Consider the following 288,358-nt stretch of genomic DNA (forward strand, 5'->3'; position numbering starts at 1 on the left):
TCAGGCCTAAAAAAATATCTCCAGCAGATGAACAGGATCTGAAAGTGATGTCCTTAAGAAAGAGGAAAAAATCCAGCTGTGACCTGACAGGACCTGAGAGATGCATCTGGACCTTCAGCTGATCCATCTACTGTTGGCCCAAGCCTCATCAGAAATGGTCTCCATGGAAGGGTGGCTGTCAAGAAGCCGTTCTTAAGGAAGGGAAACAGGGAGAAAAGGCTGAGCTGTGCCAAATGACACAAGAAGTGGACTGAAAATCAGTGGCAACAGGTCTTATGGAGGGATGAATCCTCCCCAGAGCCCGGACCTCAACATTATTGAAGCAGTGTGGGATCATCTGACAGAGAACGGAACAAAAGGCAGCCCACATCCAAAGAAGAGCTTTGGGATGTCCTTCAAGAAGCCTGGAGAACTATTCCTGAAGACTCCTTAAAGAAATGACAGAAAGCTTGTCTCAGAGGGTTCAGGCTGTGTTGGAGAATAAAGGAGCTCAGACCAGAGATTCACTTTAAAGCTGCTTAGAACTGATAAAAAAAACTCTGGTTCTGTATTTACACTCATCTTTACACACATTTCAATCCATCACTGCATCTGTTTTCCTGGTAATATATAAATATATACATCTTTTACTGCCTGGAAACCTCACTTTTCCATCATCCTGCTAATATTTCTCTCCATCTTCCAGCTTTTCTTTGGTTTTACGTCACTGATAATTCAGCATGAGCAGCAGCTGGGAGAAAACAGCACCAGGAATCACCTTCTGTGCATAAAACACACCTGCAAACAAACACCCACAGAATCCCACCACAGGAAAGAATAAGTTCCCAGTGGACCGCCCAGAGTGCATCAGAGCATTTAGCCCAGCGCTCCCCAGGCAGCCCTGAGCTCTGATAGGCCCCCGGAGGTTAGGCTCAGCCAATAGCAGCAGGCCATTATCACAGATGGAGTAAAGGTGTAGAACAAAGAGTGGAGTAAACTGAGAGTGAACATCAGAGACTGTGTGCCTGCTTCTGAACGATCAGATTTCTTCAGAGGCAACAAGAGATGATAAGAAAGGGAGCTGCGGGGGGAAGCTTTGGGACGTCCACCGTGAGCTCCTGGGAGTCGGGTTTCTGCACCAGCATCTCCCAATCAAGACCGAGGAAATTGTTTCTGTCTGTGATGATTTACAAGTACAAGAACTGGGTGTTATCTGCTCTCTCCCCGCTGCTTCTATTCAAGCTCTTATGGGCACGAAGAGGGTGAAGAGCAGCAACAGAAATCAAGAAAGCAGGAAAGGGAGAGAAAAATACATGTTTGGTTGGCTTTCTTTACACCTATACCCCTCCATTAATGTTTCTCAGTGATTTTTGAGGAGCTGTCAAGGTAAAAACACACATTAATAAGCCACCATTCTCCTCCAGTGTGTCTACGATGAAAACAAAAGTCACTGAAGCTGAAAAGGATGGGCAGGACGTGTGGGAATGACTCCATTCTGATGCCAGAGAGCGTCGCTGCTGCAGGAAAAGCCAAGCAGAAACAAAGCTGCTGAGTTTGAGGCAGTGGATAATCAGGTGACCCTAACCGTGGTGGAGTTCCTCCTCCGAGGCTAAAGCCAAGGCGAATCGTTGCCAAGACGACACAAGAACTACAAATCTGACTTTCAAGACATTCAGTGGAAAGTTGGAGCACTTTGGTGGCAACTTTTTAAAAAATGAGCCAGGCTTTGGGTGACTTTCTACATGAAGAGGAAGCGGAGAACACTGGAGATTCTCAGCCGTTTGAGGCGATAAAAGCCTGTAATCATGGCTATAGACGTGATTTGTTGATATAAATTAGATTATTCATCAACTCTATTGGTGTTTACACGCATGAACCAAAGCTTTCGTGAAATATTTTAGAATATTTCCACACTTCAGCCTGACAACGGTATCCAGCAGACCCACCGTCTTGATTAGGTCTGTTTTCCACAGATACTGACACGACCCCTGCAGCGAAGAGGCCTGTTGGCATCCTCTGTCTAATGAGGTCTGATTGGGCTGAAGACTGGATGCTGTCGGCATAAATATAATGAGCTGCTACTTTTATGTTGACTGACTCAGGTTTTCGGCAGCAATGTGAAATCCAGACATCCAGTGAGGCCCGCTCTTAAAGGGGAACTCCGGTGTTTTTAAACCTTATTTCTGGCATGAAATACGTTCATCTACTCACCGAGAACAGTTTGGTGAAAGTCAGCGTCCTTCTGAAGATATTTAGATAACTGGAGATCCATATAACGGAGTGAACTGGGCTTAGAGGATGCAGCCTCTAAATAAGGCATTATCTGTCTTTATTTCACCAATACTTTAAGAAGAATGAATGAATGAACGTGTGCTATAGCTCTGTTAGCTCATAGCTGCTGTTATGTGGCTACTTGCAGCTATAGGAGAGCTAACGGAGGGATTTCTACACAGGCACTCTACTGGGACCACTTCATGCCAGAAATAAGGTCCAGGTTTAAAAAGTTTCTTGCATTTCCCATCATGCTTTGGGAGAAACTGGAACAATCAGCAGCAGGTTTCAGCGTGCAGGTGGACTCAAAGACATTTGTTCCTCTCTCACAGTTACAGAAACACACTTTCTTCAGGTGATCAGACTCTGGAGATGACCTCAGCTGTCGTTTTGAGCTTTTAGCTTCATATCATCGATCTACTGCAACAAAGTTCTTCAAAATGTGACCAACACATCGGCTGAATCAGGCTTTTTCTTCCAGTTTAGCCTTTTGGCCAAGTTCCCAGAAGTCTTGAAATAGTTTTCCACGTCTTCCTTTCCTCTCAGACAGATTATTGTGATTCCTCATGTGTGACATGGCAGGATATTTCTGCACGCTCGTCTACTGGCTGTGATGTCATCGATGCCCCCCCCCACCCTGCAGCACAGCTCATTCACTCCGGTAAGAACGTCCATCTTACTCAAAGTCCTCGTTCACGTTGTCAAAATCTGATAAATATCCTGCCATGTTTCACAAAACTATCAGCAGCAAACTCTGTGTGAAGTTAGCCGACTGTCACAGAGCACGGAGTGAATAAGCTGTGCTGCAGGGGGGCGTGTGGATGAAGTGGTCCCAGTAGAGTGCCTGGGTAGAAATCCCTCCGTTAGCTCTCCTATAGCTGCAAGTAGCCACATAACAGCAGCTATGAGCTAACAGAGCTATAGCACACGTTCATTCATTCATTCTTCTTAAAGTATTGGTGAAATAAAGACAGATAATGCCTTATTTAGAGGCTGCATCCTCTAAGCCCCGTTCACTCCGTTATATGGATCTCCAGTTATCTAAACACCTTCCAAAGGACGCCGACTTTCACCAAACTGTTCTCAGTGAGTAGATGAACGTATTTCATGCCAGAAATAAGGTTTAAAAACACCGGAGTTCCCCTTTAAGCAAGTCAAACCTGTCTGGACACATGCAAATTACGTAATTTAGAAGTAATCAGAGGTTTAGAAATACCAGAATTCCCCTTTAAAGGGGCCACACCAGCAGCCACTATGCATTTACTATAAAACACGTTCAAGTGCAGTAAAGAAATCCATCAGAAATCTGTGTGTCTGCCTCCATGTGACCTTCATCAATGCTTGTGAACACGTCTCAGAACAGTTGCTCCTCCTCTGGTCATTTGGAGCGGTGAGTTACTGTTTATGGGAAGATTTCCCAGACGAGGTAACATTTAGTTTAATCTTCATTAAGGCCCAATAAAGAAGAGCTGATCGGACAGTTTACCCTTTTACTGCTCTTTTTAAAAAGGACCCATTTACATGACAACAGCTGCATTTCTTTAAATGCATCATGGTCCAGAGACGTGAACTTTAACTGAGGGAGTAGAGTGGTATTATTTTAGCAGCCTGCAGGGTCATTGGTTCAGTGAAGAGCCTTTAAAGTCTGTAATAATGAGGCGCAATGACTCTATTAAGCCTTAATTCTGTTTTATATATGAAACACATTTTGAGAAACAAACAATAATTTCACAACAACTCAAAGACTTAATGAGGATTTTTGTTTATTCTTTATTTAAACATTGTAGGTTTCGTATTGATGACCATCTTTGGAACAAATCTGTCGTTAAATTGATAGATTTGAACGAGGTCTCAATGAGATTAGTGTCACAGCAGTTATATAAAAAAGTTCCGTAAAGACACTGAATGCAGCATTAAATCTTCACCTGCTCCACCTGTAATGGCTTCATATCGGCTTGTTCGCTCTGCTGTTTTACTGCCTCATTACACCTTAACAGCACTTGTTTAATATGAGGAAACATCAAGCTTAGTCGTTAAAACACACAAATGTATTTCATGGCAGGAAGTTTTGCCAACATTTTCCTTGTTGCCATGTCAACGGTTACATTACAGCTTGGGGGACCCCGTGAGATGAAGGATAGCATCCCATAGTAGGAGAGGTTTGAGCACAATGTCCCAGTGAGACAACACAGAGCTGACTGTGCAGCCTCAGCTGTGCCCGAAAACAGGAGCTCAGTGTTTGAGAGTCAGCAGCAGAGCTTTCCCTTCAGATCCAGCGCTCATTACAGGTTCCCCACTCAAGGTCAGATCCCACTTTTATTTTACTTTGTCAAAGTCACACAAGCACAGGGTCTCTGCAGGTTTCAACAAGTCAAATTCAAGACTTTTTAAGACCCATTTCACAACCATACTGGCAAAAAAGTACAAAAGGCACCAAGGAAACGAAAGTTGAGGATTTTTTTGTTTTTTTTTTACAGCTCTTTTACATTAGAATACAAAATGCTGAACCTAACTTAAAAAAACCAGAAGCTTCTATTGTGAACTAATGTTTGTTCCACTGTTAACTTTGGAGATTAGCCCCGCCCCCTTTAATTTTTTAATTGCAACACTTGTATGTAAACGAAGTGAGTGGAGGACATGTTCTGTACTTAACTAGTTCCTTTTTTCTTTAATTTTATTATTATTAATCATCATATGTTCCTGTTTTTGTCTCTTGTACGTTCAGTTAATCTGTAACTTTGTGTTTTGCTGCCTACTTAAAACAGTTCTCTCTTGCAAATGAGACCCTGGGTCTCAGTGAGATTTTACCTGTTTAAATAAAGGTTAATAAAAAAAAAAAGAAGAAGAAGTGGATTGTGAAGGGACATATTAAAGGAGAAGAAAATACAGTAACTACAGTAACAGGATTTTACTTTGTGTACCAACATCATCACGTCAGGGTTTCTCATCAATTTCGTGCGTGTGTCAGTGCACGTAGCGTCAGACTCGTTTCCTGAGCGGAATCCAGAGGAAAATAGACCGTTAACGGGACGTCGCTATGCAACAGCAGCTTGTTGCTATGGCAGAATATATGCGGTCAGATCTGAGTTTACGTGTGTCGTAACGGCGCACACGGACCAGAGACACGTGCCCTGGGTGTGAACACCTGCCGCCCCCGCTTCATTAAAACACCGCAACGGAGCAATAGCGGAAGCAAGATGGCGCACGCCAACACACTCACGAGTTGTGCTCGATGTGCTCGGGTTACCAGATCTGCTCGGGGCCCTGCGCCTGTGGTTTACGTTTACCCCACTATTTAAATTTTATGAATGAAGTATTTTTTAGAAACTCCAACTTTATTACAAACTACATTGCGTCCCATTTCATAAGAATCAGATGTGCTCGGGGTGAAGTCCCTTTCGAAAGATAATGCTGGATTTCTTTGTGAAAGCCATCCATGTTTTTTTTAACCTCTTCAGTAAGTTGTCCGGACCAATCACATTCCCTTACGTCATCGTGCCAACGTCCAGCCAATAGGCGCAGGGCCCCGAGCAGATCTGGCACCTACACCGGGGTGCTCAGGTACTTTAGTTCTGTTTTGTTGTCATAGCTCCTCAGAAATCTAAATTATTAAAAGCAAAACTGAAGTTTCTGCATTTGTTTTAAATAAAAGTAACGTTAATACATTTTTAAGACCTTTCAAAAATCGCATTCAAGACATTTCATGAAATTTTAAGATAATTTCGTACATTTTAAGGCCTTCAAGTCAAATTATTGGATCTTAGACATTTTAAGACTTTTTAATACAGCATTTATTTTAAATAAAAGTAACGTTAATACATTTTTAAGACCTTTCAAATATCGCATTTAAGACATTTTATGAAATTTTAAGATATTTTCGTACATTTTAAGGCCTTCAAGTCAAATTATTGGATTTTAGGCATTTTAAGACTTTTTAATACTGCATTTATTTTTAATACTGCATTTATTTTAAATAAAAGTAACGTTAATACATTTTTAAGACCTTTCAAAAATCGCATTTAAGACATTTTATGAAATTTTAAGATGATTTTAGACATTTTAAGACTTTTCAATACTTGCATTTATTTTTAATACTGCATTTATTTTAAATAAAAGTAACGTTAATACATTTTTAAGACCTTTCAAAAATCGCAATTAAGACATTTTATGAAATTTTAAGATAATTTTATACATTTTAAGGCCTTTTAAGACTTTTTAATACCCCGCAGATACCCTGCAAGCAGAAGTCTTAGTCTTAGTTCAGACAGGAAACATGAACCAAAAATGCAGATATCTGCACATCTGCAGCAGATGTGTTCATCCTCTTAATTTCCTCACTTTAACAGTCACATTGAGCTCATTTTTCTTACTCCTCTCAGAATAACAGACGGAGCAAAGATTACTTCATTATTCTCTCAGGCACAGCGAGAACAACCTGTTCCAGGAGGCAGGTCAATGTCGGACATCCTGTAGCGCTTCTGCACATGCTCAGTGGGGAATTAGCCCTCGCAGTGACATGATATGCTCTTCTTTTCCCTATCAAGGTGACTTACAGCATCTCATTTCCCTGTTGCACTGGATATCTGGTTCCTGTCATTCACATCACATTTCCTCCTGCTGTCGCTGAATTTCCTTCTCTGAATAAAATCGAGAGCATTTTCCTTCTGACACACACACCATTGCTTTATTTTCTGTTTTCTTGCTGGTTCTAGCAAGTAAAAACTGGTCTGACTCAGCAGGCCCTGCAGTGTTATCAGCCACAGCAGCAAGCTGAGTGTAACTAATTAATCTGTCCAACAGTGTTTTCTCTGATCACTGCAGAAACATTCTTACCAATCAATTTGTGCCTGTCAGTGTGCCGTATGCCTGCCACTGACTTATGGCGTAAAGTTTCTGCAGGTCGGCTGCACGGATGGTTCAGTGATGCAGAGGAGAGACTGAGGTAAATGTGCATTAAGGTGGAGCAACAGATTAAGAATCTCCCACCAGAAACTATTAGTTTAACCAACATGTTAAATAATGAGGCTCATTTTAATCATGAAAGCGGAAGAAAAAGCCTCTTTTTTCCCTTTTATTTCAGAGATTCCACAACTTTTTTTTTTAATAAGACTACAATTTCTGATTTTCTGAAAGGCCCGGTGTGTCAGTTCAAATTTTCTCTCTCAGAACTATAATCTTCTATTTATAAAACATCTTTTGTACGTATTGTTTTGATAAATTAATATTCTGTGGTTTACCTTTTCCCTTAAAGGTTTATACAGAAAACTAGTTTTTAAGTTCTTTCTTTACTCAAAGTGAAACATCAGACCAAAGACAAGTGGCTGTGTTGGTGTGTCAGTGAACGCACCACGTGCAACTGAACGCACCACGTACAGTGCAACAGTGAACGCACCACGTGCAACAGTGAACGCACCACGTGCAACAGTGAACGCACCACGTGCAACTGAATGCACCACGTGCAACTGAACGCACCACGTGCAACAGAACGCACCACGTGCAACAGTGAACGCACCACGTGGAACAGTGAACGCACCACGTGCAACTGAACGCACCACGTGCAACTGAACGCACCACGTGCAACAGTGAACGCACCACGTGCAACTGAACGCACCACGTGCAACTGAACGCACCACGTGCAACAGTGAACGTACCACGTGCAACTGAACGCACCACGTGCAACTGAACGCACCACGTGCAACTGAATGCACCACGTACAGTACAACAGTGAACGCACCACGTGCAACTGAACGCACCACGTGCAACTGAACGCACCACGTGCAACTGAACGCACCACGTACAGTGCAACAGTGAACGCACCACGTGCAACTGAACGCACCACGTGCAACTGAACGCACCACGTGCAACTGAACGCACCACGTGCAACTGAACGCACCACGTACAGTGAAACAGTGAACGCACCACGTGCAACTGAACGCACCACGTGCAACTGAACGCACCACGTACAGTGAAACAGTGAACGCACCAACTGTGAACGCACCATGTTCAACGTGGTACTTCACTGATCTGAGACCAGCAATTTAAAGGGGTTTTGTAGCCGCTCATATTTGAGCTAAATATTCAAACGCCCTTTTCCCGGTTCGGTTTGAGCTCTCGGAACAGACGGCCGGCGTTTAAACTGGGTACAGAGAAAATAACTGGGTATGTAAATCTGGAGGAGACCCGGAGAAGCTTTGGAAATAACAAAGAAAATTAAACTTTTCTTCTGCAGCTTGGTTGTTTGCATGTGAAATAGTTGGAAAAGTCCTCGTTTATCAAATCAAATGTTGATTATTTTTCTACAGGTTTTTAACACCTGTTTGTTTGACTTTAGATTGTGTTTAAATTGAAAAAAAAAAAAAGGATGTTGCACCAGGAAGAAAGATGGCTCTGAGACGTCTATCCTCAGCATCATTCTGAGACCATTCTTCATCAACAAAGCAGCATCTCTCACCAAAATGACGGGCAAAGCACTTGTGAAGGTCAGGTGTACAGCAAGCTGTCAGAGGACTGCTTATGCAGCTTGTTGCACTGCCAAGAAACAAAAGGCTCTGCAGGTCATAAAAGTGTTCTGCAGCCACCATCCCTGAGAAAACACGAAGCACATTACTGTAATAACCAGAAATTAGGCTATTATTCCAAAAGACATTAAAGGGGAGCAGTTTTTCCCACCTGCTGAGAGGCAGGGAGACACCCGGGACCGGCTCATGGTTTAGATTTGCACCGATCATGTGATCAGAATCAGCTGATTTTCAGCCTGACAGGCAGATTTTAACTGGTCTATTAGGCATTAATTGGGAAGTGAATTAGTGAGAGTAATTTCTGAGAGACGGACAAACAACCATCACAATGTTTGGGACAACATATGACACGGCACCAGCTTAAAAACCTCAAATTAAAGCTCGTCTTTCACCGATTTCAGCACTGAAAACAGGAAAATGATTAAAATGGCACGAGATGAGACACTTTAACTAAAAAAACAAAGGTTACAAAAGTGCTTTTGCCCATAATAAAGAGCGCCTTGCAGACCTGCCTCTGATCTGAACTGTGAGTTGGTGTGAATGCCCCTCGTTGAGCTTTTCCGTGACATTTTGGGATGGAAATCTGTTCTGTTTCAACCTGTGTGGAAGGCTGCAGCCACAGCAGAAGTTTATCTGACATATGATGGGATGTTTAACACGTAACAGCGGTGGTTCTTCCTCACAACAACCTGCTGCAGCCAAATGAGACAAAGTCGCAGCGGAAGCTTCTTCTCTGCCTGATAAACACTATTTCTATACGACCATCCACTTACATTTCAACACAATGCTCTTCCTTTGTCAGCTCAAACTCAAGTTTTAGGGCAAAATGACAAAAAAAGGCCACAGATTCGATAAAATGCGCCATATTCCACCTCATTTTGTGACTGTCCAATCACATGAATGGAAAATATCCTGCATCCTGCCTCTCTCATGTCTGAAAGAAGTGAGAAACAGGCAATTTTATTCTATTCCATAAGTTAAAAGGCTAAATAATAGCTCTTTCAGCTGTATTTCTACTCGTTAACCAAACAGGACAAGTTTTTATACTGTGGCAGAAATCCAGGCAGAAGCAGCGAGAGCACGCCACGCCACAGAAAAGGACCCCCCGCTGAGCCCTCCTGCAGCTGACAGTCGTGTTCAAAATGAGCAGCTCTACCTTGAAATATCACGTTATGACTCATCAGGCATAGTAAAAAAGGCATGGCAGCGTATATGTACGACTCTTCAGATGTCGGGGACAGAGATTAGGGGTCTCCCAGGAGACCGAGGCTCTGCTGGTGCCTCTTATGAGACACTTTATGTTCGTGTGCAAGAAACGAGACTCTGAATGTGTTCGGTCAAGATAAAGAAAGAAATGAGAGCTGGAGGGACTGTGGAGGAGGGCGGTTTGATGGGTGCACCGATGCTTTTATTACGACACTTCAAATGTCAAAGGATTTATTAAGATTCAAAGAGTGCAAACTCCCCCAGATTAAGGATTTGTTTCTGGATGACCCGGAGTTATTACCCTCCTGAAACGCCTGGTTTTACATTTAAAGCGTTTTCCAGTGATCACCAACCACGATTGATAGATTTAGATAAGCAAAGCGTGTCGTTCCATCATCTCAGGGATGAAGTGCAACATTAGCACGACACCCACCTCCACTGAGCCGCTACACTCAGACCTGCAGGGGCTCCTCGGGGGGGGGCATTAGCACACAAAAGCCAAGCCGAGCAGCAGTTCGGGCAGCGTTGATTGCCACAGAAATCATTTGAGCACAGATGAGGAATGGAAAAGCGCCCTGACATTTACGGCTCACATCGTTCTGCAGCAGCACAAAGTCACAGGACTGGGTGGAGATATTCAATTCAATTCAATTCAACTTTATTTATATAGCGCCAGATTACAACAATTGTCATCTCAAGGCACTTAAGTAATAAAGTCCAATTCAAGCCAATTGGAATTCAATTCATTGTAATCATAATCCAATTAATTCATATGGAGCCAATTCAAAAAATTAATATCCTAGCTAAGGAAACCAACAGATTGCACCGAAATGTGTCTTCAGTCCAATCTCCCGTCCTGAGCCTGAGGGACTGTGGAAAGGAACGACTCCCTTTAACAGGAAGAAACCTCTGGCAGAACCAGAACCAGGAAGGGTGGCCATCCGCCTCGACCAGCTGGGGTTTGAGAAGACAGAAAAGAGAAGATATACGTTCACATCACTAGTTCAGACGATTCCTGCTGAAATCCCACAGCTAACTGCTCAGAGGTTAGCCTCCAGCACACAGAATCAGAAGTAACTTCATGTTTGGTGAGCAAATTAGCTGAGGAAGGGGCTACAAATCCATTCTGGGCCAGTTGGGCAGCAGCTGATGTCTTAGTGGTGCAGATCATCTCGTCATGGGCCATAGTTTCTGTAGCAAATACACTCAGATGAGGGGGCGTGTAGCTCCCAAACACAAAACTAGAATTATCATATTAGTGCACGTGCCTGAGCTTCTTTATTTTATCAAAGGTGGAACCAAGAGGTCACATTACTCTGCTGTTGACCATAACCATGATATTAAAGGGGAACTCCGGTATTTTTAAACCTTATTTCTGGCATGAAATACGTTCATCTACTCACCGAGAACAGTTTGGTGAAAGTCGGCGTCCTTCGGAAGATATTTAGATAACTGGAGATCCATATAACGGAGTGAACGGGGCTTAGAGGATGCAGCCTCTAAATAAGGCATTATCTGTCTTTATTTCATCAATACTTTAAGAAGAATGAATGAATGAACGTGTGCTATAGCTCTGTTAGCTCATAGCTGCTGTTATGTGGCTACTTGCAGCTATAGGAGAGCTAACAGAGGGATTTCTACACAGGCACTCTACTGGGACCACTTCATCCACACGCCCCCTGCAGCACAGTTTATTCACTCCGTGCTCTGTGACAGTCGGCTAACTTCACACAGAGTTTGCTGCTGATAGTTTTGTGCAACATGGCAGGATATTTATCAGATTTTGATGACGTGAACGACGACTTTGATTAAGATGGACGTTCTTACCGGAGTGAATGAACTGTGCTGCAGGGTGGGGGGGGGCATCGATGACATCATGCCAGTAGACGAGTGTGTAGAAATATCCTGCCATGTCACACATGAGGAATCACAATAATCTGTCTGAGAGGAAAGGAAGACGTGGAAAACTATTTCAAGACATCTGGGAACTTGGCCAAAAGGCTAAACTGGAAGAAAAAGCCTGATTCACCAACTAATCCGATGTGTTGAAGAGCTTTGTTGCAGTAGATCGATGATATGAAGCTAAAAGCTCAAAACGACAGCTGAGGTCATCTCCAGAGTCTGATCACCTGAAGAAAGTGTGTTTCTGTAACTGTGAGAGAGGAACAAATGTCTTTGAGTCCACCTGCACGCTGAAACCTGCCGCTGATTGTTCCAGTTTCTCCCAAAGCATGATGGGAAATGCAAGAAACATTTTAAACCTGGACCTTATTTCTGGCATGAAGTGGTCCCAGTAGAGTGCCTGTGTAGAAATCCCTCCGTTAGCTCTCCTATAGCTGCAAGTAGCCACATAACAGCAGCTATGAGCTAACAGAGCTATGAGCTAACAGCAGCTATGAGCTAACAGAGCTATGAGCTAACAGCAGCTATGAGCTAACAGAGCTATAGCACACGTTCATTCATTCATTCTTCTTAAAGTATTGGTGAAATAAAGACAGATAATGCCTTATTTAGAGGCTGCATCCTCTAAGCCCCGTTCACTCCGTTATATGGATCTCCAGTTATCTAAATATCTTCCGAAGGACGCCGACTTTCACCAAACTGTTCTCGGTGAGCAGATGAACGTATTTCATGCCAGAAATAAGGTTTAAAAATACAGGAGTTCCCCTTTAAATGAATGACATATTGTGTCGATAATGCACAAAATATTCTGATGTGATCTCAGCTGGAAAAACGAAAACGTTACCGACAGAAAGTTAACAACAAAGAGCTGACGCCAAACTGTTTGGTTACCATGGTTACCACGGCCATGCCTCAGACGGTGGCGGTGACCTCTTCTCCTCTTAAAAAGGTCACTTTCATGCATTCATTCGAGTCCTTTTCTTATTTTTCACGCACCAAAATGATACATTTTCCTCAATCTGGCCGAGTAGCTTTTCTTGCTGAGTCATTAAAATAAATTAATAAGTTAAGTAAATACACTCAGGAACTCAAGCAGGACTTCTTGTATTCATTCTGTTTCAGCATCCATCTCTCCAGCCCAAAAAGGAAGCATTTCCCAGTTTCTTAAGTCTATACGTTTACGATTGTTGTTTCCATGACAACAAATCAACTTTCTCCCCTTTGGCCACAGAGGTTCTGGTTCAGAGCTGATGTTCGAGCTCGCTTTACTGTGGTTTAATTAGGAACCAGCAAAGAAAAAAATGCAGCTTTCAAACCCGTTTTCTTATGCATAATAATGCCATAAATGTAACGTGCACTAAAGCACATTAAATTAAAATGAGCTCAGGAAGAATTCAGCCCAATTTGATGCATTATCATCTTTATGAAGCAAGCAGAACACTTAATCTGACTGAATGGCTGGCAGACAAAGAGCCTGTCAGGGTTTATGTGTTGTTTGCCACCATTTTATTTTCTAATTGTTCATCCCTGCTCATTTGTTTCTGGTTCTCCTCCACAGCTGCTCTTTCAGGCTCCTTTTCTTTGCAGACCTCCTGTTTTTCTTTGCTGTTGATCAAGTTTCCAGCTGAGATACCTCAACACCTTTCTTTCCCTGCGTTGGTAGCTTTCCTGGTAGCTTATTCTGCTCCGGTTTGGCCTTTTCCTTGCATGCTCACATCACATCCTCTGTGTTTGGTCTGTGCTTTTAAATTAAAAGGCTTTTCTGCATTCTGCCTGTGCTTCTCATTCCATTAATTCTATTGAGAAAGTCCCAGTACATTCACAGAATGTGAGTTTAGTCTTTTTAACATGTTTAACGCTCCCTCAGAGGGTGAAGTCTGGAAACCAAGAGCTGGAATACTCCTGGAGAACCATTTTGACCACAAACTCCGACTCAGACTGCTGTCAAATATCAGCACAAACTGCCTCTGTGTTTGTTCAAGTTGATGCTCTGTTGCCAATTAAATGATAAAGCAAAGAAAAATTAATTTGGCAACAGAAGTGTTTTCTTCTATCGCTGAAACACAGACATGCAGCTATAAATCTGCCTTTGCAATTATCACCACAGCTGGCACCGATTCCCGTTCAGAAACGTCTGTCTTCGCTGAAACGTAAAGAAACTTCGAGTGGAAATAAAGGAGGCTGCCAGCGTTCTCCGTTGTGAACATTGTCACAGAAACGTCCAAACAAACACGATTAGCTTCAGCAAACTGCAGAACAACGAGGCTGGCGTGGAGCGGCAGCTAAACACAGCTCATCTGCCGTTTTTAGCAGCCTGGCAGGAAACCAGCCGCGGATAAGAAAGGAAACTAACTAATTAGAGGAGTCTGTAGCTTTATGTAGCTTTATGGGGGCTAATGGGGGCTAATGGGGCTAATGGGGGCTAATGGGGGCTAATGGGGCTAATGGGGCTAATGGGGGCTAATGGGGCAGCAGTGCATGGAACTGCCTGCATTTAAAGAGGAATCGGACAGAAGAACTGAATTTTGAGTGACCATCTCTCAGCTTAGTTTCCCATCCATCCATCCGTCCATCCATCCATCCATCCATCCGTCATCCATCCGTCCATCATCCTCCATCCATCCATCCATCCATCCATCATCCATCCATCCATCATCTTCCATCCATCCATCTTCCATCCATCCATCATCTTCCATCCATCCATCCATCCATCTTCCATCCATCCATCATCTTCCATCCATCCATCCATCCATCATCTTCCATCCATCCATCTTCCATCCATCCATCCATCCATCTTCCATCCATATCCATCCATCCATCATCCGTCCATCCATCCATCCATCATCTTCCATCCATCCATCAATCCATCCATCCATCATCTTCCATCCATCCATCCATCCATCCATCCATCATCCATCCATCCATCCATCCATCCATCATCTTCCATCCATCCATCTTCCATCCATCCATCATCTTCCATCCATCCATCATCTTCCATCCATCCATCATCCATCCATCCATCCATCCATCCATCATCTTCCATCCATCCATCTTCCATCCATCCATCCATCCATCCATCCATCATCTTCCATCCATCCATCTTCCATCCATCCATCATCTTCCATCCATCCATCTTCCATCCATCCATCATCTTCCATCCATCCATCATCTTCCATCCATCCATCCATCCATCATCTTCCATCCATCCATCATCCATCCATCATCTTCCATCCATCCATCCATCCATCATCTTCCATCCATCCATCATCCATCCATCATCTTCCATCCATCCATCTTCCATCCATCCATCTTCCATCCATCCATCATCTTCCATCCATCCATCCATCCATCCATCCATCCATCCATCATCCATCCATCCATCCATCCATCTACCCATCCATCCTTCCATCATCCATCCTTCCATCATCCATCCATCCATCCATCCATCCATCATCCATCATCTTCCATCCATCCATCAATCCATCCATCCTCTTCCATCCATCTATCTATCCATCCATCCATCCTCTTCCATCCATCCATCCATCCATCCATCATCCATCCATCTATCCATCCATATCCGTCCATCCATCCATCCATCCATCATCTTCCATCCATCCATCAATCCATCCATCCTCTTCCATCCATCCATCCATCCATCCATCATCCATCCATCTATCCATCCATCTATCTATCCATCCATCCATCCATCATCCATCCATCCATCCATCTACCCATCCATCCTTCCATCATCCATCCTTCCATCATCCATCCATCCATCCATCATCCACCCATCCATCCATCCATCCATCATCCATCCTTCCATCATCATCCATCCATCCATCCATCTACCCATCCATCCATCCATCCATCATCCATCCTTCCATCATCATCCATCCACCCATCCATCCATCATCCATCCTTCCATCATCATCCATCCATCCATCCATCTACCCATCCATCCATCCATCCATCATCCATCCTTCCATCATCCATCCATCCATCCATCATCCACCCATCCATCCATCCATCCATCATCCATCCTTCCATCATCATCCATCCATCATCCATCCATCCATCCATCTACCCATCCATCCTTCCATCATCCATCCTTCCATCATCCATCCATCCATCCATCATCCACCCATCCATCCATCCTTCCATCATCCATCCTTCCATCATCCATCCATCCATCCATCCATCCATCATCCATCCTTCCATCATCATCCATCCATCCATCCATCATCCATCCATCCATCCATCTACCCATCCATCCTTCCATCATCCATCCTTCCATCATCCATCCATCCATCCATCATCCACCCATCCATCCATCCTTCCATCATCCATCCTTCCATCATCCATCCATCCATCCATCCATCCATCATCCACCCATCCATCCATCCTTCCATCCATCCATCCATCCATCCATCATCCATCCTTCCATCATCATCCATCCATCCATCCATCATCCACCCATCCATCCATCCATCCATCCATCCATCCATCATCCACCCATCCATCCATCCTTCCATCATCCATCCTTCCATCATCCATCCATCCATCCATCATCCACCCATCCATCCATCCATCCATCCATCCATCCATCATCTTCCATCCATCCATCATCCATCAGATGTTAGATAAAAGTCCTTCTGCATAGATTTGAATAGAGATTTGCTTTCTTTGTTCTTTGTTCTTGTTTTTGTAAAGCGACGGTGGCTCCTTTGAAAGGAGTTATATAAATTAAAGTTATTATTTTCATGTGCTTCGACATTTTGACTTGCTCTTTGTTGGGCTTTTGGCTTCAAAAAGTCTAAAAATCACTGAGCAAAAGCGTCAAATCAATTCAAAGAAAACCAAAAATAATTAGAACAAACCCTAAACAACCTGCTGGTGGTTCAAAATGATGTCATGGCGTCTTTCTGTGGTGGCGTTCGAACTGAGGAAAATCAGTCCAGCTCTTAGAACCTGGAACTTCAACCCTGAACCAGAGGGAAGTGCAACAGAAGGAAATGTGAGAATAAACCAAATGAATAAAGCTGGAAAAGGTTCCAACTAAATCTCACAGTGCATGGATGAGTGAGTTGACATGGTGAGGTGGAGGTGAGGTGGAATAAATTGTTGTGCTGTCTGCTGGTTCAAAAATGTGAAATAAAAATGTTGGTTTTGGGCATCTGACACTTAAACAGTCAGCTAGAAAAAGAATAAAGAAAACAAGGGAAGAACTGCCAGCTCAGTGGCTCAGAGTCACGTAATTAAAACCATCTACGAGCAAATCTGTGGCAGTGAGCATTTCCAACAAGCTGCAGTTAAAACAGTCCATGCAACAAAGACAGATACCTTTCGCTGTCTTTGTACGTGAACAATGTGACCCAGCAGCTGGGAGAACAGATCGAATTCCTGACAATTACAAGCTGAGCAGCCATTAATCAAGAGTGGACAGACCTGATTCATCATTCCTACCAGGAAGGCAAATGTAACTAATCCCTGCAGCTGGGTTTCCAAATGAGAGCCGACGACTGTCCTCAGGGGGCGAACTGTTCAGGTGATCATCCCCTGAATTTCATCATCGTTCCATTAGACCGTCGCTTCCTTAAAGCTGACGACCTCATCAACAGTGAAAGGTCTTAAAGACCAGAAGTGTTCAGGCTGCCGTGAGCAGCAGCTGCAGAGGGAGTCTTATCGGTCAGTTAAGACCAAAACTCTCCTCCTCCTCCTCCACTGCTCTGCAAACAGGTCGTCCCCTCAGGAGGAGATAAATGATGGGGACTATTTGCAACTCCATCATGAAAACCGGACATGTGTTATTGCTGAAGAAGCACTATTATAATTGACAAACTGTGGCTTTATTACAGCACAAGTTGTGGGGAAAGTTTTCGTGCACAGCCAGCAGATATTTTACGGGAAGTGCACCGAAGCTGCTGACATTAAACAGGAACATGACGGGTTTAAAGAGAGGGGACTGGATATCATCTTATGGTAATGAACTACATTATGTTTCTTGCTTTTACAAAGATTCGGATATCTCAGATGTTTTCCTCTTTTATTTCACTGATATCTCAGATGTTTTCCTCTTTTATTTCACTGATATCTCAGATGTTTTCCTCTTTTATTTCACTGATATCTCAGATGTTTTCCTCTTTTATTTCACTGATATCTCAGATGTTTTCCTCTTTTATTTCACTGATATCTCAGATGTTTTCCTCTTTTATTTCACTGATATCTCAGACGTTTTCCTCTTTTATTTCACTGATATCTCAGATGTTTTCCTCTTTTATTTCACTGATATCTCAGATGTTTTCCACTTTTATTTCACTGATATCTCAGATGTTTTCCTCTTTTATTTCACTGATATCTCAGATGTTTTCCTCTTTTATTTCACTGATATCTCAGATGTTTTCCTCTTTTATTTCACTGATATCTCAGACGTTTTCCTCTTTTATTTCACTGATATCTCAGACGTTTTCCACTTTTATTTCACTGATATCTCAGATGTTTTCCTCTTTTATTTCACTGATATCTCAGATGTTTTCCTCTTTTATTTCACTGATATCTCAGATGTTTTCCTCTTTTATTTCACTGATATCTCAGATGTTTTCCTCTTTTATTTCACTGATATCTCAGATGTTTTCCACTTTTATTTCACTGATATCTCAGATGTTTTCCTCTTTTATTTCACTGATATCTCAGACGTTTTCCACTTTTATTTCACTGATATCTCAGACGTATTCCTCTTTTATTTCACTGATATCTCAGACGTTTTCCTCTTTTATTTCACTGATATCTCAGACGTTTTCCACTTTTATTTCACTGATATCTCAGATGTTTTCCACTTTTATTTCACTGATATCTCAGATGTTTTCCACTTTTATTTCACTGATATCTCAGATGTTTTCCTCTTTTATTTCACTGATATCTCAGATGTTTTCCACTTTTATTTCACTGATATCTCAGATGTTTTCCTCTTTTATTTCACTGATATCTCAGATGTTTTCCTCTTTTATTTCACTGATATCTCAGATGTTTTCCTCTTTTATTTCACTGATATCTCAGATGTTTTCCTCTTTTATTTCACTGATATCTCAGATGTTTTCCTCTTTTATTTCACTGATATCTCAGATGTTTTCCTCTTTTATTTCACTGATATCTCAGATGTTTTCCTCTTTTATTTCACTGATATCTCAGATGTTTTCCTCTTTTATTTCACTGATATCTCAGATGTATTCCTCTTTTATTTCACTGATATCTCAGATGTTTTCCTCTTTTATTTCACTGATATCTCAGACGTTTTCCTCTTTTATTTCACTGATATCTCAGACGTTTTCCTCTTTTATTTCACTGATATCTCAGACGTTTTCCTCTTTTATTTCACTGATATCTCAGATGTTTTCCACTTTTATTTCACTGATATCTCAGATGTTTTCCACTTTTATTTCACTGATATCTCAGATGTTTTCCTCTTTTATTTCACTGATATCTCAGATGTTTTCCTCTTTTATTTCACTGATATCTCAGATGTTTTCCACTTTTATTTCACTGATATCTCAGATGTTTTCCTCTTTTATTTCACTGATATCTCAGATGTATTCCTCTTTTATTTCACTGATATCTCAGATGTTTTCCTCTTTTATTTCACTGATATCTCAGACGTTTTCCTCTTTTATTTCACTGATATCTCAGATGTTTTCCTCTTTTATTTCACTGATATCTCAGATGTTTTCCACTTTTATTTCACTGATATCTCAGATGTTTTCCTCTTTTATTTCACTGATATCTCAGATGTTTTCCTCTTTTATTTCACTGATATCTCAGATGTTTTCCTCTTTTATTTCACTGATATCTCAGATGTTTTCCTCTTTTATTTCACTGATATCTCAGATGTTTTCCACTTTTATTTCACTAGAGGACTTCAGATGACTTGTAGGAAGCCTGGTGAGACAGTCAGTGGGGGTCTGCACATGTTCTGCACTTAACTAGTTCCTTTTTTCTTTAATTTTATTATTATTAATTATCATATGTTCCTGTTTTTGTCTCTTGTACGTTCAGTTAATCTGTAACTTTGTGTTTTGCTGCCTACTTAAAACAGTTCTCTCTTGCAAATGAGACCCTGGGTCTCAGTGAGATTTTACCTGTTTAAATAAAGGTTAATAAAATAAATGTTTTGTTACACAGAAACATCTGGGAAGTGGTCCTTTTTGGACCTCTTAATTTCTTCTATAACTTGATCCACCTTTCCAAACATCTGCCGAGCTAAAGCTAACATCTGCAGACTGTCCTGGAATTTAAAAACATTTCATAACAATTAGCCCCAGAATGTGCTCAGTCATTAGCAGATTCCTTCAAGAATAAATGAATAAATCTGAATAAAGAAATAAAACTGGGGCCAGAAGATGACGGCTCCCCTCACTCTCCTCCCTGCACCTCTGCTCCTGAATGACCATAAAAGAAACCAACAAGGTGTTCTCTAATAGGCCGGTCTGCTCGGCTGCTCGGCCCGGATCGATAAAGCTATAAAGGCCCACAGAGCGGGACGCAGTGAGGCCAGCAGCCGGACGTGTCCTCATTCCCCTGGCTCAGGCCGGCGCTCCTGTCAGGGCCGTAATACGTCTGCCGACCTTGACTTTATGCTGAAAGGAGCAGGGAGCGACTTCAGAGTGTTTTCAGTCCAACAGCAGAACAACCTTCTGATTCACAGCAACAAAGAAGGGAGGAAATGACAGCGATGCTCAGCGTTTCTCTGATCCAACAAGAGCCAAATGTTTTGCCGGAGGGGTTTGTATTCATGGCATCTGAACAGCTGAGCTGCAGGTAAATCAGACCGATAGCTTACATCTTAAATGTTCAGGCCAGAAAGTGAGGCTGAAGCAGCTGAAATGTGTGCACACCACTGCCTGGTCAGCATGTAAAAGCAGCTGTGAAAGGTTTCATTTAAACGTCCACAAATCAATACTTTAACAATCGTGACGGGCAATACAAAAGTGTCGTCTTTTAGGGTGAATTACGGAGCTTTTGATAAGAATAACGGTGACCACAATGATAACTGTCGGTTAAACAGCAGAAAAATTCAAAGTGAAATGAAGTGAAAGGGATTTTATTTGCAACATTTCAGCTTCTTCTTATACATACTCCTGTTCCTCATCTCCTCATCAGCCAATAATCTATCTTCTGTATGTTGGTGCTGATGAACATCAAGTTAAAATTCACTGGAAAGTGCCAACGTCTTGTTTAATGTCTAATTATTTGACATCTAAGCCCTATGCCCCGCCCCCAAAACTGCCTCTAAGATGTTGTTTTCATGTCAACATTCCCTCAAACACTCATCAATATTTTGCACGGCTCTCACAGTGTCGCATGATGTCGGGACGGATAAAGAAGGAAGTGAAATGGATGCTATAAAGAAATGCAAATAAGCTGCTTGGAATACGGAATAAATTAATTATGTTCCTCAGAGAAAGACTGGAAGGGATCTGCATATTTCTGCCTCTACAGAGCAGAATATCATTAAAGCATTCAGGGAACCTGGAGGAGTTTCAGTGTAAAGGACGAGGGAGCAAGCCTAAGCTGGACCCCGTGACCTCTGACCCCTCAGACGCTGCATCAAGAACCGTCCTTCATCAGCAGCTGATAGAAGCACATGGACAAGGGATTACTGTGGAAACCTTTGTCAAGCACCACAATACAGAGTTCCATTCACAAGCTTTACTGTGCAGAAAAGAAGCCTGATGTTAACCTCGTCCACTTCTCTGGGCTCGGAGGCGTCTGGGATGGACCGTCACACGGTGGAAACGTGTGCTGTGGTCAGACCCATCAGTATTCCACATCTTTGGTGGAAGAAATGGAGCAAAGAGCAAAAGCAGCATCCAGCCTGCTGTCAGCAGCCAGTCCCTGCAGCCAGGCTCTGTGATGGTATGGGGTTGGATCAGGGGGCAAAGCTCACTTCCACTTCTGTGACGGCAGCATTAATGCAGAAAAGCTCACTGAGATTTTACAGCAACATATGCTGCCTTCAAGGCCACATCTTTTCCTGGGACGTCCCAGCATTGTTCAAGCAGACCATGGAAAACCACATTCTGCCACAGTCCAAAGGCCTGGCTGAGGAAGAAGAGGTACGGGTGCTGGACTGGCTGCCTGCAGTCCTGACCTGTCCCCAGCAGAGAAACAACCACCCCCCCGCACTGCTGCACACCTTAAGACCTGTTTAAGGAAGAATGGGACAAAATAACAGCTGGAACTCTGCATCACCTGGTTTCCTCAGAGTCAGAACGGCTTTAAGTGTTGGCAGAAGGAAACAAAGACCCCAGCAGAGAAACAATTTGAACACATTTTAAAGAGCTGTGACTTGTAAATGTTTGAGGTTTAGAAAGATTCTGCAGCTCATTCCACACCTGAGCTGTTTGCATTAAGGTGGCTAACGGCTAATGATGATGACTCGTAGGGTTTTAAACCAACATCTGATCTCACAGTGACACCAAATCATTGTGCTCACATGTAAAATACATTCAAGGCCATCAGGAATCACCTCAAACAATAAGGCATCTCTGCAAATGCTGTTCCCACAAAACTACAGCTTCCAACTTTTTCTTTCCATTTCAAATAATACGAGCTGAATATTCACGAAAGCAAACAAGCAAATGTGTAAAATCTCTCTTCCTCTGTTCATTCATTAGAATGAAGACGACAGAGGCAGCAGCTGATGTCTTTTCCTCTTGTATCTCTCATTATTGGCTCGCTCATCCTGGATTTGTACTTCCTATTAATCCGCTTGTGACCATTAGACCTGCTCATTTCATTTCTATATTTCTTGGCAAAGGTGCACACCTGCCATCTCCGAGAGAACTCGGCCTCATTAAGAAACTCTCCTCTCTGCAGCCGCAGCAAATTAGTTGTGAAAGAAAAGTCTTCGGTGAAAACTACACAACCGTACATGTGGGTAAGAAAAAAAGCGTAAATCGAAGATAGAAAAGACAAATCACTGCTATAGATCTGTATGTGAGGAGTGTACTCAGCCCAGTTCAGTGTGTTATGAGGTCTGCAGTCAGCTAATGGGCGTTGGTTCAATGTTTCAGACTAATGTGGCCTTAATAGCCACATTAGTTTCAGATTTCATCTCATACGCACTAATTTGGAGCCATTTCAAATGTTTCCCTCTCTTATGAACTTTCAGTGAGGTCACTCCCGGGCCGCTGAAGCACATCACAACCTGATGTACCCGGTTAGCTGTTAGATGCATCTTTTAAATGTACATGAATGTCGAACGAGGCTCATTTCGGAGTCTTTTCAGCCATGGAAGGCATGGCTGACTGGAGCCGGGGAGGGAAGAAAGGCAGCAGGTTCCTCTGCTGTGTTGGACTGACTCACAGCTCTCCTTCAACATCTTTCAAGGGAAGAATAAACAAGAAAACTCAACCTCATGAACATAAACTGAGCTCATATCGCTGGGAGAGTTTAGGAGGATCTGACCTCCAAAGACAATTAAAGACACTTAAAGAAAATGGGAAACTCTCCTTGTTCCAATACAACGGCACAGGCTGCTCATGCATGAGGGCAGTAACGACCTGTTGACCTTTAGTGGTCGCAGGAGAACCTTTAAGGTGCGCACGGCGTGACCTAAAAGATGCAACCCTCCCAACTGTGTGGTGATTTTAGTCTTTGCCACTTTGGTGCAACCAGTTCAACAGCAGCAAGTATAAACGGCCTTAAAAGGGGCTTTTATTATGAGTCGATATGTGGTGTCGTGTCATTCCTCCCGCCTGTAGGGGGCGATAGTTCAGAGCTATGAGCTCTGTGTAAGAACAAAGGACCAATGAGGTCAGGTTCACTGGAGGACTTGGTGAAATGAATCAGGCCATTTCTTCGGTTTTATGGCTGGATTTCGTGTCTCGGCCTCACACCCATCAGCATAAATCCACCTTTTCACACGTCTCAAACTTCTAAATTACGGGATAAGAAATTCTACCCCAATCTTTTTGAGCATTTAGATGGATTCTTATATCAATTCCTTTTGGTATTTGGACCTGCACAGAATCTTCAATGTGAGAATCTCACTCCAGTGATCACTGGGTGATCCACGCCTCTGGTTCTGTGGTTCAGTTTGTTTCTGTGTGCTGTGTACTTTCTCATTTCCTGATGGTGTTGCATTAGATTGCAAGTTGCTGACGACCCTCGACTGTGATAGACATGATTTGTCACCATCTACAAACCAAGTATATTGCTTTAGAAAAGAAAAACACTGCCAGGATTGAAGAGTTCTGCTCAGAGACACCGTACCCTGGTCTCTTTCTGCCCTTGAGAAAAGGCTGACCATCTTTAATAGTCACTGTAAAATTCACTCTCTGGTTTAGATTCTCATAAAATGTATAAAACTGATAAAAATGACGGTCTGTGCACCTTTTTAATTCCTATTTTACGTGCAAGTCTGTTCATTTCATAGTTCTAACATATATTTATTGGACAGAAATTAGATAAAAGCCACTGTAGAAAACAAATGATGAAATTACTGCTGGAGCAGAAAAATCAATTAAAACGGAGCAAAAACACTGAAGTCGGCGCCGCTTCTTTCCAGATACAAATACAACGCAGTGAAGGATGCAGAAAGAACAGTAATCCATCACACCTGTTCCAGCCAAGTAGACAGAGGACATTTTAGAGCAACAATCCCACAACAGGTGAGACTTTATCAATCTCTGGGAGGTAATCTGTCCATTAAAGTGAGCTCATGTAACCCAAACAGGTCAAATTATTCTCACACCCAAGCAGAACGAGTGTTTTCCACAGCATACACAGTTTGTCTCGTCTCTCTGAACAACTTGAATGGTAGAATATTAACAGCACGCCTCAGAAAACCTTGAAAAAGCCTCATTAAGCACCATAATGGTCGTCTTTCTGCACAAGACAACAGTAGTTTATAAGTCCAGACGGTTTGTGCTTGTTTCCACTTTCTTATCACCAGTCAGAAGTCGGTGGATCACATCACATGATGACATCAATCAGATCTGATGATCAGCAACAACCTCGGCCAATCACAAGCCGGCAGCAGAATGAACATCAGCACATGATCATTGGATGGTTACCTGCCTTTTAACCAGGTCAGCGGGTCATCCTCTTCTTACAGGGTTGGTGCACAGGAACAGTGTGGGTTAGACTGTGGGAGGCTAAAAGTCCTGGAGGTCCTCCATAGGCTCAGTTAGCTGTCCATCAAAGTCTGCCTGCATGGAGACACAGAGACCAGCAGGTGTGTGGTTAGGAAAGGAAAAAGATGGCGTCGTTACACAGCTTATCGTTTCAATCGCACACAGGTGAGGCTGGTGATAAGTTGTCCAATCAGTGTCAAATTACAGCTGAATTACAGTAAGAATGTGGAGAAAGAGCAGCCGGACCTCACAGAGATAGGATTACATGTGGCAACACACTGCATCAGCATTATATACAGCAAACAGTTCCTGAAATCCAACTACGAGGGGAAAAATAGCCGTTACAGGATGCTCTTAAACAGTTTACAGGTCCTGGGACTGAGCTCTGGCCTCTTTCCAGGCACCTTATGAGAATCACATCCCTTTTTTTTACAGGTTAAAACACCAGATCGAGATTTATACATTTGTCCTCAGAGCTGGAATAAGGGCAACTAGATTTATTTAGGTTGGTTTAACACGAGCCATGGAGGGGTCAGGGGTCAGGGTGCAATCATACACCATGAGTCCATAATCAGAGGCAGGATCCCAAGACTTTGAAGGTGAAAACTTGGATAGGATTTGAGTTACAGACTCATTGTTGCTTTCGTGTCAGTCGCCATGTGGTTTGGATTCAACGCCAAAATGATTTGGGTAAGTTAGGGAGAAGTTTAAGGCTTTGTGAGTGAATTACGCAACATCTCTGATCTCTGAACCGAAACGTTAGCATCATTAGCCCTGGACCCAAAGACAACTGAGGACAAGAGAAGATTATTGCTCTCCGAGGTGCTAACACTCGGTTTTAATCTGTAATTCACCAATTCATATCACCTCTCGGGCAAATAGATTAGTTTCACATGTGAGAAAATACACTTTTCCCAATGTGTCATCAACTCCTTTATCATAGCCCGGTGCTTCGTCTTATCTAGAGAAAGACTTTATGGGGAAAATTCCTCCCAACCACAGGCTGTTCCAGAGTTCCTTAAAGTCTAAATTACCACCAGATGGCTCGGATCTTGTCCAAACTATATGAATGAAACAGATGGAGGCCAGGAAAAAAGAAAAAAACTTGTTAAAAATAGTTAGCTAGCTGTCTTATTTACCGGTTTACTTTCCTAGTTGTTTATGCAATGAGGAGCACAGAAGGAAGGCAGCTTTTACCAATCAGAGAGCTGTAATTAAAGCTTCTGTGCTGAAGGCAGGAAAGGAAGAAATGTCTGAACATCAAGTTAGATACAAGTTCACACTGATATTCACCACAATCCTATTTTCTGTCTGTCAAACTGTGTTTTCTTTGCTGTTTTTCATAGATGCAGCTAAAGAAATGGGAACAAATGATGTGTCTTTGTGACAAAGAGCCTAAAGATCCAGTTTAAAATGGCTTCTTTGCTAAGTTGTCTGTTCTGTGTCGACACAACACTGGTTCATCCCTTGAGTTAGGAGCCTTTTTTCTGCCTGAATGGGTCAAAGGTCAGAGTTCAGTGGCTGAACAAAGAAAAAACACTGAAAATGGTCAGGAACAAGGACTGAAGATGAGGGAAAAAGCAGAAAAAGTCCAAAGAAAAACCGTCAGAAAGCTGCAGAACTATAGATCAGGACACTTTAAAGATAAAACGATAGTATTGTGTGTGATGTATCTCAGTCTGGACGTTTTGGAAGATGTTCTCACTGGTCTTCAGAGGTTCGCCTCCACTCTTATTTACATCCCTCCTTTCTGTCACCTCCCCACTGGTCTTTTTCTCAGTAAGTTTCCACCTTTTTTCATCCCCCGAAAACCTCAGTCTCCCACAGAGACATGCGGGAAGTGACTTTGGCCCACTTCCTAAACTGTGTTGCCACAGTTATAAAAAGATCCATTGAGGCTGAAGTGGGGGGGAAACTAAATAGGTGACTGCAAACCCTGACTGGGTTTCTAAGCACATTTTCTGGTTGGGAACTGTCAGCACTTCTGTAAAAATAATGCTGGCAGTCCTTCTCCTGCTCCCCCTACATAGAAACCACTGCTTTATCCACGGTCCTGCTTTCCCCTCAGGTCTCTGTGGTCATTACACGGAATATTTCCACTTAAACTTGGATAAAAACAGCAATTAGTTTTGCAATTTGCATTAAAGAGACTATATATGTAGCTCTAGGTAGTTTTCTGTGCGTCTCTGCCATTAAGTCTCATCAGGAAATGTAAAATTAATGAATTAATTAAGTATTTATAGCTTTGCTTATTGGTCAGAGAAGCTCTGGTGAAGTTACTCTTACTTTGGTTTCATATTAAATTGGAATATTGGTTGTGAAACCAAACATAAAGTAAGGACTCAGCTCCAGAAACCTGTCCTACCAGCTACCATTCAACTCCATCTGCAGAATTAAATCGGGTAACTCCAGCAGTGGGAGACAGAATGCAACTGAAAGGCCATCAAACACTAACATAAAACAGAAAGTTCTGCCACAGATCGGTGCACACAGGGTGATCTGAATGCTGGCTTCATGTCGGCTGCTGGATGAGAGCAATGTTCACTTCTTTTAAGAAGGCTATGAATGATCTCCTATGTGGGCCCCCGGCCACTATGAGCCCAAATTCAACTGCTTTATATTCAAAGTATAGACAAGAAACAAAAATAAATGGACCAAACTCAGAGAATAATTCCCTAAATTCAACAATTAGCCTTCTGATGCTGGCTCAGAACCTGATGAAGAACCTCCTGATCCCTATAATCCCTATAGCCTACAGACCAGTGAGCAGCGCGGACCTACAGGTCATTGGGGTCATCAGGAGGGAACCTCCTTTCATCAGCATTACATCTGATTGGGTCCACAACTCCTCCAGGAGGCTAGAAAGTGATCACTGGGGTCCCAGAGTCACTCCCCTGATGCCAGCCATCACTGCTCCTCACACCACAACAACCATCTTTTATTCCACAACCACAAGCTGCCCCAGCCTCTCACCGACTGCACACCAGTCATAGCGGGGGGGGGGTACAGACCCTGGTTCAGGGTAATGACAGTATAGAGGTGGCCAGAGGTGGAGGCAGGACAAGACACACGAGCAGAATCAGCAGAAAAACTCACCTAAACAGTCCTACAGTCACTAAAAATGCCAGCAAAAACAGTCCAAACAGGCCAAACTCACCCAAAATGGCCGCCTGGTTCCAAAAGGCTCACATGGGCCACACCCTCCACTTAAATACAGCCTGGATGTCTGGAGTCTGGTTACCCTAAGTGGTCCCCTGCTGGGCCCCCAGCCACTATGAGCCCTAATTCAACTGCTTTATATTTAAAGTAAACACAAGAAACAAAAATAAATGGACCAAACTCAGAGAATAATTCCCTAAATTCAACAATTAGCCTTCCAATACTGGCTCAGAACCAAATGAAGACCCTCCTGATCCCTATAATCCCTACAGCCTACAGACCAGTGAGCAGCGCTGACCTACAGGTCATTGGGGTCATCAGGTGGGAACCTCCTTTCATCAGCGTTACATCTGGTTGGGTCCACAACACCTCCAGGAGGCTAGAAAGTGATCACTGGGGTCCCAGAGTCACTCCCCTGATGCCAGCCATCACTGCTCCTCACACAACAACAACCATCTTTTATTCCACAACCACAAGCTGCCCCAGCCTCTCACCGACTGCACACCAGTCATAGTGGGGTGGGGGTACAGACCCTGGGTCAGGTAGGGGTAATGACAGTATAGAGGGGGCCAGAGGTGAAGGCAGGATAAGACACACCAGCAGAATCAGCAGAAAAACACACCTCAACAGTCCGAAATCACTAAAAATGCCAGCAAAAACAGGCCAAACTCACCCAAAATGGCCGCCTGGTACCAAAAGGCTCACATGGGCCACACCCTCCACTTAAATACAGCCTGGATTTCTGGAGTCTGGTTACCCTAAGTGCTCCCCCTGCTGGGCCCCCAGCTACTATTGCTTCTTCTAATCCAAATCCACTGGACTTTACTGCCTCATCTGACACTTTCTTCATTATTTCCTCACACTTAGTCCACTTATACCCAACTCCCTCAACAGACTCATCCTGCTTCCACTGGACAGATCCTAACTTTGCATCCTCGCTGCTCTGCTTCTGCCCCCAACTGCACATACTTAAGCTAAGGTAATTATTCATATAAGGCAGATATATATATAAGGTAATTACGCCTGTGAGCGATCGTCTTACTTTAGCAGCAGTTGTTCTGCAACAGGGGGGTGAGGGCCCAACTGAGGCATTACTCAGCTCAACTTTAATTATATAACGTTTTCAAGCATTTTAAGCACAACCTGAAGTGCTTTACAACACAAAAGACATCATTTTGAAGGAAAAAAGTGGAGTGAAAGATGAAAAAACTCCAGTAACATGTAAACAGCAACAAGAGCAAACATCTGAATACAAACTTTAGAACAAAATCGATCAACAATTTGAGCAAAAGCTGCGTCAAAGAGGTATTGTTTAGTCTGAAAAGCAGAAAGAAAGTTTAAATACTATTCAAACTGGGACAGGAGCTTGAAACTAAAGACTCAAACCGGTCTTAGACATTCTGTGAATAACAGCTATGAGGGGGAAGGTCTCTTGTGGGTTTTTAACAGAACAATGAGGTCTTTAAGGTTGTAACTTTGTACTTGAATCTTAAATTCTACTCTAAATTTAACAGGAGGCCAATGTGGAGATGTTAAGATGGACGAAACGTGTTTTCTCTTGCTCAGAAATCATGGGGCATCACACTTATGAGATTATGACACCTACATGATGCAGAAATATGTTCACTTTATTGTAATATTTCATGTAACAGAAAAACTCTGGATGTCTCATAAGGTAGAAAACAACACCAACTACACTATTAAGGCTGGTACAGAAGCAAAAGCATTGGACTATTAGACTTTAAATCTGTAATTTTGTCACTGAATGTTAATCTGTGAATGTCTGAGATTAGCTACGAGTGCAGGAAGTAGTGATGGGACGAACGACACTGGTGCGTCAGCTCTGTGTCGAGAGCCCAAGAGTGAAACCCCGTATTGGTGCGTGTATCACTTTAAGAAAAAATCACGTGACCGATACAGGAACGGTGTCGCTTAAATGTGACGGCGCCAAATTGTGTTTATAAGGAAGCAAACTGTGTCAACATGTTGTGGGTTTGTTGGATGGAGTTTTGTTGTTATCCAAACCTTCATCAACTTGCACTGAAAATGTTGTGTTCTCCCTCTTCATCTGTACCCTGTGAAAGAGTTTTTTCCAAGGCAGGGGAACTGGTGTAAGAGGAGAAATCGCCTTGGAGCAAACACCCTACAAAAACGGTTGTTCCTCAATAAAAATGCATAAATGAATCTATATGTAATTTGTTTTATTTTGTATGCTTTAACACTTACGTTAACAAACTTCCACACATAAGATAAAAAGTTGAACTCTGAATTTTAATACAAATTCGCTATATTTTACAAACCAACTCAGTTTAGCATTTACATCAACAAGGTTTGAAGCCTATTTTGAACTCTTCTCATGGACAACTTGACTCACAAATTGAGCGAATGAAGTTCTACAATAATGAGATTATATCTTAAATAAAGGACTGGTGATTAAATGTTTCGCAGGCTCATGTTGGATTTGCCGCATTTTACCTGGTCCATCTTCTTATTTCATTTACCTGCAATGATTTCAGAACACCTGAAGGGGGCACTATTGAGTGACCAACACAGTTTGTGTAGTGTGTCAATACACTCCTTGAGGTAGCATCATCCCATCACTACTCATAAGGTAGAAAACAACACCAACTACACTATTAAGGCTGGTACAGAAGAAAAAGCATTGGACTATTAGACTTTAAATCTGTAACTTTGTCACTGAATGTTAATCTGTGAATGTCTGAGATTAGCTACAAGTGCAGGAAGTATCAAAGTGTGCTTCATTCACCTTTCTTCTCTTGTTATCTCCAGGGTGTTTCAGGCAAAAGCGTCCCCCAGGGGCCCGAACAGCATTTAAAGGTTCCGGGAGAAACCATCCGCTGAAAAAGGCGGGGTTGAAGTATTCGTACTTTTATAGGTTTTGCAGTTGGGTTAAATTTTAGCTCATATTGTAAATATAATTCTTGGTATTTTGAGGGGTTTATTCATATATGTGCAGATGATAAACAAAGGATAAAGATAATTGCTGGTTTTAAAGATGTTGGGAAAAGGGAACATCCCTCAGGGGGAAAATGGGTTGAACCTGTTAAGTGTAGATGATATAAAGGCAGGGGGCATGGTGCAGGTATCTTGCTGTTTGGTGCCTGTGGTAATAGTTGTATGGAAATAAAAGACCAAACTCTGCAGAAGTTACTCCTGCCCATCTCATCTTTACTGTGGCTGTCCTGTGAAAGTATCTATTGGCAATCCAGGTTTAATTTCCCCCAAATTGTGCCTTTCTTCAGGGGGTTATAATGTGAATGTGAATAGTTATGGTGTAATATACTGTAACTGTGGGCAAATTTAAGAGGCTGACAAGCCCATTATGATAAATCATCATCATAAAAGTCTCATCCTGCTGCTGATCTTTGAGATTTGCTCATAAATTTGAGAGAAACTTTGTTAATGCGCTGACAAAATGAGTCGACCTGGAGTCCAACACACCCTTTCCATCCTGTTCGATGTCACTGATCTCAGCTTCTTTTCACAAAACATGCCATTTCAACTTTCTTTTAGTGACTTTGAAACACCTGAATCACTTCACACTCCTGCTTGTCAGATCTACTCTGAGCTTCAACACTTTTTATTGCATCAGTAAAACCTCCATCTCATGTTTTGGGGCTGTTTTTTTCTTCTTCTTCAAGCAGAAAAGCTCTTGGACCTCACTCAGAAATTTGGATCTGGGTTCCAGTTTTTTGTCAAAACATCCAAGTATCTCCAGCAGCTGAAAGAAATAAAAAAAAACCTATAAAACTTGAATTTAAAATGATCCAACATTGTCTCCAAGAGATAAAAACATGTTTCAGCCTCCAGAGTCAGTTTCTATGACTGCACCGTCCGATGAAGATAAGATAAAATGAAGATAAAATGAAAATTGGAGGCCAAAGAAGAAGGAAAAAAACTGATTTGTGCCTTTTTCGGCCAACATTTGACTCATTTTCACTCAACCATCTCTGATTTCAGCTGTCTACACTAACCATAAAGCTAAACTTACAACACTTTCTATGGACTTTTAGGCTAAACTGACCCCTCAACCCTTCGCTAACCCTGTATCTTCATCATTCTTCTGTATCTTTTTTTAACCTCGGTAAAGGAAATCATCCATTAAATCACAGAAACTAGTCGCAGGTGCCCCAGTTTTTCTCTGGTGTGAGCTAACGAGGGATGGGATGTGAATTTATGCTTCAAAATGCACCGTCGGCATGTCTGTACTTGCATATAGTTCTACAAGACAACCGAGTGGAGTTCATACTGAATCCCTGGAGGTTAAGCATCATCATGTCACCTGGACTGAAAGATACACTGTGCATGTTTCCCTTTGAGCTGGAAAACTATGTTACATAAGATTTAATCAGACCAGCAAATCTGGCAACTTGGCTTAAAACCTGCTGACATTTCAGCCATCACTGACAAAGAGAGTCTACCTGGCAACCCACCGACCTGACAGTCTCTTCAGTTTTATAATAAGTTTAACGCCCTAACGCCATAATTTTCTGGAGACATTATGGACAGAAACTCAAAGCTAAACGTGTGATTTAACATGTCCACACGTGGAAATTATAGCCGTGTCACAGTTGTGACATGCAGTGTATTAGCAGGCTGTTTTCTAAAGGTCAGCATCACATGAAGGGAACTGTGACCCACAAGCGTTGAAGCGTAAAAATGCTCTTACCAAGTACTTTCAACTCCTAAAAATAAGCATTTGTGGTTCAAAAAGATATTGATTATGAGTGAGAGGGAGGTAGGAAAGTGAAAGGAATGTGGAAATCATTCTTTAACCTGAGAAATCACCAGTTTAAGACTCAAAGGAGAGTTTAAAACATTGTATTTCTTCCTCCTTATGTGTTTCTGTGTCAGCTGTTGTGGTAAAAGTCATCATCACAAGTCCACCAGTGATCAGTAACGAGGTGAAAGCAGCACCACAGCCTTTATTTTCAAACTGCAATGTTTGGCAGTCTGCACCAGATGTGGTGTGCAACATTTTGCTGTTAGATTGTCCAGGATTACGCCATCTGTTGAAAAAAAGCAGGGAAATCCCTTCTCCTTTACTTCTGCTGCTCTGTCTGCAGTCTCTGTCTGAAAGACATTTCGAAAGCTTTAGAATATGTCCGTGCATCTCTTCTGGATTAGAGCTTTCACTCTGGGTATCAGTTGTAAACTAACCTCATCTTTAACTAAGATAACTACATTTTTACCTACATCTTCTACTAGAAAACCAGCAAACACCAAATCTTCTATGACTCAAAGCAAATGATGAAAGCTATTAGAAGCAAAAGTTCCTTGTCAGACAAAGCAAACGTCTCATTTACACAGCTCCATCTGTTAAGGGAGCCGTCAGTTTCCTTTGTTAAGAGGGAGATTGCTGTGAATGAGGTATGGTCCTGTGCATATGGAAGCAGTTTGTCAGGTACTGTCAGTGGTTCAGGCACGAAGCGCTCCTCGTATCGATCCTAAAGGACAGACAAGTCCCTCACAAAGGAGCTATGAGCAGAACGCTGAAGCACTCGTGATGGAAAACAAACGCCTTGGCATAGATGTCCCATTCTGAAAGGAATAAATGAAGCTTATTTAACGATGTTAATGAGGTTTTCTCATTTTCTTAAATTCTTGTTGCAACATGCAGAGGAAAGGAAAAGAAAAGGAAGATCTACAAGATGTTAAAAAGGTATATGTAGCCGGTTAGCTTCTAGCATTGTCAGGATCCTTTTATTCTGACGAAAGGTGTAAAAAACAACAAAATCCTCCAGTCAATCGTGATCAAATACAAATTAAATGACACAGACATATGTTAAAGTACGCCTTGACATAGATGTCCCATTCTGAAAGGAATAAATGAAGCTGTGCAACATCTTATTTAACAATGTTGGTGTGAAATGAGGGCTTCAGAGTGAGGTTTTCTCATTTTCTTAAATTCTTGTTGTAACATGCAGAGGAAAGGAAAAGAAAAGAAAAGAAAGAGAGGATCTACAAGATGTTAAAAAGGTATATGTAGCCGGTTAGCTTCTAGCGTTGTGTTTTTATGAACATGAACAGGCCCAGACCAGGATCCTTTTATTCTGACGAAAGGTGTAAAAAACAACTAAATCCTCCAGTCAATCGTGATCAAATACAAATTAAATGACACAGACATATGTTAGCAACACTAGCAAGTTAACAGAGGCTAAAACTCTGAAATTTCTGTGACCACAGTGTCGCTTTCCTCTCCCAAGGAGTTCAACAGCAAAAAGGGGAGAGACACATATAAAGGAGGGACCCTTGAAAGTGAACGTTGAGGAACAAAAACTGAGTCTCCAACGTTCCACATATTGACTCAGGAGGTCAGACATGTCAGGTAATGTTTCTGTTTCTGTATTTATCAGACGCTTATATCCAAAGCGACTTACAAATGAAGATATAACAGCTTTATAAAAAGCTAACAATAAGCTCCATAGAAGGAACCCAGGAGTCCGACTCTGTCAGAGGGGACAGAGTAGAGATAGGGTGCAGGCATAGAAGGAAGAGCAGAAAGATAAAGTGCAGAGATAGAGGGGGGAGGGAAGTACAAGGTAAGTGCTGGGATAGGAGATGCTCTCTGAAGAGCTGGGTTTTCAGGAGCTTCTTGAAGATAGACAGGGACGCCCCTGTTCTGGTAGCGCTCGGTAGGTCATTCCACCATCGTGGGACGACACATGAACAGAGTTTGGATTGTCTTAGGCGTGGTGTAGGAGCTGCTAGACGACAATCCTGGGACCAACGGAGGGACCCAGTTGGGACAGAAGCCTTTGGAAGAGCATTCAAGTAGATGGAGCCGTTCCATTAAGCTCTTTGTAGCTAACATCAGGGACTTATGACAGGTTTGTCCAGCAGATGAGGTAATGATTATTAAAGATAAAAAAAAAACCCACTCAAGATAACAAGTGTCCGTCCGTTAAGACCAAAGCATGATAAAAACCATCGTGCCATTATGATAAATTCAGCCACATGGTTTCAGCAGGAGCTCTGAACCATTTTCACTGAACATCTCAGCAAAGATACTCCTGGTTTACTGAGTTCTGGACGTGTTTTTAGCTGCAACTTTTTTAAAAAAAATGTGTGGGCTGCATCTAATATCAGCACCCAGGTATGAAAATGGTAAAAAGCACTCAAACACTCAAGCCTACAAGTTACAAACCCCCTTCACACTCATTTATACAGTGTTAGAGGTCATTCCACCATCGTGGGACGACACATGAACAGAGTTTGGATTGTCTTAGGCGTGGTGTAGGAGCTGCTAGACGACAATCCTGGGACCAACGGAGGGACCCAGTTGGGACAGAAGCCTTTGCAAGAGCCTTCAAGTAGATGGATCCGTTCCATTAAGCTCTTTGTAGCTAACATCAGGGACTTGAACCTGATGCGGGCGGCTAAGGGCTAAGGGTAATAACTATTTACACAGATTTTGTGTAATTATGAATCTACATATTGCTGCTTTATAATTGACTCTGTTACATATACAACAGACAAGCAGATAATTAACTTGTAATTTAGGGGAGAATTGGAGACTTTTTAGTGCAGACAAAACAAAGCAGGAGAAAATTGTGCACAACAACAATCTGATGAGTGGAAACAGGTGAGTCAGGTGATCGGTGGAGGAAATGGGGCCGGGAGGAAGGAGTAGCTGGGCCTGTAATGACCGTACAGGATGTTTTACAGTCACCAGATGACTCTACTCTGCTTTTTTCTGCTGTGAAACCTTCTGACCTCACCCTCAGATTATCAGATTATCATCTCTCCAAACAAGCCACACAGAAACTCCTCCCCAGTCATTAACCTTTTTACCTGTTAAACATCTCCACAGCATCTGGCTTAAAACGCCCTCCAACATGGCAACTTCTGCCCTGCATCCCCTTGAAGCACTTCACCTCTGAAGAGCCTCGCATGGCAACGAGACTCCCTCCAAATCCACTCACCTCCACTGCTTAAAAATCACTCCAGCATGGCAGCTCACACTGCTTGTAAACCTCCTTGCATCCTGGCAACCGCAGCAGGTGCAGTGCTCTGTAGTGAGATAAGCCGAGTGGGACAAACCTCCCTCATCCTCACCACACTCCCTTCTCCTCCTCCACTCTCTTCTCTGCATCACAGCAGCTTTGTGTCAGTCTCTTTAGCTTCCTACGAGTAATCCATCTGATGTATGTATGTAAGCACCCTCAGACATGAGCACAATGAGTAGAAATTGTCTCTTACAGACTGTGTGTGTGCGGCTGAAGGTGAAAACCACCGACATCGGCTTTAAAAGGTTTTAAAACACGTGTTTTCATCACTTCTGTGGATACTGTAAGGGTTAAATGGGCGTTAAATGCTTGTGTTTCTGTTGAAAACGCATTATAATGGAGCATCATCACGCAGAAAATCCCCAGAGGGCGGAGGTGGTGATGGGATGTGACAACAAATATCACACTTAGGAGACGGAGGTCCTGTCTATTCCCTGCAGACAGTTAGAATTGGTTTCATTCTACCATGACAATGAAGTGAATCTAATCAAACATCATCCCCAGCAGTGTTAGCTCGACTGGGCAGCTTTGGGAGCTGCACACACAAAATCCCTGATTAACTTGAGCTGCCAATATGTACCACTAAGTTGAGTAACTAACTTATAAAACTCAATAATGTGTATTGTTCTGCTTGTCTGGAAGTATTGGAAGTGTTTGGGATCAGACTAAAGACTGGAAATGAACACAGCATGCAGATACAGAATGAATGTGGCAATGCTCCACAGGCTCACCCAAAACACATATGATGGATTTGTTAAAGGGGAACTCCGGTATTTTTAAACCTTATTTCTGGCATGAAATACGTTCATCTGCTCACTGAGAACAGTTTGGTGAAAGTCGGCGTCCTTCGGAAGATATTTAGATAACTGGAGATCCATATAACGGAGTGAACGGGGCTTAGAGGATGCAGCCTCTAAATAAGGCATTATCTGTCTTTATTTCACCAATACTTTAAGAAGAATGAATGAATGAACGTGTGCTATAGCTCTGTTAGCTCATAGCTGCTGTTATGTGGCTACTTGCAGCTATAGGAGAGCTAACGGAGGGATTTCTACACAGGCACTCTACTGGGCCCACTTCATCCACACGCCCCCCTGCAGCACAGTTTATTCACTCCGTGCTCTGTGACAGTCGGCTAACTTCACACAGAGTTTGCTGCTGACAGTTTTGTGCAACATGGCAGGATATTTATCAGATTTAGACAACGTGAACGACGACTTTGAGTAAGATGGACGTTCTTACCGGAGTGAATGAGCTGAGCTGCAGCGGCGGGCGTCGATGACATCATCCCAGTAGACGAGTAAAGACAGATAATGCCTTATTTTGTCATGATTCTCGAACACTTTTAGTTTTGTACCTAACAGTCTATTACTTGGTTCCTTGTGTTCCAGATTCCTGACCATTGTGGTATTCAGTTTTGATGCCTTGTTTATTCGTTGAAGTCGAGCGTTTCTCCTTCAGAGTTTTTCTTTTGGTTAATGTTTGTGTAGATTCCCAGTTTAGCTTCGACTAATTTTCATCGTCGTTTTTTGGTTTCCTCCTTTTGAGAGATTTCTGTTGTAATGTTTCTTTGCTCCTCCGTTATAGGAGTGGATGCTTGATTTTTGTTCTTTGATATATTCTATAGTTCCTCCATTAGAAGGAGAGTTTTCTTTGTTTCACCTCTTGAGAGACATTAATCTTTTCATAGACCTTTCCTTTTCCTCCTAGAGTGGAGAGACTGTTTCTTTTGATTAATTTTTATACCGGCATCAACGCTTCTATAGTTATAGTGATCACAGCCTTAGTAATTTCCACAAGTGTTTATTTCTCTGTTTATTTCTTGTTAAGAAAGTTTATATAATAAACTATCTTACTTTGAAATTGATCCTGCTCCTGTTTCCTGCTGGTTTCTGACTCTCCAGTTATCTAAATATCTTCCGAAGGACGCCAACTTTCACCAAACTTTTCTCGGTGAGCAGATGAACGTATTTCATGCCAGAAATAAGGTCTAAAAATTAAATATAATTAGTCTCTAACATCCTTATTCGGCGTGCAGGTTTAAATTTATGAGAGGATTTGTTCAAAACCAAACGATGATCTTTTCCTTAACTTTGCTGCCAGTTTCTTTGCCTACTTTGAACTAAACCAAAGCAAAAATATGTTGAAGACATCTGAAGCAGATATACGCCTTTTCTGTGGGTTCTTGACAAATATTGTATGTACACAAAATGTTAAAAATGTCAATTTTCACAAGATAAAACTGTAATAAACAAGATCCTAGTTTTCCTTTTTCAGTCATTATGTCCCATCACCTCTGAACAGTTTACATAGAAGTTATTAGACATGTCAAAGCAAACATTTAACGACACAAAGAGCAGAACGCGCTGCCAGACATGGAGGAGAAGGCAGATAATTATCTGTAAATATGTGACGAGGTGCCTCAGGCCACAAAGGTTGTGTCTGTTCACATGAAAAGCCTCCAGCTGATCCAAAATGCTGCAGCCAGAGTTCTGATGAGAACTAACAGGAGAGATCATGTTTCTCCAGTTTTAGCTTCTCTTCATTGGCTCCCTGTTAGATTCAGAATAGAATTTAAGATTCTTCTTCTCACATATAAAACTCTTAATGACCGAGCTCCATCACATCTTAAAGATTTAATTGTAAGGTATTTTCCTAACAGAGCACTTCGCTCCCAAACTGCAGGTTTCCTTGTTGTTCCCAGAGTTCCTAAAAGCAGAATGGGAGGCAGAGCCTTCAGTTATCAGGCCCCTAAAAGCAGAATGGGAGGCAGAGCCTTCAGTTATCAGGCCCCTAAAAGCAGAATGGGAGGCAGAGCCTTCAGTTATCAGGCCCCTAAAAGCAGAATGGGAGGCAGAGCCTTCAGTTATCAGGCCCCTAAAAGCAGAATGGGAGGCACAGCCTTCAGTTATCAGGCCCCTAAAAGCAGAATGGGAGGCAGAGCCTTCAGTTATCAGGCCCCTAAAAGCAGAATGGGAGGCAGAGCCTTCAGTTATCAGGCCCCTAAAAGCAGAATGGGAGGCAGAGCCTTCAGTTATCAGGCCCCTAAAAGCAGAATGGGAGGCAGAGCCTTCAGTTATCAGGCCCCTAAAAGCAGAATGGGAGGCAGAGCCTTCAGTTATCAGGCCCCTAAAAGCAGAATGGGAGGCAGAGCCTTCAGTTATCAGGCCCCTAAAAGCAGAACGGGAGGCAGAGCCTTCAGTTATCAGGCCCCTAAAAGCAGAACGGGAGGCAGAGCCTTCAGTTATCAGGCCCCTAAAAGCAGAATGGGAGGCAGAGCCTTCAGTTATCAGGCCCCTAAAAGCAGAATGGGAGGCAGAGCCTTCAGTTATCAGGCCCCTAAAAGCAGAATGGGAGGCAGAGCCTTCAGTTATCAGGCCCCTAAAAGCAGAATGGGAGGCAGAGCCTTCAGTTATCAGGCCTTCTTCTCAAACCCCAGCTGGTCGAGGCGGATGGACACCCTTCCTGGTTCTGGTTCTGCCAGAGGTTTCTTCCTGGTTCTGGTTCTGCCAGAGGTTTCTTCCTGGTTCTGCCAGAGGTTTCTTCCTGGTTCTGGTTGTGCCAGAGGTTTCTTCCTGGTTCTGGTTCTGCCAGAGGTTTCTTCCTGGTTCTGGTTCTGCCAGAGGTTTCTTCCTGTTAAAGGGACTCGTTCCTTTCCACAGTCCCTCAGGCTCAGGACGGGAGATTGGACTGAAGACAAGTTTCGGTCCAATCTGTTGGTTTCCTTAGCTCGGATATTATTTTTGAATTGGCTCCATATGAATTAATTGGATTATGATTACAATGAATTGAATTCCAATTGGCTTTAATTGGACTATATTACTTAAGTGCCTTGAGATGGCAATTGTTGTAATCTGGCGCTATATAAATAAAACTGAATTGAATTGAATTGAATGTGTGGAACAGGAAGAGCTCCTCTGGTCTTCTTAGAGCTGCTCAGACATCAAGCAGCAGAGCAGATATGAAAATCCATCGACATTTAAAGGACAAAGAAAAGGCCGAATGACTGGAGACGTAATTCATTTGGTCTTTGCTTGTATAATCCGTTTATATTCCTGTATGCTTATACGCCGTTGACCTAAAGCACTCTTCACTTTGATTACAGCCCATAATAACCATTTGACCGCTCTTTGCGGTGATGGAACAACATTTCTGGCGCCTTTAATCCGTGAGGCTTTGCCGGCGCTCATCGAGATGAGACTTTGTGTGTGAGAAGAGGTTTCTGACCCCATCATCACACAACCGCACCTTCATCCTTAAGCCTTTCTGGGCTTCTCTCTCTGGTGCCAATCAATTCTCATTGCCGAGGCCACCATGGAATCCATTTAGAGTCGCTTCGTCACAAAGGCGCCGCACATGTGTGTGTGTGTGTGTGTGTGTGTGTGTGTGTGTGTGTGTTTGTATGTCCGGGCTTTAATGGTGACCTTGAAAATCTATCAGGAGGAAAAATCTGAACGTTTAGAAAAGCTGCAGCAGCTTCGAAAAGCTCAGATGAATTACTGAAAGAACAACGTTTTAAATTATATTTAAAGGGGAACTCCGGTATTTTTAAACCTCTGATGACTTCTAAATGACGTAATTTGCGTGTCCAGACAGGTTTGACTTGCTTAAAGGGGAACAAAGGGCATTTAAAAATACCGGAGTTCCACTTTAAAGTCAAGATTTTGAATTCCAAATTCACTTAAATTCAGTTTTATTTATAAAGCAACAAATGTCATCTCAGGCCACTTCAGAGATTCAGTCCAGTTCGAGCCAATTAAACTCAATTCATCATACTCCCAATTAAGCCCAGTTAAAGAAACCAGCACCCCGTCCTGAGCTGCACGAGGCGACTGTGGAGAGAAAAAACTCCCTTTTAACAGGAAGAAACCTCCATCAGAACCAGGCACTCATCCACTCCGGTTAGAACGTCCATCTTACTCAAAGTCGTCGTTCACGTTGTCAAAATCTGATAAATATCCTGCCATGTTGCACAAAACTATCAGCAGCAAACTCTGTGTGAAGTTAGCCGACTGTCACAGAGCACGGAGTGAATAAACTGTGCTGCAGGGGGGCGTGTGGATGAAGGGGTCCCAGTAGAGTGCCTGTGTAGAAATCCCTCCGTTAGCTCTCCTATAGCTGCAAGTAGCCACATAACAGCAGCTATGAGCTAACAGAGCTATAGCACACGTTCATTCATTCATTCTTCTTAAAGTATTGGTGAAATAAAGACAGATGATGCCTTATTTAGAGGCTGCATCACTCCGTTATATGGATCTCCAGTTATCTAAATATCTTCTCGGTTCTCGGTGAGTAGATAAATGTATTTCATGCCAGAAATAAGGTTTAAAAACACCGGAGTTCCCCTTTAAGCAAGTCAAACCTGTCTGGACACGCAAATTACGTAATTTAGAAGTCATCAGAGGTTTAAAAAAATACCAGAGTTCCCCTTTAAATATAATTAGTCTCTAACATCCTTATTCGTTTAACCTTATCGGTTTAAAACGTTTAGAAAAGCTGCTGCAGCGTCGAAAAGCTCAGATGAATTACTGAAAGAAAAACGATTTTACATCCTAATATTAGATATTTAATCGGAGCTTCAGAACAAAACTAAACCACACATTTAGAGAAGATGATGATGTTTGTCACATTGTTCTGCAGCCACTGCTGTCACTATTTACCTTCTGTTCCATGTCTTTTCTCGTCATTTCCTGTTTTATTTTGAAAATCACTGACCTTCTCCTCTCGTTTCAGGTATCTTGCCCTTCCTCCCATTGTCTTCCCCTGATTCCCAAAGTGTTTCCACCTGTTCCCCTTGGTTCCTCATGTGTTCAAACAGTCTGTTTCCCTTGTCTTGTGCCAGTATTTTGTCTCCTTTTGAGCTACATTACCAGCCCTTTATGGCTTCCATGTTCCACAGAAACCGAGCCTGCAGCGAGCGTTTCTCCTGCTGTCTTATTTGTAATTATCAACATTGTTTGTAGTTATTCCATAGCCATAGTTTATTTATTGTTGAAGGTAAGTTTCATAGCCTTGTGTTTTCCTCCCTTTTCAAGGAGAGATTTTTGTTCTAATCTGTTATAGTTGCCACCGTTAAAGTTAAAGTTTCATAGTGCCTCTTTTGGAAAGAGTGCGTCTTTTCTTTTACTCCGCCTCATTAGGAGAGTTTTGTTAACTATTCATAGCTTTTCTGTTTGCCTCACAGCGAGTTTTATGTTTTGTAAATTTCAAATTTCCACGATAGATACGGAGAAGAGCGCTTAGGAGTTTAAAAGCTCGTTTATTTTGCCCTGTGTGGTTATATAATAAAACCTTCTGAACCCAGAGACCCTGCATCTGTGTCCTAAGTCCCTCGACAACTGCAGTATGTGGGCAGGTGAGAGGCATTCGATTGGTTGCTGTTCCTTATTTATGTCACTAGATGTCTCAATATGAAATAGGAAGCTTCTCAAAGGTTGCACTAAACCTGACAGGCCTCTCCAGCTGAACCCTAAAGGCCACGCCACACCAAACAGAAGGCAACAGAAGGTCCATCTGCCGCGGCTCGGCTGCATCTGGGTGCTGTAAGCTCCTCACAATGCAGATGGGAGCAGTAAAGTAAATGAGGGTAGCCCCATCACGGGGGTCTGTGCGACAAAGCGGGCAGACTCAATGCATCCCGGTGTCTTAATGCTGGTTATCAACAGGGACAGTTCAATCTGGCAACACTCTAATTAACACACATGCACGTTTTGACAGTTTAATCAACCAACACAGCATTTATGAGGACAGTTTCTTCTGGTTTTCCAGCTGCTGTCGCAGCTCCCAACAACCACTGATGCTTCCAGCTGAAATTTGCTGGGTAACACAAACACACGTTGATCTATAGCATCAGAAATAAGGCGATCTGCCCATCAGAAGGGACTGATTTTACTTGCTGTTTCCACTGCTAATTTCTGTCTGCCTCTCAGTCTAATTAGTGTCACCAGTCGTTTGTTGATGCAGATTATTAAAGAGAAAATGGTTAAAAATGGCCTTTTTATTGTTTCTGTTTCTGTATTTATCAGACGCTTTTATCCAAAGCGACTTACAAATGAAGATATAACAGCTTTATAAAAAGCTAACAATAAGCTCCATAGAAGGAACCCAGGAGTCCGACTCTGTCAGAGGGGACAGAGTAGAGATAGGGTGCAGGCATAGAAGGAAGTGCAGAAAGATAAAGAGCAGAGATAGAGGGGGGAGGGAAGTACAAGGTAAGTGCTGGGATAGGAGATGCTCTCTGAAGAGCTGGGTTTTCAGGAGCTTCTTGAAGATAGACAGGGACGCCCCTGTTCTGGTAGCGCTCGGTAGGTCATTCCACCATCGTGGGACGACACATGAACAGAGTTTGGATTGTCTTAGGCGTGGTGTAGGAGCTGCTAGACGACAATCCTGGGACCAACGGAGGGACCCAGTTGGGACAGAAGCCTTTGCAAGAGCATTCAAGTAGATGGAGCCGCTCCATTAAGCTCTTTGTAGCTAACATCAGGGACTTGGATCTGATGCAGGCGGCTAAGGGCAGCCAGAGGAGCTCAATGAACAGAGGGGGGGCGTGTTCTTTTAGGCTGATCCAAGACCAGACGCACCGCCGCGTTCTGGACCATCTGCAGAGGTTTCACAGGCTGGAGACCAGTTAGGAAACCAGTTAGGAAACCAGTTAGGAGACCAGTTAGGAAACCAGTTAGGAGACCAGTTAGGAGACCAGTTAGGAAACCAGTTAGGAGACCAGTTAGGAGACCAGTTAGGAAACCAGTTAGGAGACCAGTTAGGAAACCAGTTAGGAGACCAGTTAGGAAACCAGTTAGGAAAGCAGTTAGGAAATCAGTTAGGAGACCAGTTAGGAGACCAGTTAGGAAACCAGTTAGGAGACCAGTTAGGAAACCAGTTAGGAAACCAGTTAGGAAACCAGTTAGGAAATCAGTTAGGAGACCAGTTAGGAGACCAGTTAGGAAACCAGTTAGGAGAACAGTTAGGAAAGCAGTTAGGAAATCAGTTAGGAGAGCGTTGCAGTAGTGAAGGTGGGAGATGACCATGGCCTGCAGCAGGAGCTGGGGGGCATGTTGGGTCAGGTATGGTCTGATCTTTCTGATGTTCAGTAATGCAAAGCGACGTGAACGAGTAACCGAGGTAACGTGATCTTTGAAGGTTAGTTGGTCATCAATCACGACACCCAAGTTTCTAGCAACCTTTGATGGAGCCAGAGATCCAGTTTGTTTTTATTCCTAACATGGAGCTGACAGCTTGGTGTGTCACACCTCAGGTTGTTCCTGATGGCCGGTCAGCAGGTTGGATGGACATTCCTGCAGAGATGTGGGTTAGATTTCAGAATTTGCTCAAATCAAGGAGCGCTGATATGAGAGAAAATGAAGTTCTTGTTGGAACTAATCAGCTGGACTGAAATCAACAGCCCAGACGAACTGTAAAGATGGTAAATTTATAGGATTCGTGGCAGTTTTGTGGAAGAACAGCTGAATAATCCACCTGAAGCACAGCTTCCTGATCTTTTCCGCTGATGATGACGAATGTCTCCAGATTCTCCAGATGCCGTCGACTGTTGCTGTTGGGATTTTAACTCAAGTTGATCCTTTTTCTGTCGTCAACACTTTTAATTTGCAACTGCAGCTATCATCCATGAATGCAAATGAAGCACTTGATCCCACATGCAGACTTCACACGAACCGCCGGCCCGGCCACAAAGCTGCAGCCGCCCCCTTTCTGAAGCCCAACTGGATTTAGTCACAGAGCTAAAAAGAAAAAAATCCCATTATCCAAGAGGAAATGGATAGAAAAATGAAACCAGGAGAAATAAAAATTAAATCCTTCTCCGGCTCCCTACTCTTCAACAGTTTGATGATGCAGAATCCAAACAAGGGGGCACCAGCACCTCCAGATGTTGCCACACTGTCACAGAGTCTCCATTAACCTGCTGCTCTCAAACAAATCCAGAGCAGCTGTCAGCTGAAGTCAAGGCATCGCTGTTTTCTCAGAGAGATAGTTAGTTATTTTCTGCTTGAATAACCTCAGAAAAACTGAAGTAAAACAGCATTTATCAAGATAACTGCATCTGAAGGTTTGTCCACACAGAAAGAGATGATAAACATCTATTCTATCGTTTATCTCTTCGGATATGTTTCGCTGCCAAGTAACTGGGAGAAAAAGCCATTTACCACGAGAAGGATTGTCTGTTTCAGTGAGAGCTGGATCCCATGCAAAGATGAGATTGACTCCAGTAATACCAGGATAAAACTGTGATAAAAGCTGCTAGAAAGTGACTCCCCCACGTCAGAAAGAGTGATGAACACATTACGGGGCAGCAGGTTTCCTTCCAGAACATTTGTATTTGTGCTGCAAAGTCATGCTAATCCAGGGGTCGGCTCTTTATCCAGGTGTCCAAAATTCTGTGTTCGACTGACATTAGTTTATCATAAACTAATCAAATCTGTTGTGTTTGTTTCACACAACCAGATACTGACATGCCAGTAACCATGTTGTTAATAGCTTAAAGTTAGCAGCAAAGTTAGCATAGTCCGGGATGTGAAACTGCTGCCAGGCCACTGGAGGCGATAGAAGCAGGATTATATAAATTTTCAGCCAAAAACATTTGGAAACAAATGGGATTCTTATTTGGTATCGATCTTGGGGTCTTGGGGCTTTGGCCACAAACACTTCTAAGGCAGGATGGGAAAGGCGTGACTCTGCAGACTTTCATGCAAGGCACGACGTGTTCGGGACCCTTTTACTCCACCTGGGTTGCGGTTCCCCTCGTGTAAAATGGATGCATTTAAGCGGATTTGATCCCATCTCATGGATAACAACCATGGATGATAACAACTTTATGTTCTGGACACGTGAACAAGGTTTTTTTCTGCTGAAACTAGGCTGATCCACAGCGATTCCCATCAGAACCGTCATGTTTCAACACCAAAATCTCACCGTAAAAGAACTAACTTGTCCGGATCACTTACTATTTTCTGTATAAAATTTCAAACACCACTTCAGGAACTTAGCAGGCATAACATCTTCTTCTTCTTCTTCTTTTACTGAGAGCATCCATCAGGTCACCTGCTACTCGAGCAGTCTGTAAAGTCCAATCTTTTATTTGAGCAGGTTATGGACCTTCAGAAAATCTGAGGTTCTCCATCTGCAGCTGGACCCTTTTCCACTTCACTGCAGTTAATCAGATGCAAACATTTGTTTCAGACGAGGACAGACTAATGTTGAGGGAAATGAAAGCTCAAACACTGAATTAAGAAGGAAACAAAGGTCAGCTGTAACACAAAGAGAAAGCAGTGATTGAGAGCTATACAGAGTGAGAAGCATGTGAAGGACCCTTAGTTTAAAGATAATTAATGTGAGGATGAACCGTCTGATTCAGTGAAGAAGAAGATGATGACGGATGATGATTAGGCTCCTCGAAGCCTTGGTTCCCCCACTTCTCTTTCATCAGAGGGAAGAGTCCTTTCCTTAAAATGTTTCTCTTGCTGTTCTCTCTCTGTAATAACACAGTAACAGCCTATCTGTCATTTCCCACATTGCTCATATTTAATCTCTTGATCCCATTTCAGCAGCTTTACTTTTTGTCCTCCTCTTTTTCTCAGTTGTTGGAGTTTTTCTAGTCATAAACTCCATGAGTTACTGAGTATTTTACTCCCATGTGCACAGACTCCAACACTTTTTGAATGACTGATATTTTTCTACAGTAAAACACTGTAAACACTAAAAATCTGGGTCCTTACTGAGTTACAGCTGATGTTTCAGGTTATTACTGCTGCTGTGGTCAGTCTGCATCAAACTAATCCCCAACCACAGAGAGACAGAGGTCTCAAAACTGGGTTTTAAGGAAGATTTGCTCAAGATTTGAAGGTTTGCTCACACAAACATCAGGTGTCTAATTAGCCGTCTTGATTGGTCAAGAGTCCCGAAGCTGGTCCAATAGATTTCCCACAGGAGGAAAGCCTCCAAACAGCCAATCCACACTCAAATCTGCAAAGAGGGAGGCTGCACCTCTTCATCCAAGGCCAAGGGCCGTAATGAGAAAGAAAATCATGTTTTTAACATTGTTAACGTGTCCATAAGACTCTGTATAAGCCGTGTGATGAAAACAATCAGCCATCAGTGCTGTGGCTGCTTTGGATCTGCAGAGCACCACTGAAAGCCTCAGAAAGGTGCAGTCGGACAGCTCAAGATGGGAGGAAACAATCTCTGGGTGATACGCACTTTATGTGCAGTGGGGATCTCAAGAAATGAGAATTTAGCTCCAGCAAAGTGGAGAAAACAGGAAGGATCCGCAGGCTGAGAGGGATGCCAGCTGCAGGAGAACGCAGGGCCAGGAGAGCTGGGAGGGCTACTGATCCGGAGAGCCTGAGGCCGAGCCGAGCCGAGCTCGCTGGGAGGCAGCCGCCAGCAAACTAAGCATTTTTAATACTGAAGAAAGCAGCAGAGAGTGAGTGCATTACCCTTCTAAGTCTTTCATTTACCTACGAGCTTGGATAATTAAGCTTCTTCTTCTTGAGAATCGTTCTCTGGATCAAACATTTATGGCTAAATTACCCCCCTATTAGCAGAGTAAAACAGTAACTGTAAACAGGGCTTTCACTGTCATCTGTTGGTGGGGGGGGGGGGCAGGTTTGCATAGCCATAAATCCCCCCCCCCCACTGAACAAGGAACCCAAAACCCAATTTAAGACTTTTTTCCATGCTTGAAAACGTACATTTTTGAGGGAAAAAGATTAGTTTTTTCTTGCTGAAATGCAACTTTAAGTAATAAAAAAGTGCTTTCACTGAAGTTTGAACAGAAGCGCAGGTTCTTATCAAGTCTCAGGAGCTGGAATAATAAAAAACCAAAACACTTCTGCAGGTTTACAGAGAAACTTTCTGTTGTAAATTCGGTGAACTCAGCTGAAAAAGTGCCGACTTCAAAATAAAAAAACGTGGCCGAGACGCAGAATCTGCTCTGAGCCCAGAGATGGATCCTGAAAAACAACGTAACTTATGTCTGTCTGCCTTTAAGTGACATGAGAGCCTGTAATAGCATCTAACAGAGCAACCATAAGAGGGCAGGAAGGGACGGAGAAGCTTTCTGTCACCAGACTGTCTGGCTGCTTTGGTTTGGTTTAATTCCTCAGAAGGAGCAGAAACGAAGGTGAAATCACTCCAAACACAGATTTCCTCCTCGTTTCAAACAAGATCACATGTGCTGCCGAATGCAAACCTCATCTCTATGGGTTCATACAGAGAATAAAGGGGTAAGAATATGTTTTCCATTAAGCAACAGGCATCATCCTTTGAAAGAAAATCTATTCTGCTGAGATTACGTCTGCCGTTAACTTAATGAGGACAGACATTTTCTAATTGGCAGACTGTAGATATCGAACATAACTCCAAGTTGTTTACTGTTGTCATGTCCAATTAGTTTTCCCACGGCATCACAGCGCTGCATTGATCTGATTATATGACCTGCATGCAACAGCTCGGGAACATCAGGATGCTTAGACCCAAGTAACCTCAGCTCTTCAAACTGGAAAAAAGAAGATCATTACAGTCTTCTAAAAGCTGCAGAAATGAAGCTCATTTCACACTCAGAGGTGCAAATGTTTTAGGGGAAACTTTAGTCTAAAAGGGGGTGAAGATTGGTACAAAGTGGAGTGATGTTTAACCAACTAAAAATACAAGTAAAATTGGCCAAATTGAGGCCAAAGCTTTGCTTTTAGCCCACAGAAAACCAAGCTCGGCTCTGTGAGGCTTCAGTCTGCCGTTCAGGCCGTTATCTGTCGATCAGTCTGAGTCTCAGTGAGTCTATTACACAGAAATCCACTGGTGGAGTCAGCGGTTAGGACTGTAAGACAATCATCTGCTCAGTCAGTCTAATAAGAGACCGTTAAATAGCAATAACTTGACCTGGACGGTCGTCTTTACTTCCTCAGATCACAGAGAATGTCACACATGCAAAGAAGAAACCAACAAGACAAAGACAAAAGATGACAAACGGACTAAAAACTAATAAAGAGGAGGAAAAGAGCAGGTGGGCAGAGTAATGGATGCTGTGAAGGAGGGAAGGAGGATGTTATATTCATATGAAATGGAAAATTTACCCCAGAACTCTCCTCAAATCCCCCAATAAGCTGCCTCAGTGACTTCCTGCTGAGCGCATGCTACAAAAACAGAGGATCTTCCTGCAAATGCAGCGATTTTATTCAAACTTTGCATGAAGTTGCACAGCCACCACACAGATATTTCATATAAATGCTCAAGAACACGAGTGGAGATGCTCTTTGTTGGTGGTGGAGCTCTGCAGGGACCTGTGAGCGGCAGCCGGAGACACATGAGACAGTTTGTGAACAAATGTGTGAGAAGGAAAACTGCTGGAGCTGGAGTCAAGGCTCCAGGTGGGCCAGCTCACAGGTTCCCTCCACGCAGACAGAAACCGACTTTCAAGAGCCAAACATTTAGGGAATAAACACAAACATCAAGGCAAGCCTGACTTTATCGTTTCTTTTCACTAGAAATAAACCAAATGTGACATAAAGAGTGTGAAAAAGTGCGTTTTCACACCAAAATCATCATATTTTTGCATCATATTTCATCATATGATGTAATTTGTGTCCTTTTGGTTCAGTTAGTTTGGCTAAAGTTATAAAAACTACTTTGTGAAGTCCAGGAAACGACATGTTTTGCCTTAAAATCAACTGTTTTCTCCTGCTGCTTTCATTTGAATTCAGTTTGCTGTCCTGTTTCCACTGTTTCCTCTGACCTGAGAAATGAAAACGAGGGTCAGGATTTATTCTCTCACTTGTGTTTCCATGTGTGATTACGAAGGTTAAGGGTCCCTAACGCCATCATTATCCGTTAGCCCGAGTCAACTATTACTAAAAAACCTTAAAGCGGATTCAGTTAGATGCAGCTAATCCATACTAAGCTGAGGAAACACTGATTAGCTTCAGTACTTTCACAAAGAGACCAATTTTAAAGCAGAAATACAAATAAAAACGAGCTAAATATGTTGTTTTATAATCAGAACAACCAGGAACTTATCTAATGGTGGAAGAACTGATGTTATCACGTCTTTAATTAGTCGTTTTATCATTTAAATCTTTAGCTCCAGCTTAATAAGTTTCAGAAGTTTATCTTATTAAAAGAGCAGCTTCTAACGTATTTCCTGTTAAAACAGAAGGACTCGGGGTCACTCCACCATTCTGGCGTTTGTTAAATCCTCATCAGCGTCATCCTGCAGCACAGCAACACAAAGTGGTTCCTGTTTACGGCTGAATGAGCCCAGATTTAAGACAAGAGAGCTCCACAGAGACGAGCAGTCGTTCTAATTTAGAGAGAAAATGGGGTTTTGAGGTGGAAACAAACACTAAAAAGTGTCAGCAGTTCTTCAGCTGGGAAAGTATATGCAAGAAAAAACAGAAGAACTGCAGCAAACAACTAAAAGTTTGTTCAAATGAACCTCTGATCCAGCAGCTTCAGCAGCAGAGAGTATGAAACTAATTGCAGCAGTGGTTTCTGCACAGCTCTCTTAAGGTCCCACCACAGCATTTCAGTCAGGCTGAGGTCTGGACTCTGACTGGACCATTGCAACACCTTGATTCTTTTCTTTTTCCCACATTCTGCTGTAGATCTGCTGCTGTGTTTGGGATCTTTGTCCTGTTGATGAGCCAGTTTCAGCCCAGCTTTAGCTGTGGGACAGATGGCCTCACATCTGACTCTAGAATACTTTGGTATCCAGAGGAGTTCATGGTGGACTCAATGACTGCAAGGTGCCCAGGTCCTGTGGCTGCAGAACCAGCCCAGATCATCAGCCCTCCACCACCGTGCTTGACAGCTGGTATGAGGTGTTTGTGCTGATATGCTGTGTTTGGTTTCCTCCAAACGTGCTGCTGTGCATTAGGACCAAACATCTCCACTTTGCTCTGGTCTGTCCAAAGGACATTGTTCCAGAAGTCTTGAGCTTTGTTCAGATGCAGCTTTGCAAACCTAAGCTGTGCTGCCATGTTCATTTTAGAGAGAAGAGTTAGTTTAAACCTGAAACAGATCCATATCCAGAACACTCCTGATTTTACCAGGATGAAGGAACAGTCGAGCTCAAAGTAAAACTTAAGATGAACTTCAGGTTTCCTGCAGTTTCTGTGGTATATGTGAGAAAAACAGACCATATTTAGACATTTTGGCTGCAAAATGGTGCAAAAAACATCCAATAAGGACACTGGGATGTTTGTGACTTCACTCAAAAGATCAAAACTAAAACAAAGAGCAGGTCAAGTTCCAAACATGCCGGGAACCAAAATAAACCTGAAGAGTTACCAAGCAGGATTGTAATTAAAGGGCTCCGCTGTGAAGGAGCCGCAGTGATCGATGGAGCTGCAGCCAAACAGCCTCCAACAGCAATGATATCAGACTGAAGCTTTACACTTCAAAGGTCTGCAGCTCTCTCAGGGACATGTGACTGCAGTGAGCACACGGCTCAATAACAAGACCCACAGAGCGCCTCCTCCTTTCTATTCCAAGACATCCACCTCAGTGACTTCTTATGCTTCATTGAATAATTAGATTTAACATAAAAGGGATTATGTTCAAATGAATATCAGGTGTGAGCAGCTCTATACAAGCAGGAGTTCTGTCAGTTTAACACGATGCCAAGGAGGAAAGACACCAGCAAAGATCTCAGAGAAGCAGCTGTTGCTGCCCATCAGTCTGGGAAGGGTTATAAGGCCATTTCCAGACTATCTGGAGTCCATCATTCTACAGAGAGAAAGATTATTCACAAGTGGAAAACATTCAGGACAGCTGTCAATCTTCCCAGGAGTGGACGTCCCAGCAAGTTCACCCCAAGGTGAAGAAGCCCAGAGCTACATCTCAGACTCTACAGGCCTCAGTTAGCATGTTAAAGGTTAAAGGTCAGCCCAAGGTGAAAAAGCCCAGAGCTACATCTCAGACTCTACAGGCCTCAGTTAGCATGCTAAAGGTTAAAGGTCACCCCAAGGTGAAGAAGCCCAGAGCTACATCTCAGACTCTACAGGCCTCAGTTAGCATGTTAAAGGTTAAAGGTCACCCCAAGGTGAAACAGCCCAGAGCTACATCTCAGACTCTACAGGCCTCAGTTAGCATGCTAAAGGTTAAAGGTCACCCCAAGGTGAAGAAGCCCAGAGCTACATCTCAGACTCTACAGGCCTCAGTTAGCATGTTAAAGGTTAAAGGTCACCCCAAGGTGAAGAAGCCCAGAGCTACATCTCAGACTCTACAGGCCTCAGTTAGCATGCTAAAGGTTAAAGGTCACCCCAAGGTGAAAAAGCCCAGAGCTACATCTCAGACTCTACAGGCCTCAGTTAGCATGTTAAAGGTTAAAGGTCATAACAGCACAGTTAGAAAAAGACTGAACAAGGATGGCTTGTTTGGAAGGGCTGCAGGAGAAAGCCTCTTCTCTCTAAAAAGAACATGGCAGCACAGCTTAGGTTTGCAAAGCTGCATCTGAACAAAGCTCAAGACTTCTGGAACAATGTCCTTTGGACAGACCAGAGCAAAGTGGAGATGTTTGGTCCTAATGCACAGCAGCACGTTTGGAGGAAACCAAACACAGCATATCAGCACAAACACCTCATACCAGCTGTCAAGCACGGTGGTGGAGGGCTGATGATCTGGGCTGGTTCTGCAGCCACAGGACCTGGGCACCTTGCAGGCATTGAGTCCACCATGAACTCCTCTGGATACCAAAGTATTCTAGAGTCAAATGTGAGGCCATCTGTCCCACAGCTAAAGCTGGGCTGAAACTGGCTCATCAACAGGACAAAGATCCCAAACACAGCAGCAGATCTACAGCAGAATGTGGGAAAAAGGAAAGAATCAAGGTGCTGCAATGGTCCAGTCAGAGTCCAGACCTCAGCCTGACTGAAATGCTGTGGTGGGACCTTAAGAGAGCTGTGCAGAAACCAATGCTGCAAACCTCAATGAGCTGAAGCAGCGCTGGAGAGAAGAGTTCATGTTTCAGGTTATTTATCCTGTGTTGAGTTCAAGGAACGTGTTGCAGATTATCCTAAAGACTCCTGTAAAAACTCAGACTATCCCAGAGTTAGTCAATACTCAATTTAACACGAGAATGTAAAACAAGCCGCTGTTTTCCATCCTTTGTTTGATCACTTCCTGCTGCTGTTACTTTACTTAGTTAAGCACCAATTATGAAAAAGATGGACGAGCACCTGAACTCACCGGCACTCCACATTAAAGTCTGTGGGTTAGTTTCTGTGTTTGTTTGGTGGCCAGCATTCTGAGTCCATTAAAGCTGCTTCAAACAAAGGTGACTCACTGCACTTCTCCACCGTTGCATTGATTTCCTGAGCGGCTCTGACTACCATCTGATGGTAATAATGCTCATTAACCATGACAGCTATTACTTTACCCAGCTCTGCAGATACATACCAGCGGAGGCATGGAGGCAGGTTAGTTAGGTGCAAAAACCTGAGCTATTATTTTGGAATAATATGGAGAAATTTGATTTATTATTGGACTTCTAGTGGCAAAGTTTTAGACTTAATGAAAACCCACAGCCTCGTTGGCTCTGAAGTCGAAGTTTGGTGTTAAAACATCGTGATGTTGGTGCACTCAGAGACACTTTGTGTCCATTTACTGCTGGCATGTGTTGTGTGGGCCAAAGTGGAGGTATATGAAAACATTGCAGGTTGTTTGCAGGATAACTCGAATCTTAATCCAAGATTCAAGTTATTCAGCCTTGGCAGAGGCTCAGAGGCTCGGACTGCTGCTGCAGATTAATTCACAGCATGATAATCTATTTGTGTGCAAGTTGTTGGCACCAAGCTGCCTGGGCAACCGTAATGTTCTGAGAAAGTCTTCAACCTTCTCTTATTTCTTCATATTTGGCCAGAAAACAAGGAAATAGCTGGAATGATCAACTGAAACGTGTAAATGTAAATACAGAATATAGGTTTTCAACATCTGGTCTGAGCTCCTTTATTCTCCAACACAGCCTGAACCCTCTGAGACAAGCTTTCTGTCATTTCTTTAAGGAGTCTTCAGGAATAGTTCTCCAGGCTTCTTGAAGGACATCCCAAAGCTCTTCTTTGGATGTGGGCTGCCTTTTGTTCCGTTCTCTGTCAGATGATCCCACACTGCTTCAATAATGTTGAGGTCCGGGCTCTGGGGAGGATTCATCCCTCCATAAGACCTGTAGCCACTGATTTTCAGTCCACTTCTTGTGTCATTTGGCACAGCTCAGCCTTTTCTCCCTGTTTCCCTTCCTTAAGAACGGCTTCTTGACAGCCACCCTTCCATGGAGACCATTTCTGATGAGGCTTGGGCCAACAGTAGATGGATCAGCTGAAGGTCCAGATGCATCTCTCAGGTCCTGTCAGGTCACAGCTGGATTTTTTCCTCTTTCTTAAGGACATCACTTTCAGATCCTGTTCATCTGCTGTAGATAGTTTTTTAGGCCTGACACTTCTTCTTTTGTCCTCCACTTGTCCCGTTTCCTCAAATGTTTTAAGGACCCACTGCACACCATGCTGAGATAGGCCAAGTTTTCAGCTAATAGCTCTTTGGGAATCACCTTGTTGCTGCAGAAATCCTATTTTCTGTCTGTCAAACTGTGTTTTCTTTGCTGTTTTTCATAGATGCAGCTAAAGAAATGGGAACAAATGTCTTGATTTTAGAGTTTTCTGTACCCTGTTGTGTTTCCATGCTGCTCTCGTCCCACAACTCTGTTCACCTCCATCAAAGTTTTTCTTACCATTCGGTGCTGGAATGATCTGTGAACCAAGAACACATTTCTGCAGCCTTTCTTTAATCAGGAAATGTCTGTCTGCTCTTTATCATCTCTCACCTCTCTGATCTATAGACACTTATCACAGCTGGAAGCACACTTAATGTCTCCTTTTTTAACTGAAAAACAACTAAATCAAACCACAGAGCCCAACAACAACTGGCTGAAGGGAAATTCCCAACAGAACCTGTCAAAGCTCCGAATATTTCATCCCACAGACTGAATTCTACTGATAAAACATGGAATACGGCAGCATTTGTGCTAAACTGTTCCTGATCTCAGACAGCGAGTCTGTCACTGAGCATTAAAGTCTTCACCAGATCGCATCAAGGACACAGAATCTTGCATTGATCTTTCATTGAGCAGTTTATACAACAGAGGAAGCTGTGCAGAAAAAGGCTGTCGGATCATATTTCTCCAACATCAGCATCAAAGACTCCAAGACAAACACCACAGCTGCACTATAAAGAGGAGGAGTGTCAGCATGACTGGATTTTCACAGGAAACCTGCACCTGTCACAGGTCTTTACCCCCAAAGTACTGTGGCTCCTCCTTAAAACAGGTATTTGCAGCTACTTTGCTGTGGTCGTATGGCCAAGTCTTCCATATTTAAGGCTGAGTTGCTGCACCCTATACCTGAGTTTGGGCTGATGTGAAAGCTTTTCCAGCAGAGGAGCGCTGAAGACATTTTGATGGGTGCCAAGCTGCTGCCCGTCCACACAGAGAGGCAGAGAGCTGCTAGTTGAAAGTCAAGCATTATATGATGATAATCCAGTCTGAAATATGAGAATCTGGCTTGTTCTGGTAAAATCTGCCTGATTTAGACAGGACCTGTTATCACACATAAGGCCCAGTTGATGTGTTCAGAATAATGGGAACAAGTGGAATGTGACTGCTTTGGATTTTTTTACTGTGGCTCCTCCTTAAAACAGGTATTTGCAGCTACTTTGTTGTGGTCGTCTGGCCAAGTCTTCCATATTTAAGGCTGAGTTGCTGCACCCTATACCTGAGTTTGGGCTGATGTGAAAGCTGGGACAGTCAGGAGGAAAGTTTACCACAAACGGCACCAGCAGAGGAGCATCCCAGCTGCAGGTTTGTAAGGATGTGGAGGACATTCAGCAGTTTTGCAACCACAGCTGCACCGTAAAGAGGAGGAGTGTCAGCATAACTGGATTTTTACAGGAAACCTGCACCTGTCACAGGTTTTTACCCCCAAAGTACTGCGGCTCCTCCTTAAAACAGGTATTTGCAGCTACTTTGTTGTGGTCGTCTGGCCAAGTCTTCCATATTTAAGGCTTAGTTGCTGCACCCTATACCTGAATTTGGGCTGATGTGAAAGCTTTTCCAGCAGAGGAGCGCTGAAGACATTTTGATGGGTGCCAAGCTGCTGCCCGTCCACACAGAGAGGCAGAGAGCTGCTAGTTGAAAGTCAAGCATTATATGATGATAATCCAGTCTGAAATATGAGAATCTGGCTTGTTCTGGTAAAATCTGCCTGCTTTAGACAGGACCTGTTAGACAGGAATGCGCTGCTTTGGATTTTTTTACTGTGGCTCCTCCTTAAAACAGGTATTTGCAGCTACTTTGTTGTGGTCGTCTGGCCAAGTCTTCCATATTTAAGGCTTGGTTGCTGCACCCTATACCTGAGTTTGGGCTTTGACAGTCAGGAGGAAAGTTTCTGGGGGTAGATGATGATGTTTTACCACAAACGGCACCAGCAGAGGAGCATCCCAGCTGCAGGTTTGTAAGGATGTGGAGGACATTCAGCAGTTTTGCAACCACAGCTGCACCGTAAAGAGGAGGAGTGTCAGCATAACTGGATTTTTACAGGAAACCTGCACCTGTCACAGGTTTTTACCCCCAAAGTACTGTGGCTCCTCCTTAAAACAGGTATTTGCAGCTACTTTGTTGTGGTCGTCTGGCCAAGTCTTCCATATTTAAGGCTTGGTTGCTGCACCCTATACCCGAGTTTGGGCTTTGACAGTCAGGAGGAAAGTTTCTGGGGGTAGATGATGTTTTACCATAAACGGCACCAGCAGAGGAGCATCCCAGCTGCTTTGTTCACTGCTTTCAGAGACTTTTCCATCCAATGCTGTGCTGTAAACGTTTGATAGACCTAAACAGTTGAACGCTGCTTCTCTTTCCCCTGCCTGAGTCAAACCATTTGCACATGATTGACTCTCAAAGCCTCTCCCAGTCACTTCTTTTCTCTCCTTTGCCCTTCTCAGCAGTACATTGCAGCCTTGAGTACACGTTTCTGCTCATAAATCAATTATTCTTTCTGCACTGCAGCACAAAACATAAAAATCACATTTCATTCTGGGCGAGTGTTGTGTCACACCCTCACATCCTAATTAATCGCCTCTTTTGACGCCGCGTTTGGCTCGTAAACCTCGTGCATTACACACACACACCTACTCAGAACAGATGGCGACTCGCCGGCTCAGCTCGCTCGCCATCTCTGCTTCCATTTCAAAACACAAACAGGAAAACATTCTCAGGATAATGACTCAGCCGCTGACGAGATGCCAACTCAGACGTGAAAACAAGACAGTTGTGTTGTTGCTGAAAGTCTTTGGTCATCGGCACAGCTGTTCCAGATGTGTTCTGCCACAGCAGCAACACGAACCTGTGGATGGAAGTGTCACCAGGTAGTCCAACCCAATCAGACGTCTGTTAAAAAGAGAGGAAAAAGGCACCTCCCCTGAGAACAATGAAGGCCGAGCAGCATCCGAAGGCTGAGTGCAGAGGCGTGGAACAATAACACTAAAAGCACTGTGGCAATACATTCACTTAGGGTCATTAAAAAGGACACATTTCACGGTTCATTAAAAATGATGAAAGACCATTTTGCTTGGAAATGAGTTGCATGTGTGTGTGTGAAGCCTCTGTTTGAGGTTTTAATTTGTACTTGCTGCTGCTGATACAAATTCAACATCCCCTCGCTTTTCCTTGAGCACTTTGCATCGAAGGCCCCGAAGCTTCGGCAGCAGAATATTTTCCATTTTCCTGAGAAAAATGCAGCATTTGCAGCTGATTAGGAGACTTGCAGTCTGTTTTCAGTCTTTCTGGCTGATTACATGTCTGCTCAGGCTGAAGGTGGGCTGGTAATTAGCCACGCTCACCAAATTCCCGTGTCCTCTCATTTGTAGTTCTCCTTGTAGCCTCTTTTTCTCTTCTTTTTTTAATCAAAACCAGAGTACTGTGTGTACTGTGCAGCTCTTCTTTATACTTTCTTCTAATATTTCTAACTGGTCTTGAGCAAATAGCTTTCCAGGCTTTCTGAAGATCTTTTTAGGACTTCTTTTCAGTACAGTCCTTGTACCAGAGCTCATTTTTGCATCTAAATAGGGGACTGGATAGTTTAGTGGTATAAGTGCCACCTTTCATGTGGGAGATCTGGGTTCAAATCCCCTGCAGGAGAGGTATTGTCTCCAGTAGGGGTCCTTAGGCAAGACCCCCTATCTGTAAGTTGCTTTGGATAAAAGCTAAATGCATAAACATAACATAACAAATAAAAAAACTGAGCTGCTTGTCTTCCCAGCCAAACCAACCAAACACCACAGCATCTGCATCCAAACTGAATCTCTGGCTCCATCAAAGGTTGATAGAAACTTGTGTTGTCATGATTGATGACCAACTAACCTCCAAAGATCACGTTACCTCGGTTACTCGTTCAGCCGCTTTGCATTACTAAACATCAGAAAGATCAGACCATACCTGACCCAACATGCCCCCCAGCTCCTGCTGCAGGCCATGGTCATCTCCCACCTTCACTACTGCAACGCTCTCCTAACTGGTCTCCTAACTGGTCTCCTAACTGGTCTCCTAACTGGTTTCCTAACTGGTTTCCTAACTGGTCTCCAGCCTGTGAAACCTCTGCAGATGGTCCAGAACGCGGCGGTGCGTCTGGTCTTGGATCAGCCTAAAAGAACACGCCCCCCCTCTGTTCACTGAGCTCCTCTGGCTGCCCTTAGCATCAGATCCAAGTCCCTGATGTTAGCTACAAAGAGCTTAATGGAACGGCTCCATCTACTTGAATGCTCTTGCAAAGGCTTCTGTCCCAACTGGGTCCCTCCGTTGGTCCCAGGATTGTCGTCTAGCAGCTCCTACACCACGCCTAAGACAATCCAAACTCTGTTCATGTGTCGTCCCACAATGGTGGAATGACCTACCGAGCGCTACCAGAACAGGGGCGTCCCTGTCTATCTTCAAGAAGCTCCTGAAAACCCAGCTCTTCAGAGAGCATCTCCTATCCCAGCACTTACCTTGTACTTCCCTCCCCCCTCTATCTCTGCACTTTATCTTTCTGCACTTCCTTCTATGCCTGCACCCTATCTCTACTCTGTCCCCTCTGACAGAGTCGGACTCCTGGGTTCCTTCTATGGAGCTTATTGTTAGCTTTTTATAAAGCGGTTATATCTTCATTTGTAAGTCTCTTTGGATAAAAGCGTCTGATGAATACAGAAACAGAAATATTCTGCATGTGTCAGTAAATGTGCTGCACCCATTTTCTGGGTTTCTTTCTATATCTAAGGAAGTGAAAGGCTGGCTGGAGCCTTCTGCACAGCTCTGCATATCAATTTCCAACAGCTGCATTCAATCATTCTTTAGCTGGAAAGGGCCCAGCTTACTGTTTTTCAAACAAATGATATGAAAACTCCCATCTAACGTTCCCGCTGCCACCGTATCTGGATGCAGATCGTGTTCTTTTCAGGATGTATTCGTTCTGAGGCTCATTTGTCTCGAGTGAAAACAAAGAGAGAGTCTCTCTGTTTTATCATCACACTTTTAGTTTAATTCCTCTTTTTTTGTCTTCCTTTCATGAGCCGACTGAACAACCGTTGACCAAACACAACTCTACTGAGAATCAGTGCTTTTTTGGGATGAAACCAGCTTCCTGAGCCTGAATAGGTCACTCTCAGGGTAGTTTAGCACCAAAGTGATGTTTAAAATGGTTGATAGAAACAAATTAAATCTGTCCTTGCCTGAGAAAACTGTGACTACTTTTCCTTTTGTGCTAATGAGTTTTTTTGGTTTTTTACTCAGTTAATATACAGTACAGCTCTTTTTTTATTGCTCATAATAATTTACAGCCATTCTTCCACGGTGTTCATTTCCAAACCTATTGAGGTCTGTTGCTGTTAATTGATAATTCTACAGCCAATTTGGTGCGGCTGACTTTGAAAGTTAATTTCAAAAGTCATTTCAAAGTGCTCCTTTTCGCTGTTCATCTTGGAAGCAATTTGGGGCCACTGATGGCAAAGAGGCTATTTAGTGACGCTGCTGATTAATTGAGTCGTACAGAAAAGGCAGAAGCGAGATTGTTTCAGAGATTTTTCAGCGAATAAAAGCTGAGAAACAGATTGAGGCCAAGAAAGGTGAAAACTGCCACATGCTGCACTCGGATTGTCAGCAGAAACATGCATCAGGATGCAGCTCCACTCCATTTCTTTCATCACATTTAACCACGTTTTCAGTCTCACTCGACCGCTTTTAGCAGTGAAAAGTTACCTTTGATGCAGTTTTACTTGGTGGCTAAATAGAAATAGAACTTTTTGGGCTTCAAAGAGTGATTTAAAACTCAAACATCGGCTCATTTATCTGTAATAATACAGCATACAGGCCCAGAGAACACCAAACTAGATCCTCACATAAACTTCCAAATGAAATGAATCAGAGCATCTGGAACAGGGATCTTAAACTCTGCTGTCCTGCAGGTTTTAGGCGTTTCCCTGCTCCAACACACCCGATTCAGATCGATGCCTCATTAGCAGGCTGCTGCAGAATCTTTTGAAGAGATCCATTTGATCTGAATCAGGTGTGTTGAAGCAGGGAAACGCCTAAAACCTGCAGGACGGCGGAGTTTGAGATCCCTGATCTAGAACCTTTTTTTCAACAAGTCACAAAGTGAACATATAAACACGACCGGTTAATTGCTTTGATGATTTAATGTAGGTTGAAAGAGATAAAACTGCTTAGTGAGAGGGTATTTCTCCAAAGTTTGGAACAGAAAACACTGTCTACAGATTTAATTTACATTCAAACAGTCATAAATGTTTCTGCTAAAAGGAAGCTTCCAGAACATAACTGTCAAGGCCTCAGGATGCAGGTCTTTTCACAGTCAATAATCTTTATTTAATATAAACCGCAGGATGAGGATCTCCACACAGAGCAAAAGAAAAGGCTTTGAAACTCCTGAGCACTATGGAAGAGGAGGGTGCAGCTAAACCTCTCCACTCTAGGAGGAAAACAAAAGGCTATTAAAGAGAAAGAATAAACTCTCAGGCTCTCCTGATGAGGCAGACTTCAACGAAAGAAGCTCTCTCAAAAACAGAGGCACTATGAAAAGGTTACAGATAAAAATCTCTCCAAAACAGAGGAGCAAAACCAGGCTGCGAAACTCACCTGGAGTAAAACTGAAGCTGTGGCTTAAAGAATAAATTACAACGAAAGGAGGATCGAGGATTCTGTGGCTGTGAAACTGAAGCTCATAACAGAAACTTAACACTGGCCCAAGACCAGGGAGACGCAGACTATCTGAGCACATGAGGAATAAAAAGGTGGAAACACTTCGGAAGACAAGGGCAAGGCACCTGAAACGAGAGGAAGTCGGTGCTTTCAAAATAAAAGCATGCATCCATTCTCAGAAGCATTCAGTGTATTTCAGTGGCAGTGGAAGCCTTTCATAAACCCTCCTGTTCACTTCCTTCTGCTCCTGCTGGAGAAGCTCAGTCACACCATAAAACACAGGCTTGGCCTCACCTTCAAACAGTCATTCATGATTAGAAATGGGTTCTTATGTTTATGTTTATGCCTTTAGCAGACGCTTTTATCCACAGCGACTTACAGGTAGGGTGAGGGGGTCTTGCCTAAGGACCCCTACTGGAGGTAGTGCCTTTCATGCCGGGGATTTGAACCCAGGTCTCCCACATGGAAGGTGGGATCATACCACTACACTATCCAGTTATGTGTTTGGCACATAAACAGTTCACATTCAGACCTGTGAACTGAATGAAGTGAAACATGTGCAACCCTCAGCGTATTTCTAACGTTTAACCTGGAAGCTTTGAGGGAAAAAGAAAAGATAAAACACTGCAGGATGGAACTCAGATTAAAGCCTTCGACCACCTTATAAACATGTGTTGAACGTGTCCTTCATCACGACTGATGGATCAAAACATCATCATCCTGCAGCAGCAGGAGGTAAACGGTGTCAAAATGTTGTTATCGTACATTTATGAAGCTTTTATAGTAAAACTGCAACTAATTATACATTCTGTCATGTGTTAGCGAGCTGCTCCAAAGCCACCTGAGGGATTCAGTTCACGAATTCTGGGTCGATGCAGGGATCTCCATCCAAACCGACCTTCTCCATAAACATCTGAAGGGAGACTGAGGAGGAAACATCAGAAACCCGACACCTTCACAGGCTACTCTCACTGTGAAACAGCAGCACATCGGCTCCGAGCCTCCCCTGAATCTACCTGAACTTTTACATTAGCCCAGACATCTTTGAGACAAAACTAATGTCATCTGCTTGCATTTGTAAGCTTCTTCTCTTGGTTGCTACACAAAAAACTTTGCCTCATGGCTCAGTTCCAGCTTAATTCATGTAAAAACACATTGATGTGGAGCTGATCCGCCTCTGAATAACCGAAGAGGAACAGAAGGGAGTTAATTACAGTGCAAACAGGCTCTGGTGCGCACCTTCACCTGAAGGAGCAGAGAAACATGGCCACAGATTGGCCAAATCTTATCTTAATCTCTTATTTTAGCTGCATCACACTGCTGTGAGGGCGAGGTTTGACCTCCATGCAGGATCCTAAACCTGCGACTTGAAAAAATCTCCAAGAAAATCCTGTGGCGGCAGTTCCAGAGACATATGAATATGAATATGAATATGTGTCATCTCTAATATCTGATTCAATGTTTAAATGAGAAAAGATGCGACTGAAAAGTCGATTTATAATTTATGAGATGCACTTATGTCATTATATACTGAAAGGCTTCTTAGAGAATAGAACAAAGATAAGATTTGCTTCACGTTATTTACGGATCATAAGTATCTGTGTGCAGGAGAGGGAACAGATTTCCTTTGCTTTCCCACCTGCCGTCTCTGCTTCATCCCAAACTGAGTGAATTATTCTGTCTGAAAAGTGGAAATACCGGCTTTTTTTTTTTAGAAATGGACTTTTCTGTACTTTTAAGAACGGATCCAGATAAACTGAGGACTTAAGTGTTGCCGTCATCCACATGAAATTAGTTCTGAAGCATGATTAGGAGATGATTTGGTGTACAATGAGCGTCCGTCTCATTCTGGTTCTGGTAGATCCCAGCAGGAGCTGATGTGACTGCAGACGCTGCTGAATTTCACCTTTAATTGCACATTCAGCCTCATTAATACTTTAAGGGTTATGGCTCCTGTTGCTGACTCTATATGCAGAGTCCACATCAACCTTGTGTGAATGATTAAGCAAGGCACACCATGTCAGACAGCCTCGTTAAAGCAGCTCGGTGGGTAAGATTATATCGAGCTGACTGGAGGCAAAGCAGGTGCTCGTCTCTGGACTTCTTGAGCAGAAATAAGACACGGATTTCAGATGATGAACTTGCAGTTGTGACAAAGCTTATTTTTTCTTGCAGCCATCTGTGTTAAAACGGCGACGAAGGACCCTGCAGGATGAGCTCCTTTTGTGTGAAGTTAATTTAATTTGTGTGAGGAAGACTGTGGGAGTTTTGTGAGAAATTGCAGCTTGAAGGTGAAGATTTTTACTTCTTAATATGGCTTCATAATCGCATTTTATATGCTTTTGTCAAACTGATTCTGCTAAGAATACAGAAAGGGCCGAGTTTCAGGATTTCTGCATGAAGCTTACGGCTGGTGCAGGTTTAAAATGCTCGATCCAGCCTCAGATGACATCCATTCAATCAAATCTAACGTTAAAGACATCTGCCCTCCTGCTTTGGCAACATTAGCTGCTTCAAAAGAAGCTGAAAGCAAATATGAAACTAGGGAAAGCAATCAGGACAGAGTGGGGAGGAAGTGCAGGGATTCAAAGTGCTTTACAGTCGGAGTTCAAGACTCCAACAGCGCTGAAGAAAACTGCCAAACTCACATGTGCCTCCAGTGAGGAAGAGAAGTTTGTGTTTGGCTTTCTTTGTGTTCAATCTGCAGAAGCCTCCCACACTTTGCGAAACTCTTCCAGACAGATTTATGACTTGGAGCGAGCCCCAGGCAGCTCTGCACAGACGGCTCAATCGCTTTCCAAGAAAAACAGTTATCAAAAATTTAGCTAATACATAAAATGTGAATATATTAACCAAATGGCACAAGTACAACAGACAAAAAGGTTGAAAAGGGAGGAAGAGACAATAAATGGAGTAAAAAAACATGCGAGAGCAACAAAAAAAAGTAAGAATAGAAGCAATAAACTAAGCAAAAACAGCAAAGATTCCAGATGTAGCTTCTTCACTAAATGAACTAAACATTCATCTTTAAATTCCTAAATCAAATTAATGAAACTAACTTGTCCTCTTAAGGCAGTACTTCTTATTTGGAAATACTTTTACAGGATTTGTTGTCTCCAGACTCACTCCGGCTGTTAAAGGAGCAGCAACACCATCCACATCACATCACTTTTAAGTGATCTACACTTGGTCCAGAGGTTTCTGCTCCCAGCTCAGACAAAGCAAGTCAACGATGGCACAGAGAGAGGAGAAAGGAGAGCAAAAGAAGTCGGGCTAAGGCAGGTAAGCAGATGAAGACGAGACCAGATGCAAATAGAAGAGATTCTTCTTCCAGCGGAGCCGCTATCGATTGCTTCTGTTGGCAGAGACGTCCACATTAGAGGAGAAAACTCTCCAGAATCTGACCTATTTACAGCTGCTTCAATCACAAGCCCACAGAGAAGGGCTTTTCATATATGCAGGATAATCAAGGACAACACAACTCAAATTTGTGCCGATTCTGTCAGATTACACAAACAGGCTACATGCTAATGTGGGTTTTATCAGCTGATTACGCAGAAAACAACTGATTCTGAGCGGTTTGAGCATCTTTCAGTTGATTGGTTTAGTACTTTAAAGTTCTGGTTCTGCCTCTCATCTGATTAGGGCTCCAGATACAGGCTGATATTCCTCTACACCAGGGGGGTCAAACTCAAACACACAGTGGGCCAAAATTTTAAATTGAACAAAGCCGCGGGCCGAGGTTGAACAAATTAACCTTTTAATATGGAACCCAACAAGTTTTGATTTAACAATGAATACTGAACAAGCAAGGCTTAACTTTGAAGTCCAGGGGTGCAAAATTAATAATAATAATAACAATAATAATAATAAAAACATATCAATGGCATATTAAATTAAATTTAAATAAAAATTGAATGCCTCCTTTCTGTTTGCAGCCTTCTGATTTATGTCAAAATTAGCTTCTTACACAGGCTAATAAATGTGAAAATAAAATAACATAAACCTACCATTTTTTGGTAGGTAACAGTGACAGCTGTGGTTTGAGGTCATAGTGTGGTCTGGGGGAGAGGCACGGGGCTTTCAGACGAAGGAGTGCGCAAAAAGACCGCTAGCATAGATGCTACTGACTCATAGGAGGGGCGTTTCTGCCTCTGTTCTAATTGACGCGCCAAAACAACCGCAAAGCATTATGGGATTTGTAGTATAAGCGGTGAATGCGGCGTTACAGCGCTGCCGCCGTATAATACTGGCGGGCCAGCTCTAATATTAATTTGAAATTGCCTCGCGGGCCAAATATAATTACACTGCGGGCCAAATTTGGCCCAGAGTTTGACACCTATGACTCTACACCGACATGAGGTACCATAACAGTCAGAGATGCTCCAGGACCAAGGCTCTGATGCCAGCACGGTAGCAGCTGTCATCCCTCTGAACCAGTCCACAGACTGCTGAGTTCACCTTTGATCTCGCTGAGTTGTGTCTCAGTTGGGGAAAAAGTTCTTAGTATTTAGCGTGAGTTGATGTTGTGCTCGCTGTGTAAATATTCACTGACATCTCACAGATTCGTCGTGCTTCTGCTGCACTTAACTGATGCTCAACAGGCTTCTTTGATGTTCCTTCCTTCTTATGAAATCCAAATGATTTCCAGATTTTAGATTAGTAAGAGTTGCTGCTTCCTTCTCTTTTCTGGCTAACTGCATGCTGCTTTCCACCCACTCCTCCCCAATGTGGATGCAAACATGTAATTTAGTATTAATAAGCAGGACAAGGAGCCTCTTCTGCTTTTCTCACCACGTTGAGGGCTTACAACAGAGACATTTCTTCAAAATTTAGATAATTTCAAGCACATCTCCAGCAAGTCTGGACCAAACTGTGCATTTTCTCTAGAAACTCTGGTGTTCTGACACCAAAATATCCACTTTGAGCAGGAAGTCTACTGTCAGCAAAACTCTAGCTAATCAGTGTTACATTTGATTGGATCCAGGGCTCCATGAGCCAGTTTAATTACATCTTTAATATCAAAACAATCTTTACACCCCAGGATTACTCTAAAAAACACAGTAAAGGAGTCTGCATTGCACAGGATGCACGTTAACCAGCTCGTTCTTTGACTAAGCCATGCTCTGTCTCCTCCTGTTTTCACATGTAAAAGATCCCTGATAGACAGCTAATGAGCGCACCTCAAACCCGCTGTTAAGCTAAGACGTGTTGCAGGAATTCACCATGTTTGATGGACCGTTCTGATGTCTATGGCTTTTTCAAAAAGTTACTGAGTCGGCTACGAAGAGCAGAAATCCTGTGAAGCTCACCTGGCTAGCAAACAAGCAAACATCCAACTATACAAAAGTCTCATTTTATGTCTCACTTGAAAATAGGAGATACAAATGTAGAGGTGGATGAACTGGCCAGCCCGGAGCCTACAGCATCCCACCATTAACGCACCCGTTCTCTTCACCAGCTCCATCCTGTGAAAGGCTGTGGGAGGCTGGAGCCTATCCCAGCGAAGGCAGGGTGCACCCTGGATAGAGGCCAGTCCATCACAAAGCTAACAGACACTCACAGGATGGAGCGCTAGTTAACTTAGCATGAATGTGCACGGACTGTGGGAGGAAACTGGAGCACCAGGAGAACCAGAAACGTCTGGTTTCCTCCCTTCTAAAGAAGTCTTCGTGATGATTTGAAATGACACAAAACAATAGAAACTCAAAGTGAAACAGGAACTGTGTTATTCAGCTCTAAGTTGGTCTTCTTTTGTGTTATAATTGGCTTTGATCTTAGACATTATAAATTCATATTCTGTATTTTACTAAATAATGTTCCTAGCTGGTACTTTTCCACTCTGCTCACCTTAAATGGTCCAAGACCTTAGAATGACATAAACAACTGGGTCAGACAGAACATCTGTATTGGAGCAGATAGGTCTGGTACATTAGATCCGAGCCTAAAACAGTTTCTCACATCCAAAGAACACAACAAGGACAGCGGCTGGCCTGATCAGGCCACTAAAAACTGGCCAATTATACTCTGACAAGTGTGAATACAACCTCTGTGAGATAAAGCTGAATATAAATATGAAATGTTTCCGGATATCGGGGCTCGGCCTGACGGATTTCCTGCTCTGGCACTTCGAGTCCAGCTGCAATATACTTTACTATGTGACCACTGATAAATACTTTATTTAATAAACGATTTCTCCAGCTTATTCTTGAGCTTCCAATGAAAGAATCGGGCTAACATTTGCCAGAAATAACAACACAGAGGCAGAACCTCATTCAGCTTTTTAAGAGATGATGTTTGGGAGTGGGGGGGGGGCTGGATTATGTTACAATCTGACTGCTGTGCTCTCTGTGCCGGTTTAGGAGACAGGAAGGGAGTAGCAATGGCAGCCCTTCTGTGGCTGTATCCAGTTACGTTGAGCTCTCCAGGAACTGTTCTGGTGGATTCTGTTGATCCAGCTCCTCTCCAGAATTTGCAGTTCTGTGATTTCTTCTGTGGTTCTGACTTCCATCTTGAGTTACACTTCCCAGAGTTAGTTTTTCCTTGTGTTTCCACTTCCCTCAGCTGTTAGTGGTCAACAATCTGTCCCCAGAAAGCGAATCAGCTGCATAATCCATGCAGAGATCTTGGTCTTGATCCTACATGAAGTCCAGCAAGTCTGCAGTGCATCTACAGTATGTGAGATCTACATTCTCTAAAATATGACCTCTTATTGTGAAAAACCCCCTTTAAGTGTTTGATTTGACTGCTCAGTCATCGTTTCTCTTCAGTGGTGAAAAAGATACAGACAAAAAAAGTCCTTATCTGTGTTGGCGCCCAGAAAAAGACAGAAAACACGACTTCCTGCCCCAGTGTGTGTGCACCTGCTAGTAGATGTTTGGGGTGAAAACTGATGTCACCTCTGATTACATCTCAGTTGAAAATAAAACAAAAAGCACCCACAGCATCATCTTCAGTCTTTATGCATCTCCATTTCCTCTGTGACCTCTTCTCTTTCTCTTCTCACCTCAATATTTTGGCTCCTGCTTGCCTCAAGATTCAGCAAATCCACTTTATGCTAGCATGAAGCGGGTGTGTTTACCCCTTCGTAGCGGTTTAGATGGGGTCGTGTTTACCCTTATTACACAAAGGGCCCATGTTACACACTCGTCGTGTGGTTTTCACAACCTTGAGAGTGGAAATTTTCTGAAATGAGGCAAATTTGACGGTGTGAATCTGTACAAAACGAGGCCAGGTGTTGATTTACGGGACCATGCTATCATGGAAAGGTGGAGAATGGATGATAATGTAGACAAATGAATGAGAAAAGTGAGAAGAAAAGAATAACTTAAGGGATTAAGACATGCTCTAAACTAATCACACGAGACAGAGAGCAACAACGGGATTCAGCTTCATGCTCCAGCTTTCCTCAGAGCTACAAGAACAACAAAAGATTAAATCTGACCTTTTGTGGTGCAAATGTTGAGTCATTTGCACAGCAAAGAGGAAAAGTATGAATCATCTGAAGGACGAATAGCTTTGACCTCTGAGCTTTAGACTCCTGACTCAAAGGCACAGCCTGGGACTGAAATGACTCCACAGGAAAAATGAAAGCAGCCTCTTTTTCTCACCATATCCACTTCATATACAATCTCTCCTCTAATAAACTTTCTGGTTTCCCTAATGCCTCGAAATTGAGAATCAAATGAATTCAAGTTGAAGAATTTGTGTGGATTTAAAAAACAGTGAGAACTAAATGCCTGAATCCAAATGTGGTTCATTCCTGTGAGTCCACCGCCTTTTGCTCCTCTCTCCAAACGAGAAAGCGTGGGGAATTTGGAGCTCGAGGTCCTCGCTGTTCCATTTAAAGTGTCAAAAATGATTTCACTGAAGAGCTTTACTATCGCCCTCCATTAAAGACATTAGTGGGGGGGATTTTACGGCCCAAATCAACCCACTCTATGAGGTCCGAGCACAGATGCCAACAAATACAAAAAATAAGCTGCAAGTGCAAAATGTAACTTGTCTTTATGGGTTCTTGAGTCCAAAAGAGAAACCAGAGGCCGACCCACTCCTCTTCCACAGAACTTCACCATTTATTCTACCAATCATATGTTCCGTCAGCCAGATCTGAAATTAAGTTAGACGTTAGAGAGACCTTCAGTTTTACTAGTGTTAACAAATCATTTAACCGGAACAGGTGCGCTGCGGCGCTGTAATAAAGGGCTCCGGCTGACTTTTCCGTTGAAAATTGTATTTGAGCTCGAGCAGAAGTGAACCTGCAAGTACAGTTTTGATTAAACTGCTCTGACCTGCAGTCAGAAAGCTGCAATGCAAAGAATAATTTACACTCTGAGGTTATTCAGCTGTACATGAATAAATGGGATGTGCTGTTTGCTTCATATTCCAGTGACTGCAGGTGGGATCAGTCCTCAGAGAGCTGCAGTGCAGCCCATCAGCTGCAAACACAGCGCTGCTTCCCAGATTAGTTTTGTGCAACATGGCAGGATATTTATCTATAAAACAGCGTCTTCGTGCTGATATTTGCTGCAGATCTGGGTGCCGAAGCTGCATCTATGATGCTGTAAAAGGGGAAAAAGTGGTTTTACAGGTGTAGCAGCTGGTTTTTGTTTCTATTTTTGTTCTGTTTTCTCTTCCTCTTTCCTTGTCCCCCGGTCCGGTTCGGCTCTATTACAGAATTCAAGTTGTAATACAAGTTAAGAATTGAACATATGACCCCACAAAACAACTGTAAACATCTTCTTTCGTGCAGACATGCACATCAGGCTCAGAATCTGCATCGTAATTCATCCAAAGTGCAGTAAAGTGAAGGGAAGACGGGTCTCCGATCAATGATGAGACAAACAAGGGCTGAAAGAGGTGTGTGTGCACACACACGTGCACGAGAATCTGAGGGTGGAGATTAGAAAAGAGAACATCAGGAGTCGTGTGTGTGTGTTTCAGAGATGTTTCTATAAAAAAGGCTGAGATGCAAATCAATAAAGAAGGAAGGAGAAGACCACTAAGAACCCCACTTAAGCACGAAAACACAGAATATAATCTACCCACCAAGTAAATCTATTCACTGGAATTTAAATTCCTTTGAATGTTGACTATTAGGACATTTTTCATTATTTCAACCACAGATTATTATTCAAACTAACCCCAAAAACAACTAACTCTGACATCTGGCTTTGGAGTAGAATGGGAAAAGTGTTCAATTTGCATTCAGTGCTGCATCAAATGAGTTTGCAGAAGTCGTGAATGTTCATCAGGAAGCACATACTGAACCAGGTCCGTGTTTTTCATCCATCCAACACATTAACACACAGACTTTTCAGAACAGGTTTCAGTTTCTGAGACGTTTGACCGCTCAGAGCAACACGCAGTTATCCAAAATGGCGTCTGACAGACTAATTCACTCCCTTCCCCAGCACAACATGTAAAGAATACAGAAGCTAAAGACTGGATGACAAAGGTTGGCGTGACTCTCTGAAGCCATATTGCAATTTTATGTTATAGCAGAGTATTTGTACCCGAAACTCATCCGTTTCTCCAACATTGTTTATAGTTTTAGGGACTAAAGCCATAAAGTCAGTGTTCAATTTAACTGTTTGGCTAGAAAAACTAAATCCATATTTTCCTATCATTAGTACAAGTTAGGGTTAATAATAATAATAATTATAAGGAATTTCTGGACACCAAAACCATCCTTACTCCAGGGATTTGGAGTGATGGGCAGTAAATGGTGTACCTAACAGGGTATTAATGGATACTGAAGATACTGAGAGCAAAGTCAGTCTTTTTACTATAGTTTCTGTATCACTGCATGCGTAGTTTGTGTGTTTGGTTGTGTGTGTGTGTGTGTGTGTGTTGTACAGCTCTCATATCTCTGAGCTGTAATTATATCATAATTATTATTCATCATAGGCTCTTTGATCATGGAACTTTCCAATGATATTAACATTATCATCTACTGGGCAGATAGATGAGAGCGAGAAGAAGAAGGAGTGAGGAAATCAAAGAATAACATAAAAGACACACGGGCAGTGTGAAAAACATTCAGAAACTTGGGCTTTTAGGGGAGGAAAAACAGGAAGAAGATAAAGTAAAGAAAGCGTAAACCTTAATGAGAGAGAGCGAGTAGTGAAGACAAAGTGGGAAAGAAATGATCAACAAGAACGGAAAAATGAGAAGAACGTGAGGCAATTATAAAGCTGAGGAGTCTGCAGAACATTTTAAAAAGCTCACTGCAATTCATAAAAACATCTGCAACAAATACAAACATCTCAAACAGGAAATGATGCCCAAAACCATCCACAGAGAACGCCTTCTTCCTGTTTGTCCTTAAGTTTCTGAATGTTTTCACACTGTCTGTCTGCACTGTATCAAAGGCAAACAGAGCTGATAGAATCCTAATTTATTTACATATTGTTCCAATCCATTGTGTTAACACAGCCTTCAGCCACATGTGCAGGTGGGACCAACTGAAACAAGGCAATAAAGCTAATGCGCCACCCAAATCGTTTCTATACAACAAGTCCCTGCTGTTAGCTACAAAGAGCTTAATGGAGCGGCTCCATCTCCTTGAATGCTCTTGCAAAGGCTTCTGTCCCAACTGGGTCCCTCCGTTGGTCCCAGGATTGTCGTCTAGCAGCTCCTACACCACGCCTAAGACAATCCAAACTCTGTTCATGTGTCGTCCCACGATGGTGGAATGACCTACCGAGCGCTACCAGAACAGGGGCGTCCCTGTCTATCTTCAAGAAGCTCCTGAAAACCCAGCTCTTCAGAGAGCATCTCCTATCCCAGCACTTACCTTGTACTTCCCTACCCCCTCTATCTCTGCACTTTATCTTTCTGCTCTTCCTTCTATGCCTGCACCCTATCTCTACTCTGTCCCCTCTGACAGAGTCGGACTCCTGGGTTCCTTCTATGTAGCTTATTGTTAGCTTTTTATAAAGCTGTTATATCTTCATTTGTAAGCCACTTTGGATAGAAGCGTCTGATAAATACAGAAACAGAAACAGAAACAATTAGAACTAAATGCTTTCACCAAATAAGTGGATTAGACCAAAAATGAGCTTTGTTGATACAGAACAGTGACACAAAATGTACAAAAGCCAAAAAGAAAGAAATACTTGGACAAAGTCTCAATATAATCAATCAAAAGAAGCAAATAATCAAAATTAAAAGTGAACCGTGGTCCGCTAACAAGTTACCTGATCCATCAAGTTCAGTGACGCCCAACTCCAGCGCCAAAAGTCTGTTGGTTTCCCTGCAACTCTGAAGGTTTTTCCTCTATATGCTACGACTTAACTCAGGTCAGGATTCTCTCTGACCAATCAGTGGTCTGCAGTGTTTTCACGTCATTGTTAAATATTGGAGGTGATACTAAAAGGCAGCCAACACCAGGTACTACCAGGAAAAACCCCAGATCAAATAGCCAGGTCAAGGTGAACCAGAGTATATGTGCAAAACACTACAAGTTAGCTCGCCAAGGCTAAGCATGTCAGGAACAATGGAGAGGTAGGACCCAGATGCAGCTCTTTTACCTTCAAAAACAGGTTTATTCCAACAAAACAGGGAGCAAAAAAGCAGGAACAAAAGGCGCGGATTCAGAGCCGGATTCAAAAATACTTAAACATGAAAACAAAACAAGTATGAATAAACAAAGAAACAGGACTATGAGGCATAACCAGACTTATCTCTGTGGCATGAAGGGTTGGGTGAGGATTCCGCAGTGACTGAAAGGAAACCAGGAGGATAAATGCTGTGGAGGGAGTGATCAGTGAATGAAGTTCAGCTGATGACAATGAAACAGGTGATGTGAGGGAACCGAACGTGAAAAACATGATTAAACAAACTGTGACAAAGCAACCTGCCTCCATTACACAGAAGCTTAATGTCCAACAGTTTCTCAAGAACTCCAACATCTTACTGCGATGAGAGAGGTTTAACAAAAGTTTTATTACTACTAAAACTAGAATATGTCACATAACACACCCCTAAAAAACTCTCTAAACAACAGCTAAACCCTCTCAGTCCTCGAAGCAGAGTTAACGAGCCGAAACACTCGTTTAATCAGTGAATGAAAGATCCCGGACAAGCCCCCATGTGTTGCAAACTGCCCAAGGAAAACAGTGCAAATATTTCCCCACGTACTTATTCTTTTATAATACTTTTCCACATTTATTCTTTCATCAGTTCCTCTTTATATTTACTCAATCATCTTATTGCTCTTTGGCAGATCTATTCTTTGTTGTTTTTCCATAGATTTGGTGGGTTTTTTTTAGATTTTTAGATATACATTCAAGAGGTAATTTCCTATTTAATCTAAATTCAACTGTACAGTATTATAAGGAGTTAAAAGGAGCATATGCTGCCACATTTGGCTGATTGTACTTTCAGAAAACAGCACATATTTAATGAAAAAGAAAGAAAAGGACAGACAGGAACAGCAGAGTTTAATCTACATTTCGGATACCTGTTCAATAGACTCCAGTAACACATAATGCTAATAAACTTAAAGCCCAGACAAAGAGAAAAACCTGAGTGCCACAGATAGAGAGGAGGTCAATAGTTGCACACTTTTTGCTCTATTACAACACATCAGTCCCTCGGATAAAGATCACATATCCGTACTCCACATGATCAATGGCTATGGTTAGGAACCGATGTAGAGATGTGAATCACGGTAAAGTGACGGTTTTAGTGTTTTGTAACAATGATTTACTCCTTGGAGAGTGAATGCAGCCCAGAGGAATGCCACCGTCTCCTGGAGCAGGAGCAATATATCAGCTGCATTTCCAGCCCTCTCATAGGGGCCTTTATGCCTCAAGCTCTCAGCTTGAATTATCAATTTAGATGTTAAATCTGAAGAAGAAGACATTGTTGGACGGTTTCATAATACAGTGCGTTCTCCAGAGATGGAGAGTAAGATCCTGCAGGACACTGTTCATCCACTGCTTCATTTTATATGCCGAGGTCTTTAATTTAAACTCACTAAATTTGAGTCAGATCCTGTTTTGAAAATTTTTAGCCGCAGACTCTTGGGAAAGAGCTCTGAACACAGATGAAAACATCCACAATTGGTCATCTAAGGAATCAGTCTGCAAGTTAAATTCAACTCGCAAAGATAAGATCATTAAAATTTTGTGTAGAGACTCCACTTATCCTGAGGGACCTCTTTAACTATCCTTGTGCACCACTGTGCACAGAAATGTTTGACTTCCGTAAGTCACAAATATATCTCAAGTCCCTGATGCCCTGAATCAAGTTAAAAAAGTTTCCGAAACGAGTCAAAATAGGCTACTTACCAAACAAAAAGGCCTCAGAAACCCACAGCTAACTGGGCCCAAACCAACAGTGAGAGTGAAGGAAAGTCAACTTTTTTAAAAGGCTCTGCAAAAGTTAGGAAACCCAAAGCAAAACAATTCAAACATACATGAAGCTGAGGCAGAGAAAACAAGACCTGGCTGCCGTGGAGTGATCTATAACTGATGACAAAAACACAACCAGAGTGATTTCTTCTTCTTTATTCGTGTAGAACGCTGCTGTGTTGCACCGGATCAGTTATCTTATCACACATTTCCTGCCCTGTGTTTGAATTAGGGAGATTTAGCAGGTTATCAGTTCAACTTTGACACCCCTAAACTACCCTTTAAAGCAGGGGTGTCAAACTCAAATACACAGTGGGCCAAAATCTTAAATTGAACAAAGCCGCGGGCCGAGGTTGAACAAATGAACCTTTTAATATGGAACCCAACAAGTTTTGATTTAACAATGAATACTGAACAAGCAAAGCTTAACTTTAAAGTCCAGGGGTGTGAAATTGCTAATAATAATAACAATAATAATAATAAAAACATATCAATGGCATATTAAATTAAAATTAAAATTGAATGCCTGCTTTCTGTTTGCAGCCTTCTGATTTATGTCAAAATTAGCTTCTTACACAGGCTAATAAATGTGAAAATAAAATAACATAAACCTCTTTTCATCTCCTTTACTTTCTGGCTCCTTTGAGCTGTGTCCAGGTCCTTATATTTGTCCTGGTGTTTCGTTTCATTGTGTCGTCTAATATTATATCCTTAGTTACTCCTTAGTTACTCCTTAGTTACTCCTTAGTTACTCCTTAGTTACTGACGCGTTGGCTCCACAAACAAGACAAACAGGTCTGTCTTTTACATAAACAGATATTCTGTCTCCCACCTGTCCAGAAAAGTTGTATTTTCTGCCTTTCTTTTGGCCATTTTTTGGTAGGTAACAGTGACAGCTGTGGTTTGAGGTCAAAGTGTGGTCTGGGGGAGAGGCGGGGGGCTTTCAGACGAAGGAATGCACAAAAAGATCGCTAGCATAGATGCTACTGACACAGAGGAGGGGGCGTGTCTGCCTCTGTTCTAATTGACGCGCCAAAACAACAGCAAAGCATTGTGGGATTTGTAGTATAAGCGGTGACTGCGGTGTTACGGCGCTGCCGCCGTATAATACTGGCGGGCCAGCGCTAATATTAATTTGAAATTGCCTCGCAACTTTGACAGCCCTAAACTCTCCTTTAAAGTGACATTAAGCATAGAATGAGCAAAACATGAATGTAAAGGATGCTGAGGTGGAATAAAAATAGATCTGAGGTGCTTTGTGTCTCCAGCCAGAGGGACTTTGTTTAGCTGAATTAAAAGAAAAGGAAAAAAAACAACAACTTGGAGCTAAAACTGGACTGAAGAACAACAGCCGTCCTTGTGATCAGGGGATTTACACATTCTTCTTCAAGTGGTCCTGGTATCACTTCCCCTCCACCTTCCCTGTCCGACTTTAGCTGGATGGGGATTACAGGTGCTGCAGAGGAAAAGTTGCACAGATGGATGTGCAGTGGTATTGTGTGTGAGTTCCTGTGTGTTCCTGCATATTTGCATTTGTAATGACAATCTGTACGTGGGTCTACGGGAGATAAAGACACTGAAACAGAGAGACAGGAGGAAGCCGTGGTGAGGGGAAGTCTGTGGGGAGCAGAGGCTCTCACACTTTCCCTGCATATTAACCAGTTGTGCAGCAGAAGCCCGGTGGGTCAGACTGAGGACACCAATGCATGTTTAGCCTCTAAGAGCCGAATTCGACTGATGATTGGAGGCCCTTTGAATAATGTATGGATCTGGGATTTCTTAGAGGAGCCGGTTCTCTCAGTCTCTGATCTCTGATCACCTGAACAAACATCAGGGGATCTTTCAGGCCAGAATCCCAATCTACAAGATCTTTTTAATCATTTTAATCGACCGATTCAGTGTGGATCACTTTCACTCAAGCCTGAAGATGCAAATCAAATCTCTGCATCTTGTTTTCGTTCTAATAGTTTTTGTGTAATGATTACACAAGCTGTTACACAATAATTACACATGCATGCCGTCAGGTCATCAGATCAGCCTCTATTAGAGGTTGGGACCGACTACAGACCAGTTAAACCAGTCGATGGTTGTGTTTTGAGTTCCAGGTGAGGCTGAGCAGGTATCCAGGGCTCAGTTTGGACCAGCCCACATTCATCAGTGCTGGTTTCTTAAAGCTCTGCAGGAGCTCCGTTCTTCTCCAGATTCTCTTACCATCGCAGTTATAATCAGGCTCCCCACAGCTTCTTTGGTCACCTGCATATCACTTACTTTACCTTTGTTTCTCAGTGCAACCTTCCTGGAAATCTAGGAAGCCCTCACACCGGAAATAACAGTTCTGATCCAAGCTCCCCTGGATCTATTTCATTGTACCTCCTCTGTTCTTATAGATATTACTGGACCGAACCATCCCGACGATGCTTGTAACTCATTTCTTTCCCATCTCAGGAGTCCATCTGCTCTGTGTTTAACGGCCATTCCAGTGCTGAGATATGACAGAAAAACTACTTTGAAGACACTTTTTTGAAGCTGTATTAGAATAAAGCTTCAAATAAGCTTGAGTTTCAACTGATTTTATCATCACTTACATTTTTATTATAGTTTATCTTTCATATATATAATTTTATTACATTTTTATTCAATCTTATCTTTATTGTTCTGATTTAATCTATTGTTCTTATTTCTTTCTTTCTTGTTTAAACTCTAAATCGTGCTTTTCTGTTATTTCTACTGTTTTAATGTCTCGGTAAAGCACCTTGTTGTTGAATTGTACAAATAAACTTGCCTTACTTTGGCAGAAATGACAGAATATATTAACCGGAGTTGAGTTGCTCTCCCTGTCCATCATAAAACCGTGCAAGAGCTGGAGGAAGGTCACCTGTGTGTGCTGTTTACCTGGAGCGTGACAGCACCTGAGAACCAGAGGAAGGAGCCTGGAGCTCTGAACAACATTCAGCCGGAAAATCACAGATCCCAAGACTACATATATTTGGCACACTCCATTTAACTTAACAGAATCCAGACTCCTGGTCTATTTTCACAGTGCATAATCAATGAAATAAGATTTATTTATTACAAATCAACATGGAAGAGCTTCCTGAGTGTCTCTTTTCCCCCAGCTGAGTTCTAAACTCGTGTCTCTGCTGACTTTTCCCACCTGAGACGTTGGTTTTCTTTGTATTTTACAGACACTCGGTGAAAGAGCTCCTCTTTTAAGCATAGAAAAAGATTAATTTCCTCTTTTGTCCGTGCACTACTGCTCTGACCCCTGCAATCCTCTTACAGCTGCTTTTCTTGGACACTTGTGGTGTTGTTGAGGCGGGGATTGCAATTTGTCACAGCTTCCACTGCTGTGAGTCAGTCTGGATTAAGTTTTCATCTTGACATTTTACTGTTGAAACGGCTTCACTGCAGCGTGGAATTAACTTGCGTGACCTCGGGGATATGAACCAAAGATGTGATGAAACATGACTTCCATCACTTCGTTTGCACGTTTACAAACGTGGTTAAGAACTGTACCACGGAAGATGATGTGGGATTTTATGCATCCGTCTGGCGCCACACACACACAGCAGGAATAAAGCATTGTACCACCCACTGTGCATGAGGCAGCATAATGGCTGTGATGGCCTTCAAATGCACTGTAGGAAACACAGAAATAAAGCATTCTTTCAGTATCATCGGCTGCATTATGCACCGACAGCACAAGAACATGCCAGAAAAAAAACGATCCACACACTGAGCATGTCCAAGGTTAAAAGATGTTAATCCAAGAAATTATTGCTTCGTCTCACTTTATCAGACAGGAACACCTGAACAGAAACAACTGGTCGAGCAATGTTCCAGTCATGGGAAATAATAAGACTAAGAAATGTCCACATGGCTTGACTGGTGTAGCGTTATGCTAACAAACCGTCTGCATCTCCCCAAACTAATACTTTAAGTGCAGCTTTTTTGCAGCTTTTTTGCTTTGGTAAAAGAAAAAATACTATATAATTATTTTTAATTGCATTGACCAAATCTGATGTGGCTAACCCACTTCCAGCTAAGATCACAGCTTCTTACACTGAGACTGGGTTAAAGTAGCTGAACCATGTTGACTCTAAAAGTGACCTGTGCAGAAAGACTTAAAGGCTTTAAAAAAGGAGGAATAAAAAGAAAGTGAAGGACAAACTCCAAAATGTTGCATTTCTAACCAAGAGCAGACAGAGGTCGGATCAAAGGTTTATTCGTCAAAAGATCACTACGCTACGAACCTCTCGTCCCAGGAAAAACCTTGAATTTACCTGGAGATTATCTTCATAAATAAGGTAAATAAGAGGCTTAGCTTGTTAGACAGAGGAAGACTTTCTGAAAGACAGGCAGCTGGTATACTGCACTCATGTTCCCAGTAAACTGTGTAAAACCCTACAAATAAATGCTGCCTATTCCCGTTTTATACATGTCAAACATCTGGGAAGAACTGTCAGTGACATGTGATGAAGAAGGGCATCTTCCACCTGTGAGGTGGAACTATTTATCCCCACAAATGTTGCATTTATAACATGAACCATCACCAACACAGCTGTCATGGCACAGATCAGGTGGAATAAATGTCTCTGAAGGGCACAAAAAGACGGTCGAATCACAGCACAGTAGGTTTTCTGAGCCCAGGCTGGTCCCTGGTGACCTCCAAAGATCCAGTCCTGATGAAAGGTCTGTGCACACTGCTCCTATCAGGAGCTATTTTCAGCTGAATGAAAACGGCCTTCTGCCAGATATCCACCAAAACACAGGACTAACCCTACCTGACACTCAACATTTATTTGCTGCCTTCTTTCAGGCTCTGGAAGTCACCGTTTGGGTATCTATTTTCTGTTTTTACACACAGAGACAGAGTAACGAAGCCACACGAGTCACTAATGCATTAAATACGACCTACCAGAGGATCTCTGGGAAGCAGGGAGTCTGCAGGTGGAGTCAGTCCTTTTATGAAGGATTTAGATTCCAGTCACATCACTGGCTTCAGGGTTACAACAGGATGACAAGCTAACAAGGACACCCTTCCACCTGCAGAAAAGGGGAGGAAGAGGAGGAGCAGGGGAGAGGAGGAAGGTGTTGGAGACAGGACAAGGAAAGAATGCAGGGATGGAAAAGAGAAGAAGAGAAATGTCAACATATTGCATCATCAGTTCATTAGTATTCTTGACGATTCTTTCCTGCTGTCTTCTGTCCCTCATGTCAGCCACCTCCCCTCTATTCTCTCTATTCATCTCTCCTTCCCCTCCTTCCTTTCTGCCCTCCCCTCCCCTCAGGGCTGCACTGCTTATTGTGCTTTCATTTAAGTTCCTCGGCCAGACGTACACAGCATGCTTTGGTAGTTTTACAGAGGTGCAAATAGCTAATCGGGCCTCATTATGACACCGGAAATAGACACATTCAGTCCAAACTAATTATTTTCTCGACAGCCAACATGAATCTCACAGTAATGTGTTTCAGGAGGAGGAGCTCTGTGTTTGTGGACTCATTTCACCACCAAGCAAACTAGAAAATTAAGATTTGTCTCCAGGCAAGGCATGTTTTCCACTGAAAACCATCCACTGAAATGGATTAAAACTGGAAATAAACACACAAAAGAGTTGAGGCCCATGAAACAAATCAATAGACTAAATCTTACGAAGTCCCGACACTTTTGAGAAAACAACAGCAGCTCGAACAAACACAATTACATCAATAAAAAGATAAATTCCTTCATTCTAGAGAGGATTTTACTGTTTTCTTTGGACACCAGATCTTCAGGTTTCAGAGCTTTGGAGCAGTTAAAAGGAAAGGGATAGTAATACTTCTGAAGAGTTTGAGATTTAACTGAAAGGTGCAAAGCAACGGGATATATTAGACCAAATTAAGCTTTTATCTGCAGCTGCAGATGGGTTCGAGTGCAGATATACTTGCTAACACATTTTTATCTAACATATAAATCCACGTCAACTTCATTCAGAAATTCTGCACCAAAGTTTTCTGCAACTGAACAAATCAGAGAGATAAAAAATCAAATGAAACACAGTAAAACGGGCAAAAGGAGGAAAAATAATTCAATAAAAGTATCAAATCAAGGTGTCCAGCTCAGATGAATCGAACACGAGGTTGGGGTCATCAGTGCTTCTCTGAGCTTTTACATCTTCATGCCACATTTTATGTCTTAAATACGACTTTCTCAGAGTTCCTGTGAAATATTTAATCATGTTTTCTTGTTCCTGTTAACAGAGCAGCGGCTGCATTTTGCACCAGTTCCAGGAAACAGAAACTACTGATCTACAGTCACATATGAGGAATCACAATAATCTGTCAGAGAGGAAAGGAAGACGTGGAAAACTATTTCAAGACATCTGGGAGCTTGGCCAAAAGGCTAAACTGGAAGAAAAAGCCTGATTCACCAACTAATCCGATGTGTTGAAGAGCTTTGTTGCAGTAGATCGATGATATGAAGCTAAAAGCTCAAAACGACAGCTGAGGTCATCTCCAGAGTCTGATCACCTGAAGAAAGTGTGTTTCTGTAACTGTGAGAGAGGAACAAATGTCTTTGAGTCCACCTGCACGCTGAAACCTGCCGCTGATTGTTCCAGTTTCTCCCAAAGCATGATGGGAAATGCAAGAAACTTTTTAAACTAGACCTTATTTCTGGCATGAAATACGTTCATCTACTCACCGAGAACAGTTTGGTGAAAGTCGGCGTCCTTCGGAAGATATTTAGATAACTGGAGATCCATATAACGGAGTGAACGGGGCTTAGAGGATGCAGCCTCTAAATAAGGCTTTATCTGTCTTTATTTCACCAATACTTTAAGAAGAATGAATGAATGAACGTGTGCTATAGCTCTGTTAGCTCATAGCTGCTGTTATGTGGCTACTTGCAGCTATAGGAGAGCTAACGGAGGGATTTCTACACAGGCACTCTACTGGGACCACTTCATCCACACGCCCCCCTGCAGCACAGTTTATTCACTCCGTGCTCTGTGACAGTCGGCTAACTTCACACAGAGTTTGCTGCTGATAGTTCTGTGCAACATGGCAGGATATTTATCAGATTTAGACAACATGAACGACGACTTTGAGTAAGATGGACGTTCTTACCGGAGTGAATGAGCCGTGCTGCAGGGGGGCGTGTGGATGAAGTGGTCCCAGTAGAGTGCCTGTGTAGAAATCCCTCCGTTAGCTCTCCTATAGCTGCTAGTAGCCACATAACAGCAGCTATGAGCTAACAGAGCTATAGCACACGCTCATTCATTCATTCTTCTTAAAGTATTGGTGAAATAAAGACAGATAATGCCTTATTTAGAGGCTGCATCCTCTAAGCCCCGTTCACTCCGTTATATGGATCTCCAGTTATCTAAATATCTTCCGAAGGACGCCGACTTTCACCAAACTGTTCTCGGTGAGTAGATGAACGTATTTCATGCCAGAAATAAGGTTCAGGTTTAAGAATACCGGAGTTCCCCTTTAAGTTAAGAAGGAAGTTTGAAGGGAAGCAGGAATGGCAGAAAATAAATTAGAACATGATTCACAGAATGACCTGCAAAAAATCCAACGAGTCGCACCTTATAACAGCGAGCCAATTCTGCGCCTGAGGGTGGAAATTTTCCTCAAGTTTGATGTTTGAAGTGGTTTGGGTGTCATGCAGGTGGGTTACATCACATTCTGTGATTCTATGCATTGAGAACATGATGCATTAAGTACATACATCTAGTATATATATATATACATGTATATACACACATTTAATGGAATCTCATTTTCTAAATTGACTAACTTGAAATAGCTCGAGGCCTGCATTGTGCACTTCAGCTCAGTTAATTTACCTTGGGTGGTCATGAAGGATGGAGGTAATTAAATGTGCTCATAAAGTGAAGCCAAACTAAAGAACACTGCAGAAACGCAATTTGTACAGCGAAGATAAATGTCAGGGAAAACGAGCTGTATCCGAAGAACCTGTGACGATAAGCTGCAGCTGAGTTAGATGTGAATCCCTTCTAAACAAAATAACGTCTGAAAAACAATGCTCACGGAGGGAAAATAAGATGATGAGGAAGAGCTGTCCCAAGGGGAGATTTAGTGAGTAGGTGGGAGGAAGGAGGAAGACGCTCGCTGTGTTGGATCACAGGGGGACGCTTCAAGCTGTTCCATTCAGACACAAAAAAGAAGTGAACTTTTAAAACAGCAGGAAGCTGCAGAACCACAGGATCGACTAAACAGGAGACAAAAGGAGAGAACAGTGAATCGAGGAACTTTTACTTTACTCTCTCAAAAAAAAACAACAGCAGTGTGTTTCAGCATAAATATATTCCTCTGTGCCAAAGGTCTTTGCTGTTGTCCAAAATGTATCAAAAGCACAGCAGTAAGACTGATTTATTCAGTCTTTTTTAGCATCACACTGAAAAAAAGTGACTTTTCTATTAGAGTAACTGTCATAATTTCTACCTTGTATTTTTAAGATTCAGTAAGAACTAGTTTCTTAAGTAAAATGAAACATTTTATTAACGTAACACATGAATTATAGGGGAAAAGTGAGTTTAACTTCGGTTTCCTCATATAATTTAAATGTTTAATAGATTTATGTCCATAAACCTAAAAATTTTACATGAACTTTACTCTGAAAGTGTCGGGTTTCGAAACGCATGCGCGACGCATGCGCATATGAAGTGACACTGCTCCGGACGTCACAGCAGCGTCACGCTCCGCGAGGTGTAGCGCGTACGACCGGTAAATATTTACCGCTCTGTTTTAAATCTGTAATAATATATAATATATCTGCATGTAGTGTGACGCAAGATATTTATTGATATCTGGTAATCTGGTAGCTACCAAATTTTGGGCTGCACGGTTAGCACTGTCGCCTCGGGAGGGTTGCAGGTTCGATCCCCGCCTGGTGCATTTCTGTGTGGAGTATGCATGTTTCCCCGTTAATGCGTGGGTTTTTTCCGGGTACCTCCCACCTATGTTTCAACATTTTAAAATGATGTTCCTGCCTATGAAAAGCAAGTACACTTTACTTAATTTGTTTAAATAAATATACTTTAAAACTTGGATGTAATGTTACTTAATATTTTCACAACTGTAATGTTTTATGGAAAGTAACATTTATTTGATACTGGCAAGTGAGTTTTACTTAGTATTGCAGGATTAAAGTTTACTTTAATCATTTGCATGCAAATACTTACAATATATTTTTTAAGTAAATCTTGTTAGTTATTTTTTTCAGTGCAGATATAGCTGATTTAAAAAAGCTGCTGTCGGTCTGTGGAGTTTTAAATGGTACATCTGAGAACTTCTGGTACCTTTCAGGACTTTAAAGACATCTCGGCTCATCAGGAACCGGTTTGCTTTGTGTCCCCAGAGTTAGAACCAAACACTGCTCTCAGTTTTTTTACATTCATATGGGCCAGCATCAACTCTTCTTCTTTTAAATCAAACACTTTCATTAAAAAACGTTGATTAATAAGTCTTATATCTGCCTTACTTTGTATTCTATGCACTTTGAATCACCTTTTAGCTGAACAATGACATATTTATACATTTGCCTTGTCTTTAAAATGAAGGAATCAATTAATCAATAATAATCAGTATTTCCCAGCATGCTTTTCAGGAGGAGCTATCATCACATTCTTCTCCTGTTGCAGCTCATTAAAAGTTTAGCTTTATGTCCAAAGCGACTCACACTCATATCTCAGGTAGGCAGGCAGCGTCAGGGGCAACTCAGTCCATCTTAACAGGGCTACTGAAATATGCTTTTGGACAATTCAGCCTGTAGAAATACACCAGAGCTGTTTTATATCAGAAAGTGATGAAAATGTTTAGGACTAACACATAAAAGCTCTATTTTTCTCCTAACTTGCCTCAGCATCAAACTGCCCGACGTTGGGCCATGTTCCACCTTTGGTAAAACTTTCACACCAATCTGTCAACTTTTAGCACCTTAAAGCAGGAGATAATGCTGATGGAGCAGAGCTGAGACGTGGCAGGAAGCACTCAGGTGTCTCAGCACTCCTGACTGATAGCTGGATCAGCATTAGCACGACTACACAACAGCGGATTAGCGTTAGCACCGCCTGGTACTACACAAGAGGGGATTAGCCTTAGCACGTGCTAATGCTGTAGGCTAAAAGATTAGCAGTAGCTATACAGCAGAATGGCTACAGGAGAAGCGATTAGCTATAGTCTGACTCGATACTAAAGATGATCAGAAGCCTAAAGGAGTAAACGGCAGAGGATTTACCACCAAGACTTTTAGAAAGCAGGGCCTGGAAAGATTAACAGGGCTTTAAGATGCAATTGCTCATGCTATCAAAGAATGCAAAAAGCATTAATAACCAGAAATAATCTATATTTCCATCAGCTTTATCCTGCAGTAGGTGAGAGGAGGTCTGCAGCCTTCCACAGTGCAGTGGGAGGCGGCTCTGAAAATGAATTGTAATTATGATAATTACAACAATGTTGATGAAATGTCAGATTGGTGGCTGCTCATCAAAACAATACAAAAAGCCAATATTCGAAAATGTCAGCTGTAGCAATTACATTTCTGTTTTTCAGTTGTTGTAAAATTGAATTCCTGCAAATCTATTACAGACGTAACAGTGTATTTTTTATTAGTTTCACATGAGCAGTCCTTTCAGGAGGAGAATATCGTCACATTTTACATTTAAATCTTTTCAAAACGACTTTATCTGAATTAAAGGGCCTTTATTTGATTATTCTTATCCAATTAAAAGCTATTTTCAAATGTTTACATTTCAATTTCACAAAGAATCTGTTTTCTTTAATGAAGAAAAACCTTCATTGCAACATAAACGCTACGAATAAACTCCAGGATGTGCTTCCTGAGTTTGGGTTAGAATTATTAAAACTAGAAAAAAAGCTTCAGCCTTTGCTTTTAGCACTGCAACATGAGGGAAAGAGTAATAGCAGTAATACTTCCATAACTGTCAGTCACACTGATCTGCAGAAAAGAGGAATTATTTCTATGTTATACAAGCAGCTGTCAAGTGTCGGTTGTAATTGAAGAAGAGCTACTCCTCCTGCAACAAGCATTGTAAGAGGAGTGAAGAGTTCCAATCTGTCAAGCTGCGGCACCGCTAGCATGAAGGGTCGAGTACAAAGAAAATCCAGCTGCTGCTGCTGAGTTAGTCTTACATGAAGGAGAGAATCACAGAGAAGCCACGCTGTGGAAAAGGAGACATTTAAAGAGTTTCTCTCTCTGTAAATTCACACCGTGGTGCAAATGTTAAGCTGCTGAGGCTCGGAGTGAAAGCTGCAGATTTGGGTAATCACCTCGCCTGCAATCACAGAACGCTTTGAAATTCATGTGTCGACATTTAACCGGGACAAAAGACAGAAACAGCACGAGATTCACGCGTTATGTAAGCGACCTTAGCACAGTCATCACTCCACACCTTCGCTCATCTTTACCTTCCAGATCAACTCTCTTCAGAGAGTTTTCAGAGAGCCGGAGTCTGTTAATACGTCCTCATTTTCCCATTTAAACAGCCGACTCTTCACAATGTGGAAGCACAAATCCCACCTGTGTAGTTTCTTTATGGCTAAACGTCAAGGGCGTAACCATGGTTTAGACATTGGGGGGTCCAAGAAAAACAAAATTGTTAAGTGCATTATCTACAATTCTTTATTTATATATGAAAAGTTGGACATTTAGAACATAGTTTAGAGGACTACATTGACCATGTAAATTCACATCTAAAGGAATAGTGTAATTTCTCTGAGACAGTGACTGCCCCCCCACTTTGTTTTGGTTAGCTGCTTACTGTTTACTGACCTTAAACACACCTACCAATTACAATTCTGCTCTTCCAGTAGTTCTGTAGCAAATAGGACAGCTTCCAATGGAAAACGACCAAATACCCAAAGCATGTTTATGGAAATATTTTAATAAGGACAACTAATGATGTAACAAATTACAGACTTTTCCTTTAACAAAAAAGGTGCTGAGGACTTTTAAGTCCAGGTTCATTTCTATTGTGTCAATGTCTCAAAATGTGCATTAACAATGAAAAGTCTAATAGTCTAATGTTATTTTTGTTTTAAGTTCTTTTATTTTGAAAGGGGGCGGAAGTTTATTTTGTTGATTCTGTGTTGGATTTCCTGTTCTGGTACAATCTGCTCTGTTGAGCAGCGGCTCCGTCAAAAGTAGAAGTCCAATGTAAAGATAAGGAGAGCCGCTGCTGAGACGGCGGCGCGCCCGGTGACGTCACTCTCATTGAGCCGTTACGTTCCCACGGTAACCGCGGCGCAGCCGTTACGTTCCCATGGTAACACACGGAAATAAATTGAAAATAAATAAGACATAACAAGAGACCGATCCCTTGACAGGGTTCATAAAAGGAGAACATGCATTTTACATATTTTCTTCTGTATATTGGGGGGGGACAGGTTGGTATTTTCTCAATATTGGGGGGGACACGACCCCCCCAAAGAATGCGTGGTTACGCCATAGCTAAACGTAAAGTGATTAAAATTCATGGCTGAAAACTTAACATTTTGAGAATAGAAAAGAATGAATCTGCAGACAGAAAAATGCATATAAAACACATTAAAGTGCTGAGGCAGCAGTGCAAACAATCCCATCGGTTTACGTCATCTGCATAAATGGACCCATGTGACCACGATGGAGAATAAATCAGGAAGCCTTTAGTTTTTTTGGACAAAAGTTTAACAAGCAGAAGATTAATACAAAAACTCATTGAGGCTGACGCTCTGGGTGCTGCTGATTTAACTTAATTTAAGCTTAAACTGATGTTCATAAAAGGAGAACATGCATTTTACATATTTTCTTCTGTATATTGGGGGGGACAGGTTGGTATTTTCTCAATATTGGGGGGGACACGACCCCCCCCCAAAGAACGCGTGGTTACGCCATAGGATAAATGTCCCGTTTATTGAGTTCGGACAAGCGACCGTGTTTATCTTGGAGGTAAATTCATCCCTGATTTCATGTTGTTCTGAATAAAGTTTCGATTTACGTGTCGATCATCCTGGAAACCTAATCTGTTCCCTGAGGGATCCCTGAGGGTTGAAATGCCTCGAAGCTGCTTCAGATGTCAAAAGTTTTCAGCCAATTTCTGCCAACCGTTGAAATGTTTACTGTAATATCTTTCTAATGATGTAGATCTGATGTATAATTGATCAAAAAGCGATTATCAGCCTCTTTCCATACGTGATCTGTGACTTGTTTGGCATTGAAATGTGAAATCTGCAGCTCTGCGGTTCATCTTCACTCTTCAAACTCTTCAAACTTCAGTAGAGTTCGGCTAAAAAACAAGATTCTGTGGCTTTCAGTCAGCCAAATAGCTTTTTTGGGTAGATAAGATGTGTTCTGAACAGCCATAAACACTAAAACTTGCACATTACACCAGTTTGGGAGACAAAAAAATGGTCCCCTCTGCCTCCTCTTCCACACACACCTCGATAAAAGCTTAAAAAACCTATTTTTCACACACCAGACCCTTTCAGTCTGGTTTTATATCATCATTACTGTAACTTTTGTCTGAAAGGTTTTGTTCTCTGTGCCTCTTTCATGATATTATTACTCCAGTGACACAGATCACACTGTGGCAGGATTAATTTGACTAATCTAACTAAGATTACCACTAAGTCACTCTTCCGTGAGCTTTGAAAGAATAAACCTTGGGCTTGTGTATTAAATGGTCAATGCATTACATGATTAGTTGAAAGATTAGCGCCGACTCAAAGGTCGTATATGTCACATTTATCCTGGATCAGTGGTGAGCTTCACTCTCTGTAGAATCTTTAAAACAAAGCTATAAAGGGAAGTGCTGCTCGTCTGTGACAGATGCAGAAGAAGACGACTGCCTTTAGTCTCAGTAACCGAGCCGGCGTGTTTCTTATCGCTACAACGAGGCATCGGCGTGGAAAACCTTCTGATTGGATGCTTTTGGACGATAAATGCAAGGGCGTAACCATGGTTTAGACATGGGGGGGGTCCAAGAAAACAAAATTGTTGAGTGCATTATCTACAATTCTTTATTTATATATGAAAAATTGGACATTTAGAACATAGTTTAGAGGACTACATTGACCATGTAAGTTCACATCTAAAGGAATAGTGTAATTTCTCCGAGACAGTGACTGCCCCCCCACTTTGTTTTGGTTAGTTGCTTCCTGTTTACTGACCTTAAACACACCTACCAATTACAATTATGCTCTTCCAGTAGTACTGTAGCAAATAGGACAGCTTCCAGTGGAAAACTGGAGTGAAGATGAACCGCAGAGGTTAGCAGGTGCCATGCTACTGTGGTCACCTTTATTTAGTCTGAGCCAACAACAAAACACTCGAATATTCCTCCCACAAACCTGGAAGGAGAGAGTGAGGAAAACCAGAATGAATCGGTTGAAATCTGCCAGAAGATGGTCTCAGGTACATAAATGAAAGTACAAAGGCAACAGATGAATTATTAGCAGCGTATATAAGAAATCTGCATATCTCAAGGTTATTTTTGTCTTTTTCCTCCTTTCCACCTTGTTTTCTCAGCTGCCTTCTGCCTCGTCTCCTTGCAGGAACCGTCCTCCATCTGTCTGCCTGCAGTCAGCTGTCAGCTCTGACTGATGGCCAAGTGTATGATACTGTCGGGGTTTGATTGCCAGGGTCTTGTTATCTGTCACCCTGACGAAGGGGAAACTCAATCTCAGTTCCAGCTGCAAAATGGTTTCCCCGGGCAACACCCACCGAGGAGGAAGCAACGCATGCGGTGGCGGCTCTGCTGAATGCACTCAGCGTGAGAACCTGCCATTTGTCAGCGTCCGGGAGTGTTTGTGGGAGAAGATCATGTCAGTGTGATGGTTGATATGTGTTCTGAAGACAGTGAATGCATCACCATCCAGGGCGAGGTGTGTTTACTTTGTTCCCTGTTTGTGTGCATGAAGGGATGCTGGAGTGAGGCCGGATGGAGCCGCGTGGCTTCAGGCACGAACCAGAATAGCATCGCGCTCGTCATCCATCGGGGGTGAAGGAATGCGTGCACGTGTGCGTCGAGCTAAGCCGCTCGTAGCCATCATGAGACCATCGTGTTAGTCGGGTCAGGAGTCCAGTCTAATCTGATGAATGGAAATGGATTCCACTCAGATTATTAGGATTTTCTCACTAAATCGTACATTTAATATGACTTTTAACACAAATGTCTGACAGGATGGAAATTACTTCACACTTAGGAGGTATTTGTCTTTAAGAATTTGCCTAAATGCACACGTGGTTGACAAGTAAACCAAGGCTGGAACAGAGGAAAGGATGTTACGGTAGATTTCAGTGTGGTTTTAAAGTGCAGAGAGTTCTGGTTCTGGTTCCCAGTATCTCCAGAACTGTGGGGAAAAAGGTGAAGATATTCTGCTTTCTCTGAGGGAGATCTGAGTATTTCTGCTTTTATTTACCAATGAATTCAAAAATGTTATTTTTCCTTCTGGGAAATCAATTAAAAATTCAATTAATTCTGCTGTGGACTTAATGAAAGTGAAATAAAATAAAATAGATAAATATATTCTAAGCCAGGAATGAGCTTAATATATTAAGAAAGAAACATGAATACCCAGCTTTACATATAAGGCTGTGGTTCTAAAAATCAGGATTTTATTAGAGCAGAGCGACAGTCAGGAAACAGAGTCTTAATGGACTCATTTCAGTCATGTTTCCCAAACAACAAAAGAAGCATTAAATTATGTGAATAAGAGGAGCTTTATTAGGAAATCAGCTGTATTAATATGAACTTTGGCCTTACTGTTTTCACAAAAAGATGCAAATGGATGGAACCGAGCATCTGAGAGTCCAGTCGAGGCTGCAGGAATGATCGCGCCGCTGAGGAATGCGTGCACGTGTGCGTCAAGCTAAGCCGCTCGTAGCCATCATGAGACCATCGTGTTAGTCGGGTCAGGAGTCCAGTCTAATCTGATGAACGGGAATGGATTCCACTCAGATTATTAGGATTTTCTCACTAAATCGTACATTTAATATGACTTTTAACACAAATGTCTGACAGGCTGGAAATGACTTCACACTTAGGAGGTATTTGTCTTTAAGAATTTGCCTAAATGCACACGTGGTTGACAAGTAAACCAAGGCTGGAACAGAGGAAAGGATGTTACGGTAGATTTCAGTATGGTTTTAAAGTGCAGAGAGTTCTGGTTCTGGTTCCCAGTATCTCCAGAACTGTGGGGAAAAAGGTGAAGATATTCTGCTTTCTCTGAGGGAGATCATCGTACATCTGAGTATTTCTGCTTTTATTAACCAATGAATTCAAAAATGTTATTTTTCCTTCTGGGAAATCAATTAAAAATTCAATTAATTCTGTTGTGGACTTAAAGTGAAATAAAATAAAATAGATAAATATATTCTAAGCCAGGAATGAGCTTAATTGATTAAGAAAGAAACATGAATACCCAGCCTTACATATAAGGCTGTGGATTTTATTAGAGCAGAGCGACAGTCAGGAAACGGAGTCTTAATGGACTCATTTCAGTCGTGTTTCGGTATATTTCAGTATGGTTTTAAAGTGCAGAGAGTTCTGGTTCTGGTTCTGGTTCCCAGTATCTCCAGAACTGTGGGGAAAAAGGTGAAGATATTCTGATTTCTCTGAGGGAGATCTGAGTATTTCTGCTTTTATTTACCAATGAATTCAAAAATGTTATTTTTCCTTCAGGGAAATCAATTAAAAATTCAATTAATTCTGCTGTGGACTCAATGAAAGTGAAATAAAATAAAAAATAATAAAGACGGTAATATTTCAATATTATAGGCTATTAATATCATGTCAAACATATTTAAATATTTTAGTCTAATGATCGTTTCTTTGTTTTTTTGACTGCAGCATCCCTCAGACACACCCAGACCTCAGATGTTCAGCCTCCTCTATCATCCAAACTTAATGCAGTGAGGCACAGCTTTATTTCGTTTGCACTTGTCCTGATCTGGGCTTAATAAAGACCATTTTCCCTGAACTGCCTTATGTGTTTAATTGCCTTCTTGTGCTGATATCAGAAGATTTTCGGTAATCGTGGGATGTTATATTGCGCAGGTGCTGCCGATTAGTCGATTTTTAGTCGAAATGTCTTTAGTTTTTCACTCCAAAATGCTTTGCTTATTTCCCTTGTGAGGTGACATAACACGACTAAAAGGGATAAAACCGGGTCGTGACATTTAAATCCAAAAGACCAAAAAGGTCAGCTTTACGGTGACATCATTTTATCCTGTTAAAACACATTTCTGGTCCAGGAAGTGACAGAAGAAGGTGGTAAAAACCACGAAGAAGTCATTCAAACTGTTAGAAATGCTGGAATGATTCTACTCCTTCAGAAAAATCTAGGCCTGTGTTTGATGAGCACAATGAAGACTTGCTTGAAGGGAGATGACTTTGACATATTTGAAATGGTCACACATTAAAAAGAATGGGAGCCACTGGGGTAAACAAAGAGAAAAGCATGCTTCAAAGACAGGTTGCTAATGAGGAGGCAGGAAGCTCACAGGCAGCTTTAGCTTTAAAAACATGCAGTGAGGGCTCATCTTCCTGCTCCAACACCTGCACTGAAACACAGCTTGAGCAGTGAAGTTGGTGCTGAAATTAAACTTAGGAGGATTAACGTAATTCAACATAAATGTTGGTGTTTGGGACCTGCGGCGACTGAAGTTCTGAAGGGTAAAAACTGGAGAAACTAAGTTTGGAAGGGCTGCAGGAGAAAGCCTCTTCTCTCTAAAAAGAACATGGCAGCACAGCTTAGGTTTGCAAAGCTGCATCTGAACAAAGCTCAAGACTTCTGGAACAATGTCCTTTGGACAGACCAGAGCAAAGTGGAGATGTTTGGTCCTAATGCACAGCAGCACGTTTGGAGGAAACCAAACACAGCATATCAGCACAAACACCTCATACCAGCTGTCAAGCACGGTGGTGGAGGGCTGATGATCTGGGCTGGTTCTGCAGCCACAGGACCTGGGCACCTTGCAGTCATTGAGTCCACCATGAACTCCTCTGGATACCAAAGTATTCTAGAGTCAAATGTGAGGCCATCTGTCCCACAGCTAAAGCTGGGCTGAAACTGGCTCATCAACAGGACAAAGATCCCAAACACAGCAGCTGATCTACAGCAGAATGTGGGAAAAAGAGAAGAATCGAGGTGTTGCAATGGTCCAGTCAGAGTCCAGACCTCAGCCTGACTGAAATGCTGTGGTGGGACCTTAAGAGAGCTGTGCAGAAACCAAAGCTGCAAACCTCAATGAGCTGAAGCACCGCTGGAGAGAAGAGTGGCCGAGATTCCTCCACAAAGACTGGAAATGTCACATGAAGCTGCTGCTGCAAGCTGCTGGATCAGGGGTTCACTTAGTTTTTCTTCAGGGAATAATGACACAGGGTGATATGTTGTTGATCTGAGGCAGAATTGACCTCATTTTAAAAGCCGGTTTTCTTTATTATTCTGCTCTGATACATAAAACAATAAAAATTAATAAAATATATGAAATAAATTCAATAAAATTAGCAGTGAGAAGGAGTGTATTGGCCCTTATGTCGGTTATAACTTCAGCTGGACACTGAACAGTGAGAACACATCAGTCCTCAGCAAGATCATGATGTTTTCTGATTATGACCAATAACTCAAACCTCCTTCTTCTTCTTCCCCTTTTTAAGCAACACCTGAATGCATTTCCTCCACATTTTCATTCATTTCCAGCCACTTTAATACCACCTCTGCTGCTACTGTCCACCCTTAACTCCTCATCTTCCCCCTTTTTGGGTACAGCCACTGATAATCTGACCTATCCTCCTTCCTCTTTTCCATCTCTTCATATCTATAGGCTCTCTCACCTTCCCCTCCCTCTGTCTCCCCGTGAGTTATAGCATCAGCATGCAGCTATCTTTAGCCCCGTGCTGCTCTTCTTCTGAGAAACTAATCTGGCTGTGGCTCTCTAAGTCACTGTGTGACTATCTATCTGCACTTTCTCCCGGCTCAATCCCCCTGGTGCCCAAACCAGACACTCAGGAGCACACCCTAAATAAAAAAAAGCACTAATACACCCTGGACACCATAAATAATCCCACAGACATGCAGACGATGTGCAGAGGGCACAGCAGCCAGGAGGAGGGGCAGTTCTGGGCCAGACGAAGGCGCCAAAACACGAGAAAAATGAAAAATGTACATTTCAAGTGATGCTGGAGCTGCTTGTTTTCTCCCTAACAGATAATTCACAGTAGCAACATGTCAATAGATAGTGGATAGATGTCTTTTAAGGTCACTTTCTCCGACCTGACCATCAGATTAATGTCACTTTAGCTACTTTAAGGCGAGGTTTAAGTGTTGCAGTGTTGAGCCTCTGGTGGAGACTGGTGAGCTCTGCAAGGTCAAACCTCTGGAGTCTGAGGTACGAACAAGGCGTCCTTTCACATCTGTGTCCTGATGGTCCAGATGCAGCAATATTAGTGCTTCTCAAAGTCAAGGACGACTTTGCATGTTCCTCGGGGAAAGAAAAGACTCGTCCGGCGCATTTAAAACGAAAATAAAACGTCCTAAAAAGTGCGTCCAGCAACATTCTCAACAAAAATTACAGCTTTCACGCTTAAAGAGCTTAAAAACAGCTAAATAGCAGGTCACTGGCTACATAACAGCCACTTCTACTGGGAATTTACACGTTGGTGTCCTTTACAACTTCACAGAAGCACTAAAATAAAGATTCAAATGCTTCGTGTCAACGCTGATCTGTCTTTGTTGTGCTTGGCCTTCTGTTAGATTTTATTGCACAACATCTTAAGAAACAGCGCCATAAAGAATCTTTCCCCGCCTTAGAGAAGCCTCCAATGACAGCAAGCACAGTTATTTTAATCCTGAGGAATTTACAACAACCCAACAAGCGACAACTTCTTCACATAGTAGCTGGAGAGGAGTTGGTAAAAGATAAATAGATGAATGATAGAGCCCAGAAACAGTTTAAAGGGTTTGAAATACACTGCTCCCTCACATCAATCCAGAGCATCGACAACATGATGTTGGACCGTCTTTCTGCGACAATTTACAGAACATCGTCCTTCAAATAGAAATCAATGTGAACAACAAGAGTTTCGTGGTGCATTTACACCCACAATCAAGTATAAACGGGCTTAAGTTTCTAGGAAATGTCCTGAAATTAGCTTGAAAATTAGCATGAAGCTGCCAGACTCTATTAATGCTATTAAATGTCTGCCTGTTGATGTATTCATGCATGCGTCTGTGTGTAAATGTGCACAGCTTCGAGCTACACAGCAGATAATGCTGCCATCCAGAAGGAGAAAGCAGGGAAACAGAGGCAGAGATAACAGTGGAAAACAGTCGTGGAGAAGCAGAGAAAGACGAGGAGCTGCTGTTGCTGCAGGCTCCTGGAAACCCTGCACATGTTGGTGTAGTCAAAGGGCAAACACCACAGCAGGTACAGCGCTGCACTGCAGACATCTCATTACAGCGGCCATTTTCAGGGAAACTCCTGCCCGCTCCAGGCGTTTCAACATGCTGCAAAACCACAGACCGAGTCTGGAAACCAGCTCAGCAGAAGCCTGCGAACGTCAGGTGCTTCCAGCAGGCATTCAAGCCCGTGATTCAGGTTTAATGTTCCTTAAAGAAGATAATAACCATCCTCAGCTCTACCTCTGAGCCCCCAAAAGGTCACCGGCTTGTTTAGCTTTATTAGGCAGAACGCAGCCTTTCTGCAAACCCAAAAAGAACTCTTTTCTGCCACAGTTGTCTCATTAAACTGAGTAACATCTGCACTGGTTCCAGATGCTAAAATATGAAATTTTTTACCCAAAATGGCTGGAGTAGCATGGATGCTGCCGGTTTTCTCTCAGTTGATAAACACTGAAGAGGGGCTGACGTAATCGGCAGCACTTCAGTGATCGTTTTAGACATATTCTCCATGAATGTGGAGATGGATTTAGCAACTTAACATTCACTCAGGTAGATTTCACCTTCAGGTTATCCTGCAAATCACTTGGTTTCCACACTGCCTGCTGAATACATTTCATATAAAAGTGCTCATTTACTAGATGAGACCTAAGTGTGGAGAATTTTAAGCATTCGCACTGCAGAAGGGCTTTTTTTAAGTGGGAAAAGGGTAAAAAATTGACAGGGACTTTGAGGAAATATTCTATATAAAGTATAGACAGCATCAGCACCGAGATCCAATGCAAATCGTTCAAATTACACTGAAAAAACGGATGAAGTCAGAGCTTCTCTCATCCTACTTAAAGGCAAAGTCCAGCTTCTTTCAACCTGACTTATTTGCCATTAATATGGCCAGTAGCTCACCTTTGACCCTAAGATTTAGGGGAATTATGTTCATGAAGGGCATTAATCTGAGCTCCATGTAGCAGATTTTCAAAAGAATCTGAATTTACAGAGAAAACAAAGGGAAGCTTCTCCAGTCTCTCTGCTGTTCTTTGGTTTGTGTTCTTCTGAATGTTCTTTACAACTGATTTGCAATTTGTTTCACTCCAGTGAGGAAACTCAACACGTCTACGACTGCCCAATGTTCCTCTAAAAGACCTTTCTTCCATATTTCCTCGTCTTTGCCTCTGCTCACCTGACATTTAACCTGCCAAACAGTCAGTTTTGCATTTACTATCCAAACCTCCGTCCTCCTGGTTTCACAAGTCAGAACTGTTTTTATCTTCCATCTCGTGGAGCTGGGCTTTCATTACAGAAGATCAAACAGTGTCTCCTCAGCAGGGCTTGAGAGGATGATGGGGGGGGGAGGATTGAGGGAAGACGAAGGAGGCAGAGAAAAGAGGAAGAGCAGGAAACAGAGAGGGACGATGGGTAGGAATCTGCCGTTTGGCAAACAGCCTGTGTTCAGTTTCTCTGTAAAACTAGAAGAAAACAGGGATTTTACCCTTTAATAAATGAGGTTCTGTGCTGCCAACATGGCATAATAAAAATCCTGTCCGACACTTTGTGATGCAAATTATCATCTTAATGACCCAGAATTCATAAAAAATGACATTATTTCTCCTGACTTACATGCAGAGATGCATCAGGAGGGAGGCAGCAAAGTTTTTATCTCACACCGTCTGGTTTGAGGACAGAAAATGACGGAGAAAGAGTAGAGAAAGAGTTTGTCACACATTCAAAAACAAACCTGATGTGACATTATGTCCATATTTTCTACGCAGGTACAGGGTCGATCTCAGGCCTGTCTTTGGCATCAGTTAAAGGCTTTTTTCACACACACGATATAAACAAAAAGCCCTGTGATCACCTGATGATGTCACAGCATAAGCAGCGAGGAAAAAGGGAATAAAAGCCTTTTAGTTCTGCTTTGGGTGCCGACTGCGGCGGGAGTTCTGAGGCATCTGGGTCAGAACTCGATGGTACAGCCACCTTTCTGAAAATAACAACGATTTGCCGCCTTAAACCCCTTAAACTACTGACCAGTGTTGTTTTTCTCATGAGATCTGGCATGTGTGCAGCTTACAGAGAAAGGCAGCAGCGGATGGGATCCCCTGGATTGGGTTCAGAGGGAGAAACGGGACGGTTGTGGATCCTAAACTGCTCTCATTTCTGGACATTTTCAGCTTTCAGCCCAGCTTTTTCTGTCAGGCATTTAAGTTCCTGGCATGAATGAACTTTGCTTGAATTCGCAGGTCAGACTTTTAGTTTTTTCGGTCTCGGGGGAGCAGTTGGCAGCGGCCTAATAACGGAGAATTCATGCAAACCCAGAAAGCCTGTTTGCGTTGGTTAAGGCATTCACTGAATGTCACATTGAAGACTCAGAAGTCTCAGAATCTAAAGAGTTTGCACTTCTTTGCTCATCTCTCTTTTCCATCTGTTTAATTTTTGTTCCCACACTGCTCAGCCTCCTCTCAAATCCTCTCACCCCGTGCACTGTCCTGTCGTCAGCATGTCTCTCTTATCACCTTCTCTGCTGGAGAAGCTAATTAGCTCTGCGATTGTTAGCACTGGAATTGACTGGCTGCTTTCCAAAGAGGCTTGTAAACACACACAGACATTCATCCCTTGTATTCTATCAAAAGAACAGCCACCACAGGACCTCTAGCTCCTCAAAGGACTCTCCTTCCTGTGTGAGTGTGCTTTAGTACTCCAGTATCATGACTTGCTGGATGCACTGAGCTGCAGTCTGGGAGCTTTTGAAGCAATGTTCTTGCATTTAAACCACAGAGCTGAGCATCAGGAACCATTGAAAAACAACTGGTCAGTCATAAAGAAACACGTTTGTCTTCATCTTTTACTTTTAAATCAGTTAAAATACATTTATTCGCTAAAGACCTTTGCAGTTAGATACAAAACCAAGTTATGCACACTGGTGTTTAAATAAGGAAAGTTAAACTTCAGAGTAGTTTCTGCCTCGTTTTGAATTCATTCCAACATTAAATGTACTAGAAAACGATGAGCCTGAGATCTGCCTTTTATACCGTTTCCAGCTGCAGTTTGACATTAAGCACAATAACACGAGTATAAAGACATATGTAAACAAGTTCCTGCAGCCAGATCGTACCACATCAGCGCCCTTAAAGCCATGCTAACACACCCAGGTGATGCTCTCATGTTTGTCAGATGGCTAAATGCTACATCTATACCTGCATGTAGGATGATCTCCCGCAGAGAAAGTTAGACGCAGCAGAAAGTCTTAACGTTTTTACGGTACTTCAGTCCATACTTCACTTAATAACTCTATTTCCATACATCCATACTGGGACAGTGCTTCTGTTTGATAGTCGCCATCATCGTAGCTCGACTCAAATGTACATTTAACTGCGCTGTCTCCACTAATGGATTTCTAACGTGAAGGGCATTTAAAGTAGAGACCAATACATCAATCTGAACAGAGTGCATTAACCTCAGTCAGTGCCTCACAAACACATTTGTCTCATAAATATGTTGAACGATTGCATTCTGGGCTGCTCTTAGTCATGTTAGTGCTGTTGTTGGTCCTTGAGCTTTGCTTGGCTGTTAAAATGACAGAAATCTGACTGCAGATACAGATGTTTTCTGGGCTTTTCACCTGTGCTTCTCCTCGATCAATGCAGTGCTTTGTTTGCTTTTTAGAGGACTGCACTTCTGTGTTGGGGGAAAAAGGAAGGAAGGGCATTTGAGGAGGCTGAGAGCAAAGCCAACAGGTCTTAGCTCTTAGCTAGCCATGGATGTTTTTGCATCAAGGTTCAGGCTAAAGTGAAAAATCATTCTCAAGCTTTGGAAGGCAGTTTTCAAACGACATTTAAGCTTCAACATCAGAACAACACAGAGCCTGTGACAGGCTTTTACTTCACAATATAAATTCCCTGGATACCGATGTGCACATTCCCAGAAATATAACTACTCGTCCCAGCAAAGCAGATCATAACAACTGGGATTGATCCATCTGGTATATCAATGCTCCGCGCTGCTTTGCTCAAACTTGATTAGGGACAGGCAGACAATTCAAGCAAGAATACTAATCAATATCCACTGGAAACCATTTGATCATCTTTCAAAAACACAAAGAGCAAGTTAGAGCTATTCACAGCAACTTAACTCCTCTTTATTTTGCTTTTTGTTCTGCAGTGAAACAGAAATGTAGTGTTGAAATTCAAAATTCAATCCCAAAATAGGTCATCGACATCTTTTGGTTGTTTACCAGGAATTTTAAGAATAAAAGAGTAACAAGAAACTGTGTTTTTTGTGGGTATATAGGGGAGATTTTATTTCATGAGGAGCTTTAACACACTAAACTTGGATGAAGATCATGATAAACTCCATTTCACCGCAGATATATGCTTCTTGAACTATTTAAATATATCTTATGCACCACTGAGTGTCGCGATAAAGCTTAACCTAAACATATTTGCACTGAGTCAACAAGAGGAATCACATACCGCCCAGGCAACGTTCCCCATGGCAGTATATCAAAGAGCAAAACATCTGCCTCATCACCATAAATCTTCCCATTTAATACATTAATAAACCAAGCATTTTTCAATAAAGCAGGAGGGAAACATTAAATCCAGCCAATTAAGATTCTGCTGAACACAGTTAAGAATTTCTTATCGCACATCGTCTTTCCAAAACATTAAACAATGCTTAACAGTCCATTTAATCAAAATGTCACTGGTTTTCCAATCAACAGAAGGTTAGTGGGGCTGAGGCTTTCTCAGCTGAGGTAGCAGGCTTACGGCTGAGGTCTGGAGCTCAGATATTATGGCTGAGTGTGCCGCTCAGGGAGACTTCTGCAGGGACGACACCTGAAGGTTGTCCTGTGCACTTTGTCCTTTCATTTGGAGGCAGGTGCTTTGCTTCAACTCTTGATTAAAAGTCCCCAAACTCACCAAAACTCACCAAACTTGATTCTGCATCCAGGACCAAAGGCATCGTGCAGTTTAGCAGGAAAAATGTCTCTCTTCTGTCTGCACCATCTTTACTTAATATTGTATCAAGCAACAGGAAAAGAGGCTCGAACTTAATGAAAATGTGAAAATAAATGAATAAATAAAACTTTTTATTGTGGTGGTCCCACAGTTTGGAGGCTGCTTGTGAGCCTGCAGAAAGAGGAAGTGAACCGCATAATAATATATAATAACATAACATAATAATAACATAATATAATATTGATATATAACATAATATTATATATGTATTATATACATAACATAATATTGTATCAAGCAACCGGAAAAGAGGCTCGAACTTAGTAAAAATGTGAAAATAAATGAATAAATAAAATTGTGGTCGTCCCACAGTTTCAAATGAAAGTGCTGCTGCTTGTGAGCCTGCAGAAAGAGGAAGTGAACCGCAGTGAGGAGCCTGAAGTCGGGGTTTTGACTTCTGCCCGTGAGTTCAGTCACATTTTCTGATTGTCTTCTTTGGAAAGAGCTGCTAAAGCTTGACAGTGAAGACAAAATACAGCAACTGGAGGGCCACGGCAGCACCTTCTGCATCGATTATAGAACCGATCGTCAACCCCAGATTAGTCATTTTCTGCAGGCTGCATTGGATGTAATCATGTAGAAGTTACAGCTTAAAATAGAAATAAAAAAGCCATTTTTGGGTCATTTGTTAAACTGTAACACTGACACTGTGGAGTTACATTTATCACCACAAAGATGAAGGCAGCGTGGCGCCAGAGCAGCTTTAAACTCAGTTTAATAGAGTCCAGATCCTGAAACCTGCCATTTAACTCCCTTTTAGTTCCAAACTTAACTTAAGATGTTTCATTAGTGTGTTGTCAGCTGTTTAAATTAATGAGTTGGACGTCAGGAGTTAAGCGAGAGCCCGGCTCTTAGAGGCTGAAGAGTGTTTCCCCCGTTGACAAATTAAATTATTCAATACAAATATGTAGAAGGTTAATGTTAAAAAGGTTAAAGTCTGCTACCCTGAGGGCTGCTGAATTACAGCTGAAGTTAACCTTAAGAGGCTCCCTCTCATACTACAGTTACAGTGTTCAAAAATAACTAATATCTAATGGCTTTGCTGAATCAATTATGTCTTTATTACCTGAGAATTAAGTATTAATATCCGTTTGCACAGCAGGTCCTTCCACCTCGGACAAAAGCCACAGTTTAGGTGCAGAAACGAATGATTCGAAAACCGTCAGCGGAGAAGGAAAATGAGGATAAAAAACGAAGATAAATAAAATAAGCTTTGGTTCGGCTTTTCAAAGACGGAAAACAAGTGGCTTGTTTTCTCTTCAGCGGTTCCTTCAGCCGGCAGATTGCAGCTGAATGATATTTGAGTTGGTTGCTATCTCCAACTTGACCACCAGATGTCAGTAACTGTAACGTAAGTACAGTCGATGAACCACAGGGCGACCGTTAGCTGCAATAATCAGTTCCCCTTCACAGTTATTCAGTGTTGGGAATACATTTCATCCCTTTTAAATACGTCATAAAACAATTCTGCCACCGTGTGACATCTCTGCTTTCTGTCACCTAAAGGCTGCAGCTGATTTTCTATCTAACGGATGACTTATTTACCTCTAAATGAGTGCATACAACAGTCTGGATCAATGATTTGAACACAGCAAGCTGTCTGCTTTATGATCGGAACCCGGGAGTCAGGAGATTATCAGACTGTCTGCTCAATGGAACAATTTTAAGTGGAAGTTAAGCAGCGAAGGACGCATATGTGAGCTAAGAACTACTGAGCAGTCAACACCGGTGGCAGCACTTTCGGTTTGGAGAAGCTGGAAGGAATTATGTTGGGCTGGTGAAGTGAAAACAGAGAAACAAAGACAAATTATCACCAACTTAGCCCTCAAGCTTCAAGCAAAACCGAAATAACAGCTTTTTACAATGTATAACTTTGGTCTCAGATGGTTGTTTTCTGTATTTTTTCAACTAACTGATGTCCAAGCTGCAGGTTTTGCCTGTGCATTACCACCACAGCACGGACATCTATGGCTGAAATGAATAAAGCAGGAGTGTAAACAGCTGTCTGGGGTCAAAGGGACGTATATATGGGGTGCAGCTGAGGTATCAGACTGAGTAAAAAAGTGTGTGTTTATGGTGGTTCAGCCCCAGAACTGCTGTGATTGGGATTAATTCATCCATCCATCCATCTTCTATACCTGCTTAACGGTCACCAGTCCATCACAGGTCAATATAACCACACACACTCACTCTTAAGGACAATTTAGAGACACCAGTTAACCCCGCGGTTCTCAAAGTGTGGGGCGCGCCAAACGGGAGGAAATATTTCCCTTTCATGCCTATCTTTATCCAGACATTCCAACTCTCCCGCATATTGATAGCGACTCCCTGACGCTCGCAGAGTGTGTTTGTGTGACGATAGATGCCCCCCACCCCGCCCCACAGTCGTCAATTTTACCCTTCGCTAAGCCCCGCCCCCCTTGGTTACTGTTGCCAGGCCAGTCAAGCTTTCCTTCATAAGGCGAGAAACATGGAGTTTTTACCGGTACCATTAAGTCACATATCCTCAGAAATTTTTCACACTGGCAACGAGACTAAATACACCTGAGGGACGAAGGGAAACAGGTGGAAACACTTCAGGGAATCAGGGAAGACAAAGAGACGCATGACACGGGAGGAAGGGCAAGGTACCTGAAACTAGAGGAGTTGTTCATTTCAAAATAAAACAGGAAGTGACAAGAGAAGGTACAAAAACCGAAGAGCCTCTGTGAGACCTGACAGAAATGACATCTGACTCCACCCTGAGACTGAGGTTTAAGGCTCAGACTCTGAGTGAATTCTGGTTTGGAGTGGAGAGGGAGTATCCACTCATCGGGCAGAGAGCTGCGTGCATTCTGCTTCCCTTTGCAACATCATATCTCTGTGAGATGGGCTTTTCAGCTGTTGCTTCACTGAAGACAAAATACAGATCTCAGCTGAACATTGAGCATGGCGGTATCAAGCCTGCACCCCCGCTTTGAAAAGATGTGCAATGCAAAACAGGCTCACTGCAGCCACTAATGCAGGGATAACAATCATATGTTCTCTTGTTCACCTGTTTGCCAAATGTATTTCTCTTCTTTTCTTTAACAGATTGCAAAGTTCCACTTTTATTTTCTCTATTTTTGAACTTGATGCAACTTATGACACAGCTGCACTTTTTTTCTTTATTTTTGAACTTGCGGTTATTTGATGTTGTTAGAATTTAGATACAGCACGATGTTGCTTGAAAATGTTAAGCTTGGCGTATTTCACTGGCATTGTGTTGGGACGATGGGGGCCAGGTGGGGCTTGAAAAGTCCCGCTTGTCCAAAGTGGGGAATGAACGAAAAAGTTTGAGAACCTAACAGCATGTTTCTAGATGGGAGGAAGCCGGAGAACCTGGAGAACATGCAGCCTCCACACAGAAAGCCTTGAACCCTCTGCTGTGATTGGACGGTGCAGCCCGGGATTAATTCAATAAAGCAGAAAATAAATAAATACTACATTTAAACATCTATATACTGTCGTACTGAGACTTAAAAAACATTCGCTATCGGCCAACCTGGTGTGGAAAAGTGTTAAGACATGATGGAGGGTCACTTCCTGTCGTGGCTTCATGCTGTGAGGTTCAGAGACAGTGTGAGAATGAACTGACTCAGTTGATTTCGCAGTCAGGTTCTGCCAAACTGGCTCAGGGGCTTTAGGTAACTGTGAAAGGTGCTGTTCCATCTCCTAACAAGCAGAAAGTGAATTCCAGGCGACATCAGCCCTCAGGTGAGGGTTTCTCTCTGATATTTCTCTGCTTAGTGTTGACAAAGAAGATCAAAAACTGCTGATCTGTGCAGATCAAAAGCAGAGGAAAATTAAGCCTGAACCACTTCTATAATTACTCTTCAGTGAAAGTTAATCTTGTTTTATTTTACGCATTGTTTCAGTTCACTTTAGTTTTTCATTGTGCAAACGTTCACTGAAAGGTATTTAATGTGTGAACCGTGTTTCTGAGACCTTCACAAAGCCAGATAAGAGAAGAAGAAAAGACAAGAGAGCACATCCAAAGCGGGGAAACTGAGAATGAAGCAATGTTTTGCAGGATCTGCCTAAAACGGCAGGCAGATTTAAACAGTTTGGCCTCTTTGGAGACCACCAAAAGGCTTCTCCAACTTCCAGCATTGCACATTAATGAGTGAGTCCTGCCAAAGACATCAGACGTTCTCCCACCACGCAGCAGTGACTGTTGGATCTGCTGCTGCACTTTCTCCACCTGCCACCTGTGCAGCTAACAGGCCTGTGGAGGTTTTAATGTTCTCTTCTCGGTGGAAGCTGAAATTAAACGGCGTTTGGTTTAAAAAGCAACAGAAGCCCCAGAACGACAACATGAATATGTGGAAAAAGCAGGCAGGAACCGAGACCTACTTTCCCTTGTGTGGTCAACCACAAGTTTGAGGAGAAAACATCTAAAACTTTCAGGGAAGAGATGCTGGCAGATGAAGGTGAGGACAAAAATAGGATAATAATTCTACACTAAAACCGAGCTGCAGCGGGATTCTCTGAGCTGTGTCAGTCTAAACTCTGAGGAAATGTTCCTCCTCCAACTGTTGCCCCAATAGAGGACAACCCACCCTCCAAGTGTTTCTGTTGTAATTTCCAGGCAGCAAAACCTTTGCATCATTACTGGTTGCATCAGTTTATAAGTAAGGGTCTATATGATGCTATTTACTATGCATTATTTGTGGTAACAGTGACAGCTTTGTCCTGGGCTCCACATGAACTCTGACCAGCAGCAGCTTTCAGGACGAGCGAAGTCCTGACAGAGCGAACACGACACAGTTGTGCAATGAATGCATGTAGAAACGAAACAAACAAACCATCCGACAACCAAATATTCCTGCAGCAGCAACAATCAGCAGCTGTTAAACAGAAAATGACAGGATTCAGGCAACTCACCGATGAAGCTTCACAGTCATCCAATGATCAGTTTTATCTGGAAAAGGCAAAGAACACGTTCCAAGTAAAGATGATGCAAACCAGGAAAGTGTTCAGACTGTGGACCTAATATCCTGGCTGATAACCAAGATGGAGCCGGCTTCCAAAGCTTTTGACTGTGTCTGCATCCAAAGGAGGCACCGCCCCATATTCTTCCCATTAAAGACAGAGACAGTTACTGATGTTGATGAACGACCTATGAAGCTGCATTAAAAAACATTTCAGAAACTGCCCAGTGTAAAAAAAAAAGCCAAAAAAGCTTGAATCAGATGTACTGCTGCTTGTGCATCAGTGAGTAACGTTTGTTTAAATGTGTTGGTGACAGTCTGGTTACCATTTGGAACATCTTAAATGTTGTAAATATTCTAGATCTTTGTCTTATAAGAGCCAGGCTGTGGTCATCTTCAGGCATATGTCTAACAAAAGAGCAAAAGTGGACAAAGTCCAGCTTTAAACACATGTGAATCGGTCCCAGTTACACACAGGCTCAAACCTAGTCTGCTAACCGGACTGATACACGCATTATTACCATCTTACATCACTGCTAAAGGTTATGTTGGTGTCTGTCAAACTGTGTTATCTTTGCTGTTTTTGCAACTAAAGAAATGGGAACAAATGATGTGTCTTTGTGACAGGCTGCTGGTAACAAAGTGCCTAAAGATCCAGTTTAAAATGGCTTCTTTGCTAAGTTGTCTGTTCTGTGTCGACACAACACTGGTTCATCCCTTGAGTTAGGAGCCTTTTTTCTGCCTGAATGGGTCAAAGGTCAGAGTTAAGTGGCTGAACAAAGAAAAAACACTGAAAATGCTCAGGAACAAGGACTGAAGATGAGGGAAAAAGCAGAAAATGTCCAAATAAAAACTGTGAATGAGTTTCAGAAAGCTGCAGAACTGTTGATCAGGACACTTTAAAGCTTCAGAAAGCTGCAGAACTGTTGATCAGGACACTTTAAAGGTTACAGAAAGCTGCAGAACTATTGATCAGGACACTTTAAAGGTTACAGAAAGCTGCAGAACTGTTGATCAGGACACTTTAAAGGTTACAGAAAGCTGCAGAACTATTGATCAGGACACTTTAAAGGTTACAGGAGAGTCTGGAAGAAATGAAGCTGGATCAGGACTCTTGGTGTAATAATTCTGTTCAGATTCTTCAACATAGATGGAGCTAAAGAAATGGGAACAAATGATGTGTCTTTGTGACAGGCTGCTGGTAACAAAGAGCCTAAAGATCCAGTTTAAAATGGCTTCTTTGCTAAGTTGTCTGTTCTGTGTCGACACAACACTGGTTCATCCCTTGAGTTAGGAGCCTTTTTTCTGCCTGAATGGGTCAAAGGTCAGAGTTCAGTGGCTGAACAAAGAAAAAACTGGACTGAAAATGAGTGAAAAAGCAGAAAAATGTCCAAAGAAAAGCTCTGAAAGACCTTCAGAAAGCTGCAGAACTGTTGATCAGGACACTTTAAAGGTTTCAGAAAGCTGCAGAACTGTTGATCAGGACACTTTAAAGGTTTCAGAAAGCTGCAGAACTGTTGATCAGGACACTTTAAAGGTTTCAGAAAGCTGCAGAACTGTTGATCAGGACACTTTTAAGGTTACAGGAAGAAGATATAAAGGAAAGAGGGCTGGATCAATGTTTTAGTGCAATAATGCTAATGAAGGGACAGAAATGCACACCGATATCATGTCAACAGAATAACATTCAACATGTGCTGAATGTTAAATATTTCATGCAGTTTTAAACATGCAGGTGTGCTGACAGCCTCACTAATTAGTAATGATGGCATTTTCTCCATCATTTCTTCAATTCCCTCCCTTTTTTTAGACTGAATCCTTTTACTTTCTTAAATAAGAACATAAAAAACCAAGAGTAGAGGTTTGGGTGGAGCTGAAGCAGCTGATCCAGCTTCTTCATGAAGGTTAACTCCCCATCTCTCCAGGTCAGAGCTCCTATGAGAGGCAAACTCATGAATTAAGCCGGAGCTGAGGTGGCTTGTGGGTCAGCAGCTTATCTCCTGTTTGTGTGGTTTGAAGCAGCTTAGATGTACCTGGATACCCCCTGGACATGAAACTTATTCATCACTGGGGCTCAGCCATGGTTTATCTGTTTGTTTCAAGGCAAAGCAGAGAGGAAACTAATTACACGTAATGCTCTTATCCAAAGGTCCAAAGGAACCTGCAGATAAACTCCTTTTACTGGACCCACAGTTGGGTGAGAAGCAGGTATCTGAAGTTATGATACAACAGTCAACACACGATCAATACCGCGCTGAAGGCCGCGTTACAGGAGGGAAATGAGGCCAGATTGTGGTTGTAATTGTCATTTTTCCGGCCTCTATCATAAAACTACAACCATTTGTGGTCTGGAACACTGGGAGTATTATTAAGGTGTTTCATAAGAGAAAGAAAAGTCAAATCATGACTCTGGCAGCGGTACTGATCACCTGGATTGATCATGAAATAGATTCCCTCACTGTGACAGGCCTAATGGAAGGAAAAACGCCATCTAATCTGGTTCAGTTTCACCACACAGATGAGGAGGAGGAGAACTATTCTTACAGCTGAAGAAGTCAACAAAGCCTCCATTCTAACCAGGTCACAGATGATCAATCAAGTCACACTTTGATGCTGTTGCAGTAACAGATAAAATAAGTCCACAGTGAGGCAGAACCATCTGGATGCATCCAGTCCAGAGCAGATAAAAGCATCCCTGTATATCCACACTGAGTACATGCATTACACAAATGTGTTCACACTTGATAAAGGAATTCCTGAATCCCCGCTGGAGCCCTGGGCTCCTGTGGAGCAGCAGAATGCGCCGTAGTATCATGAGGACTGTTCACCATGTGTGCTCAACCCCTGCCTCTGATTTCCTGCCAGGCTGTTCAACACGCCTCCAAACGTCCACAACGCCTCCGTCCTGTTCCAGGAGTTCACCGTCTGCAGCCTCCTCTTCACTCCTCCATCTCAGCAGAATGACAACACAGCGGAGTGCGGCATGAAGAGGAAAACCCTTCTGAGCCATTAGGAGACGGACGGGATGGAGTGTTTACAGCGAGCCGGCCTCCTTCTGCTCCCTCCTCTCTGACGCTTCATGGCTTTCTCTCCCCACTCTGCTGTTTCCATCATTACCGAGTCTTCCTCTCCATCCCGGACCAACTCCCTCCTCCCTTCATCAGCTCTCCCTCCATGTCAGCGGCTTTTCTGTCTTTGCACTTTCTGTAAATTATCTCTGCAGTAAATTGGCTGCAATAAGTGGATAATAGTCACACATTATTGAGTGGTTGCTCTTTCATTTTCAACAACAGTTTGTCTGTGACTCATCTGTGTGCAGAACAGCGTTTACAAATGCCAACACGGAAACCTTCAGCTGTGTGCCGCTTCTTATCGTCTTCATGCCTCCATCTCCAGGAGACGAGCAAAACGAAGGCACCAAATGTGACGAAGCTTCAGATTTACAGCAAATACAAGCGATGGGACGAGATATGCCAACTCTGAAAGGTAATTACTGCACATCTTGATGTGTCAGTCACAAACTGATCAACAGTGAACTGTAATAAACTGGAACCATTTACAGCCATCAGCGCCATGAATCTACGAAGGAAAAGTTCCATATTATCGCCCTAAAAGCCAAGATGGAGGAATCCGTGGTCATAGATGCTGTTTAGTGAGTTTTAGTTCATACTTAATACATGATGTGTCGCGGCCTTAGAACACAAACAGGGTCGGTTCAGATGACTTTTATTAAATAAATAAAGCACAGCAAGACAAGGCAGGATGAGGATCTCAGAGCAAATGATGAGGCTGTGGATTATAATTACAATGAATTGAATTCCAATTGGCTTGAATTGGACTTTATTATTTAAGTGCCTTGAGATGACAATTGTTGTAATCTGGCGCTTTATAAATAAAATTGAATTGAATTGAATTGAATTGTGAAAATCCTAAATCCTCAGTAAATATGTCTGAGAATGAGCTATGAAAGATAACCAAACAAACTCAGGCTCTCCTAATGAGGCGGATTTAAACAAAGGACGCTCTGTGAAAAACCGAGGCACTGAAACTTTAACTGGAAACATAAAATGCACCTTTAATGGTGCTTTTACAAAATGAAAACACAAAAGACTTTAGGAGGAACTATGAAACATTACAAATAAAAAAAATCACCAAAAACAGGAACAGAACGGAGCTATGAAACTTACCGTGAGTTAATAAATGCATAAACTATGACTATGGATAAATTCCAAATAAATACGCTCTGCAGGCGTGAGGCAAGACAATGATTCAGGACTCGAGTGATGAAGGTCGTAACAACAGACTGGCACAGGACAAAGGGAGACTATCTGAGAACCAAGGGGAACAGCTGGAAACACTTTGGGAATCAGGGAAGACACGGGAGGAAGGGCAAGATACCTGGAACGAGAGGGGAAGGTTAGAATTTCAAAATAAAACAGGAAGTGACGAGACAAGACATGAAACTGTGACACGATGCAAGAAAAGGCAACATGATTCAGACTCATTAAAGAAGGCCTATTTGTACGGAACAATTCAACGAGAAGGTGATTTAGAGAGACATTAAAACAGAAGAAATAAAAAGCAGGATTTAAAATTTAAACAGAAGAAAGAAATAAGAACAATAGATAAAATCAGGAGTTAAAACATGATTCCGTTTTGAAACTCAAGCTTATTCAAATGCAGCTGAAAATAGATGTTTCTTCAGCCTGGACTTAAATACTGAGAGTTTCAGCTGATCTGAGGCTTTCTGGGAGTTTGTTCCAGACATGTGGAGCATAGAAGCTGAATGCAGCTTCTCCAGGTCTGGTTCTGACTCTGGGAACTGATAAAGAACCGGATCCAGATGACCTGAGGGGTCTGGAAGGTTCATAGTGGGTCAGGAGGTCACTGATGTATTTTGGACCATTCAGAGCTTTATGGACCAGCATCAGAACTTTAACTTTAAAGTTAAACTTTAAAGAAGAGCAAACATGAGGCGAATTCAGCATTGATAAATCAAAAGAACAAACATCTTCAGATCCAGGTTGCTTTATGGGTTATTTGAATTTATTTACACGCCATATTGCGTTCCCGTTTGTCCCGAGTCGTTTGTGATCACTCAAGCTTCTAAAGATTATATTATATCATATATATTATAGATACATCATATATATTATATTATATTATAGCTCAAGCCACAGTTATAGGAAGGGCAAGATACCTGGAACGAGAGGGGAAGGTTAGTATTTCAAAATAAAACAGGAAGTGACGAGACAAGACATGAAACTGAACCTAAATCGTGACACGATGCAAGAAAAGGCAACATGATTCAGACTCATTAAAGAAGAGCAAACATGAGGCGAATTCAGCATTGATAAATCAAAAGAACAAACATCTTCAGATCCAGGTTGCTTTACGGGGTATTTGAATTTATTTACACGCCATATTGAGCCACACGCTGCAGTCTTAAGGATAGACAGCAGGTGTCGCTGCTGAGAAAATGACAGAAATTTAGAAAAATCAAGGGGAAGTACAGCATGTGCACACGAACTGTGTCGAGCAGAAATATCTGCTTTTGTTGGCTTACGAGCCAAGTGTTTCTGGTACTAAACAACCTAACTTTAATCCGACGTGAGGTGCCTTTTTCCCAGAGAGGATCCTTCCTGTGTCATCCTCACATAAAGCCACACAATGCTGCCTCTCTCATCCACAGTTTCCACAAAGGTTTTGTGCTTTGACAGGAATTCATTTTGACGGGTGAAAAGCCAACGTTTCGGCTTGTGATGACCTGTCACTTTCACCTGTATGAGACACAAAAGACCAGCTCTGTGAGGACTGAACCCAGCCCAGCAGGGTTTCACGCATTAGTTTTTGGGATAATCAAAACCCAAGCTATTCCACGGATGCTTATTTCTCAGATAAATGGTGTTTCGGTGCCTTTCTCCTTGGCCCACTTTCCCGCTCCCCCTCCCTCAGTTAGCAGGCACTGTCATCCATCCTGTATATTTAAGATGGACAATTTCAGGAGGTTATTAGGATGAAGAGGCCGAGCCTGAATGCAAGTCAATCCTGATATTAAGGTAATTCATCACAGTATTGACGCCTCACACTTGCCACAGTCTGCCTCAGTGCTGTGTCTTATAACATGTGTGTGTGTGTGTTTAAATGCACGGATGTGTGCATGCAGCTCAAGACTCGGGGCTTAATATTGCTTCATAACAGACTATTAAGCCCACTCCATCTCCCCCCTCCACCCGCTTCACCCTGTTTTGTCACAGGCACAATAAAATATCCCAGCATGCCGCGAGCAAACGCCGCTGCTGCCGCTGTTTGTTGAGCACGACTGATCGATGGGGGCTGTGAATATTTTCAACTCGTCTCTGTCCTGTTGCACAAAGCCATCGATCTGGCCTCAACTACACGCCTTTAAAGGCTCAAAGGTGAGTGGTGAGAGCAACAGGGAGGCGGACCGGGGGCTCCTCGAAACGTCACGGAACCCACTTAACACCTGCAGTTCGATTGGGTTGCTGCCATTCCGACATCTTAATTTTTTATTAAACGTCCCGCCATTCCGACACTTTTTTCCTCCTATGGTCGGAATGGCGGTATGTTTTTTTTTTTTAACATACCGCCATTCCGACAGTTCCTTTTAATAGCCTATTTTTTACCCAAAACATTTTACACTAATGAAGGCGCGCGCCGGCATATCAGCCTCGCAAACAAACTTTAATAATTTATTATCAAAATACCCTGAAATGTCAAATATGAAAATACAGATATTAATGTAACTCTGGAGAGACTGAAACTGATTAAGCAGAAATACAGTGTCAGTGAGCTGTCAGCAGCCAGCTGGAGCGGAGCTCTCCACAGAGCCCATGCGTCTTTTGCACGCTGTCATCATATGCAAAAGTAATAATTGCAATTACAGATATCACGGCTACTGCACAGGACACAGTTGCGAGCACTCTGCCTTGCCTTGCCAATAGGAGAAGAGAGAAATGACAGCATAGAACGTATAAAACACAACAAAATGCAGTAAAAACGTTTATTCATGTAATTCACGTGATTTATGAGAACTCGCTCCAATTATGGGAAGCGCGGATGGGCTTTGCGCATTTGGCACAAACACACAGCCGTTGCGCAAGGCTTTATACAGCCCGTTGATATCTTAAGGACCTAACTGGTCACACCTGGGAGTAAATGTCATGTAGAGATTGTTTTTACATGACATTACAGTTGAACATATAGCTTTCATCCACATTCCAACGCGGGGGAGCCCGAAGACGCATGTGCCAGACGCACATAGGCATGCGTAAAACCAATTTTGACCACTTCATGCTGTTTATTTGCTTTCTTTTAGTTAACTTTCGTTTCTTTTGGATTCTTGTGCGTGTTATGGAGCCGTTTCGGTCCATATTTGTAAGCCTTTTTTTCCTGGATTAAATTTTCGGAAGTTGAAACAAGTGGCATTGGAGTGTGTGATTGAAAACCACCGCGGACTGCTTCTCCTCCTCCAGTTGCCGAGACTTTGTGTTTTTAATTATCTGTAAACATGCGTTAAACATATTAATTGCATGAACAGAAAGAAGGGACTCGCCTGTTGAGTAACGCACATTTCCTTATACTGAAAGCCTTGTCGGAATAGCGGTATTTCGGAATGGGTGTTGCCACCCGCTCACTTAATATGTGCACGACAGCTGGGGGAAGAGGAGGAAAAAAAGAGGTGCAAATGTCAAATTATTTAACCGAAAACCAGGAGGATCTGCACACATTTATGCAGAACTGACACGTTTACAGGGAACATTTAGCTTGGGCTAATGTGTTTACCAGTTAGCATCCATCTCATTTCTTTTTAATCAGGCCATCTCAGCCGTGTGTTATATTCTAGAAATACTATTATTCAGGATCATTTTGGGTTGCTCAGCAATATAATGACTGATGTTGCATGACTGTTTTATTTAAAGATGGATTCTACATTATGTGGCATTAACGTAGCATGCTAGCATGTAGCATTCAAATAGATTTTTTTTAAAAGACGGTGGATTTGTTTTCCTAACTCAATTATTTCTATTAGTATTATGTTTATCATGCACATAATCAATCAAAAGTATTTATAACTTGTACAAATACATTGCAGTTCATGAAAATAATGATAATAAAAGGCTGCAGTATCGTGATACTTTGTCTGGTATAGTATCATGGTTATTTATTTTGGTACCATGACAACTCTAGTCAGTCGTTTAATTTGGTGTTTGCCCCCAGAATAGATATTTCCTGTAATATTTGAGCAGTAAAGATAACAGTCCTTCTATAATCACTCCTCTGCAGCACATAAGAAAGCCTCCTTCATCTCTCTGCCGTTGAGCTTGTTGTCAGTGAACTTCCCGAAGAGTTAGCATTGTTAAATCAGGCAAATCAAACTTGTTTTCATGCTCCAACTCTTTTCTTTCAGGAGACAAAGGCCTTATTTTTAGCTGCCTAATGCTCAAACACACACACTGCACCGTCATGCTTGATTGGGAGGACAAACTCTCCCATAGATGCTCCAGCCTCTCCCTGACTGCCTTATTGAGATCAGGAGATGGATGCCACAGCATTTCTTTAATATTTATGCAGTCATGTTGTTTTGACCGAACAGCACCAGCAGGACCCCCTGCAGCGACTTTCCAGTTTCTTTCCCTAAAATCCGGCCTGTTCTGTCAAAACAAAGCCTTGAAACAGCGATGCATGCTTCTATAAGCACTCCACCCAATTACTGCTCTTCTTTTAGGAACCAACCAGGGCTCCATTGCTCGCCTGCTGCTGGTGCAAAATGCCACCGTCTGTTTTTTAACTGGCTCAAGAAAGAAAGAGCGTATCACCCCAATTTTGGCTTCCTTTTCACTTTCAAGTTCACTCTAAACTGCTCCTGGTTCCTGGTTTGAATCCCGGCTGGAGCCTTTCTGTTTGCATGCATGGGTTCTCGCTGGGTGCTCCAGGTTCCTCCCACCGTCCAAAAGGATGGATATCAGGTTATCAGCTGAACTGGGGACTCTAAATTGATGGGACCTGAACCTAAATCAGTAAAAGTTGGGACGAAATGGAAAATAGAAAAGTGTGAACTCAGAATGTTTCAGGTTTTGTCTCATCAGCTTAATTTCAATTGTTATCATCCATCCAATTTTACATTTCAAGCACGGGCTGGGGGGGGGTTTAGAGCTAATAATGAGGCAAGATGTCAAATCAAACAGCTGATCTGGTCCTAAAGCAAGTTTAAAACAAAGTTCCTCAGAGAAAGACTGGAAGGGATCTGCATATTTCTGCCTCTACAGAGCAGAATATCATTAAAGCATTCAGGGAATCTGGAGGAGTTTCAGTGTAAAGGACGAGGGAGCAAGCCTAAGCTGGACCCCGTGACCTCTGACCCCTCAGACGCTGCATCAAGAACCGTCATTCATCAGCAGCTGATAGAAGCACATGGACAAGGGATTACTGTGGGAACCTTTGTCCAGCACCACAATACAGAGTTCCATTCACAAGCTTTACTGTGCAGGAAAGAAGCCTGATGTTAACCTCGTCCACTTCTCTGGGCTCGGAGGCGTCTGGGATGGACCGTCACACGGTGGAAACGTGTGCTGTGGTCAGACCCATCAGTATTCCACATCTTTGTTGGAAGAAATGGAGCAAAGAGCAAAAGCAGCATCCAGCCTGCTGTCAGCAGCCAGTCCCTGCAGCCAGGCTCTGTGATGGTATGGGGTTGGATCAGGGGGCAAAGCTCATTTCCACTTCTGTGACGGCAGCATTAATGCAGAAAAGCTCACTGAGATTTGAACCTTTGCTTAGAAAATGTACGTATATGAGCAAATAAAGTCAAGCTGACGAGACAAAGCATGAAATATCTTTAGCTCAAAGTGTCTGCAGGTAAATGAAAGTATTCAACTTGTGTGCCAGTTAGGGTTCACTTATATCCTCTGTGTTATGATACCTGAGAGGTTCCCTGACAGCTGCTGATTGTGGGAGAAGCTCCACACACTGTGACAGCTTCAGATGCCAGTGTGGGTGACCCTAAAACACGGAGCAGTCTTATTTCAGAGGACCTCTTTCAAAGCCAATACCCAGAGAAGTGTGGGACTCATTAAAAATCTAATGGTACCTATCAGCTCCGCTGGATCAAGAGTCTTTAACCTTCTCCAGGCTGGAACTCCCCAAGCTACACTCAGGCTCATTAAACCACACAGTATAACCTCCTCACAGCTGAACGCTGACCAAACAAGAAGGTCGAACCACCAACCACCTCATTAACAAGCTGGCATTTAAGAAAACATGTGAAAAATAGAAAAATATGGTCTCATTCGAAGTTTAACCGCAAAAAAACCAGAAATTCACATCTATAATCACACAAATAAATGGCTAAAATGTTGAATTAGTTCAGTTGAATGTGAAGGGAAGCAGAAACCTCCTTACTGTCAGTTAAAAAACTCTCAAATGTGTGAAAATAAATCGAATTTGACATTAAATTTCAGTTTTTTTAAAGCAGAAATATGACCTCTTTTTCAAGCTGTGGTTATTTTTTTTAACTTTTCAGCTCTTTGGTCACGGTATCCGACTGCTGTGCTGTTTATTCCTGTCACTTTAGACTTCCTCAGAGGAATTCTGCCTTTCTGGACAGGAATAGACTGAATTAACCCTAATATATACTCTAATATATGCTCCCATCCTATTAACCCACTCAGGCTTCTTTTTTCCACCCCTTTTCCACTGTCTTTTCCAGCTGCGACCTTTGACCTCTGTGACACGTCCTCTCTGTAAAACCTTCTACTCTCTCCGCATCCTTCCATCTTTAGAGTCAGTGCCGTTCACTGTTGAATGAAACATTTTCATTCTGTAATTGATTCAAAGAGTTTTATCCTTAGATATAATATTGAATTTGACATTTCACGGCTCCTGGGAAAACTAACAGGCCCTCAGCGAGCCATCAAAGTGAAATTCAATATGAGTAATGTGTATTAAAACCTGAGATGTGCAATATTATTAGATTGAGGACAGAATATGGTAGTTTTAATATTGCTCTATTACCTGAAGGGCATTCGATGCCGTGATAATGGATACAACGATATTGAATAAAGGAAATCAGGCAAAGATGAACCCTATCGGTGGGAAATAAGACTTTCTAATCACAGAACTATTCGGGTGCGACTCCCTGCAACCGATACCCTGATTTCCAATTATCCCAACAGTATGGAGAGATATGAGGGAAGAATCTGGTCCTCTCGGTGGCCTGAACTCTGCCGCTGAAAAGCACAAAAAGTAGTTCCCACACCAGGATGTTTCCTTTCACAAACTAATGAGCAGATTCCATCTAAAAATCTGAATCTGAGCAGAAGTTTGCAGCGTCTTTCGTCCCCTGAAGGAGTCCCTGTAGTTTCACAGAGTGCTGCTCGGCAACATTTTAATCAGGACACGATGACAGATCGGGGTGTTTCCGTCTCGGTGCATCCTGTTCCACTGAGCCCATTTGTCTCGTCTCAGATGTCGTTAGGTTGGTGGTTTCCAACCTGCTCACACATCTCACGCTCAATCATCAGCTTAACATGACTTCCCAGCAAGCAGCTGCATCGCTGCAGCATCCTTACAGCGCTGCTGCCGCGGTGGAAGTCAATAATTTGATGACTTATTGTAGTACAGGCACACAGCGCATGTTCTCTCACCTTCCTCTCACTGTATCAAGGCCATTGATTGCGGCCCGTGACATTTAGATGCACAGCAACAGCTTACACGGCAGGTCTTTTCACTCCTGTGTTGCTCCGACTTAATTGGCTGAATAAGTCCTCGTCTCACGGTGACAGCCAATGAGGTGTGAATAAGAGGCGACTGCTGACTGTACCGGTGAGGCAGCCTGACAGATGGATGCTACACACACCAGCAGAGTCTTATTATTTCCCTGTATGTACAGCAGCTCTTTAACAGATGAGCTAAAACACATTTGACATATGAAAAGACACAGAAAGAGCGTGGAGAGCGGAGCGGTGACCTGCTGCAGCTGGCGAGTGACGCCACACAAACACAGCAAAGCACAAACGGCGGTTCCTGTGCTGATGAGAGAAGACATTCATCTGCCAAAGGTCTGGATCTGAACGACAACACCACCTCATTCGCTCTCCTTCAATTGATGTCACAACCTCCATCAGTGGCCGGTTTGCTCTGGTCATCTCTCGTCCTTCTTCATTTGGAGCTCTGGGCAGCGAGCTGTGGGTGCATCACATGACAGACTCTGCTGCATCATATCAGGCAGGAAGGAAACCCATAACTCTGCAGCAGAACAGCACACCTGCATCGGACTTCTCTTTCTGCTGCCATTCGTGATAAAGCTCGTGTCTGTAATATAAGCCGTGGGCTGACCCGGGGGGCTCAGGTGGGTCGAACCATGAAAAGCAGACTGACTGTGTTGTTGTTTATGGAAAATATGTTCAGATGGCGACGGTTACCAGCCCAGCCATCATTTACCTAGAGTGCTGCAGCTTTCTATGTCTGTTAAAACTTTAATACAGTTGGAATAAGAAGACAGATTTGTGGAAAGATGTGTTTGGGGTGACCTGCTGCCAACATCACAAACTACCAGCTGAGCCACAGAAATGATGCTTTACATTTCTTAAAGGTATTATATCTATCACAGAGTCAGCTAATCCTCACTGAATTTTACTATTTTTAACCTTCAAAGTTGGTTCATACTTCGAGTCTTTACTATTTAACGTCTCCTGCAGCCCTTCCAGTCCTTTTCTAACTGTGCTGCTATGACCTTTGACCTTTAACATGCTAACTGAGGCCTGGAGAGTCTGAGATGTAGCTCTGGGCTTTTTCACCTTGGGGTGACCTTTAACCTTTAACATGCTAACTGAGGCCTGTAGAGTCTGAGATGTAGCTCTGGGCTTTTTCACCTTGGGGTGACCTTTAACCTTTAACATGCTAACTGAGGCCTGTAGAGTCTGAGATGTAGCTCTGGGCTTCTTCACCTTGGGGTGACCTTTAACCTTTAACATGCTAACTGAGGCCTGTAGAGTCTGAGATGTAGCTCTGGGCTTTTTCACCTTGGGGTGACCTTTAACCTTTAGCATGCTAACTGAGGCCTGTAGAGTCTGAGATGTAGCTCTGGGCTTTTTCACCTTGGGGTGACCTTTAACCTTTAACATGCTAACTGAGGCCTGTAGAGTCTGAGATGTATGACCTTTAACCTTTAACATGCTAACTGAGGCCTGTAGAGTCTGAGATGTAGCTCTGGGCTTTTTCACCTTGGGGTGACCTTTAACCTTTAACATGCTAACTGAGGCATGTAGAGTCTGAGATGTAGCTCTGGGCTTTTTCACCTTGGGGTGAACTTTAACCTTTAGCATGCTAACTGAGGCCTGTAGAGTCTGAGATGTAGCTCTGGGCTTTTTCACCTTGGGGTGACCTTTAACCTTTAACATGCTAACTGAGGCCTGTAGAGTCTGAGATGTAGCTCTGGGCTTTTTCACCTTGGGGTGACCTTTAACCTTTAACATGCTAACTGAGGCCTGTAGAGTCTGAGATGTAGCTCTGGGCTTTTTCACCTTGGGGTGACCTTTAACCTTTAACATGCTAACTGAGGCCTGTAGAGTCTGAGATGTAGCTCTGGGCTTCTTCACCTTGGGGTGAACTTGCTGGGACGTCCACTCCTGGGAAGATTGACAGCTGTCCTGAATGTTTTCCACTTGTGAATAATCTTTCTCTCTGTGGAATGATGGACTCCAGATAGTTTGGAAATAAAGTTATAATCAGTTGTTTTTACACGTAGTCACGACTTACAGAATTTAACACGGAAACAGGTCATCTGATTTGAGTTTTAATCATCATTTAAAGGACTACTATTCTGCTTTCTTTTAGCTATGAACTAAAAATACTTAAATGTCTTAATATTTGCAAAGCAGCTATTCAACCTCAATGCCTTTCCCACAACAGACAGCCTCAATCTCCTGTAGACTCAGGATTTAAACCGCACTAAGCTCTCAGTGTTCTCTAAAATATGCAGTAGACTGACATTTACTGCTAATGTCAGCTCAAGTAGAAAAGTAAAAGAGGTTCCCGGAGGACAGGAGGCCTCACTGAATGCTGAATCCATCTCTTCTCCGACCTCTTCAGCTGAAACTGCGACTGTTGTCCAATGTGAGGCTACGCAGTTGTTTGTCTATTAGCAGCGCTTATCACACCAGGCCACCCATGTCAATAAAAGTCATTACATAAAACGAGCGGCTCATCATCAGGGCACTGCCCTGCTCATCAGCACAGCCAAGTCCAATTCATCACCAGCGTTTATGAAACTTCATCATCTTTTAAAATCTGTGTGGGCGGCTCCGTGGCTGCGGGGAACGGCCAGAGTCTGAGCCCAGAGGTCATTTAGCAGCAGTCGCTCCGGTTCATCAAGCTAAAATAAGACTTTTATTTGCTCATATTAGGATTTATAATGTGCTCTTAGTCCATTTTAACAGCTTCGCAAAGAAACACGTCATGAAACGTGGAAAAGATCGACCAAGGTAAAGGTTTGGGGGAGTTTTTGAAGCTATACTCCATACATCGACGGCACTTTGCAGTTATTTTTGATTGCTTGTGTACTGCTGGCCTCGCTAAAGACTTTCTGAATGTCAGAAGCTCCACCACAGTGTAAATGAAAGTGAGTCAGATGGTATTTCATCAAATGTTTTTATGGCATTTTGAAACGGCTTTAAATCCCTTTTCCTTCCGAGAGAACAAAACAACTTAACTGATTTCTTTTTTCTGGCTTAAAGCATCCAAAATGGACAGTTTTTCACATTTTAAAGCAGAGACGTGGTTCTGATGCAGCTATGCTGAACCGTATTAAAACATATGGGGGCTAATTGGACTAATGCAGTCGTCAAGTGTGTGCCAGCTGCACTGGGCTGAGGTGTGTGCATGGCAGTTTGTGCCACTTCATCACTGTTGTTGTCTCATGTCAGCGTGCTGGTGCCAGATGTGTCAGTTAGTGTTTAAAGCCTATTAACAGTGTCAGATATGATCAGCCGCAGCAGGACGGACAGTGAAGTTGACAGAATGCAGCTTCCAGCCACTGACACAGATCTACACATGAAGCTGTTGGCTTGACATTCCTGTTTGTGTCAAATGTGACACTATTGATCCATGTAAGGAGGGCTTTTTATGTGTTAAAAGTTCAGGGCGAGTAACGGAAAATACCTCCAAAACCTGCTGTTTATGAGCCTATATTAGTTTTATATGTCTTCAACCAGAACAAACAGTTGATCAACCAGCTGACAAAGTTTAAAATGTCAGTATTTATGAAAAGTCTAAGATGTGAAAGTTATTTCATTCATTCATTCACAGAATGTCAGTTACTTCTGCTTTTTTCCAGGCTCCTGCTGTCTCTGAGATACACACCAAAGTTGGTCCAAATCCCCGAGTTTTCAGAGCTTAAGGTCGGGGTGGGCGTTAAGGCAAAAATATCACGATTTTTTAAAAATAAAATCACGATTTCGATTATATCACAATCTTAAATTGAAAAGTGAAAAACAGACAGTGTTGCAGAAGTATTTTCGGCCGGGCAGCCCGTACCGCAGGTCAACTACCTGAAGCAGGCGTTTGAAACGGTGCCATATCTTTGCAAGATAAAAGCTAACTGCTTCTGTTACCTCTTTCCATCGCTTGCTTGTCTTGTCATATGAGTGCCTTTGTCAAACGCCTGTGTTAATGTTGTCTGTTTTGGTCTTAGCTAGCTGCTACTTACGCTAGCAGCCGCTTACGTTAGCAGCCGCCTACGCTAGCTGCCGCCTACGCTAGCTGCCGCTTACGCTAGCTGCCGCTTACGCTAGCTGCCGCCTACGCTAGCTGCCGCCTACGCTAGCTGCCGCCTACGCTAGCTGCTGCTTATGCTAGCAGCTGCTTATGCTAGCTGCCGCTTACGCTAGCAGCTGCCTCCCCTGTGGTGCCGGTGCCGCCGGGCCCCTCGCTGTTTGGCTCTCAGCATACTGTTTGGATGCTTCCTCTTCAAGTGATTGAACAGGTTCGTCCTGTTGCCTTCAGTGTTGTTTGCGCTTGATCAGTTGTGGAAAATCCAAACCAATTCCATATAAAGAGGTGGAATTTTTTTTAGCGACCAACTCCTCCGTTTGGCTTCCAGCCACAGCTCTTCATGCAGCTGCACACACAGACAAGGAGGCGGGTAAGAAAGCGCGTCACTGCCCGTAGTTCGCTGTGATTGGTCGATCAGGTTGATGACCGACCAATCACAGCTGATGTTTAACCATCAGCATAGAACTACAATTTATAGAATGTGCCTTTGTTTTTTGGGAATGAAGAACTAGAAAATCCTGAGCAAATGGCCACCAGGGCCCAGGCTAACACAGCTGTGTTGGGATTTGGCTTTTCTAATTCTGCTAAAGATGTCTGCAGATCAGCTGCCTGCATGTCACAAATGATTCTAAGGGTGCACCCGGTGTGCTAAAATCAGTCACTGAGGACTAATGTTGGAGCATCTGTATGTGGGGTTGAGGATGGGAATGTGTCGGGTGTCACATGTAAATCTGAGCCAAAACAGGTTCAGTTTTCCATTGATTTCTTCATGAATCTGAGTGAAAGTGCACTGAAATTATCTTCCTCTTATTTACTTGTTTTCAACTATAAATCCAGATGTATCATAGTTAAGAACAATGGGGACATTGTGTTAACACCAGCATCAGCTGAAATAGGAGCTGATCAGAAGAGCAAGCAGGTGATTTACCGGACCATGACAAAAACACAGCCCCTTGCTGGTCTAAAGGCCCAGCAGGCCCATATGTTCCTTTGTTTGTTCTGCACATCCTGAGAAGAACAGCAGGACATCTGCAAGGTGCAATAAAGCCCATTACAAAGGAGCAAGGCATTCAAATGTTGCCTGTGGTACATGAAATAGTAAGAATAAAAAAGAAAAAAGGCTGACAAAAGGGAAGGAAAGAAGCGAAAACAACACATGTGCACATTAAGTCAGCAGCCTCCTATGAGGAAAAGGAAACTAGATGTGACTTCCACATCCACTTTAGTTAGTATGATCGAGCACCCTGACTGTGACGAACTCACACTGAAGCACAAACCTCTCTGGGTTGATTTGTTGAAGTAGAAATTTGACCCAGCACTGCTAGCGAGCTAGCATCATCTGGCAGCTAGCTGCCAGCTGGGTCAATACTTGGCTGCCGTCCTCTCTCTGCAGTCCAAAGGCTGCCTGCTCTCATTACTCACTTTCAAAGGCTGCATTCACTACCCTCCTCTTTTTACGGGCCAGTCATGGTTCTGGCACTGTCCTGAGTCCTTGGTGCTTCCCTTCCAAATTCATGAGGCGGCCCACTCTCCAGCAGAATGCAGCGTCCTTGGCGGACGTCTTGAAGCAAACCTGAACTGAGCATCTTTTTCTTCCGTGACAGAATCTCTCACAGGTCTTTGCTTTTCCTGAAGTAACCCCCGAGCCGGGCCTCTCCTGCACACCACCTCCTTCCTCTACTCTGAGCTCAGGTCTGCATGTTTACTAAATTAATCTGTCCTCACATTCAGCTGATGCTTCACACCTTTTAATCCCTTGACATCTGATGATTTTTCAGTCTTCCCTGAGAGGAAGGAGGGGGGTGATAGTATCTGCTTGCCAGAGGGAGGACTTGAAGCTTGTCTTAGTCCTCACTAAGACCAAAAAAGTGGAGCACATCAGTCCAGCTCTGAGGTCTTTCCACCGGCTGCCTGTCCATCAGAGGATAGACTTTAAAGTTCTGATGCTGGTCTATAAAGCTCTGAATGGTTCAAAATACATCGGTGACCTCCTGACCCACTATGAACCTCCCAGACCCCTCAGGTCATCTGGATCCGGTTCTTTATCAGTTCCCAGAGTCAGAACCAGACCTGGAGAAGCTGCATTCAGCCTCTATGCTCCACATGTCTGGAACAAACTCCCAGAAAGCCTCAGATCAGCTGAAACACTCAGTATTTAAGTCCAGGCTGAAGAAACATCTATTTTCAGCTGCATTTGAATAAGCTTGAGTTTCATATTTTAACTCCTGATTTTATCTATTGTTCTTATTTCCTTCTTTTGTTTAATTTTTAAATCATGCTTTTTATTTCTTCTGTTTTAATGTCTCTGTGAAGCACTTTGAATCACCTTGTTGTTGAATTGTGCTGTAAAATAAACTTGCCTTGCCTTGTAAGGGGACGCTGAAATGTCAACATCTCTGCTTGCAGACCTCACGGCTGAGATCTGACAACACGATGGCGTGGGAACGGGGGTCAGTGGGATGAGCACAGCCTCTCGAGCAGGTGGTTTAAATGTTTCCACAGAGGACTACAGGAATAACACGAGCTTTAAAAACAGGGAACTATAAATAATACTCAGAATGGCAGCATTCATGCTGTATGTATGCCACATTCCTGACAAAATAACTTTAAGTGTAACTTGACACACTTAAAGTGTTTTAACTAAAAGGGAGAATATCCCTGCCTTTGTTTTAAAGAGGTGATGTAAACGGGTGATTTTAACGCTGATCTGGTCCTAAAGCAGCCTCCATGAGCAGTAAAGATGTCCAGAGGAGCTCCAGTTTGTCCACAAATGTCCATGGCTAACCTGATATCCATCGATATCAGGTTATCAGCTTAACTGGGGACTCTAAATTGATGGGACCTGAACCCCCAAATGTGTTTAAAACAAAGTTCCTGAGAGAAAGACTGGAAGGGATCTGCATATTTCTGCCTCTACAGAGCAGAATATCATTAAAGCATTCAGGGAATCTGGAGGAGTTTCAGTGTAAAGGACGAGGGAGCAAGCCTAAACTGGACCCCGTGACCTCTGACCCCTCAGACGCTGCATCAAGAACCGTCATTCATCAGCAGCTGATAGAAGCACACGGACAAGGGATTACTGTGGAAACCTTTGTCAAGCACCACAATACAGAGTTCCATTCACAAGCTTTACTGTGCAGGAAAGAAGCCTGATGTTAACCTCGTCCACTTCTCTGGGCTCGGAGGCGTCTGGGATGGACCGTCACACGGTGGAAACGTGTGCTGTGGTCAGACCCATCAGTATTCCACATCTTTGTTGGATACAGAAAATACTGTCGCACACCTTAAGACGTGTTTGTGATAAGAATCGCTTCATATCCTCTGTTTCAGAACGTCTTTAAGTGTTGTGAAAGGGAAAAACGCCATAAAAAGTCGTAAAAGGTTCTCAGACGCAGCTTTTTTTGGAACGTGTTGCAGGCCTAAAATAAAAAAATGGAAGGATTTTAACAAATTAAATCAAGTTAACGCAACAAAACATGAAATATTTTGGATCTGTGCAATAAAATGTCCTGACAGGCAGTAAGTGAGAGCAGAACCAAAGGAAGTTACTGTGATTTCCACTTCTCTGGGCTCGGAGGCGTCTGGGATGGACCGTCACACGGTGGAAACGTGTGCTGTGGTCAGACCCATCAGTATTCCACATCTTTGTTGGAAGAAATGGAGCAAAGAGCAAAAGCAGCATCCAGCCTGCTGTCAGCAGCCAGTCCCTGCAGCCAGGCTCTGTGATGGTATGGGGTTGGATCAGGGGGCAAAGCTCATTTCCACTTCTGTGACGGCAGCATTAATGCAGAAAAGCTCACTGAGATTTTACAGCAACATATGCTGCCTATATGCTGCCTTCAAGGCCACATCTTTTCCAGGGACGTCCCAGCATTGTTCAAGCAGACCATGGAAAACCACATTATTTTTGTTAAGAAAATAGATGGATATCAAGAAATGAAATGAAGCTGAACACATTAAATATCCTGTGTTCATACTGTGCAATTAAATAAAAATCAATGATTTTCAATGTTCTAATTTGGGTTTTCTTTCCAGTCTTAACTGTTTATGACTGTAATTGTCTTCGTATGTCACAAAGGAAGAGATGGGGAAGTGTTTGATCCGTTTTCATCTGTATGCAGCTGACTGTTTCTCAGCATTATGCCTTTGTGTGTGTGTGTGTGTGTGTGTGTGTGTGTATGTGTGTGTGTGTGTGTGTGTGTGTTTATAACAGCCTATCAGAGCTAAATGTGAAACATGGCTGTGTAAATTGGCTGAGAGATAGAAATGATGAGAGCAACTATCAGCAGCAGAGAGACTACAATTACCGGGCAGCTCCAATCTTAACCTCCACTCAGCGTCTGAGTCCGTCTCAGCGGCTGTGCATGTGCATCGCTGCTTTTACTGCAGTCACCTGACAGCAAGTCTCACAGCTGATCTGAATGCAGATCTTTGATGCCTAAAATCTGTAAAAAAAAAGAATTACCCACGGTGGGATGCTTTTAATGCTCATTTTCTCAGGATACAAACAAATCTTTCAAGTTACCAGCAGAAAAGTCGGTTTTGTGTGGTCCTGGATAACTTCCACTCACAATCTTAACAATAAGAGCGAATGTCATGTCTGCAAATGTTAGCATGACTCAGTGGGATAAAAACCAGCTGCAAACTGACTTCATCGTGTAATTAAATCCGACATTCAAAGAACGATCAGTGGTGGAGTTTGTATGTGGAAGGAAAGGATTACTCAGACTCTTCCAACAACAAAAACAGCCGTAATGCACGCAGCAGGAGACGATGCGTAAATATAAAGACATAAAGACATAAAGATATGAAGATACCGACTGCTGCAGCGGCGCCAGTTCAATAGGACTCAAAATGTAAAAACAAGCTGTGATACCAGTTATCTTAAAAAGCTTTTATTTTGAGGTCAAGCATTCGACTGTGGAAGCATCATCACTATAAAGATGGAGCTCAACGCCTGCTTTGGGTTAATAAATACCAGAGAAGTTACTTTACATGCAGTCAGAAATACATAAATCTCACACAGAGCTCAAGGATCTGCGATCGGCACATTGACCCGAACACCAAAGCAAAGCGAATCTGAGTGAAAAGCAGCAAAAAACCGACACGAATCAAACATGTTTGCAGTAAATCTACTCAGACACGATGCTACCTTTAAAGAAGTTAATGAAAAACATTACTTTAAAGCACAAAGCTTTGGTTTAAGTCATAATTCTATCTTTCCAGGTAAGATAGGATTCTTTAAATTTAACGAAACGCCATTTTCTTTCCAGCTTTGTCACTGTGCAACATCTCATGCTCTCAAAAACGTCTCCAAAGGACATATTATTCTCCTCAAACCTCTTCAGAATCTGGACATCCTTTGCTTTGTTGTGAAAGGGAAAAGAGGAGGAGGAAATATGTCACGGTTTATTTTCTGTTCCATGTCTTGTCATTTCCTGTTTTATTTTGAAAATCACTGACCTTCTCCTCTTGTTTCAGGTATCTTGCCCTTCCTCTCGTGTCAAGCGTCTGATTGTCTTCCCTGATTCCCAAAGTGTTTCCACCTGTTCCCTTTTGTGTTTAAATAGTCTGTGTTTCCCTTGTCTTGTGCCAGTATTTTGTCTCCTTTTGAGCTTCATTACCAGCCATTTGTCTTGTCTTGAACCCACAGAATCCACCAGCCTGCAGCGAGCGACTCTCCTGCAGTGCATCTTGTTTTGTAATTTATTCTTGTTCCATAGCCTTAGTTTATTTAGTATAACGGTAAGTTTCATAGCTTTGTTTTTCCTCCATTTTCAAGGAGCGATTTTTGTTGTAACCATTCCTAGTCGCCTCCACTAAAGCTTTAAGTTAAAGTTAAAGCTTCATAGAGCCTGTTTTGTTAAGAGTGCCTTTTGTTTTATTCCGCCTCATTTTGAGAGCGAGTCTTTGCTTTAAGTGTTCATAGCTTTTCTGTTTCCCTCCCAGTTTGGAGAGATTTTATATTTTAACTTTCATAGCCGCGCTCCTTCTCCACCACAGATACGGAGGAGAGCGCTTAGGAGTTTTCAGGAGTTTTCTTAGCGCTTCACTGTTTTTAACCTTTCAACTTCTTCAACTAAGACTTCTGCAGTTTTTGCCAACAGGTTTAAATTATTCCACTACTTTATTTTCACCTTCAAACCGCTTCAACCAGGATTTCAGCAACTTGCTTTCAGCTAAACTTTCACTATTTCTAGTTTTAGAAATGTCACACTTTAGAAATGTCAAGACTTTTCACTTATTATCTGCTTGAGACCCTTTTGTTCTTAACCCTTCACCTTTTCTTTTGCGCTGCCGGGAGATCGCCCTTTATTTAAATAAAACCATCTTGGAACCACACGACCCTGCATCTGCGTCCTGAATCCCCTGGTAACACGACATAATAAAGTTACAGCCCCATGACATGAACACGAGGAATGATGAAACTAAAACCACCATCTGAGCTGCGGATCGCAGCATCTGTGGTTGTGGGACCTCAGAACTCCAGTCAACATTTATTTATATTCAGGCAAGTTAAAAATCATCGCTTTTGACTGAATTCACTGTAATTAGCTCACAGATAACCTTGTGGAACAGTTCGGGACTCAATGCAACTGAAAATCCCCTTTAATCCGAACCCCCCCCTGCAGCAGCCCCTTTATTGGGTCCAATAATAAAGGGCCCAACAGCACCGCTATGGCGGGAGTCCCTGCTGTTGCCATGGTATTTAATAAGACTCGTTAAGATCAAAGGCACAAAGAAGATTGTTGACTCGCCATGGGAGGCGAGGCGAGCCCAAAGGAATGCAATTAAAACTGAGGGAAGGATCCTCCACATACCTGCAGTTAGCCTACAGAAAGCCGAGGTGAATTAAACAGCAGGTTGTGTCTGCAGAACACACTCCAAAGTGTTCGGAGAGGCTTACAGCGGCTGAGTGTGTGGGCGTTGGTGTGTGTGGGGGTGTAAATGGGCACAGAGGGAGAGGAAATGGATAATGGGTGTTCACTGAAGGCAAAAGGCTCACCTCTAATGACTCAGACTGATGTCACAATTACTATAATCACTGGTAGATTTAGCGAGACGTTAATTTTAATGCGATTTTTTTTATGAACCGCAAAAGATAAATTTGAACCACTTTTAATTTAATTACACTCAGACTTCAATTATTGGTTATTGTGTGCTTTCTGCGGTCGTCCATTAGAACAGACATGTTGGCCAAAACCTGTTTGCTGCTGTTAAATAATTGAGCAGAGTTTGGTTCGACTGTGCAGTTTCTGGAGGGATTGCAGTGGGATTCTGAAAAACTTTCTGGCATGAAATACGTTCATCTACTCACCGAGAACAGTTTGGTGAAAGTCGGCGTCCTTCGGAAGATATTTAGATAACTGGAGATCCATATAACGGAGTGAACGGGGCTTAGAGGATGCAGCCTCTAAATAAGGCATTATCTGTCTTTATTTCACCAATACTTTAAGAAGAATGAATGAATGAACGTGTGCTATAGCTCTGTTAGCTCATAGCTGCTGTTATGTGGCTACTTGCAGCTATAGGAGAGCTAACGGAGGGATTTCTACACAGGCACTCTACTGGGACCACTTCATCCACACGCCCCCCTGCAGCACAGTTTATTCACTCCGTGCTCTGTGACAGTCGGCTAACTTCACACAGAGTTTGCTGCTGATAGTTTTGTGCAACATGGCAGGATATTTATCAGATTTTGACAACGTGAACGACGACTTTGAGTAAGATGGACGTTCTTACCGGAGTGAATGAGCTGTGCTGCAGGGTGGGGGGGGGGGGCATCGATGACATCATCCCAGTAGACGAGCTTGCAGAAATATCCTGCCATGTCACATGTGAGGAATTACAATAATCTGTCTGAGAGGAAAGGAAGACGTGGAAAACTATTTCAAGACATCTGGGAACTTGGCCAAAAGGCTAAACTGGAAGAAAAAGCCTGATTCAGCCGATGTGTTGGTCACATTTTGAAGAGCTTTGTTGCAGTAGATCGATGATATGAAGCTAAAAGCTCAAAACGACAGCTGAGGTCATCTCCAGAGTCTGATCACCTGAAGAAAGTGTGTTTCTGTAACTGTGAGAGAGGAACAAATGTCTTTGAGTCCACCTGCATGCTGAAACCTGCCGCTGATTGTTCCAGTTTCTCCCAAAGCATGATGGGAAATGCAAGAAACTTTCTAAACCTGGACCTTATTTCTGGCATGAAGGGGTCCCAGTAGAGTGCCTGTGTAGAAATCCCTCCGTTAGCTCTCCTATAGCCGCAAGTAGCCACATAACAGCAGCTATGAGCTAACAGAGCTATAGCACACGTTCATTCATTCATTCTTCTTAAAGTATTGGTGAAATAAAGACAGATAATGCCTTATTTAGAGGCTGCATCCTCTAAGCCCCGTTCTCTCCGTTATATGGATCTCCAGTTATCTAAATATCTTCCGAAGGACGCCGACTTTCACCAAACTGTTCTCGGTGAGCAGATGAACGTATTTCATGCCAGAAATAAGGTCCAGGTTTAAAGTTCCCCTTTAAGATCCCACTCTGATCTTCTGGTGGCGTCTGTGGGTCAGTTTGGCTCATGTTTGTCATTTGGAAGTATGAGAGAGTCACATTTTGATGGAAGAATTATGTGTGAAAATTACAGGCTCTGCAGCAGATGGAAAAACGGTTTCCCTCGCTGCTGAAATTCAGTCACACTCCAGCTTCAACATTTATGTTTACGGGGCTGTTTTCTCCTTCATCATCAGTTATTTCAGAAGCATGTCGTGAAAGAAGCCGCTGCAGTCACCAAACGAAGGAGCCGGGCAGTTTGGCCTTTCTGCCATCATGAAATGGTCCGTTCCCTTTACTGCGTGATTGCTTTGCTGTGATCCTGCCGACTTGTCTATCACTTTAGAGTCAAGTGTTAGAATAAAGCATCTTAGACGACTGATGGGGGCAATAAAGCTGAGGTTCATTTCTCAGCATTAAACCATCGCAGTAACCAGGTTTGGCTTCTGCAGACAGTGTCAGAGAATAAGAATAAGCCGTCATAATAAGGTCTGATATAGGTGTTGTTACATCACTGAAAGATATTCTTTTGGTTGCTTTGGTGACCATTGTTCTAATACTTGGTATAAACCAGCAGAACTTACTGGCTTGTACTGTTTTGGGTTTATTACACCAATACAAAGATCTGACGAGGATATTGGATGTATTTCTATGCCATAGAGGCAGAAAAAGCTGATTGCTCATGTTGGAGCATCTGTATCTGTTGTTTTTTTAACCACTACCATTACAAAGTGTGTTTTTAATACACACTTTCGACAAAAACTATTGCTCTTTGCGGCAGCTGCTTTGCTGAAGCAGTTAGAATTGTTAATGGTCTGCATTTGAATGATATTCTCAATCAAAATGAGACATTTACCTTACTTAGTTTCCCATGTGGTCTATTATGTTCAACACCAAAGAAGAAGGAGCAGCGGTAGCTGAAGAAGAAGAAACAGGTACACAGTTTTTACACTGACCTTAATGTGATCGAATTCCAAATGATTCGGGTACATAAAAGACAAATAAAAGCGATAAAACAGGAGGGAAATAAAACCAAACGAATTCATGGAATTAAAATCCAAGAAATAAAGACTCCAGCTCTGCAGAGACAGCAGAGACCGGATCTCCTCTGTGTGCCAGTGGTTGTAAGAGCTCGTCTGTTAATACAAATTTAACAATAAAACCTTTAAAATCCATCCTAAAACGTGCGGGAAGCCGGTGAAGCGAGGCAGGAACTGGATGTGGAGACGCTCACATGTTCGCATCAACAGATGTGTGTTTTCCACTTTGATGCTGTAAATGTTTCAGTTCATTACTTGATTACATAAATGTGTCAGAATTGGATATAAACTGTAATTCCAGTCGATTTGCATTGAAATATCTTAATCCAATCCTTTACTTCCAACACAAATTGATGAGTTAAGTTCATTTTGTGCATGAAATGATCATTTTTAAGAGTATTGGACAGAAATACAACCCCAGCAATAACCCTAAAATGCTCGTGAAGCAGTTCAAAAAGTAAACTTACAGCAAGTCTGACTCAGATTCAGATATATTCCAATTAATCCTACTGGGGAACAGTTTACAACAGAAATATATTGATAGTTATAGAACAAGTACAAACAACACATAAAGTGGAATAGAAACCTATCATAGTTCAATTGGAAAGTTTTATTTGGTGTAAATAATTACAGTGTTTCATGTGCTGAATAATTATTGCATGATTTTTACATATTTGATTCCTTTAAATCCAGGTTTTAGTCGACTGAATGAATGAATTTCAGTGAACAGGACAGATTTCCTGCATTGTTTAAATGTGCATCGTGGTGGAAAAAGTCTCTCTGCACACATCTGTGTGACTGACAAGCTCATCATGCAGCAAGTTTAAAGTCTATAGCTGTCTATAGCTCCAGATTATGCAAACTTCCCTCATGTTTTGGGGGGATAGAGCAGAGGATGAAAGAGCTCAGCAGCAAGTGATTAAAAATGGTTTGAAAGGTAACATCTGGGCTCACTTTGGGTTTGATTAACTTTCCAGAAAGCATGAACTCGATGATACGCACACGGTGTGTAAAATCTGCCATGTCTTAATGTATTTTTGGGGTAATAAAGCTACTTTGAAGAACCACGTTAGGTTCCAAACCTTTGCAACCTCAAGTAACCCAGTCAGCCTAACTAATCAGTCAATAATCAACAGGTTGTGCTCCAGCGAGGAGAGAATCACCGAATCTATGGCGGCTCCCAGAGATAAGGCTCTACAGACATATTCGGCTGTAGAAAACTCAAACTTTATGCCCTTGGAGCCGCAGTGGGAGCAGAAACAGCTACACTACACTACAACTATCCCTCAGATAAAGAATGAGTGATGCTGATCAAACAGCCATTAAATTGAAAGTCAGCTTTTTATATTTCCAAAGTCAAAGTAATTTGAATGTGCAGAACATTTTATATGTCCCAAGTGTTAAAAATCTAATAGTAAAAACACACAAAGGGGAAAATATAAAGAATATAAAAGGCAGATTATCCCCTGGTACCGCAAAAGGAACCAGAAATGCATCAAATCATTGACAGATAACTCATAATCGAAGCCAAGTTGAGCAAACTGTCACAGCTTTAGTGACTGCGTTTGATGGCAGCTGACGCGTTCGCATCTCAGCTGCCTCTGATGTATGTTTCAGCCTCGTTGAGCTGGCGCTCCAAAATAAGAGAGTGGCCATTAGTGAGAGATGTGAGGATAATGGATTCGCTTTGGCTGCTTTCCATGTTGGCCAGCGATGACAGCACTATGTGCCTCATAAATAAGTGGAGTCAATAAAATGCTGCCGCTGTATGAAAGAGGCTGGAAGAAATGACCGATTATGTGAATTGTATATAACTGGCTGGTGCATTAAGTAGAATGCCATATTGCTCTTTAAAAGTACATGCAAGACCGAGAGAAAACAGTCATTTTGACGGTTTTTTTTGGCATTTTCTCACCTGGGCATAGACAGCCCCGTGAGATTTTGATTTAGTACTGTTGTGGGTCTGAAAGTGGCCTGGCACACACATATTTATCACACATCTCTCTCAATATAACCCAGATAACACTGAGGAAAATGCAGTGGCAACTGCAGTAATAGGCCCACCGAATGGCAGAGTAGCACAGTGACAACATGAGAAGGACCAGTGGAAAAGAGATGAAGGGCAGGAAGTGAAATGTGAGATGAATTGACAGAATGGTCCATTTGATAGCTATGTTTAAAAAGACTTGGTAGGGTAATTGGTGCCCGGGTGCAGCTGGGAAGCCAGTCGGTGTTTGGCTCTGCAGGCTGGTGAACTGACTGAGAACAATCACAGAACCTGATAAAGACCTGGAAATGAGTTTGAAGAATGACAAAGAACAGGAAACTCAGATCACCAGAGGTCTGTTTTTACTTCAAGATGACATAATCATTAAGAGACCAAAGGTCAAACTGCCCATTTCCCTCGAAAAAGCCCAGAAACAGGATGAAAAATAAACTATTCAGGGGATGTTTTCCAGTCCATGTGGGTCAGTGGTGGAAAGATGGTGATCATCAACAGCTTTGTGAAGATTTTAAGGGACCAAGAAACCACCAACGGTGGCCTTTTGGATGGCTGGAAGCTCAATATCCCTTAAACTATGAGAGAAAAGCGTCACCTTACCAGCATCTTTAATCTTTTATCACACGGTGGTGGCAGCGTCATGCTGTGAGGATTCAGTTATAAATGATGTTACAGACAAAGAATCCCAAACAATTAAGACTGAATGCAACCAGTGTATAAGGGAGCTCTACAAAGTGTTGACTTTGGGGATGAATGCGTCTTAAATTGACCAGTTTTGTGTTCTCTTGTTTAATTGAACGTATTCTGAGTCTATAAAGGTTTTTATTTTTGATCAGCTCATATCGCCCAATAAAAATCTACTTAGATTCCAGGTTGTAAGACACCAAAAGAAGGAAAAGTGCCAAAGGAAGCGAACGCCTCTCGGCCAAATATTAGCATGATTCTCAACATGTTGCTTTAACGGAGGAGATAACTTAAATGGGAAAGTCACAATCTTTTAATTGAGCTTTTTACGCACTTTATCCGCTACCCATAGTTGTGTTTTTTTTTTAATTTATTAATTCCTATAAACAGAAAACTGAACTCCGGAGCAAAAATATCCACTGCTCTCCCCGAGATGAACGCACACCATCTGCCATGAGGATGTGCATCTGAAGAGCAGCATGTGAGCCACGCAGGGATTGGCTCAGTTTGAGCAAACTTCAAAGGCCACACAACAAACCTGAGGGGCCAACTTAACTCCACTGGAACCCATTCAGAAGAGTCGAGCTGGAAAGGGATCGTGTTGTTGTCGAGGAAGAATATTTAAGATTTGAAGTGTTCTTAGAAGGGATCATTTAAAATAAACAAATAAATATATTTTACAGTCAGAAAGACAATGCGTTTCTACATTTGTGAGATTAAGAAAAACAACAACTCAAAAACAGAAACTCAGGGACCGAGGGGGGGACCGAGGTAAAGACTGAGGGGGGGGCCGAGGTGAGGAATGAGGTGAGGACAGAGGGGGGAATCGAGGTGAGGACCGAGGTAAGGAATGAGGTAAGGACCGAGGGGGGGACCGACGTGGGGACCGAGGTGAGGACCGAGGTAAGGAATGAGGTAAGGACCGAGGGGGGGACCGAGGTGAGGACCGAGGTAAGGAATGAGGTAAGGACCGAGGGGGGGACCGAGGTGAGGACCGAGGGGGGGACCGAGGTGGGGACCGAGGGGAGGGCCGAGGTAAGGAATGAGGGGGGGGCCGAGGTGGGGAACAACGTGAGGACCGAGGTAAGGAATGAGGTAAGGACCGAGGGGGGGACAGAGGGGGGAATCGAGGGGGGGGACCGAAGTGAGGACCGAGGTAAAGACTGAGGGGGGGGCCGAGGTGGGGACCGAGGTGAGGACCGAGGTAAAGACTGAGGGGGGGGCCGAGGTGGGGAACAACGTGAGGACCGAGGTAAGGAATGAGGTAAGGACCGAGGGGGGGGACCGAGGTGGGGACCGAGGGGAGGGCCGAGGTAAGGAATGAGGGGGGGGGCCGAGGTGGGGAACAACGTGAGGACCGAGGTAAGGAATGAGGTAAGGACCGAGGGGGGGACAGAGGGGGGAATCGAGGGGGGGGACCGAAGTGAGGACCGAGGTAAAGACTGAGGGGGGGGCCGAGGTGGGGACCGAGGTGAGGACCGAGGTAAAGACTGAGGGGGGGACCGAGGTGAGGACCGAGGTAAAGACTGAGGGGGGGGCCGAGGTGGGGAACAACGTGAGGACCGAGGTAAGGAATGAGGTAAAGACTGAGGGGGGGGCCGAGGTGAGGACCGAGGTGAGGACCGAGGTAAAGACTGAGGGGGGGGACCGAGGTGAGGACCGAGGTAAAGACTGAGGGGGGGGGGGCCGAGGTGGGGAACAACGTGAGGACCGAGGTAAGGAATGAGGTAAAGACTGAGGGGGGGGCCGAGGTGAGGACCGAGGTAAAGACTGAGGGGGGGGCCGAGGTGGGGAACAACGTGAGGACCGAGGTAAGGAATGAGGTAAAGACTGAGGGGGGGGCCGAGGTGAGAACCGAGGTGAGGACCGAGGTAAAGACTGAGGGGGGGACCGAGGTGAGGACCGAGGTAAAGACTGAGGGGGGGGCCGAGGTGGGGAACAACGTGAGGACCGAGGTAAGGAATGAGGTAAGGACCGAGGGGGGGACCGAGGTGGGGACCGAGGGGAGGGCCGAGGTAAGGAATGAGGGGGGGGGCCGAGGTGGGGAACAACGTGAGGACCGAGGTAAGGAATGAGGTAAGGACCGAGGGGGGGACAGAGGGGGGAATCGAGGGGGGGGACCGAAGTGAGGACCGAGGTAAAGACTGAGGGGGGGGCCGAGGTGGGGACCGAGGTGAGGACCGAGGTAAAGACTGAGGGGGGGACCGAGGTGAGGACCGAGGTAAAGACTGAGGGGGGGGGCCGAGGTGGGGAACAACGTGAGGACCGAGGTAAGGAATGAGGTAAAGACTGAGGGGGGGGCCGAGGTGAGGACCGAGGTGAGGACCGAGGTAAAGACTGAGGGGGGGGCCGAGGTGAGGAATGAGGTGAGGACAGAGGGGGGAATCGAGGTGAGGACCGAGGTAAGGAATGAGGTAAGGACCGAGGGGGGGACCGAGGGGAGGGCCGAGGTGAGGAATGAGGTGAGGACAGAGGGGGGAATCGAGGTGAGGACCGAGGTAAGGAATGAGGTAAGGACCGAGGGGGGGACCGAGGGGGGGACCGAGGTGGGGACCGAGGGGAGGGCCGAGGTAAGGAATGAGGGGGGGGCCGAGGTGGGGAACAACGTGGGGACCGACGTGGGGACCGAGGTGAGGACCGAGGTAAGGAATGAGGTAAGGACCGAGGGGGGGACCGAGGTGAGGACCGAGGTAAGGAATGAGGTAAGGACCGAGGGGGGGACCGAGGTGAGGACCGAGGGGGGGACCGAGGTGGGGACCGAGGTGAGGACCGAGGTGAGGACCGAGGTGAGGACCGAGGTAAAGACTGAGGGGGGGGCCGAGGTGAGGAATGAGGTGAGGACAGAGGGGGGAATCGAGGTGAGGACCGAGGTAAGGAATGAGGTAAGGACCGAGGTGGGGACCGAGGGGAGGGCCGAGGTAAGGAATGAGGTAAGGACCGAGGGGGGGGACCGAGGTGAGGACCGAGGTGAGGACCGAGGTAAAGACTGAGGGGGGGGCCGAGGTGAGGAATGAGGTGAGGACAGAGGGGGGAATCGAGGTGAGGACCGAGGTAAGGAATGAGGTAAGGACCGAGGTGGGGACCGAGGGGAGGGCCGAGGTGAGGAATGAGGTGAGGACAGAGGGGGGAATCGAGGTGAGGACCGAGGTAAGGAATGAGGTAAGGACCGAGGGGGGGACCGAGGGGGGGACCGAGGTGGGGACCGAGGGGAGGGCCGAGGTAAGGAATGAGGGGGGGGCCGAGGTGGGGAACAACGTGGGGACCGACGTGGGGACCGAGGTGAGGACCGAGGTAAGGAATGAGGTAAGGACCGAGGGGGGGACCGAGGTGAGGACCGAGGTAAGGAATGAGGTAAGGACCGAGGGGGGGACCGAGGTGAGGACCGAGGGGGGGACCGAGGTGGGGACCGAGGGGAGGGCCGAGGTAAGGAATGAGGGGGGGGCCGAGGTGGGGAACAACGTGAGGACCGAGGTAAGGAATGAGGTAAGGACCGAGGGGGGGACAGAGGGGGGAATCGAGGGGGGGGGACCGAAGTGAGGACCGAGGTAAAGACTGAGGGGGGGGCCGAGGTGGGGACCGAGGTGAGGACCGAGGTAAAGACTGAGGGGGGGGCCGAGGTGGGGAACAACGTGAGGACCGAGGTAAGGAATGAGGTAAGGACCGAGGGGGGGACCGAGGTGGGGACCGAGGGGAGGGCCGAGGTAAGGAATGAGGGGGGGGCCGAGGTGGGGAACAACGTGAGGACCGAGGTAAGGAATGAGGTAAGGACCGAGGGGGGGACAGAGGGGGGAATCGAGGGGGGGGACCGAAGTGAGGACCGAGGTAAAGACTGAGGGGGGGGGCCGAGGTGGGGACCGAGGTGAGGACCGAGGTAAAGACTGAGGGGGGGACCGAGGTGAGGACCGAGGTAAAGACTGAGGGGGGGGCCGAGGTGGGGAACAACGTGAGGACCGAGGTAAGGAATGAGGTAAAGACTGAGGGGGGGGGCCGAGGTGAGGACCGAGGTGAGGACCGAGGTAAAGACTGAGGGGGGGACCGAGGTGAGGACCGAGGTAAAGACTGAGGGGGGGGGGGCCGAGGTGGGGAACAACGTGAGGACCGAGGTAAGGAATGAGGTAAAGACTGAGGGGGGGGCCGAGGTGAGGACCGAGGTAAAGACTGAGGGGGGGGCCGAGGTGGGGAACAACGTGAGGACCGAGGTAAGGAATGAGGTAAAGACTGAGGGGGGGGCCGAGGTGAGAACCGAGGTGAGGACCGAGGTAAAGACTGAGGGGGGGACCGAGGTGAGGACCGAGGTAAAGACTGAGGGGGGGGGCCGAGGTGGGGAACAACGTGAGGACCGAGGTAAGGAATGAGGTAAGGACCGAGGGGGGGACCGAGGTGAGGACCGAGGTGAGGACCGAGGTAAAGACTGAGGGGGGGGCCGAGGTGGGGAACAACGTGAGGACCGAGGTAAGGAATGAGGTAAAGACTGAGGGGGGGGCCGAGGTGAGGACCGAGGTGAGGACCGAGGTAAAGACTGAGGGGGGGGGCCGAGGTGGGGAACAACGTGAGGACCGAGGTAAGGAATGAGGTAAAGACTGAGGGGGGGGCCGAGGTGAGGACCGAGGTAAAGACTGAGGGGGGGACCGAGGGGGGGACCGAGGTGAGGACCGAGGTAAAGACTGAGGGGGGGGCCGAGGTGGGGAACAACGTGAGGACCGAGGTAAGGAATGAGGTAAAGACTGAGGGGGGGGCCGAGGTGAGGACCGAGGTGAGGACCGAGGTAAAGACTGAGGGGGGGACCGAGGTAAAGACTGAGGGGGGGGCCGAGGTGGGGAACAACGTGAGGACCGAGGTAAGGAATGAGGTAAGGACCGAGGGGGGGACCGAGGTGAGGACCGAGGTGAGGACCGAGGTGAGGACCGAGGTAAAGACTGAGGGGGGGGGGCCGAGGTGAGGACCGAGGTGAGGACAGAGGGGGGAATCGAGGGGGGGGGGGACCGACGTGAGGACCGAGGTAAGGACCGAGGAAGGTCCACAGATCACCTCGGACAGTTTGAGATGAGTCAAATTCTACACATCGACTGTGCATAAGATGGACGGCGCGATGGCCTTAAGATGTAAAGCCAGTGGGTGTTTCTGGGTTCTCAGGAACCTTGTCACGGTTCTTCTAACCACTGGAGAAAGTCCAAAACCACCACCTGCAGGCTGGTTATTACGACAATTCAGCGCTCCCACCTGCAGTGTGCATGAAAGCAGAAAAAGGACTTTTGGAGATCCTTTTAGCCTTCTGAGGGAACTCTTTGTTTTAAATGCACCTATGGCTGTGCCTAAAAGCACAAAACCATTAAAGTCCACTTCACAGAGTGCCGGTTATCGTATTCTTCCACATCTACATTGTTTTTCATTGTGGTTCCACTTCTTCAAATAAAATATTAGCAAAGTGACGCAGAATGAGCAGAAAAGTCTCACAGAGAGTGGAAAACACAGCCTCATCCGGACACATTTGGATAATGTAGATAACATAAAGACTTTTATTCTCACTGATAATTTCCAGCTTTTTCTTCCCATTCAACATCTTGTACAACGGAACTCTGTTAACTCTAATCTCCTCATTGAAAAGTTCTAAATAATCTTAGCAACATACACATATGCTAGCCACGCGTGCTAATTGCATGCGGAAACTTTGCCAATTTGTCTAAATTACAGCAGAAGTGGAACTAAGTGAAGAGCCGTTTGAGAGCCAAAAGAGAGTCTTTTTGTTGAACTGAGCCAAACGATGCGTCTCACTGAAAAGAGCAGGAAATTCCCATTTACTGCCTTACTAACAAAGACAACTAGAGCTCTATTATAACTTGGCACACCTCCTCTGGCTCCAACCCACCCCCCCGCCTAAACCTCTGTGTGAATTCAAGGTGGCTACTTCCACTTTCTTTATTCAGTCTGACGGTATTTGGTTTTACCACATTGTAATTGTGGTAAATTGCTCACCTAAAGGTTTGGCTGTTAGCTTTTACATTTTTACACACTGCAAAAACTTCTCGGTTAAGGTTAGATATTAAAAACATGATGGTTTGTGGTGAAACTGACATACTTACATCCTGGATTACTGGCTAATGAAATCCCACCATCTTGGTTAAACTCGCACATACATTACTTTGAAGGTCATGCCGGATTGTGCAAAAAAAGGCTTTAAATTGCGTGATTTTTTCACGTTTTCCCACAAGATCGGGCTGACTAAACTGTTGTGTGGACAAGATGATCTTTGACAGCTGTGTTGCCTCGTTAATAACTGATTACGCGAGAGAGTTGTACAGCATATAGATGTTGTCATGAAAAACAAAAACGGCAGCAACTCCCATCTCAAGTGAATGCAACCATGGCAACAGTTCACGAGGAATGGCTGACACCTCGGCCTGTTAATGCCGAACGCGGCTGATTTATAAGCAGCAGGAGGGTAGCGGCACTGGTGCCTGATAGGATCTGTGTTTTCACTCTGCTTCCTACAGCAGGAAGAGGGCCGAAGACGAGAAAAAAGTACGGAGCAGGTGGAAGGAGGCGATAATAAACCCAGATAAGGTTTGTGTGGTCAAAGAAGCCCTGTGGGTTGAACTGACCTCATCACACAGAGACAGCTTATTAGTGTTTGTTAGGCTGTTTTTATGTCGGAGTAGCCCCCCACCCAGACTCCTTAATCCTTAAATACTTTATAATCTTTGCTGAGAGTGATAATTCTTAGCCTCCCACTTTCCTTGTTATTGCCTTAAATTAATTAAAAGTCCGTTCTTCAGTCCCTTTGCTGTCTTTTCTCTTTAAAGTCCACTTGAAATGTTACTGTAACAACATCCAGTATGAGCAAATAAACTTATCCAAGGCACTGCAGCCAAATATGGCACTCGCATATTGGGGCAATGATGCATCGCATAATCCATCTGTTTTCTGTTTAACTGCCTCCCTCTGGTACGGCTCAGCAACCTAACAGTGAATTAATTGTTCATCTTTCTTCACTACTGCATCTTAATAAAGATGTTCGAGCAGCATATGGCTCCAGTCGCATGCTCCTGATTATGTATCCAGGCTTATTTTCAATTATCTTTGGCTTATTTTCTGATATTTACTCGAGAGTTTGACTGAGCCGTGCGGATTCATGCTGCACTCTGAACCCCGGTAGGCATGGTAATGCAAAACTACATTTCTCAGGACAATCTGAAGGGTACCAGGAGAAATGCTCTAAGTTTACAAGATACCTTTGACCTTTCACCTTTCACATATACTTCTGAGCATCCTGTCACCTCCTTTTCATCACTATAGGTAAGTATTATTGTTCGATAGCTGTGTTCAGGACTTTAAATGCCACAAAGCCTCTGCATTAATGCTCCTTTGATAAGATGTGATCAGAAATGACATGATCTCCTTACATGAGACGCAGGTGGAGGAGGGTGGGATCAGTGTTCAGAACTCTGCTGAAATAAAGCCTTAAACCAGGGATGTCAAACTCCGGTCTTTGAGGGCCGCTGTCCTGCAGGTTTTAGATGTTTCCCTGCTCCAAAACACCTGATTTAGATCGAGGCCTCATTAGCTCGTGTGTGCAGAATGTAACAATCTTTTGAGGAGATCCATTTAATCTGAATCAGGCGCTTTAAAGCAGGGAAACATCTTAAACCTGCAGGAAAGCAGCCCTCAAAGACCGGAGTTTGACATCCCTGCCTTAGACAGTCAGTCTGTAAAAACTAAGTTGGATTTGAACAAAATTCTCCACCCAAGAATGTTTACAGAGATGCATGTTTTACTGACACAGTGTGTATTATATGCATTTTATAGCAGATTTAACTTGAAAAGGGGGAAATGTTTTGCCCCCCTCTTTCTTTTTAATCAAAATACCACCTTAATTAAAACCGTACTATAAATCACTACCAAAAAGTCAAAGCACAGCATTCCTGAGCCACATGGTTTGATGTATTGTGTTGGTTTTATCAATGCTGTGATAGGAGAAGGTGCATGAAGAGAAAAGAAAAAGAACCAGAAGAAGAATGCATGTGGACTCCCTTAAAATGGTTCCACCAGAGCTCACTCCAAACAGGACACACGATCATCACCTGCACAGAACTCAGTGGACTGTTTCACGCTTGTCTGCACTTTCGGGCATGTTTAAGTCTGTTACTTTTACTGTGAAAACACTTTTTCCCTTTTAGTATTCCACTGAGGTATACAGTTAATATCCACAGGCAAGATACCTGCATCCTCTCTGCATACATCCCCCATTATCACAGCCACGGGGAGTCAGAAGAGCTTAAACACACATCCAGCATATGGAGGCATTAGCACACATAAAACATGCGCATATCTACACGTGTAATTTGACATGAGCACACATCTGCATACACTTGCACCATTATAAGAGGCCTGCACAGGCCTATATGCAAACAACACATTCGATTACAGCGCTGTAGGCAAGATGTGTCGAGGAGGCTTGAAATCTTCAACAGCTGCAGATGTGAACAGATTTTATCAGATGAAGAGCAGGAGAGCTGGTCCACTGATGTCCCGACATAAGAGTATACTTTGAAGAAGGCGGCAAATCGTCAGCCGTCAAATGCACAAGTGAATAATGCAATTTTCTGCTTGGTGAATAATACTTCAGAGCAACAGAAAGCATCGGGCTCCTTTAACCGCAGAAAATAGAAAACAGTCCAAAACCAGCCGTGTTTAACATTAAGTATCAGTAGCTGAGGCTACATTTGAGGCAGGGAATTTTTTCTGTACGTCAAAGTGTTTTATTCAAATCGACTCGGGCTTATTGTGGGTTTTTGCCCTCGCGTGTCTTGTTCTGTTTTACTTCCTCTCCCTGTGGGTCATGTTGTCAGTGCAGTTCATTAATATATAAACAAGTGCTTCACAATAAATTCAGTAAGAGAAATAAAAACATTACAAAGTAAAAGGTTGTTTGAATAAAAATGACAAGAAAGTTTAGCTGTGATTCATTAGTCTTCATTTATTTATGGTCCTGTTTTTCCAGTTGTACATTTTCTTATGTACAAATATGTTCAAATGTATTTATTGATTGAAATATGTCAGATTCTGTTACAGTAGCTGTAGCTGCTTCCGTGTGCTGACTTCTGTTACTTCTAGGTCAAAGCCTGAGGTGGGGACCGTGGGGAGGACCGAGACGGGGACCGAGATGGGGACCGAGGAGGGGACCAAGGAGGGGACCAAGCAGGGGACCGAGATGGGGACCGAGGAGGGGACCATGGAAGGGACCAAGATGGGGACCGAGGTGGGGACCGAGATGGGGACCGAGGTGGGGACCGAGGAGGGGACCGAGGAGGGGACCGAGGCGGGTACTGAGGTGGGGACCGTGGGGAGGACCGAAACGGGGACCGAGATGGGGACCGAGGAGGGGACCATGGAAGGGACCAAGATGGGGACCGAGGTGGGGACCGAGATGGGGACCGAGGAGGGGACCATGGAAGGGACCAAGATGGGGACCGAGGTGGGGACTGAGATGGGGACCAAGGAGGGGACCAAGCAGGGGACCAAGGAGGGGACCAAGCAGGGGACCAAGATGGGGACCGAGGTGGGGACCGAGGAGGGGACCAAGGAGGGGACCAAGCAGGGGACCGAGATGGGGACCGAGGAGGGGACCATGGAAGGGACCAAGATGGGGACCGAGGTGGGGACCGAGATGGGGACCGAGGAGGGGACCATGGAAGGGATCAAGATGGGGACCGAGGTGGGGACTGAGATGGGGACCAAGGAGGGGACCAAGCAGGGGACCAAGGAGGGGACCAAGCAGGGGACCAAGATGGGGACCGAGGTGGGGACCGAGGAGGGGACCAAGGAGGGGACCAAGCAGGGGACCAAGATGGGGACCGAGGTGGGAACCGAGGAGGGGACCGAGGAGGGGACCGAGGCGGTACTGAGGTGGGGACCGTGGTGGGGACCGAGCAGGGAACCGACGTGGGGACCGAGGTGGGGACCGAGATGGGGACCGAGCAGGGAACCAAGGTGGGGACCGAGGTGGGGACCGAGATGGGGACCGAGCAGGGAACCAAGGTGGGGACTGAAGTGGGGACCGAGGTAGGGACCAAGGAGGGGACCGAGGTGGGGACCGAGTAGGGGACCAAGGTGGGGACTGAAGTGGGGACCGAGGTAGGGACCAAGGAGGGGACCGAGGTGGGGACCGAGTAGGGGACCAAGGTGGGGACTGAAGTGGGGACCGAGGTAGGGACCAAGGAGGGGACCGAGATGAGGACTGAGGAGGGGACCGAGGCGGTACTGAGGTGGGGACCGTGGTGGGGACCGTGGAGGGGACCGAGGCGGTACTGAGGTGGGGACCGAGGTGGGGACCGAGCAGGGAACCAAGGTGGGGACTGAAGTGGGGACCGAGGTAGGGACCAAGGAGGGGACCGAGGTGGGGACCGAGTAGGGGACCAAGGTGGGGACTGAAGTGGGGACCGAGGTAGGGACCAAGGAGGGGACCGAGGTGGGGACCGAGTAGGGGACCAAGGTGGGGACTGAAGTGGGGACCGAGGTAGGGACCAAGGAGGGGACCGAGATGAGGACTGAGGAGGGGACCGAGGCGGTACTGAGGTGGGGACCGTGGTGGGGACCGTGGAGGGGACCGAGGCGGTACTGAGGTGGGGACCGAGGTGGGGACCGGGGGAGATGCACAGAGCACCTCGGACAGTTTGAGTCAAATGTATACCTGCAGAAATAACTGTAGTCTTGAATAATTCCTGATTTAGCACAGTCTCATTTTTTGCAATTTAAATTTACAATTTAAATTTGACAGCACCTTTGGAACCACATTTGATAGTTTGTCGTCAGTGATTGTCTGATTCTATGAGTGTAAAGCTTGCTGGTTAGATGCCTGTTCTTCGTTTGTCCTTCAGGTTCTAAACACAGCAGGGACAGCAGCTCCTAATCACATTAATCATAATCCCAACAGCAGTGCCATATGTACACAGATGCATCCGACATGCCTGAGTAACAGATAGATGCTTCGTGATGAGAATCATCTCTACAGAGCAGTGTCAAACTGTGCCAATATGCCAGTGGGCGGCTTGTGTCACCGTTTTGACTGAGATCCTGAATTCCTGCAGAACCGGGTGAGTTTTCAACTTCACTGCTACCTGTGCTCCTCTGTGTGGGTAAAGATGATGCTTGAAGAGCATAAAAGGTGTCCTTAAAGCTCGAAAGGTCACTGTGGAAACCCTAAAAAGACAATACACACTCCAACCATCTACCCAGATGACGCCTTGGGTATGAGCAGCGATGTCGGTCGACAGCTCAGCTTCTCTTTTCAGCACCGAGCCAGAAGCCACAGCTTGTCTGGCTACTGGTGCATTTGTAACATTGCTGTAAGAGATAGCAAGTGGAATCATGACCTTTCTGGTACGTCCACTCGTTTGTGACCTTGCTTAATTTACCTACCTCTTCGTGATAATTGTTCTCTGGTTCAGAATTTGCGGCTGAATTACCCCAAATAGATCTGCCTCTGGCACAGTGTAGCAGAAACAGGGCAGGCAGTGTCATCTGCTGCTGGGTGGAGATGTCGGATTTGCATATACTTCGATTACCTTAACTAAAAAAAGAGTGTTTGAGGAACTAAGGAAACATGTTTCCCAGGATAAATTGAAGTCTGTGGACCAAATGAGTTTCTAGAGGAGGAATAACTGCTGGAGAGGCTCTCCAGTTGTCTATTCCACCTCCTTTTCTGTCGGTTTTATTCCTAAATACACCAAAATTAATTTGACATTTTACAGCTTCAATCCTTTGTTCAGGAAAGTTTACTTCGTATTAAAAAGCTTTTAATGAACCAGTAACAAATCTGAATACTGTTAAATCAGATCATACTGTACAGCTTCCATCTGGTCTGATCTGTCATGAACTACCATTATAATCATATTTACCTACATATTCATTAAAGCAGAGCCAGTATTTAACCTGCATCAGCTGTTAACAGATGAAGTTCTCATCTGTGCTGTTTGAATCCAGCAGCAGATAAGTGAGAATGAATTACTGAGAGATAACAGAACACAGTGGATCAGACAGAGGACACTCTGGCCCACTTCCTGATACTGTCCACACTAATCAGATACTGAATGGCTGCTCATTATTCAGACAGATATTGGACCGTCAGCGCTCTGCAGGTAAGATCAGTGCAAGCTCCATTTGAAAACACGTGGGCCAAGGCTACATGTGCCCGGTACAACCCAACGAGCGTCTGATCTACCTCCTGCATCACTTCATTATACTTTGATCCCTTTAATTGCTGCTATTCACACTTCCCCTTCTAGCTGTACAACCGACTCCAACCCATTTATATAAGTACAGACAAAAGGTTGTGCCCACTTTCTCACAGTTTAAATGTTCTCAGTCTGATACAGAACCAGGAAGGTGCAGCAAAGTCCAGATTCCCCACCATGTATTCATGTTGTCAGTCTGAACTCATCTATGTGTTCGGATTAATTAGATTTAAGCTTTAAAGTGATGTCACTCACGTTTGTCATCTGGTGGGAAGATCAGTCCTTCCTGATACCTGAAACGAGAACAAAGAAAGGAATGTATATTATTGAGCAATCTGCTAATGCAACATTACATAATTATTACAGCAGCTTAAAGTCCCACAAGCAGAATCAGTTCCATGAACCCTGATGTGTGTGGTGCTGCTCAGTTTTAGCTGTGAGCAGACACATTCATTGTCAGCCAAAATTCACGAAAAACACAATCTTTGAGGGGGTTAAAAGAACCAGAAGCACAGCCAGAGTGGCTGCTGGAGAGCTTTTGGGTAATTCGCAGCGGAGCTCTTAACAGTTGTGACACTGTTCTGGCTGCCCCCACCATCATTAGACCAGTTAATTTCCTGACCATCCACAGGTTTCAATTTCCACACTTGTAACTGTGCAGCCTCAGTACTGAAATAGATGAGATGGAGGCCAACAGCTTAGGCATTTACCCCTTTCCAAATGATTTGGCTCGAGCAAATTGCAAAATTACAAAAAGGCATATTGAAAAGTAGAAAATGGATGGCGGTATGAGGTATTGAAAAGAAAAACAGTTGGTTGAGGATGTGTGAAACTAAAATTTTTCCAAGAGGACAAACAAGGACAAAACTGCCAAGCAAAATGTCACGTCACTGGAGTCACAAAAGTTTCTTCAAATGTCATTTGAAGAGAATAACATCTAGAAAAAGACAAAAAAACACCTTGAATTAAACTTCTATAGCATGAGCTGCTTCTACAGTAAAGGAACCACTTTATTTGTAGCCTTTGAGCAGAAAATGACCCGATGACCCTAACGTTACTCACAAGGAATCCAACTACTTAGAGGACAGGCAGGAGATAAAGTAGAAACAATAGAAATCAATAATAAGTTCAACAATAAGCATTTGGGGTGTGACGATACACTCAGCTCACAAGACGAGATTTAAAAAAAAGACTAAAATGACTAAATTTATGACTGGACCAACAGACTTTTATTAAACCGAGCTGCACATGCATTTTTAAATGTTTTATTATAACTCTTTATATGCATGATGTAAGCATGAGCTTTTAATAAACTTCTTCTTCCACAAATTGAAACTAAATTGCCGCGGTGCACGGCATTATTTCCATACAATGCTCGCATATTGTCCGTGTCTTATCAGTCACTCTGCTGCCATTTATCATTTCCGCCGGATACCAAAATGCTGCCAAACAAACGATTTGAAAGTGGCGGGAACATCTTCAATTGTAATACCGGTATTTTCCGTCATTTTGTCTGTTTGTTGCTTCTCCTTCTCCTCCTCTTCCTTCTTTTTCTTCTTCTTCTTTAGGTTCTGGCAGACTTGACGTAGCAAAGACGCATTACTGCCCCCACAGGTCAGAAATAGAAGTTTTAATAGTTCACAAATCTCGCGAGACAGATTTTTAACGCGACGAGAAAGATCCTCGAGTTTAATATCGCGAGATCTCGTGATCTGGATCTCTATCACGGATTCATCACAGTGCGACAGGAGCTGTATTATAACAGAGAACTGAGGAAGGAAAATGCAGCTATTGGACAATTTTTAGCCTTTTCTTGTAAATTGCTACATATTTTTATGTGTTTTACAATCTGTGATGATATTGTGCTGGTGTTGGACATCCATTTGTGGAAAATGTTGAGACCTTTTCATGAATTGCCTCAAACTCTGGGCACATCTAGCATATTATATCATATTGTTAGTCAATTGAGTTTATTGTTTGACATTTTAGATCATAAACAGCTGGCGATCCACATCAATCTTTATTGGTCTGACAGGATTCATAAAGTTGATTCTATTCTCCCTAACGTGCGTCTTGTTCTCTTCTCTTTAACATAGGTTAAAGTTCAACTTGTCACTGAGAGAAGCCTCTCGGCGCTGACGCTTGCTAAAAAGAAAAAGACTTAAAACAACAAGAGCTTAGAGGAGTTCATATTTATGTGTACTGAAAAGGAAATCTTCAGGTCGAGATGAAAAAGAGGAAAAAAGTTTCATAAAACCAGACAAAAGCAGCGCAAAGAAGCGAGTTGGGCTGGAAACTGGTCCCAATCCAGCCCTGGCTGTTGGTGTCATCAAACTTGTCACCATGGCAACCCAGAAAATGGAGAAAAAAAACTCATCTCAGATAGGCAAAGTTTATCTTCTAATATGTTTGACTGAAGTGGATCCATCTCAACTCAAACCAGTATCTTTTCCTCAACCTTACTAAGTGGTTTTGGCGCCTAAATCCGACAAAACTGAAAAAAAGTAAAATGAAACAAATGAAAAGCGATGCGTCGACGGTGGACACGAATCATGGATTCATGGGACTAAGCCAAACCTCCACAGTTTTCTTGCAGCTTCATAAGATCTCACATCTGTAGACCTGATTCAGTGGCAGTTTTAAGATGTTTTGGTATCACAATATTCTATATTTTTTCATGAGTTTGTCCACAAAGTTGATCAAAGAAACCCATTTCACAAAATGAGCTGAAAGTGTTGCACATTACATTTTCTACCATCTTATGTGGTACAGAGACGTGCCACCAGACTACTGAACAATCAAAATAAACACGCTCAAACGAATCGAAGTACACGTTTCCACACTTTCTCTCAAACCTTTTTATTACAGCAGTTCCGAAGAGGGAGGGCAGCAGATGGAGATGAGATGGAGAGGAAGTCCTGAGCGAGATTTAATGTTTTGACTGTGTAGTCGAACCCACTGAGTCATCATGACACCGATGCTCATTTCATCTTTTAGCATTTGTTGCCAAACTGCATCTCTTTGCAGTAAAGAGACGTTGAAATGGAGCGACTCGAAGGGAAATGGATTCATTCTAAAGACGCAGAGGTGGCTGACAAATGGATGTCAGCGTGGAGAGAGAATGAACACAGGCAAAAACAGCAGAATGAATCACAGACGAGTTCGCTCCATCTACACGTCTGCGTCTGAGAGATGACTTTAAACGCAGAGAGGAGGAGTGACAAAGACGGAGCATGATTATACCAGACAGAAGAAAGATGAGTGGAACACACAGTTTCTTTTCCTTTTAGTCCACTTTCTCGGGCCATCTTCTCCCCCATGCTGATCATTTGTCATATCTCCACATCTCTCTCTGCTCTCGTGCCACTCCCTTTCTTGCCTTTCTTAAACTTGTTTCAGATGTGATCACATCAGACAGTAGAGATTATCAAAAGCCCTCTCAGGCTGCCTGCCTCTGAATAAAATTGGACTACTTGAGTTTTAAAAGCCAGCCGTCTACTTTGATCTCAAGATAGCATTGCTAACATCCGACAGTGCACTCATATGTGTGTGTGTGTGTGCTTCAGAGATGGTTTTACGAAAAGGAAATCTTCAGCTGAGCTTACAGTGGTTCTCATTTTAAAAAGAAGCTACTCTGGGATTTGGTTTAGATAAACTGTTTTAAGAGGGCAGATGTAAGAATGATGCATAGCTAAACATGACTTCAGGAGCAGAGGGAAGTTTTGCAGATGCTTCCCTCATTTTAAGCATCAAAGCATCACGTTGCAGCATCCGAAGGCTCCAGCTGGCTCTGCTTGCTGCAGGAAGTCAACCTCATTTGAAGCAGCGCCCCCAGAGCTCATCGATGACCCGTGATAAGTGGTCCCATGTTTCACCATCAGCTCAATCAATAATGAAGGCAAGCGGCAATTAATTCGCTAATGACCGTCCTCAAGAGTGTGTTTATGATCTTATAATGACACATTACCGCAACAGAAAGGCAGAGCTGCAGTTACAGAGGCAGACTTTTGGAAGACTCACGAGTACAGCTCCAGTGTAACATAAATGTCTGTGACTCAGATTATATAATCCAAACAGGAAGTTGTATATCCCGTCTCACCCAAGCCACAACAAACCTAATTTAGGTGTAATGAGTAAAGCTTTGGTTACCAGAGTGTTTATCTTCTACGGAAATGTGTTCAGATGCAGAGTTTGATGTGCAGTTAAGGTGAAAAAGGTGATTAAATAGTCGCCTAATACAAAAAACAGAGGCCATGAACACTGGTTCATGACTTCTTCATTACTGGTGCTGATAGAAGAAAAGCCTGAATGATAAAATGTCTATTAAAATAATAATAATAATAAAGTGTCTCTCAACCAGGGTGACTTTTTTATGTGCAAACACAAACAAAAAATATATGAAAACAAGAGTCTAAATGCACCGCAGCGGCCGACAGGTCAGTGCAGTTACAGTTGGGCAATCGGAGCGTTCTGCGCATGCTCGAGATTTTTTCCCGCGATCGTCACCCGGAAGTGGAAGGAGACATATTACTGTTGTTGTCGTCAGAAAGAAAGAAACAACGCGATGGAGAATGCGCCGTTGTGCATCGTCTGTGCCATAACCAGCTCATCACAGATGGAGAGGGACGCAGCTTCATCTCGCTCTGCGTTCGCCATCTTTCTGAATGCCTGAGTTTGTTGTTGTTGGTGGTGAAGACGTCAATAGGAAGTGGCTCTATTAGCGATAGCTGAAATGGGGACAGCGCCACCTATGGTACCGGGGTATGACATGCTTTGTGCCAGTGATTCCATTCATTCACCGCCATATATCCAAGGATAATTACCCTCACATAAGGAGCAGAACTATAGCTATAATCCAGTTAATCTCTGCATGTAAACCCACTGACTGACTCCACAGCTGACCACAGACAAGCCTTCGCATTGTTATGGAGGAAGCACTGGTCATGGTTGTCTGATCTAATTATGTGTGAACTTTCCACCATCTTCACAAACACACACTGATTCCATTACAAAAGTCCTCATCTGTGCGCAGTCATTAGTAATTAGGCCCTTTTAAAGATGACGACAGAAAACGAGCAGAGAAAGCTCCGTAAAGCAGCAACTTTGTTGCTAAATACCAGGAGTGCTGGGGGATGGGGGGTGAAGGCTAATAAAGGGAAGGTTATTACTCTTTATCGGGTGCTTTAAAAAAAAAAAATTGGCTAACGGCATGCAGGAGGGAAATATGTCTTAATGTCAGAGCAAAAGTAAAGAAGTGCTGAGGCATGAATGTAATAGCTTATGGAAAAATAGAAAAATGCTAATTAAACCAAAGTTAATTCATGTCTTATCTAATTAAAACATGCATGCCATCTGCAACGTTATTATTTCACTTTTACAGCAGGTAAGAACTCCAGAAGCTGAATAGCTGCTCTGTAGATAGACTGCACAGACGCTGCACACACAGATAGAACGGAGCTTGATTTGCACCCGTTTTAAAGGCAGTGGGTGAAACTCAGCAGGACTTTTATGGGGTTTTTTTTACCTAAAAGTGATCAGATCAGAGTGTTAATGTTTTTTATCCATGACAATAAGAAAGTGACTGAATTCTAAGCTTTGTTTAAAAGTGTTTTTGTGCTAGTCCAAGGTAAATTCTCCTAATTGGTTGTTTAAATGTTTAAAGAACACTTTTCTAATCTTACTGACCACTCAAAGCACTTTCAGACAACATACCACAAACCCTCATTCACATTCTGTTGCTCAACAGATTCCATGAACCAAACAGGAAGTTGGGCTGTAAACCCCGTTTTACCGATGCCGCAAGACCATAAATGTTGTATATGCAAGTGAAACCATCAGAGCAGGCATCTGTGTGCCACCAGATCAGCCTCAGAGTGTAACGGTAATGATCCCATAAGTCTCTGGAACTCCACCGGAGGATTAGAGCATCTTTTTTCCAAAAGATATTCCCTTATTTTGTGTTTTAATGATGGAGATTCATGTCTGTGCAGGATATCCCACATGTGTTCTGATCAGTTTCATGAAACCTGATGACTGTGATAGACAGGCAGCGCATCCAGGGCCTACAGCACCTCTTGCTCAATGGCAGCTGGGATAGACTCCCGCCCTCCCACCCTGAAATGGATTAAGCAGGTTTAGAAAATGGACGGATGGATGCAAATCTAATGAAATGTGTGTGCTCTGGCTGCATGAGCATCCCGTATCAGACTGCCTCACATGTCCGGGTCACATGGACATGAATATTCACGGCAGTAATGAAGTTAGCACTGGCACTGAGAAGCGAACAGGTGGAACAGGACAGGTGTAGAGCGCCTGTGACCACATTAAAACATCACACAGATGGATATAAAAACATTAGAAGCATGATGGATTTCATCTTTAAACCGTCTGTATACATGGCTGCACCCTATAAATAGATTTGCAAAGCAGCATAAGGGATAGAAGGCTGAATTACACAAAAGGTTGGACTTCATTCTCTCAGTTGACTGCTTTCATGCCCTCGATGTGAGCTCCTTAAAGCAGACTTTACAGGTTTTCTCCCCAAATGAATCTCTGTGGCATCTCTTATTGCTTCATTCCCACGAACTTCTGCTTTACAGTGATTACTTTTTTATGACTACCACAAAAAGGAGTACCACGGTGCTACTTCTGAATTTTATTTTAGCACATTCAGTATATCGTGCAGCTGTAGCTACACAGCAAATAAGGATTTTACATGCCAAATCTAAAAAGGTATATAAAATACAACGCACTGTTCCCTTTGAAATTACTTTCCAATAAAGGCAGTAAAATTATCTCCACCTTCAGCAACCATTAAACTACTGTCATGAGCAAAATCACTTCAGGTGCAATAATCAAGTTCAGCTTTAAAGCACTTTATGTAAGTAAAACTAAAAAGTGTGATGTAGCACTTGTACATTTTATTACAACATAAGCTGCACTGTAGCTGTGGTATAACTGGGGGGGGGCACCATCTACTCAAATGGTGGCCAGAATCATCCAGTTTTCAATTTAACCAGCAAAGCAGTCTCATGAAACTCTGAATTTTCTTCTGCCGGACCAGTAAAAGCATCATATGCATAGTGAGCTGCACACACACATGCCAGCATGTAGCGTGCAAGTTTTTCTCCCAAAGTTATGAGCATCAAGCCAGTCAACGTGCTCAATTTGACAAAACTACCAAAGCCTAAGTAGGTCAAGTTAAAGCTAGCAGGAGGAAACATCCAGCTGCAAATGTTAGCATCAGCTAACGCTTGCTAGCTTTAATATGCTCTGTCTGCTTGGTAACTTCTGGCTCTGGGCCGTGAATATCCACATCAGCTGAAGCGGTGTACAGATACAGGATTCTGTTAAAATTTTAACAGAAATTGGCAATTAAACAAGTGCACAATTCCCACACAGCCCAGGTCTACGAACACAGGCAACAGGCCTGTTTTGAAAGGAAACAACCAGAGCAATTAACTTCCTAGAAATCATTTTGTTACGTCTGATACAAAGGATGAAAAAATACACGAAGAAGACAAATGTTTCCAGTTCTATTTGACCACAAAGACAGTTATTTTTAACGCTGCTGAGAGCTTGTGAGTACACAGCCATCCCACGCACACACGCTTAACACAGTTCCAGCTTTCTCTTCATCTCAGTCCTTTTATCTGTCACGGTTTGCTGCTTTTGTTCATCTGCTCCGTCTCTCTGCATGTCACAACCATCCCACTCTCCCCCTCTGACATAGGAAGTCCATCCAAGGGTCTCGTGTCCATCTCCACTCCACGACCACCTGCCGACACACACTGCGAGCAGCAAAATTCCCACAACAAAGATACAGCCTGTTAAACTGAGCGCTGCTGTGTGTGTGTGGGACTCACATGTCTTTAAAGTGCCCATGCATGCATGAATGTGTGCATCTTTGTGTTTTTCCAGTTTGATTGTGTGCTGATTTCTCTCTTCTTCATAAAGGATTCAGAGGAAACTGCCTTTCCGTCCCCACAGGCTGTGAACTCTCCCACTCCCACGGCATGTACCACTTTGGGAGTGGGCATGAGCGGACATGTGCCTGTGTTATCATGCATCTGTTTGACTGAGCCTCCCTTCCCTTGAGCCTGTATGAGATAGCACAGATTTGCGGTATGTGGCTGATCAGAGAGGTAGCCTAAGGCTGTGGCCGGATCAGATTGAGTTGGTGGTGCAGGGCAGAGAGCACCGATCAGAAGGAGATGCTCAACCTTAATCTGATTGTGGCTCCAAACTGCACACTCGACTGGCTGTGAACCGCTGAGGAACACAAACAGGCACACGCTGCACACCGGCAAAGAAAAGGTTCAGATCAAAGCATTGCACAGCACAGGAACTCAATCAGCAGTTACTGTACGAAAAATAAATATTATTTCTTCCCAATATAGCAGATTACAAAGAAAATGAAGTCAAATCAGCAAAGATTTAGGAGGTCATTGACTCTGCTGACCTAATTTCCTCAGGCAGCTCATTTCAATGGCTTTGGGGCTTTGACTGCTGATGCTCCATCACCTTTAATGTTCAGCTGCGCTCAGAGAACAGATTAGATGCAGGCTTGTGTGTGTCAGGTTACAAATATTACACGGTCAAAGGCCACAAAAGGCCTTAAGAGTCAACTGTAAGGTCCCACAAATCAATGGTAAAACTAATTAAATTGGTGGCTTGAAGGATGAGAGAAGCTGTTGACGTCTCTGCTTAATGATTGCAGTCAGTCAGGATGACTTTTACTGGGCGTTTACCAGCTGATGGACAGTCTGGGGATAAGCGGAAAGACTGAGATAAGCTCAGAGAAGGTCTGTCCCCCAGCAGCAGGCCAGGCTTCACAGCAGCTGGGGCCCTGATGAGGAGCCACTTTGGGGCACTTTGCACTGATTACAGGAACAAGGCTGCTTACTTCACACAACTGCGTTTTCCTGATGGTGCCAAGTTGTACAAATACAGCGTTTATTGGCTGGTAATTTGGTAAAAAATGCAACAGAATCAAGAATATAGTAAAATAATGAAGGATGACCAGGCATGGGGAAGTTGATTACTGTATAGAAGAAACCAGGAAGTGATCCAAACATTCGGTGTGACTCCATCTTTTGTTAACTGTGAAGTCATAGATGGGATTCCTCCAAACTTCTACAGGGAAAAATAGGAGGGAGATGCCTTGTTAAGCTAGCGGACCTAAAAATTAGCACTCTGTGCTACAATTAGCTGCTGGACAGAGAGGTTTGGTGTTGTTAGGGAAGATAAGTCTGAGTGCAGCAGCACTATATGCTGCAAAGGGTGGAACATGTCGTAGTTACATTGGTTTATAACTATTAAAGAATTGTACACTGACAGTTTTCTTTACGTAGATTACATCCCTCGACTTCATGATGCTAACGGTCGCCTTCCTGCTACTTCATGATGCTAACGGTCTCACTCACTGCATGATACAGAAGTTTGGTACAGTTCATTTGTCCACATATGATAAGAAATGTACAGAAGGGGGCTGTTGGACGAGTAAGTCTAAAAACTCTGATGCCACTGACCCCAAATCAACATCCATCCATCAAAAAATCAATGTTCTGAACGAGAGGCTGCAGACATTTCACTGGTATGGCTTTTTGAACCATTCAGAGAGTAGAAACAGATTCTTCAGTGTTGATCATTATGGGATGGCTCCACACCAGCTACACCAGCTCTGGACATATCGTGACGTTCTTTGTGTCTTCTGGACGTTTTCTAATGAAATTTCTAATGAAACAGAAGCTGCTGGAATGATTTCCTCTGGTAACCGTGCCAACAGGATGGTTGTTCGCATGTAGGAGAAGCTGACTGAGCTGAAAGGGCAGGAACAACACGGAGAGAAAGGAGGAGGAAGTTTAAATCATTTTTGCATTTGATTGTCATGGGAAAGGTGAAGAAATTGACAAGCTTGTGAAGCCAGCTGTCCAACCCCAGCGTGGTCACAGCGTAGCTTTGAGCTTCCAGTGGATGCAGTCCTAATATGACTTCTTTGTCTTTCCTTGTAAAGAGTTCTTCCTCCAACCCTCCATCAGAAAGTGTTTTAAAAGTAATTCCTGAAAGATTGATTCTACTTCTGACAGCATGATGGACTACAAGGCAGTTTATGTCAATGGTTATTAAGCCCAGGAAAAACAATCTGTGGCTTTGTCACAGCTGATGTCTGCTGTGACTGTTAAATAACATACAGCTGGATGGAAATCTGTGTCCAGAACAGGAGCAAATGTTAATGTGCATTAAATGAAAGATGAAAACAAGCGGTGCAGCACTCATCTGTGATTTCCATCCATCAGCAGTGGTAGCAGAAGAAGTTAGAAATAATAAGCAGACGAGGTTCAAACGGGGAAAAGACAGAGAACGTCACTGCTTTCGGTGGCATGATTGTTCCTCAGAATTATGAGATTTATGTGATAGTTACCAGCATGTTTTTACCTTTTTTTAAATGTCAGATCTGACAGCAGCAGAACATAGTGGAGAACCAGGTGTCCTGGAGGGATTCAGCTCCTGTCAGAGGTCATGGGCTGAGATGCTCAAACAGACCTCTGCTGCTCACCAGGAGGTTCATGTTAGAATTTAAAGCATATCAAAGCCACAGGGCCACACTTATGATAGCCACAGGGAGGAAACAGAAGCATTAAGACTGCCTTGCAGCCCATATGTTGTGCCGTTTTTCCTCCTCCATTAAAACCAGATGAATAGTGGTTACACCAAGTTGCTGAGATGCTTCCTATTTGTTCAGCTTGAAAATCCTGCCTCTTAACTGTTCTTATTGTGTCTTTATTTCTTATTTCTATGTTGCACAGCCTGTCAGACTGCTGAGAGTGATTAAACTCCTCTGAACGGAAGGACCAACACACCCACTTTACTGTCAGGGTGACTCGAGTACAAATGTGTCCTGATCTACTTGTAAAAAGACCAAAGCTCCCACATTCACACCTCAGCTGACCTGCTTTTAATGCCGAATACACAACCTCAGGAAAAAGAGGCTTAGCACACACACACAAAAGAAAAAGCAGTGGTGGAAATGATTCTGGCACAAATGGCAGCTTAGGAAAAAGAGCTAATGCTAACTGATGGAAAGCGGTGCAACTCTGAGTTGAACTGAAAAGCAGCTGGTACCGTGCTGTAGTCTTTATGCTATTTTTCTCACTGTGACGATGATGTTTTCAGCTTTTTATGTGTATTAAGTAGATTTCAATTAACGCTACACAGAGAAAAAAGAAAGTCAAGATTAATGCAAAAGGTAAAAATCAATTAAGCTTCCACAAAAGTGCAAAAACATTGAATGAAAGCAACTTTGTGAGTCCTGCAAAAATCAAATGACATCATTTAGCAGCTGCAATCAATGAACTCACGTGACTGACCGCATCTTCCCAGATATGATACAATACCCTCCATTTTCCTCTTGTGGACATCCACCACAGGTGTTTTTTAACCTCCCTGAGGTTTGTTTCCAGTCAGGACAACGTTTAATTCTACTTTATAACAATCCCGAGCAACATAGCCTGTAAAAAAAAGCCTTTCTGAGACATCTCAAAGAGACGTGGAACCGGAATAACCGCCATGCGTCCTCCAACTTCAACAACTATGACTCGTTTTAGAGTTACAAATGTCCACAGAAATAGCAGCTAAATGAGAGCGCATCGATCCTACAAATACAAGGAGTCTCTTTGCAAACTGGAAAGATGTATCAGGAAATACGAGCGCATTTCAGTGTCAGACCACTGTAAGATTGATTATTTGGAATCGGGCCACAGATCAGGTTTGCTGCCTGTCATGTTGCCCTTTCCTGAAAAGACTAAAAGTGTGTTTTTGGTCATTACTGAATTGACAGAAGCAGAAGTGATTGTAATCACATCCATGCTGCTGGAGGTAATATTTCTGCGCCTCTGTCCTTGTTGTGCGGTTCTTGTGGGTTCGGGACGCGACAGGAGAGCACTATTCAAGCAGCCTGAGGCCCGGTGTGGCAGCAAGTTCCTTCTATTTGTGTCCCAACTCGATACGAAGGAGAAATCCAGGCCTAAAGGCATCTCTACAGGAGCAAAACAGCTAAACCCCTCTGCTTATACGAGGATATCGGTGCTCATTCTAGCACAGTCTTACTCCCCTCCACCCTCACCTGGACACATAAGTCACAGCTGTACACAAACAATTAAAGCGCTGCTTTTCTTCTTCTTCTCCATGAAAATGATCATTTCCTCTCTCCCTACGAGGGACGCAAAAGGTTTTAACCTGGTTAAGGTTAGCATGTTAGCATCTCCTTGAATTATCCTTTAGGAGTCGATTAATTTTCTGGCAATCATCCAGCCTGCTGGTTCACCAAGAGCTAAAAAGTGCTCTTAAAATGTAATCTTACTGGTTCCTTCGTGGAGACATATTCTGCCTTAATTTCCAGACATATTTGTGACATCATTGGGTCAAAATACCACAAAAAACAGTTGTTACAGCTCGGTTCACCGCATCAGGTTTGAACCACGTAAATGAGGCACAAATTAGACTCAAAACTCCTTCAAGCAAGTTATGACTGCATGAGAGAGAGTAGAGTTACTAACCTGAGAGCTCAGTACACACAGATACTGAAATTAAATAATCATTTACAGTCCAAGTCCTTTGTTTGACTGGTCCAGATTGTTAAAACGCTGCATAATAACAGCCAGTTTAATTCATAATACCTCAGTTACATGTTGGCTAAATGAACCATATTTTTACCCTGAAGCCAATTATTTTGTGGTGTTTTTTTTATTTTTAAGTATTTACATGAATTAGATTTAATCTGAATGATTTTATTCATTCAGATTGATCAGAATTAGTAATCCATCTATTGGTTGTCAAAACAATAGAATTTAACCAGAAATATGAAACAAATTTCAACATTTTATGGTGTAAAACGAGCCAGATTAAATTAGTTAGAACAAATGTGATTTGTACAAACACACGAACCTGATTAGTATTAATTTGAGCTGCCAGCTTAATAATTGTCATTTTTATGCACTTTAGTCATTTGACATCACATCAACTTTACTGGTATGCAATTAAAAAGCTGAAAACCGACCAAGAAGGCTTTCCACGAGTGTTTACAAGTTAGGTTTTGGATTGGAAGCTCTGCTGTTGTGTCCTATGCTGCCTTTAATTAATCATATCAAAGGGAACGCCAACAAGAAGCTGGATTTTCCAGGAGTTCTGTTAAGCTCGGCCTCTATATTTGACAGAAAGCTAACTGTTGCCCTAATTAAACCCGACTGGTAGAGCATTGTTAGCTCATTTCTCTCTTTAGTGAACTATATAATTGTTGATGAAAATCTGGTCTTAGCAAAACAGAAAGTAGAGTTAGGAATTTCCACTTGTACAGTAGAGTTGGTGCAGCACGATGCTGGGTTAGTGGAGATAAAGAGGAGGCCGGATAGTTCTACTGCGGCCGAACACCACCTCCGATCGGCTGAATGAGACGTGAAGAAAGCAGCCGGGTCTGCGTGAGCTTGAGCTCAGAAACCCGAACCCTGCCCTGAATTCATAAAAGCGTAAATAATCGCTGAACTAGCTAACAAGTTAGCATGACAGAAATGTTTCCCTTCAGTTCCCAAATGTTTCTGGTTCAGTTTCTAACTGTTTTTGCTGCTCTGCTTTCTGATGAACCCACTGACCAGCGCAAAGTGAAATCTGTTCCCTTGCTTTGTGTGTGACACTTAAATTATCCCCAACACAGACCTGGTCACAGTTTGAGGATGTTCCAATGATCCCCAGCGAGCCTGCAGGATCACCAAATTCACTGCTCTGCTTCGTAACGTCACGCCACTTTGAAATCAAACTCTGTGGCAACGGAGGATATCAAATGTGTGTTTTGTAACTGTTGCCAAATGCGCACTTTGATGTGATGCAGAGCTTTTCTGGGTGACAGCAGAGGGAGGAAAAAAGATGCTTAAGCAGTGTTTCCCGTGGACCCTTACATCTCATCTGAGGATGAAGAGAGGAGAGACACTAAATAAGCGTGATAGCAGGAGAAGCTGCTAACATGAGGCCGGCACGAGAGAAGGATGATAACAGAGGAGGAGACGGAAAAGTAAAGAAAAGCAGTCAGGAAGATGGGAGAAAACAAGGAGATGAGCAAAGGAGAAGCGAACGGGAAGCAGGGAAGAAGAAGAAAGGAAGATTGGAGAAATGATGAGAAAGAAGAAATGGAGGTAAATGAGGAAAAGTGGGATCAGGAGCTCTGAGAGAGAGAGACGGGAAAAGAAACGAGAGATTGGAAGAGATGACGTAACCCAGCATGATCTGAGAGGAAGAAGGACCGGGGGGGACTGGGGCGAAGAGAAGGTCCTGGTCCTGGTCCTGGTCCTGGTCCTGGTCCTGGTCCTGGTCTTGGTCTTGGTCTTGGTCTTGGTCTTGGTCTTGGTCTTGGTCCTGGTCCTGGTCCTGGTCCTGGTCCTGGTCCTGGTCAGCCCACAGACTGGGGAGAAGAGATGGTCCTGGTCCTGGTCCTGGTCCTGGTCAGCCCACAGACTGGGGCAAAGAGATGCTCCTGGTCCTGGTCCTGGTCCAGGTCCTGGTCCTGGTCAGCCCACAGACTGGGGAGAAGAGATGGTCCTGGTCCAGGTCCAGGTCTTGGTCCTGGTCCTGGTCCTGGTCCTGGTCAGCCCACAGACTGGGGAGAAGAGATGGTCCTGGTCCAGGTCCAGGTCTTGGTCCTGGTCCTGGTCCTGGTCCTGGTCCTGTTCAGCCCACAGACTGGGGAGAAGAGATGGTCCTGGTCCTGGTCCTGGTCTTGGTCCTGGTCCTGGTCCTGGTCCTGGTCCTGGTCCTGTTCAGCCCACAGACTGGGGAGAAGAGATGGTCCTGGTCCTGGTCCTGGTCCTGGTCCTGTTCAGCCCACAGACTGGGGAGAAGAGATGGTCCTGGTCCAGGTCCTGGTCCTGGTCCTGTTCAGCCCACAGACTGGGGAGAAGAGATGGTCCTGGTCCTGGTCCTGGTCTTGGTCCTGGTCCTGGTCCTGGTCCTGGTCCAGGTCCTGGTCCTGGTCCTGGTCCTGGTCCTGGTCCTGGTCCTGTTCAGCCCACAGACTGGGGAGAAGAGATGCTCCTGGTCCTGGTCCTGGTCCTGTTCAGCCCACAGACTGGGGAGAAGAGATGCTCCTGGTCCTGGTCCTGGTCCTGGTCCTGGTTCTGGTCCTGGTCCTGTTCAGCCCACAGACTGGGGCGGGTAGAGTGGGGGTGGATGGGGTTAAACGTACAATAATCACATCACCTGCGCCCCGGAGGAGAACAGAATCAGCATCAGGTGTCGTTTATCGCTCTTCTTGTTTTAATTCGACATCTTTTTTCAGAAACGTCTGTAAGGCTGTTACCTAGGCTACCAAATGAGGCCTCTGCTCATCAGTCTCTGGTGCTTTCCCTGCTGACTGCATGTCGCTGCCAGCGCTGCCACCGGCATCCACTGCTGTCCCCACATTTAGGAGCAGAAGCAGGAGCAGAACCAAAGGAAAAGCTTTTTTTTCCCTCCTCTTTTAACTTGTGTTTTTTTCTTTGTAACTTTCACAACTTCTGTTCTGGAGTAACAGCACAAAAAAAAGGGACTTGGACAATCTCACATGGACCAAAGTCAATTGGCTGCTAAATAGACATGAAACAGTAGCTAATCATGTTAAAACGACCCACCCACCTACCCATCCTGGGCCAGTAATCAGAACCGCTTAATCACAGATAACAAACCGCATTAACAGTTAAACCGTAATATGTATTTTTTTGCATGCTTTTCCTCACAGTTGTTGGACAAATTATACACCAGTTTCCTTTTGGCTTAACAGCAGCAAACATTCTCAGTGCTGCTTTACGCCACTAAGGCCATGACAGTGCAAAGCACAACTTAAATTAACCACCGAAGGGATAGAGATGCACCCGATGCAATGTTTTCTACCTCAGTCTCGCTCACAAATGCTTAGGTTGGCGTTATTAAGCATGAGTAGCGCTCATATTGAAATCAGCAACACAACAGCCTACAGAGAAGCTGCCAGCTCGTGATTTTTAACCCGTAGTTATGTAACTGCTACTAATACAGCTGATAGCTCCAGTCTTCCCTTCAGTGTGCAGTTTGTGGAGCTGAGGAGAGGCTGAGGAGCTCGTTTCAGCCTCAAGGCCTTCTGGGTAATTTAAGCAGTCTTGCACAAAGAAGACGCTACCCAGGGACTCAGCCCACCCCTCGGCCCCAGCACCCCACGCACAGAGCTCCCTGTCCTTCTTCAATGAGCCAAATTAAAGGGCGTTTGTCCTCTCACCTCCTGTGTTTCCCATCAATCCCTTTTTATCCTCCTGATGTCTTTCTTTCTCCTCTTTACACATGGTTCCTTGTTCTCTTCCTCCTCCATCACCGTCGCTCTAATATAAACACATTTAAGCCAAAGTGGAAATGAATGTCCCATGAATAAAAATCTATTGGAAACTTAAACTCTTCATTTAACCATCAACTACAGGCAGTAAATTCATTTGCTCTGATTTTATCACCTTTATGTCCGAAAGTAATGGGTAGAAAACCTTTTCCTGTCAACAGCCCGACTGAAGCAATGAAATATAAGTTCTGTTTGTTTCTCACGTCTAACCCGAAGCCAGGGGGCCCCTCAGAGGGCCACTCATTAAACTCCTTTTATCAGACAGACTTTATTTGCACAACAAAACGAGTAGAATTGATAAAAAGAAGCACTAAAGATGATAGCTCCTCATCCATCACGCTGCCCCAGCCCATGCTCCAACGCACCTCTGAGCCCAAAACACTTACAGACTGTGTTCTTTATTAAAAATGAATAGACATCAGTAAATGAGCATGAATAAAAGATCAGAACATACACTGAAGGTCTGGGGAAACACATATTTAGATCTCATAAATCTCGTGGATCTGCAGCGAGATAGAAACATAAACAACTGGAAAGTGATTTACTTAAAAATCACAGTTAAGATATTTCATTTACAAGCTGCATCACAGACAAAGTACACGGAAAAACACGAAAGAAAGCAGCAAAATAAGTTTAAATCAATGTAGAAAGACCAGAGAAAAGGTAACTCGTATCCATGAAGAGAGCTGAACAATATCTGCAGTTATTTTTCCTGCTTTAAAGGTAAAAGTTAACAGTTAAGCCTCAGCACTTAGCATCAGACGCTGCTCCTGCTCTCATTCACATATACAGGTTTCTGGCTTCCTCTGCGCCTTTTTGGTGATGCTGACCTGCTTATTGATTCTAGTTTCCGTTTTTTTTAAAAGAAAACAAGATCCAATTCAGCTTTATGGCCTTTTCTGACTATTTCCACAGGCCAAACAATCGTTTGATGTAATAAAACAAGCTTAAATGCATCATTAATTAAACAAATTGTTGCCATGAACTCAGCAGAAAGATCCTGCCTCTTCATCATGGGGTCATTTTAGTTTAGTTTACATTCTACTGCTAACTCTGAACAGTTCAGTGCTGGACTTCTTCCTTTAATAGCATATCTTTAGCTTGATTCTCCCAGTGTGAAACAGATGTGGCAGCATGAGGCTGCATGATACTGTTGGGAGCAGTTAAGTTATTTTAGTCAGCTGTAAATGTGCCGAGATGAGCGTAACAGTCACTGACAAGCTGTGTTTTATTAGCAGCCACAGAGGGGGAAAATGAATGAAACTGAGATGTCGGTGGGACAGAATCCTCCTGCATTCTGAACAGCAACGTGGTGAAAAAATGTTGAGCTAAAAACGAAACTCCTGTGAATATTCTGCGATGGATTTGGTCCATTTTACTGCAACAATCTTGGAAAACATTTAGCATCAATTTGAGCATAAATTACAATGATTACAGGCAGGAAGGAAGACATTTGTTTGGAATCCGAGGCATAAAATGGGTGTAAACTGGAGCTGAATTTAAAGCTCAACTCCACAGGTATCCTCCCTTTTCTTCCCAGCGTTGTCCATCTTCTTCACATCTGTCTCAAACTTCATTTCCCTGTCTGGTGACCTCCCACAGCCTTCCATTCTCTCCCTCTTCTACACCTTTATCCTGTTGAGTGCTTTTGCTTGTTAGAGTCTCAGCTCGGCAGGTGCCTGGCGGCGTTCCTCTCCTTGGCAGACGAGAGGTGACATGGAGCAGAGAGAGGGAGAGAAAGTACGAGGAGGAGAAGGAGGGCGGGAGGCAGGTGCAGGTAGGGAGTGTTGACGTTTATGACAGGAGCAGCGAAACCAAACAGAACAGAAAGAGAGGTGAGGAAAGAAAGCCATGTGGAAGACGGCGGGATGTCACTTCATGGCGAGCTGTGGAAACCTCTGGAGGGAGGGTGAATGAGGGGTGAGGAGGGTTAAAGAGAGAGGACTGGTGAAGAAATGGCGTGGCTCTCTTTCATTAAACCTGAGTGATTCATCCACCTGAACGCTCCAAAATTGATTTGCGAGTCAGAAAATGTGTCATTAAGTCATTTTCCTGTTCATATATCAGCTTGGCTCATCTGGAAATGAACAAGACAGAAGTGAGTGGAGGATGCACGGAGGGCAGAGGAGGTGACAGACATAAGTGGGCGGTCGATGGGGGGTGAGGGGATGTTAAGGTGAAGGGCGAGAGTAGAGAAATGGAAGAGAGGCATGAGAGAAAAGTCGAATTACTGAACTAAACTGAGAGCCAAAAATAATTTTCAAATGAGCAGATAAAGAAAAGGTTACACCGCTATGTGTAAAAGTCGTGAGACACCTCGGATTTCTTTCAGTTTTGCTTGTAATCTTTTTCAGATGGTCTTCAGCAGTAGTTCTGCAGGTTTTCTGAAGATGCATCTTTGGGCACTTTGTTACAAGCAGGCGACAGACAGACAGAAAATAGGATTTCTGCAGCAACAAGGTGATTCCCAAAGAGCTATTAGCTGAAAACTTGGCATATCTCAGCATGGTGTGCAGTGTGTCCTTAAAACATTTGAGGAAACTGGACAAGTGGAGGACAAAAGAAGAAGTGTCAGGCCTAAAAAACTATCTACAGCAGATGAACAGGATCTGAAAGTGATGTCCTTAAGAAAGAGGAAAAAATCCAGCTGTGACCTGACAGGACCTGAGAGATGCATCTGGACCTTCAGCTGATCCATCTACTGTTGGCCCAAGCCTCATCAGAAATGGGCTCCATGGAAGGGTGGCTGTCAAGAAGCCGTTCTTAAGGAAGGGAAACAGGGAGAAAAGGCTGAGCTGTGCCAAAGGACACAAGAAGTGGACTGAAAATCAGTGGCAACAGGTCTTATGGAGGGATGAATCCTCCCCAGAGCCCGGACCTCAACATTATTGAAGCAGTGTGGGATCATCTGACAGAGAACGGAACAAAAGGCAGCCCACATCCAAAGAAGAGCTTTGGGATGTCCTTCAAGAAGCCTGGAGAACTATTCCTGAAGACTCCTTAAAGAAAGGACAGAAAGCTTGTCTCAGAGGGTTCAGGCTGTGCTGGAGAATAAAGGAGCTCAGACCAGATATTCACTTTAAAGCTGCTGAGAACTGATAAAAAAAAACTCTGTTTCTGACTCAGATTCTGATTTAGATTAATTTTTTAACTTGTTTCAATAAATCACTGAAACTGTGGATCAAGTCTCAATGCAAATTCCCAGCAATATGCATCTAAAACTGTGGTGTTGTATGCTTAATTGAAACTCTGATGGCGCCCATCACTGACCCAGCAGGTGCACGTGGAACAAGTGGCACTCAGAAAAACTGGCAAAGCCCCCAGCAACATGTACCCACTCTGCTGAGAAGACTGATGGACTTTCACTGGGACTTCATTTCAAATGGTGAGATTATTCAGTCCCATTACACAAAGACACCAGCTTGTCTCACTGCTTTAACTCTTTTCCCCTCACAGCCTCACCCTCTTTCTCTGAATCTCTGTTATTCTCACCTGAAATGTCTTTGTCTTGTTTGTTCTTGTTGTTTCATTATCTGAACTGTTATGTTGGGGCGAGTTTCATGTCAATACTTCCAAGTCTGAAAGCCTCGTTCTCTTATTTTCAGCAAAAAGTCAAAGGATTGGGGTTTTTTAATAGAAAGAAGGAAATGTCTGAATGTAGAGAAACTAAATTCATGTTAAAATAAAAGGCAAAGTGCTTTAAAAAGCTGTTTTTTCACATTGCAAATACATTCTGATCTGTTCTAAATTCACAAAGCACATTTTGTTCCAGTTTGTAGTTTGTGACTAGACTGAAAATGCATTTTTAAATAAAGTATTTGACTGTAAAATACTGCAAAAGTCAATGCTATATTTTTCAAAAACAGTAAAAAACTGTAAATTTCAATGACAGTAAAAATCTGTGAAATTTACACAGAATTTACACAAAATTTCATTATCTGAACTGTTATTTTGGGACAAGTTTCATGTCAATACTTCCAAGTCTGAATGCCTCGTTCTCTTATTTTCAGCAAAAAGTCAAAGGATTGGGGGTTTTTTAATAGAAAGAAGGAAATGTCTGAATGTAGAGAAACTAAATTTGTGTTAAAATAAAAAGCAAAGTGCATTAAAAAGCTGTTTTTTCACATTGGAAATACATTCTGATCTGTTCTAAATTCACAAAGCACATTTTGTTCCAGTTTATAGTTTGTGACTAGACTGAAAATGTATTTTTAAATAAAGTAATTGACTGTAAAATACTGCAAAAGTCAATGCTATATTTTTCTATAACAGTACAAAACTGTAATTTCAATGACAGTAAAATTCTGTGAAATTTACACAGAATTTACACAAAATTTCATTATCTGAACTGTTATTTTGGGACAAGTTTCATGTCAATACTTCCAAGTCTGAATGCCTCGTTCTCTTATTTTCAGCAAAAAGTCAAAGGATTTGGGTTTTTAATAGAAAGAAGGAAATGTCTGAATGTAGAGAAACTAAATTCATGTTAAAATAAAAGGCAAAGTGCATTAAAAAGCTGTTTTTTTCACATTGGAAATACATTCTGATCAGTTCTAAATTCACAAAGCACATTTTGTTCCAGTTTGTAGTTTGTGACTAGACTGAAAATGTATTTTTAAATAAAGTATTTGACTGTAAAGTTCTGCAAAAGTGAATGTTATATGTTTCAATGACAGTAAACATCTGTGAAATTTACAGTAACATAATGGCCACCCTGCTGCCAGTTCTTTACTGTTTGTTACAGTGTGGGAAATGTTGAGAGCAAAGGGAAGCAGAGAAAGGGAAGAAGGGACGCTCTAGCTGCAGAGCATTGCAAATTCACAAAATGGTGACTGTGGAGGATGCGCCACTTGTCTCTGCACTTCCCTCTAAAGGCCTCTTTCATTCCATTTTACCGCCTCAAACTCACATCAAAGGATCTCTGTCTTTTGGGAGAGTGTGGGTGACTTCAGTGTGAGGAGTAAATGCGAGTCAGAGGGCATGGAGATGCTGCTGGCCAAGCATGTTCGTGTGTGAGCGAGGGCTGGAAATGAGGCAGAAGCAGCCAGATAGCGTTAGCTGGCATTCGCATGCTGCTTCTCCCTTTATTGGAACATCTATTATTGATACACAGCTGATATTTTGCAGAATAGGTTAGATTTTGTTGCATTGCAGTTATAGTATAAAAAGTTTCAACAAAACGAGGAGAAGCAGCAAACATCGGCAGAACCGTGAGTCCAAACGTGTAAAAACAATCTTTATCAGAGTATTAACATCAACCTGAAACAATAATGTGTGATCAGATTAGTGGGCTTTGCTTTGGGAGCGGCCCACTGATAAATGTGTGCTACTTCCTCATTAAAGCATGAAAACAAAAGCCAAAAAACAACCGTGATCGGATAATGGTTGTAAATAATGAGCTGCTCAGCAATTAACCTAATGTGCAAGTGAGACTGGCTTAAACTGATTGGATTAGCAGCAGCCTGAACACACCATTGAACCGTCTGAGTGACTGCTGAACAATGGTCAGGATAAACAGTTATGATTTCCCTCCCTGACGTCAGCACTCAACTGCTTTTGCATGGAAACACGTGGACCTTCTGAAATATGGGCTAAAGTGCATTTGAAACCATTAAAACACCAGAAAACCAGCAACTACAAAGCTTTGAGGTGATCTTCAAACTATTTTCAGCTTGAGTTCTCACCCACTACACTGAGCTTTTTCCCTTTATCGATCTATCTTTGCAGCAGAACTAAGCAGTTTTCTTTGTAATCTGACAAGTTCAATATAAACTGTTCAGAATAAGGAACAAGAGCTGGAGAACACATCCTCTGCAGCAGTCGGAGAAGACCAAACCAAAGCTAAAAGGACACTGAAGAAATCATTTATTCGGGTTATTCAACATAATAATAATCCCCTTTGTTAAGAAGCCTGTGTTAGTGCTGTAATAACCCATGTTAATGCTGTAATAACCCATGTTAATGCTGTAATAACCCATGTTAATGCTATAATAACCCATGTAGGTGCTGTAATAACCCATGTTAATGCTATAATAACCCATGTTAGTGCTATAATAACCCATGTTAATGCTATAATAACCCATGTTAGTGCTGTAATAACCCATGTTAATGCTATAATAACCCATGTTAGTGCTATAATAACCCATGTTAATGCTGTAATAACCCATGTTAGTGCAGTAATAACCCATGTTAATGCTGTAATAACCCATGTTAATGCTATAATAACCCATGTTAATGCTATAATAACCCATGTTAATGCTGTAATAACCCATGTTAGTGCTGTAATAACCCATGTTAATGCTATAATAACCCATGTTAGTGCTGTAATAACCCATGTTAATGCTGTAATAACCCATGTTAATGCTGTAATAACCCATGTTAATGTTGTAATAACCCATGTTAGTGCTGTAATAACCCATGTTAATGTTGTAATAACCCATGTTAATGCTGTAATAACCCATGTTAATGCTGTAATAACCCATGTTGGTGCTATAATAACCCATGTTGGTGCTGTAATAACCCATGTTAATGCTGTAATAACCCATGTTAATGCTATAATAACCCATGTTAGTGCTGTAATAACCCATGTTAATGCTATAATAACCCATGTTAATGCTGTAATAACCCATGTTAGTGCAGTAATAACCCATGTTAATGCTGTAATAACCCATGTTAGTGCTGTAATAACCCATGTTAATGCTGTAATAACCCATGTTAATGCTGTAATAACCCATGTTGGTGCTGTAATAACCCATGTTAATGCTATAATAACCCATGTTAGTGCTATAATAACCCATGTTAATGCTATAATAACCCATGTTAGTGCTGTAATAACCCATGTTAATGCTATAATAACCCATGTTAGTGCTATAATAACCCATGTTAATGCTGTAATAACCCATGTTAGTGCAGTAATAACCCATGTTAATGCTATAATAACCCATGTTGGTGCTGTAATAACCCATGTTAATGCTGTAATAACCCATGTTAATGCTGTAATAACCCATGTTAGTGCAGTAATAACCCATGTTAATGCTGTAATAACCTATGTTAATGCTGTAATTACCCATGTTGGTGCTGTAATAACCCATGTTAATGCTGTAATAACCCATGTTAATGCTGTAATAACCCATGTAGGTGCTATAATAACCCATGTTAATGCTGTAATAACCCATGTTAATGCTGTAATAACCCATGTTAATGCTGTAATAACCCATGTTAATGCTGTAATAACCCATGTTAGTGCTGTAATAACCCATGTTAATGCTGTAATAACCCATGTTAATGCTGTAATAACCCATGTTAATGCTGTAATAACCCATGTTAATGCTGTAATAACCCATGTTAGTGCTGTAATAACCCATGTTAATGCTGTAATAACCCATGTTGGTGCTGTAATAACCCATGTTAATGCTGTAATAACCCATGTTAATGCTGTAATAACCCATGTTAATGCTGTAATAACCCATGTTAATGCTGTAATAACCCATGTTAGTGCAGTAATAACCCATGTAGGTGCTGTAATAACCCATGTTAATGCTGTAATAACCCATGTTAGTGCTGTAATAACCCATGTTAATGCTGTAATAACCCATGTTAGTGCTGTAATAACCCATGTTAATGCTGTAATAACCCATGTTAATGCTATAATAACCCATGTTAGTGCTGTAATAACCCATGTTAATGCTATAATAACCCATGTTAATGCTAGTCAGGCAACTCTGAGTTTTTCTTGTCTCTTTCTTGCAAGAAATAAATGTTTTGTGTTAATCGTATCCAGCGACTCTGAACCTAATTTTGAGAGAATTTTTCTAACATATATATACATACATACGTATGTATGTAAAATGATCCTCCGTAGTGTTTACATTTCAGTCGTCTCGCAGCAGATTCTCGCTGATTTCACAAAGATGCATCCTGCCACAAACAACGAGCGACCCTTGCATAAGACAGCATGTCTGAGCACATGCGTGGGTGTGCTTTACATGAAGCTCAGATATGACTCTGCTGTCCGAGACCTGCATCAGTCCTCCAAACTCAACCTTACTGATGCTGCTCTGTAAACATCTCTCTCTTTCTGCCTGTGAGTGCGCACCTTTGACCCTGACCAGGATTACCCGGTGACTCACGCCTAGCAGTTAGAAATAACACGAGCTTATATGTGTACATATGTGAGTACATCAGGAACTGTGTGAGTCACCATCGTCAGCTGCGTTTAACTGTGAAAAACGTCTGAATCATTTCTTCACTCCATATGAATAGAGTTTAATTATTCAGGGTCATGCACAGATGCTGTTTTTCAGTCATGCTTATTTTAACAGATGCACATATTAACACCACCACTCTACTAATGCAATTAAGAGACACTCTAACAACATGTTTGTGCAGCACTGATTACTTTGAGACTAACAGAAGAAGAGTGAAAACATTTAGGAGCTGTTGCAGAACTGAGAGCTTTCACAAATCTTCAGAGGCACAGAGACAGTTCAACCTTCTTTTTACAAATGCCACTCTGTGCCAAATTAAACGACAATAAAAATTCATTGCAAACTGGTTTCTTGGGGAAATGTTCAAAATACTGCCTTCCAACTTGAGCACTAACTATTCCCATTCCAGCTGTTTGTTGAAGATATTTGAATATTTGCACAAAATCAATTGAAATTTGAACATTTCTTGATTCTTGAGACCCTGATCTGACATCTGCAGACTCCTTTAACGAGGCAACTTTGAGCGGGAAGAGGACTCTCAAAGCTTTTATTTATTTGGTTTCTGGTTCTTCAACCAGCCAAAGTAAAGCCCAGGTAGAAGACTTGGTGAGTAAAGCCAATTAAGCAGCTGTAACATTTGATTTGTGGACGCCAGAGGCAACGGAAAGCAGTGAACAGGAAGGTGAATTCAGACTGATTGCACTGATTGTGTTTTGTAATGGAAATACAGGTCTGTAAAATATAGCTAAATCATAATTCGAGGATGCAAGATGCATCTTTAGATAAATTACAATTAAATCCAGTTGTGAGGCCAGTAAAGATTTGTGGCTCTAATCAAATGCTGCATCTGCTCCAGCAATCGGAAAGTGTCATTTAACGCTGTCGGACGGTAAGTGATCGCAGCTGTTCTGTTTTACACGCTTCAGCCACATAACGCTCCAACATACCTGACGGAGGCATCGATATGCAAATCACCGTGGATTATTTTTAAATAAAACCACGAAACAAACAGAGTGAAATAAAGATGCAGAAATTTCTCACATCCATTCTTATCATTGCACCTGATGCATTCTGCACAACAAAACTCAAATAATTGGCATTTTATTATTTAAACCATTTCATAGACCGCCGCCTCCATATTGACTTATTTAGTAGAACAAAAACAACTTGGAGGGATAGCTTCGTAGAGCGTGTAACGAACAAGGGAAACGGCAGTTAAATGTATTTTATTCAATGTATTCAAACATATTTCATGCAAATGGAGGCATGAAAAACCTTTGAAAACTGCTTGAAAAGCTGATCTAACTGAAATAATTCAAAGAATCTAAGCATCTTTTACAAGGCTGATTCGCCATAGTCGCCCAAAGGGGGGTCTAAGTTGATCTGGAGGTCGTAACGGAGGCAGAGTGGCCCCCCCATCTCATGCCTTAACACACATCAAGGCTCAAAACCTGACGATACAGGTCTGAGCGCACTTTGGCTGCGATGTTCTTGCATCTTTAGTCTCAGTGAGACTCTCCTGGTTAAATAAAGGTGATAATAAATGCCGTGTCTGCTGCTCTGAGGCCTTTTTTCACTGTCAAGCCAAAAACAGAAGAAAATACAATTAGCATGAATAAAATATGCTTTTTTTAATTTATTAATGAAGTTTGTTGCTGCTTAATGTTTTACGGACACATTAAATATGAATATACAATCCTGTCTTTACTATTTAATCACAAATAGATTATCTTCATGTTAGCTAAATTAACAGTAACAGCCACATAAACTGCTAAATTCTAAAATCTTTCAATCATTTTCGCTTAAAATGCATCATGTTTTTATGCAATTCTATTTATTTTTTAATGTTTTTGTTTTATTTTCCCCATTTTAAAGCTTAAGCCTCACCGCAGTTCAAAATGTGAACGTTCAGGGTTCAGGGTGGAGCTGAACGGTTCATCTAAAGCTCGTCGGATACTTGCTGATGTTGTATTTATTGTCACAGGGAGTCTGCTACTGACTTCTGCTGCGTCTCCACTCAAACTCGTGTCGGAGCAGCTCACAGCTGCCAAAGCTAATCGATGTATTTAATTCAGCCGACTGATTAATGTGGAATAAAGAAGCCTGTCAGCTGACGGCAACTGAAACCTTCTATTGACTGATCCCAGTTCATGTTAGCATGTTAGCATGTCTGTGCATATAAAACGTACTTTTATTTTATTGCTGTTTATACTTTTTGCACAAGTGTGTATTTAACTGGTTGAGAGCTGCTAAACATGCAACTTATCTGTTAATATCAGTTACCTGAAAGACAAACATCAAAAGAAATGACAGAATTTGTTGGCTTATATTCATCAAAGGTACGTTGTGTTCTTCCAGAGTAAGAAAGGTCCAGGAGAAGAGGATAAGAGGGATCTGACTGTGGATTAATGTCTGATCTCAACAATCAAATTGGACAAAATATATTGAGGCTAAAAGCTTTCAGAATCATTTAAATCAGTAGACTGAAATAAATCAGACGTTAGCCACCAGGAATCGCTCATATTTTAACTCCACACTTGATGATTGTGGCTTCAACAGGTTGGAGAAAAACTGTAATTATCCTTATCCTGCTCCTGGTCAAGGACCAAAATACATCAGTGACCTCCTGACCCACTATGAACCTCCCAGACCCCTCAGGTCATCTGGATCCGGTTCTTTATCAGTTCCCAGAGTCAGAACCAGACCTGGAGAAGCTGCATTCAGCTTCTATGCTCCACATGTCTGGAACAAACTCCCAGAAAGCCTCAGATCAGCTGAAACACTCAGGATTTAAGTCCAGGCTGAAGAAACATCTATTTTCAGCTGCATTTGAATAAGCTTGAGTTTCATATTTTAACTCCTGATTTTATCTTTCATATATATAATTTTTTTCTGATTTTATCCATTGTTCTTATTTCCTTCTTTTGTTTAAATTTTAAATCATGCTTTTTGTTTCTTCTGTTTTAATGTCTCTGTGAAGCACTTTGAATCACCTTGTTGTTGAATTGTGCTATAAAATAAACTCACCTTGCCTTAAAAGAGGACATTTAGTCAAAAAAGAAAGAAAAAACACATAATTCTTTTACACACCTCTTGTTTTATCAACATTAACTGGATGCACGGAGACAAATCTGATGACCTGTCCTTCAAAATGTCGCAGTGATGGAGCATTTGTCATATTACTGACTGTAATGTAAAAGCTGTAATCCCTGATACTGCTGCTCTGACTGAAAATGTAATGACTGTCAGCCTGCTGCCGGATTCCCGCTCCATCCAGCCTCACTCTGGACTCCCAGGCCTCTCTAAGTATTCGGATTGTATTTATTTCTTCAGAGGGGTTTGTTAGTTTTAGTGATTGGTTTCTGTTTGGTCTGTTGAATTTTGAAAACATTTTCTCCCGACGTTCTCTTCCTCTAATCTCTTTATGTGTCGTTTTTTGTTCCGGCTGAGATGGCTGAAGACAGTGGTGCTGTGTTCATTGTGTTTCTCTGTGTGGCGAAAGCTGTGCTGCTGCTGCTGCACACACACAGTAACACAAGCAGATAAGCAAAAATAAACAATAGAGAGGACAAGAAACAAACACACGGCAGATTATTCTCCTCTCCCCCTAAAACGGGGATTAGTCAGCTGCTCCTCTAATAGACAAACTGCCCTAAATCATCTCTGTAACAGTGTCCATGAAGAGCTTTGTGCAGACTCACAGAAAAATCTTAACTGGGACTTTGTGCTTTAAAAACTCTTCAAACACAGAATTCCATAGAAATACTAATTTTATCACCTTTTTTTGACACGTATGATGGAAAAAAAGCAACCTGGCACTTGATTTTTGTCCTCTGGAGGACTGTGAAAAGAACATCCTGGGCTTTCGAGTGATGTCACAGTTGTGGGGGTATTTTATTATTTATTAGTTTCTTATGGCAACAGCTTTGGGGATTGTTAGCTTCCTTTTATACGTATAAAACAGTTTTTAAAATCAAAGTCTTGACTTCAGTTAAGTAAGATATCTGCAGTGTACTGCTGAAGAGGCTGAAAAGGCAATAAAATTCAATGTTTATGTGCAATATATGACAGTATTGCATCAACCAGGTAATTTAAATCAACATAATATATTTTATCAAGCTTTGTAATTGCTTTGTAACCAACGTGCTGCTCTATTTTAAAGTAAAGGATTAAGATGAAAGCATTATCTTCTTTGGTGTTTGCTGATGTTATTTCAACAGATCTTTCCCTCTTAATGAGTCTTCTCTTCCTCACTCTGTGCCTTATTCTTCTTGCAGGAAGCGTCAAATACAGACGGGAATGGGAAGAAAGCTGGGAAAGAGATGAAAGATAAAGGTGAAAGGGATAAAGACGGAAAAAGTGGAAGGTGCCGGGGGTGAGAAAGGACAGCCAAATGCACCAATCACAGCCCTGAAGCAGAAGATGGGAGAGGATGAGGATGGAAACTACAGCCTGCATCAGGTTAGGGATAGAGGATGGAGAACGAAAGCAGAGGGAACCAAAAACTGGTCTCTCCCAGTCTGGCTGGTAGAGCAAACACTACATTTCCCCCTAATCATTTGTGCTGACAAAAGAACAAAAATAGTGACAAACAACCTAACGGATAAAAGCCAAACTATCCAGCCGACTCTGCTCCTGAACTCAGGTCAAAGCTATAGACTGACTGCTGATATAAAGGCCTCACTGTGTGGCTTCCATGTAAAATATAATGAAAAAGCTCACAGAGGAGCATCACAGCAGATGGAAGAATCAGAAACAGCAGAATCCCGACAATATTTCATTCCGTTCCACATAAAACGGTGCAAAAGTGTTGACTCAGTCCTCATTTCTTCATATTTTAGTTCCAAGCAGCCAGACTTTCCTGTAACCTTTAAAGTGTCCTGATCAATAGTTCTGCAGCTTTTTGAAGGTCTTTCAGAGTTTTTCTTTGGACATCTTCAGTCCTTGTACCTGAGCATTTTCAGGGGAATGTGTTTTTTCTTTGTTCAGCCACTGAACTCTGACCTTTGAACCATTCAGGCAGAAAAAAGGCTCCTAACTCAAGGGATGAACCAGTGTTGTGTCGACACAGAACAGACAACTTAGCAAAGAAGCCATTTTAAATTGGATCATTTTTGGACAGATAAATATAAAACATGAAGTCCTGCAAACAGAAGACCGTGCATGTGATGGTGGAAGAGTTCAAAAGTCCTGATCCAGCTTAATTTCTTCCAGATTTCCTGTAACCTTTAAAGTGTCCTGATCAACAGTTCTGCAGCTTTCTGTAACCTTTAAAGTGTCCTGATCAACAGTTCTGCAGCTTTCTGAAGCCTTTAAAGTGTCCTGATCAACAGTTCTGCAGCTTTCTGTAACCTTTAAAGTGTCCTGATCAACAGTTCTGCAGCTTTCTGAAACCTTTAAAGTGTCCTGATCAACAGTTCTGCAGCTTTCTGTAACCTTTAAAGTGTCCTGATCAACAGTTCTGCAGCTTTCTGAAACCTTTAAAGTGTCCTGATCAACAGTTCTGCAGCTTCCTGAAACCTTTAAAGTGTCCTGATCAACAGTTCTGCAGATTTCTGAAACCTTTAAAGTGTCCTGATCAACAGTTCTGCAGCTTTCTGAAACCTTTAAAGTGTCCTGATCAACAGTTCTGCAGCTTTCTGAAACCTTTAAAGTGTCCTGATCAATAGTTCTGCAGCTTTCTGAAGCTTTAAAGTGTCCTGATCAACAGTTCTGCAGCTTTCTGAAACCTTTAAAGTGTCCTGATCAACAGTTCTGCAGCTTTCTGAAACCTTTAAAGTGTCCTGATCAACAGTTCTGCAGCTTTCTGAAACCTTTAAAGTGTCCTGATCAATAGTTCTGCAGCTTTCTGAAACCTTTAAAGTGTCCTGATCAACAGTTCTGCAGCTTTCTGAAACCTTTAAAGTGTCCTGATCAACAGTTCTGCAGCTTTCTGAAGCCTTTAAAGTGTCCTGATCAACAGTTCTGCAGCTTTCTGTAACCTTTAAAGTGTCCTGATAAACAGTTCTGCAGATTTCTGTAACCTTTAAAGTGTCCTGATCAATAGTTCTGCAGATTTCTGTAACCTTTAAAGTGTCCTGATCAACAGTTCTGCAGCTTTCTGAAACCTTTAAAGTGTCCTGATCAACAGTTCTGCAGCTTTCTGAAACCTTTAAAGTGTCCTGATCAATAGTTCTGCAGCTTTCTGAAACCTTTAAAGTGTCCTGATCAACAGTTCTGCAGCTTTCTGAAACCTTTAAAGTGTCCTGATCAACAGTTCTGCAGCTTTCTGAAACCTTTAAAGTGTCCTGATCAATAGTTCTGCAGCTTTCTGAAACCTTTAAAGTGTCCTGATCAACAGTTCTGCAGCTTTCTGAAACCTTTAAAGTGTCCTGATCAATAGTTCTGCAGCTTTCTGAAACCTTTAAAGTGTCCTGATCAACAGTTCTGCAGCTTTCTGAAACCTTTAAAGTGTCCTGATCAACAGTTCTGCAGCTTTCTGAAACCTTTAAAGTGTCCTGATCAACAGTTCTGCAGCTTTCTGAAGCTCTTTCACAGTTTTTATTTGGACATTTTCTGCTTTTTCCCTCATCTTCAGTCCTTGTTCCTGAACATTTTCAGTGTTTTTTCTTTGTTCAGCCACTTAACTCTGACCTATGAACCATTCAGGCAGAAAAAAGGCTCCTAACTCAAGGGATGAACCAGTGTTGTGTCGACACAGAACAGACAACTTAGCAAAGAAGCCCTTCGTGAACTGTTCTGGATTTGTGGGACAACATCACATCAACTCCATCTAGCATCCAGGTTCTAAACAAAAGTTTAAAAATATCCCCTTTGATTCAATTAGATGAAACACGTTTTACAATATTACTTCCTGTTATAACCAATGGGAACACAGCAGGCACTGGAAGTCAGTTGCACAACAATGATGAGCTGGTTCAGTCAGCGTTTCCCACCACTGTCACTGTAACCTGCTCTGAATGAACCCTGGCCGCCACAGACCATGAAGGATGAAGCAGGATGCATGTTTATCCAGGCTGGGGAATGACTTTCTAAATATGAAAACGGCCCAAACGTGGAAACAGGCCACAGTCTTTCTTCAACACTTTCTTTGTTCTCGATCATCCATGCATCCATCTCAGTATCACTCTCATCTATTTTTATCCTTTTCTACCACCTTAATCCCCTGTTCCTGTATGTTCTCCATTTATCAACTTCAACCCAGCATCCAATTTTCTCCTCCTTCCCCTGCCTCTCACTTCATTTGTCCTATAGCGGCTAAACGTATTCCTATCCTCCATATCTTCTCTATTCTTCATGTGTCCCCTGAGCTCCCCTCTATACAACTGCAGTTGATTAAATCTTCATTCCCATACAGTCCTTTCGAGAAAAAAAAGGAATTAAATTGCTATTCTGTCTCCAAATATTGAAGGTGTGCATCTTGCCCTTATGATCTGTATCTAGATACATAAGGTAGAAAGAAACTAATGTAATTATAATGCTGAGAATTATAATTACATTATAATTCTACAGTTTAAATGGTGTGCATATTCATTTCTGATGCCATCCAAGAAATGTTTTACTCTGTTTAACAGCACCAGCTTTTAAAAGTAGATTTATGGTACTTTTTTTTTGTATACAAGGGTTAAAGTACTGATCAAGTTGGGAATTAAATCAGCAGCCTAATGATTGGAGGATCACCACATTACCTCTTTACCTAAAGCTGCTACTACACCTCAAATCATGTGTGAAATAACTGGTGTTTGAGCCAAAAGTGCCAAATATGGAAGAAACCAAAATGATCTCTCAACTAATAACTGAACCAACCAGTAAAAAATAGAATAAACCAAATAAAACTTGACATTAGAATCCAGGTTGGTGTTTTCTGTGATTTTAGCACGATTTACATATTTCCTGCTGTTTGTAAGATAATTAAATCAAACCATACAAACTAAAGTTAGCCATGGCTAAATGAGGGTTAAATGCTGTTTTATGCCACTTTTAGTAGTTTGTGTGTCTTCTTGCAAACAAATTAAAAAGCAGAAATGTTCATTTTCCTCCATCTCACCTAATGTCTTGCTGGAGAAACAAAGTGAACTTCAAGATCCTTGGTGGGGAGTTGCAGCTTTGTCAAAACTGGCAAAAGTAACTGAATTTCAGTGCAAATTGAGCTCAACGCCATTTAAAGTGCAAAATACTGAACTGGTTCTGGTGAAAGAGCTCAGAATGCTTCGTGAAACAGTTCGTTACCCCTCTACCGTTTCTACCCGATCGCAGACATTCACGGAAAGTCTTTGTATTTGTTGTTGTTTTAAAGCCCCTAATTCAGAGTAAGAGCTTGAAAAGCAGAAGCATGAGCAAGTATTCGGGGAACTGATCGAACCATTGCTACAACACGATGATGTCAGGAAACGCAGGAGCAGGAAGGTAGGATCAAAATCAACAGGTTTATTCCAAAAATCAAAACCACAGCAACGCTGGAGGAAAACTAGAAAAGGCACAAGAAAACTAGCAAAACTAAAACTATGCAAAAACTCGGGAGAAACAGACAAATGGTAAACTGTGAGAATGACGGTGAGGATCTGACAAAGAATGAGAGGAAACCAGGAGACTAAATGCTGTGGAGGGAGTGATTAGTGATCAAAGACACCTGAGGAGAGTTAATACTGGAGATGGGGGTGGAACCGGAGACTAACAGGGAACTGAGGGAAACAGGAAATGACAATGAAACTCATGGAAACTAAACAGAAAAACAAAAACAGTCAATTTATCAGACGCTTTTCTCCAAAGCGAGATAGGGTGCAGGCATAGAAGGAAGTGCAGAAAGATAAAGTACAAGGATCCTGACAGATGATTGGTCCAGATGACAGAAGTGCCTTGTGATTGGTTGAAAGCATGAGGGCAACACCAGATTCTGCCATTAAACAAAAACAACTTGCAAAAAATAGTTAAAAGTCAACCTTATAAAGAATCCTTCTTAGAGTTAGCCTCCAAAATTTGGAGTTTATTAGAGTTTATTAGGCCAACATGAACTGGAGTGAATGCAGCCAGAGAAAAAGCCAACTAAGGTATACTTTAATTCAGTTCCAATAACCCAAAAAGAAGAAAAACTCAAATGTGCCTCATGTCATCACCCCACAGCCCATCTCTCCTCCCTGGAGTTGTATTTAAATCATTTAACGGGCTGGTAAAAAAAAGAATGAGCATGGTTGAAACAATGATTAGAGTCCCGGCGTTTGTTAGATTTGTGTCAGCTTTTTTGGTTGAAAGCATGAGGGCAACACCAGATTCTGCCATTAAACAAAAACAACTTGAAAACAATAGTTAAAAGTCAACCTTATAAAGAATCTTAGGAGGCAGGATCAAAATCAACAGGTTTATTCCAAAAATCAAAACCACAGCAACGCTGGAGAAAAACTAGAAAAGGCACAAAAAAACTAGCAAAACTAAAACTATGCAAAAACTCGGCAGGAAACTTGGGAAAACTAGCGACTGGAGAAACAGACAAATGGCAAACTGTGAGAATGACGGTGAGGATCTGACAAAGAATGAGAGGAAACCAGGAGACTAAATGCTGTGGAGGGAGTGATTAGTGATCAAAGACACCTGAGGAGAGTTAATACTGGAGATGGGGGTGGAACCGGAGACTAACAGGGAACTGAGGGAAACAGGAAATGACATCATGGAAACTAAACAGAAAAACAAAAACAGTCAATTTATCAGACGCTTTTCTCCAAAGCGAGATAGGGTGCAGGCATAGAAGGAAGTGCAGAAAGATAAAGTACAAGGATCCTGACAGATGATTGGTCCAGATGACAGAAGTGCCTTGTGATTGGTTGAAAGCATGAGGGCAACACCAGATTCTGCCATTAAACAAAAACAACTTGCAAAAAATAGTTAAAAGTCAACCTTATAAAGAATCTTAGGAGGTAGGATCAAAATCAACAGGTTTATTCCAAAAATCAAAACCACAGCAACGCTGGAGTAAAACTAGAAAAGGCACAAGAAAACTAGCAAAACTAAAACTATGCAAAAACTCGGCAGGAAACGACTGGAGAAACAGACAAAACTGGTAAACTGCGAGAATGACGGTGAGGATCTGACAAAGAATGAGAGGAAACCAGGAGACTAAATGCTGTGGAGGGAGTGATTAGTGATCAAAGACACCTGAGGAGAGTTAATACTGGAGATGGGGGTGGAACCGGAGACTAACAGGGAACTGAGGGAAACAGGAAATGACATCATGGAAACTAAACAGAAAGTAGAAAATAAGAAACCAGAATACAAAACTAAACCTGAAAAACAGTCAAGGATGTTTCTGTTTCTGTTTCTGTATTTATCAGACGCTTTTCTCCAAAGCGACTTACAAATGAAGATATAACAGCTTTATAAAAAGCTAACAATAAGCTACATAGAAGGAAGCCAGGAGTCCGACTCTGTCAGAGGGGACAGAGTAGAGATAGGGTGCAGGCATAGAAGGAAGTGCAGAAAGATAAAGTACAAGGATCCTGACAGATGATTGGTCCAGATGACAGAAGTGCCTTGTGATTGGTTGAAAGCATGAGGGCAACACCAGATTCTGCCATTAAACAAAAACAACTTGCAAAAAATTGTTAAAAGTCAACCTTATAAAGAATCTTAGGAGGTAGGATCAAAATCAACAGGTTTATTCCAAAAATCAAAACCACAGCAACGCTGGAGAAAAACTAGAAAAGGCACAAGAAAACTAGCAAAACTAAAACTATGCAAAAACTCGGCAGGAAACGACTGGAGAAACAGACAAATGGCAAACTGTGAGAATGACGGTGAGGATCTGACAAAGAATGAGAGGAAACCAGGAAACTAAATGCTGTGGAGGGAGTGATTAGTGATCAAAGACACCTGAGGAGAGTTAATACTGGAGATGGGGGTGGAACCGGAGACTAACAGGGAACTGAGGGAAACAGGAAATGACAATGAAACTCATGGAAACTAAACAGAAAGTAGAAAATAAGAAACCAGAAAACAAAACTAAACCAGAAAAACAGTCAAGGATGTTTCTGTTTCTGTTTCTGTATTTATCAGACGCTTTTCTCCAAAGCGACTTACAAATGAAGATATAACAGCTTTATAAAAAGCTAACAATAAGCTACATAGAAGGAACCCAGGAGTCCGACTCTGTCAGAGTGGACAGAGTAGAGATAGGGTGCAGGCATAGAAGGAAGTGCAGAAAGATAAAGTGCAGAGATAGAGGGGGGAGGGAAGTACAAGGATCCTGACAGATGATTGGTCCAGATGACAGAAGTGCCTTGTGATTGGTTGAAAGCATGAGGGCAACACCAGATTCTGCCATTAAACAAAAACAACTTGCAAAAAATAGTTAAAAGTCAACCTTATAAAGAATCCTTCTTAGAGTTAGCCTCCAAAATTTGGAGTTTATTAGGCCAACATGAACTGGAGTGAATGCAGCCAGAGAAAAAGCCAACTAAGGTATACTTTAATTCAGTTCCAATAACCCAAAAAGAAGAAAAACTCAAATGTGCCTCATGTCATCACCCCACAGCCCATCTCTCCTCCCTGGAGTTGTGTTTAAATCATTTAACGGGCTGGTAAAAAAAAGAATAAGCATGGTTGAAACAATGATTAGTGTCCCGGCGTTTGTTAGATTTGTGTCAGCTTTTTTGGTTGAAAGCATGAGGGCAACACCAGATTCTGCCATTAAACAAAAACAACTTGAAAACAATAGTTAAAAGTCAACCTTATAAAGAATCTTAGGAGGTAGGATCAAAATCAACAGGTTTATTCCAAAAATCAAAACCACAGCAACGCTGGAGAAAAACTAGAAAAGGCACAAGAAAACTAGCAAAACTAAAACTATGCAAAAACTCGGCAGGAAACTTGGGAAAACTAGCGACTGGAGAAACAGACAAATGGCAAACTGTGAGAATGACGGTGAGGATCTGACAAAGAATGAGAGGAAACCAGGAGACTAAATGCTGTGGAGGGAGTGATTAGTGATCAAAGACACCTGAGGAGAGTTAATACTGGAGATGGGGGTGGAACCGGAGACTAACAGGGAACTGAGGGAAACAGGAAATGACAATGAAACTCATGGAAACTAAACCAGAAAAACAAAAACAGTCAATTTATCAGACGCTTTTCTCCAAAGCGACTTACAAATGAAGATATAACAGCTTTATAAAAAGCTAACAATGAGCTACATAGAAGGAACCCAGGAGTCCGACTCTGTCAGAGGGGACAGAGCAGAGATAGGGTGCAGGCATAGAAGGAAGTGCAGAAAGATAAAGTACAAGGATCCTGACAGATGATTGGTCCAGATGACAGAAGTGCCTGGTGATTGGTTGAAAGCATGAGGGCAACACCAGATTCTGCCATTAAACAAAAACAACTTGAACACAATAGTTAAAAGTCAACCTTATAAAGAATCTTAGGAGGTAGGATCAAAATCAACAGGTTTATTCCAAAAATCAAAACCACAGCAACGCTGGAGAAAAACTAGAAAAGGCACAAGAAAACTAGCAAAACTAAAACTATGCAAAAACTCGGCAGGAAACTTGGGAAAACTAGCGACTGGAGAAACAGACAAATGGCAAACTGTGAGAATGACGGTGAGGATCTGACAAAGAATGAGAGGAAACCAGGAGACTAAATGCTGTGGAGGGAGTGATTAGTGATCAAAGACACCTGAGGAGAGTTAATACTGGAGATGGGGGTGGAACCGGAGACTAACAGGGAACTGAGGGAAACAGGAAATGACAATGAAACTCATGGAAACTAAACAGAAAAACAAAAACAGTCAATTTATCAGACGCTTTTATCCAAAGCGACTTACAAATGAAGATATAACAGCTTTATAAAAAGCTAACAATAAGCTACACAGAAGGAACCCAGGAGTCCGACTCTGTCAGAGGGGACAGAGCAGAGATAGGGTGCAGGCATAGAAGGAAGTGCAGAAAGATAAAGTACAAGGATCCTGACAGATGATTGGTCCAGATGACAGAAGTGCCTGGTGATTGGTTGAAAGCATGAGGGCAACACCAGATTCTGCCATTAAACAAAAACAACTTGAAAACAATAGTTAAAAGTCAACATTTTAAAGAATCCTTCTTAGCGTTAGCCTCCAAAATTTGGAGTTTATTAGAGTTTATTAGGCCAACATGAACTGGAGTGAATGCAGCCAGAGAAAAAGCCAACTAAGGTATACTTTAATTCAGTTCCAATAACCCAAAAAGAAGAAAAACTCAAATGTGCCTCATGGCATCACCCCACAGCCCATCTCTCCTCCCTGGAGTTGTATTTAAATCATTTAACGGGCTGGTAAAAAAAAGAATGAGCATGGTTGAAACAATGATTAGAGTCCCGGCGTTTGTTAGATTTGTGTCAGCTTTTATAGCCTCGTTAGATCAGTACATAGTTTACTAAATTATATCTTTGTTACTTGTACTCGGTAGTAAAAGACCAGGGAATGACTGCAGCCTATGAAGCAGTCAGCCTCCTGCTCGGTTAGCACTATTAACCTTTATCTACATTTTATTCTTTACCTCATGTCAGTGACATAAAATAAGGACGGTGCAACGTCTTTATTTGAATATAGTGGGATTTTTGTGTTATTATTCTTTATTTAAAAGCCGATAGGTTTAAGGGGCCCGAGTTTGATGCTGAGTCACTCTGCATGACACAGGACAGCCGATGATTAGAGCTATAATGAGTGGGAGAAGTGTCTGTGCGCCCCCTCCCACTTCACTGACTCACATCGGTCAATTTCAACAGTAACTGAGTCTGTGAAGTGGAAAGTCTCAGCCGCTGTGTTTGTATTTATTTATTTTTTACCTGGGATTCATTAGAAAGCAATTTGTATTGACCAGAAATAAGCTTTGCATTGATTGGAAAAAAGTTTTCAGCGGCTTCTCAAATCCTCAGAAGTGGTTAAATTTGCCTTTCACACCATGAAAGGTTCACAGTCAGGAGGAAGCTGGTGGAAACTATGGTGAAAAGATGGATTATAATGACATCGTTGGCATTGATTTCCTTTACAGCAGGGCCTAATCCCTCTGTTTTGCAAGAGTAAAGTTCCCTTTTTTTGCAGGGACAGGATTGAGGAGTAGTGGCAACAAAATTCCCAAAAAGAAAACGGCATCTAAACCTGGCTGAGGGGGGGATGCTACTCTGTATACCGGGCAGTTATAGGTTTCCTTGTTTGTTGCTGGTGACACTAAGAGACAATAATGAGCTTCCCTGAGTCCACTCCAGAGCACTAGATATGCATCAGTCTAACACTGAAGATAGCTCCCACAGTTAGATGCAACATTTGCTTAAAATTACAGCAGCAATTCAAACAAATAGCATCAAGGAACACCAGCAACAGAGTTCCTGCTGTTTTGCTTTAAGTCTTTAGATGGATTGTCAACATGACAGTCAGCGTCAGCATCAATCCCGTTTTGAATTTAGTTGAGGGAGCAATCTTTTTGTATATCCTTTAGATACGAGCTCAGTTCTTTGATCCAAGCCTGCGGATCCCTGGAGAATACTGCTGCAGAGAAGCAAAGATGACCTTCAGAGGGAATAAATCCAAACACGGTTGTCTGCTACTTCTGTGAAAAACAAAAAGAGGATGACGAGAAGCAAATAGAAAAAGAAAAGGAGCTAAAACTCAGCTATGGATAAGAGTGAAATAGAAAAAAATGTAATATTTTCTATTTTCATCGTCTTTGATGTGGAGATTTGTTATTTTTCCTTTACCTATAGCTGCTACTACACCTCAAATCATGTATGAAATAACTGGTGTTTGAGCCAAAAGTGCCAAATATGGAAGAAACCAAAATTATCTCTCAACTAATAACTGAACCAACCAGTAAAAAATAAAATAAACCAAATAAAACTTGACATTAGAATCCAGGTTGGTGTTTTCTGTGATTTTAGCACGATTTACAGACTTCAGTTGTACATCTTTCATATTTCCTGCTGTTTGTAAGATGATTAAATCAAACCATACAAACTCAGCTATGGATAAGAGTGAAATAGAAAAAAATGTAATATTCTCTATTTTCATCGTCTTTGATGTGGAGATTTGTTATTTTTCTGTCCTTTGGACATCGTTCAAACATTTTTCTAAACTTTAAAAGGTTAATTGGCTCTTTAATCTTTGAAAGAATCGAGATAAATGAAGAATGTGTCATAAAAATAGTTTCTTCTTCTGCCATTTTCCCCCCGTTAGTCACATCAATCCAGAGGGATTTTATTTTTCTATCAAAGCTTCAGTAATTAGGATAACTCCTGTAGATCAATATTACTAATATAATTGTGCACACTCATCTCTGGGTTCATCCTAGAAGGTTGTCACCACCTTTCCTGCCTATTTACTCCATCCATCATCTCCTGTTTGTCCATCCATCCATCATTGTGTGCCCACTGATTATCAAGTCTACACCGACTGATCCATCCATCTCTCTGAAGCTCCAGGTCAGACCACACCCTAAAGCCATTAGCCCGATTACACCCTTGGGGAAGGACGAGTCCAGTGTACCAACAGAACATTTTACAGAGAAGTCTTGTGTTAACAAAGTTCCAGAACAATGGGCATAAATGCTGCTGTAACAGCCTTCTGGGAAGACTTATCGGCAGGGAGTTTCTGCAGCAGTGTTGGCTGATTATCTGCTCCTCCCAGAAGTGTTTGATGGGACTGATGGGATCTCTTTCAGGGATGCACAGATGTCTGATTCACAATGGCACAAACTGGCAAGAAAACTTCAGTGTCGTTGTGCTGGACTTTCATGAAAGATTGTAAAATATGTACATCAGTCCATGAAAAATACATAATTTCACTACAGAAGCTCAAAAAAAAGAGAAAAAAGCAGGCGAAAAATGCATAATTTCACTACAGAAGCTCAAAAAAAGAGAAAAAGGCAGGCGAAAAATGCATAATTTCACTGCAGAAGCTCAAAAAAAGAGAAAAAAGCAGGCAAAAAATACATAATTTCACTGCAGAAGCTCAAAAAAAAGAGAAAAAAGCAGGCAAAAAATACATAATTTCACTGCAGAAGCTCAAAAAAAAGAGAAAAAAGCAGGCAAAAAATGCATAATTTCACTACAGAAGCTCAAAAAAGAGAAAAAGGCAGGCAAAAAATACATAATTTTACTGCAGAAGCTCAAAAAAAAGAGAAAAAAGCAGGCGAAAAATGCATAATTTCACTACAGAAGCTCAAAAAAAGAGAAAAAAGCAGGCAAAAAATGCATAATTTCACTACAGAAGCTCAAAAAAGAGAAAAAAGCAGGCAAAAAATACATAATTTTACTGCAGAAGCTCAAAAAAAAGAGAAAAAAGCAGGCGAAAAATGCATAATTTCACTACAGAAGCTCAAAAAAAGAGAAAAAAGCAGGCAAAAAATGCATAATTTCACTGCAGAAGCTCAAAAAAAGAGAAAAAAGCAGGCGAAAAATGCATAATTTCACTACAGAAGCTCAAAAAAAGAGAAAAAAGCAGGCGAAAAATGCATAATTTCACTGCAGAAGCTCAAAAAAAGAGAAAAAGGCAGGCGAAAAATGCATAATTTCACTACAGAAGCTCAAAAAAAAGAGAAAAAGGCAGGCAAAAAATGCATAATTTCACTACAGAAGCTCAAAAAAAGAGAAAAAAGCAGGCAAAAAATGCATAATTTCACTACAGAAGCTCAAAAAAAGAGAAAAAAGCAGGCGTCATAAAATTAAAATCCCACATAGGCTCAATGAGACCATTAAAAAGTTTCCACTGAAAAGGAAAAAGGGAAAAAAGTTAAAGGTTAACCCATAAAGTTATGAACCAAAACGAGATGGAGACCCCGGCCAAAAGGAACAAAAAGGGGAAACACAGCCACTCCAACTCCAACTCAAACTAACACAACTGAAATAAGAAAAGACTCTGCCATCTAAGACAGATGAATAATAAGAAAAAAAACAAGGGTTAGCTATAAAACCATCCATGTGGCTGCTGCCCCCAGAGTGAGAGACCGCAGCCTTCCTCCTCTCCCTCTTCCTCCTCGACCTGATTATCAGCTGCTTTCTGGCCTGTGGAGGAGGACAAAGAGGAAGGAGAGGCGGGGAGATGGCAGCACACAAAACACTCCAGGTGTGCCATTACCTGGCCACACATAACAGCAGGAAATGGCTGCATTTACCTTCCTCAGGTCTCTGCTGTGCTGCAGTTGCACGACTGATGATGTTTTCCATCTGCTGCCAGCATTCTCACACATATCAAACCCTGCCAACCCTCATCCAACATCACCGGCTTCTCATTAAGCTTCGCACACACCATAACGTGCCCCCCCCCCCCCCCCCCCCCCCCCCCCCCCACCTGTAAGCTCAGCTCCCTGAACCTCAGGCTTTCAGACTCTGACTTGCTCTGCATCATCCACACCAGATGGCGATCCTCCTGTGACACAGCGTCACCGTCTACTTCCTGGAAAGCCCTCGTCACAGCGCTTCATCCCTGGATATCTTAACATCATCTATTCAGCAAAGCCAACAGTTTAACTTAGTTCTGCCCCCCCCACCAGACTCCCTTCAGTGGTTTGTAGTTTTTAAATAAACCTCGGATCTCATTCACAGTACAACACAAACTGAAGTTACTGCTATCTTTATCATTCTTGTTAATATTCTTATTCTTATCATGTAAAGATGAGCCAATTATCCACTGTTCATTACCCATTATGATACATTTCCCTCTTGTTTTAACCACAGTACAAAGTCTTTTCTGACACATCTGCTCTGGTTTTAACATCTTTAGGGAAGTCGAACATTTATAAGCATCAGTGAAAATAATTAAAGGCACAACAAGAAAACCATGGAATTTGTGGCAGTGGGATCTTCAGCTTTTTGGAATAATCACCTTGGCCCAAAATTCACATTGCAGAGCAGGGAAAAGGTGTCTTTTTAATCAGAATTACTTAATAATCTTTATTCCACACACAACCGGCTGGAATTTAGTCCCAAACAAGCACTATTTTAAAGACATTTGCTGACAGTATCCTATTTTAAAGACATTTGGTGACAGTATCCTATTTTAAAGACATTTGGTGACAGTATCCTATTTTAAAGACATTTGCTGACAGTATCATTCCCATCAGCCCGGTGCAGTAACCTGGACTTCTTTATTTCTATATCTCAGCAGTGAGAGGTGTCCATGCACTTTAAGGATGAATAATATAAGAGTGTTTTATGTTGTGCTGCCATATTTCTTCCAAGAATATTTATCTGAAGAGAGCACCCTGTTTACGTGAAAGGTCAAAGAAAAACACTAAATATTCCACTATTGTGTATCTGGGGCCGGCATCTTGTTGTTCTTGCTTTCAAGGGCATGTTCAGCTTAGTACTGGACAAAAGCCAAAAGCCTCATGCTTCCAGACGCAGGAGAACAGACTGGGCTGGGCGGGCGCTCCTTGCTTTTCTGCTGAAAGAATGATTAAATATGACGATGCTTTATTAGCCCCATGCCTCCATCTCAAAGACATTAGCACATTAGAGGATAGACTCGGGCTAATGCAGAAAAGCATTAAGGTGATAGTTTTATAAATAGACATGAACATAACCACCAACCAAAGCAGAAAAGCCTGTTATTGATCTGCTAACCCGACAAACAACTCAGCCTAAGGAACACTGAGGATGTCAGACTGCAGCTAATAGTTTATTTTGTGGGATGTTTCACCGAGACTCTGTTGACTGATGGTTGTTTCTCTGCAGAGGAGAAGTAAAAGTCACATTATTGATCAGCCAAAACAGGGGAGATCCTCATAACTCCTGAACGCTACAACTATTTTCCTGCTGAGAGCAAAGAAGTCAGCAGCATCTGGAAATCTGTTCCTCACATCCTTTACAATGCGGTGCATATTATTCGAGCTCAAAGAAGAAGGAAGCTCTCTGCATTGATGCTACAACTCCGCTAGCTTTGCAAAGATCTTCTTAAACCAGAATACGACTTTACCTGAGCAGGTAATCAGATTCCTGCTGCATCTGAGCTGTTGGTGAATTGCAGGATTCTGCTGTTTTGCTCATTGTTCAAATGACTTTGTTGCAGCAGTCACATTTCCAGTCAAAGCATAATTAGGAAGATTAATCGATCTAATTATAGTTCAGGTTCCAAGAACTGGTTGGAAACATCTGAATTCATTTTACAGACATCTGACACAAGTTGTGTCTCATCAGCTGGAACAAGATGATCTAAACCGAGCTTCAGAAATGACCTGATGAACCGGACAGCAAAGGAAAAACGCGTAATGTTCTCCTCTCTGTGCAGTAAATGAGTGACGCGCTTTGCTCCCGGCTTCGTGGAATAATTACTTTGTAATGAAGTGGCTCCAGGGACCAGAGCATCACGAGAGAAATCACTCACGATTCAAAGTCATCCAAATGCATCTCGGGGGGCTTCCTCTGAGCTTAGAGACCGCTGCAGTGCAAATGTTTCCATTCCTGAATTAGTCACAGTTTTCTTTGAGATAATCTGCTTTGTTTAAACTGTATTTTTAATACATGAGCAGTGCTTGAGGTTAAATAGTATCATTTGAATTAGTTACATTTGCAGTTGCAAAAAAAGTTAAGAAAAGAGTCGTGACGAGGACAAAAAAATGTATTTGATGATGTTAAATCAAACAGGTGATTGAAATCATTTTAGAGCAACAACAGGTTTGAACAAAGGCCGAGAATTTAAGGAGAATTATGGAAGAGTTCAAAAACAATATGCAACAATTTGCATATTTCTGCCTCTGCAGAGCAGAATATCATTAAAACATTCAGGGAATCTGGAGGAGTTTCAGGGTAAAGGACGAGGGAGCAAGCCTAAGCTGGACCCCGTGACCTCTGACCCCTCAGACGCTGCATCAAGAACCGTCATTCATCAGCAGCTGATAGAAGCACATGGACAAGGGATTACTGTGGAAACCTTTGTCAAGCACCACAATACAGAGTTCCATTCACAAGCTTTACTGTGCAGAAAAGAAGCCTGATGTTAACCTCGTCCACTTCTCTGGGCTCGGAGGCGTCTGGGATGGACCGTCACACGGTGGAAACGTGTGCTGTGGTCAGACCCATCAGTATTCCACATCTTTGTTGGATACAGAAAATACTGTCGCACACCTTAAGACGTGTTTGTGATAAGAATCGCTTCATATCCTCCGTTTCAGAACGTCTTTAAGTGTTGTGAAAGGGAAAAACGCCATAAAAAGTCGTTTTTTGGAACGTGTTGCAGGCCTAAAATAAAAAAATGGAAGGATTTTAACAAATTAAATCAAGTTAACGCAACAAAACATGAAATATTTTGGATCTGTGCAATAAAATGTCCTGACAGGCAGTAAGTGAGAGCAGAACCAAAGGAAGTTACTGTGATTTCTACTTCTCTGGGCTCGGAGGCGTCTGGGATGGACCGTCACACGGTGGAAACGTGTGCTGTGGTCAGACCCATCAGTATTCCACATCTTTGTTGGATACAGAAAATACTGTTGCACACCTTAAGACGTGTTTGTGATAAGAATCGCTTCATATCCTCCGTTTCAGAACGTCTTTAAGTGTTGTGAAAGGGAAAAACGCCATAAAAAGTCGTAAAAGGTTCTCAGACGCAGCTTTTTTTGGAACGTGTTGCAGGCCTAAAATAAAAAAATGGAAGGATTTTAACAAATTAAATCAAGTTAACGCAACAAAACATGAAATATTTTGGATCTGTGCAATAAAATGTCCTGACAGGCAGTAAGTGAGAGCAGAACCAAAGGAAGTTACTGTGATTTCTACTTCTCTGGGCTCGGAGGCGTCTGGGATGGACCGTCACACGGTGGAAACGTGTGCTGTGGTCAGACCCATCAGTATTCCACATCTTTGTTGGAAGAAATGGAGCAAAGAGCAAAAGCAGCATCCAGCCTGCTGTCAGCAGCCAGTCCCTGCAGCCAGGCTCTGTGATGGTATGGGGTTGGATCAGGGGGCAAAGCTCATTTCCACTTCTGTGACGGCAGCATTAATGCAGAAAAGTTCCCTGAGATTTTACAGCAACATATGCTGCCTTCAAGGCCACATCTTTTCCTGGGACGTCCCAGCATTGTTCAAGCAGACCATGGAAAACCACATTCTGACCCATTCCAAAGGCCTGGCTGATCCTTAAACATTTAGATTAGCACATAAAACATGGTCTATAAGGTAAGAAGGTTGGTATGCTGCCATCTCATCTTCACGTCCTCTCGTTACACTCGACCTGAGACATTTCTGAAGCAACACTTCACCAGGAGTGAAAGACTGCGGGAAATAAAGACATGTGAGGAGGGAGGAGGGAGTTCCTTCTCATTTACTGTTGGAGTGTGTCGAAGCTGCTCAGCCTCTGGAAGAGTCAAAGCAACTCTCTCCCTCCCAGAGAGGGACAAATGAGGGGAAGGCAGACCCTCGAACGCAGCCGAGTAGGCAGAGGAGCGGTGAGGAAGATCAACAGAGTGTGTGGGCGTGTGCTGAGCATCTTCATGTACAGTGTGTTTACTGTTCTGTGTTTGCAGCTGAGGTTTGTGATCCCGCGTAGGTGGTGTTTCTGTTCTTCCTGTGAGGGTCAGCGAAGTGTGTCTATGCACATTTCCAGCACATCTGTGTGTGCTTTCGCTGCGGAAATGCAGCATCTGGAGTAAGACCGGGCTTCGTTTTAAACACTGTCCGTCATTCCGAAGGATCACCATGGCAACGCTGTCATAATCTCTTCCGTTACAACTCCTGCATTAAGTGGACCATTGTGAGGTGGGGGGGGGGGCTGTTATTGAGTGGTTTCCGCTGCTCGTCTGTTGGGTAACAGACCCATCTGTCATCATGTGAATCTGTTGAGCCGGAACAAACAAACCTTTATTTAGATTCTAAAGGCATATATTTTAGTCATCACTTTTAAAAGTGATGTATTTTTCAGTCTGAAGCAATAGTTCTGCAGCTTTCTGAAGGTCTCTCTTTGGCTGCTTTTTCCGTCATCTTCAGTCCTTGTTCCTGAGCATTTTCAGTGTTTTTTCTTTGTTCAGCCTCTTAACTCTGAGCTATGAAGCATTCAGGCAGAAAAAAGGCTCCTAACTCAAGGGATGAACCAGTGTTGTGTCGACACAGAACAGACAACTTAGCAAAGAAGCCATTTTAAACTGGATCTTTAGGCACTTTGTCACAAAGACACATCATTTGTTCCCATTTCTTTAGCTGCATCTATGAAAAACAGCAAAGAAAACACAGTTTGACAGACAGAAAATAGGATTTCTGCAGCAACAAGGTGATTCCCAAAGAGCTATTAGCTGAAAACTTGGCATATCTCAGCATGGTGTGCAGTGTGTCCTTAAAACATTTGAGGAAACTGGACAAGTGGAGGACAAAAGAAGAAGTGTCAGGCCTAAAAAACTATCTACAGCAGATGAACAGGATCTGAAAGTGATGTCCTTAAGAAAGAGGAAAAAATCCAGCTGTGACCTGACAGGACCTGAGAGATGCATCTGGACCTTCAGCTGATCCATCTACTGTTGGCCCAAGCCTCATCAGAAATGGTCTCCATGGAAGGGTGGCTGTCAAGAAGCCGTTCTTAAGGAAGGGAAACAGGGAGAAAAGGCTGAGCTGTGCCAAATGACACAAGAAGTGGACTGAAAATCAGTGGCAACAGGTCTTATGGAGGGATGAATCCTCCCCAGAGCCCGGACCTCAACATTATTGAAGCAGTGTGGGATCATCTGACAGAGAACGGAACAAAAGGCAGCCCACATCCAAAGAAGAGCTTTGGGATGTCCTTCAAGAAGCCTGGAGAACTATTCCTGAAGACTCCTTAAAGAAATGACAGAAAGCTTGTCTCAGAGGGTTCAGGCTGTGTTGGAGAATAAAGGAGCTCAGACCAGAGATTCACTTTAAAGCTGCTCAGAACTGAACAAACTCTTATATTTGATCTTATATTCTGTATTTATATTCATGTTTGAACATTTTAATATACTGTCACATACATTTTCCTGATGATTTTAGACTTTTGCCCAGTAAGAAAAACTATATTTCATTTTCATTAATTGAAAACTTTGGTTTATTCGTAAAATATTTTAAAAAAAAAGGGAAGGATCAATACCTCATTAAGTTTTCAGTTCATCCACTGAATACTTTAATTAGTTTTCTGCTCTAAAGATATGTATGAGAATATCTTCACTTTACCCACAAATTTGTCCAGTTTTCAGCTGCCGTTGGTATAAATACAGAAAAGTCTGACATATTCCCAGCTGAGAATATGGAATTATGACAGTTTTTAGCTGAATGTTTCAGTCCCAGTTCCTTTTAAAACACTTAATAACTACCAATCAATAACTATCTTTGAGCAGGTAAGGTCTAACTTTCACGATCTTTTGCTTATAACAAAGCATTTTCCTGAAATAAACACTGAGACAAAGTGAATTCAAAGCTGGTGGACTTCATCCAATAAGATTAACAACTCATTTCTAACCCTTAAACAGCTCCATAAAACCTTTGTCAGTAATGCAGTCTTGAAGGAGTGCTTTTGCTGCGCTTTCACTCTCTAAAACATCCCATGAATCACCCTCAGAGTCGGTCTGTAAGTGTTGCATTCTCTGCTTTTCGATGCCTCCTGAATAGCAACGTCAATGATGTACAATTTAAATGCATTATTGCCTTTTAAACTTTGGCCAGAATTCCTCGTAATCCTGTTAAACGGAAACCAAATCCAGTCTATTGGTGTTTTTTTTTTTTTTTTTTTACGAGCAAGGCCTCATTTCAGAAAAGCAGCCTGCATTTCACAGGACCTTCCAAGCAATAAGTGGAATGACAGTGTTTTATCTAACGAGATCAGCTGCACTCTGACTGATGCTCCAGCCCCCTCCTCTGCTGTCAGAGCAGCAACATTAGCATTTTTATGGCGCGGCGTGCTACACGAATGTCATCATGATTCCTGATAGCGGCTTATATTACTCTCGTTAAGGCTTCAATAATGCTCTCCCAGGACGGAGGATAAGCAATTGATGTACGCTTTGTATTCTAACACGGACAAATAAATTCAGAGCGTTCATTCCTGTAATGTGCAGCGATAGACTCAGTCAGCCGCTATCAGGTGGCCAGTAATGACTGAGAATCAGTGAGAACAAGGTCACGGGTTCAGAGTCTTCGACACGCCGTTAGCTGGGAGAGCTTTTTATTTAAATTTACTGCACTGTGTTATTTGTAAAATAGCTTTAAGCTCAGTATTAGGAGTAAATGTTCAATACCTTTGCTTTAACGTGTGAATATAAAGGGAGCCGTTACACCCATTTACGCTGGATAAATGTCCTGCACTTTGAGCTTTAATGTTGCAGAGGAGCAGAATGACATCAACCTTCAGGGGAAATCAGGAAAGATGAAATCTGAGGCAAGCGTTTTCCTGGAAACATCAGAAACTGTTTCAACGGGATTTCTGTCCTGTTATTGGAGACTGTTGCATAAATGAAGACGAAGATACAACCGTATTACTGAATAATTCTACCTGATTGAAGCTGAACTTCTGACGCTTTGCACAACTAATCCAAACCGGATTTGTCTGAACTCTTAGATTTTCTTATTAAATGTTTCCCGTTTTGATTAAGCTGCCGTTGACGTCTGCACCACTCAGGGAGTCATTAGTCAGAGGTGAACGCTTGGGCTGCTTTTTCCCAGACGAGACACAAACAGAATGTGAAATTAAGACCAGTTGCACCAACGGGTCGACCCGCTCTTTGGCGAGTAACCGGATCGTTGCAGCTGAAAACAAACGGCGCTGGAATGTCCCACATGGGAACTTTGACCTGCCAACACTGAGCTTGTAAGATGTATTTTTTTTTGCCCAGATTCACCTTTTATGGTTTTAGGAAGCGAAATTACTTCTGACTGGAAACCACAGAGACCACAGCCTGTGGGGAGGCTAGAATCAGAGCATAATAACACTATTTCTCAGGCTTGAATCCAGCAAATAACCATCCATCTTGGTCCCGGCTGACACTGGGGAACAGGCAGGTATCACAACATCTTCAGCCCCATTTCTACATTATTCCTGTTGCTGAAGATGTTTAAATCAAGGTTCTGTTGCCTGATGTTACAGATGTTAGGCCAAGGTGATAACGGCTGACATGGTTCCTCACTGGCTGAATTACCCAAGAGCTCCACTTTTACGAGGCTCTTATGTATCTTATTATCCAGGTGTCTGCTTTAAAAATACCTTTTTTTGTTTTAATCACTCCTTAATTCTCTGTATTCCTCCAGCAAATCACAGATAACTAATGCTGGAATATTCTATCGTTACAAAGATGCCGAACACAACCTCCTAAACACTTTATGCACATATTATACACAATAAATGTAAATATGCAGAGTTCAGAATTTCTTACTAGTGTCCAACTGACCCCCATCATTTGACTAAACCGAAAGCTTAAACGTTGCACCACATAAACAGATTCAGTAGGACCGAGGCCACTTTTTGCATCCAGCTCAGCTTCATCTTTCAGCTGATCCGGTCCTAACTACAGGCAGCCCGAAGAAGACATTACTCAGAGGCGAGTGCGCCTTGCAGATCAGCATCAGGCTACTTCACGGTGCGTTATCAGGTATTTCTGATGGGGTCGGCCAGCTCTGGGCTCCATTCTCTGATAATTAATAACAGCTTCATGGACTCCATCAGTCCTAACAGCCGAGCTGCTTCTGCCCACATAACCAATGCATGAGAGATTACTCGGACTACATGGCACCCTGGATTTGAACAAACAAATGCACAAAAACAGTCTCTATTACATGTAATTATGACCACACGAGTCTCTTCTTTCCTGCCTCTTCCAATAGGCAGGAAAAGAACATTTATTCCACAATGCTTTTGCTTTTTCTCTCTGAGCCAGTGTGCAGGTGCGTTGATGACATCCACAGCGGTGATTGGATCTTTCACCCCTCTCGTAATGATCATCATGATGGCGCTGAGGCAGAGATGAGAGCGAGGTTGGATGTCTTGAACTTGAGGTCAGGTTTGAAGCAGTGGGAGACAGAAAAAGATGAGGCGATGTGGACAGAAGGTGATGGAGGGGTCAGGGTGTGACAAAGAGGAGAAGGATGGATATTAAAGGGGTAAATGTGAGGTGCAGGTGTGTGAAGGGCAGAAGAGGGTTGAGGGATGACATGGATGACACAAGGACGTTAGATCTATGGGAGAGGAGGAGATAAAGGACTGATGAATGGATGGAGGAGGGTTAGGAAGCCTGGAGAGAACGGCAGCAGCAGGGATGGAGCTGGTGAGACAGATGGAGGACGGGACGAAGGGGTGATGGAGTGATGTGAGCAAATGACTTGAAGGGAAGACTTGAACTGCTTCAAAAAGACATTAAAGGATGGGAAAAGGAGCAAACTAAAGGAATAATGGAGGAAAAACGAGGAAAAGGTTGAGATTTACAAAGAAGTTTACAGAGAAGTTGGCTATTGAAGCGCAAATGAAGGGGTGGTTGAGGGGAGGAACGTCCCAGCTTGGCTCAGCCGGTCAGTGTCTGCTTTGGTCTGATGGAGCCTGGTCCAGACTGGCTTGGCACACTGACCTCACTGCTCTCTGACAACCTTTAAGCTTCTGGTTCTCTTTAGTACTGCTGGCTAGACTGAACAGATGCTGGAGGATTAGCTCCCAGTTGTGGGTCATGTGTTTACTTCAGTCTTGTTTATAATGCCTCTGATGTTTAGGTCATGGACAGACATGGATTGTTGGCTTCTCCAAATCAGCTTGATCTCTGGAAACCAGGTGAAGATCAGTGGCCCTTTGGCTTTTTTTTGTTAAATATTTGGAGTTCTCATGTGAAAAAGTAAGAACGCATTTATTCAAATCAGGTTTTGATGCATCAGGACATAAAAAACTTGAATAAATTTTAGATCCTCAGATGGAAAACATGACAAATACCCAACTTTATTTTTGTGCTGCCTCTTCTTTCCTGTTAATGACCTGAATATCAGCAAAATGTCTTCAAGGAAATCTCAATACCTGAAAGGCAACTGGAGGAGCAAGGAGGGCTGAGGCTCTATAAGCAAGGATCTATCTTTAGTGGGGGTCTACTGGGGTTAGCATATTAGGAAGGAATCAAGGATGTAATAACTAAGAAATAAAAAGAAGAACTCCCTCCAAATGTTGCTCCTCACGCCCCGCCCTGTGCCTCTTTCCTGTATTGTAACTCCCCAAAGCACGAGGATATAAGAGGAAAGATATTCTTTATGATCCATCAGAAGCCTCCTTTCTCCTCAAGGTCTGTCTAAAGAACAGAAAAATCCTCCACAATGGCATAGGAGAACGTTTTCTGGGTCACCGGATGAAAGAGGATGCTGGGAAGCATGAATGAGGAGACTGTATATAGCATGGGGGGGGGTGTATATACCCCCCAAATAGGACATCCTAACCTTTTTAAAAAGGGACGGCAGCTGCTTCAGTGTAAAAATGAGGAAAGTTAACCAAGAGAAATACCTGGAGATGGAAAAAAAGCAAAAAAATAGAAATTATTTTTCATTAATTACTAAAAAGGACAGAAAAATAAACGTTTCCTTCATTTCACCTTCATTTTCACAGTGAAAGAACAGTATTTAGAGAGGAAGTATCCAAGTGGTCAGGTGCTGACGGGTAAATCAAATGCAGGTTGTCTTAAAAGAAATTTTCCTCTGAGAGGACAGACTGGTTGGTCCATTATCTCTTCTCTCCTCTTTCACGGGCAGATTGCTCTCCAGAGTGGGTCCAACTTTGCCTTTTTCTTCCTCTCAGATGCCAGAAGCCTTTGAAATCGCTCGTCCACTGAGGACGGGAGCATCGGTGACCGAGGGGCATCATCTACAAACCAGGTGAGCTCCAGCTTTAAAGCTCAGGTTTGCACTGAATGAAGTAAAATTTCAACTCATTAAAACTTTGTGAATTCTTCTTACTCACAATGTGAAGCACAAAAAAAATGTAAATTTAACCGACTGACAACTGCTGGTGAATTTGTGATGGAAAATAGAGATTTTTTTGGCTTAAGATGTAAAAATAACGTTGTTTTTTATCGACAGTGATACAAATCATTCAGAGTTTGTAACGTTTGCTGCGTGGCTTGTTAACCGTCCCAGATTCCAGCTGAAGCTGTCTTACATACAGCTGTGAATCCTCCTCTGGGAGCTCAGCCTCCTCATTCTGAGTCTCCTCTGAGACGGATGCAAAAAAAGAAGAAATCCTCGGTGATGGATGACCTGTCATTTCTGTGGTCGAGGGCCAGGAGAGGAACGAACCTTCCCCCGACCTGTAACAGCAGACCTCTAAAGACGGGGTCAAAATAAATGACACAAACTTTCCATTTTACAGCAGAAAGCTGTAAAATCACACGTTGAAATTTATGGATCTGGTCAAATTCAGAATGGCTCAAATAATAATCTATTGTCAAAAAATATGCAAGGAGAGTTTAGTGAAGGGCGGGGGGTATAATATGAAAAGCATGTGCGTATCGAGCTAACAAATAAAGCAAAGTGCAAATATAAATCTGTTAAAAAAAGGAATAAAAATATGTTTAAAGGAATACATGGAAGAGGAAGTATGTTAATGTGGGATAAATCTTTAAATAGAATAGGGTTGGTTGTTATACTGTAACTAACTTAGTGTGTGGTGTATAATTATTCATGGGGATAGTTTATGTATATATATTTATATTTACAGGGATATGTATGTTGTATATATTTAGTTTTGTGATTATATAGATATTTATGAAGTGTATATATGTATTTTGGTGTTTTATGTAGTTAGGATATCTGTGTAGTAACAAACTGAAGAGCAGTTAAAAAGGGGTGGGAAATTAGAAAATATTATACTTCTTCCTTCTTCTTTTTCGAACAGTGTGGGGTGTTTTGTTGTCTTAGCTCTTTATTTTATTTTACTTTATTTTTACTTTATTTTCTTTTACTTTTTTTTTACTTTATTTGACTTTTTTTTCTTTTCTTTCTTTTCTTTTACTTTTTTTTACTTTATTTTTTACTTTATTTTATTTGACTTTATTTGACTTTATTTTTTACTTTATTTTATTTGACTTTTTTTTCTTTATTTGACTTTATTTTTTACTTTATTTTATTTTACTTTTTTCTTTATTTTACTTTCTTTCTTTATTACTTTATTTTATTTTACTTTTTTTCTTTTCTTTATTTTACTTTTTTCTTTATTTTACTTTCTTTATTACTTTATTTTATTTTACTTTTTTTCTTTTCTTTATTTTACTTTATTTTATTTTACTTTTTTCTTTCTTTTACTTTCTTTTCTTTTACTTTTTTCTTTCTTTCGCTTGTGCAAATAATTACAACATTTTTTTTTCTTTTATACATGTTCGAAAATTAAATAAATAAATAAATTAATTCAAAGAAATGACGACATCAGCACAATGCGCTTCATCATTCCTGAGATGAAAAGTTTATGAGACTGAGAGCAGGAGTCTGACTCTTTAGGTGGGCAGAAAAGGAAATCTATCTGCTGATGTATAATTTATAAAAGGAGAACGACTGTCACATGAAGTCAGAAAAGAAAATGTATAACCTGAGAATTAAATTTGCCTGCAAGTCATTTTTCAGCTGAAACGGTTGATCTTTCACGCTAAACTGCTTCGGAAAGTTATCAGAGTCTGACTTTACAGTAAATGGTCATTTCATACGGTGATGGAAAAGGCTCAGACAAAGCTCTCTGGGGCTCTGACGGTATTTCAATTTATCCAGGAATTTATTCTGGCACTTTACTGCAGCTCCAGCTCGAAAATTTAGAAAAAAAGAAACTTTATGATCCATAATGGCCTCCAGAACATGCACAAAAGGGACAATGAGAGCACAGGTGTCCGTGTAGCATAACGAGCATTACGTTTTCTTAGCAGAAAGATTACTTTTACACTCAATCTGCACATCCAACAACAGCCTGTCAGATCGTATTCTCTATTCAATCTTTCTTGTCTGCTGATGTTAATGAAGCAGAACTGCCAATAAATGCTGATCTAAAAGCTGTTTGCTCCCCACTAAGTTTGTAATGTAGAAGTGAAATTACCTGCAGGTACATTTTGCGGGTGATTGATCATCTTGTTTGACACTTTTGGAAGGAAACCAACCAATTCTTTACAAAGGAATTTGGCAGAGATTTGATGATACGGGAGGTGTGAATAATTATGTCATAAAGAAAGAGGGATTGGTGCAATTAGGAAGAAATGTAGTTGTATGCAGTCATGTGGAAAAACAGTACGCCCTCTGAGGTTAAACACATCAGGACAAACTAAGCCAAAAACATGCGTTAAAGCTCAACCTTTATAGCTTCTTCTAGAGGGTAAGAAGCAGCCAGGAGCTGCTGATCAATGCTCTGATTAACTGATCCTCAGTCAGTGTGAGCAGCTCTATAAAAGCAGAAGTTCTGTCAGTTTAACACGATGCCAAGGAGGAAAGACACCAGCAATGATCTCAGAGAAGCAGCTGCTGCTGCCCATCAGTCTGGGAAGGGTTATAAGGCCATTTCCAGACTATCTGGAGTCCATCATTCTACAGAGAGAAAGATTATTCACAAGTGGAAAACATTCAGGACAGCTGTCAATCTTCCCAGGAGTGGACGTCCCAGCAAGTTCACCCCAAGGTGAAGAAGCCCAGAGCTACATCTCAGACTCTACAGGCCTCAGTTAGCATGTTAAAGGTTAAAGGTCACCCCAAGGTGAAAAAGCCCAGAGCTACATCTCAGACTCTACAGGCCTCAGTTAGCAGGTTAAAGGTCACCCCAAGGTGAAAAGGCCCAGAGCTACATCTCAGACTCTACAGGCCTCAGTTAGCATGCTAAAGGTTAAAGGTCACCCCAAGGTGAAAAAGCCCAGAGCTACATCTCAGACTCTACAGGCCTCAGTTAGCATGCTAAAGGTTAAAGGTCACCCCAAGGTGAAGAAGCCCAGAGCTACATCTCAGACTCTACAGGCCTCAGTTAGCATGTTAAAGGTCAAAGGTCACCCCAAGGTGAAAAAGCCCAGCGCTACATCTCAGACTCTACAGGCCTGAGTTAGCATGTTAAAGGTTAAAGGTCACCCCAAGGTGAAAAAGCCCAGAGCTACATCTCAGACTCTACAGGCCTCAGTTAGCATGTTAAAGGTTAAAGGTCATGGCAGCAGAGCTACATCTCAGACTCTCCAGGCCTCAGTTAGCATGCTAAAGGTTAAAGGTCATGACAGCACAGTTAGAAAAAGACTGAACAAGGATGGCTTGTTTGGAAGGGCTGCAGGAGAAAGGAAAATTCACCTAAGGACCATTCCAGAGGCACCAATTAACCTAATCTGCATGTTTTTGGACGGTGGGGGGAAGCCGGAGTACCAACACAGGGAGAACCTGCAGACTCCACACCAGGAGCTGAACCTGCACCCCTCTCGCTGTGAGGTGACGGCGCTAACCGTCACACCCTCCATTGCAAACTGCCTAAAGCTCTCCAAAGTGGGGATATTCTTCTGCTCTTCAGAGGACAGACAGAGGAGCTGAGGCCGATGAGAAAAGATTCCACAATCAATACCTGGCTTTAATTCCAGCGCTCTTGTTTTTAAATGGATGGGCAGGGTTGCAGTGCACAGCAAAACTGTGCACTCATCCAGAACCTTCTATTGAAAAGGTAATAAGCACCTCAGCAGAAGTGACCATTTTCAACCTGACATGACCAGTATTTTCAGACGCTTTCATGCACTTTGGAAAATATCTGCACAATCCCACCTTTTCCCCCTCATCCATTCAGCCATCTTCCCATCCACTCGCCTTCCATTCATTTCCAGGCATCATCTGGGGGTCCACAGTCAGACCAGATCAATACCCCCTTGAGACACAACCCCCCCACTCTATGTCTCCTATCAGCAGACAATCACCTGACCTCTAAGATGAGTCCAACCTTCACATCTATCCATACCTTTCCTACTAATTCTCCTCCCGATGCCTACTCCAGCGACTCCTTGTTAAAGCAGCAGTGCGGTCCTTGCTTGTGACAGAGTGATAATCAGCGTATTAAAGAGTATTAAACAGCAGCAAGATCAGAAGTCACATGTGTTTTAGAACACTTTATGAACAAATTTAAAAAAAGAGACATTTTCATTTAGGCTAAAAAGCAAAAACATGGAGAACACATTCGATTAATTCAGACCAGCCTGCCTATTAATTTCAATGGAGCTGATAGGACAGGCAATTAACTGGGGATTATTCTTTTCCTACACTTGTGTGATTTTCCATTTATCACGCGAGACTCTACAAAAATGCGCTGTATTAAACCAGTTTGTTTGGAATTTAAACCAGAATGAGAAACTACTTCCAAAAGGAGGCATCGACTGCATTAGTTTGGCTTCATGTCCCTAAAGGTTTGATATGACAGAACAGTTATTTGATCCAAGCTTTACATTTTAAACAATGCCCATTACTGCACATCAGGAGGTTAAACTAAATAAGAGAGCTCCTCTTCTTCTTCTGCTCCTTAACAACTGGAAACTGCTGCATCTCACCTGCAACTTCCACCATCTACGGATGCTTTTTTTTTAGCATCACTTGGTAATTTTTCGTGTTTTTCGTCATTCTAAACCGAAGATATTTTGTCTAGTAATGGAACTTATGTTCTGTGGTTTCAGATGCTTTTCCTTCGTGTTTTTCTCTGCTTTTCGTTTGATTTTACTCTTGGTCTTCTTGTGATTACGGCTTTTGTTAAGCTCCTGTTTCTTAAGCATTTGCTTTAGTCTTATTTTAGCATTAGCTCCACCCCCCACCGGTGTTGTTGTAGCTTTCCTTTGTCCTCCTGCCTTCACCTGTGCTTTGCTAGCCATTCATTTCTCAGTGTGTATTTTCACTTTCTGAGCTTCCTCTGATCTGTCCATCTGTTCACCCTCCCCATGTCCTCCTGCCATGTTTCGAGCTCATTTATTTCTGTAATTCTGAGTCTGTACTTCAGCATCTGTTTTCCTGCATTTTCTGCTTGAGGTGTGAACTGCTTCTTTTTGGATCTGTGTTGTTGTGGATTTTGAACTTTTGTAAATCCCTGTCAGCCTCGATTAAAGCTCGGTGTTGTTTCCACACCTGCCTGGCCTGTTTCTGTCTCCCTCCAACTATAAAGGCTCCTGCATGAAAGCTTAGTGACTCATTTCAACCACCAAAACACCGATTCTGTCAGTTAATGTCTGAAGTCAAGATGCCGCTGTGTGGATCTGTTCCCTGCATGTTGAAAATGAACTTCACGCCTCTCACGACTATTCTAATTCAAAGAAACAAACAAGGGTTTTGTTTTGTTCTCCCACCACTGTTGGAAGTCCGTCCCGTGGCATAACCGCTGTACAGAAAGTTTGAACTAATTCATGTTGCTTTTAAACATCTTGGCTGGAAAACCCTGAAACAGAAACACGCAGCTTCCACCTGCAGCCGGCTCTCCTGACAGACGAGTTTAAATGTAAAAGTGGCTTTTGAAATATTCAGTGATGTGTATAGAAAGGTGGCTCATCAATGTTTAAAGAGCTCGTCATTATGAGTGCCATCCAAACGCTCCTCTTTCATCGACAGCAGAACCTCAGCAAAGCTATAAAAGACACAATATCTTGCAAATAAAGTCGTCCATTATCCAAGAGCAGTAATAATATAATCTGGCCAAATGTGTGACTAAATAAGACTCAAACAGCAGCTAAACACCTCAGGTTCTTTCCTTTGTTGTAACATAATGACACCTTATACAAGATGGTATTTATGTGGTGTTTAACGCTTTAATCCTGAACATTTGTAGTTTGTGGAGCGAATACGGTTCCGACGGCTTCCGGGGGAAACTGAACGTCCTTCCTACTGAGCTGTAGTGATCCGACAACAAAGGTTTCAGTCACACCTGCACATTATTTCCTTCACCTCCGGCTGGTGAACATTGTGTTTGCCAAAAATGACAGTTATTTTCTTCTAATATGAAAAAAATAACCTTTTTTTGTAGCCACACGTGCAGAAAAATGCTCTCATGCTGTAAAGAAATGCACCGAGTTAGTTTCCGATAAGAATTCCCAAAACCACAGATATGTGCTTTAGCAACTCAGGCATCAACCGAAAAGGCAAAAATGTCCGATTTTTCTTACATGCATTAACTATTGGCTCCTCGAGTCATTTATGAAATCGGTTTTCAGTTCATATTTGCACATTTCAGTAAATCATTGCACCTATTTTCCAATTTCCTGGTAATATATTGTTAGCCCGATTCTTATTTTCTTCTAATATGAAAAAAAGAAACCTTCAGTCAATTCACTGTTTGTATTTTAGAGCGAAATGTAGCCACAAGTGCAGAAAAATGCTCTCATGCTGTAAAGAAATGCACCGAGTTAGTTTCCGATAAAGATACCCAAAACAACAGATATGTCCTTTAGCAACTCAGGCATCAACCGAAAGGCAAAAATGTCAGATTTTCCTTACATGCATGAACAATTGATATATTGTTAGCCCGATTTTTTCATTGGAAGCCCAAGAACAAGCTGGAGAAATCGTTTATTAAATAAAGTATTTATCAGTGGTCACATAGTAAAGTATATTGCAGCTGGACTCGGAGTGCCAGAGCAGGAAATCCGTCAGGCCGAGCCCCGATATCCGTAAACATTTCATATTTATATTCAGCTTTATCTCACAGAGGTTGTATTCACACTTGTCAGAGTATAATTGGCCAGTTTTTAGAGGCATGATCAGGCCAGCCGCTGTCCTTGTTGTGTTCTTTGGATGTGATAAACTGTTTTAGGCTCGGATCTAATGTACCAGACCTATCTGCTCCAATAGAGATGTTCTGTCTGACCCAGTTGTTTATGTCATTCTAAGGTCTTGGACCATTTTAAGGTCATCTGTTGTGCAGTATGAGCAGAGTGGAAAAGTACCAGCTAGGAACATAGGTTATTTAGGAAAATACAGAATATGAATTCATAATGTCTAAGAACAAAGCCAATTATAACATATATAAAGAAATGAGGGGTCGCCAAAGAGCTGCACAGCAGTGTATCCTGAACTTATTCTGTAATGACCATAGAAAAGGCCCTTATGTGCACGGCAGTAAGTGCAGAATGCTGTAAAACGTGGAGTCTCAAGACCAAAGTCCTTCTGAGAAAGGGCTAAACTCAAGGTAGAGATAAGTAACAGAGAGGGGAGACTGGCAAATGGAGAAGGGACCTAATGGATAAATCCTCCTCTCCAGTGGAAGCAAAGCAGAGGGGGGCCTGGCAGAGTGGCTGCTCAGGGCCAAAGGATGATGAGGCAGCCGGTCACTTGGTTTCTCTCGGTCAGAGTGTAACAGGAGGCTTCCCTGTTGCTTCTACAGACAACTGACTCATGTTTCCTCGGCTCTCGTTTTGTTTTGTAACCAAGTCTTCCTCTCCTGCATCGTTTCTTCCTCGCTCAGCATGCAGAAGGTGTGAGTCAACAAATCAATAAATCAAGTTTAATGTGCTCAAAAGCTCTGAAATCCGAGGAAGTTTTCCATCAAATATGCTTCTTTTGAAGTCTTCCTGGAAGATGAGAAGTGTTTCAGTTTTCTGTTTGCGTCAGGCAGCGAAAGAGTTGGAGAATGAGAAGTTTCATGCAATTTCCTGTGCCCCGTCGATGCTGAATTAACAGATTAAGCAAACCCAATTCAGTGAAAATAAGTGCATACAAAACAACCCAATAAATAAATGAATAGGTCATGATTATGTATGAAATTATTTGTCAAAGTCATCCCAACACACTTATATTTACAGTAAATGAAAGATAATAAAAGTCACATTTTAAGTCAGTTCCCTGAAACAGATTAAGAAATAATGAAGAAACTCTAAATAGCTTAAGTTCTGAAGGAAATCATGTCAGTCATCCAGGAAATGACCCAACACTGAACCAACAACAGCATCTGCCATCAAAACCGCAGAGAACGAGTTAAACTGTGAAGCCATCATCCGGTGGAAAAGCAGTTTGTAAACTCATTTCATTCAGCACCAGTTCAGGGCCTGAACTGAACTTAAAAAACAACCGATTCTGTGGACCACATCATGCTTCTGAACAGCCTTCAGAACCGAGCCGGCCTCTCTGGTTCAGGTCTTATCTTACTGACAGAGAAGGTTTTATTTGCATCGATGGTTCGGCTTCCAGCAGATACAAACTGATGGAGGGCGTTCCGCAAGGCTCAGTTTAAGGTCCAGTTCTTTTTAATGTTTGCTTGCTGCCCCTTTGGGACGTCATCACGGCACAAAGGTCCATAGTTATGCTGATGATACACAGCTTTATATTGCTGTGTCTCCTGATGACACTCGCCCTATAGATGACCTTTTTAACTGTATTTATACATTAAGATGGCAGATTATATATTTAAAGTTTTAGTCATCGGTCCTGAAGCACAGAGAGGAGATGCAGAGACACTGATCCATGGTTTTATCAGTAGAATAGACCTTTCTGGTCTTCCTAAAAATACTATAAATCCATTACAGCTGCTGCAAAACTCAGCTGCTCGTCAGCTGCTGAAGACCAGAAAGAGAGCTCATATTAGCCCAGTTTTAAAATCTCTGCCTCGTTTCCAGATTGGTTTTAAAATTCTTTGATTAGTTTTTAAAGCTCTCAATGGTTTTAGTCCTAAGTATTTATCTGACTTGCTTTTAGTTTGTGAGCCTCCCAGAGCCCTCAGGTCACCGGGGGCTGGGACTAAAACATATGGAGAAGCATCTTTTAGTTTTTCTGGAACAGCCTTCCTGAAGACCTGAGGCCAGCTGGGAGTGTTGATATTTTCAAAAGAAAACTCAAGACCTATTTTTTTAGTAAAGCTTTTAATTGAATATCAGTATTCATAGTCAATATTTTACTTTCTTTATTCCCTTCTTAGTGTATTTTATTTATTAATTACTTCACTGCTATCATTTCTACTGTTAATGAACTTGTTTTAATATTCAACTATTTTTTTTAACCATTTTTTCCATCTTATTTGTTATATCTTCCGGTGTTTTGTTTTTTTCTGTCACAGTTTATGTTTTAATCGTCTTGTTTTCAGGTTATGTTCTTGTCATGTTTCTCACCTGCTTCATTGTCATCAGCTGCACTTCATCACTAATCACTCGCTCCTGGTTTCCTTTCATTCTTGGCAGAATCCTCACCTTTATGCCACAGCCATTGGGAGTTAAGTCTGGTTTCCTGCCTTATAGCCACAGTCTTGTCACAGTTAATCATACTTTTTGCTTTTCATAGTCTTGGTTTTTGTTAAACGTTTAAGTATCTTTGAATCCGGCTTTCTGTTCTTTCCTTTTGCTCCCTGTTTTGTTTGGAATAAACCTTTTTGTGAACTTAAAGAACTGCATCTGGGTCCTACCTCTCCACCGATCCTGACAATGTGTGTGCACGTGTGTGCACGTTTTAGGGATTTGGATGCATAAAGTGCTGTTTTTTTAAAAATCTAATATTATTGGCTATGTAAAGCACTTTGTGTTGAATTTTTTTTGTATGAAAAGTGCTTTATAAATAAAGTTTTTCCATTCTTGCCATCGTTTCTCATATCTCCACAACTTCTCCACGATCTTTCCTTTCCTAACTCTTCTCTATGGAGAAACAGATGAGCGATGAGGAGTCTCACGTCTTCTCTTCCTCCTCTCCTCATCCTCTCTTCTATCCGTCGCTGCTGTCAGTCTGTGACAGATCAGCTCCCATCTAACCGTTACCATTTAATGACCCGGCCATACATGGAGACACTCACCCATGAAACTCATTACATCAAACGTGACATTCAGCTCAAAGTGTGTGCGTGAGACAAGGTGCAAAGTGCTTGTTTTTCCACAGTCAGACACACAAACAAAAGTCCATCTTCCACTTCTTTCGGACGTAATTTTCTAATTGGTTGTGGGAAGCTCTGCTCGACTGTCTCTCTCCATCTAAAACAGACACAGCGACACACTCCTGGTTGTGTGGTTTTCTACTGACAGTGGAGTGAATTAATCGAGTAATGTTTACTCCCTGCCATCAGTACTGACAGCGTGCACGCACACGTGCACACTCACACACGCAGCCATACACCCACAAATCTGAGGGACAATTAATTAACAGCACAGAATGTGAGCAGAACAAAAAAAAATCAAGCTCATTCGGATTCATTTGCAGAACAAACAGACAGAAACCACACACACACACACACACACACACACACACACACACACACACACATCCAACTGATAGTCTATTTTTATCTCGCTGCTGACAGCACCCTGTCCCACTGTTCACACTAAGCTGAGCCACGTAATTGGCTGCCATCTATCCTTTCTCTCTGCTTTTCACTGTCTATCTCCTTTAATTCTGCTTTTCTCTCCCTCCCATGCTGTTGCTTTGATATCACTCCATCCCGTACTCTGTGGCAACCCTGGCGAGTTGCACGTTCAATGCTAAAACCGCGCTTCCATTTTCCGCCTCAGCAGGAGGGCTGAACTGCAGCAGAACTGAATCACAGCTGTTTGCGCTGAGGCCAACCACGATGGGAAGAAGGGGAACGGGCTTTGAGATGATGTGGATGTAGCAGGAGGCACGAGAGGATGGAGATAACAGCGTTTGGAACAAAGGGAAGTTTAAAGACAGAAAATGTCTGTGGGGTATTTTAAATTCCTATCAAGTCTGTTATCTAAGAGGGAAGAAGAGAAAAGTCTAGAATCCCAGTTTCTCCCAAACTGCTTTAAAGGGACTAGATGTTACTATTTACTGTAGTTTTGATGCTGGAACATCCACTAGATCAAGATGATTAAATTCTTCCCCACTGCCAGAGACAGTGTTTACCCTTAAAAAACAAAAAGGAAATCATATTTGTTATTATTTGAGTTATTAAGAACAAGAATTCAACAAATAGAAAATAGAAAATCAGCTTTTGGAAAACTGGACGTGAGACAGAGTCATGGTTTGAGTTTGTCGCCTGGCAACAACTGAGCTGATATTACATGTTAACCCAGTCCACAGCAAAAAAAGAAGATTGAATTTCTCCTCAAAATCTAATCTATTGATTCATGTCCGCAGACCTTTGTTTGAAAAAGTCACGATGACTGTCGGGCTGGAGGATGGTGCTTCATGGTACCCGCTCATTATTGCTTTCAGGTAACTTTACTTTGGGACATGTCGTTTCATTGCAGTTTTGCACATAAGAAATTACGTTAAATAGATAGTTAAATAAAGTGGAACAACAGATTTAATCAGAGTTCCACCCCTTGGCTAAACACATCCCATTCAAATACTGAGTGGCACAAAATAAACAAAAGGAAAATGTCGTCTTTATCAGCACCGATGAATCCATCCATCCATCCATCCATCCATCCATCCATCCATCCATCCATCTATTATCTGCTGCTTCTCCGGGGGTCGGGGGGCAGCAGCTTTAACAGAGAAACCCAGACCTCCCTGTCCCCGGCCACTTCCTCCAGCTCCTCCGGGGGGACCCCGAGGCGTTCCCAGGCCATAGTCTCTCCAACGTGTCCTGGGTCTTCCCGGGTCTCCTCCCAGTGGGACGGGCCCAGAACACCTCCCCAGGGAGGCCTCCAGGAGGCATCCTAACCAGATGCCACCTCATCTGACTCCTCTCAATGCGGAGGAGCAGCGGTTCTACTCCGAGCCCCTCCCGGATGACTGAGCTTCTCACCCTATCTCTAAGGGAGGCCCAGAAGCCCATTTCCTTCGCTTGTATTCATGATCTTGTTCTTTCGGTCTCTACCCACAGCTGGTGACCATCGGTGAGGATGGGAACGTAGACTGACCAGTAAATAGAGAGCTTCGCCTTCTGGCTCAGCTCCTTCTTCACAACGACGGGTCGGTGCAGAGCAACACTGCAGACGCTGCACCGATCCGCCGTCAACCTCCCGCTCCATTAGTCCCTCACTGTGAACAAGACCCCGAGATACTTGAACTCCTCCACTTGGGGAAGGATCTCATTCCCGACCCGGAGAGAGCATTCCACCCTTTTCCGGCTGAGAACCATAGTCTCGGTCATTGGGCAAGAGTCAAGAGACAGACAACCATCCACACTCACTCTTAGGGTCAATTTAGAGTCACCAATTAACCAAGTTAACCTTTCAGGTGGTGTGAGGACCCAGAGATAACCCACTCCAATAAGGGAAGAACATGCAAACTCCACACAGAAAGGCCCCGGCTGGGATTCAAAGCAGGAGCCCTCTGCTGTGAGGTGATGGTGCAGCCCAGCACCCATGCAAAGTTTCCTATTTTATGACTACATCAAGTTCAAACTCTTTGGGTGAACAGCATAAATGGACACCCAGCAGTTCATAATCTTGGATTCAGAGTATCAGTAACATGTACAGAATTAAACAATTCATTATTTACAGTTTATTTCCTTCCTCCTTCAGCTCTATCTGCTGTCTGATAGGCTGGTCGAGATGTGCTTGGGTCCAGATTGTGCTCCTTTGTGAAAACATCATCCATTTAATTTGCCAGTAATGTCACCTAAGAACTAAGACTAAGAACAGTGATTTACACTTCTTCCTCCTCAGCCTACTAAAAAGGAGTAAATTAGGAACAACACATTCTCTTCCAGGCTTTATTTCAGCTCTGGAAAGCTCACATGACAACTTTCCTGTTGTGATGCTAACTCATAGCAGATGCTAAAGTAGCATCGACCCAAACAAGTGTAGAAAATAAATGTTTTAGTGGAAAAAGCTCAGCAGAAAAACTCCAAAAAAGACCCAGTTTTATGTGTTAAGTTCACAGCTGAGAGAGGATGTATAGATTCCAAATTAAACTGGATTTAATGCAGCAAAGTGCTCCAATTCAACCAAATAATTTCCCATCAGATGAGTTGAAGTCGGTGTGGTCGTTTGTTACTAAAATACACTGAGCTGTGCTAAGATGACAGAATAAATTATCAACAGATGAGATGTGTCAGCATGTGAGCGGAATACCATCTGAGCTGAACAGATTTGTCTCTTTTCTAACCAACTTTAAGCTATTTCTGGAAGTTTCCACCAGAAAAAAACAGCTTCACAGTGAGGTCAGTATGAACAACCTTGAGCTCTATTGATCACAGACACCTGAGATCGTTCTGATATACAAGACGTCTCTCTGCCCTCATCAGCAGCCCAGAGTGAGACATTTTGGTTTCAGCCTCACCAAAACTGCCAATTCCAAGGTAAACAACAGTATTAAAACACTGACTCGTCGACACAAAACTTATTGGACTTGTTAGAAAAATTTGCAGCTGCAGAGTCGCTAAAATAAAGTATTGATCAGTTAGCTTAAAGAAATGCCAGCGAGGTTTCAGTGACACCAACTGTTAGAGTTTTCAGTTGTTATCTCATGATATACCCTGTGCTATACCATAAATATCCTATGGGACATTTATGGACATTAGTTCCAATCACCACAGATGCCTCAGGACGGAGTTTTCCAGAGGTCAACCGAGGTCAACCTAACTACAAACGCACAATGCCTGATTCAAACTAGTTTGTAGATGTATCTCTTTGTATGATTATCGTTAAGGTCTCACTCTAATTGGCAGATGTGTCTCTAAATGTTAGACAGAGTCACACGCTCTGAAGTTTCTATGCAACCTTTTATTTTGTAAAGCTCCTCCCCCTTTTCTTATCTCTGAATAAAACCAGGCTGCTGCAGGGAGGGAGTCGGAGATTGTTGTTGGTTGCTTAGACACATAAACCCGTCCCCTTTTGCAAAAGCTGAACTTTATATTGATCTCTTGTGTGGTTCTTTCTGTTTAAGGTGGGACTTCGTTAATAAGAACGAAAACCCTATCAATTACGTTCAAAGACCACCCCTAGTGGTCGTGAGAGGAACTGCACGTGAGGTGTCGAAACAGGGTCCTTTAAAGTGAAAGTGGGGGATTAATTTCTAACCCTAACCAAGGGATTTCCTTAATAATTCCTTAATAAGAACGAAAACCCAAATCACCAACCCTCTTCCATCCCGGGACGTTCAGCAGGAGAGAGTTAAGGAGCTTTTTGTCAACAGAACAAACTGTTCTGGAGGGGAAATAAATTAAGAGGAGGAGGAGAACGGCAGGAGAAAAGGATGCAAAGAGGACAGGAACCACCAGGTCTGGAACAAACAAAGAACTCTTTTCATATTCACATGCGTGTTTACGTGCATGTGTGTGTGTGTGAGAGCTCACACTGTGTTTGATGGACAGTGAAATGGAGGGTAAGTCTGCAGAGGCTTCACCTTACAGCAGCCTCCATCTGCCTCCCCCTCACACACTCAGCTCTGCAGCAGGCATGTACTCTGCCTGTGAAATCCAGTCTTTTTAATCTCGAAGGGGAGTGACACACTCACATGCACACACACACACACGCCCTTTGACCTTTGGGAGGCTCCACATGATTCAGGAGGAGAAGCAGGTGAGCAGCATCAGAGCCAAACAGCCTATGACAGACCAACAGACCTGCGTCAGGAACTCATTGACGGAGCTTATTTAGTTAGCTTATCTGGCGTCTTCACAGTGACCTGATGGAGAGAAAACCTGCAAATTGTTACGTTCCAGCAGGCAGCGGATAACACTTAAATGTCAGGGCTGTACGGCGGTGTGGTGATCAGGGCTGTCACCTCACAGCAGGCAGGTACCCAGCTCGAGTCTTATCTCACATGCAAGGGTTCTCAGGCATCCTCCCACCATCAAAAACAAATATGTGCGGATAACCTGTGATACTAAATTGATCCCAGGGGTGTGCATGGTTCATTTTCTCTGTGCTGGCAGCCTGTCCAGGGTTTATCCCTCCTTCCACCGACTGGCAGCGGGGATAGACTCCAGCCCCCGGCAACCCTGAATTAGATTAAGAGGGTTTAGAAAATGGATTGATGGATGCTTAAATGTCAAAATTTTGCAGATCAATTTTCAGTTGATGCTCTGGTGGAGGCAACTTCTCTCTTTTTTTTTCCCCTCACTGGTGCTAATGTGAGCTCTTACTCCTCCAACATAGTTATTGTGTTCATTTCTCCTAAATCGTGCTGCACCATCCGTCAGCGAACTGTCAGATATGACCTTCAACTTGAAAAAGAAGCACAGGGAAAAAGAAACAGAGGAACACGTCAAGCCAAGTAACAAAAGAGGATGAATGATGACAGAGAAATGGGAATACTGTGGGTTAAAGTGATCGACAGCAGTTTGGAAACAGAAAGACAGAGTGAAATGTGATGAGCATTAGATCACTGCCTTGCTGAGATTAGCAAGCTAGCATCTTTAATGAGTTAAGACCAGAGCTGAGCTCGTCCTGCCGGTCCTCTGGAGGTCCACACCCCGCCAGCTCATGTTTTATTTTCTTTTTAACATGCCTCCCTTGGCTGTCAGATGGGGGTGGAGCTGATCTGCAGTGACGAAGATATTTTTCAACACACGGAACAGCAGTGGGTGTTGAAAACCAGTCCTTGTCTGGCTCTGGTTCTGGACTGGCTGGTGCTGAAGTATTGATAGGTTCTGCAACACTGTGCTGCTTTCGCTCTTTATCAAGCACTCATTGCCAGATATTCTGTGCTCTGCAAAGTTTGGAAGCTTTCCCGTTGTTTTTGAGTCCAAATATTCAAATATTAGACTGGTTCGGTGCATCCAGAGTTAAAATAGATTCATGTGAATATCCCATCCTCATCACTTTTATGTCACACTTATCATTTGGGCTAATGTTGCAAACAAACCAGGTCCAACTCATTCTTCTCCACCAGCTGAGGAAACACTGTGAAAGACGTGCCGCTCTCCACTCCAGGTGAGCTGAATCGAGGTCGAGTTAAGGCCAGAACACATTGGCATGAAACAGAGCCTCAAAACAGCTGCCCTCAATATTTCATACGACTGTGCCATTTCCCAGCATTGTTGCTTCCAGCAAATAACAACTGCTTTCACCTACTCAGTTAAGGGCACCCTGGCTGTTTTACAGTGTGTTGGCAGTTTGTCTTTCTTGCTTTCATGGCAGCCCTGTCTTGCATCAAAGTATTTGTAACATAAATAAGGAGAGATTGATGGAGGTTAAATGTTTCAAGAAGGCTTAATTAGATATGAACTGGCACCATGGCGAAGGACTCTCACCGTCCAGCAAAAAACTACAAACTGTGAACATGGCTCTGTAACAGCTGCCTGGAGGTAGAACAGGATGTGTGACGGGACTAGTCTAAGCACAGTGAATTTATAAGTGGTCTGAAGGGACTGATGGTCCTTTTCATCCATCACCTTCATCATTTTTATCTAAAAGTGTAAAAACAACCTCAACCAGGTATATGGTAGCAGATTATCTATGTTGATTTCTCTGCTTTTCAAGTCATTTAACTGATCCAAAAAAGCTTTAAGTTACATATAAAAATGGGACCTTTTTGTTAAAATCATCAGTCTGTGTGGTCAGGAAAGCACTTGGCGTGCTGGATGGCGTGCTGCTCTGTAGCTAGCTGCTAACAGTGTTTAATAAACTTCATTTCTAAACTGGAAAGAAACCAGCCTAAATTTGAATTTTGTGAGAAAGCGCTTCTGCATCTGCAGGGAGACGGGGCTCATTAGTGCCAGATGTTGCACTTTAGGCTGGTCCTGATGGCAGATCCCTTAACATACAGATCTGTCTTCTTCCACAACACTGACTGGAGTCACAGCAGGATATGGTGAGCTTAGCATTGTGAGGTTTTAAAGTGTTGGTAGCTGCCAAAACAATAGTGTGTAACACAGTCAAACCGCTTCTGTGGACATTGGAGACAGAGAGTAGCTACCGTGTCTGATGTAAAGCAAACAAGTAGAGGACAGAGGTATCATTTCTGAGGTAATAATGATAATTACAGAGTGAATGTCCCAGTCTTACTCTTCCTTTCACAGTGCTTCTGGGTTTAGTTTGCTCACTTTTCAATGTTTTAAGTGCAGCGCTGCAAGAGATTTATCCACAAATCAACCATTTCACTTCCATCTCAATGCACTGACCATTATCGACTGAGTGATATCAGATGATATGGCAAAACCCCCCCACAGCAATCCATTATGTAAGTAACTGAAACACCCAGAGACGAGCAGGTGCATTATCTTTCAGGGCAGCACAGTCCGTCTCATCAGGGCTTCTGATGCATCCTTTCTGAACTGACAAAAAGAGAACAAGCCTCTTGGATTGTGGGCGTAGTTTAGTGGAAATCATTTTCTCCACTATACGTTTTTCCATTAGTCTGACAGAGGACAGGAACGATCTCTTATCTGGGCAGAAATGTAGGTCACGCTAATTCTGAAAAGCTTAACGACAACAATCTTTTGAGGAAATTAGGTGCAAAAATAAACTCGAGACAAGTCACAAGGAGGAGAGGTGAGGAAGAGGAGCAGAATTCATTAACAGCATATCACGTTATTTTTGGCCTGTGAATTAAGATGTTTGAAGGAATAAAAGACAAAAAACCCTACTATTAAAGAGTTTTAACCAATGAAAGCTCATAGGTAATGTGAGTCATCGACTCCAGCCTCACACACAAACAGTGGAAACGCCAGAAGACTATTTTCCCCCCGATGAAGAACCTGCTGCTCCTCAGGCTGACATTATCAGCAGAGCACAAAGTTTCTCGTTTACACGATCAGTCGTGTGTGTAATTTGACCCCAACATGAAGCAGTGCACAAAACACTGAAGGAAACAACGAACGATCAGATTTAATGACCATCAATCTCACTATTAAGATGGACTATGATCTAATACCTGATGGTGGCTGATTGAACGGTGCTTTCTTAGGCCGGGGACATTTTGTCACAGCTCCACCGAACATAAGGAGCAAGCTCAAGTTACAACTATGTGCTCTAAGCTCTGCAACAACCTCAAAGTGACCTAAACAAACTGGCAAAACTGGCAAATGTTTAAACCGTAAAAGCTTGGCTGCACAGCTGTAGCAAACTGCCATCTCCTGTCCCTCCTTTAAGCATATTCACATATTCTCAGTTGCCACTCTTGATTCACAACCTGCACTAAAATGATAAAGCATTAAAAAATATACACTGCATTTGCACTAAGGGGAACCTTTGGTGAATTACTGTAATTTAAGTTCCTGCTGTGCTGGCACCACACTGTCAAATGGATAAAAAAAAACAGTAAACACAGCGTTTAATGTTTCTTAAGCAAGTGAGAGTGGAAAGGAAATGAAATTTGGCTGACAAGGAGTTCCTGGGGGTCATAAAATGAAGCACAGATAGCCATCATAGCATTTAATTCAATATGTAAGGTCTGAGGTAGAAAACTGAGCACAAACTGTGGGAAAGAAAGAGGGTGAGACGGCAAAAGAGATCCCTCCAAAGTGAGCTCGGGTGAGGAGAGCAGGCCTGGTTGGACAGACAGATGGATGAGGAAACAGATGGGTGAATGGATGGAGGGATTGGGGGTATAGATCTGGGCTGGGAGATTAAGTTCCAGATTAATTCTTCTTTCAGGCAGGATGCAGAATTTCCACTACAATGTAAATCATTATAATCTGCATATTTGTGACGGCCTCTTACCTGCTGCTATCTGTCCCTGGAGCTGGGGTGTTGCCCCCCCACAAGGACTCGTTACGTAACAAGTTACCTTTCTGAAAGGCAGGTTTGATGAGAGCCACCAAGAGGAAAGTGTGTTTTCAGTAATGATGGAAAATATTTCCGCTTGGCAGCCGGCAAAGATTGCAGCATTTAATTCACAAAGCAGCAGCGAAGCAAAGCTAAAAAGAATTAGTTTTGAATTATTTTGCTTTCAAGTTGCAAAGACATTGATTAGAAAAAGAAAACTTCTAACAGCATCCATGCTGGATGATGGTCAGATCAAGTTGGATTGATTTTAAATCTAAATTAAACTGGTGTGTTGAAGTGGTTCCTAAAAAAGTTACTGATTCATGGTCTCCAGGCTGAAGCCCATTTGAGTTGAACAAATATCAATGGCAAACTTACAGGAAGGTGCAAAAGTGTCAATTATTTTTTAATAATTTCTTCCAAGCAGCCAGACTTTTATTGTAATCTTTTAAAGTGGCCTCGAGCAACTGTAACACTTACCTATGAGTTATTCGAGTAATAAGATTGACACCTATAGGGATGAACCAGTGTTGTGTCGACACAGAACAGACAACTTAGCAAAGAAGCCATTTTAAACTGGATCTTTAGGCACTTTGTTACCAGCAGCCTGTCACAAAGACACATCATTTGTTCCCATTTCTTTAGCTGCATCTATGAAAAACAGCAAAGAAAACACAGTTTGACAGACAGAAAATAGGATTTCTGCAGCAACAAGGTGATTCCCAAAGAGCTATTAGCTGAAAACTTGGCATATCTCAGCATGGTGTGCAGTGTGTCCTTAAAACATTTGAGGAAACTGGACAAGTGGAGGACAAAAGAAGAAGTGTCAGGCCTAAAAAACTATCTACAGCAGATGAACAGGATCTGAAAGTGATGTCCTTAAGAAAGAGGAAAAAATCCAGCTGTGACCTGACAGGACCTGAGAGATGCATCTGGACCTTCAGCTGATCCATCTACTGTTGGCCCAAGCCTCATCAGAAATGGTCTCCATGGAAGGGTGGCTGTCAAGAAGCCGTTCTTAAGGAAGGGAAACAGGGAGAAAAGGCTGAGCTGTGCCAAATGACACAAGAAGTGGACTGAAAATCAGTGGCAACAGGTCTTATGGAGGGATGAATCCTCCCCAGAGCCCAGACCTCAACATTATTGAAGCAGTGTGGGATCATCTGACAGAGAACGGAACAAAAGGCAGCCCACATCCAAAGAAGAGCTTTGGGATGTCCTTCAAGAAGCCTGGAGAACTATTCCTGAAGACTCCTTAAAGAAATGACAGAAAGCTTGTCTCAGAGGGTTCAGGCTGAGTTGGAGAATAAAGGAGCTCAGACCAGATATTCACTTTAAAGCTGCTCAGAACTGATAAAAAACTCTGGTTCTGCATTAACATTTATATCTGCACATGGCTCAATAAATAGTTTTCACACATTTTCTGAAACGAGGGGTGTTAAAATAATTTTTCTTTTTTTAAATCACACACAGTACTTTACCTCCTCATTCTAGTATCCAGAGCATTTGTGATTAATCACATTTCCAGCTTGGATGTGTGAGACTGTGTTGGCAGAGCTGTCTGGGAAAAGTACACAAGCTGGGAAGTAAAAACAGAGTGTGGAGGTGGAGATGCTGCCTCCTTCTCTGAAAATGGGATGTGAGGCACATTGTAATCCTCTCTGTGAGAACAGTCACCACAGATCAGCATCTCTCCAGCTGCATTAACACATTTAAGTGCGTTATCACACTGGTTTGACTCTTCTTTTGCATGTCTGACTTGTGTTTGCCCACCTGCCAGCTTCTTGCTTTTATAAACCCGTCTGCCTCTTGATGACTGCATGAGGAAGAGTCTGCACGACAACTTTCTGCTCGTCTGGCCTTCTGTTCTGTCTCAAAACAGTCCAGTGTGGGACACCTTATGCATAGCAAGCATCTGTAGCTGGATGCATTTTAAAAAAGAAACAACTCCTCATCCTCCTTATAGATTCATAATGAATTCATCATATTTCATTAGAAAGTTTGATCCAAAAGACAACCAAAGCAGCCTCAAACATTGAACATATTTGACATAAAGACTGACAGAACTCGAGGAAATGTAGCCCAACACAAAATGTGTATAGTTCCCCAAATCCTTGAATAATTTAAATCTAAAGTCTTTCTTCTCTTTTATTGACTTTTCCGTTAAGCCTTCTCAGCTTGTGGGGCTCTTTCCAAGGTCCTGAAACTACTACTTCTAACTTTAAAAGCCCTCTCTTAGGTTTTGAAATCATCTTAATCAAGGTTAAAGCGCAACATCTGAACTATTTCTTTCATTATTTAAGGCTTAGAGGAGAGATATTGTCTGAAAAACCACCACAAAACATGTTATTTGCATCCAGTGCAGTGCAGTTCGTGGCCTTTAGGGATGGGGCTTCTTCTGGTTACCCCATGGATGCTGGTTCTGACTGGGCTCTTGGTATTTCTGTTCCAGGGTGGTACTCAAAGTCATTCATGCTGTTCCCTTCTTCTGTTAGAGGTTCTAATGTTGCAGCAGAACTGAAACAACCAGGTCAGGAGTGAGTTCAGGGTTTTATACCAGAAATGGAGGAAAAATATCTGATGATGGTTGTAAAAAATGGTGCAGAGTAAGAGCTGGGTCACGTGAGACAATATCAGTCTCAGGAGATGGAGTATGTTCATATCCCCTGCCTAGAAGTTGTGTTTCATGTATGGAAGAATACATGTTTGGACACTGAATGGGAAACATTCAGTCATACAGTCATTTCTGCCCAAGATTTCAATACAAATTGCTAACTCGAAGCCCCCAAAAGCATTTGATTATGCTGGAGTTTTAACAGATACTGTACTGGAGTTCTTCAAGCTTCTAAGTGCTTTTCAACCACAGGAACTCTCCTTAGGGACTCAACTATTGGAGAGTCCATTTTTTCAGAGTCTTGTGAACCTCCATTGCACAGACCAGAAACTAAAGGTACCAGCGCTTTATTTCTACCTTTCAGTTTCGATCAGCTGATGTTTAATCTCCACCGCCGCTGTAAGATGAACTGAAGGTATCACTGTAACTGTTTGTAGCTACAACACTCAGCAGGGAGGAGAAACAAAGCAGCACTGGCTGCTGTGGTCAGGTTAGTTCGTTATTTTCTGTTTGGCAGCACAAATAAAAATAGTAACACCTCAGCACAGAGCCTTAGGAAGGTGCCGCGTTGCCACTGCTACTGAAGGCCACTTCCTTCTTCTTGCTGTAGCTCTACTGCAGCTCAGACCTTTAGTGGGAGGAGATATGTGTTTGATGTGTTGCTGTGCTTCAGACAGCTGTGGTCTGAAGGAATATTTTTAGATGAAAAGAAAAAATAATTATGTCTATGTCAACTTTATGTCACTTTATGTCAACATGCAAGCAGTCCATCTCTCTGGATGTGTTAATCAAACAGCTCCTGTGCAAACAGTTCAAAACCAAGCAATCTGGAACCTTTAATTTGTCTGGAATACAGGTGCACTGTAAATAAAACAGGCTTTTTGTAAAATATTTACAGTGCAAACAGGCTGAAAAGACTGAAAAATGGGAATTGGGGTCATTTTCAGTTGTGGCCTTCATTTTGATGCCCACCACACATTTATAGTGGTGTGGCTGTATGTTGAAAACAATAAACACCTGCCCACTGACAGATCTACATCACACACACACACACAGAGTGAGAGACGGGCTCACAATGCCAGCTGGTGATTGGTTGGTTAGCTGCTAACTGCAAGCATCTGTGCTGCTGGTGAGTGGGAGCTGTCCGTGGTGCTGATGCTTCAGGCCATCTCAGAGCTGTCCGTGGTGCTGACGCCACATCAGCTCCATCCTTTGTACTAAGAACATGTCAGACCTCAACACTCAGGCCAGCTTCTTCACAGTCTGAGACTCAGAACTCCCCATCAGCTAATCTGAAGCTCTCCATGAACCGCAAGCAGCTTTTCTGATGTCTGTGAAGATATTTTTAGGCCACGTCTTTAGATCTTTTTGTGGAACAGAAGCTCTCTCAGTGTGGAGCAGTCCCTTGTTCCTAAACACTCCCTGGCTTCAGACTTCTGTTACCAAACCATCCTTCTGTCCTGTTGTGCAAAAACTGCCTCGTCCATCTCTCGGGTAATATCATTTCAGATGGTCATTTATAATGACTCACAGAGTGGTTATTTTCAGTATGAATCTTAATATATGTTGAGATTATACTTTGGTCCAAATCATTGTGTTCAACCTCATGTCTTCTAATCTCTTCACACCTTTTCTCATTCTGTTTTATCATCTTTTTTCTATTCCTTGATTAGGATTTCTGGACCTTTCTCCTTCCATCTCCAGCCATGTCTTCCCTCTTGTCCTTTACACACCTCTATCACTGCTACATCTTCCCTAAGTCCAGTCCACCCCCCCCCTTTCCTTTCCTCCCTGACTCACCTCCTCTCGACTCCTGAGTTCTCATCTTCTTGCCTCCTGCATTATAGATGTGGCTGTAACGCCAGTCAGGCAGAGCGGTGTGATGAGGCAGCATCACAAACACACAGTAAGACAGATCCAGAGAGAAAGCCATCAAGAAAGCTCCCAAAATGGGTTATATTACGCATCCATACATGCGCACGCCATGCACGCACATTCCCATACAGCAGAGCGGCCACCTTGGCCAACATAACGCAACACGAGTGCATAGAAATGCCACTCAAACCAACACAGCACATAATAGCGTGCGCGTCAGTGCGCTGCATTTCGGAGGGTTTCACACAATTTGTCTGCGGCTTTAGAGAATGGCAGAATCCACTTTCGGTGCCAATGCAGCCGCAAAAACAGAGCAGCCGCACACTGAGCGAGGGAAATAGCGGCGCCTAATCAGATTACAGCGATGATTCATTTCCTGGGAACTAAGAATAAAACTATTGTTGGCACCACTGTGCGCCTGGCATCCCTGTGGCAGAGAAACAGCACAGCAGAGCTCGCTCCCACTGAGCATCCTCCGCCATCTCACACACCCTGCATTATTAACAGCCGGTCAATCAGCCTCACCTTCATCGATCTCCAGCTCCTCTCGTGTCGGTTTCCTCCGAAATCCCGTCTTCTGAGGTGCACTAATGGACGAGTTAAACCACAATGAGAAGCACGGAGAAGCTTTAAAAACAGACGATCAAGCTCAGCGGCTTATTCCAACTCCTGGTTCCCTCTCCCGAGCGGCTGCTTCCCATCCACAGAGGAGATGGGTTATCTTGGCAGTTTCTCTGTGGATGAATGGTCGGGTGTGTGTGTGTGTTGGTGTGCGTGTGTTTTCGGGACCGGGCAACACTGCCGGAACAGACGTGCTCTAAAATAAAAAAAGAAAAGAAAAAAAGAAGGGCAAACCGGGTATCTCACCACGAAAAGAGCCGAGAAGCACTCACGTCCGTAGAGGGGTGGATGGAGGTTCGCACGGTTGAAAAACTCCTATTATTGTCCCATTCGCCCAATTAACACCACTCCATTTAAAGTACCAGGGCCATACCAGCTCGTGCCATCCGTGTTAATGCCGTTTTACCCGCGCACAGTCCTCGGTGAGCGATCCAAAGCCAGATGATGCAAAGAAAAGTGGTTCTGGGAGGCTCAGGCTCCGGTGTGTGCTCCCACACCCGAACAGGCTGCAATGAGAAACTACACCCGCGAACAGCGACCGTGTCCTTGAGCAGAAACACCGCTCTCTTCTCAAGGTATCGGCTATGGTCTGCTCCCTACAATAAGCAGCTACTACTCCAAACTGGGCATGTTTAACAAGAAACAACCCCCCCCAAAAAATGCACTTTCAGAACATCCCGTTAATGAGAGCGGTTCCGGCCCGTTTGCACGCAGGGCTGAAAACTGGCTCTTATTCTGGACCCAAAAATAAGTCAAATGAGATCGTGCGCCAGTAAAGCCGCTCAACTCGTCCGGGCGGTGTCCTCTGCTCCCTCCTCTGTTATCTATAACACAGACTTAATCAATCTCACAATATGATAATCCAACGAGGGCATCCGTAAACATCTGGGGGTGAGGTGCACAGATGAGGAGAATTAATCTTGTAACTGTAGCTAAAACTCAACTTTCAACACGCTGAGATGTCGCTTCGGGTTCGTTGAGTCTTGCAGACCCGCTGCGGGCTCCGCATGCCGAAAGTCGCCTGTTTTTAAGAGGGACAAATCTGTGGAGACCGTGGTAATCCTGGCCGAGGCTCCACGGCGTCACATTGTCGCGCAGATCTCCTTCGTCCGGTCAAATCCTCTCCGTCCGGTCTGTTCTGTATCTGCGACAGATTTTTAACAGAAGGTTAAAGTTTAGGATTCTGCCACGGAATCTTGCGCGTGCTTCCCCGCCGGTTGAAGGCGGCTGTGTGCACGAGGATGGCGGAGAGAGGCGGGAGGGAAGGAGTGTGAGCAGGGAACAGAAATAGCCAAAGACACACCCATAGAGTAACTATCCATCCATCATAAGTCATAAATTACAGCGAGCTGTGAGTGTTGAAGCAGCGGCACTGAGAGGACTTCTGGAGTCCAACCCAAATTAGGCTAACAAAGCTGCGCGTGCCTGTCCTTCTCAGTTCATGACTAATGGGAGGATTCCCACTTTAGACATCAGATTTGAACACATTCAGCTTTGTCTACATTGTGTTCTCAACTCTTCATTCGGCAGGTGTCGGAGAAACATTGCGTTGAAACGACACAGGTCACTTCCATCCTCCTTAATGGTTTAATTCGTGGTATTCAACTGATAGAATGAGCATTTTACAACATTTTAGCATGCATAAAACACCTCCAATTTAAAAAAAAAACAGCAATAGGTGACACAAAGAAAGTGATGAGCTTTCCTTTACAGAATAAACATCTATTTTCTATTAGTTTAAACTGAAACTGTGACAGGTAATCGACATATTAATCAGAGAAACAAAGAGGCAGGTGTTAAAAAAAGCCATAAAGTGTAAAGTTTATTCTAAATGTGAAAACTAAAAGGACAAATGTCACAATTGTTTCACAAGACAGAAACCAAATCTCACTGTAAAATGCTCCTTGTTGATTGGGCCTCATCTTTCTCCCAACTCCTCACCAATTGGTCGGTTTTGAGGGTGGCCTGAAGTGCAGTTTTTCCTGGAAATTATCACTTCTATCCTAAACTTAACCAAGTACTTTGTCCTGTAGTGAAATAGTACAGCGATAGGAAAGGAAGTCGAAAAGCAAGATCAGAGCTGAAGGAGAAGAGAAGAAAATGGAAAGTAGCAGTTTTAAGGTTGGATTCAAACATGAGCATCATGCTCAGTGGCTGGAAGGCCGTCTCCCCGTCCTCTTCAGTCTTTTAATGCCTTTTTTGCTAACTGAAGAGCATTTGTTCATTAAATGCACCGTGGCTGTCCAACATATTCTGCCGCTGATCAGCAACGATCGTCAGGAGTCGTCTTTGATAACTTTCTGCTGAGTTACTTTTGCAAAGATGAGAAAATAAAAATAAAGGAAGGCATCAGATGGTTGGTTATTTTGGGATAAACTGCTGATCAGCAGCACATTGGGCAGCCATGGAAATGGACATTCTGTCCAGAAAATAGCAGTAAAGTAAACTTTGCTCATCACAAACGTGACGCTAAGATTTACTACGAAGCATTTGCTGAAACTGATATAAAATAGCAGGTCTGAGTTGTTTTAGATGCCAAAAGCTCATCTTCTGTTAAATCAGGTCCTCTGTCAGCATTCCTTCCTGATTTTATATCACTCTGGCTGCTGTAAACTGCGGGTAAGACACCGACTGCTCATGGTTTTCCACATCATGTGACAGTTAATTGCAGCACAGCTTCATCCAGGCGACAGCAGAGCATGTCAGGCTCGCCTAACGTGGACCGCACCGGAAATCTTACACGTTAAAGCAAATGATGCATTTGATTTGTTGGATTTGTTTACAGCAGATTAGGATCCATCAGGATTCTCCAGTGTGCATGTTTTTACCAGTCAGTGATAAGATGATCGGCAAAAAGATGCTAAATGTTTTTAGTTTGATATAAAAGTGATTAATGATTGGAAAGGTTTCATATAGATGGCATGTCTCACCGTCTATGAACCCTGAAAGACTGATGACAATCATTTAAAAGTTGCTTTAATGTTAATGAATTTCATCTAATATAGGCTCTTGTTAGCATTATGTGGAAGGAGGCAGAAACAATGGGCCTTTGTTTCATTTTACATAAAAAAGTGTTGAAGATTTTAGAAGTTTAAGAGGTTCCACAGAAGCTAAATTAGTGTTTTGTCCTATTCCAGGAAGAAATAGGCCCAACATCTGCGTCAGTTCCCGTTTACTGTGACTAACATACAAATGGGGCAGAGTGAGGCTGGAGGAAGAGTGTCAAAGCAGGGCGGGCTTACGTGGCACAAGGGGTGGTAGCTGTTACCACTGCGGCTGTGAATTAGAATTAGCAGCAAAGAGGGAGCATCATACGTGAGCTGAATGCTGAATATTCTACCGCTGTGTAAGTGCAAACGTGCTTTGCATCTCTTCAGCAAACGCCAATACTGTTACCCTGAGGGGGCGCGAGGCGACATGGCCATGAAAGACAAATGAATAGTCATGATGGGAAAGTGGTGACTTGAAAGTAAACAGAAGGATGGGAGATGAGAGCTATGACACACATATGCAAAAAGAGGCTGCAGACTGCGCTTTGCAAGTCTTGAAGCATCCTTAATTTCTTTTTTTTATGGAACACAGGAAATAAGTGCAGTGATATATAGAATTCTGTCCAAATATGAATGTAAATTAAAACATATAAGATGTTCTAAGCAGCTTTAAAGTGAATATCTGGTCTGAGCTCCTTTATTCTCCAACACAGCCTGAACCCTCTGAGACAAGCTTTCTGTCATTTCTTTAAGGAGTCTTCAGGAATAGTTCTCCAGGCTTCTTGAAGGACATCCCAAAGCTCTTCTTTGGATGTGGGCTGCCTTTTGTTCCGTTCTCTGTCAGATGATCCCACACTGCTTCAATAATGTTGAGGTCCGGGCTCTGGGGAGGATTCATCCCTCCATAAGACCTGTTGCCACTGATTTTCAGTCCACTTCTTGTGTCATTTGGCACAGCTCAGCCTTTTCTCCCTGTTTCCCTTCCTTAAGAATGGCTTCTTGACAGCCACCCTTCCATGGAGACCATTTCTGATGAGGCTTGGGCCAACAGTAGATGGATCAGCTGAAGGTCCAGATGCATCTCTCAGGTCCTGTCAGGTCACAGCTGGATTTTTTCCTCTTTCTTAAGGACATCACTTTCAGATCCTGTTCATCTGCTGGAGATAGTTTTTTAGGCCTGACACTTCTTCTTTTGTCCTCCACTTGTCCAGTTTCCTCAAATGTTTTAAGGACACACTGCACACCATGCTGAGATATGCCAAGTTTTCAGCTAATAGCTCTTTGGGAATCACCTTGTTGCTGCAGAAATCCTATTTTCTGTCTGTCAAACTGTGTTTTCTTTGCTGTTTTTCATAGATGCAACTAAAGAAATGGGAACAAATGATGTGTCTTTGTGACAAAGTGCCTAAAGATCCAGTTTAAAATGGCTTCTTTGCTAAGTTGTCTGTTCTGTGTCGACACAACACTGGTTCATCCCTATAGGTGTCAATCTAATTACTCGAATAACTCATAGGTAAGTGTTACAATTGCTCGAGGCCACTTTAAAAAATTACAATAAAAGTCTGGCTGCTTGGAAGAAAACGGAACGAAAACGGAAACTTAAACGGAAACGGTTTATCAGACCCTTTCCCAGGGAAAATAACATTGAAAACCAATGAGTCAGTGACTGAAACATGTAGGCAGGAAGCTAAAATAACAGCAACGAACAAAGCATTGACAAGAAATCATAAGAGGACAAAAAGGGAAGCAGAAAGTAAATTTGACAGTAAAGTGCGTAAATAGATAAGGGAATCTTGAGTATTGCTTCCTCACACTGTCATGATTTTAAAGATTAACGAATCCTCAAAAGATGGTGACCAAAGGAAAAGAAAATGAAAAAAATATATACAATCTCTCGTGTTTTATCTTTCATTCCCTTTGTCTCATGCACAAAGTATAATCACTGACCTACAAGCACACATGCCACAAATGCATAGATTAACATGACAGATTGTTGCATTGGTAGAAAACACGAGGATAGATCAGTGGAAGTCAAAGCCCCCACCCCCAGGAGAGAAAGAAATTTAATCCTAGAAATCCAAAATGGTAAGACTTCCCGCCGCTGCTGGTTTGGTATTTAGCCGTGTTCAGCCTGAAATAATGCACATTAAATCAGCTGCAGCTGATGTAAATGATGAAATTAACACCGGTGTGATCAACATATGGTGATGTGTCACGTGCACTTCAGACGGCTGTGCACAGCATGGTAGAAAACAAGGAGCTGCAGAATGGCCTGTACTTCAGGATGACCGGTTTTCAGCAGTTTCAGTTCATGACACAAAACTGAGAAGCAAACAAATGCAAATTTCTACATCCTCAAATCAGACAAAGTTGTGACAATATAGAAAATGCAGAAAAGTGGAGATCATTACACTTACTTTAACTTCATTGGAGACAGTGTGGAACCAAGATTTTCACAACTTAATCACAAATCTGATTTAATTTGCTGTGATACATTTCTGATTGTCAGGCCAGAGTCACATTCCTCGGGGTAGGAATGGGGTAATAACTGAAAAACAGCCCTCAGCAAGCATGACAATGAGATGTGAAACAGTTTTAACTGTCTGGAAATGACAAAAACAGGGATATTAAACAAATAGCACACAGACAGGGTCACCAAATGCCTCCCAATCCCAACAAGTAGGCCTGCATGCAGAGAGCAAAGTAATCTTGTGGGGTGATAAGGAACAATGAGTCAGAGCTTGGCCTTGTATGTATGTAAAAGGGAGAATTTTGTGTGTAATTCTACATTTTACAGGGAGCCCAAGCAGGAGAGATGTGATCGGTCTTGGCAGTACCTTCCGGGACTCCAGCAGCAGCACTTTGGATCATTTAAAAGATTTTTTAGGGAACTATTGGGACATCCAGCTAAAATGGCATCAGCTGTTCAGCATGACTTTAGCAACATTACACAGATGGAAGAATGCAGCTCTGCTTAAAGCTCATATATTTACTCTGAAGTCTAGTTATTGGCACATACTCCGAGGTTGTTAAGATGGAAGTTACACCTGCTGTGGGGAGAGGATGGAAAGGCCATGTAGACCAAAGTCTTCCCTGAAGTGGCTCCACATTTTTAGCAGGAGACAATTGAGTTCATCGTCATGAATTGAAAAGTAAAGGGAAGTTCAGTTCAATTCAATTCAAATTTATTTATATAGCGTCAAATCACAACACTGTCATCTCAAGGTACTTCAAGGATGCAGTCCAACTGAAGCCAATTAGAATAATTCAAATACAATCATAATCCAATCCAATCCAATTCATTAAATTTCAAATTGGTCCAATTCATACAGACCCAATAAAAAGTTTCAGATCTAAGGAAACCAACATATTGCATTGAGACTTCTCTTCAATCCAAAAGTCTCATCCTAAGCGTGCACAAGGTGACTGTGAAAAGTAAAAACTCACTTTTAAACCTCCATCAGAACCAGAACCAGAACCAGGAAGGAACCATCTGCCTGGACCAGCTGGGGCTGAGAGGACAGGAAAGAGGGGACAACAAGCAGCGTAACACCAGGCCAGAGATACCTGCTGAGAGAGAGAAACACAAGTTAATGACAGCAATGATGTCAGAGGGAGGAGAGGTGCATCATGGGAGCTCCCCCAGCAGGCTGGGCCTATAGCAGCAGAACTATGGGATGTTTCAGGTAATTCAGTCATGATTAAATCCAGTTCATTAAATTCCAAATTAGTCCAGTTCACACAGAGCCCATTAAAGACAGTTTCCCAGCTCAGGAAGCCAACAGATTAACTTTCCTCTGATCCAATCCCCCGTCCTGAGCTGCATGAGGCGGCTGTGGAGAGAAAAAACTGCCTTTTTACAGGAAGAAACCTCCATCAGAACCAGAACCAGGAAGGGTCCATCTGCCTGGACCAGCTGGGGCTGAGAGGACAGGAAAGAGGGGACAACAAGCAGCGTAACACCAGGCCAGAGATACCTGCTGAGAGAGAGAAACACAAGTTAATGACAGCAATGATGTCAGAGGGAGGAGAGGTGCATCATGGGAGCTCCCCCAGCAGGCTGGGCCTATAGCAGCAGAACTATGGGATGTTTCAGGCCCACCTGAGCCATCCCTAACTATAAGCTTTATCAGAAAGGAAAGTTTCAGCCTGATCTTAAAGGTAGAGAGGGTGTCTGCTTCCTGAAGCCAAACTGGCAGCTGGTTCCACAGAGAGGGGCCTGATAACTGAAGGCTCTGCCTCCCATTCTGCTTTTAGGGGCCTGATAACTGAAGGCTCTGCCTCCCATTCTGCTTTTAGGGGCCTGATAACTGAAGGTTCTGCCTCCCATTCTGCTTTTAGGGGCCTGATAACTGAAGGCTCTGCCTCCCATTCTGCTTTTAGGGGCCTGATAACTGAAGGCTCTGCCTCCCATTCTGCTTTTAGGGGCCTGATAACTGAAGGCTCTGCCTCCCATTCTGCTTTTAGGGGCCTGATAACTGAAGGCTCTGCCTCCCATTCTGCTTTTAGGGGCCTGATAACTGAAGGCTCTGCCTCCCATTCTGCTTTTAGGGGCCTGATAACTGAAGGCTCTGCCTCCCATTCTGCTTTTAGGGGCCTGATAACTGAAGGCTCTGCCTCCCATTCTGCTTTTAGGGGCCTGATAACTGAAGGCTCTGCCTCCCATTCTGCTTTTAGGGGCCTGATAACTGAAGGCTCTGCCTCCCATTCTGCTTTTAGGGGCCTGATAACTGAAGGCTCTGCCTCCCATTCTGCTTTTAGGGGCCTGATAACTGAAGGCTCTGCCTCCCATTCTGCTTTTAGGGGCCTGATAACTGAAGGCTCTGCCTCCCATTCTGCTTTTAGGGGTCTGATAACTGAAGGCTCTGCCTCCCATTCTGCTTTTAGGGGCCTGATAACTGAAGGCTCTGCCTCCCATTCTGCTTTTAGGGGCCTGATAACTGAAGGCTCTGCCTCCCATTCTGCTTTTAGAAACTCTGGGAACCACAACCTCCCTGTTGTACTAGAAGGAATCTAGAGAAACTTTACAGCTAGACAGTTCCACCCTGAAGGTACATCCTCAGGTGCAAAGACAACAATTTCAGAGCCATCCACGTCTTTATGTCTTTAAGACATATTTGTAGTCTGACCAACCTATTGATTTCATCTGGTTTCATAGATAAGTACAGCTGAGTATCATCAGCATAGCAATGGAAATTTATGCCATGCTGTCTGATAATGTTACCTAATGGAAGCATGTATAAAGTAAAAAGAATCGGTCCAAGCACAGAACCCTGAGGAACTCCATGACTTACTCTGGTGTGCGAGGAAGATTCTTCATTTACAAGAACAAACTGGAATCTATCCGATAAATATGACTTAAACCAGCCGAATGCAGTTCCTTTAATCCCAATAACATGTTGAAATCTCTGTAATAGCATCCTGTAATCGACTGTAAATGCGCAAAGAAATCCAACAGGATAAGCCCAGACACAAGTCCACTATCAGAGGAAAGAGTTCAGGGTGCAATGAGTTAAGTTTTGTTTAAAAGTTCTATTATATTCAGAGACTTTTAGTCAAAGCTACTTAAAATCAAACAACTAATTTGGGGGCAATGTGGTGTTTGTACAGGGAACCGAAGACTTCTAAAACTGGGAAAATAGGAGTTAAACCAGCAATTTCCAAATTGTAGGAATTGTATTTATTGGGGCTGACAGAGCAAGAATGAGCCATGAGTTTAAAAATGTAACAGATGCTTCATTCAAGACTCAGACTTCATGAAAACTTCAGTGTTACTTAAGAAACTTGTGAATTATGGGGGAAAATGTGTGCACAGAAGTACAAAGACAAGAGCTGTGGTTTGGAAGAAAAGTGCGATGCAAACTGAATAAGAATATAGTCCACCTGTATTCAGGCTGTGTGATGCCAGCAGCTTGGAGCCACAGATGGGAACAAGTTTATTCTCTGAAGAAAGCCTAACTTTTCAACAAAAACACTTTTTGTCATGCAGCCAAGTGTTCAAATTAGCCAGCACAAGGAATGCCTTGTCTCCCTGGACCCGTGGCCTTTGTAACCTGTCGTTTCCTTCTGCATCGGTAAACTGTCTAATGAAGCAGAAATGCCTTAAAGACAAACACAAAAAAGAGCACCCAAATTACTCTGAAACAGTGTTTGATGATTTTTGACAGGAGGATTCTAATTGGGAATCAGCTGTAATACAATGTCATCATCTATAGCTTGTGGCAGGCCCTAACAGAGGCTAAGGCTACAGGTTTGATTCTGTGTGTAGCTTGAATAAAACAAGTTTGGCTGATGGTGTTTTGTCACAAAAGGTCATAAGTCAACAGTCATAATTGTAAAATATTCACGTTGTCAGACAGCATCCTGGTTTGAGAGCTGGAGAGCGCCCTAATCAGGGTATCATTCGTTCTTTCCATTTTCAATTGCCAATCAAAAATCAAATAATGAAAAATTGACTGGTTATTTTTTAATTTTTTTCATTCTAACACCAAAAATGCTTTACTCTAGCTTGTGGCAGGCCCTGACAGAGGCTAACCGGAGCTACACCAAAAGCACAACCCGCCGCTTGTACTTCTTCTGCCGCCGGAAGCGGCCAAAGGGGCGGGGCTTATATGTATAGCAACTAGCAGATATATATATAATAATCCATCCATACATCGGTTCCCTCTTTCACCATGGATCGTACTCTGGGCAGCCTTCTTTGCGTTTCTTTGTGTTTGCGCTCTGCCGTTTTCCGCTTTTTTCCACCTTTTTCCCGCCTTTTCCCCGCCTTTTTTCCGCCTTCGGAATCCAGATCGGCCCTAATTGGCTGTCGTCAAGTCGCTTCACTGCTCATTTGCATAAAGTTGAGTCTTTCTCAACTCTTGAAGCTCACAACGCGCCGCTCATCGACGCCAGCTTACACTGAAAATGAATGGCAGCTGGCCGCTCCCGCCGCTTTTGGTGTGAGCCCCCATAAGGCTACAGGTTTGAATTCTGTGTGTAGCTTGAATAACCCGAGTTTGGCTGATGGTGTTTTGTCACAAAAGGTCATAAGTCAACAGTCATAATTGTGAAATATTCCTCTAAGAATTCCTCTCAGTCATGTTGTCAGACAGCATCCTGGTTTGAGAGCTGGAGAGCGCCCTAATCAGGGTATCATTCGTTCTTTCCATTTTCAATTGCTAATCAAAAATCAAATAATGAAAAATTGACTGGTTATTTTTTTATTTTTTTCATTTTAACACCAAAAATGCTTTACTCTAGCTTGTGGCAGGCCCTGACAGAGGCTAACCGGAGCTACACCAAAAGCACAACCCGCCGCTTGTACTTCTTCTGCCGCCGGAAGCGGCCAAAGGGGCGGGGCTTATATGTATAGCAACTAGCAGATATATATATAATAATCCATCCATACATCGGTTCCCTCTTTCACCATGGATCGTACTCTTGGCAGCCTTCTTTGTGTTTCTTTGTGTTTGCGCTCTGCCGTTTTCCGCTTTTTTCCGCCTTTTTTTCCCGCCTTTTTCCCGCCTTTTTTCCCCGCCTTTTTCTCGCCGTCGGAATCCAGATCGGCCCTAATTGGCTGTCGTCGCGTCGCTTCACTTCTCATTTGCATAAAGTTGAGCCTTTCTCAACTCTTGAAGCTCACAACGCCAGCTTACACTGAAAATGAATGGCAGCTGGCCGCTCACGCCGCTTTTGGTGTGAGCCCCCAGTAAGGCTACAGGTTTGAATTCTGTGTGTAGCTTGAATAAAACAAGTTTGGCTGATGGTGTTTTGTCACAAAAGGTCATAAGTCAACAGTCATAATTGTAAAATATTCCTCTGAGAATTCCTCTCAGCCCTAATCAGGGTATCATTCGTTCTTTCCATTTTCAATTGCTAATCAAAAATCAAATAATGAAAAATTGATTGGTTATTTTTAATTTTTTTTTTAATTTCAACACCAAAAATGAAAAAAAAAAGCCTGTTTTTTCATATTTCACTTTTAGGCTCAGATCAAAAATACGATATGGAAAAACGGGCACCAGGACAGAATTTGATTTTAATATTTAATTGGTGACCCGTAAGTTTGGTCAGGCTACTTAGCCTGGGATGCTGCACAAGCACCGAACAACAACCAATCAGATCGCGAGCTCCAGCACAATCAATCGGCACCCATCGAGACGCTGTGTATTTTTGTAAATAAACTGGTTAGTTGAGCTGCTTGAAATCTTTAATTGCAAGTTACTGCTAATGTTAGCATAGCTAATTTGTTGATACAAAATGCATATTTTTTCAGTATTCTCTTAGCTAATTTCAAGAGTGACTGGAGAAATTAGTGCCTTGCAGGCTAATTATTGGGCTAATGATGATTTCATATTGCATATTATTATTATTCACTCAGCTGCCTTCAAGTCTGACTGCAGAGATTAGTGCCTTACAAGCTGATTATTACTATTATTATTCTGCATTCCTTTCTTTCTATAGAAGTCTATGGGAGGGTCTACACTCTCTTTTTACACCACTCTGGACGTATATACATAGACGTCCGATTGACTCACTAGAGGGGGCGTGGCTACAGGGCGGTCATCTTGGTAAAGTGCCACCCGCTCCTACGTTACATCTATGGAGGAATGGTGTTTCTACACAATAAAAGTGATCATTAAAGTCAAATTCTGTCCCGTTTTTTTCCATTTCGTATTTTTGATCTGAGCCTAAAATTTAAATATGAAAAATGTAGCGAACTCAAGTGTGGAATTTAATACAAACTTAAGATTTTAAATGACTCCAACATTCTTTTGTGGGGACGGTCAGTGTGGAAATAGCAGATGGGGGATTTCTACATCAAAGAAGAGAAATTTACAACCACCTTTGCCCACAAAAGCATTTTGGGGGAGTTTTCTCAGCCCCTCTTCCCACAGACCTGTGCCATAAATTTAGGTAAATGCATTAATAGCTTAGTACTAACTAAGCTGAACAAACAACGCATTCTTTCAGGAGAGTATTGGGGAAAACCAGAACAGGACTGTTCCGACCCTATATGGTTCAAAGTAAATAATGGCTGCATGGACCTCTCAAAAGGATCTCACCCTGAATCCCTTTTTAGCTGAATCTTGAAACTGTATTAAATGCTTTGTATCTTTGTACAAGTTCTTTCATGTTCTGAGTGATATCACAAGCTGCATTTTAATACCTTTTTCATGATCATACGTGGAACAATACGGAAGATAAAACATGCATTTTTTTTTTGTTTTTGGTGTTATAATAAAAACAAAAAACAAATTTTTGGTTTTCTGATTGCCAATTGAAAATGGAAAGAACGAATGATTCCCCGATTTAGCCTGATTCGCCCCCTCTAACTGTGCATACTTTCCCTACTCAAAAGACTTTGGGTTTGTGTTGCTTCTGTTTTGCAGCGTCTTTCCAAGCTTGGTAAGATGAACAGGTTAGAAATAAAAGACATGCACTGCAGAAACCCCAGGACCAGGATAGCCACGGGGTTTTCCACTATCACTTTGTTTTGCACTCTAAGCCACTGAAACACAAGCTGTGACACGGAACTGTACACCGTCGCTTCTGCAGAGGAAAAAGAACAAGCCAGACAAACTCCTGCTGAAATACAATGTTTTAGAGTCACGCTAAAAATGTAAAAAAAGATGCAAATGGGGCCAAATTTGCCCTAAAACACAAAATATTTGATATGATGCTGGGATCACATGTTTCTGATCAAGTACAACAAGCCATGAGTCAAGGTAAAGCAACACTACTTGTTATAGTTGAGTTAAACACATCTAAAACTGTTCACCTGTGCTTTTGTGACAGTTTCACAAACTGCAGATGAACACAAAAAGCAACAGTTTCTGGTAAAAATCCAGCTTCAACATGTGGTTCCTCCGGTTCTCTTCTCTTCCTCTGGTTCAGTTTGGCCTGAACAACAGAACAGCTGCTGACATTAATAATGGAAGAGAGAGGAACCACTAGAATTTTAATCTACTTCGTTTGGCCTTTCCACCCGCTCTGGCATGACGAGTAAATCTCAGTGAATTTACTCTCATTTCATTTGCTTAAAGGATAGAAAGTGAGTTTTAATATTATCTGTATTTAAAGGCCCTGTTTACCCTCAGCATGCAGGATAAGGATAAGTTGGATGTATTTTGGAAATAAAAAGTCTTCGATTCTGTAAAACGTCTGCTCTAATGGAATCAAACCCATTTGACTAGAATCAGTGCTCATAAAATCTCAATCTAACTCAACCACCTAATGAATTATGGAAAAGATTAACTACTACTGCAGCTGGAACACTGAAACTTCATGCATTTTGTATCACACCACATTCATTCCTCCCCAGCTTAACTTCTTCATTCTCTCCATCGATCCTCTGCTTCTCTTTGAATCTCCATTCCTGTCTGTGGGTTTTACCGAGGGGAGAATGATCCAGATGCAGGACACCAGGACAGGTTACAGTCACAAGCTCAGACCAGGGTTAAAAGCAAGAAGGCAGTCATTGGTGCAAACAAAGTGGAGTAATCTGGCAAAAACTGTCAGGGTTTTAGCCATGGAGACGAAGGAGGAGGACCCAGATGCAGACACGGGACAGGAGTTGGACGGAAACTTGAAGGGTTTATTGTAATATAAATTAAAATCACAGCAAAGCTGGAGAAACACGGAATTAAAAGACTAGAAAACACAAAAAAGAGAACTAACTAAACTAAATTGTACAAAACTGGGGAGTAGAAACACGGAAAAAGCCTAGAGCCTGGAGACGGTGACACAGTGAAGAACTGAGAAGGACTGAAAGGAACCTGGAGACTAAATACTGTGGGGGTAGTGATTATTGAAAGGCTGCACCTGAAGGGAATTAACACGGCGATGGGCGTGGAGCTGGTGGCTGAAAAAATACAAAACTACGCGGATTGTGACACAAACTGGAGGCTCGATGCACAGCGTGAGGGAACATTCAACTGGTTGACCACAGGTGTTGAGGAAAACCAGAGCAGGAAGCAAATCAGCAGGAGGATGGCTGCCTCACCGTGTGTTTTAACCCTAATGATGCTCAAGAATTTAAACCTAACCACGGGATTTTTACGCCTAACCCTAACCATTTACCTATGAGAACTCATTAAGGAGTTGCAGGTGGGAGGGAAGTAGAAAAGTCTACTGATCACACACAAGTCCTCCCACAGTCCCCTTTAACCTGTTTTTGTGGCCAGGTAAGTGCCAGCGAGATGCACAAAGATGACATCATCCCATAGAAACAGCTTTGAAGAAAGGAGGTCAATTAAACTTAAGCTGCATCTGTGGAGGGAGCAGAGTGAGACTGGGTTGGTCCTTTAGTCACAACACAACCTAAAAAGTGTCTAATTCAGTGGTAAATACCACAGTAAAGCTATTCTAAGAGCCTCCTTGTAACTTATTTGTATTTTGAATCCATAAAATGTGATATTTGTGAATAAAATGAGCACTTTTTGCCCCGTTACATTGGCAGCCATGACTCTGATCTCTCAATGCAGGAACAGGTGTACGATGACAGCAGTTAAATATGCTTTTAAACATTTCCCAGACAGCTGCTGCCCCCAGTAACCCTGTGTTTTTCTGTGAGAGAGCAGCTCTGCATACAGTTTTAATGCTACTGACGGTGTTTTCAGTGTGTTATCCTCATCTCCAACAGTAATTATGTTTTTTTTTTATAAGGAATGTGCAGAAATCTACGTAGAAAAGCCAACTCATGGATCTGTGATGCTGAACACACTGAAACTAAATCTTTGTTTAATATAGTGTCTCGCTCAAATGAGTAAATCCAAATAAAACAAACAAATGCCATATTAGATGGCTCCAAAAGAGATTAATTCACTGAAGCTATCATGACATTTACGCATGAGTCGTACTACTTTCTGGAATTCGTTTTAATTATCCTAAACCAGCATCATTTCTTTGCATGTCGATGTCTGTTTGACATAAAGCATAATTAGTGAAACAGATGAGGGAATCTGGGAAAGAGCAATTAACGGGACGGAAATATAAAAAGTGTATAAAAAGAGCGCTGCCAGTTTCCGAATGACACACCTCCTCCTCCTCAGCTTTGTTCCTGGAAGGAGAAGTTCATATTAACCCAAGGAAACATCTCAGATCAATGGCATTTTAGCCTTTAGATGCTAAAAGATGCTAAAAGTTTTCTCTTCTTAACCCCTAACAGTGTAACTGAACTGCTGTGAGCCTCCTCTGCCTCCTTTTTTTGTTTCCTCATCTTTGTTGTGAACAGCCTGCAGCTTCTCCTCTTCACATCAACCCTCACAGGTTCTCCTCAGCTTCATTCTGCTCACATTCTTCTTCTTAACCCTCCTCTTCTTCCATCCATCTGTCCTGCCGCTGTCCAAGCCGGGCAGCTGAGAAAGGACATAAGAGGCTTGCATCAGTTTCTGAAGCTGCTGTGCCTTTTGTCTCCGAAGAGCCTGACGATAAGGAGGGTGTTAAAGAGGAGGATGAGAGGTAATTACGTTGGACTGGAGATATAACCAAGTAATCTGGCCACTCCCGCCTTCTCCATCTCAAACTCTTTCAGTCTGTTTCTGCCATTTTAGTGTCTGAGTTTCTGTCTTTTTCTCAGTAGGATGTGGTGTGTGACGGGATTAAAAAAAGGCTCAATGTGTGTTTAATCTAATTTGTCTGGACTGTGGGTGCGTTACTTTGATGGGAGTAAAGTTATGCGCCTCACTTCTGCACGAATGCGTGCACAGGAGCCGGTTTGAGGCCCCCAGGTTCAGAAATATTTGGATCCTAATGAAATAAAATGATATCATGAATATGTGTTTGAAATTCAGCCTTTAATTCTACTCTCTTTAATATCTAATCAAAATTTTAGGGGCTTAAACTGTAATTAGACAAATTAATTCATGCAAATGATTAAGTATGAATTAAATGTTAAGTTTTGATAATTTATTCAGAACCTTTTGCAGGCAATTATCTCCCTGATATCAGCTGACATGAGCAAATAAGTTGTTTCCACATTTATAATGAATTACAAACCCTTTCCTGAAGCTGCCTTTAGTTGTTTCAAGTGGAATGAAACTCAGTTAAGTTGAGATCAATTAACTGAATCAATATATTTCGGATATTACACTTCAGCACCTTCAAAACCCCCTGAGATGCTTTGGCAGTTTGAGTCTTTGGCCTCATCCCACAAGCAATGTCAGGGGTTCATGCAGGTTATAACGACCTATAACTATAATAAAAGTCATTTAAACCCTCAGCAGTTGATGACAACAGCATTTAAAGTCAAAACGGCATCCATTAAGGTGACTGTGGCGTGGCATAAAGAATGTATTTTATTCCTGACCATGTTGTTTTTAAACAATAACCGAGATGTTGCCAGTATTTTACAGTATTTTTTACAGTATTTTACAGTATTTTACACCTAAACATGATCATTTTCTAACTCTAACCAAGTAATGCACCCAACCAGAAAACTGTCCTTTGACTGAATGTAACCCTGAAGTAGAAAATAGTTATTTTCTTCAACTATAACCTACTACATAATGACATTTTGAAGAAAACAGCTGATGGCCCAGCAGTGAGTCATAAATCTGTTATCTATGCTCTTCTTCTTCTTCTCTCACGTCGCATCTGCTACAGAAATGTTTGAAAATAATTCTGAAATTACTCAAATTTTGCTTAATCTGAAATGTGTTAATGTCTGAAAATAGTTCAGTTGTGAAATGTATTTGTGATTCAACAGAAAAATCCGTATTTTGCCCTGTTTGTTGCTCAGCTGACAGCTGATAGTGTCTCCAGGCTACATGTTCATTTGTATCTCAAACAAGTAGCTGAGATCTCACCATTCTGGTCACTCAGGATCCATGTGGGAACACACTTTCAGGCCAGGTTTAAACACACAAACTAAGACTTGTCCCGCTTGTTAATACCAAATTTAACAGGTCCAATGAGTTGTTTCTGCTCATCATGTCAGAGTTTGACGGAGCCACAGTAGTGGTTGATCCCTCCAAGAACAAGGTGTATACAGAGCAAGGTGGTTGTTGGAGATCCTGTGGATGAGCCAGAAAGCCGTTAGCAAAAAGGATTGATGGATCAAACCCGTATTTTCTATTTACCGTATTTTGCTCACCTGATTAATGAAGCGCAGCCTCAGTTATGGGTCCATATCTGTATTTAACCCATAAATAAGGCGCACCTGATTATAAGGCGTAGTATTATCTAATGTTCTGATTGGTTTATGGCTGCCAGCACACATCGTGCATGTTTTACGTCCCTGAGTCAGCTGGAAATGGTCCAACGGTCAAGGACAACATTGTTGGTGGTTTTTACACTTTATAAACTTATAAACTGCACATCAGTCTGCAAGAACAGGCTCTCACTGGGACATGGGCAGAAGCATCAATGATGCATTAATGACACGATTCAATCGCTAAGTACGAGCTCCATACAATCTTCGCCCCATTCAGAGTGAATGGCTGGGATCCGACTAAACCCTGGATTCACACCGGAAGTGGCCAGTTGCCGTTAATTTCCAATGTACAAGAGCGAAGAGGCGCGGCTAAAGTGAACGTGGCGGTGATTAGCGCGAAGGAGGGGGATTAATGCCCCGATGAATCCCCGTGGTTAATTCAAAATGGCGGTATCCGTGAGAGATTTTGGAATCTGTAATTATCTGTAATTTTTTGTGATAATGTAAAGCTTTTAGGTGCGCCTTCCGGTGCAGAAAATACGGTAAATGAGAATTTTGGAGAAAGAAAAACACAGGCCTGTTCTGCTTCATATCTCAGTAGAGTTTTAGAAAATAAAGACATTTTCCCATTTATCCAGCTGTCACTTAACCAAATATTGTTTGAATGAGGTAATCGTTGCTTTTCTTCTGTCCTTAAGTAATGAAAGGGCGCCTGTGCACAGTGACAACGCTTTGTCTGCTCCCTGCCTTATCAAAGGGCAGCTCAGTCAGACTCACATTTAAAATGTTGATTTACACTCTGTCCTCATCCCGTCCCTCAGAAAATGTTTGTACCAATAAAGCGGAGACCGATGAGTAAATGTCACACTTCTTTCACAGTCTGGAGGTGGATGTGCTGGGAGAGGTGGGCTGGGTTTGGAGCAGCAACATCACAGTAATATTAATAATTGCTGCCCTTCATGTGGGTGACTGGCATGAAAGATATTACCTCCAGTAGGGGTCCTCAGGCAAGACCCCCGTTACGCTACCTGCCTACCTGGGATATGAGTGCATGTGTCGCTTTGGATAAAGCAAGCGAAGCTCCAGCTGTTCCTTTACGGTCCGAGATGCTTTCTTTGTTTAAAACAATTCAATGAAAGTGTCACGTTTTGAGTTTTGTTTTCAGGTTATTTTCTTATGTTTTCAGGTTGTTTTCTTATGTTTTCAGGTCTTGGTTTATTCTTGTCATGTTTTTTTTTCCCGTCACGTCACCTGTTTCGCTCCACAGCTGCTCGTCATCACTAATCACCTCCCCACAGTATCCAGCTTCCAGGTTCACTCATGCAAAAGCCTCACCTTACCTTTCAGGCCACGTTTTGCCACAGTCTCGTCAGCACAGGTTTTTTCCTCATAGTTTCACCGTTAAGTATTTTTGATAACCGGCTCAGCCGCGTCCTTTGTTCTTGCCTCGTGCCTTTTTGTTAATAAAGTTTTTTTTGGATCTGGGTCCCGCACCACGAACCTTGACAGAAAGTAATGTTTTTACCGAGATGTAGGGACAGTATTTTTAAAGGGTTCCAAGTTATGTTTCCCTTTGGTTTTGGATCAGTTTGACTTTGAGTTAGAATCTCCAGTAATAGTATGACACCGAGTGGTGTTTTAGGATCTCATGAGACACCGAAATGGTCCGCTGAACTCGGCTAAACTGCGACATTTAGGCTGATAACCAAGTTTCTGTATGAGAGATGGTGTGAGGGAGAATATGTAAGCAAAGAGCACTTACTTTGTCTTTGGATGTTGTGAATCAAAGTAGTTTGAGCCAAATGCAACAAACCACCAGCCGTCACGTTCATTAACATTTAGTCTGCGGCTTTTTTCCTTGAAAATCTTTTCTGGGATCATTTTGCCAAGTACTTTGGAGAACTCCAATAGTTCTCTTGACTGTTAACTCGTCTCTAAATGTGACGTTAGACCACATATGTCAAAGTCCGGTCCTCGAGGGCCGCTGTCCTGCAGGTTTTAGATGTTTCCCTTCTTCAACACACCTGACCTGATTCAGATTAAATGGATCTCTTCGAAAGATTGTTAAGTTCTGCTAATGATGCATTGATCTGATTCAGCTGCATTGAAGCAGGGAAACATCTAAAACCTGCCGGACAGCGGCCCTCGAGGACCGGAGTTTGACATCCCTGCGTTAGACTGACTCCAGGATGATGGAATCCAGGCTCTGTGGGTCAGAATCAGCTTTATTGGTCACAAGGAATTTGACCCAAGTTAGCTTAGCTCTTTAGCAAGCATAAAAGTCTGTACATATGTACAAATAATGAAGAATAAGTAAACAATAAACCAAGTACTAATATTTACATGCAACTGTAGAGCAATGGAGAGTAAATACAGAAGAGAAGAAGAATACAGAAGAGTGGATGACATTTACATCATGAGCACAACCCAGGTTTGTGTGAGTGTTGTAGCTTGTGTGTGTGAGACGCTGTTTTTAGTGAGGGTAAGAGGAGCTGCTGCAGTTGAAATGCTGACTGGACTAAACTGTGTGTTGTTTCCTCGGACTCCAGACCCACATTTTCACTCTGGTCATTCTGCTACAGCAGCTGCTGCACAACCTTTGCACCTGGAGCAGCATTCCTAACGCTGCATTTTCAGCATCTATCTGTGGAGCCTGACTAAGCGCGCTCGCTCTCTAAGAGTCGTCTGCTGAGTTGCATTCATAAAATGACCTCAGAGTTGACAGAAAACTGGGTTGTGTTCACAACAGAAACTAAACACTAAACGCCCTAAAAACGTTCCTCTTTTTAAAGACTTACTTTACTTTGGTTTTCACCTAATCCTGTGAATATTAAAAGGATATTTTGCAGTAGGTTTGTGTGAAGCACTCGAGTAGTCAGTGTTTTACAGCAGTTAGAGCCAAAAAATGATCAGTTTGTCATTTAATCTAACTGGTTTTCATTCACTGGTGAAGCAAATCTGAAGAAATCCTTTAAAAGGCCTAAAAAGATGAACCAATTAGACCGACTGATTCAAAACGCTTGTATTGTCACCAGAGGTGGTGCTTTGAGCTGCTGCATGTTGATAATTGTTGTAATTTCAGTGGAAGAAGTAGCTGTCCTCAGTGGAAATAAACCTCAAAGAGGAAAACAACAACTGTGGTGGACATCCATAAGAGGAAAATGGAGTAAACTCTTCAGGGAATACTTTAATCCCTGGAAATATCTGGGAAATTTCATCATTTCAGAAAGTTCTTTCTATTCCCCCTTATGTGAATTCATTCTTCTTTGAAACAGGCACATAAAGCGTTTTCTTTATCGGTGGCAGTTTCTGTAAACCTTTTCTTCATTTCTTCTTCTGAATATGAATCAAAAACTAAAATGCTCAGTGTTTTGGTGACCCAGATTATGTAACTATAGCAGTTTCCCAATCCTGGTCCTCAAGGCTCCCTGCCCTGCATGTTTTCCATGTTTCCCTGCTGCAGCACACCTGATTCAAATGAATGGTTCGGGTCTGTAAGCTCTGCAGAAAGCTGAGGACGACCCATTCATTTGGATCAGTTGTGCTGGATGGAAATGCACCTGATTCAAATTTCTTTTAATGCACATTTCCCAATGATTCGAATCACTTTTGGATGGAAACATGACTATGGTTACAGCCTTGGCACTGGATGTTGGGAAAATGTTCTTCTAGTTGAGCCATGACTAGATTTTTAGATGATATTCACATCTGATAAGAAAGGAAAACCTGCTCAGTGTGTGAAACGTCTGTGGTTTCATCCCTGGCCTGGACTTAAGTTCCTTTTTGGATTATAATTCTCACTGATGAGCTTTGACTGTTGGGGCGTCATATACTTTTACGGCTCAGATACTTTTAGTCACACCTGCTGAACAACTCAAAATATGGAGGATCAAACCGCGGTTATTTGCCATCCCTCTTCCTCTGACATGGCTGTGTCTTTACATTCCCTGGAGACGACTTATTATGACGTTCTCATGTTGAATTGGAGGAAATGGGCAGCATCAGTTGGGTTCTGAGCATGGCTTTGCCATCTGACCTTTGGCCCCTGCACATCTTCCTTTGGTTGGAGCTTTATTCCTTCCACTCTCCTCCAGTCTCGTTGGCTGCTGGACGGTTGATGAAATCATAATTCAATGCTGCAATAGCAAGTTGTGCCTTGTTTCCTGGTGGAGGTGGAATGGAAAGACAACAGAGCACAGACATAAAGGCAAATCAACAGAACAAATACTAGATTAGAACATATTAAAGAACTAGTATATCACACCATTGTGTTTGTGGATGCATATAAATCTGTACATTTGCTCGTTACACTTCCTTGTTGTGCTCTTCCACACCCAGCTGTCTGTTGTCTTTTGTTGCCTCAAGGAGCTCCTTATGTTTCATTTTGAGTCATCTCTCTTTGCACAACCCAGTCACAAAGCTCCAATGGTACGTTTTCACGAGACTACAACGTCGGCATCCCATATGAAGCAAATCTATGCTTCTTTTTGTTTGTTTTTTTTGTCCACTTTCATGTTCATGTGGAGTTATACACAGATATGCTTCATAATTACAGTCAAAGAACTAGCAAGCTTCAGCAAAACTATATGTTAAGGGTAAAAATGGCAACCATGATCGTGTCCACGAGGGCCGGAAAAGTATAAGAATGCACCAAGTAAGGTTTTTGTTTACATGTAACCAAGGCAACCAGAAAAATGATGCCCGAGTATCTATTTTAGCCTTAACCATGATTGTCTTTTAACTCAACCAAGTTAAAGCGTCTGCCTTGGATAAGCTGACGAAAATGGAGGGATGGAAGTGATGTTATCGTTTAAACCCAACCAGGAGGAGACAAAGGTGTTTTTAACGTGTTATTATGGAGCATGTCACACCAACCAAGGTCCAGGGTTGTAAGCAGCCTCTTCCTTTCTCCTTATGAGGACTTTGCACTGAGAATGGTGTCTGCCATGATGTGGAATTGCGTAATACGAGTTGTACTCGGGACGGAACTTCACAGGACACTGCTTTAAGCCGTACTGAGGGATATAAACATTGACTTAATCAACCATTTCAGCTGGAGGGTCTTGTTTTTTTTCCCATACAGGCACGATGCTCTTAACTGGAAGTAGTTCAGGTATTTTTACATTTCCAAAGATCTCTCAACCGTGAAGGAATTTTACATCGTGAGTCATAGCAGGTGAACGATTTGATGCATAGTTTTTCCCTCACTGCATAAAGCAAGATGGCCGGATTAGCATGCAGTGCAAGTTTCTTACTGTGATACAAACTAATACAAACTAATGAATGACACAGTGACAAAACATCTTGAAATCATCAGTTGTACAAACAAAGCACAGTTAGTCCTTTAGGGCATTTAAAGGCTTTGCTTTGTGCAGCGAGTTGGAAAGAACAACCGGAAGAAGGCAGGAAAGAGGGCTGACTCTTTAAGTTTGGTTAAATTGAGTGTAATAGAGGAGAACTGAAAGAATAGACTCTGCTGGCCTTTGTGCAGGCTGCAACATTCGTTTAATTTCAAGCTGTGAGAGATCTTAGTGGAAGCTCACTTCCCTGCAGTGGATGTGTTGTTGTTTTTGTAGTTTTCACAAAGTTTCCGACAAATGTCATCAGATTTCCTCACACAGGACTCTTCCACCCTCGTAAAAGACACTGAAACAACTCAGTCATACGTCCATAATGTCCAGTGAGCTCCAAGATTTAAAGCCAAACTTTAACCGGTCCAGTATTTTAAATGATTCCTGGTTATGGACACAGACCAGGAGAACCACATAAATAATAGAGCTCAAAATCAGGTTATTTTGTCCCATTCTTCCTTAAACAGGTCTTAAGGTGTGCAGCAGTGCGGGGGGGTGGTTGTATGGGTTGATTTTCAGCCTTTACTCATTCTGTCAACCCCATAAACAGACTAAACTGATCAGTTTTACATGTTATAACATTCCTAAAAGGCTTAAAATAACTTTTACAGCCACAAATTGGAAAAACTTGGGATAGTTTTCTGCAAAAGCAGATGAAGAAATCAGTTATTTTGATGTTTTCTCTTACTTTTACTTCCTGTCAGACAGTCTGAACTCAACAGATTTCCTGTTCAGCTTCATTTAATCTGAGAACAAACATCATTTTTACACCTCAGACCTGCAACATCCCATAAAAGATCAGAAAACAGTGAATCTTTCCCCACTTTGTTTCCTTCTGCCAACACTTAAAGCCGTTCTGACTCTGAGGAAACCAGGTGATGCAGAGTTCCAGCTGTTATTTTGTCCCATTCTTCCTTAAACAGGTCTTAAGGTGTGCAGCAGTGCGGGGGGGTGGTTGTTTCTCTGCTGGGGACAGGTCAGGACTGCAGGCAGCCAGTCCAACACCCGTACCTCTTCTTCCTCAGCCAGGCCTCTGGAATGTGGCAGAATGTGGTTTTCCATGGTCTGCTTGAACAATGCTGGGACGTCCCAGGAAAAGATGTGGCCTTGAAGGCAGCATATGTTGCTGTAAAATCTCAGTGAGCTTTTCTGCATTAATGCTGCCGTCACAGAAGTGGAAATGAGCTTTGCCCCCTGATCCAACCCCATACCATCACAGAGCCTGGCTGCAGGGACTGGCTGCTGACAGCAGGCTGGATGCTGCTTTTGCTCTTTGCTCCATTTCTTCCAACAAAGATGTGGAATACTGATGGGTCTGACCACAGCACACGTTTCCACCGTGTGACGGTCCATCCCAGACGCCTCCGAGCCCAGAGAAGTGGACGAGGTTAACATCAGGCTTCTTTCCTGCACAGTAAAGCTTGTGAATGGAACTCTGTATTGTGGTGCTTGACAAAGGTTTCCACAGTAATCCCTTGTCCATGTGCTTCTATCAGCTGCTGATGAATGACGGTTCTTGATGCAGCGTCTGAGGGGTCAGAGGTCACGGGGTCCAGCTTAGGCTTGCTCCCTCGTCCTTTACACTGAAACTCCTCCAGGTTCCCTGAATGCTTTAATGATATTCTGCTCTGTAGAGGCAGAAATATGCAGATCCCTTCCAGTCTTTCTCTGAGGAACATTGTTTTTAAACAGTTGAATGATTTTCTTACACATTTTCGAACAAACTGAAGATTTTCTGCCCATCTTTACTCCTCAGAAACTCAGCCTGTCATGGATCTTGTTCTAAATCATGATTATAATCAGCATAATAAAGATGTTCTAACCTCATTGTGAGTCTTAAATTGTCCATCCCAACTTTTCCTTTATTGTGGATGGTGTAAAAATGTAAAAATGCTTGTTTACCAAACAGATTAAGTTGATTTTATTACAAATAAAACTATCGTAAAATATTAATCAGAGAATTCTTCAGGCTTTTTAAATGAATTTTGCTGCAGGTATTTGGGAGAAAACATTGTGTCCTCATAAACTAATTTATTCCACAAGCATTGCTGTGTCCTTAAATGAAAACGAGCTTCCTAAATATAATCCGTGACATCTCTCCCACCTGCAGGAGACTTCACAACTCCACTCAGATCCTCATCACGTGGGAGGTAAATACCAACCTTAAATATGGAGGCAGCGTGTGAATATAGACGCCAAATCTCCAGCCAGACGGTACCAGATGGACAGGCAAGATTCTGGAGTATCGAGGCTTATACCGTGTACAGTTTGAACCATGGAGGATCCATGCTGCATGTATTATAGAGTCTCTTACTGGCAAAGAAATATCAAAAAGAGAACTTAATTAGATAAATAGGAAAACACAGCTTTAGCATTTGAAGAAGCCGAGTTTGCAGAGCAGTGAAGCTGCTGGGTGAGAAGTGTGAGTGATGTGATGTAATGTCTGTGTTAGACAGCAGCTGCGGCAATGACAAAATCAGCCTGTGCAACCGTTTGCAATGGTACCTTCACCACAGGCAATTAATGGAAGCAGCACTATCTTCATTTTTCAGCGAACTGGGAAAAAGCAACACGGAAATTCATTACTGCACAGCAGAACAATTTTTCCCCCTAATTTTAAACCTCCTGTCACAGAGCCGTGCTACATGCAGCCATGCTGTTATTAAAATGAATGTGAACCTATAGAGGAAGCGCTTGGTTTATTGCCAGCATACTGTTCAGGTCCAAAGCAATATGCAGCAGCTATTACTCAGGGATGCACATAAAATCATACGTGCAGCGGCTTCCTCGCATAGTTTTCCTTTCTATGTGTCTGTTGACAAATCGATCAGGAATAATCAGCAGAACACACACTCACCGCAGTGACAGAATCAAACCATTCGTCACTCATTGAAATGATACCACAGAAAAGGTAATTAAAGCTCTATGTTTATGGTTCCAGGTGGTTAAAGTCCTGACCAGAAAGAGGAGGCCACAGGCTGAATAGTTCTTCCCTGGTTCCCCCCAAACGTCCCAGAATAGCATAGACAGATACTAATAATGTAAAAATCCGAGACTATGGTTCTCAGCCGGAAATTATGAGATCATAACCAATGATATCTGATTCAGATAGGTGCAGATGCATTGTTTTGTTGTGGTCTCGGTGTAAAAGTTGATGTGAATGCAGGTATATCGAGAATTTAAAGATTTTGATAGAACCATGATTGGCTAAGGAAAAAAACTCAGTGTCAGTGTTAATGAAACAGTTCTGGGTTTAAGAAACCCGCCTCCAAAGAAAAAGCGCCTCCAAATCCGAGATCATGGTCCTCAGCCAGAAAAGGGTGGAACGCTCTCTCCGGGTCGGGAATGAGATCCTTCCCCAAGTGGAGGAGTTCCAGTATCTCGGGGTCTTGTTCACAGTGAGGGACGAATGGAGCGGGAGATTGACGGCGGATCGGTGCAGCGTCTGCAGTGTTGCTCTGCACCGACCCGTCGCTGTGAAGAAGGAGCTGAGCCAGAAGGCGAAGCTCTCTATTTACTGGTCAGTCTACGTTCCCATCCTCACCGATGGTCACGAGCTGTGGATAGAGACCGAAAGAACGAGATCATGAATACAAGCGAAGGAAATGGGCTTCTGGGCCTCCCTTAGAGATAGGGTGAGAAGCTCAGTCATCCGGGAGGGGCTCGGAGTAGAACCGCTGCTCCTCCGCATCAAGAGGAGTCAGATGAGGTGGCATCTGGTTAGGATGCTCCCTGGACGCCTCCCTGGGGAGGTGTTCTGGGCCCGTCCCACTGGGAGGAGACCCGGGGAAGACCCAGGACACGTTGGAGAGACTATGGCCTGGGAACGCCTCGGGGTCCCCCCGGAAGAGCTGGAGGAAGTGGCCGGGGACAGAGAGGTCTGGGTTTCTCTGCTCAAGCTGCTGCCCCCCCGACCCCCGGATAAGCAGCAGATGATGGATGGATGGATGGATGGATGGATGGATGATGGATGGATGGATGGATGGATGGATGGATGGATGGATGGATGATGGATGATGGATGGATGGATAGATGGATGGATGGATGATGGATGGATGGATGGATGGATGGATGGATAGATGGATGGATGGATGATGGATGGATGGATGGATGGATGGATGGATAGATGGATGATGGATGGATGGATGGATGGATGGATGGATGGATGGATGGATGGATGGATGGATGGATGGATGGATGGATGATGGATGATGGATGATGGATGGATGGATGGATGGATGGATAGATGGATGATGGATGGATGGATGGATGGATGGAGGGATGGATGGATATACTAATAAAACGAATGGTAGATATAAGAGAAAGGGCCTGGAAATGAGACGACAGTTAAGATAACAACATACATGACACATTAGATTAGGAATTATATCAAAGTTTAGAGTTATTCTATGAGAAATTCCATTGATATGCGTGAAATCTTATTTATAGCATCAAAAATGCTTCAACTTTCACACGTCAGAGTATAAAACCATGTATTTGGGTGGCACATTTCCTTATGTACAGGTTTTTAATTGACATTAAATGATTTACAGTCAATCAAAACCATCATGTGACTCTTCATCAGCTTTCAGATGTCGATGAAAATGTTAAAATACGTCTCCAGTTATTCAGTTTTCACACTAATGCCATTTTTTTACTGCAGAGCAGAATCGCTGGAGATCAACTGAAGTAACGTTACTAACAGCAGTGAACAGAAGGAAATAAACAGCTAAACAGACGTGAATTAAAACTTTGTAGAGAAAATAAATTAAATGAGCTGTGAACTGTCTTGGATGTGAACAACAACACAAACATTCCTCAAATTAACGTCATATAAAACAGAAACAGTCTCCTTCCACAGCTTTTTTAGCTCATATATGTTGTTACCTTATAGTGGGACAGTAATAAGAGAAGACACACTCACTATATTAAAGCATAGATGACTACCTTTGTCTTGATTTCACCTCTTTTATCCTGTTGGTTGTTTTTTAACTGGGAGCCTGTTGGCTTTTATCTGTCAGGATAGATTTGACAGATTTGACTCTGCACCCAGGGAAACTGTCTAAACTGCCCAGAGGAAAGACCAGCGCTGTGTTTGTTAGCATTTTGACTTAAAAAAAAAGCAAAGCACTTGTCTTCAATCCAAAAAAAATAGCTCTGTGTCTCATCCAAACCCGGGATGTTGGCGGCTGGGGCCTCTGCAGCGCATTCTGATGTGTTTGTTGTTCAATATAGTCTGAGAATAAGTGCACATTTATATGCAGGCATGTAAAACACAGGTTAGCTTATGCTAAGGGGAGACTGGCCCATATATGCAAATCTATGTAAAATCAAAGCACAACATACCCGAGACACATCTTGTGTTCATACTGACTGCAGTTAAATAAATAAAAGCAGATGGAGGAACTGCTACTGCCCCTACACTCCAGACTTGTTTGGGTTTAGAGGCTGTTGACAGGATAAAGTACCTGAAAACTGACTGACATTTAAGTGAAAGTCAAAATGAATGCCCTTTGGAGAGTACAACAACTATTGTGGAAGTGTATTTCATCTCTATATATATTAAAAAGTGAGATAAACAGGGGGTGTCATTCTCAGCTCCACTGTGTCCCAGACAAAGAGGAGGACAACAAGTGTGAAGCACAGAATCAAAGGGAGGATGTTTATCTCAAAATGTGCTCCAGGGAGGAGAAAGGGACAACAGAAGAAGAGAAAGAGTGTTTGTGTCGGTATCACAGAAGCCCAGGATGCCTCTGTTGGCCCTCAGAGAGACGGAGAGGTGAAAAGCGGAAGGACAAAGGCAACAAAGACAGAAACAAGCTTTATTTCGTTTCTCACCCGTCTCCCACACACACATTAACACGAGATCACAAAATACAAACCGCAGCCAGACACATTCAGTTTTAGGATTACACACACACCTCCGGCTGAGTATGATGGACCGTGTTGTCATGGTTTCCTTCAGCAAAGGCCACACACACTCACACACACACACACGGTATCCTCGGTGCCACCCTCTCCAGAAACATCTCACCACCCAGACAGATGGTGAAAATGATAATGATGGGAGCAATTTACCACCAAGTATGATGTAATGTTTCAGACGAGCACAGTGGAGAAAAACGACTGTTTTCCATGTGAAGTTACAGCGGTTGATGTGATGAGGCTGAAGCTGCCGGTCGACCACATCAGAAAAGGGAAAAAGGGACGGGGAGTCGAGTTTGACTGTCAGTCAAACAACCTCTCATCTTTAATCTGTCCTTCGGGACTGAGTAACGTGAAGAAGATCCTGTTTCTGTGGCGTTAGGACTGAGTGGAAGTGCTGGAGCTGAGCTGGTTTGACCTTTCACTGCCAGGGAGCCGAATCAGAGCCGAATCAGAGCTGAATCAGAGCCGAATCAGAGCTGAATCAGAGCTGAATCAGAGCCGAATCAGAGGCGAATCAGAGGCGAATCAGAGCCGAATCAGAGCTGAATCAGAGCCGAATCAGAGCCGAATCAGAGCTGAATCAGAGCTGAATCAGAGCCGAATCAGAGCCGAATCAGAGCTGAATCAGAACCAAATCAGAGCCGACTTAGAGCCGAATCAGAGCCGAATCAGAGCTGAATCAGAGGCGAATCAGAGCCGAATCAGAGCCGAATCAGAGCCGAATCAGAGCTGAATCAGAGCTGAATCAGAGCCGAAACAGAGCCGAAACAGAGCCGAAACAGAGCCAAATCAGAGCCGAAACAGAGCTGACTCGGAGTCAAAATCAGAGCCGAATCAGAGCCGAATCAGAGCCGAATCAGAGGCGAATCAGAGCCGAATCGGAGCCGAATCGGAGCTGAATCGGAGCTGAATCAGAGCTGAATCAGAGCCGACTCAGAACCAAATCAGAGCCGACTTGGAGCCGAATCAGAGCTGAATCAGAGCCGAATCAGAGCTGAATCAGAGCTGAATGAGAGCCGAATCAGAGCCGAATCAGAGCCGAATCAGAGCCAAATCAGAGCCGAAACAGAACCAAATCAGAGCCGAATCAGAGCTGAATCAGAACCAAATCAGAGCCGACTTGGAGCCGAAACAGAGCTGTATCAGAACCAAATCAGAGCCGAATCAGAGCCGAAACAGAGCTGTATCAGAACCAAATCAGAGCCGACTTGGAGCCGAATCAGAACCAAATCGGAGCCGAATCAGAGCCGAATCAGAGCTGAATCGGACCCGACTCGGAGCCTCATCAAATCATAGTAAACGTCTGCAAACGTAAAAGTCTTTGAGCGTATTGCCAGCTTTGTCAGAGGACCACAGTGCAGGGGTACAGAGTGGGTTTCTATTAGAGCCCTGCGCGGGTCTGTTTTCTTCATCCAACTCCCACCTGCACCCGCAAAACTTTGAGAATTTATGCCCTCACAATAATAGAAATGCATTGATTTTGCATCTTGAGTTGGGTCCCGCCCAATGCAGCCCTCTGGTCTCTATCCCCCTTCAAACCGATGTCATGATATAATTAGTCTAGTTTTATCAACGCTGTCATAAACAGAAGTCGATATTTCTAATTTCTTTGCAAAGCCTCACACTGAACAGTATTTATTTTGAGTGGGATCAACATCTAGTGAAGAAAAATAGAAAAAAAGACAAATATCATTTATAATCTGTACTAAAAACGCTGAAAATGATGCTGGTGCCTGCTGTGCATCGGGCAGCGTTCCCAAACAACAAGAAGAGGAACTGTGAGCTCATTCTCCTGCACTGCTGCCTACTGCGTCTCCGTGTTTTAGCTCAGTTTGGGATTATTCTCTCTTGAATTAAACAGACTGGACACAACATTGTGCTCTGCTTCTTTAAAACATGGCACTCACGGTTTTCTACCAGATGTGGTTGGACACCATAAACCCGCCTCCAGGCCCTGACTTAAACAGGACCAACAAGGAGTTGATGCTGCAGTAGAAACAGTTTCAGAAGAAACTGGTCTGAGATAGAGTTACAAAGGAGCATGAGCGCCACATCTTAACCATAAAAATGTCTTTACGTCTACTTCAGCGTGCATCTATTTGTCTATTTGTTGCTTTTGCTGCATTCTGAACACTGATATTAATTTTCTTCTCTGTATTTTGATTGTTTTGAAGTAAATCATACCAAGTTTAGAACGAAAACCGATGAGTAATGTTTCAAGTCAAGGCAAAACATCTCAACTCGACAGGAGGGTCAGAACCCTGAGCATCAAACTTTATCTTGTAAAGATGACTTTCTCATAGAGAAACGCTTTCAGCTCTGTGGGATTTCTGCACATTCTGCTCATGCACTGCATCACGTTATTCTGTCTTAGCATTAATCCTTCAGTGGAGGAAAATAGGACAACACAGGGTTAAGAACAACATTCACTGGCATTTGGAGTCAGATAAGAAGTCGTGCTATTAAATCTCTAAATCTATTGACATTTTCACGGCTGAGAACAAATCTCATTGTTGCATATTTGCATATCTGTGACTCTCCAAACATTGTTTTATGTGGTGAAATGATATTTGTTACGTTCAGTGATAAAAAGAAGGCAAAACAGTCTTCTCATTGATCATACTGTCACACTGATGCAATATCTAAGCTTGATAAGCAATATGCCTCAAATATATCACCAACTGCAGACAACACTGCCGCTCCCATCTTTAATGTGTTCTACAGAGACTGGATCTAATATTTGGCTATTTCAGCTGTAAACGTTTCAACTGAATGGGGATTCTCAACAAATAGAAGATAGAGAGAGGCAGAGTGGTAACGTAGTCACTTCTTTATAGTATCAGCATGGCTTGTGTTAACTTCCCTCTGACAGCATAGAAACTATCCACCAGCGCTGTGTTTTTCCATGGATCACCATCACTGTGGCACCAAAAAAACCCACAAACTTGTGTAATCTCTGTAGAAATAGACACATTAAACCACAGCAGGTCTGTCTGCAGCATTTCAAAGGCAGGAATGAACTCATCAGCCTGCAGAAGAGACTGAAATAACAATAACATTTGGAGAGAAAGAGCTGCCAGCCAATACGTGTGAGTCACATTCTGCCTTTTCTTTTCCTCTCCGACTGTAGCTCTTCATCCAAATGATGCATTTTTCTAGTGCTGCAAACACCAGTGTTTTCTTGTTTTAACATAATGTTTTTCTTTTTTACTAATATATTATACTTTTATACTAATTTCCTTTAACACAGTCAAAGGGCTTCACAAATGGGCTCATATGCATATAAATACAGATATTTAGATACACTGAACATACATTTGACTATCAGTCAGGAGCACATGACTGAAAATAGGAGCAAGTATAGAATATTTATGAAAAAATGAGCTGATATGAACAGTTTTTTTTAGTAATCATTTAAAACAAACACATTCAGCACATCTGGATGTTGCTCCAAAGTTTAGGACCTCAAATTCCTGCTTATTTCTGGTTTTAAAACTGAAAGGGTGGGAAGATACGAAACCTTAGTCTGAGGCTTAAAGGGTTAGGGTTAAAAACTCTTCTTAATGCTATCTTTCTAGCAGACAACAGAGTCTAATATCTACCTAAGTTTTGGAGCCGCTGGAGTTTGTAGCATAAGTGCAGCTAACAGAATTTGCACAACGATGCAACAGTTTGAAAAGAAGAAAATTGAGCTCTTTCCAAAAGTCAATGAGCATAAAATATAAAAAAAACCCAAAACGAGCTGTTTAAAGAACATCTTCGACCATCACTGGATAAAAATAACATTGTTTGTCATGTGGCGTCTGATATGAACGACTGAAAAGGTTCCTGAACAGTTTCTGCAGTCACCTGAACCTGAACCGTCAGACCTGCTCAGCCTCCACCTTACAGGAAACACAACCTGTCACTCGTGTCTCCAATAAGAAAATGAAGCTACCCCAGAGTGTGTGCATCATGGACTGGGAGCATCCGTTAATCCCCAGTGGGAGACTCAGCCAATCCTGCTCTATGTTAACCGTGTCCTCTGATCCAACAGCTCGGCCCTTACTGAGAGCCAGATGGTGTGAAACTCCACCTCTGGTTGCCTGCCACAGAACATAAATGATGTTCTGGTACAGCAGCAGTGAGAAGCAGGACATCCTGCAGGGAGAGACAACCAAACTCAGGCAGCACACTGATCTGTGCTCAATCAACTTAGGTCTGCTGACTGCGATTCAATCCAATTCAGTTTTATTTATACAGCGCCAAATTACAACAAATGTCCTCTCAAGGCACTTAAATAAGATAGTCCAATTCAAGCCAATTGGAATTCAATTAATTGCAATTATAATCCAATTAAATCCACAATTAATGGCTCCCCCATCATGGTCTTGATGAAGAATTTCAAAATGGCGGCCGGAGCTCCTTGAAAAGTTAATATAATCCAATTCAAGGCTGTTCGTCTAAACTGTTCCCAAAGCAAAGCATATGACAGTCTGACATTTGATTTGTGAAGCGAGGAAACTCATCACAAAGGCAGGTACAAGTGCGATTTACTCATTTATTAAAATGTCAATATAAAACCAAGCAAACTGTAACCTTTGAACTGCTCCCTGAACAAATGTCACCAGCTGAATTTGACCAGTTTGAGGTCTCTACCTGTAATTCTTCCTCTAAGGTTGTCAGGACGAGCTGACGTCTAATGTGTGTCTATGTGCTGAATGCATAAACATAAACAGAAACATAAGAAGCTCCTGAAAACCCAGCTCTTCAGAGAGCATCTCCTATCCCAGCACTTACCTTGTACTTCCCTACCCCCTCTATCTCTGCACTTTATCTTTCTGCACCTCCTTCTATGCCTGCACCCTATCTCTACTCTGTCCCCTCTGACAGAGTCGGACTCCTGGGTTCCTTCTATGTAGCTTATTGTTAGCTTTTTATAAAGCTGTTATATCTTCATTTGTAAGTCTCTTTGGATAAAAGTGTCTGATAAATACAGAAACAGAAACATCATACCTGATTTTTATCCGTTAGTCATGTTTCTGCTGTCCTTAGCATGGTAGCAATGTGAGTTTATCCTATCTTATAACTTACAGCCTGCCGCCCTGAAACAGATGACACCAAACCAACTTTGTCAGGAGAAACGTTGGAATTTTAATTTCTCAGCCAATTTTCATTAATTGGACTCATTTGGAATTGAATGTATTTGATTTGGTTGGAATATGATCGTATTACAATGACTTATAATTGGCTTGAATTGGACTGCATCTTTGAAGTGCCTTGAGATTACATTCATCAAATTACACTGGCTAGATAAAACTGATTTGAAATGTAATATTCATTCTCTTCAGAGAGCATCTCCTACCCTGTACCTCCCTCTATGCCTGCACCCTATCTCTACTCTGTCACCTCTGACAGAGTCGGACTCCTGGGTTCCTTCTATGTAGCTTATTGTTAGCTTTTTATAAAGCTGTTATATCTTCATTTGTAAGTCTCTTTGGATTAAAGCGTCTGATAAACACAGAAACATAAGACCAGAGACACCTTCCTGATGTATCATCCGCAGCCTAAAAAGCCTAAAAAGGTAATTAAATGTGTTTTTTGGGTGGTCTCAAGAACATTCATCTGCAACAGAATGCAACAGCTTCAGATCAGAGAGAAGACACAGATATAGTGTGGTGTTTTGGCTGTAAATGTACCATTCTCTTACCATTCTTACCTTCCTGATGTATTCTTGACAGTAAAACGGGTTAAAATAAGGAGGAAGTCTGAAAACTGAAGTTTGTTTTACAACACGAGCACCAGAGAGACAACAGCCTCTAAATAAGGCATTTTCTGTCATAAATTAGCTGTGCTACAGAAGCCTCGACAGCCCCCCCATGAGCTAACAGCAGCTATGAGCTAACATCTGCAGCCGTGATGCAGAGCAGCAGATATCTATAACACAGTCTTTATTTTATTCGATGAACTCTGAACTGATTACATGAGAAGGAGATGTACAGACCGAACAAAACATCAGTTTCATTGCACCATTTCTTTCAAATGATGTGCAATGTGGAGACTAAAAGCAGCTTTGCACATTGTTCTTCACACTATGGTATTAAAATCTGCAGAACTCAGCAGATCTAAAGAGTAACCTATTTTCCTCCTGCTCAGACATGAAGTGTAACGCTGCACCTTGTGTTTCACTGATGGCATAAGCACATGAATTATTCCTAATGAATGTGCCCTGCTGCCTCTGCATCCAGCATCAGTAATCAATGAGTCTGCCACAGGTAGAACGAAGCAGAAATGTGAAACAATCCTGAAATAATTGGATTTGCGGGACGATTTTTCATACTCAGCTCGTTTTCCTCTCAGTGGTGCAGGCTTAGCTTTGATGCTGTGTCCCGCTTCACTCATTTTAACTTTCTGGATTTGAAAGAAGCAGCTTTAGTCTCTTGAGTAAAAGTCTTTAAACATCCCGACAATCTTTTCTTTTTACATCAGTGTTTCTAATAAACAAATCGGTTTATTCACATTGTAAAAAAATATTTACTGATGTGTTGAAAGCAAATTAGAGGGAGTCTCGCTCCCTAAAAAGCCCAAGCGTTAGTGAGCCTTGAGTGTTTTCCAGTCTTCATGCTGATTGCTTTGAAGTCATTAATATTACTGTTATCTGCATGCTGCCAAAACAACTCCATTAAGTTTTATTGTTGAAAGAAAAATAACCGATTTTGATCGTGTTCCTTTCTGTATTTCATCAGTTTAAGTTTCAATTTCATAATGAGATTTTGTTGAAAATCTAAGCCAACAACCCTTATGGGAAGAAATATTTAGGTTTGTGCCAGGAGACTAAATCCTAAATGGGATGCATGCATCTGGACCTTCAGCTGATCCATCTACTGTTGGCCCAAGCCTCATCAGAAATGGTCTCCATGGAAGGGTGGCTGTCAAGAAGCCGTTCTTAAGGAAGGGAAACAGGGAGAAAAGGCTGAGCTGTGCCAAATGACACAAGAAGTGGACTGAAAATCAGTGGCAACAGGTCTTATGGAGGGATGAATCCTCCCCAGAGCCCGGACCTCAACATTATTGAAGCAGTGTGGGATCATCTGACAGAGAACGGAACAAAAGGCAGCCCACATCCAAAGAAGAGCTTTGGGATGTCCTTCAAGAAGCCTGGAGAACTATTCCTGAAGACTCCTTAAAGAAATGACAGAAAGCTCGTCTCAGAGGGTTCAGGCTGAGTTGGAGAATAAAGGAGCTCAGACCAGATATTCACTTTAAAGCTGCTCAGAACTGATAAAAAAACTCTGTTTCTGCCTCAGAATCTGTGTTCTGTGTTTATATTTCGATATAAACTGAGTCACCACTTACTTTTCCAAAGAGCTATTAGCTGAAAACTTGGCATATCTCAGCATGGTGTGCGGTGTGTCCTTAAAACATTTGAGGAAACTGGACAAGTGGAGGACAAAAGAAGAAGTGTCAGGCCTAAAAAACTATCTCCAGCAGATGAACGGGATCTGAAAGTGATGTCCTTAAGAAAGAGGAAAAAATCCAGCTGTGACCTGACAGGACCTGAGAGATGCATCTGGACCTTCAGCTGATCCATCTACTGTTGGCCCAAGCCTCATCAGAAATGGTCTCCATGGAAGGGTGGCTGTCAAGAAGCCCTTCTTAAGGAAGGGAAACAGGGAGAAAAGGCTGAGCTGTGCCAAATGACACAAGAAGTGGACTGAAAATCAGTGGCAACAGGTCTTATGGAGAGATGAATCCTCCCCAGAGCCCGGACCTCAACATTATTGAAGCAGTGTGGGATCATCTGACAGAGAACGGAACAAAAGGCAGCCCACATCCAAAGAAGAGCTTTGGGATGTCCTTCAAGAAGCCTGGAGAACTATTCCTGAAGACTCCTTAAAGAAATGACAGAAAGCTCGTCTCAGAGGGTTCAGGCTGAGTTTTTGCCTTCAGTAAATCACTGCATCACTTATTTTCCTGGAAATATAAAAAGAAATCTGAGGAGGCTCAAGACAGAAGCACAGTACTTTATTTATTGCTTATATAACCTGTTGTGGTTGTTTTAATCCCAATGAAGGTGTTTTCTATTAGATATATTAGATCAACACTTTACACCTTTGTGAAATCTCTGAGATGTTTCTTGTCTATAATAATAATTATATAATGAGGAATGGAATAAAATCAAAACCATTCGCTTTACATTGAGGAACAAGACAGGGATGCTCACTCTCTCCATCACTATTTGCCATATTCGTGGCACCTTTAGCAGTTATAATACTTCAGAATCACAACATCCAAGGCATCTGTGTTTCCAATTACCATCACAAGATTAGCTTTGTGTGCAGATCACATTTCATTGTTCCTCCCTCCACATCCAATTACCTGCAAGAAGTCATAAAGCTCATTAATCCGTTCTCAGAAATATCAGATTACTCAATAAACTGGGCTAAATCAACCATCCTGCCATTAAGTGGAGGATTGGATGGCTGCATCCCCACATGCACGCCCCCCCTTACCTGGTGGCAACATTAAATGCTTAGGAATAAACCTGACCAGCTACCTGGGACTATGACAGTCAGGTGGAGTGAGGATCAGAAACACCAGCATTGGGTGCATTTGGTCTGTGTAGAGCTTGGTGTAACTTCTCAGTTTGTCCCTAATATTCCCTTTATCCCATATTTCTTCCTGCTGGTCCTCAGTGGTTATTTCTTTCTGCAGCGTGTCTGTTTTCTGTGTTTTGATTCGTCAGGAGGCAGAGAGCGAGTTGACAAATCAAAGAAGAAGACTTTCATCGCCATCACAGCCATACTTGGAGTTCTGTTGGAGTTCTGTTGGGAGATGCTTGCAGGTCTTAATGTAGAACTCTGGAATCTGTTGAATCTGCTGTTCGTGCACAGAGCAAAAGAACTGCAACTCAATCAATGGCTGAACAGTTGTAAATCTGAAAAACTGTTAATATCAAAGGTTTTGTCGAGGAAAAACAAAAGAAATGGTCAGCTGGAGAAACTCAGCTGCACATGAAGGGATTCTACAGCGAAGGAAGATAAATTAGCTGAGTAATACGCCTAATTACACAGGGTATCATCTACCAGATCTTAAAACCAAGCATTAATTTAACTTTAAATGAGGTGTGACATAAAGCACTGTGTCATATTTTTAAATTTAAAAACTAAGTGAACCTTTACTGCTACCACAGGAACTAAGAGGGTAAGTAGCAGCCAGCTGCTGCTGATCAATGCTCTGATTAATTGATCATCAGTGAGTGTGAGCAGCTCTATAAAAGCAGGAGTTCTGTCCGTTTGCTGCTCTGGAAGTTTTTGTTCTATGAATGAATAAATGACACAGAGTAGTTTTACATCTGAGGTTATATTTACCTACATTAAGACCTGGTAGGGACCAGATTATTATATATATGGATTATATATGGTAAAAAAGGGTGTACATATCTTATATTTTGGTTTAATTTCCCCATCTAACAAAAACATTGCATTGCTAAAATCCTTTGAAATGCACATTCTGGACCTTAAAGCCCATCTAGCTCATATTTGTTGCTGATTTCATCGACGTTAGAGGTTTTCAGATGATTTACTGCCATTTGAACAAATAACAGACTTATTTTTCTGCATGCCAGTGTCCTTCAATAAGACATTTATTACAAATCAATCAGGATGGGCCATCATCGGGGAAAATCCCTAAGTAATAATTCTCCAAGGGCACACTGAAGGAAAGAATTTATCTCATTTGACTTCATCGACACAGATTGCTCCATCGAGCAAATTCTGATTTATAAATATATTTCTCATTTGGAGCAGTGATTCAGTGCAAGGCCTGTGGCAGATATCTTGTTTTTATGACTTGTGTGCTTCTCTGGTGCATCTGCCACACAGATTATTGTTCAGCTGTGCTCCACAAGGCATTTCTCCATCACCGTGAGGCTTGAGTTGGGAATGAAAGTCACAGTTGCCTCTAGTTAGTGTTGTATTCAGGGCAAGAAAAACATGGAGTTACAGACAGAGCATATGGGAGTATTTCCTCAATTTATTTCAGAATTATTCTGCAGAAGAGGTACGCTGAATATCAATTTCACACTCTTTGTTAATCCCAACACCATCACGGCCGAATCTTGACCCTTAACCCTCCTGCGGTGGAAAATGAGGCTTTCACCTCCACACAGCAGAATAAGCGCCGTTAACCTGAGGTGAAATCGCCTAATGAAACCCTCAGGCTCATCGCAGGCTGCCAACACCTCTTTCTTTACCACAGACAAGCAAGATAAGTGAACCACATTTACCTCCTCGGCCTGATCCAAACCGGGGTGTGATATCTGCTGAGGTGGGGTGAGCTGAGCAGGTGCAAGCAGTAGGTTTAGCATGCACTGCAGTTTAATGGATAAGAGCTCTCTTTTTCAAATCATTCCTCAATCATTAAAGCTCAGTTTCACTAATAAACACCTGTTTTCCTGTCATTTACTGAGCAGACCATCTGCACACTGCATGTTCGAACTAAAAGCTCTGCTGCTACATCAGAGGACTTTATTCTGCCAATTAAGACCAAGACTTTATACGGGTTCATTTTCAGAGGCACTGCTCTGCCTCACTGTGGGTGCAGATGCCTTTTTAAATTATTCAGATCACCTCGAATGTGTGTTTTTTGTATCTTTGCAAAAGCCTGAGCACACAGACTCTTTGAGAACTGCCAGAACATCAGTGCAATGTGCAGATTTTTGGTCTAATTTCTTTGGATTTCAGAGTCATGGAGGTTTACTGCAGGTAGCTCACATCTCCCTCACCTCATAGCAAAGAATTTGATCAGATATAGGCACCGCGCCACAGTCACCTCCAGTGTCTCCTGGCAGTTAGACTTAGTATAGTACTTAGTTAGACTCAGTATATAGAAATTAAAGCACAATGAGAGTTATTTTCTACCAATTCCAGTTCTAGAAAAGATGAAACCTTGAACCATTATTCATTTCATGCTGAATCAACACTCAGTAAAAGCTGCTCCAGACTCATGTTTCCATCCTTCAGCTTCCTTTAATGACTCTTTTTAAAGGTTTGAACTGAGTTTTTCACAGGAATCTGAGTCCATTCCTGCTGAATCCCAGATTCCAGCTGCTCAGCAGTCCCTGGTTGTCTGGTTCTCCTCTTCATGATGCTCCAACATCTGCAGCAGGAGACAGATGTGGACTGCAGGCATTCAGCTTCCTTTAATGACTCTTTTTAAAGGTTTGGGAACTGAGTTTTTCACAGGAATCTGAGTCCATTCCTGCAAAGTGTCTGTTAGTTCAGAGTCTTCTCCGACCAGCTTCACTGCATTCAGAACCAAACGTAGAATCTGCAGCATCAACACTCAGTGAAAGCCAATTGGTTCAGCGTTTCTGAAACGAGATTTTTCTTATTTTTCTGTTTTTTATTTGGATTTTTGATCCGATGGAGCTGAAGGACGATTCTTTGTGGTTTTATGTGTTATAAACTGGCAGCAGTTTGATCTTCTTCAGCTCAGAATTAACTTAAAATCTTAAAAGTTGAGAAAATAAACTTCTTAAGTCTGAGAAAGTTTCAACAAAAACTAAAATCTGTAACTTCTGTTTAGTTTGAACCTTTATTTAACAGAAATAAGTCCAGATAAATTAACCAAACGTAGAATCTGCAGCATCAACACTCAGTGAAAGCTGCTCCAGACTCATGTTTCCATCCTTCAGCTTCCTTTAATGACTCTTTTTAAAGGTTCGGGAACTGAGTTTTTCACAGGAATCTGAGTCCATTCCTGCTGAATCCCAGATTCCAGCTGCTCAGCAGTTCCTGGTTGCTGTTGTCTGGTTCTCCTCTTCATGATGCTCCAACATCTGCAGCAGGAGACAGATGTGGACTGCAGGCAGGCAGCCGAGCTCACACACTCTGTGTGTCTGAAGCTGCTGGAAGTCCTGCAGAATGAGGTCTGGCATCGTCCTGCTGAAATAACCACGGACCTCCCGGGAAAAGACGGCACCTTGATGGCAGCATCTGTCTCTCCAGAACTCCAACATCCAGCTGTGCATCAGTGGTACCTTCACCCAGATGAAGCCCTCCATGCCATGGACTCTGATGCAGCCCCAGACCATCACAGACGCTGGCTTTAAACCTTCCTCTGAGAACAGCTGGATGCTCTTTCTCATCAGTTTTTCCCAGAAGCAGCTGAAACGTGGACTCATCTGCCCACAGAACACGTGTCCACTGTCTTTCTGTCCATCTGAGATGAGCTGGAGTCCAGAGAACTGGGCCGTGGTTCTGCTCAGAGCTGATATATGGCTTCCTGCTGGTGTGATGCAGCTTCAGCTCACATTTCTGGATGCAGCCGTGGACTGTGTTGAGTGGAAATGCTTTTCCCAGCTCCTCCTGAGCCCATGTGGCTGTATGGATCATGGTGGCCTGACGGTTTCTCCTGCAGTGCTGCCTGAGGGCTCCGAGCTCATCCAACAGGGCTTTCTGTCCTTGGCCTTTTCCACACTGAGATTTTTCCAGTTTTCCTGGATATTTTCTAAATATTTTGCTGTGTAGATGCTGAAAGACCAAAGTTCTTTACAATCTTACATGTGGAAAATAATCTTTAGAAGTGATTCTCTGATGGAGTTTGGCACAAACTGGACCCATCCTTGTAGGAAAGACTAAACCTTTGGTGGAAGCTCCTTTTATACCCAATCCTGACACCCTCACCGGTCACCAGGTGATCTGCTGATTGGAGAATCTTCCAGAATTTATTCTATAAATTTGTCTAACATTGTTTTTTTGTGTATTGCTGAATCAAACTTTAGATTTGTTTACATTAGTTGAGACACTGAAAATAATTGTTATGACTCGTGTTTGTTGAATACAGATTTAAACAATTGACAAATTACATAAAAACTTCTTTTGGAATGAGGTCACTGCCATCAAAACACTCTTTAGGACACTACGAACTAAGATTTATTGATTCTTCGGATCTTTTTCATCGTGAATAACGTGGTGCTGATAATGTTGCATCAGTTTATCAGTCAGTTATTCATCTTCTTCTCTGCCACTTGTGATGAAAGCTCTGAGATAACTGAGCTCTCTCCCTTATAGCAGCAGAGTGGGATCAGCTCAGACATGTTGGTGGTCATACATCAATGATGCAAGAGGAACTTAAACTGCTGAGGAAAGAAAATCAATCCTGATGAAGATTCAAGCATCGACTCCTTAAATCTGAACATAAGTTCTGATCAGCTGAGCCTTTCAAGGCTTTTTTTGTTTGATTTATTTACACCTCGCTTTCAGCTCGCTGGAACAGTTAGCTTCAACATATCACTGCTAGCATAGCAAAGCATTTTTTATTCAATTCAATTCAATTCAGTTTTATTTATATAGTGCCAGATTACAACAATTGTCATCTCAAGGCACTTAAGTAATAAAGTCCAATTCAAGCCAATTGGAATTCAATTCATTGTAATCATAATCCAATTAATTCATATGGAGCCAATTCAAAAATAATATCCGAGCTAAGGAAACCAACAGATTGGACCGAAACTTGTCTTCAGTCCAATCTCCCGTCCTGAGCCTGAGGGACTGTGGAAAGGAACGACTCCCTTTAACAGGAAGAAACCTCTGGCAGAACCAGAACCAGGAAGAAACCTCTGGCAGAACCAGAACCAGGAAGAAACCTCTGGCAGAACCAGAACCAGGAAGAAACCTCTGGCAGAACCAGGAAGAAACCTCTGGCAGAACCAGGAAGAAACCTTTCAAAGGATTCCTGCTGGAACAGGGAAACACAAGTTAATGACCACAATAATGTCACATGGACATAAAATCATTTGAGAAATTAAACAGGAGGCAAAGTGAGGAAAGGTGTGACAGATGAGGTCCCCCAGCAGTCTAAGCCTATAGCAGCAGAACTATGGGATATTCAGTTGCTTATGGACTGCATCATGATTATCATGTGAGTTTTTCTATATTCTTCCATCTGGACGAACTAACCGTTCTGTGTCCTGTCAAACCGTCCATGAGGCGAAACAGTAAAACCGTAATTACTGACATATTCATGAAAGAAAGCCTGAGTTAACACCCCCCGTGTGAGAGCTCTGATAAGCAAAGCTGATTGCCAGCAGAAACACACACAGCTGCATTCAAGACTGTTTCAGTGGTGGATGAACGAAAAAAAATGGATAGCAAGATGAAAAAGGGGTTGTCTGGACTTTAAAACAACACTTTAATGTGATCGAGCTTTAATACTAACATCACTCTGTTTAAGAAACAACTTTGAAAGGAATCGGCACTCTGATTTGGAGCAGTTTTAACCCCCAGGTAGAAATATCAGGTGAGAGGAGAGAAAAACAGACGAGATAAGCCCGGCAGGTGTGAGAGGGAAGTAGAAGGAAAATAAGATAAAAGAGGACGAGAAAGGCTGATGGATGAAAGTGAGAAAGAAATTAACCTAAGAGAATTACAATGAAGGGACATTAACGTGAAAAAGATGACTCAATAATTTCTTAAATAAGCAGAAACGGCCCTAAAACCTCAAACTGATACGTTAATAACTTGCATTTTTGCTTAATGAATCAACGGGAGTTCGAGGGAGAGGAACAGAGAGGAGAGCAATGAGGCGAAGAGAGCAGAAGAATAAAGAGGAAATAGACAGAAAAGGAGGTTATAAGATGGGGAGGAAGAAATGAGAATGGAGAAAAGGAAATAATGGATAAAACAATAGATAGAGAAAATCTAAATGAGCAAAAAAAGGGAGAGAAAAACTATCAAAGCGATGAGGTTCATAGGTAAGCAGTGGGCTTATTGTGTGGGTATTTAAAGGAGTGATACAACAGGAGTTAGTAATGTGGCGAGGGCTGGAGGAGGAGTGCATGTGTGTGTGTTTCAGACGCCAGAATCAAGTTGTTATTATGATGAAGGGATGTGGAGGAAAAACCAATCACAGCCGGCCCTCTCCCAACTCAGCAGAGAGGAGAGAAATTGCTATTCCTTCGAGAAACATCAATTCTGTCTGCCCACTCTCACACATTCTGATGGCCTACGCCTTTACATGGCTGCAGAAAGGCTTTACAATCAGAAAGTTTCTCCAGCCAAAAGGAGCATCTTCACTGGTAATTGCGGTGAAACTGCTGCAGCAGCAGGCTGGGGTCAGAACACACAAACACTCTCCTTTAAGGTGCTCGGCGGCTTCTTTGGCTTGTGTTTATATCTGTCGATGCAGAGCTGTCTGCATATATTGACCGCTGGGCAGCCTTGTTTTTATTACTTCATAAATGGCCTGCAGCCTCCCAGAGGATTTGTGTCTTTGCGTTCACCACAAACGGCCCGAGCTGTTGCTCCAGCTCTCTTCACAATGTGCTGCTTTACAGGTTTACATCGGCAGGGATTTCCTCCTCCAGGGAAACCAAGAGCACTGACTAACCGGGGGTGTGAGGTTCACCAGGAACACACCTTACTGAACAGGGGAAATGGATCTTTTCGTGAGCTTCTTCCTTAGATATAAACAGAAACACACCTGAGAAGCGCCTAACAGCCCATGTGGCAGATAAAAAACATGCATTGAGTGCATTTTCAATGCAAAAGTCAAAGTAATCAATAAGATTTAACCAGAGCTGATGTTCCGAATAACTTTAGAGCTGATTTAAAGCTTCATATGATGTCTTCAAACATAAACTGTGTGAAAACCAGGAAATCTAATTCATCAGCGCCATGAAGATTCCTGAAACTGTCACATCGCTGCCTGATTTGTGTCCAACTGCATCGGATAGTGTTGCTGATACCTGATACTTTTCTGTTCTCAGAACGATCACATGCAGTTCAGCAGTTACAGCTCGAGTTTGACATTTAATCAGATTATTTTTCATATTTTACAAGAGAACGATAGATGAAATAGATTTAGTGACTGACATCAGCACAGTCTGTGGAAATATGCCGTCTTTCTGCTTGTTTCAGCTTGTTGAAATGTGAATTGGACAACTTTACAGCTCTGTACCACACACTTTTCTTATGTATCAACGGAAAATTCATGATACCTTTCCTTCTGGTTTCTTCTGGTTCGAAGCCTGTGATGGGAACTGTGCAGTTTGGGTCCAATTAAACATAAAATACCCCAAAAGATAAAGGAAAGAAAACAGTTTTATGTATGGTATTGTCGTGGCATGAGGCGCCACTGCCACATTGAACACCAGCTTTCGCTCTGGCTTATCAGCCAATCATTGGTCATGCTGAGGGGCTAAAGGAGGCCGTGTCCCTCCCCCTGACCTCCGGCTTCTTGCCTCTGCGGCACACCTTAGCGTGTCAGCGTTTCATCAAACTCAAATGTAACTCCTTCATAGATCCGGCGCCTCCGTCGCGGTCGAGGCGACATATCGTGTGTGCCACCGTCGACCGGAGCACAGGTGAGTCACAGGTGAGCCGCTGATGCTAATTGTTTGTAGCCAGGTGCGAAGCCCCTTTCTGAGAGTTTATTTGCTTATTGTCCTGTTGGGGCAGTCTGTTTATCTGAAGTATTTAATGTTCAGGTGGGAGGGGGGCTTCTTAATTTGAGCCCTCCTTTATTGGTGTTGCAGACTGGACAGAGACTTGTTAATTTTCTTGTGTTTGTTTGGTTGAGTCCTGATAAATTCAAATCAATACTCTTCAGTTTATTAATTGATCATTCATCAGTTTGGTTGTGTTGTGGGATATTGTTTGTTTTTTCTTTCATTGTGAGCCCTATTAAGTGAGCCTCTTATCTCCCCACACAGCTGAAGGCTGCCGGTGGTGGTTCCCTGGGTCGGTGGTGGTTCCCTGGGTCGGTGGTGGGGGTTCCCTGGGTTGGTGGTGGTGGTTTTTTGGGTTGGTGGTGGTTCCATGGGTCGGTGGGGGTTCCCTGGGTTGGTGGTGGTGGTTCCCTGGGTTGGTGGTGGTGGTTTTTTGGGTTGGTGGTGGTTCCATGGGTCGGTGGGGGTTCCCTGGGTTGGTGGTGGTGGTTCCCTGGGTTGGTGGGGGTTCCCTGGGTTGGTGGTGGTGGTTTTTTGGGTTGGTGGTGGTTCCATGGGTCGGTGGGGGTTCCCTGGGTTGGTGGTGGTCGTTTTTTGGGTCGGTGGTGGTTCCCTGGGTCGGTGGGGGTGGTTCCCTGGGTTGGTGGTGGTTCCCTGGGTTGGTGGGGGTTCCCTGGGTTGGTGGTGGTGTTTTTTGGGGTTGGTGGTGGTTCCCTGGGTCGGTGGGGGTGGTTCCCTGGGTTGGTGGGGGTTCCCTGGGTTGGTGGTGGTGGTTTTTTGGGTTGGTGGTGGTGGTTCCCTGTGCAAGTTTCACTCTGTGTGCAAAATAATGTTTTTGCTGTGTGAGTGGGGTGCTCTTCTTCTTCTTCTTCTTTGGACGTCTCTTTCTCTTGTCGACCCCTCCTCAGCCGGTAACCCCGCCCTGTTTCAGTTGGGCTCCCTTCTCCTTTATTTTTTTGTGCCAAACCTCGTGCTTATTTTAAACAAAGCATTGAACCTCGTCTCCTGCCCTCCCTGAGTGACCTTTTGTCAGAGGTGATCGTTGACCTTTTGTCCGGGTCCATGGGCCCTAACCCAGGGTGGCGTTCTCTGTAAAAAGAAAAAGATCTTCTGATACATCCTCTAGTAATGACCCTGGTGTCGCCACAGTATTAACAGCTTAATGTTCTGCCTTTTTAAAACGCCGCTAATTTCTTTTCTTTTTAGAATAACTTTTTACTATTTTTGTTTTTTTTTCAAATGAAATGAAGAAAAATCTGGAGTCACTCAGCTGACCGGAAGAATTCTGGAAACATGAATCTGAACCAGATCCCAGTTGGTACACAGCTTCACTTCCTCTTAACTGATAGAATGCAGTATTCTGCATTAATTGGGTTTTAATCTTTTTGCACAGTCAGATCAGCTCTGCAGGATGCCGCCTTCATCCAATCAGACTGTTTGCTGCCGTGTTATTGAGCTGATTCGTCTTCCCTGAAGAAAACACTCGCTGCTCTGTAACAAGCATCATTATTGTAGAAAAGCCTCAGCATCACCAAACCTCCTTTTGAGAGGAGGGTGAGAAATGGGTCCTTTACCTGACACCATGAGCAGGCCACCTTCTGCATTTCATCCCATTTTTAAATCTCTGCCGCCGTAAAACACTTTCAGAGTGTGTTTTTGTGCATTTTCTATTCATTTTTTCTTCTGCACTTCTTTCTTTTGGCCTCACATTACCCGCCTTACCTGGTATCTTTACTGCATTCTTAGTCTAATCCAGTGGTTCTCAAACTTTTTCGTTCATTCCCCACTTTGGACAAGCGGGACTTTTCAAGCCCCACCTGGCCCCAATCGTCCCAACACAATGCCAGTGAAATACGCCAAGCTTAACATTTTCAAGCAACATCATGCTGTATCTAAATTCTAACTCAATAACATCAAGACAAGGTTGACAAGACAGGTGAGCAAGTGAACAGAGCAAAGCTACAAGCTTAAAATGTTTCAATTTATTCAAGTAACATCAAGCAACATCATGCTGTATCTAAATTCTAACAAAAATAAAGAAAAAAAGTGCAGCTGTGTCATAAATTGGAGACCTTTTGTCTGCTTCTATGTGACTTAATGGTACCGGTAAAAACTCCATGTTTCTCGCCTTATGAAGGAAAGCTTGACTGGCCTAGCAACAGTAACCAAGGGGGGGGGGGGGCGGGGCTTAGCAAAGGGTAAAATTGACGACTGTGGGGCGGGGTGGGGGGCATCTATAGCCACACTCTGCGAGCGTCAGGGAGTCGCTATCAATATGCGGGAGAGTTGGAGTGTCTGGATAAAGATAGGCATGAAAGGGAAATATTTCCTCCCGTTTGGCGCGCCCCACACTTTGAGAACCGCGGGTCTAATCTAATGTTCATTCTACTGGCTGTGATTCTTCTTCTGTTTCTACATGAAGAAAAGTGTGTAATAAATCAACCGTTTCACATGATTGTCTCACTTTGGTATGTTCATTTCTCTGCTTCTGGACACGTTTAACTCGGGTCTTGTGAGGTGGCCTTTACAGATGTGGAACATTTCGTATCTCGCAGGACTAAAAGCCGTTTGAGTGGCACAGAGTTTCTCCCATTCATTACATACCGTGGGGCTTGAATGCAGAATCGAACGACTCTTTGCCTGCTTCATAGTTCACCACCTGTGGTTAAGTGCCTCGTTCTGGAGCAGAAGCAGCGGACTCACAAATAAAGTTGTGCACAATGGCAGCGTCGTGCAGCCAGTCTGATTCACCTGAGCTGAATGAGCTGTATTACCAGTTTGTGTGGCATTGTGATGGTTTTTGTGTCTTGTGCTGCTGATAAGACGGCTGTGTCACCGCACTTCGCCGCATTGTTCCTGTGATAAGGAAGCAGCGGAGGGAGACGTTTTCCTCTGCAGAAGACAGAGATGCTATCGCTGGAGGAGACATTGTGTGAGGAGGCTGGATGGGCTGTGAGGAGGTGTGGCTGGAATAGATTGGCTGGGAGTGTGATAGTGTAGATGTTACTGGTGAATAGGTAGGTGTGGTGCAGATATGGTGCTGTGGTGTTTGTGTGTTGATGGAATTTTTGCATCTTCTTAGTGAAGGATGGAGCCCAGCTCTGATAAGAGCCACACATAGCAGGGAATTATGAGTCAGACGCGTTCAATGGGTCTCGCAGCGGATTTTAAATGTTTCACTTTATTAAAAAGATGTGGAAAAGTGAAAGATTTAGAGAAAATTACTCCACCCACGAGGAAATTTGGAAAGTCAATAATCAGGAGTGGAGAAAAAAAGATGAAAGAGAAACTTTCACCATCCACAATGTTCCTGAAAGTGGAAAGTATTGTGTTGGAGGAGGTCTGTATCACCACTAATGTCCCAAATTTAGTGTCTCAGGGTTAGAAAAATTAACTAACAGACAACGGTATGAAACCAAGAAATCCCTCTGAGGCCTCAGAACTTTACTTGCAAGGGGAGAACAACACACAAACCTTCTCTCTGCAGATTCACAAGAGTTCTCCAACGAGTGGTTGCCTCCTTTGCTCTTTTATTAGGTGACACATACATACAATCCTCTATGTGCCCAGGTCTGGTTTATCTCCTGAGTTTGGAGGCATCTCCTTATTTGGGGAGCTATAAAAATAACCATCAGTTCTTAAAACACAGCTCTCTTTGTCTCCCAACTTCTCCTTGTGAAGTTTTGATATGAAATGGCCTCTCTGGCTGGGACTTTTATTTAACGATAATAAGCAAACTTTTCTGACACTCAGTCCATGAGATGATGTCAGTTAGAGGGCAGTAACGCTGTCTGTTGGGCTCCAAAAACAAATCAAAGTTATTCCGCTGCAACGGAAAGACGGAGAGAAAAGAAACCCAACCTCTGAACGAGGCCTTTGGTGATTTTCTCACATCGACTCAGTTTATTTCCCTGTTGAGTCAAAGTCCACATTCAGTTAAGGCTAACCCAGAAAAGATATCGCCTTCTTCATTTAAAGAGGATGCCTAAAGGTAGTGTCCCTTCACGGTAAGGAGCTCAGTCGTTTTTCCATCCATATCCATATCTTAGGCATGGCCATTGTGCTGCGTTTGTGTCTTATTATGCACAGAAAAGAGGAGGCTTTTACCACTGTTGCATTTTCTTTCACAGTATAAAAATACAGCCCGAGCTGTTATTTCCTGTGGACACAGAGCTTAAGCAATTCAACAGAGCGCGATGCTGTGATGTGTTCCTCTTATTTCACACAGCTCTTTGAATTCTGAACAGGGTGATGAAATCATGACTCAACTCAGTATAAATGTCTTGTAGTAGTTTCTTCGATGAAGATGGAATAACCTTTTCTGACTGTGCTGCCTGGTTAGCATTTACTGGTCTCCCCCTCCTGCACAAATACTTTGAGATTTGAGTCCCAGTTAACTTGTCAGTGCCTTTGGTAAAGTGTAGTTTTCTTCTACTGTTCTTATTAAAACAGACATGGTGACGACTGAGTGAAGGAAAAAACAGCTTTGTGGTCAGATATTCAGGAGAAAATACCAAATGCTGCATCCTTTTAGTCTCACAATGTAAAAAAAGTCAATAATTGGTGTTGTTATCAAGCAACTTTCTTCTAATCTCATGCTGTGCTCATGTCTCAAGTAATTTAGCATAAAAACAGCGTGTCACAGTTCAGGGAGTAGTCAGAGCATTGAGCAGCAGTCGTCACTAACTGCTCCTCCTCCTGTAATTCAGTGTGACCCCTTATACTTGTTCCTGTATGATTGTAGTAGACAAGCTGCTGAGGAAGTGTGATTTTCCTTTCCCCTGGTTATGAGTTGGCTTTCTGTTCACGAGCAAAGCAAATTTAAACCTTTTAAAAAGCTGCAGACATGTTGCTTTTGATGGCAGCAGTACAGGCGAAGTTCTTTGTGACTGTAATTCAGTAGAAGAAGTAGTTTTCCTAAACAGACACAGGTATTTCATAGGGGAAAGAAGGGCTCTGGTTTATTATTTGCTCAGAACGGAAGCAGCTGCTGAGTCACATCTTCCTAATCTTTGCCAGTTCAGGCAAGATATTCATGAAGTTGCTTTAATTTTCCATAAAGTGGATTAAGTCTCCCAGCATACAAACAGCTTTTTAATGAAGGTTTTTACTGTAAACTAGTCAAATTCGACCAACTCATATTATTATGTTCCATTGCAGAAAAAAAAACGATTGGCTACTATTTAATTGGTACCTCTCTGGGAATGATTATCATTTCTTTTGTCCCCATGAATGTAAGCTCTTCACTCACTGAAATGGGCGAGATGCAGCTCTGTACCTGTGACTCATTTAGTGTTGAAATTAGTCCACACTATTTCCCTGTGTATATATGAGGAAGCCAATTCCCACTCACCCACAAGCTGCTGTGCTGCAAGAGGAGAGCAGCTAGTTTTCTAATGTTTGTTATAAAGTCATACTGTCCTTTATCGTTATTTTGTTTAAGAATTGTTGCATGTCTGCACTGAAACCTTACCTTCCTGCACCTTACTTTTCGTTGCAATGACAATAAAGAAAACCTGAATCTGAGAGATGGCAGCAGTCAGAACTGCTGAATCTTACTTTTTTGGATGAAAGAGGAAATCTTAAAGCGGATTCTGTAAGAACGGCACTTACACTCGAGTGATTCATTTTAATTTCCACAACTTCTTGTCTCTTTTACTTTCCTCTGATTTACATCAGTCTGCTCTGAATGACTTCTAGTATTTGGACTCATAAGGAAATAGCTAATAATGCGCTGCTTAAAGCTAATGCAAGTTAAACTGTGCTGACAGCCATGGTGCCCAAATGGGAGACATGACACTAGTGGCTCATTTACAGCACTGGCAGGTGTTATATGGACCAAAAGAAACCTGCAGATGTGTGCCACAGTGGTGTTGGCTGCTCGCTTTACTCTTCTTATGTCTCCTAACAAATTAAAACACCATGTGAACCTGGTAAAAGGTTTAAAACTGTATTTTTACCTCAGCTGGACAAGGTTTAAATAAAAAAACCTGACCGTAAATCTCTTCATAGGAGCTCCTGATAAATGCCTGACAGATTTCGGGGGTAAAGATTTTCAACCACAGATTTCAACTCGCCAGGAAGCTCCATTGGAGCAGACAAGGGTTTAGCACCTTGCTCAGGGGCACTTCAACATCATTTACTAAGACAGAGCAGTTTATATGATTTCCCTGGGCCCAGTGGAGATTTGAACTGCTGACCCACCAATCATGAGCCCACTTCTCCAATCCCCCAGGGTTCAGAGTGAACCTTCACCCTGTTCATGAATGCAGGAGAGTAAAAGAGACGAGACAGAATAGGCAGAGGTTATTCTTCCCCTCCATCTCACTTGCTCTCTTTGTCGAATTGTATCTATTTGTCTCTGCCAGGCTTTCCTATTTTATAAAAGTTACCTGAAAGTACTGTAGCTTCACCTTAACATTAATTAAGTCCATTTGATCTCACGTCCTTCTTTGTATCTAAATAACTCTTATAGGTTCCCAGGTGTCCCTTATCCCTGAATCCTGAAGGGAAGATGCAACTTTGTTCAAGCAGGATCCATCTGGCTATGAAACAGAGTCCATATTCTATCTCATAAAGATCAGATCAGAAGCTTTGGCGTCTTTGTTCCCTTCATTTCAGTTGTTCAAGTTGTCAAACGTGGACCACACTGAAATGTGGCGTCTCTAAAATGAAACTGACATTCGATTCAATGGCTTCTAACCCAACAGGACGGAGGAGTTGAAGGTTACAAAAACACCATTTCTTCAATCAGAGTGATCTCAGGGACAGTTGGTGTCACACTTGCTGAGATTATTCTAAATATTTAACTACAAATGCAGGTCACAGTAAATCGGATGTAATGTCCTGACTGTACTACACCGAAGCACCTTTTTCTACAAAAAAACAAAAACTCATCTCCTTCTGTGGAGAGACTTTCTTCGGACTGTGAGGTAGTTGCTACAGAAGCATCAGGCTCAAATATTTAGGGATGCCAATCAATTTCTAATGTCTTATCCAGTATCCCAAAATCAGACAAATACTTGGCTCCTGCATGTGAAAAAAAGGTAGCAGTTCCTCCATATGTGAACATGTGTCACAGCTCTGTAAAAATCATTTGAATTTACACCGAAATATAGTTACAAAAAGAAAGTACATCCTTTCTAAACTCTAAGGTTTTACTTATTAGGGCATAACAAACAAAAAAAACACCTCATACCAGCTGTCAAGCACGGTGGTGGAGGGCTGATGATCTGGGCTGGTTCTGCAGCCACAGGACCTGGGCACCTTGCAGGCATTGAGTCCACCATGAACTCCTCTGGATACCAAAGTATTCTAGAGTCAAATGTGAGGCCATCTGTCCCACAGCTAAAGCTGGGCTGAAACTGGCTCATCAACAGGACAAAGATCCCAAACACAGCAGCAGATCTACAGCAGAATGTGGGAAAAAGAAAAGAATCAAGGTGCTGCAATGGTCCAGTCAGAGTCCAGACCTCAGCCTGACTGAAATGCTGTGGTGGGACCTTAAGAGAGCTGTGCAGAAACCAAAGCTGCAAACCTCAATGAGCTGAAGCAGCGCTGGAGAGAAGAGTGGCCGAGATTCCTGTCAAACAGGCCCTGAAAGGTCATGGTGGGGATTTTAATTCTGATGATAGAGAGGAGGGATGGTGTGAAACTGGACACGATGCATTCACTGCTCATTTAAAGGTTGAAAGAGCAGCTGGTTGTGAGCAGCTCTCGTTGTGTTGACTGTAGGATTAACTTAAAGATGTCTCAGCCTGTCAAACTTCATTTAATTTCCATTTATATTAGATTGATTGGTTTTATTGACTGAGGGAAATCATCCCGAGGAGATTCCATGTTTTCATAGAGCAAGCCAAAGAAAGCCCTACCATGTATGAGTTGCTCGAGGCCTTGTGAATGTCATTGTATTTTAAATCCTCAGTTCACTTTGTGCCGGTGGCCAATCAGATCTTTAATGAAATTAAAATCATGGGGTATTCAAGTGATGGTTGCTATGTTAAAGAGGAAAGAATCCACCAAAGGGCATTTGTTGAAGAATGTCATGGAGCTCAGCAGTTTGTGTGGATTCCATTTCAACATGGCTGGTTCAAACACCAATTTCTATCGTGTAACATCCTCCTCTTTCAAACCGCTGGTGTTTGACACCTTTCTACAAGAATTTCTACCATTTCTGTTGTTGAGAAGAAACCAATCAATAAGTGTGAGGGCATTTTCTCTCACACCCACAAAGCAGAAACAGGCACTATCGAAGAGTTGAAGCGAGACAGTGATGCAGGAAGATGGAAAACCCTTCTTTTTGCCGTCTCTCTTCATATCGATTTATTCTCTTCACTGCTGCAGCTGCCCTTGAGACTTTAGTCATTAACTGATTTACAACTATCTTCATGGTCACTGTTACATTTAAATACAGAAGATGCTAACACAACACGACACATTGCTGCCACCTTGATGGTCTGTTTCTTCATGTTTAGACCGAGTAGTTATGGCCATATTAAACCGTTACTGGACCCCTGGGGAGAATAAAGCCCCAACTGATTCAACAAAGGCAGATATTTCTCTCTTTACTTTGTGCATCAGTGTCCAGTGCACACAGGAGTCATTATTTGCACAGACAACCAGAAATCTATTGCAACTATCTAGCTGGAATTTGATTACCGTGTTTGTTTAGTCATGTTTCCATAATAAAAGAAGAAAAGAAAAGAAGTTTGTAATTTTTTTACCTTTTCAAGGCGCTGTTGCATGCTAGAACAGATGGAAATGCCTCGAATGAGTTGTGAAGCAGCAAATGTGTTGATTACATGATTGATTTTCTGTTTCAAGAGAACAAACAAGACGACAACCTGCTGATATGAAAGAGGGCACAACAGTTAATAAGAATTTCTGAAGACATTTTCCTCTCGTAAATCACCAAGGCAGGTGATTTTGTGAGCGTTCTTCCAGCCATGTGGAATGCAGCCTTTCCATCACCTGTCACAATCTTCCTGTCAGTTCCCAGCTGTGTTTAACATGCTGATTTTGAACTCCCCATCTCATGTTTTATGATTCAAAGTAGTTTTTTGGTCTAAGTATTAAGCTATTCGAGTTATGCACACTCTTAAAGGGGAGCTCCGGTGTTTTTAAACCTTATTTCTGGCATGAAATACGTTCATCTGCTCACTGAGAACAGTTTGGTGAAAGTCGGCATCCTTCGGAAGCTATTTAGATAACTGGAGATCCATATAACGGAGTGAACGGGGCTTAGAGGATGCAGCCTCTAAATAAGGCATTATCTGTCTTTATTTCACCAATACTTTAAGAAGAATGAATGAATGAACGTGTGCTATAGCTCTGTTAGCTCAGAGCTGCTGTTAGCTCAGAGCTGCTGTTAGCTCATAGCTGCTGTTAGCTCATAGCTGCTGTTATGTGGCTACTTGCAGCTATAGGAGAGCTAACGGAGGGATTTCTACACAGGCACTCTACTGGGACCACTTCATCCACACGCCCCCCTGCAGCACAGTTTATTCACTCCGTGCTCTGTGACAGTCGGCTAACTTCACACAGAGTTTGCTGCTGATAGTTTTGTGCAACATGGCAGGATATTTATCAGATTTTGACAACGTGGACGACGACTTTGAGTAAGATGGACGTTCTTACCGGAGTGAATAAACTGTGCTGCAGGGGGGCGTGTGGATGAAGTGGTCCCAGTAGAGTGCCTGTGTAGAAATCCCTCCGTTAGCTCTCCTTTAACTGCAAGTAGCCACATAACAGCAGCTATGAGCTAACAGAGCTATAGCACACGTTCATTCATTCATTCTTCTTAAAGTATTGGTGAAATAAAGACAGATAATGCCTTATTTAGAGGCTGCATCCTCTAAGCCCCGTTCACTCCGTTATATGGATCTCCAGTTATCTAAATATCTTCCGAAGGACGCCGACTTTCACCAAACTGTTCTCGGTGAGCAGATGAACGTATTTCATGCCAGAAATAAGGTCTAGGTTTAAAAAAACCGGAGTTCCCCTTTAACGTTCTTCTCTTTAAACAGCTGTGTTACTGTTAAATCTTTCCCTGCTTGCGAATGTCAAATGTTTCACACCGACAGGTGCAGGTGTTGCAGCAGTGAGAAAAGGATGCAGATGCAGGTTATCTCGGTGGAAAAATTGTTTTAACATTCTTTTAAGGTAAATTTAACATTGGTTTAATTGTTCATGTTGCTACTTTAATTGCTTACTTTTCTCGTGCAAATTGCTTCTAAGTGTTCTGTTTTTGTTGTAGTTCTGCAGTTGCTCTGTAAAGCACTTCATGTTGCACTCATGCTTGAAAAGTGCTAAACAGACTAGATTATGTTATTTCCAGTTACATTCTGATGGAAAACTGCTGAAAAGTTCAAGCTGAATATATTGCAGCTTGGCTTTCCCGTACATCAGTGTGAAGTTTGGGTTTCTGGTGCTTAAATGTGGTCAAAAACCTGCTCTGGTTTTGTATTGGAGTCTGAATGCCATGAATAAGACACCTGCCCCTGCTACACTAGAAGAATTAGCATGTTAGCATTAGCTTAAGTAAGAGTGCTTCTTTTTTTTTTTACTCTTGACCCGAAGCTCACAAAGCGAGGAGATCCAGCCCTGGTTTGGGAAGTTGTTTTGATGTACAAGTCTGTAGATTCTCAGTCCAGGTCTTGAATAGAAGGCAAATGGATTATTTTCTTTGTTCTTGAAGACATTTTATCCCTCTTCTGACAGGCTTCTTCAGTTTTAACTGACTGGTGGGCAGTTTCAGGCTTATAGGCTGTTGAGGTCTCGCATGTCGCTGACGGACTCATTCGGCAAGTCGTTTAAGTCGTTGTCACATGTTTGGCTCAAAGCTGTGAAGCTGTAAAGGCTTTTCTTCCCCAGTTTGTTGAAATCCTCAGTAATAAGCTGTGAAAGAGTCCAGTTGCTTTCTGCTGAAGCACTTTGATGAATAACAGTTCATTCTTTGCTCTCAACATTGTGACCAATCATCCTGAATAAAGACTTTCAGATTTTTTTCTATAAATCATTGATTAAACTAAAAAAAAAGTTTAAAAAATGCCTTCATTTATGATGGCGTAGTTCTTGTTGATACTATGGTTTCCATGGTGACCCAATTAACACCCAGCTATGGTAATTGTTGTACAAATAATTCATTCATTACCCAGTTTTACCAGATCGGTGTCCTTGGATGGTTTGGGTCCTGAATTGGGCCCAAATTGTATTTCAGCTGGTAATGAAGCAGCTTTAAAATGTCACATCTGTCATAAATATTTAGGCTAAATGGCCCAAAGTTCAGCCGAGGTTGTGAGAACTATGGAAGAAGCATTGCATTTAAAACCAGTTTAAGGAAAAAGCATTATAGATCCTTATTAGGACTTTATCATCATTATATTTTGCATCGTTTTGGGAGCCAACAAAGCTGACTTGCTGACATTTTTAGGTATAAATGATGGAAGCCTTCCTGAGACACTGGAAAATCCTTTTTATCCACTTTTTCTTTGATTGCTCAAACCACAGCCTGACCGAGGGTTGGAAGACCTCAGGGTGATCTTTAACCATATGACTCGGACTGCAGTAATGAAAGCATCACCCTGAAGGAGCAGCTGGAGAGAGCTGGAGCTCTGAAATCTAATGCAGGTGTGTTTGGGTCTGTTGTGTGTTTCCAAATGTTTGTGAGAGAATGTGTTGAGCTCAAAGTGAAGGAGTCAGAGACAAAGGTCAAATGTATTTGATGGTTCCCTCCAAGCCAAGTTAAAATAGGTTAGCAGGTGCTGGGGGGGTCCTGGCGAGTCTTTATCATCTGTATCCCCACAAGAAGATGTGGTAGAACTGATATATTATGTGACTTTTTTTACCTTTTTTACCATTCATGGTCAGCATCCTAAAACCTGAGCACTGCCACAAACTTCTGATGAAAACCTGTTTGTTAAACGTATTAAAGGGACTGGATAGTTTCATGTGGGTGACCTGGGTTCAAATCCCCTGCATGAAAGGTATTACCTCCAGTAGGGGTCCTTAGCCAAGGCCCCCTTACCCTACCTGCCTACCTGTAAGTTGGTAATTTAGCAGACACTTTTATCCAAAGAGACTTACAAATGAAGATATAACAGCTTTATAAAAAGCTAACAATAAGCTACATAGAAGGAACCCAGGAGTCCGACTCTGTCAGAGGGGACAGAGTAGAGATAGGGTGCAGGCATAGAAGGAAGAGCAGAAAGATAAAGAGCAGAGATAGAGGGGGGAGGGAAGTACAAGGTAAGTGCTGGGATAGGAGATGCTCTCTGAAGAGCTGGGTTTTCAGGAGCTTCCTGAAGATAGACAGGGACGCCCCTGTTCTGGTAGCGCTCGGTAGGTCATTCCACCATCGTGGGACGACACATGAACAGAGTTTGGATTGTCTTAGGCGTGGTGTAGGAGCTGCTAGACGACAATCCTGGGACCAACGGAGGGACCCAGTTGGGACAGAAGCCTTTGCAAGAGCATTCAAGTAGATGGAGCCGTTCCATTAAGCTCTTTGTAGCTAACATCAGGGACTTGGATCTGATGCTAAGGGCAGCCAGAGGAGCTCAATGAACAGAGGGGGGACGTGTTCTTTTAGGCTGAACATAAACTACAGTTGGGGAGCGAATCCCTGCTGCATGTTTACACTCAACTGGACTCAAAGTCCGACGCCTGCAGGGCTTTGATGGAGCCGACGGCCGTGTGACGGTACAGACTGGGCCTGAGATTTCAGCCCCCTGAAACTTCCTCAAACTGTCATAGAGATGACCAAAAAACTAAATAAGAACAGTTTGTGGATGTGAGATGCTCTGCTGTGATAAAAACCCTCATTTTAATGTAAATAGGGCTCATAAGAGAAGTGTTTTCACACAATTTATGAAACAACTCAAGCATAACTCTTAGCTTAAGGTAAGTAGAATTTATACATCAGCAGAGAGTTTGCAGAGAGTATTAGTCTTCAGATGCATCCCTCTTGCTATGATGTGAGGCTTAATATGTACAAACCTGAGGTCTGTAATCTGAGGCAGGGGTTGTGGCTTTGAGGGTAACATCAGGCTAAACTCTGGACTTTCAGTGTCAGGATGGTGGTTCAGTCATTAGTCACCTTTCTCTTCCTTTCCTTTATTCAGACGGGCCGGTGAAAATGACAAAGAGGGCCACAGTGAGCTTGCAACGGCTGCATCTCACGAGTGCTTCAGGGCAGACTATAGAAGACTATAGCTATTCAGCTATAATATAACAGTCCTTTAGAGCGTTTTAACAAAAAAAAACTGTCAACGTTACAATTCATATGAGCTCCGCTCCCAGGGTGCTGAAGGGAAGCATGTTGGCATTGGATGAAAGCGTCAGAAAAAGGGAGAGGTCTGGTGGGCTTCTCTCTAGAATATGAATTACAGTTAATTTTCTAACGTATTCGACTCTAAATGACCTAGATCCATCATAACAAAAAGATTTTTCCAAGGCAGGCCTAACCTTCAGTTACTTTGGGGTCAGGAAGAAGACAACCGCTCCTTTAAAATCAGGCTTAAAATCTTAAAATAAAGTCAAGTCAACTTTATTTGCAGCACTTTTCATGTACAAAGCAATTTAAAGTGCTTTATATAGAATAAAAGCATTAAAATACATGAAAGAATATGAAGAGAAAGAAGTAAAATAGTTAAAATGAAATCAGAATGATTAAAAACAGTCGAAGCATACAGTGAGGCTCAGGTTCAAGTGATCCTGAACCGTCCCTTTCTGTTCTTTCTTCCTGTCTCCTCAGCCCAAATGGTCACGGAGAATAGAGGATATGAAGGGATTAACATATGAGAGGCAACTTGGAAGCCAGCTAAAGGTCACTGTGGATCAAACACTGATCTGCAGAAATCTGTGTACTGTTGCCAATCTGCCACAGAGTGTCCATGACTGCAGGCATTTGTGTGTGAGAGCTGGAGTCCTTTCGGTTTGGCTTTGAACAGATGGGTTAAAACCGTTAAAACACACAAAGGGTCGTGGTAAAAAGGAAGTCCTTCCTCTGAGCTGCGAGGTTTCATGTAGCAGGACAGTAAAAAAGTTTCTACACCATCAGGCGAACAACAACACCTGATGTATTACACTAAGTCATGAAAAACTAACCCCTGATCCAGCAGCTTCAGCAGCAGTGAGCGAGAAACTAAGTGAACCCCTGATCCAGCAGCTTCAGCAGCAGTAAGTGAGAAACTAAGTGAACCCCATGATCCAGCAGCTTCAGCAGCAGTGAGTGAGAAACTAAGTGAACCCCTGATCCAGCAGCTTCAGCAGCAGTGAGTGAGAAACTAAGTGAACCCCTGATCCAGCAGCTTCAGCAGCAGTGAGTGAGAAACTAAGTGAACCCCTGATCCAGCAGCTTCAGCAGCAGCTTCAGTAGGGGCTTCAACCCATTATGAACCAGTATAAAACTAAGTGAACCCCTGATCCAGCAGCCTGTAGGAGCAGCTTCAGCAGCAGTGAGTGAGAAACTAAGTGAACCCCTGATCCAGCAGCTTCAGCAGCAGTGAATGAGAAACTAAGTGAACCCCTGATCCAGCAGCTTGTAGCAGCAGCTTCAGTAGGGGCTTCAACCCATTATGAACCAGTATAAAACTAAGTGAACCCCTGATCCAGCAGCTTTCAGCAGGGGCTTCAACCCATTATGAACCAGTATAAAACTAAGTGAACCCCATGATCCAGCAGCTTCAGCAGCAGTGAGTGAGAAACTAAGTGAACCCCTGATCCAGCAGCTTCAGCAGCAGTGTGAGAAACTAAGTGAACCCCTGATCCAGCAGCTTCAGCAGCAGCTTCAGCAGGGGCTTCAACCCATTATGAACCAGTATAAAACTAAGTGAACCCCTGATCCAGCAGCTTGTAGCAGCAGCTTCAGCAGCAGTGAGTGAGAAACTAAGTGAACCTGCTGCAGTAATGGTTTCCTGTGTGTAAAACTAAGTAAACCCCTGATCCAGCAGCTTCAGCAGCAGTGAGTGAGAAACTAAGTGAACCCCTGATCCAGCAGCTTGTAGCAGCAGCTTCAGCAGGGGCTTCAACCCATTATGAACCAGTATAAAACTAAGTGAACCCCTGATCCAGCAGCTTGTAGCAGCAGCTTCAGCAGGGGCTTCAACCCATTATGAACCAGTATAAAACTAAGTGAACCCCTGATCCAGCAGCTTCAGCAGCAGTGAGTGAGAAACTAAGTGAACCCCTGATCCAGCAGCTTCAGCAGCAGTGAGCTGCAGTGATGGTTTCCTGTGTGATGTCATCAGTCTCTCTCATTAGTTGTCACAGTAACAGGTTTTTGTTGCTTTATCCGTGAGAACTTGTAATGTTAGTCAGCAGTCTGATGTCAAACAGATGCTTCGTTACAGTTGGACTGAAACAAAACGTCGGAGCCATGAAGAACCTGCAACAATGAAAGCCAGAGCCTTTTTGTTTGCACTTTGATTTGATTGCATCGGATGATGTTCCTCAGGGATGGTGGAAAAATTAAACACAAGTGACTAAAGTTCAGTCAGACTGTATTTATGCTGCAGGGCTTGTCTTATCGTGTTATTCTATCTTACAGGAGGAGTCAACTTTATTCATCTATCATTCTCAGAACTGTAGAGCAGCTGCCTTCAGTTAAGGATGTGGAAACTCTGATGGCAGCCCTGATGAACATAGCTAAGAACCAAAACCTATGACCTAAAAACTGCTCGCTCCGGTTGCTCCACTTGCTGCATCAGCTGACTATTCTGGGATACATTTACCCACAACACAAACAGGCAGAGGGCAATTTGTGAGGGCATTTTTTATGTTTTCCTGTTCCAACGCACCTGATTCAGGTAAAGTAGCTTTCCTCAACAGCTCAGTCAGGTCAGAGCCCATTAATCTGAGTCAGGTGAAGCAGGGAAACATCTAAAACACACAGGGCAAAGGTCCCCGAGTGTCAGAGGAGAGGAATACGGCTCCATGGAATCGACAAAAACAACTCCTTGTATTGTCTCAATATACAAATATAGGGATGCTTGAAGCCCCTTACTGAGAAAAGTGCGTCTCCGCTGTAGCTTGTGCACGTGATTCGATAATTAATCTGCCTCCAAGTTCATTGGTGATGAAATCAATCAATTCTGTTGCTTTTTTCCCAGAAAGGAGACATCAAAGTTGGCAAAATAGAGGAGGAGAATCAGTATTAGTCGCCACGTTGTGATGATCCAACCGTTAAGCTAGCAGCTAAGTTTAACAGAAACGACCCAAACGCTCCGTTAATAACCCACTAAAATTATTCATGAGGCTCAACCAGGTGCTTTCTGAGGGTGGAAAATGTGTGAAAGACACCCCTGCCTCTTACTTTTTTCTTCCTTATTGTTTATCTTCTGTTTTTCTGTAGCTTTTTGTTGCTACCATGGTAACAGGAGACATCAAACCACTTCAGAAGAAGGAGGAGAGTCGGTTTCCAGGAGGCAAGGCCGCCGCTCTGCATTGAGGCTGAGGTTCTTAGAGGGTAGAGACCGTGAATAATTGCACTGGGACCCTGCGCCTGAGCTCCATTTGCATTCAAAGGTCAAGGTTCAACATCAGTTCAGGGCTCAGGAAGTCTTCATACTGTGGATCTGTTCCAGGGCCCAAACTGAACTGAGAAAAACATCAAAGTCACTGAAAATTAAAGAAGTGAATCTCACTGAATGAATTTAAAGCAGTTTTATGTAAGTTGGAGACAAATACTTTAAGATGTCGGTGTTTTGACTGATCGTTGTCTTGGTTTCATGATATTTAGCATATTTATGGTTTATTAGGGCACTCAGATTTAACTTTTAATTCTATGTAAACTTCACTTACTTCTTATGCATTCATCTGACGTCTGTATGTTTATTTTTATATTTCTGTATTTATCAGACGCTTTTATCCAAAGCGACTTACAAATGAAGATATAACAGCTTTATAAAAAGCTAACAATAAGCTACATAGAAGGAACCCAGGAGTCCGACTCTGTCAGAGGGGACAGAGTAGAGATAGGGTGCAGGCATAGAAGGAAGAGCAGAAAGATAAAGAGCAGAGATAGAGGGGGTAGGGAAGTACAAGGTAAGTGCTGGGATAGGAGATGCTCTCTGAAGAGCTGGGTTTTCAGGAGCTTCTTGAAGATAGACAGGGACGCCCCTGTTCTGGTAGCGCTCGGTAGGTCATTCCACCATCGTGGGACGACACATGAACAGAGTTTGGATTGTCTTAGGCGTGGTGTAGGAGCTGCTAGACGACAATCCTGGGACCAACGGAGGGACCCAGTTGGGACAGAAGCCTTTGCAAGAGCATTCAAGTAGATGGAGCCGCTCCATTAAGCTCTTTGTAGCTAACATCAGGGACTTGGATCTGATGCAGGCAGCTAAGGGCAGCCAGAGGAGCTCAATGAACAGAGGGGGGACGTGTTCTTTTAGGCTGATCCAAGACCAGACGCACCGCCGCGTTCTGGACCATCTGCAGAGGTTTCACAGCACAGGCTGTGAAATGGATAAACTGAGCCATGGTTTAATCAAGAGGCCATCCTGTGGCAGTGGATCTATTGAGGCAAGGCAAGTTTATTTGTACAATTCAACAACAAGGTGATTCAAAGTGCTTCACAGAGACATTAAAACAGAAGAAATAAAAAGCATGATTTAAAATTTAAACAAAAGAAGGAAATAAGAACAATAGATAAAATCAGAAAAAAATATATATATGAAGGATAAAATCAGGAGTTAAAACATGATTCCGTTTTGAAACTCAAGCTTATTCAAATGCAGCTGAAAACAGATGTTTCTTCAGCCTGGACTTAAATACTGAGAGTTTCAGCTGATCTGAGGCTTTCTGGGAGTTTGTTCCAGACATGTGGAGCATAGAAGCTGAATGCAGCTTCTCCAGGTCTGGTTCTGACTCTGGGAACTGATAAAGAACCGGATCCAGATGACCTGAGGGGTCTGGGAGGTTCATAGTGGGTCAGGAGGTCACTGATGTATTTTGGACCATTCAGAGCTTTATAGACCAGCATCAGAACTTTATAGTCTATCCTCTGATGGACCAGCATCAGAACTTTAAAGTCTATCCTCTGATGGACCGGCAGCCGGTGTAAAGACTTCAGAGCTGGACTGATGTGCTCCACTTTTTTGGTCTCAGTATTGAGGTAAGAACCAGGAAGCCATGCGGCTTCAGGTGCCTCCACAGAAGTCTAGGAAAGGGTGATGGACTGAGGCTCGTAGCCAGATACTTCTGCAGTGTCCCTCCTGCAAAAGGCAGGAGAGAGTCAGCAGCTGACCCCAGAGGATCAGAGCGGGCAGGGACAGCAACTCTTAACTATTTGTCCACAGTTTTACCTTTGGAAACTTTAATTAAACACTCACTTTCTCTATAGTCATGCTTGATAATCTCGTTGGTCCTCTAATGAAGACAAATTCAAAGCACTTTTGTTTGCCATCACTGTAGGAATGTGACAGTTTATCATATATAATATAGATAAACTAGGTATCTAATGGTTTGTGGCTATATATATATGTATTTATTATGTTATATATTTTCTAAAATATCATAATACATAGCACTTAATGAGGAGGGACTCTTAAATAAGTCATTACCAGTCTAATTTAATAGCAACATCAAATACTTGAGAAATGTGGAAGCTCTGAATGAATAATTAATCTGAAGCTTTACTCATCATCAGCACATTCTGAACAAAATGTTATAATCATGTAATCTCATATTTGAATAGGACAACTGCAGGATTTATACTTTATATTTTTACTTATACTTTATACTACTACAAAATACATTAAATACCAGGTGGAGTTTTTATGGGCATTTCCTGCAACCTGTTTTTATCTGTTTATGATATATTTGATCAACATTATATCAACGAATAAACACAGTTAATAGCTCCAACATATGGAATTCAAGATAAACCATTTATTTTTGCCTTCACCTCCAGCATCATTACGAACCTGCAGCGAACACCGTGGAATCCCAAAGTTGCCATGGCATCCAGATGGTCTTGTTAAGAATGGATCCCTTGGGGAGGGACGCATGTGTGCGTAATGGACAGCCAAGCTGTAGAGATGCCAGGTGACATTTAGCAGGCAACTAGGCAACATGGGGGCTTCTTCATCTGTAGCATCCAGAAGATCCTCGGAGGAGGAGAAGAAGTGAGAGAAGAAGAGAACGGACCAATCAAACAGCTCGGAGTGGGAAAAGCGAAAATAAAAAGACTGAAGTGGAGTCATAAAAGATGGAAAGGCTTTATTGACTCATCTGTGCACATTAGCAGACATTTTCTGCATGTGTTTAGTTGTATACTTTCTGCATTTGCCTGTTAGAGTTGGAGCCTGGCTCTGAATGCGCGTGCATGTGTTTTATATCAGGTGTGACGCTAACAGACAGGCCTCTTGCTCCGAGATGAATGAAAGGGCAGATTGCGTTGAAGCTGATGAAGTGGCCTCGTGCTCATTAGATGGCGGCTGATAAGTTGATGGATGCTTCTCAATTCTAAGGTGGTACTCCGTCGTCTGTAATGATGAATGGGGTTGCATTTTAAGGCAGCTAATCTCTCCTCTTATTGGCCCTCTTCTCTCAGAACAAACAGGCACCTCCAGTGTTTATTGAATGATTTGATTTAATAAAGAAAGTCTAATTAAAACTAACTAGCGGGCCTTAAGTGTGATTAATGACACAAGGCATTGATAGCAGAGTACAACAATATTGCATCAGGCTAGCTTAGCCGTCTTGGGAAGAGATGTTCAGCCAAAGACAAGAATTGATAAAACTTGCTTGTAAATGGTTTTATGTGCAATGAGATACGAATAATTTGTGTTTTTGGGGTCCCATAGAGTCCCTTTGTTTTTCTGGAGTTACCCCTCTGCTCCTCAGTGTAAAATTCTGACTCAGTGCAGATGTGACTATGATGCACTCTCTTAGTTTGGGATCGTTATCTTGTGGGAGGATGAGGTGGGTGAGTTTGGAGCCATTCATGCCCACCATGTTTAAAAGAGGAGCTGCTATGCTTTGGATCTTGGGCACTTTCTTTTTGTCTCCATACTTTCTTCACTCTGATAAAGGTTCATATTGGTCTCATCTGTCCAGAACACCTTTTTACAAGAACTCTGCAGCTCCTTTGGGTACTTTTTGTGTTTTGTGGCTAACTAGCGGTTAGCATGTAGCAGTGTAGCCTCTGTATTTCTGTTCATGAAGTCTTCTGTGGACAGTCGTCTCAAACACCTGCCTCCTGAAGACGGGCCTTTGAGGGTTTTTCTTCCTTGGCCTACCAGCCCCTTTGTGACTACAGAGCTCCCCAGTGCATTTTTTCTTCTTAATAATCCTCCAGACAGCTCATTTAGGTAATCCCAATGTTTGACTCATGTGTCTAATGTTCTTAATCTTGTTTTTTAGCCTCATAACAGCTTCCTTCACTTTAATTAGTGCAACTTCTTTCCTCTTCTTGGACAATAGCAACTACAGACTCCAAACTGTAGAAGCAAGCTGAGGTATCTTATCCCTGCCCTTATAAAGCAATTAAACACACCTGAGTAACCACAAACACCTGGAAGCCTGTCCCAAACATAATGGTGCCCTGAAATGACTTCATTTCATGTAATTTCTTCATGCTGGAGCTGAAAATGACGTGAAATGAAAGGGTGGAATGTGAACTTTAATCACATCTGAAATGTTTGATTTAGATTTTACATTTCAAAGAAAAAATGTCCCTTTGTCCCAAACATGGAGGACTTTGTACAATGAAAGAAACCCAGAAACATCTCATTTACAGGGATGTTTTCTGTCTACTGGTCTTCTGTGTATTAGATAGTAATAAAAAAACTAACAAACATGGTATAGTGATGGTAAAATGTGGAAAAGGAAGGCATGAAACACCAAGATATATGGATCTATCAGCCGTTTAATGGGCTCCACATAACATTTCACCTTTATCCCTCTGCTCAGGTAGTTTTTCTGCTGTCCTGATACATTTCTAAGGTCACACATTGACCATTTAAGGTGCAATAAAGCAAAATAAACCAGCAAAGATCAGCAGTGTGCAGTGTGGTCCAAATGTCTTTCTAACATAGAAACCATTTATTTGTTCATTGCCTAAAGATGATTTAGGTGACTTAACCTAAGCAAACAGGAAGTGACAAAGCAAAAACAAACGTGACGTGTAGAAATTATGGGTCGGATTCAGTTCTCCTGCAGATCTACATATAAGTAAAAGTACTTCCACATTGAACTCATTTTGTTTGGACTCCTGGACGAATGCCACAAGTGTGAAATCTCCCTTCAGCACATGCAAACTGTGCTATTAACAGCCATCCAAGATGGTCATAAAATTGGGACGATATCTTTGACAGTGGATCAGACGGAGACCAAACAGATGCAGAGTACTGATGCAGAGTTTACTATATATATATATATATATATATATATATATATATATATATATATATATATATACTCACTCTGACTTAAATCACACATTAGAGGCTCCGAGTCACCTGAGCACCGTCAGCGATTTATCAGTAATTTATCAGTGATTTATCAGTAATTTATCAGTGATTTATCAGAGATTTATCAGTAATTTATCAGTGATTTATCAATGATTTATCAGTGATTTATCAATAATTTATCAGTGATTTATCAGCGATTTATCAGTAATTTATCAGTGATTTATCAGCGATTTATCAGTAATTTATCAGCGATTTATCAGTGATTTATCATTAATTTATCAGTAATTTATCAGTGATTTATCAGCGATTTATCAGTGATTTATCAGTAATTTATTAGTGATTTATCAGCGATTTATCAGTAACTTATCAGTAATTTATCAGTGATTTATCAGTAATTTATCAGTGAATTATCAGCGATTTATCAGTAATTTATCAGTAATTTATCAGTGATTTATCAGTAATTTATCAGTGATTTATCAGCGATTTATCAGCGATTTATCAGTAATTTATCAGCGATTTATCAGCGATTTATCAGTGATTTATCAGCGATT

General features: G+C 42.7%; 1 long non-coding RNA gene across 2 annotated transcripts; it reads right to left on the reverse strand.

Moving 5' to 3' along the window:
* Window positions 1–21,688: 21,688 nt before the first annotated feature.
* LOC140313905 (uncharacterized) lies at window positions 21,689–222,791 on the reverse strand. Of its 2 annotated transcripts, XR_011917102.1 has the most exons (5): window positions 221,455–222,791; window positions 145,714–145,751; window positions 105,120–105,156; window positions 79,712–79,839; window positions 21,689–25,081 (listed from the first exon to the last, which is right to left on the reverse strand). It is a non-coding gene; the product is annotated as an uncharacterized lncRNA (long non-coding RNA). The 2 variants fall into 2 exon arrangements; XR_011917103.1 differs by lacking the exon at window positions 105,120–105,156.
* Between the last annotated feature and the right edge of the window lie 65,567 nt (window positions 222,792–288,358).

This window comes from Leuresthes tenuis, unplaced genomic scaffold (genome assembly GCF_036924035.1).
Source record: "Leuresthes tenuis unplaced genomic scaffold, fLeuTen1.0.hap1 SCAF_9, whole genome shotgun sequence".
In the NCBI taxonomy this organism is placed as follows: Eukaryota; Metazoa; Chordata; class Actinopteri; order Atheriniformes; family Atherinopsidae; genus Leuresthes; species Leuresthes tenuis.